Source organism: Pseudonaja textilis, chromosome 9 (assembly GCF_049901715.1).
Source record: "Pseudonaja textilis isolate UNSWEBS1 chromosome 9, rPseTex1.2, whole genome shotgun sequence".
Taxonomy (NCBI): domain Eukaryota; kingdom Metazoa; phylum Chordata; class Lepidosauria; order Squamata; family Elapidae; genus Pseudonaja; species Pseudonaja textilis.
In genome coordinates this window covers 908-267,890 of record NC_141998.1, presented here as the reverse complement: position 1 = coordinate 267,890, position 266,983 = coordinate 908, and the positions used below count along the sequence as shown (strand labels likewise).

The 266,983-nt window shown below is 47.1% G+C and overlaps 8 protein-coding genes and 2 long non-coding RNA genes across 31 annotated transcripts in view; 5 read left to right on the top strand and 5 right to left on the bottom strand.

Annotated features, from left to right (window-relative positions):
* Window positions 1-7,755: 7,755 nt before the first annotated feature.
* On the top strand, window positions 7,756-34,541 carry LOC113445888 (hexokinase-2-like). 3 transcript variants are annotated; one of them, XM_087938782.1, is made up of 19 exons: window positions 11,097-11,170; window positions 11,205-11,311; window positions 18,876-19,038; window positions 19,847-19,995; window positions 20,831-20,950; window positions 21,965-22,060; window positions 22,669-22,768; window positions 22,971-23,154; window positions 24,165-24,320; window positions 24,788-25,021; window positions 25,828-26,132; window positions 26,708-26,856; window positions 28,043-28,162; window positions 28,995-29,090; window positions 29,347-29,446; window positions 29,845-30,028; window positions 30,395-30,550; window positions 31,660-31,893; window positions 32,503-34,541. In XM_087938782.1, the coding sequence occupies exons 2-19, from the start codon at window positions 11,249-11,251 to the stop codon at window positions 32,645-32,647; spliced, it is 2,754 nt and encodes a 917-aa protein (XP_087794908.1). In that variant the 5' UTR covers window positions 11,097-11,170; window positions 11,205-11,248; the 3' UTR covers window positions 32,648-34,541. The 3 variants fall into 3 exon arrangements, with proteins under 3 accessions (XP_087794909.1, XP_087794908.1, XP_026571063.1); XM_087938783.1 differs by lacking the exons at window positions 11,097-11,170; window positions 11,205-11,311 and adding an exon at window positions 7,756-7,908; XM_026715278.2 differs by having other exon boundaries at window positions 11,142-11,311.
* Window positions 34,542-44,273: 9,732 nt separating this feature from the next.
* Window positions 44,274-63,690, bottom strand: LOC113445804 (substance-P receptor-like). 4 transcript variants are annotated; one of them, XM_087938778.1, is made up of 5 exons: window positions 62,473-63,690; window positions 57,774-57,968; window positions 51,586-51,736; window positions 50,662-50,858; window positions 44,274-45,249 (listed from the first exon to the last, which is right to left on the bottom strand). In XM_087938778.1, exons 1-5 carry the CDS (start codon window positions 62,832-62,834, stop codon window positions 45,231-45,233), a joined length of 924 nt encoding a protein of 307 aa, XP_087794904.1. In that variant the 5' UTR covers window positions 62,835-63,690; the 3' UTR covers window positions 44,274-45,230. The 4 variants fall into 4 exon arrangements, with proteins under 4 accessions (XP_087794904.1, XP_087794905.1, XP_026570940.1 ...); XM_087938779.1 differs by having other exon boundaries at window positions 44,274-47,698; window positions 62,473-63,689; XM_026715155.2 differs by lacking the exon at window positions 44,274-45,249 and adding an exon at window positions 48,978-49,854 and having other exon boundaries at window positions 62,473-63,679.
* A 17,485-nt stretch (window positions 63,691-81,175) lies between these two features.
* On the top strand, window positions 81,176-108,669 carry LOC113445833 (tetraspanin-15-like). 3 transcript variants are annotated; one of them, XM_026715194.2, is made up of 8 exons: window positions 81,176-81,594; window positions 86,682-86,867; window positions 96,147-96,221; window positions 99,418-99,513; window positions 101,116-101,229; window positions 102,192-102,245; window positions 104,510-104,626; window positions 107,235-108,669. In XM_026715194.2, exons 1-8 carry the CDS (start codon window positions 81,505-81,507, stop codon window positions 107,472-107,474), a joined length of 972 nt encoding a protein of 323 aa, XP_026570979.1. In that variant the 5' UTR covers window positions 81,176-81,504; the 3' UTR covers window positions 107,475-108,669. The 3 variants fall into 3 exon arrangements, with proteins under 3 accessions (XP_026570979.1, XP_087794907.1, XP_087794906.1); XM_087938780.1 differs by having other exon boundaries at window positions 81,504-82,437; XM_087938781.1 differs by lacking the exon at window positions 86,682-86,867 and having other exon boundaries at window positions 81,239-81,594.
* A 2,621-nt stretch (window positions 108,670-111,290) lies between these two features.
* SLC4A5 (solute carrier family 4 member 5) lies at window positions 111,291-167,998 on the top strand. 12 transcript variants are annotated; one of them, XM_087938768.1, is made up of 27 exons: window positions 111,410-111,602; window positions 113,251-113,339; window positions 114,356-114,550; window positions 125,571-125,700; window positions 130,439-130,599; window positions 132,503-132,655; window positions 133,825-133,920; window positions 134,629-134,684; window positions 135,471-135,628; window positions 136,376-136,463; window positions 137,549-137,703; window positions 138,556-138,693; window positions 139,421-139,595; window positions 140,146-140,279; window positions 142,040-142,311; window positions 149,846-149,907; window positions 151,370-151,570; window positions 151,706-151,819; window positions 152,373-152,486; window positions 152,856-153,017; window positions 153,551-153,729; window positions 157,411-157,483; window positions 157,923-157,991; window positions 159,896-160,069; window positions 161,684-161,806; window positions 164,465-164,529; window positions 166,207-167,998. In XM_087938768.1, the coding sequence occupies exons 2-27, from the start codon at window positions 113,267-113,269 to the stop codon at window positions 166,373-166,375; spliced, it is 3,489 nt and encodes a 1,162-aa protein (XP_087794894.1). In that variant the 5' UTR covers window positions 111,410-111,602; window positions 113,251-113,266; the 3' UTR covers window positions 166,376-167,998. The 12 variants fall into 12 exon arrangements, with proteins under 12 accessions (XP_087794901.1, XP_087794894.1, XP_087794898.1 ...); XM_087938766.1 differs by having other exon boundaries at window positions 111,417-111,602; window positions 114,359-114,550; window positions 161,633-161,806; XM_087938765.1 differs by having other exon boundaries at window positions 111,417-111,602; window positions 161,633-161,806.
* A 544-nt stretch (window positions 167,999-168,542) lies between these two features.
* MTHFD2 (methylenetetrahydrofolate dehydrogenase (NADP+ dependent) 2, methenyltetrahydrofolate cyclohydrolase) lies at window positions 168,543-175,514 on the bottom strand. The gene is made up of 8 exons (XM_026715105.2): window positions 175,263-175,514; window positions 174,060-174,244; window positions 173,298-173,420; window positions 172,868-173,020; window positions 172,106-172,213; window positions 171,322-171,414; window positions 170,929-171,054; window positions 168,543-169,299 (listed from the first exon to the last, which is right to left on the bottom strand). Exons 1-8 carry the CDS (start codon window positions 175,481-175,483, stop codon window positions 169,160-169,162), a joined length of 1,149 nt encoding a protein of 382 aa, XP_026570890.2. The 5' UTR covers window positions 175,484-175,514; the 3' UTR covers window positions 168,543-169,159.
* A 33-nt stretch (window positions 175,515-175,547) lies between these two features.
* Window positions 175,548-188,003, top strand: LOC148125000 (uncharacterized). Its single transcript, XR_015744634.1, has 2 exons — window positions 175,548-175,842; window positions 184,380-188,003. It is a non-coding gene; the product is annotated as an uncharacterized LOC148125000 (long non-coding RNA).
* On the bottom strand, window positions 178,923-184,859 carry BOLA3 (bolA family member 3). 2 transcript variants are annotated; one of them, XM_026715106.2, is made up of 4 exons: window positions 184,782-184,859; window positions 184,469-184,595; window positions 181,651-181,739; window positions 178,923-181,357 (listed from the first exon to the last, which is right to left on the bottom strand). In XM_026715106.2, the coding sequence occupies exons 1-4, from the start codon at window positions 184,818-184,820 to the stop codon at window positions 181,247-181,249; spliced, it is 366 nt and encodes a 121-aa protein (XP_026570891.1). In that variant the 5' UTR covers window positions 184,821-184,859; the 3' UTR covers window positions 178,923-181,246. The 2 variants fall into 2 exon arrangements, with proteins under 2 accessions (XP_026570891.1, XP_026570892.1); XM_026715107.2 differs by having other exon boundaries at window positions 178,923-181,331.
* An 85-nt stretch (window positions 188,004-188,088) lies between the features above and the next one.
* TET3 (tet methylcytosine dioxygenase 3) lies at window positions 188,089-249,412 on the bottom strand. 3 transcript variants are annotated; one of them, XM_087938763.1, is made up of 10 exons: window positions 249,028-249,412; window positions 215,279-217,961; window positions 211,013-211,103; window positions 208,680-208,773; window positions 207,930-208,138; window positions 204,574-204,724; window positions 203,654-203,743; window positions 201,321-201,458; window positions 198,677-199,013; window positions 188,089-197,557 (listed from the first exon to the last, which is right to left on the bottom strand). In XM_087938763.1, exons 2-10 carry the CDS (start codon window positions 217,914-217,916, stop codon window positions 195,726-195,728), a joined length of 5,580 nt encoding a protein of 1,859 aa, XP_087794889.1. In that variant the 5' UTR covers window positions 217,917-217,961; window positions 249,028-249,412; the 3' UTR covers window positions 188,089-195,725. The 3 variants fall into 3 exon arrangements, with proteins under 3 accessions (XP_087794889.1, XP_087794890.1, XP_026570888.1); XM_087938764.1 differs by lacking the exon at window positions 249,028-249,412 and adding an exon at window positions 231,954-232,187; XM_026715103.2 differs by lacking the exon at window positions 249,028-249,412 and adding an exon at window positions 231,774-231,980.
* On the top strand, window positions 249,385-254,831 carry LOC148124999 (uncharacterized). Its single transcript, XR_015744635.1, has 2 exons — window positions 249,385-249,764; window positions 254,538-254,831. It is a non-coding gene; the product is annotated as an uncharacterized LOC148124999 (long non-coding RNA).
* Window positions 254,832-262,061: 7,230 nt separating this feature from the next.
* DGUOK (deoxyguanosine kinase) overlaps window positions 262,062-266,983 on the bottom strand; it is a 5,233-nt gene continuing 311 nt past the window's right edge. The window contains exons 1-7 of the mRNA XM_026715156.2: window positions 266,618-266,983; window positions 266,415-266,527; window positions 265,916-266,094; window positions 264,689-264,836; window positions 264,116-264,231; window positions 263,577-263,676; window positions 262,062-263,015 (exon numbers count right to left, since the gene is read on the bottom strand). The exon at window positions 266,618-266,983 is cut by the window's right edge and continues 311 nt beyond it. Coding sequence (XP_026570941.2) covers window positions 262,947-263,015; window positions 263,577-263,676; window positions 264,116-264,231; window positions 264,689-264,836; window positions 265,916-266,094; window positions 266,415-266,527; window positions 266,618-266,711 — 819 coding nt within the window. The 5' untranslated portion in view covers window positions 266,712-266,983 and the 3' untranslated portion in view covers window positions 262,062-262,946. The remainder of the gene's footprint in view (window positions 263,016-263,576; window positions 263,677-264,115; window positions 264,232-264,688; window positions 264,837-265,915; window positions 266,095-266,414; window positions 266,528-266,617) is intronic.

Sequence of the window (266,983 nt, the reverse complement as noted above, 5' to 3'; positions counted from 1 at the left end):
AGGTCGTGCCAGGGTCTCTCCACATCTTGGCGCCCTTCTTCTCTTTTCACCTTGGAGCCTGGTCCTGCTGCCCACCATTAAACCACCTTTCCAAACAGCCTCCATGTTTCCAGTGTCTTTCCCCCCACTTGGAACTGGACCCAGAAGGATCGTTCTTCCCACAGTAGAAAGCAAGGAAAGTCAGAAAAGTCAAGATGGCGACCACAAGGGACCAGCTGACAGTGTTTGGACCAGAACCCCCAGCCCGCCGGGGCGTTTTGTGTCCCATCAAAGCTGCTGGGTGGCCCAGTGTTCATGCTGCTCCTTCCCCACAGGTGGGTTTTCTCTCTCTGGAAGACCTCACAGGGGTGGTTTTATTCCTAAAGGAAGGGAGGTGGAAACTTTCCCTTGAAGCCAGCAGGAGGGCAGAGGGTGGGTGGTCAGCGGCAAGGCCCCACCGGCGGGAGGGCTCAGGGGCCCGCTTGGCAAGGGGCAGTTGGGCTGCCCCAGCCCCACCACAGGCCGGGGCCCAGCCCCTCCCTCTTGCCAGGGTGGCTGCTGTAGGGAGCAGATTCTTCCCCCCTTGGGAGAAGGCAGGACGGAGAAGGATGAAGGGGGGGGGGCTGCCAAGAATCTACCCATGGTGAGGAAGAGGAGGCTCTTGAGCCCCCTGAGCCCCCTGGCTCTGCCTGCGGCTGCCCAAGGTCCAGCTGTAGCTGGTTTGGCCTGTGGGCGCCATGGTGGGGAGGGGAGGCTTGCAAGCCCCCCCGCTTCTCTGGCAACCAGCAACTGGAGGAGGCTGCTTTCACCCTTCGCCCTGACCTGCCACCCAGAATCAGTCCGGTGATTTGGCAGGTGGGGCAACCATGGATGGGCCTCCAGGGACAATGTGGGGCAAGACTGAATGGGGCCCTCTCTCTCTGGCCAATGGCTGCACAGTCTGCTTTTCCGTGGGCAGGGCTCTCCCCCGAGGCCCCCGCCTGCTCTCCCTGGTTTTGTTCAGCCCCCCCACCCCACCCCCGGCCTTCCTTCCTTAACATGACTTGGGATTTTCCTCAACCCAGAAAAGCGGGAATCTCCCTAGCAGATCCTCAACTGCCCCCCAGGCAAAGAGACCTCCAGCTCCACATGGGAGGCTGAAATGCGGGTGGGGCTGATTGGTGGCTCTGTGTATTTTGTATTTTCCTCTGGAAAAGCCCAACTTGAGCTGCTGCTCTGAGGGTGGGGGGAAGTGGAGTTTGCTAACCAGGCAATAAACATGGTTTGGTTTAGCGTGTTGTAGGAGCCCAGCAAGTCCTCCATCCTGGAAGGGCAGGAAATCCAGCTGGGGCAGAAGGAGAGGCGCCCCAGGGAATTTGATGGGCTGAATGCAGCATGGTAGGTTCAATAAACCATGTTTAGGAAACCACAATTTAATGTGTGTGAAACAGGTGCCAGCGTAATTCCTGGAGGGCAAATGTTTTACATCGGTTAAAAAGTAGCATCTTTGACAGTAAATGTTAACTTTTCCTGCTTATCCAGTTCTGTAGTGACTCTGTCTTGACATTTCTTTACTTGGGAAACGTAGTTTCCCCCTTGACTTTTCAAGAAAGCGAATCGACCCTTGGGCCCAAGGCTCTCTCTCTCCGGCGGCCCCATATTTGCAGCCCCAAGCTAGCCAGCTCGATCCTTCAGGAAGCTCCTCAGCAGGAAAGGAAGACGTGCCCTCCTGACCCATTTATGGCTGACCCTCTTCATGTGTCGACACAGAATAACCAAGTTGGAAGGGCCCTTGGAGGTCTTCTAGTCCAACCCCTGCTCAATCAGGAGACCGTACCATTCTGTGCAAACGGCTGTCCAATCCCTTCTTAAAAGCCAGTCGGGGCAGAGCACCTACCCCGTCCTCTGGGGGGAAGCCATTCCACTGACCAAGTGTTTCACAGCTCTAGGTCCAGCCCCGTGGAAGATGGAGGCCAAAATGAGAAAGGGTCAGATACGATACAGGTGGTTCCTGGGTATAAATTATGGCTCCTTATTGATAATTTATTTGATTGCCTTTTGAGAGCTTAGTGGATGTTGTCTCCTTAACAGCAAACCCCACAGGGCAGGTTGGACTCAAGAGTCATCCAGGGAGTTTTCATGGCTGAATCTGAACCCAGATCTCTTTGATTCAGGACCAACACCTCAAACCTTGCATTACATTGCAATACAACAATTATTTCGGGCATCCTCCCACTGCATCTGCCCCTTGAGTCACAGCTGGGGTTTCTCAAGTGAAGGCTTTTATTTCGCCAACTTATTGAGTGGAGTTGACTTAAAAGAACAAAAGGCATGTCAGTGAAAGCAGCAAAAACTCCCCAGTCACCCTGTGGGTTCGTCTTCCTCTCTGGCTTAAAAAGGGAGGAGAGGAGAGATGTATTTGCTTCCTTTAAGAAACAAGATGTCAAATATTTCCCAATATTTGGGTTTCTACAGTACATTGAATTCTGATTTTTTTAAAAAGTCACATTAGGTTTCTGCAACATATTTTTACTTACTGTTTGGTTATGGAAAATTGAACAAGTATTTTATAAATACCCCTTATGAACATTTTGTTGAAAATGGAAACAATTGCTGATTTATGGATTTGCTGATTAAAAAGGGTTGAATATAGGAAAGAAAAAGGAAATTAAGTGTAATTTTTAAGAAGACTGAAACACAAGTTTAACTTTTTTCTATCAATATAACTTTTCCACTTTTATCTTTTCCTTACTTTGTATTTCACATTTATCTTTTACCTATATGAACATTTTTAATAAAAATATATTAACAGAATAGAATGGGAGCCTCTCCCCTTCAGCTTGATATGTTGTGTTGGACAAAATGCTTCAGTTGCTGGGATCGTAAAGAGTTGGAAATAAATAGTTGGACCTAGAAAGAAAGTTCCATAACTTTATTTTCATATTCTTCAATAACAGCAGTAAAATGCCTACAAAATTAAGACATTATATACCTATTTACACTATGAATATTCTAGGCAAGGGAATAAAAAACGAGACCCCAACTATAACCCCGGTGGCTATAGCTCCATTGAAGTGTCTTCTCCTTCTAAGCTGCTTTCTTTTCTTCTGCAGCAGCTGGTGCAGGCCCTCCAGCCGGAGCAGCAGACCCTCCCGAGGAAACCACTACAGCCCCACCAGCTGGCATGCTAGCAAGCTTGCTGTTTCCTTGGGTGATGACATCTTCAATATTTTTCCCATTTAACTCACTAATGACCTTATTCACACGTTCATCCTCTGTCTCCGTGCCTACACTATCAAGAATTTTCTTCAAATCTTTTGAGTTTGGAGATTCGTTGCCACCCAGGACGGCAAGAAGGAAAGCTGCAAGGTAAGGCATTTTCCCTGCGTTGTTCGCGCAGAGGCCTCAGACCGCGAGCTCCTTAACACGGCGACAGCCAAAACAACAAAAAGCAGAAATTGAGTCCATTTTCTGAAGTGTTGGCTCTTCCTCCTACCTTGGTTTCATCTGCATTTCTGAAGAGGTCCCTTTCTATCTCCGCATCGTGAGGGGAAGAGGAGCATGTTTGCTGTGTAGGCTGCCAGAATGCATTGAGTTTCCTTCGATCCTAGTGAAATCTAACGGTTAATTCTTCCTGGGAAGGTTTCTGGCTGAAATCGCTTTGCACCCCATGGACAACTCAGGTTTATCCTCTGACTTTCAGGCCCGTTTTGCAGGTTCCACTGCAGGGAGTCGCCTTTCAACTCCGACCTTCCCCCCCATTTTTCCTACCAGATGGAGGCATCGGGAACCCCACCTTCTCTCTGTCCCTTCGGGGGTCCCCTCTGTGCCATTTGTGATCCTGCAGGACCAGGCAGGGCCTAAAAAAGAGCCCAGAGATAGGAGACTCCCGGTTTCTTTCCCGCCGGCTGGGGGCTCGTTGTGGTGTGCTTGGTTGTTGTGCGTGATTGTTCAATGACACCTGTGCCTGTCCCATCCTCGTGATTATATGCACTACTGATAGGAAGTACGGTAAGCCACAGACCCACAACTGAGGGGGTGGATACAGAATAGAATACAGAGCAATAGAGTTGGAAGGGGCTTCAGAGGTCTTCTAGTCCAACCCCCTGCTCATTTCAGACAAGTGGCCATCCAGGCTCTTCCGGAAAACCTCCAGTGATGAAGCACCCACAACTTCTGGAGGAAAGCCCTTCCACTGGGTAACTGGAGGAGGTAAAAAGTAAAATAATGCTGATAGATCTGTAGTTTGAAAGTGCAAACGAACAAGAGAGGAACAGCATCCATAGCATCATCGCCCAACCCATCTCTCGTCCTCTTTTCTTCAGGATCTCACATCAAAATGGAAATAGTTTGAAGTTCTGGGAAGAGAAGAGTGAAGCAGGGAGAAGACGATCCTCGAGTGTCTGAAAGGGTGACAGAAACAGGAAAGCCGCCCTGTCTTCTTTCTTGTTCCAGAGAGGAGCACGTGGAGGAGCGGATTTCAGTTAGTGGAACTGGGAGTCCTGGGCACGGAAGCCCTTCCCAACAGCTCCAGATATTTGAATCTGGATCTCTGCATGGCATAGCAGGGGAAACCCGAGGACCAAAATAATTCTGTATTTTAGACATCCCAAGACTTTCCATTTTGTTTCGGCAAAAGAGCGATAACGGATGAAGTTGCCAATGTAAGAACCGGCTGTGCTTAGGCGGACAATTGTGTTGCATGCTCCTTGACTCTCTCAAGGCTGGGAAAAGAACACAGACCACGTGGAAGAAAGTGACACAGAATGTAAACCTGAGGCTAGGCATGTGAGGATAAGCTTGATTTCTGGGTTCTGCAGCTGGCAGATTTTCTGCATATCAAAGATCGGCTGACTTAAAAGAAAAGGAAAAGAAAAGAAAGGAGGGACTAAGAGGGCCAGGGAGCTTTCAGCTTCCTCTTTTCAAAAGGAATGCTGGAGCCAATTGTGGGGTTCAGTGAATCCTAGGACTGGAGGGCAATCCAGGTGTAACCTCGTCAAGAGGCAGCTGTGTGTCTCCTTCAGGCCTCCAGAGAGGGAGAGCGCACAACTTCCAAGGGAGACCATTCGGTTGGGGGTCAGGCTTTTCCGTCAGGACGTTTTCCCTACAGAGTATTGGAATGACATTTTATTCCTGTTCCTTCTAGTGCTGGTATCTGTGGGCTTGGAAAAGAATTCTTACCCTTTTCCTGGCAGCTTCCCTTGAAGTGCCTGGACCTGCTATCGTCTCTCTCCTCCGTCCCCTTTTCTCTGGAGAGCTCTGGGAGGAAGAGGAGAATTCTAGCAGCAGAAATAGTCTAGCATTCTTGGTCAAAGTGTGAACTGGCCAGCCAAGGGCTGGATTTCAACTAAACTATTGCGTTCCTCACCCTTAAGCATGCAAGGAACTTTCTAGCCAATTTATCAGCAGCAGGAAAGGGAGAGCGAAACCAGAATCCACTTCTGGCCTGCTTTGGGTTCCTTGACAAGGCTACCAGTAGATGGGAGGCTCAAGCATGACGGGGTCAAAAGGGAAACCTCTAAAGACACAACCAGCTATGCCGGCACTACTACGTGAAGAATACCAGTGATGGGGGGAGGGTGTTGCCTGCTGCTGATTCAGAAAGTTTGAGAAACATTTGGATCCCAAAATAAAGGATTTTCATGCTTCCCCTGGCAATTCTGTCTTTCCTCTTCGGAGCAGGCCACCCAATTCTGGGGGTTCCCAGCAGCCACAACAATCAGGCTTTCCGCTGCTCCAGCAGTGCGGCCTCTTCCTGCTCCTCAGTGGCTGGACACCCTCTCGGGGGCAGGAGAGGCTTCCAGCCGGTGGAGCCGCTGCTCTAGGTGTGCCTCCAGCTGCCTTGGGGCCCCGGAGTGGGTCCTTGGGGAAGGTGCAGCCCATCCTCTTGCCTGGCCCCGCCTGCGTTCAGGGAGGTCATGTCAGGGCAGCGCCTTCCTTCCTTCCCGCACTCTTCGGCCCCATCCTCTAATCTCATTCGATTGGAATTAATGCGACGGTGCAGGTGCAGAGCCTCTGCTCTCCTTTAAACCGCTTTTCTTCCCCCGCTCATTCCACGGAAGCCAAGGCAGCCCCTCCCTGAGGCGTGTGCTTCGGGTCACGTCCCTCCTCAGAGAGGCCGGGTGGGGCACCGCCTCAGCCAGTGGGGTGGGGGGAGGGGTGTGTGTGTGTGGGGGGGGTCCTGTTCCCTCCTGCCCCTTTCCTGCTTCTTCTCGGCTGTTGCACCCCTTCCCACCTGCTCCACCCTCAACTTGGAATCAGGTTTATTCAAACAATGGCCGGCCCAAAGGGGTCCAGGTTCTTCCGTGCCCAGGGCCAGGCGCTCCTGCCTCACCGGGCCCGGAACGGATGATCTGCTTTGGGAGCAGAATGGGCAGCACAGCCCCCCGCCCCCCGTCCTTGCTCTGGGTTCAGGGAAAGCCAGGTGGACCGATCCAAATACGGCACGGGGGCCTCTGAGGGCCCCCAGGCACCAAGCGTTCTGGGCCAGTTGGACAAAAAAGATGCATTGTGCCTAGAAAACGTTCAGGGTCAGTTTTCCCTTTGTGAAAGTATAAAATGACCCCGGGACACTCGGCACATAGGATGAAACAGCTCCTAGTCCCCATCGTCCTAGAAATGTCTTATGCCCATAATCTTGGCCTGGGCGTGCTGGTGCCGGTTCTGAGCCGGGCCTGGTGCAGCCAGCCTTCCTTGCTGGAGGCCTTCAGCCCGAGATCCAAGGAAGGGGGCTCCCTGAGGCAAGCGAAGGAGGCTTGCTTGGTGCTGTCCTTGCCCAGAGAATCAGGCCATCCCACCAAGGGCTTCCGGAGCCATGGCCAGCATGGCCCCCAGGTTTCCCCCAGGCCCAGAGCAGGAGAGGGAGCTGAATGCCATAAGCAACTAAGTTTGGGTCACTGCTCACACATAACGTATTAATGTGGCTTGTTCTCTTTCAACTGGGAAGGCTGGCTGAGCCACGAGGGACAAAGTAATTCTGTGCCAAAATCCACCTGTCAGTTTCTCAAACGTTTCCCTCCTCCGAGAAATGCATCACACCTAAAGGAGGCGCACTTGGAGTATTGGGGGGGGGGGTTGCATACACAGAAACGTGCCCCCCTGCTGCCAGTGGGCAACCGGCAGGGAGCCTGTGTAAACTGAAACTGCTATGCCCACAGATCTTCCATGCCCAGAGGCAGTCTACCTCTGAATGCCACCTGCTGGGAACACCACCTGCACGGCTGCCCAGAAGCTGCCCAGAGTGGGAAGAAGTTGCCGCGAAAGGCAGCGCCTGCTCTCGCTGGGCCGCAGCGTGCTGTGTTCTCCTGAAGCACGTTTTCTCTCAGCGGAAGGGAAGGAAAAACCGATGGTGGAAGAATCTGGGGCGGCTCCACGGTCTCGCACAGGGGCTCCCCTTGGCAGGCGGCCCCAAGTCAGCGAGCCCCACAACCTTCCTTAGCGCTTGGACGGTGACATGCTGCTCTTTCACTCAAACCCCCGAAATAGAACCCATCACAGAACCGACAGGGATAATACAAACATAGGAAATCGGCTTCCCTTTTCCAAAAAAAGCTCCAAGGCCCCTCAGTCCACAGGTGCTGCTGCTGCTGCTGCTGCTGCTCTGAAGGGCTGGTTGCTGTGGTTTCCCACCCCCGGCATGTGAGCCAGGCAGTGGCTGCCAAGAGGAAGGGCCCCAGCCGAGGTGTGGTGCCCAAAGTCCTTCCTCAGCCACCAGGCCCAGCCTCCCTCCCGGGACAAAATCCACTCTGCCTGTGCAACACGCTCAGCCTCGCCCAGCTGGTGACCTCAGCCAACTGCTGCCAGCTGCCCCATAAATGCTCCCGGAGCCCTCCTCCACCCAGGTCCTCCTGAGCTGCTGGACGGCAGGGCAGATCCCCTGCAGCCGCTACCAAGAAACCGGGCAGGATGGAAGGCAGGGAAGAGGCCAAGGAGCAGATCCTCCTCCATCAGGTGGGTGTGGATGTTTGGGGCCTTGAGGAGAGAAGAGCTTTCCTATTTACCCCCCACAATCAGCTCGAACGTCTCTCTTACCACGATTATCGGCTGCCAAATTGGTGTTGACTCTGAGCAACCGCAATGGAGAGGTTTTCTTTACGAAGATGATCCCACAGCTGCCATTTTGGATCATCCAAGGGAGCCCCCGCCCAGCGCCTCCCCCTGGCTGCTTCCGGGCCTCCTCTTCTCTGGGTCTCTGCACCAAGCAGCATAATGCAGCCGGGCCCTTGGGGCCTTAAGGGAGAACTCTGGGTCGGTGGCTGCAAGGAAGTCGCAGTTGCCTTCCTTGGCCCTTCCCAGAGTTCTTGGGGCCTCCCGCAAGGTGAATAGTGCCGGCATTATTTTTCCCCTGCTTCTTCAGGGCTCACCTTTTGCCCTCATGGGGCTCCCTAGAGAACACCATGACCTGCCTGATCTCGATCTTTCCCGAGCCCTTCATGGAGTCTCTCCCAAGGGCGGCCGGCTGGCCGGCGACCTCTTTCTTGGCTGCCATGGCTGAAGGCAAAGGCTTCCCTGCCAGTTCCAGGTGAGCCTACCTGGCTCTCACCCAGGTTCTTCTCAGCCGTGTAAATTGTGGAGAATTTTTTGCTATGATTTTGATAGTTTTTTTTTTTTTAAAGTAATAGTTGATATTTTTCTACTTTTAATTGACTCTACCCTTCCTTCCTTATACAAGTCTTTTTTATTTGAATAAATAAAAATGTGAATAAGTTAGCCATGAAGTTTAGATTTAGAGGAAACCCAGGACTTGCAAGGCAAATGCATTCACTGCCCAGCAGGGAGCTGGAAAGGTCTAGGTGAGGCCAAAGACGAGAAGGCCGAGGAGGAGCCCTGGGGGGAGGGCAGCCCCCCCCAGTTCTTCAGGGCAGCCGGCCCAGAGGGGCTGCTGGGCATCTGGGGAGTGGGCATCAGTCTCAGCCTCTCCTCAGAGGGGCTTCGGTTTCTGGCTGAGATTGTGACCCTGCACTGCGCAATCCGGCACTTCTCTCTTTGCTTGAAACAAAAAACTTTTATCATCAAAGTTATGTAACAAAAATTCCTGTTTTGCGATATGCAGTGGCAATGGAAGAAATGTTGCAATCAGGGATAGTGTGTGTGTGTGTGTGTGTCTGTAAAACACTCCAGCATTGATTATGACAGATGTGATATTTAAATATCGCAGGGCCTCATCCACACCCTTTCCCCAGAAAACTTGCTTGCAAAAGGCAGCCTGAGGACACCATGTGCAGTGGTACATAGAACATGTGTTTTTGTGAGCTAACTGGAAGCTGGATAGGTTAAATACATACATGTTTTAAAGGGGAACGCTTTATTGGAGCTGGATCTTCCTCCGATAAGAGAGCTATGGGACCAAGTCGGTGGCAGCAACTGGATTTTAGCAAAATCTTCGAAGGGTTCCTCAGCCTTCCAAATATGCTGGATTACAATTCCCATAAATTATGCAGGCTAGAAGGGTAGGTATTAATGATGGGGGATCCGTTAAATATCTGAAAGGCTTGTAATTCAAAATTATGAAAAAAAAAAACCTTTTCCCTCAACACAATCATATATAATTCCACTTAATCCAATTCATGTCACCAATTCTTGCTCCTGGTTTTCTGGGTGCGCATCTTGCTGTCAACCAGGTGATAACAACAGATGGACATGCTGCCACCTTCCTCAGTGAAGTCCCTGGATTCTCAGCCATATGAGTGTAAAGTCTGGGAATTGTTACTCCACACCCGCCCTTGGGAAATGAGTTAAATGGCACCTGGTTTGATTTAAAAGGTGCAATCCTGTCTCCATTTCTCGCACCTTCTTTTCTTTCAGCACGTTTGTCTGTGTCACCTTGCTTCTTCTCCCCTCCGGAAAGGAAGTTTGTAACTCTCCTCAGCCGCCGCTTGCCAAATGTTTTCCTGTGAAGAAAGCGGTTGTGCAGCTCTTCCCCCAGGGTGGGTGCCCAGTCTTGTGTGCCCCGAAGGCCCCACCCTCCGGAGGCAGAGGAGGAGAAGGTGAAGCAAGCCCAGGGCTGCAGTAAAGGAGCAAGTCTTGAGCAAGGTCAGCTGGAGGCAGGAAGGCGCAGTGGTTGTAGTGGCTGCCTGGGTAGTAGAAGAGCTGCGGCCCCCTTGGCCCCCCTCCGCCCCCAGCCAAGGTGGGCATCCCCTTGGAGTGCAGGACACCCCTGGGAAGCCGCCCTTATAGTGCAAGGAGGGGGGAGGATCCTGAGCGCTGGGGCACCTGCTGGGAGCGGCTGCGGGACTCTCGTTCAGGATCCCTTTCTAGCTTGACGGGGTCTTTGCGGGAGGGGACCTCTGTCCCCCCCCCGCGGCTCTTTCCTTCAATCTCGAGAGAGAGCCAGCAGCACAAATCGGGCGATCAAGCCTCCTTCCCGCTGTTAGGCATACGCAGAAGTGGACGTGTGGATGGGAAAACCCCGCTCTTCTCTCCGCGAAAGGGCTGGGAGGAGGAGGTGCGGGGAGGGGGGGGGGATCCAGGTCTCCTTCGGAGAACCGCACGCGGGGCCACCGGCGCCGCTTAGAGGCTCCGTTGGCGTCAAAAGCCCGTCCATACGGAGCCCAGAAACGCCTCCGATACCAGGGAAGCTTACAAGGGACCCGCCGTCTCACTGGCGACTGCTGGGCGGTCCGGAGCAGGGCCGGCATTGGAGGCGCCGGCACGGACGCTGCGCCTCCCGCAAAGCCGCCTCGGGACAAAGCGTGGGGTGGGGGGAAGAGTAACTGGACGAGCCGCCGCTCGCAAGTCAGCGCCTGGCCCCCGCCTGGAGCCCCGACCGGCCGGGTTGGTGGGCGGGAGGCTGCCTCCGCCACCCAGGCAGCGCCCTCCCCGGGAAGCCCAGCAGGCGCGGGAGGCGGCTCCAGGACCCGCCAAGGACGGGGCTCCCCGCGCCGGCCTTGCGCCGCACTTCCCCGGAGCTGCCCGCACCCCTGCCCGGCCCCCGCCAGGAGCTCGCGAGGATGCGCCGGGCGGGGGGGCGGGGCGGCTCCCTCCTCCGCACGTGCCGAGAGACACGCCGCCAGGCGCCCCAAGGCAGGCAGGAAGGGGGCCGGGGGCAGCCTCGCCGCTCGGCCCCGGAACAGCCGCTCCCTCCTCCCCCCACACACCCTCCGCCCTCGGCCAATGGGCGGCGGCGGGCAGGGCGCGTCACGCGGAAGCCGGCCGGGATGCCTGCTTAGCCGGCGCGCCTGGCCAGTCCCTCGCTCCGTCCCAGCTCCGCTCCCGCCGTTGCCGCGCGGGCTCCTTCGCGCCGGCCGAGGTGGCCCCGGGCAGCAGCAGCAGCAGCAGCAGCGCCGCCGCCATGATCGCCTCCCACCTGCTGGCCTACCTGTTCACCGAGCTCCACCACGACCAGGCGCAGCGGGTGAGGCCGGGCGGCACGTGGGCGCAGGCCGGGCGCGCCTCCTCCGCTCCCGCCAGCCGCCGCCCCGGGACCCCACCTCGCCGGCACAGGCTCGCCCGCCACGGGCCCGGGCTCTCGGGCAGCGGGGCCGCTGGGCGTCCCGCTGGCGTCGGGGGCCGAGGGAAGGTTGGGCCGGCCGGCCGGGCTCCGTCCCGAGGGCAGCGGCTGAAGAGGAAGCGGCGCGGCGGCCTCGGGGCCTTTCCGGGCGGGCGCCTCGCCCCGAGCTGCCCCGCCATCAGCGCGAGCGGGGCGGGAAGCGGCTCTTCGGCCCGTCGGGTCGCTCGCCTGCAGAAGCGGCGGGGAGAGCCGGTTGCGGCTGCGGCCTCTCCGGAGCCGGCGTTTCCCGCCCGGCGAGGAGGGAGGCGGGCCGGGCGCAGCTGGCATCGTTTCCCCTTGCCCGAGGGGTGCCGGCAGCAGCCGCGCCCCGAAGGCTCCCCGGGACCAGCCCAGCCTCCTTCCCGCGGCGGGGTCGGAGCGGCTCTCTGCCCGCATTCAGCCCGCTCTGCTGCAAAGCGGCGCCCGCGAGCGCCCGCTGCCCTGCGGAGGCCCCCGAGGGGCGGAGCCCGAGGAAGGGAGGCCACGCGGGGCTCGGGGTGGCCGCCGCAGGAAGTTTGAAAGGGAGATCGGCTTTGCTGGCTCCCGCAAGGGCCTCCCGGGGTCTCGTGTTCCCCCCCAGCAGAGTTGGCTTTCCTCGTCCTCTTGCCGTGCAGCAGAGCCCCCGCGGCTGCTTGGGGCGGTTTGCCCTTGCCTCACCCGGAGCCAAGAGCCACGGCATCGTCCTTAGGCGCCCATTTCATGCCAGAGCTCCGGTTTGGACCTGGGGCTTAAAAAAACAGCCAGTAGCCGGAGTGCCCAGCCGGTTGGTTGCTATTGGAGAAGTCCTGTGGCCCGAACCAGGTGGGTCACCTCCAGCCAGTGAGCGGCTCCTTTGGCCTGCCGAGGGATCTGGGGAGGGGGCAGCCCTGGCCTTGGTCGGAGACCCTTCCTTGCCGTCCCGTTCAGGGAGTCTCCCAGGAGGGGGAGGCTGTCCTCAGGTCGGAGCCATTCCAGGGAGAGGAAGCCGGGCGTGTTGCCCTTCCATCCCAGGCGGTAGCATCTCCTGGCCCTGCTGGTCCCCATTTCCTTGGAAGGAGGTCAGCAGTCCAGCAACCCTTCTGAAAACCTCCCCGATTCTTCCCCCAAAGTGCATCTTTGGAGGCTCTTCTCCTTCCCTGGAGTTTCCTGGGACTCAGAGGCTACTCGGGGACTCAGCAGCCACGTGCAGAAAGGCGGGGAAGGGAAAGGGATCCTAAACAAAGGGGGGCCCCTGTCCTGGCCATGTCCCCTCCCCCCACCCTCAAGTGGACTGGCATTGCAACGGGGCCGAGGGGGCCCAGAGGGTCTGGACCCGCCCCCTTCCTACTGCAGCGCTAGGATTGGTGGACATTCCCCCCCCCCCAGCAAAGCCGGAGGAATCAACCAATCAGTCCTTTTGCTTACTCTGCCTTGTGTGGGGGTGATGAGGGGGCACTTGGGAGGTGAGGCAGAGCGGAGGCTGGGGCGGGGGCGGGGGCAACGGAGGGATGACTGGAGAAGAAGTCCTGGACTCCTTTTTTCCAACCTGGGCTGGCCGGCTGGCTCTGCTCCCTCTTTCGCACAGGCCTCCCGTGCTGAGGAGATGGCATCATCAGGAATGCGCACAGGCCCCCCCTCCGTAACTCCCAAAGAAGTTGTGGCCCGTTGCTCTTGGCCAGGGGCAGAAGCGCCTGGCTTGAGCTGTGCCTCGAGGCCCCTTGGAGCCTGTGCAGGGCACCCCTAGGTGCTGATCTGCCCCCCGTGAAGGAGGGGCCACCTCTTTTGCACAGCCCCTGCCCTGCTTGGTTTGGCCTGACTCAGGGCAGGAAGGGCAGCGCACACTGAGCAGACGGTCCTTGTCGTATGAGGGCAGGCGCTGCCCTCCAGGGTGTGGGAGGGTGTCTCCTTGGAAGGGCTGCGGGCAGTCTGCCCTTTGGGAAAGGCATAACCTGCAGGGCCATAAAATTTCACCTGAGTGACTTCAAGTCCCGTAGGTAAGTTGTAACTGCCAGATTGTGTAATCTGCAGCATAGTGGGAGGAAATATTTATTTACTAGTTATTCTTGTAAATCAGTAAATATCATATTTGAGAAAAGAAAGTTCTAATTTTCCTTGATATATTGCTTCAGAATTTTAGGATCCTTTGCTCTGTCAGTTTGTGCAACTTTGTTTGGATTCAGTTTGGAAATCAAACTTCTGACTCTGAAGGATCCTCTGCTGACATGGAGGCTGGCCAGTCCCTGCAGTTCTGGAGCCTGTCCAGTTGCCTTGGAAGAGTTACAGTGGCTGGAAGGAAACGCCCGTTTCCCAAAATCCAGAAGGTGGAGAGGAGGGGAACGAGCCTCCTTGTGCCTCTCTTCCCCATCCAGTGCCCTTGAATTAGCATCCAAAATGTTGTGCCTGGGCTGCCACCGTTAAGAACCGTAACAGTGCAATTCCCACTGTTTTACCTTTCAGTGAGCATTGCGTTGTTACAGTTCTTAACACTTGTTGAGTTACAAATTAGACTTGCTGTATCTGAGGCATTATTATAAGATATAATTTGTATGCTGGAGTTCTAGGAATGAGGAATTAACACCAAAATGAGACTAACTTATGCCTGCTCTCTAAAAATATTATGTCAGTTAAACACAACCAATAGATGCAATTTGGTTGCAGAAGTACTGTTTCTTCCGGTTTTGGCTTCCCGCATGGAGTAACTTGAAGGGCTGACCTCAAGGCAACCTGCTGCTTTGGGAAGAGCCCAGAAATCAGCGCTGGTGTCCCAGTCACCACACCTACCTTAGCCAAAACAGCCTCCAAAAGGTCACCTTCGGCATCCAAATTGCATCTGTTGTTCTCTTGGTAGAGAAACCCATTCTCTGTTATTGGCCTTGGTTATTGTTTACCCTCTGGGCCTCTTGGTGTGATTTGCGCTGATGGGGGCAAGCCTCTCCCCCCGCCCCAGAGAATTGTTGTGCTGGAAAGGAAGGTGGCGGGTTGCAGTCCTTCTGGTTTGAAAGGCTGTCAGGCTAGGAGAGGAGCTTGCTCTCCTCCTTCTCCACCCTTGGCCCTTCCTGCCCACAGCCTGGACAGAAGCACCACAAGTCAGCCGTGGATCTTTCTCCATGGATCTGCCCCGCGGCAGCTGAGTAAGGCCCAGGGGATGTGTAGCATAGAATGAGGGCGGAGGTGAGCCAAGAAAGAACCAGCTAAGCAGGAAGCTGACTCACTGGGTGCTGAGCGAGACCTCGGCCGAGAAGGAGAGTAAGCCTTTTGACGCCACAATCGGAATGAGGAGGAGGGAGGGAGGGAGGGAGGGAGCTCTCTTCGGGGAAGTGGGGAGGCCTTCCGCTTTCAGCGGCTGCTTGCCTTAGCTCAGCTCATTGGGGCTAATGGTCGGCTCCCACGTCATCAGGGGCTGCTGCCCTACGGTCGGCCTCTGGCTCTGGGGCTGAGCATGGCTCTCCCGAGATCAGAGCAGCTCCGGGAATAAGGAGGGGAGGAGCTGTGCCAGAGAGCCTGCTGGCTGCCTCAGGAGCAGATTCGCCCACCAAGTAGATTCCTTGGCCAAACCCTTCTTGGTTGAGGGCTGCGGGCAGGCAGCCTCGTGTGAATGGGCTCCGCATTTTGAGAACGCGCTTATTTCCACATGAGGTTACCTGCGGTTGGAGACTAGAGTACGCAGGAGCTGCCAACCCCTTATCGGACGGGGGCATGAGAGTAGCCAGGGCTTTTCCAACTCTGGTTTGTTGAACGGGTCCCCGTGAGCCTCGTCCAAAGACCACCCAGTAACTCTGTGGCTTGGCGGGGGGGCTGGGGGGGGGATGGCTCTGCCACGCTTGGCCTTGGCTCACGGGGGCCGCCTGGAAGCCCCTGGGTAGAATGGTGGGCTCTGGCCCTGGGCTGCAGTGGGCAGGCGTGGGGTGGAGGGGAGGATGTGCGGGTGGCTGGGGGCTCCCCAAGCAAAGCCCTCAGGGCTTGTGCTGCTCATTGACACACACACACACACCCAGGGGCCCCGGATGCAGGCAAAGAAGGGTCTGTACCTCAGGCTAACTTTTCTGATGAATGGGCTTTTGGATTTCAGGCCAGAGAACTGGGGGGGGCTTGTCAGTTGCTGGGAGTCAAGACTGTCTCATGCAGCATCACTACCGTATGTGGCAATGGAAAGTGCCCCCCCACTCCAAAAAAGATGGCCTAGAAATACGTTTTAAGGAGCTCTGTAGCTCCAGGGCAAGGACAGGATATATCGGCTGTCCCTCCTGTGCTCCGTGCTTAAGCCAGGCTGAGGGCTCACAGTGGCAGCCTCGCTCCCTTTGAAAAGAAGTGTGGATTCAGACACACCTTCTCCCCTGTCCTGGTGGCCACCTGGTTGTAAGAGCAGATAAGGTTCAGTCTCTGTTTGTTGAAAGAATTGAAAAACTCTCGGTGCTTCCTGTTCCACTGCCGAAGCAAAGCGGATGCAAACTTTGGGCTGCAACGCAGGAGGAAGCAAAGAGGTTGCACTCCGGCTAGAAAAAGGGACGGCAAATTGAGTCGTGCCTTGAAGCACACCACAAATTCCTCAAGGCAATTGCTTTACTTGGACAAATGAAGACACACAAAATTGCCACCTGGCAACATGGTTAAGTTAAACCATTAAATTTAAACTATGGTAGAACTGCCAGAAAATCAGCTTGGCATTCTCTGAAATCCAGAAATTGGGGAGATCACTTCATCCAATTTCGGCAGAAGGAGAAATCCATGTCCAGGAATTTGACAAAGGCAGGAGGCTAAATAAAAGCCTCCAGGAAAGGATTTCTTGAAAACCTCTCCAGGGAGTGTTAGGGAAGGGGTGGGACAGCCAGGCGGCTACAGGTCCCCGGAGGGAGGATGAACCCAATGAAAGGCACAGCCAACCTGCCACCAAATGAAAGCACCACACTTTCCCTTCGAAATAAATGTCAAAATCAAGTGAAAGATAATTGGTAAAAAAAAAAAATCAATGAGAATTTCTCTGCCCAGCACTGCATTAAATCAATTGCTGGAAAAATCAAAGAACGAAGCCCTCATTTCCCCCTCGCCCCCTGGGAATATTAAAGCTGGATTGCTAGCTTCATATTTTTAGCTGATTGCGCAAGCCAACTTCCTTGTTGGTTTGTGCGATCTTCCCCTCCCTGTTAAATGATCGTGTTAGTCTTGTGATTCTAACTCAGCAGGAACTGGGAGTTGCTCAGGGGCTGGCTGGGTGTTCTGGAGAAGTTGGGGCCCTGCGCCCAGGGATCATTGCTGTGGCCTGGAGCCGACACCTGGCAGGCAATCCGGCTGGCCTGCGCGGGCTCTGCTGCCCCATTCCTGCCCCCGAACTAGCCAGGACTGGGTTCTCTGAGCTGGAGGGACGAAGGACTTGATTTCCTGAAAGGCACTTGGCTTTGGCACAGCTGGCCTCGGGTGCCCCACCCTGGCCAAAATGGGGCTGCCGTTGCTCCCCCCGTCAAGGCTGCTCCCTTTCCTTCCAGGACAAGAGGGGCCGGGCCTCCTTGCTCCTCTCTGCAGTTTCTCTGCCCTGCCTCTGTTTACAGGAGCAGCCGGAGCCAGGGCGGCTCACCTGTGTGCCCTGGCTGTTGGTAGCTGGCCAGGAAAGATGTCACATTAATTACAAGTCCCCTTGGTGGACAGGAATGGCGGCTGCGGGCAACTGGTGTGTGCCTTCCATTTTGCCCACAGATTCTTTCAAATGCAACCTTTTTAAGTGTTGTGTTGGTAGCTGGGAAATCAATGCATTTTGGTGTTTCTCTGCTACAAACCTTCAGCCCTGGTTCTTCCTGCAGCCTGTTGCTAGAAGAGTCTGAAAAGTGGAAGTTGCTCTCTTCAGCTTCAGCCACTGTATCGTCTTTGAAATCCTGCTTGTGCAGCATGGCATAAACTTTAGGAAACATTTGCCTGCAGATTAAAGAACTTAATCCTTCCCCATCAGGAGGTGAAGGGTCTGGCGGGGGGATGTTGTGGGGGTGTCCCTGGCTGGCCAACTCCCTTCTGCCTTTCCCTCCAGTTGCATTTGAACGGAGTAGGAGTAAAAGCTGCGTAATTGGACGAGCAGCAGTTCCCAGGTGGGATCCTTCAGTGAGGCAGCCGGGGCTGCAGCATGTGGACCAAATGAAAGGCCCCACCCCCACCCCCTGCTCTGCCTTTGGAAAACCTCCGCTTGGGAGGCTGCTGGCCAGCCTTGGAAAGGGGCCTCTGGACCTGCTGGGTCCGTGAGCCTTCCCTCCGGCTGGGCAAAGCGGTGGTGCTGCTGCTGCCAGTGGGCCACAGGTGGGGAAGGTGACCCAGGATGGTCAGGAGGGGGAGGGGGCGTTTCTACGCCCCAAAGCTGTGGGCGTGTCAAGCCACCTTTATCTCAGTTTCTTCTGGGCTTCTTTTTTAAAGTGGCTGAGTTTTATAGTTCCCATGGCTTTTATTTTGCAAGCCTTTCTCGTCCCTGTGTGAAACAGACTCCGGTCACTGTTCTGTGTTTCTTTTGAGCCTCCCCAAGTGGGCCAAGGCAGATGCCCTTGCATCACTCCTGAATCTTGGCTAGTTGAAGGGGAGGGGGGGCCCTCCGCGGAGATGAAGCCACTGGGGGCAGAAGCTGCTTCCCCTGCACTGGTCCGCCTCGGCTGGGCAATGGCTGCTGCCTGCCGGCTGATCACAGCCCTCCAGGGTTTTGAGCCAGAATTTCCCTCGTTCTGCCTGGAGATGGTAACATGTGCACCTAGCAGGCAAATCACAGGTCTTTTGATTGCCCTAATGGAGAGTTACATTCTTCTGCAGTGTAATAACGGCTAGGGAACAACTGGCAGTTTTAAATGGGGAGCATCGGCTGGCTGACCTCACTTCAACTTGGCAGCCCCTTGGCAGCCTTTGACCCAATCAGTCCTTCACCGCCACCCTGTGAAGTCTGGGGAGCTGAAGGAACCTCACTGGTGAAAGCAAGATCAAGCCATTTGGGCAACGCGTTGCATCTTGCTTGACTGGGCATCTGCCAGGTTCTTCTTTTGGGGGATGGCAAGAGTGTGCAAAGCGCAGAAAGGAGGAAGAAGCCATAGGAAACCTGAACGAAAAGCTTGGGAGGAAATGTAGCTAAACCTAAAGTGCAGCAATACAGTTGGTTACACCTGGCCGTGCCTCCCTCTCAGGCTCCCGACATAGCAGATTCTCGGGTCCGTACAACAAGGTGAAGATGCACCTGCCATTGTTGCTTTTGATAAATGCCCCTTCCTGGCAACAGGCCAGGGCTGCCCTTCTGCCAATATTTGCCCCTCTTAAAATTCCACGATCCATTTTCCCACGTTGGCGCAGTGGGCAGTTTGTTGGCCTGCTTAGGATTAACCTTCTCAGTTCACCCTTTTCCTGCACACAGTGAGGGCCGATTGAGATTCCAAGGTGCTGTTGGGTTGGGGTTCGTATTAGCTCTTGTAGTTCCTGCCTCCTTTGAAAGTGGCCTGACCCACCTTTCTCCTGTTGCCAGGTTGACAAGTACCTTTATCACCTGCGGCTTTCAGATGACGCCCTCCGTGACATCTCCAAACGGTTCCGGAAGGAAATGGAGAAGGGCCTGAGGGCAGACACCAACCCCACGGCCTCTGTGAAGATGCTGCCAACCTTCGTGAGGTCCATTCCTGATGGGACAGGTAAAGGGTTGTCTCCCCGACATTAAAAGGCTGTCAGCTTCAGGCTCTGGAGCTCTCTCGGCTGTAGAAGTTCAATTCTTCCTTACGTCAAATGTTGTTTAGAGCATGTTAGATGTCTAGCTGGGATTTGACTCTTTCAAACCTTTCAAGAACATTTCATAAGCTTTTGGATCTTTCCTATGCAAATAGGCCTCCAAAGATGGAGGTCGTGTTTTCTGAATTCTGTCGCTTATGCTGTAGTATGTTTGTGGAGCAGTTTTCACCAGATTGAAAGCCTTTCGGGAGACTTAACTCTGTATGGTTTATTGGCCATGTATTTTTTGTTTTTCCCATGAGTTTTAGAGAAAGCCTGCTTGCTTACAAGGGACCCTTTTTCAAACCACCTTTAGGAATATGGGAGAAGGCACCCCGTTTTACCTCTCGGTGAGGTGTGTTGTTTTCTTCTGCTAGGGCCATGCCTGGCCACCTGCCAGAAAGTAGGTGCTGAGCAGTGATCATTCACCTTGGTAGAAGCACCAAGAATGATACTGTGCAAGATCCTGCGCCTCAGCTGCCAGGGTGCCCATGTGCCCGTAGGTCAGGCCGTGTCTTCCTCCGCCTGGAGAAAGCGGAGCCTCCCGGACGTTTGTTCCCCTTCATGAGCTGCAGGCCGAGGGGGTCAGTGGCCGGCCGGTGTTCCCAGAGGATTGTCAACCCAGAGTGGCTCTTTGTTTTTTTCCGCATCCTGCCTGCATACATGAAGGAAATGGGCTCCATTCTCTTCCTCTCTCCCTGCCTGCCTCATCTCCTTCGCCTCATCTTCCAACAGAGGAAGGTGACTTCTTAGCGTTGGATCTTGGTGGCACAAATTTCCGGGTGCTGAGGGTCAAAGTGGCAGATAATGGCAGCAAGAAAGTTGAGATGGAAAATCGTATCTATGATATTCCCGAAGACCTGATGAGAGCCAGTGGGACCCAGGTGAGCCCTGTAGTTCTTCTCTGATTTGAGCACGTCTTCTCTATGTCCTCTCTACATCCTAATCTAGCTGATGTACTACTGGGGCAGAGAACCTCTGGATTCTACGGAAAATGTAATGAATAGGCTCTTTATGGCAACTCGCAGTGCTCCCAAAGTGCTCTCTAGCTTGTTTTTCCTGACCAAAAAGCGATTCTTGTTTTCAGTATCTGTAAATTTCCCCATCTCAAAACACATAATTCCACTTTTTAAATTTAACTTACATTGTAGATCTTCACAGAGTATTAAAGGCCGTGCCATAGAAAATTTAATCAATACAATGACACTTACAGAGCAGTACAGATCAAAATTGAAAAACGGATTCAGTGGAATGATTTCTAAATCAAGACCTGAGAAAGCCTGATTGCAATTGTGAACTTTATCTAATGGAGAAGGCGGCTCGTGTCCTTTGGTTCAAATGAGGTTGGGATGAATCCAGAGATTGGCCTTGGAGCAGTTTCATTACTGAATTGAGCAAGAACATCAGTGCCAGAAGGGGGTAGGTTAGAGCAAACCCTGCTCCCTTCTAGCACTGATGATGTTACCTAGTTTGGTAATGAAATGTCTGCAAGAAAGCAACGGAACTCAGAGTTCACCACAGACCCCTTATTTCAATCCTGAGCTGCAACTATTCTCTAGTTCAAGTCTCTGATACTGGAGACAATGCATAAATGTCGCTTGCATTTTGATTTTGATGTAGTTGTGATGCCTTGGCTTTACCTAGATTAGAGCAAAGGCTTTGGTGCATCTGGACAAACCCAAACCTTTTGGCGACTGGCTTGCATTTCTACCTTTTCAGCTCTTCGACTACATTGCCGACTGTTTGGCCAACTTCATGGAGCAGCTGCAAATAAAGGAGAGGAAGCTGCCCCTGGGCTTCACCTTCTCCTTTCCCTGCCGCCAGACCAAACTGGACGAGGTAGGTGAGGTCTGTGCTCCTGAGGAGGCCGCCCTGTGTCTCTGGCCCAGAGAGTCTCTGCAGCCGCTTTTCCTGCCCCGCCCTCCGGAGGTCCCTGTCCTCTCCTGCCCAGCCTGGGAATGAGAGGGGCTTCATCCATCCACGGCGGTCCAGTTGTGCTTCCCCCCTTTAAGCCGACCACATTCAGAGCATCTGCCTGGCGGGTAAAATCCACTACGCCGGAGCACCTCTGACATCGGAGGCAAAGTTTGGGTGGGGGGAGTCCCTATGGCTGGTTGAGACTGAGGGCGTGGCCCCTCACCGGAGCTGTCCGACCAGTCTCGTCTTCCACTGCCGGGGGATGGGTTGTGCCAGGGATCTGTGGCAGCTGCGCAATACGCCAGGCTGATCAGGCGGCCGTTCTCTTGGTGTTGTGGTCCAACAGGTAGAGCGCAGAACTGAAACAGCATAATGGAGGAGGGCTGAAACGGCCCCCTTCTCAAGGGCTCCTGGGGCATTTGGAGTGTTAGGAAAGGGAGGAAAATCACTGCTTGGCATTCACCCCCTTGGAGGTGCCGAACCTCGCTATACTTTATTCCACTTGGGCGATGGCAGGAAGGGGCGCAGGAGGAGGGACAGAGGAAGGAGACAATGGATGCAGGAGTCTCTCTCTCTCTCTCTCTCTCTCTCTCTCTCTCTTGTCTGCTCCCAAACTGCAGAGTCTGGGTGATATTCAGCAGAATAAAAATACAAATAAATAGTTAACAAAGACTCCTGCATGCCCCCAGAAACATTCAATCATGGTTTAAACCATGGCTTCAATAACAGCTCCTCCTCCAAATAGGTGGACTTCAACTCCCAGGATCCTCAGGGAGGATTTCTCGATAGTCCCTGTCCAGGTGAAGGAGTTCTGGGAATTGAAGTCCGCACTTCTCGGATGGGGGGATCTTGTCAGAGCAGGTTGTTCTAGGACCCAGGGAGCGGAGAGAGTCAGGTAAGGTTAATCCCTTGTTGCTTTTCTCGTTCCTCAATCAGAGCTTCCTGGATACGTGGACCAAAGGATTCAAGTGCAGTGGTGTGGAAGGGAAGGACGTGGTTTCGCTGTTACGGGAAGCTATAAAGAAGCGAGGGGTAATGAAAGCCAGACCTTTCCCCAGCCTGAGGCTCTAGGGCGGCACTAGATTTCCCCCAGGATCTAGCGCAGGGTCTTTGGTGCTGCTGGAATCCTCCCATAGTTGATCTGCGGGATTGCATGTTTCCTTTAAAATTGTTTGGAAAAGAGTGCAAAACCTGTCCATGCCGTGATAACAGCCAGCCCCAAAATGTGTCTGTACGCACCATGAAGAAACGATGCATCCACGCCAACCCTTTCAGTTCCCTGCCTTCTGTCTGCACGGAGGTTGCGAGGGCCTGACCTCAGGGGCTGCACCTGTCCGGTGCCTCCAGCAAGGAAGCTCCCCTGGGAGTGGCTGGAAGGGAAGGCAGCGGCAGTGTGGCGGGAAGGGCCGGGTCCTTCCACAGCAGACGCCACGGACTCCCTGTTCTCCAGGACGTTGCTGCTTCGCCATTAAGTCCAGCGCAAAAGAAACTGGGCCCCACTGGCCTGCCCTGTCTGGTGCTGCCCCTGCCGCCAAGGCCCGGGAGGAGGAGCCCTCCTGGGTGTCCCCTGGACTGAGTAGCGTTGTTGAGCCAACCGGGACTCTCACCCAGCGCTTTCCTTCCCCATCCCTGCCTTGCAGGACTTTGAGATTGATGTTGTAGCTGTGGTGAATGACACCGTTGGGACCATGATGACCTGTGGCTATGACGACCACGACTGTGAAGTTGGGCTTATTGTTGGTAAGGGAGGCTATTTGGGCATAAGAAGGCCAAGCAGGGGGCAGGCGAGGAGCAGAAACCAACGCTGGCCCCACCAGATCCCTCCCCCTTCCCTCCCCATCTGTCCAGAGCTTCTGCTTTGTGGCGAGTCCTTCGCTGCCCATCGCTCTGGCCCTGAAGTCTCCTTGGCTTCTGCCTTGCCTTCTCTCCCCCACCCGCTTAGGTACCGGGTCAAACGCTTGCTACATGGAGGAGATGCGCCATATAGAGATGGTGGAGGGCGACGAGGGCCGCATGTGCATCAACATGGAGTGGGGAGCCTTCGGGGATGACGGGTCCCTCAAGGATATCCGGACAGAGTTTGACCAGGAGATTGACATGGGCTCCCTGAACCCTGGCAAGCAACTGTAAGTGGGAGGGGGTCTTGCCCAGGGAGAGGGGGGCCTCTGCTGAGCCGGCAGCTGCTCCGGGCCGAGGACGCTGGGTGGGCCAGGCCTGGTGGGGTTTCCAGGCCCAAGCTGGGCTCCCAGGGCTGAAGGGCCGGCCGGCTGGCAGAGGGACAGGCGTGGCAGGTCCGTTTCCACCTTGCAGCCCTCAGTCCTTCAGAGGAACAGGGAGATCCAACATATGACGGTGTCTTCCTGGAATGTGGCCACTCTAGGACCGTTTTAGGGAATGTCGTCCTTGCCACCTTTCCCTCGAGGGACGGCCGCACGCGCTGTTAGTGTTTGGGGATAAACCCCCTAGCAGAGTGTGCAGCAGCAGTCAAGCCAGGCAGGCTAATGAGAGAGAGGCTGGGCCCAAGAGTATACACACACTGAAGACAAAAACACAGTTTGTAGTTTTAAAATAGTTATTTAATTCACACAGAGATTAAGAAGTGTCATTCAGTCCATATATCATTATCCAGTATATCCATCCAGTTATCAAGTCCATTAACAGTAAATACAATGTTCTTATCTGCTTGTAAATCTTCTCCTCTTGATACCTTTCTCTCAAAGACAACGCTGAATCCTCAGCTCACCAGGCAAACAGTCCTTGTGTTCAGTTGAAATGGTATCTGGCACAGTAGCCTCCAAAAGTAAACAGATAGACGTTCCAAAACACAGGCAGCAGACCAGGAACAGTAACAGGTGCATCCAGAAGCCAGGGTCTATTACGTTTCCCTTCCTACCTATATTGCTGCCTGCAACCGCACCCACAATGACATTGCAGTTTCTTGTGCTTAAAGCTACAAAACACTTTAACCTAGGTTTACATATTTATTCAACCCAAACCTGGTTGGTGTATCCATATACCGAACACGCGCGTTGCTTTCCCATGACTGCGCGTTGGTGGGGCTCACGGTGGGTGACCAGAGGAGCAGCCCACAATCAGGAACCTGGATGCTGACTTCGCCCCTTCCCTCCCGTGGCAGGTTTGAGAAGATGATCAGCGGCCTCTACATGGGCGAGCTGGTCCGGCTCATCCTGGTGAAGATGGCCAAGGAGAAGCTCCTCTTCAGCGGGAAGGTCCCCGAGGACTTGAGGAAGAAGGGCTGCTTTGAGACCAGATACGTCTCCGCCATCGAGAAGTGAGTGGCAGTCAGGGCCGGGAGCCTTTGGGCCTTGCAAGGTCCCGTCGGGAGGGCAGGGAGGAGCCGGGGCCGGGCGCATCCTTTGCTGACCCCAAGAGAGCCTGGAAGGGCTCCAGGGAAAGTTGGGCCCCTGCGGCTCCTCCTCAGCCTTCCTGGAACCCCTGTGTGGAGGCTGGCCGAGAGGCCTCCGTCCAGGCAAATAGCCGGGTGGATAGGAATCCCCTGGGCTCCCTGAGGACCCTTCCATGGAGGCCAAGGGCTAGGAGGAACCTGGGAGGCTTTCTAGTCCACCCCGATGCCCAGGACACAAGTCCGCCGAGCAGGGCTGAAGAGGACACGAGGGAGGGAAGGTCGGGGGGGGCTGGGCTGCAGGATTTGGCCATCCCAAAGAGGGTTAGGGCAGAGGTGGCAGCAGGCAGGCAGCGCAGCAGGGACTCAGCCCGGCTCCCCCTCTGAATTGGCAGGGAGAAAGAGGGCCTCTCGAAAGCCCGCGCAGTCCTGGAGCAGCTGGGCCTGGAGCCTTCCCACGAGGACTGCGTGGCCACCCAGCGCGTCTGCGAGATCGTCTCCACCCGCTCGGCCCACCTCTGCGGAGCTGCCCTGGCCGCCGTGCTCCACCGCCTGAAGGAGAACCGGGGACTCGACTGGCTGCGCACCACCGTCGGGGTGGACGGCACCGTCTACAAGAAGCACCCTCAGTAAGTGGGCTCTGGGGACCCAGCTGGAGGGGCTCCGAGGGGGTCGTGGCTGGCCAGTATCCCGGCTGGGGACTCCGTTCGAGGTCCAGAGGGAGAGGATTTTGTTGAAGGGGAGCATTTGGCTTTGCAGCAAGCCAGAGTCCCTCCCTCCCTCCCTCTCTTCCCTTCCCTCCGTCCGTCCTGCACTCTTAAGCTCCTTGGCTCAGTTCCTGAGTTTGGGGCCTGTTGTGGGTCGGAGCCACCCACATAGTTCCGTGCAGAGATAAACGGGGTGGGTGTCCCCTCCGTACCTCACAATCTCAGGTGAGCTCAGGGGCCGCAAGGCTTTCAGCTTGAAAGGGGACGTTGCCAGGGGCCCCGCGTCTGCAGTGGAGTGTCGCCAGCTTCACCCAGATCCCGCGGCCCTACAGGATGTTGGCAGGGTTGGGCTGGTCTGGATTGGGGGCAGCGGAAGGTCCCCCCTCGGAGAGGCTGTTCTGAAGGCCCAGGGAGCGAAGGGGGCAAGAACGGGCCAGAATCTCTTCGGAGTCCTTCCTGGGGCACTGGCTGGGGGCCTGCGGGCCTCCCAGGTGCCTGTCCCCTCCCTTGCCAAAGCCAGTGGAGTGAAGAGGCTCCCTGGTGGCTCCAGTGGCTGCCAGCTCTTGCATGCGAGTGTGCAAGGCTGGGAAGTGGTTCCCTGAGCAGCTGCTGTCTTCACGGTACCCTCTGGGCCAAACCGTCCCCTTGGCTCCAGCTGGGGGCACAGGGAGGCTTCTGCAGGGAGCCCTGCCACAGCCACTTCCCTCGCCCACCCTTCTCCCGCACAGTTTTGCCCGCCGCCTTCACAAAGTCGTCCGTCGCCTCCTGTCGGGCCACGAAGTCCGATTCGTCCGGTCAGAAGACGGCAGCGGCAAGGGAGCCGCCATGGTGACAGCGGTGGCCTATCGGCTGGCTGCCCAGGACGAGGTCCGCCAGCAGATCCTCCGTCCCCTGCGGCTCAGCCAGCAGCAGCTGCTGGAGGTGAAGGGGAGGATGCAGCAGGAGATGGCGTGGGGCCTGGCCCGGCAGACGCACGCCAAGGCCACCGTGAAGATGCTGCCCACCTATGTGTGTGCCACTCCAGATGGGACAGGTATGGAGGCCCCAGGCAGCCCCCGCTGGAGCTGGGGGGTGGGAGGTTCGCTCAGGACCCCACAGCCCGGTTGTGACCGATGCCGATTGCAGGAGACACCCAACTTAGCGCCCCCGAAGTGAATCTCCCTCACCTGGCCTCCTGGATGCCTACTCTTGCCGGAGGTTTTCTAGTGTCCCTGGAGCAGATCTGTTTGTTCCCTCAAAGCATTCCCCCACCCCCACCCCTCCCGGCAATTGGCCTCTGCTGGAGGCTGCATCTGCTTCCCTCGCCCCGAGTGCTCAGGGGGGCCCCTCTGGTGAGCCTTCACAGGTGCCTTCCAGGTGCATCCCTCCCAGCAGCCGCCTCCAGTGCCCTCCTCCTTGGGAGTGTTGCCAGGTGCTGCTGTCAGTGCATCTGGAGGCCATCACTGTGGAGAAGGACACCTAAGGATGTCACTGCTCCCCTCCTCCTCCTCCTCCTCCTCCACCATCGTGGGTAACTTTGGGGCTTTGCAGAACGAGGCATAGATGTTCTCCTGTGGGTGTGGAAGGTCTGCAGTGGTGCTTGTAAAAGCAGCTGGATTTGGCTTTCAGAAAAGGGAGACTTCCTGGCCTTGGACCTGGGGGGCACCAACTTCCGTGTGCTTCTGGTACGCGTACGAAATGGGATGCGGCGCAGCGTGGAGATGCACAACAAGATCTACACGATTTCAGAAGACATCATGCAAGGAACCGGAGAGGAAGTAAGTGGCCCTTGGAAGAGGGGGAGGGGCTTTCAGTGGACGGAGAAGTTCTGGCCAGTCCAGAGGCACCTTCCCTGCAGCCCCGGCCTCTGGTGCCCTGGCATCTTGGCTTAAGGGTCTCTGGAACAGCCGGGGGCTCTAGGAGAAGCAGCCCGACCGCCGGGGTAGCTGTGGGAGGCAGTACGAAAGTCAAGCAGGGGGTTCTTGATCTGGGGTTTAATTAAGGGTCGGAACTGCGGTGGCCTCAGAGGTGCATTTCGACGGATAAAGCACTTCTGAGAGTGGCCGAGGGTTGCAAAACATGCATGGTGGGATGAACTTCAGTGGTGAGAAAAGGTTTTGCGCTTAGGCAAGAAAAACTGAACCTGCAGGTCCAGATTGGGTGGCCCCTGGCTCAACAGCCATAACTGGGAGGGGGATCCGGGAGTCCCTGTGGGCAGCCAGCTGTGCGTGGCAGCCACCACCAGAAACCCTCCAAATTCACCCTTCCTTGCCTTGCGGAGGCTGCCTGGGGAATTCTGGGGGTGGAAGTCCAAGCAGCTTAAAGTTGGCACGTTTGGCCAGCCTGGCTCCAGAGCGGGGCCCGAGAGGGGCCTCTGGCTGAGGGCCTCGTCCCAGAAGCAGCAGCCCTTCGGTTACACGGGGTGGAAATGTTTGCGGGGGGCAGAGGAGCTGCCTACGGTGAGAGGAGCAACAGGAAGTAACCCAGGGATGGAAAGGTTGCCGGGGGCCCTTTCACAGAGTCCCCCTCCTCAAGTGAGGGAAGCTACTGGGCCAGAGGAGCATTTCTGCGTGAATGGGGGCCCAGCGCTTTGCCCCACTGTATCCAGGCCACTTCCAGTTGCCCCCCTCTGGGTGGCCCCGGGCCCCTTTGGGGGGCGCCTGCTGGGTTTTTCTGAGGAAGGGAAGCGTCCCGGCATCCCTTCTGGCCGGCCGAGGGTTGGGAAGTCGTGGCGGGCAGGCCATCCCGGTGCCTTCCGAGATGGACTTTGGCTCCTGTCTATCCAGCCTGCTGGGCAGGAGAGGCTCCGCGGCTTTTGAGTCCGGGCACGCGGGTTCTGCAATTGGAGGCATGAAGACGGTCCCCTCGATTTGGGCCCGGGGCCCTCAAGGGGGCGGAGCATCCCAGCCAGCAGCGCCAGGGGCAGCTGGGGTTCTCAGCTCCTCCCCTTTTTCCTCCCGGCAGCTCTTTGACCACATCGTCAGCTGCATTTCGGACTTCCTGGAGTACATGGGGATGAAGGGGGCCTCGCTCCCCCTGGGATTCACCTTCTCCTTCCCTTGTCAGCAAAAGAGGCTCGATGAGGTACGACTTCTCCTCCTGCTGCTTCGCGGGTGCAAGGGAGTGTGTGTGTGTGTGTGTGTGTGTGTGTGTGTGTGTGTGTGTCTATGCTTGTGGCAGCTCCGATGATGACTCGGCACCAGGCAGCCCAAAGTATCAAGTTGGGTTAAAAAGCAGTGGAAGCCAAAAGTATCGAGAACTTCATCAGGATTGGTGAAGAAAGGACCGGGGAGTTTAGTCACTTAATTGATTCAAAAAAAACCCAAAAGGTTCCCCGAGGGAATGAGAGGCCGAAGCCTCCCCCCCCCCCGGGGGGGCTGTTGGGAGAGGCCCTTTGCACAGCTTTCCCCAAAGCAGCAGCAGGGACGGGGCCGGGGGGGGGGTTGCATTTCAGGGCAGGGCTAAATCGATCCGCAGGAGGGAAGCCCGGGATTCCTGAGGGCTGGGAGCAAGGGGGGCGATGTGCAGGTGTTTCCCAGCCGCCTCCTGTTTTATGTCCTGCCCACAACCTGGGCTGCCCAGAGGTGCAGAGGGGGGCGTTTCCAAGGCAGGTGTGGGCGGGCTGCAGGAACCTCCTCGGGCCAGCGCAGGAGCTCTGCGAGGAGCTCCCTCGGGGGAGTCTGTGGGGTGCTGTGGGAGCTGGGCACACATCCCTCCGTTTGCTGCTTCAGTTGGCAGCTGTCTGGAGCCCTTGCAGGAACCAGCTGGGGAGATCTGAGCTGCTTGCTTAACCTGAGGCCCCGCGGATGAGGCGGCTGCTGGGGGATTCCCGGATGGGGGTTCACAGAAGCCTCCTCCTTTGTGTGTGTCCCCGTGTCCGTGTCCGTCCCTCCCTCCCTCCCTCCCTCCCCCGCAGGGCATCCTCCTGCAGTGGACCAAGGGCTTCAGCGCATCTGGCTGCGAAGGAGAGAACGTTGTGGGCCTGCTGAAGGAAGCCATCCTGAGGAGAAAGGTACCCCGACCCATTTGGGAGGGACGGAAGGCCAAGGAGGGGGGCTCTAAATGGTGCCTGGAACTTTGGTTTCTAATTCCATCGGGGCAGGTTCCTGTTCCCTCCTAGAATAACAGAATAGCAGAGGTGGGAGGGACCTTGCAGGTCATCTAGTCCAGCCCCCTGCTCTAGCAGGGGACCCTGCGCCATTTCTGACAAGCGACTGCCCAGCCTCTCCCGAACGCTTCAAGCCTCTTTTTTTCTTTCTCCCGCTTAGGAGTTTGACCTGGATGTGGTGGCCTTGGTGAACGATACGGTGGGCACCATGATGAGCTGTGGGTATGAAGACCCCCTTTGTGAAGTGGGGCTCATTGTTGGTAAGCACCAGGCCCCGGTTGCTCCTTCTGCCCTCCCCTTCGGAGGTCCCTGGGGGCTCTTCCTCCAGGATGGAGGCGGCTGAGAGCCTCGGGGGTTGCAGGTCACGCTCCGCCCTGCTCCGGCTCCTGAAAAGGAGGGCAGAGATGGCCTGGGACAACGCAGGGGGCAGCCACCGTCATCAGACCCCGAGCTTAGCCTGGCCAACGTAGGAGGGAGGGGAGGGGAAATGTGGCCTCGTCCCGTCCTGCTTCTGGCCTCTGCGGCTGGCCTGGGCCTGGCACCCGGCTGCCCCCTGCCACGCTGGCATGCCTGGTCCTGTGGGCCTGGCCTCTTTTCCTAGCTTCTGCCTCTTTGTCCCTTGGGCCTCTGAGATCCTCCTCCCCGGTTGCTTTTCCAGGGACCGGCACCAATGCCTGCTACATGGAGGAGCTGAGGAACGTGGAGCTGGTGCCCGGGGACCAAGGCAGGATGTGTGTCAATATGGAGTGGGGGGCCTTTGGGGACAACGGCTGTTTGGAGGACTTCTGGACCGAGTTTGATGCCACCGTGGACGAGAACTCCCTCAACCCTGGGAAGCAGCGGTGGGTGAACTGGGGGTCTCTTCCCCCCACCCCCCCAGGCTTGGCAGGCACATAACAGAGAGGAGGGACCCACTGTCCATAATCTAGCCTGACCCTCCTTGCTGGATTCCCGCAACAGGCCTGCGTTCTGCTGAATGCTGGGATTGTTTGGTTCCACATTGGGGGGGGCGGGGGGGCAGCCATGGTTGGAGCAGGTGATGCAAACAGAGCCCCATTCTAGACGGTGTAACGCGGCTTCTTGAGTTGGGCGTTGTCTGTTGTTGAGCAGTTACGAGGTTTCCTTAATCCCTTAAGTTTAGCATGTGAGTTGGCTTCCTTTAGTGTTCCCGACCTTATTCTCCCCCCACCCCACCCCACCCATTTCAGATTTGAGAAGATGATCAGTGGGATGTACCTGGGGGAAATTGTCCGCAATATCCTGATTGACTTCACCAAGCGAGGACTTCTCTTCCGTGGGAGGATCTCTGAGCGGCTGAAGACAAAGGGGATCTTTAAGACCAAGTTCCTGTCCCAGATTGAGAGGTGAGATCCGGTCAGGTCTGACCAAGGTCTGGGGCCAGAATCTCCCCTGGCCACCAGCAAAGGAGAGGGAGGCGGAAATGGCTGGCGGCCTCTCCCCCTCCTCAGACCTTCCTTGGCCTCTCCCAGAGCGCCGGATCCTTGTTTAGGATGGGATGAGCAAAGGGCTCCGGGAGCTTCTCCCTTCAGAGTGGCGGCTGCCTCCCAGTGGCCGGGTTTACTTCCCCTTCTGTGGCCTTTCCCAATCACCAGGTAGTTTCTAGGACTACAAATCCCATAACGTCTGACCGAGCCAAGATGGAGGAGGTTGGTGCAGTATTTCCACGGGAGCTGTTGTACTCTGGGTAGAATTGTAGAGCAGAGCCTCCCCCCCCCCGCCCCTTCTCTGCCCCTGGTGCCGTGTTTGGATCAGGCAATGGACAGGCAGACACAGACAGCCGCTGCCTTCCAACAGGTGGAGAAGACCGAGGGCTTTTCCTCTGCTAGACATTCTTGGTGTAAGGCAAACGTGCAAAAGATAAGGGCACATATCTAACCTCTCACAGACACCCACAGCACCCACATGCCTTACAAGGGCCTCTGTTGGGGGGGTTTCTGTGGGGGGCTCCTGGAAGGAAGGACAGGCCGATTGGCGGCAGAATATCCCCAGTTGCTGAGCTTCCAGTTTCACCATCAGTGAGCTGGAAACTGAAGTAACGCCCTCCCCTCCCCCGGTCTCCCCTTGGACTCTCCACTGGGCCCCGTTTCAGACAGGAGCTCAGCGTGGAAGGGAGGCTCCTCCTGAGCCCAGCATTGTTTGGGGTCAGCATAATGACGGGAGCATGGCCAGCCCCTCCCCCGGGGAGGCCAGGACAGGGAGGCTAAAACCACCTGGATTGAGACGGACTACTAGAACAGAGTGCAGGCCTGGCCGTCTCCCCCTCCTCCCTGCCCCGCTTGAGCCCCTTCCCGGCGTTCTCTCGCTGGGTGGGGCTTGGAGGGTCTTCTGTCTCTTCTTAGTTGGACCAAGGCCCCCACCCTGACTTTCTACCTCAGGCCAGGCCCATTCCAGTGAGGTGCGCAAGGCCCGCCCAGTTCCTAACGAGCCCGTGTGCCCCACCTTCTGCCCCTAGTGATTGCCTGGCGCTGCTTCAGGTCCGTCACATCCTCCAGGACCTCGGTCTGAAGAGCACCTGTGACGACAGCATCATTGTGAAGGAGGTGTGCACCGTGGTCGCTCGACGTGCCGCTCAGCTGTGTGGGGCAGGAGTGGCCGCAGTGGTGGACAAGATCCGAGAGAACCGAGATTTGGACTTCCTTAAGGTCACCGTCGGTGTGGATGGGACCCTCTACAAGCTCCATCCCCAGTAGGTTCCTCGGCTTGGCCTGGGCGGAGTGGGGAGGGGGCGCTGGATGCCCTAAAGCCGCGTTTCCCAGACTGGGCACCTTTAAGGTGCGTAGACCGATTTCCCAACCATCACCTGTCGACTTCAGTTCCGAGAATAGCAGCTGGAGAATTCTGGGAGTTAAAGCTTCTTAAGGTTGAGCAAGGCCAGCCTAAGACAAGACCTGCATGAGGGGGAGGGGAGGGGAGGGGGGCCAGAGGAGATCTGGGGGGCTTTGTGCTGCCCCAGCACCTTCCGCACAGAGGCACCCTTCCCCCTTTGGCAAGCGTGGTCCTGCACCGCGCAGCCTCCTTGGCGTCGTGTCATTCTGTAGTGATCACACAGGATTTGCCACAACAGGAGAGGCCTGTCATCCCTGCACCTCTCCTTCCTGGGAGATCTGGGAATACGCCACGAAAGCAGACCCAGAAATAATTGGCAGAAAGAGTGAAAACTTGAGGGTGGCTGGCATTTCTGCTCGAGGCCCAGAACGGGAAACGAGAGCAGAAGGGGCCTGAGGGCAGGGCAAAGGGGGCCAGGGAGAAGGAAGGACGTCCGCTGAGCCCCTCTGCCTTTCTGCTCTCTCCGCAGCTTCTCTAAGGAGATGGACAAAACCGTGAAGCAGCTCTCGCCCAAGTGCGAGGTGACCTTCCTGCAGTCCGAGGACGGCAGTGGGAAGGGGGCGGCCCTCATCACTGCGGTGGCTTGCCGGTTGCGGGAGGCTGGCCAGCATTGAGAGGGGCCCCCACACCCTCCCTCCCTCCCTCCCTGCCCAGGCTCCAGGCCATTCCGGGTAGGGTCCTCCTCTCTTCCAAAACTGCTCCCGCCGGAGCCCATCCGGGCCAGGCCCTTTGCACACAGAGAACAAGCCTCCCTCTAGGATACAGGGCTCTTCTTCCAGTGGATCTCCAGTAGCGGTTAGGTGCCCTTCGCCGTCCCCGATCACCCCGGGGCCACCTCCTGCCTGAAGCACCCGGTCCTGAGCTAGGCCCAGGCCAGGAGCAGAAGCACTGCCAGGTCCGCCAGCCGCAGCAAATCTGCTTACACCACGACTCCAACATTCGTAGTAGGATAGCAAGTCTCGGCATTCGGAGGGCAGGGACCTTCCGCAGTCCTGGATCTGGAGAGAAGCTCAGGGACCTGCCAGCACTTAGGAGAGGCTGCTGCCTGCTGGCCTTCCTTGGAGAGGCAGCATTGCCACCCAGAGCCTGCCCACCCCATCCATCTGCAGGGTCCTGCTTCCCAAAGCTGGCAAGGGACTGCCGTGGCCCCATCGGGGAGGGAGGGAGAGGGAGCTGCCCCTGGGCCCCTGAGGAGCCCTGCTCCTCTTTCCCCTCACAACTTCTAAGCCAGCCTCTTAGTTCTCCATCTAGAGAGACCTGTGTGTGTGTGTCGCAGCAGGTTTTCTGTCCCTATGAGGAGAATAATTTGGAAACCGCCCCTCTACCAGGGAGGAAAAGGGCTCTTCCCCAAGATGCTTCCATGCAATCTGAAGACAAGGACACCCGGTGGAGATCCCGTCATGCTGGCTAATTGTGGGCCTTGCAGGTGTGCTCCAGGAGCACCTGAGCCATTGCAGAGGAGGCCCTGATGCCACGGTCTCTGCAAAACCAACCAGTTTGCAGTTTCTCTCTGAATCTGCTTCTTTCTCGAGTTTCCACCTCTGCCAGGTTTGGGACTGCAACCCCTCCTCTCTCCCCCCCTCCCCCGCTCCTTCTGTGGGGAAAAGGGAGGCCTCTTCCCCACCTGTTTCTCATTTGGAAGTTCTGAGGGCGAAGGTGGGGGAGGTGAAGAAAGGGCCCCTCCAGGCGTGAACCCTTGGCTCCTGAGGGGGGCCGCTGCAGGAAAGCAGCCTCCAGAAAGCAGCTGGGGTGGCAGAGTCGCCTCTTGCCTTTCCGCGGCCTCCTGCAGCGGCCAAGCTCACCTGCCAGTTCTGAACTCAGCCACGGGACGACGGGCAGCTGCAAAGAGGGAAAGGCTGTTTTCCTCGGGGAGCCCAGCGACTCTCCTCATGGCGGAAGATCTGTTGAACAGGAGTCAAACTTCACCTGGGACATCCAGTACAATTTTGGTGGTCTTTTTGAAGAGAAATTATTCTATTTTTTTATCTCTCTATGTATGTATTTATATTTATGGCTTGGATACCTGAAACAAACGCTCAAGAAAATATTCCATTTAAAAATATGCTCTTCCTATTCTTCTTTTAAGCATTTAAAATGATTGACTATTTTAGAAAAGCTTCAATCTTGCAATAAAGAGGAACCACTTCGAACAGCCTGTGTGGAAACTACTAAATGAAAATTTGTGATGGGACGTTATTAAGTTTATCTATTTTTATACAAGGGAGGACAAAAGGAATAATCTGATGACAAACCCTTTTGTGGAGACTTTACTGCAAATGATACCTCTCTACTGAAATGATTGAAAGCAATATTTGATCTACTATAATTACAGAGAAAGTAATTCCCTATATGTATTTTTCTCTGGAATTTATATTCATGTGATTGTCAAGAGTGTAGAAATGCCCTGTATTTTCTTACTAGTGTGCTTGCTTTAATGAACAGCACCTTTTGCTTAATAAGATTGTTAACTGGGAAGAAAGGAATTAGAAATAAAACCCTCTTTTGTCAGATTTGGGTTTGTTGTAGCCAGAGGAAGGGTGGCAGGGAGGTTTTGGGCCGGGCTTGGGAAGGTGGCTGTGTGTGTGTGTGTGTGTGCGTACACCTTTTGACAAAGCCCTGAGCTGGGAAGTAATGATAGACCACTCTGATTCTCACAATTTTATGTTGCTACTCCTGTGCTATTTAGAAGGCCACCTGACACTCTCAAACATTCTTATTCTTAATGTTTTATATGATGATGGTGGTTATTTATCAGTCACTTGAGGCTCCCAAAGAAACTCCTAACCCAAAAGAATTTTATTAAAGATTACAGTTGGAAAACAAAAAACAATACAAACTACAAATAATAAAGAAAAAACGGTTGTATAAACAGAGGCATAGAATCAAAATCATCTCAAGTGCTACTACCATTTTAAAAGCCCTAGTAAGGCCACACCTGGAATCCTGCATCCAGTTTTGGTCACCCCCCAAAAGAGGCTGAGACTTGGGAAGGCAAAGTCTGCCGAGAAGAGAAGAGGAAGCAGAGGAGGCGGCCTGGCGACGGCTTGGAGGGGCTCCCGTTGCTAAGCAGAGGTCCCCTCTTGGAGCGCTGGGTGGCGCAGTGGCGCTTCCCCATCCTTTGGCCAGGCCCTTCCGGAGCAGTTGCTGAGAAATGCTGGCAGCCCAGATCCAGGCGGGCAGCCCCTGAGTTTTCGAGGCAGCCCTTGCCCAGCAACCTGCCCTCCCGCCAGTTACCCTGACCAACCAGTCTGGGATCTGGGCCTGGAGGAGAGATCCGGGCGAGATCCAGCCAGGTCCCTGCAGGTAGTGCTACCTGGAGTGTGGGGCTGCTGTCCAGGGGTGCAGCTGCCTCTGGAGCAGGCCGGCTCCTTACCTGAGCCTGAGGAGGGGAGGCTCCCTTCAGGCTTGGCTAGTCCAGAACGTGGGAGTGGAGAGGCGGCCTGGAAGCCCTGCGACCAAACCTCTTCGGGCATCGCCAAGGCTCGTCTCCTCTGCTCCAGGCTGAGCGCTCCTCTTTGGCCTCCCCTGCGGCCAGCTGGCTCCTCCTCTTGCAGGGCCAGGCTAGAGGTCTGTGGAGAGGCCGGGGGGGACGGGGACGGGGGGTCTGCCAGGCAGAAGAGACCAGGCCCAGGGGAGTTGGGGATTGGGGGTGTCCCGAGGCTGCTGCCACTTCTTCCCCTTCCTCCCTCCTGGTTGCCATTGGGGGCGGAGAGGGTGCCCGTCCCGGGAGCCACCGATTCCCCGGTGCAAGGCAGCCATCTGCTTCACTGGCTGTGACTGCCTGCCTGCCTGCCTTCCTGCCTGCCTGCCTGCCTTGGGGGGGGGGGTTTCGACACCCTCCCTTCGATCTCCTTAGCTGCTGGGCCTCAAAGGCGCTGAGCTGCATCTCTGCTGTTGCCCGTTTCTAGGCACGAGCCGGGCTCCTCTCGTCTCCTCACAAGCCTCCATGGAACCCCCCCCCCCAGTTGATACGGATCCAAAGTTTGGAAGGACGGCTCCCCTCCCCCACTCCCCCAGCAGAGAAACCAAGGATTCTGCTGGGTGGGAGCCTCCCCTCCGCATTAGCTGATTTTGGAAGCTGCCCAAACCGGTGGGGGTCATTTTGTGGTACAGCTCCCACCTTGCAGCTGAAGGGGCACCGGCAGTGGACACGCCACCCAGAGACCCCTCCCTCAGCTCCAAGGCGGCTCCTCCCTGGGGTTAGATCCCTATTGAGCGGCTGCTGCCTCGTGTCACAGCAGACATGACACGAGGACTGAATTCTGAGATAAGCAATTAACAGAATAACGTCATAGAGCTGGAAGGGCTCGGAGGTCTTCTAGTCTAACCCCTTGCTGAAGCAGGAGACCCTATCCCATTTCAGGCCCGAGGCCGTCCAGTCTCTCCTTGGAAACCTCCAGTCATGAAGCCCCCACAGCTTCTGGAGGCAAAGCAGTTCCACTGGTTAATTGTTCACACTGTCAGGAAATTTCTCCCGAGTTCTAGGTTGCTTCTCTCCTTGATTAGTGTCTGTACTTCGTTTCTTGACTTCTGGTGGTTTGGAGAATAGTTGGACCCCCCCCCCCTTCTTTATGGCAGCCCCTCAAATACTGGACTACTGCTATCGAGTCATCCCTGGTCCTTCTTTTCAGGAGATTAGACATCCCCGATTCCTGCAACCATTCTTCATAGGTTGTAGCCTCCAGCCTCCTAATCATCCTTGGGCCCTTGGGCCTTGCCTAGTGCCGGACCAAAGTTTTCTCACCACCAAACTGAATCGTATTGGATGATGATCCATGATTTTGAGTAATAAGAAGCACGACTTTGAATCTGAATGACAGAAAAGGAACTCTGGCGGACTTACAGGGTTTTGTTGCTTATCTTTTAAACTTGTTTTTTTCTGAAAATCAATAAAATTATATTAAAATATTCTGAATTTATAGAGGAAAAAACAAACCTTAATGAAATTGGATTAAATGCAAATAGCGCTATATAAATTAGATTTAAATAAAGTGCATTTTTTTAAAAAAGCAGAAAACCGAAACCCACGGACCTCCGAGAGGCCCTTGCAGACCTCAGTGCTGTGAAGAGGGAGGGGAGGGGAGAGTAAGGCGTCTTGTGTGGAACTTCCAAACTTGTGCAGGGTATGAAGTGATGGGTCTGAGGAAGGAAGGATGGGAGATCCCAACTGCATATGTGGGGTGGGGTGGGGTGTGTGTGTGTGTGTGTGTGTGTGTGATGGTGCTCCATTCAAAATCCAAGAAAGACACTCTTGGACTCCACTGTTATAGAGAAAAGAAACGTTTACTGGAAAAGCGTCTTGAAGGCTGACGGGGGTGGGGTGCGGGGGGAGCCCCTTTCTAGCAGTTCCCTCCTTCACTGGAGGAGGCGTCCCAGCAAAGGCTGAGAGTCATGCTTGAGCTTGGATTCCTGTGCTGAGAAAGGGGTTGGACTGGATGGTCTCAAGGCTCCCTTCCAGTTTGAAGGTTTGGAAGTCTAAGCCTGTGGGATCCCGGTCCAGGTCAAAGCCCCATCCCATGATCGAAAGGCATCAAGGACTTTGATCCCCGGGAGAAGAACCAAGAGGCCGCGGAGGGTTTCCGACAGAAGCAGCGCCTTCCTTGGCAGTTAGCGTCTCCGGGGGATTCAGCTCTCCGACTCTTGATCACTGTTTCTCTCGTGTTCCTTCCCTAATTGGTGTTTTATTGCATCCTCTACTATTAAAAAGACACTTGAATGCTGTGTACCACCTGGAGTTGTTTGGCATGACAGATGGCGCATTCTTATTTTAATAAGGAGCCGCACCATAAACCAGTGGGGCAGCAGATAAGACTCATCCAACAGCGCCAGGGGTGCCGCGGAGAAGACAGCAGACTTCTTCTCCAGGGCTCCGGGGGGAGGGGGGGCTAGCAGGAACTCCTGAATGACGGCCTGGCCAAGCCCAAAAAGGACTCCCGCTTTCTTAGGGGGTCCTTCCCGAGGGGTCAGGCTGGCATCATTGGGGCGCAGCAGCTGCAAACCTGGCCTCACCCCGCTGCTGCTGCTCCCGCTCTGCACCCCGCATGCCAAGCCAGGGTGCCTGGGCCCCCAGAGGTTGTGGGGCAAGAGCAGAGCAAGGCTGGCCTGGCCTCCTCGTGGCGGTGATCCGGTAGATCTTGATCTAGTTCTGCCTTCAGAGGCCAGGCTGGCGGCAGAGGGGCTTCGCTCTTGCTTGTCAGCTGGGCCTATATCGGGGGAGAAGTGGGCTTTCTAGCACTGCTCTGGCCTCCTTTTCCTTTGGCTGGTGATCCTGCAGCGAAGGAGCCTGGAGGGACGATGAGCCCCTGGGAGACGCTCCGCTCGGCTTCTGAGGTTGCTGAATGGGATTTTGCTGCCAAAGCCCCACTGTGGGTCCTTCAGGGCAGCTTCTACTGGGGTCAGATTAGAGGGGGGGCCTTGCCCCACTCCCATTGGAGCCCCTGCGGTGGGCAAGCCATGCCTAGGGCCCTCCGCCACTGGTGCCCGGCCATTCTGCCATGGGTGGCAGAAGAGTCAGGCTCCCTCCCTCTTCCTTGCCCACCGGGGCCCAGCCTGACAGCCCAGGCCCAGGCCACCAGGCGGGCAGGGGGCCAGGGACCTGGGGAGGACGGGGGCGCTGCTGCAGCCAGGCTGATGGCGAAGCAGCTCTCGGACCGCAGTTTGATGGGATCCGGAAACTCTAAGCCTGGCTCTGACTTAGTTCGTGTGGGGACTTGGATACCCAGAATTCCCCAGCAGAGTTCGCTGAATTCTGGGCCCTGAAGCCCAGGCCCACCAGAAAGTCCCCAAGGGTGAGGAGCACGCCACTGTCGCATAGTCTCCCTGAATTGTCAGAGGATGAGGAGGGCCCTTTAAGCTTTTCCTGTCAATCCACACACACACAGACACACATACACACATCATCATTATTAAGAGTTTACAGGTTTTGGGAGCTTCTTCGCTTAATCGATAATAAATAAAAAAAAGCCCCACTGCCAGATTTCAAGGCAGTTGTGGGTGGGGGAGCCTCGATGTCGCTCAAATGCATCTGGTTTCTTCTAGTCCATCAATGCAGCTGAAATAATTCACCCTCAACAGCCCCTCCAGGTGACCAGGAGGGAGCGACTGTCTGCCGCTTGGCTCTGCGGTGGGAAAAAGAAGGAAAGAAACAGATCGCCAGCTGCTTCCCCTCTGATTGCCATCTTCCTCTGGATTAGAGACGGGCCAACATCCTACCCAACAATCCTTCCTGAAAATAGGCCTGCTCTTTATTCCAACCCCCCCCCACCCCGACTCAGGGTGACAGCAAAGAAGCCCCCCCCCCAAAAAAAAACCAGGAGCAGGAAAAACAGAACTGAGGTAATTTGGTGCCAGGAGCCCCCCCTCCCATCCCCCACGGGGAGGCCTGGCAGCAAGGGGTCAGCAGCCTGGCCTGGTCTCTGGGGCCAGCTGAGTCCATCCCGGTCCGGTCTGAATGCCTGCCGTGCCCCCGGAAAGGTGGCTCTGGCTCTTGGCTGCCCCCTCCACTCTGGGGAGAGGGACGGCCCAGAGAGGGAGGGCAAAGCCACCGAGGGACAGAGGCTTCGTACCTTGTAAATCATCCAGCAATGCAGCGTATTTGCCCTGCAGCTCAGAGAGGGGATGTGGCCCCCATTTCTGGATGTGCTCAAGAACCACAGGATGTCCCGTCTTCTGCTGGAGATGCTCGAATCTGGGTCCCTGCCTTGAACGTGCGAAGGCCTCCAGCCCCCTTCCAGCTCCTGAGATCCTGGGGTTTCAGGTTCTAGTCGGACAGCTCCCCTGCATCCCCCCTGCCGTGCTGGGGTTCTCAGCGGTGTTCCCCGTAGCCCTGGGTGCAGACTTGATCCGGTCAAACCCACCTTCAATCCCCAAAGGTGGACCTGACATGATTCTCTCTGTTCAAGACTAAAAGCTGGCCAGGCTGGTCAGTTAGTGGCGGAGAAAGGATCCTGGCGAGACCCCCTGGAAGTCCCAAACCCACAGGGGCTCCCTGGGCAGGACTCGGTGGGGAAGGCTGGTTTGCATCACCCACTAAACTAGGCTAAAGCAGGGTTGAGCGCTTTGTGCTTCAGCATCCACTGAACTTTCATGCTGTGGGTTGCCAAGATAGTCCTGCAGGAATAGTCCTGAACCGTTAAGTTGCTTGCTTGCTTGCTGGCTTGCTTACTGATTTAGAGCTACGTGGCTTCCCTTCTGGCCAAAGTGACTGTTTGCAGACCTCAGAGATTATCTCTATAAACCGTTATCTCTGAGGTCTGCAAACAGTCACTACATCCTGGTCTGGATTCTGGCTTAATATAAATGTGACTTTAGTTATCAGATAGCATTGAAAAAGCAGCTGAAATTGCTCCTCAGTGCAGGCCACAGGCAGGTCCCCTTGGGGCCTTATTGTAACCTGTCTAGCGAAGGTGGAGGAGGAGGAGGTTGCTGGCTCTGGGCCAGAAGCCTGGAGCTGATTACCTGAAGTGATTGAAGACACCTTGTCTCCCGGAGAACAAATAAGCGGTTCTCTTTTTCAGTCATGTTATTTGAATTATGTCTGTTATGCCTGGAATCCCAGTGCCTCTTTAGCTCTTCAGAGGTTCTTCTTCCCCTGAAAATGACAAATTGGCTATGTAAACAATTTTAATGAAACCTTATTTGCAAGAGGATGTGTCTGATCATTTCCTTTGCGCCATTTTCTATGCACACAGCATCTGCTGATTCAAAAAACTGGTGCATTCAAAAATAGCTAGTGATATGATAATGAGATCTGCTAGTATCCATCCAGCTGGGATTTCTTTTTTAAAAAGAAGCATTTCTCATTCTGTCAACCTGGGATTGAGATGATCCCAAAATGTAGTATTTTTCATCCGTAGCTTTCACTTGTACTCTTTAGCAATCATTATTACTACAATAAAATGAAAATAGTAAACAAATTCTCCTGCTCAGGTTATTGAATGCAAGAAAAGCCACATTGCTATCCCAGTGGGTTTCAGACTGAGCGTATGTTAGAAGACGGGTGGACTTTGACACAGGGATCCATTTGTGGCCTCCAAGGGAAAGGCCTTGGGCGCAATACAAGTGGACTCCGGGAAGCCCTGGAGACAAAGTGGATGACTGCCTACGTCTTGGTAAGATAGAACCGTGGGATAGTCAGGATCATCACCAGGTGTCTGACCAGCTGCATCCCGTTTGTAGTTCTCAGTGGAACTCGGTATACACGGAGGGAATAGAATAGAATAACAGAGTCGGGAGGGGCCTCGGAGGCCTTCTAGTCCATCCAAGTAAGCAGGGGGGGGTACTCCGTTTTAGGCCCAGTACTCCCCAATATTGTCACGAATGATTTATATGAGGGAAGATCTTCATCAAATTTGCAGATGACACCAAGCTGGCAGGGACTTTGTAGAAAATGCAGGAAGTGTCAGGACCTGCCCCAGGGGGTCTCTCAGGAAGGCAAAACTCTTCACTCCATTGAGTTGAATCCAAGGAACTTCGACTGCAAGGGAGGGCTTGCAGTAAAGCCAGGCAGAATCTGGAAAAGCCCATGCAAAGCACAAACCCAACCCCACTGACCAGTCCCCGTGGCCAGCCAATGAGATGCCTTTGCAAGATGGTTTTGAGAGCACTGAGGCGCTAGGCAGATAGCCGTTCTCTCTCAGGGCATGGGCGGCCTTGAAACCAGGCTGGAACCGGCGGGAGGAAGTCCGCTGCGTCTCCGAAGATAATCCCCCTCCCTAATTCCCAAACAGTTACAGCAAAAGCATACAAAAAATGCCAGCAAGCCATCCTCCCCCCTCCTCCTTCCAACAGAACGACAGGCTCTATGTTGAGCAGTTGCGGGACTGAGGTATGTTGCGCAGAGGGGAGGCCTGAAGGTGACGTGTTAACAACCTCCCCGTGTTTGAGAGGCTGTCACAGAGAATAGGGGGCTGACCTATTCTCTGACACCCCTGAAGGCAGGTCAAGGAGTAACGGATGGGAGACTCTGGCAAGAGTGCAGAGAAGAGCAACCAGGAGGATTAGGGGGCTAGAGGCTAAAACGTATGAAGTCCAGTTGGGGGGGACTGGGAATGTCTAGTCTACTGCAAAGAGGGACTAGGGGAGACCTGAGGATAGCAGCATTCCAGAAGGTGAGGAGGGACTGCCACAATGATGAGGAGGGCAAACTATTTCTCGAAGCACCGGTAGGTAAGACAAGATCCAATGGATGGAAACTGATCAAGGAGAGAAGCAACCTAGAACGAAGAAGAAAATCCCTGACAGTGTTAAATTAATTAAGAACAGTTAATCAACTTACCTCCAGAGGCTGTGGATACTCCATCACTGAAGGTTTTCAAGAAGAGACGGGACAACCACTTGCCCAGGATGGCATCGTCTCCTGCTTGAGAAGAGGGTTGGACTAGGAGACCTCCAAGGTCCCTTGCAACCCTGTTATCTGTATTCAGTGGATGAGTGAGTCTCTGGTAGAAAAATAAACACGGCCTCACATGCTGTGGGAAGGGATCCGATGACAGGTTTGAAGTCAATGTAAGAGAGCTCTTCTCAAACTAGGCTTGCGGTTCAGTGCAACGCCTGCATTGAAGCAGCCCAACCATTCTGCTACCCTGAGGGCCTATTATGGGTTGTAGCAAAGCAGGAACACCCACTCCATGTGCCCAGAAAGGGGAGGGGATTCTACTGCATCTTTATATAAGCACAGCGTTGATTTCCCTGATTTCTTTGTGTTCTGATCACACCTATTGACTTATTTGCTTTCCTGAAACAATATTGACTTCCAAATGCTTCCCTCACTTTGATTATGCTTGTGAACCACTTTGGTTTGAAAACAAAACAGAGTGGCACATTTTCTGTGGAAATCAAAATGCTCCCTGGCTGCACACAACTCTGCTGCCCTGCACTTCTCCCCTAGAAAACACATGCGTGCGTACGTGTGTGTGTGTGTGTGTGTGTGTGTGTGTGTGTGTGAGAGAGAGAGAGAGAGAGAGAGAGAGAGAGAGAGAGAGAGAGATTTCCAGGGACTTTCAGGCACTTGTAGAAAGAAGCAGGACACTCAGAGGCAATGAAAATTAGCATTGAGCCTCTTCATGCTCGAGGGGAAAGGACAAACTGAATAGGGAACAACAAGCTTGTACTCCAAAATAGTCTCTCTCTCCCTCTCCCTCCCGCTGTAAGACAATCAATTCTGCAACAGGGACCCCAGGGGAGAGCCCTCATTAGTATTAATGAGAACTTGCCATCCCTCCGGAAGGACAGGAGGGGCTGTGCAAATGAAACAATCTTGAAATAATAGGAACAAAGTGACTTAAGAAGCAAAGTTGAGCAAAAGAGATGGTGACAAGCTGGGACAATATGTAAACATACACAGTAATATTTTGAATATGTGAGGAAATTTGTTCTGAGCAGTTGTCTTATCATTCTGCCTGCTGCCCGTCATCTCCTCACCACCTTCTCCCATTGCTAGACCAATTATTTCCTTGCCTTTCTTATTTCTTACATGTTGAAATAAGCTTTTAAAAATTATTTTTGGTATCTGTTCCTAGTTCATTCTTAGTCGTAGCTTTTCTGACTTCATCTTTGCAGATTCAGACTACTTGCTGGGATTCTATTTTAATAGTATATGTCTCTGTTTTTTTAGAAAATAGGATGCCATTTGACTGCCTCCTTTGCAATTTGAACTGTCTTGTGTAGAACTGTCATCACATTATTACACTGATGTTAGCATTCTTCACTATACTGATACTCACAACCTATTATATTTTTATTATGATTGTTATAATTCTTTTAACTTATGCCGACAGACCAGACCTATCATTAAGCAAAAAACACCATCTTCACAGGCCTGCTACTGTAGAGTGAATCACCCTCCATCTTCTCATCATATTTCAGATCAGAATTGGGGCTTTGAAATTTGGACTCCTGCAAGGAAGCCGAGGACTCAGACATGCTTTGGAAAGGAAGCAAAGGAGGGTTGTGTGGATGGATCAAGCGTTCCCTGCTGCTCCCTTCCTTCCCTTCATGGCCACAGCCTGGCAGGGCTGAATTATTAATGCAAGGCTGGTTTCACTCTTCTCTTTTCTCCAACTAAGCTAAAATGTTGACAAATGGCTCACTGAATTGTTACATATTTAATGTCATTATTTTTAGATGTAGGCATGCTGCATTGTAAATTGGAACGGATCCCTTCTTATTTATAAGCAGAAGTAAGTAGCGGAATTTCTTCTTAAGAGAAGAGGGCAATAGAATGAAATAATGACAGAAATTTTTACCCTAACAAATTTTATTAAGCAACATCGCATGAGGCTATAAACGGTGGTTGCCAATTTAACAAAAAGAAAGCAGTTGGGGATCAATGAAATGCAGCCTTTAGCAAAGGACCTCTTGCTGCAGCCTCTGTCCAATTATCCCTGCAGGAAGTTTCCAGAGGCCAGAAACCTGCCAGAAAGACACCCGGACAAAACTCTCCAGGAGCCAAAGGGAGCTGGGCTACATGCAATGCAGCACTGGGGGGGAGGAGGAAGGGGGGTGCCTCAGCAGCCAGCAGCTCCTCCCTCGGCCCTTGCTCCTCCCTCCCTCCCTCCCTCCCCCACCAGCCTCTGGCTCCTCCTGCCTTGATGCAGGGGCTCTGAGGCAGGAGAGTGGGAAGATAAGTGAGGGAGCAGGTGGCCAGGAGGAGCCATGGCTTCTGAGCCTGTCCCCTCCCTCCCCTAAGGGGGGCTTAGTTTATCAGCAAGCTTCCCTCGCTTAGAGCTGCAGATGGACAGAATAGTCTTCCTCCGTGTTAAAGGTTGGTCAACGTGGATTGCTTTTCTACTGAGCATTTCTGAAGCTGCTCAGCCCATTTGGAAGTTTTTTTGTGGACTCACTGCATCCAAAATATCTGGCTGACCGATGGAAACTCTCATTCACCCAGGCCCTGGTTGTCCCAAAGGTGCTTTTGGGGCATCCTTCAAGGACCCTCTGAAAGGATGCAAATGACCAGCTGTCTGCAAAGAATAGAAATCTTTCCATTCTCCACTCTCCAGTCAGAGCCGAAGAAGCTTTTTGGATGAGAAGCGAAACGTCTTCAAAGGCAAAACACGAACATCCAGTTGCCTCCTGAAATAAAGTATCTTTGGGACTGGCTGACCAGGAATAACGGAGAAGCCTTCGTCCGTGCGTCCATTGGCCCATCTTTGCACTCGAGTGATGCATCCCTTCAGTCTCATCTCTTGATCCAATCTAGTCGACCAGAGAGGATCTAAAAGGCATTTTTGCATCAGTCATTCATATCCTCTCTGGTCTATTAGAATCATAGAATCATAGGGCTGGAAGGGACCTCAGAGATCTTCTAGTCCAAACCCTGTCCAAGACAGGAGACCTTATTTCATCCTGGTTGGCCATTTTTTTTCTTGGACACCTCAAATGATGGAGCACCCACATCTCTGGGAAGCAGTCTGTTCCACCTGTTCTCGTGGTCAGAAAATCTCTCCTTACTTCTGGGCTGGATCTGCCTTTCATGAGCCTCCCCCTATTGCTTCCTGTCCTGCCCACCTGCTCTTCTCTGCGACAGCCCCTCCAGCACAGGAAGAGACTATCCTGACGTGCCTAATTCCCTTCATTGTTCCTCATCTGGCTTGGCCTCCAGACCCATCACTCTTGGCTTCCTTGCTCTTCTCTGCAGGCCTTCCAGAGTCTCGACCTCTTCTTTTGCATCACGGTGACCAGAACTCACCCGCGTACTATGGAGGGGCGCTACGCTCCCTTCCGGTTCTAGGATCCTGGCTGGGCAACTGGGGGTGGGGTGGTCTGATTATCTCAGGGTAGAGAGGCAAAGCCCGTGAAGTGAAGATTCCCCCCCCCCCCCAAGAATAGTTATTTATCATGATAATCTTTTAAAGAGAGGTGCTTGAGCTTCCCTCACACAAAGAATAAGCCACTTTCACGCTGAACTATCTGCATTTTATACTCCTCTGCTTTTTTTCCTCTAGCTGGAAAGCAATTTAGATTTTATTTCTTTGTAAACAGTTTTTCTAGGATCAAAATTTTATTCAGTATTCTTGGGCAAGCATTAAAATCTCCATTACAATATTATTCTAATTTTTACTGGCAAGATATCTTTTTGCCATTCTTCCTAAAGGGATTTCTGTTATTATGCCATACATTAGAACACCCCAAACTCAAGAAAACCTCAGTTATAAGGATTTGACTCACAAAATATAACACATGTGGGTAGGTGAACTGCTCTGATGGGAATGTTTTATTTTGGCCCATCAACATTTCACAAACAATTGTAGCATCCAAAACTAGAACAGGATACAGGTAACCTTTCTTGTTATTTTTTTCATTTCAAAGCAAAAGCTACAATTTTGAACATGACTACCTTGAGGCAATTTAAGTAAAAAATATGTAGCACACATGAAGTGCTCCCCAGGCCTGCGCAACCTACACAAGGAAGAAATGACATACACAATGACATACAGCAAACAACCCATTGTCTCTCTCCTCAACAATCCTCTCCATTTCCCAGTCTGGTCCAAAGACGGAATGCACTGCTTGGCTCCCCCCCGGCCTAAATTATTTCACACCGATATAGAAAGCCTCAGGATGGACATGCCTGATGTGCTGCCAGTCGCACAAGCAGGACGCATTGCACTGAATGGTGGGGACTTCACAGGGTGCCTCTGCAGGCCCATCCTTTGGGGCTGGTGGGGACTGGCACACCGTCAGCCCCAGGGAAGGACCAGGAGAGGCCCCCTTCCATCCTCCGGAGTGGGCCCGCCGGGAGCAACTGCTGAGAAGTGGTTGGCTTTGGCCCAACAGGGAACCTCTTACATTCTGTCATGCAGCAGTCCAAGCATCCTGGTGTCAATGGCTTGCTTGAAAGCTTGCTTTGGTTGTTTGCTTATTAATGAGTCTACCCAACTTCAGATGACTCTGGGCAGCGTCCCCTTTAGAAGCAAGTACGACAGAAAGACAGAAAGAGATCACGGACACTCCCGAGGGAACAAAAACCCGTTGAAAGAGCTTCCAAGGAGGGGGTTCAGCAGCCACCCCCTCCTGGGGGAAGAGCCAGGTTGTCAAAGAGTTCTGGAACATTAATAGGGCGGGAGCCATATCAAACTGGAGGATGATATTATTCCAGAGGATAGGTGCTCTGATAGAAAAGACACACACTGTTTAACTGAAGGGACCTGGACTGGACTCTCTGCCAAATTTTACCTAGTGGGCAGAAATGATAAAAGATAGGTCGTTATAAATAACCAGGCCTTATGCCATGCATGGCTTGTAACCAGCATCTTAAACTGAGCCCGCAATCAACACCAGCAATCAGCACAGCTCACAGAAGAGTGGAGTTTCATGCACACCCCTCGCCATACCTCCATGTTCTGGACCAGTGGCTGATCTTCAGGGCAGAGTGCATTGGAGAAGACACCAAATTGTGCATCAGTCTGAAATGGGGATGTGCCGCCTTTCCCAAGACTACCGCTCAAAAGCCCCCAGGACCAGGGGCTCCAAAAATTCATAGCCACTCAGGATTGAGCCTGAACTTCTCTTCACCATCAAGATCTATGTAGCTTCCAGAGGTTGGGATTGGTCTGGAAGCTTCAACTTGAATAGCCCACAGTTGAGATGTATAGTTGGGTATCCCAATCATCCTGATGGTGCCAGATCCCAAGCTGAGGAATAATCTCATCCAGCAGATTCATCTGCAAGAGTGAAAAGCGTTGAGCCCTGAAGCACCTCACAAATGTCTTACCACTTAACACCAACTGAAATCACTCCAGGAGATAGTGGGGTAACCAATGTAACACGGTGGCACCTTCTTCCAAGACCTGCAGCCAATCTGGAAGAACTGTGTGAATAACACTCTCAAAAGTTGCTGGGAGATAAAGAAACACAAGAAATGGATACACAGCCCAGCTCTGCCCAAGGACGTCAACAACTCTCTGGCCAGTATTGTGGTTTGGGCTTAATCGTTTTCTCTTATTGCGTCTTTGCAAGAGGACCTCGATGCAGACACAATGGGCAAAGTGATGTTCCGTGACGTTGATCTTTTGCCTTTTGTGGAAATACCACAGGAGTTTTTGGACAACTATTGTGCCCAGCTTTGTGTCTGTGGAAAACTGGGTTGTACCATTTTTCAGGAGAGTTAGCAATTGCCTCATAGCTGCTGTGTGGTTGCATAACATAGTACACAATGGAAAATATTCTGCCACACAAGAGTTTTGTTATAAGGGCATTGTTGGTGGATGCAGACACACATATGTTCAGAGTTAGATGGCAGATAACTGAACCTCTGACTCTAGTCTGTAGTCTCATTAGAGAAGAGTTTTCGCACTGGCTTGGGCAAGTGTTCATCCCATCCTCTTCTATGTAGTAGAGCTAATGTTGTGCTATTTATCCCTTTTGCAAGCAGGAGCTGCAGCAGCGCTCTAGTCGTGGTGAGATGGGTCCCTCCTGCAGCCTCAACATTTCTCCCTATTTGGAGAAGCCCTCGTGATGGCTCATGCTGAAACGTGCCTGCTAGATTTTCATCCACAACTGATTCTATCCTGTTAAATTATTTTATCGCATTTTTATTACCACATAGCTTTTCTAAAATGCTATTTGGTTCCATCTTATTAGAGCCAGCATCTATTCATCTCTGTCACATGAGCCTGGCACTAAAACTGGCTCTGCATTACAATCACACATTCATTTTGGTCCTTTGCCAGCTGCTCAAGCTGTATATGATGCAAAAAGACGCCATTCGTGATGCTTTCAGGTAGACAGGAGGCAGCCCCCGCCCGCCCCCACCCCCTCTGCTTTGCTAGTCATGGGATGCGCAAACTTCGAGGATCCTGTTGGAGATTCTGGAACATCCCAGATGATGCTTTGGGTGGGTGGCTGTAGGGCTGCTACGCCTGGATTAATCTTTTCCCATGAAAGAAGAAGAACATTTTCTTGCTAATTATAGAAAATATAGAGTTGAGCCTTTCTTCCTGTGGTTTTCTACATTGAATGATTCTAATGTTTTCATAGAGGGGACTAAGCACTAAGAAAGACCAAATCTTATGGTAACAGCGGAGATCCTCAAACAGAATGACTCCCCCTCGCTTGAGGCGGTCAAGGACCTCTCCAACCCTGGTAAAAAAACAGCCACGAATGGATGGAAGAAAAATGATCCTGCAAGTATACCAAGGAAAGTAACTGAAAGTCCACTAAAGGAACAAAATAGTATTAAAAATATTATAAATTCAAAGGTTCTGTTGTAGAAATGGATTTTGAATTGAGTTCCAAGAAGAATTAATGTTTATACTCCAACTTCGTATACTTTTACATTAACGCCTCTCCAAAAAAACCTCAAATATGTTTGATTCCTATTTGCTGCTTCCCCAATGGCAGCTTGACAGAGAGGAGATGATGACCAGGTGAGCCCTGGCCAGAGATCCGGGATGGAGGGAGGAGGAAAGGCCGGGCAGAAGGAAGGCCCAGGGGCAGCCCCAGGAGGGGCCTCTTCATTGGGGGGGGGGGGCGGCTTCACCAGGGGCATGGAAACGGTGTCACGGTGTGGCTACATCATGCGGTTGCTCAGGGAAGCGTGTTGGAGTAGAAGCTCAGGCTCTCCGAGATGGTTTTTGTGTCACTGCGGGAAGAGCCGTTGGAGGTCAGGTCGGCTGAGGGGCGCCTGGGTTTGCTGCCCTCCTCCGGTTCCTCCTCTGGGTGGCCGAGGACCGAAGAGACCGTGGTCTCCATCCGGCTGCTCTTGCACAGGCTGCTCTGGACGTGCAGGGACCTGGCTGACTTCATTTCCAGGCCTTCGTATGGGCTGGCGTTGATGAACGGGCACCACCGGAAAGCCCGCTTGAAGCCCGCCCGGAACCTGAAAAGGCAGAGCAGCCGCATGAGGAGGGGAGCCTCCCCTCGGCTCCCAGGGCCACAGGAACAGCTGCGCTGGCCAGGAGCCCCAGGGCCGGAGCAGCTCAAGGGTCCTCTGCACTAATGTCTATCGTTCTTTCCCTGCTAAGGGGAAAAGGGGAATTCTCTGCGCTGCTAAAAACAGAGCCCATTTTGCATAAATCGTGTTCATCTGTATGTTTTTCCTGTAATTTTATCTACTCTGCATCCTAGGTTAAGGGGGCTGGGGGTGGGGGGATGCTCCCTCGTGGCAGTATCAGGCTTTGAGGCGGCTCGTAGGCGGCAGCCTCTCTCTCTCCTGACTGCCCTCCTCACACTTTCCATTCACAGTGTTGTGCAAGAGCCGCAATCCCGCAAAGGTGGGGTGCCAGAGAGGAATCTGGACATGGAGCTGCTGCTTCCTTCACACAATCCTGCCTCCCCATTTCAACTCACGCAGCTTTGTGTTGAAAAGTGTGGCGTCTTCGGAGGAGGACTGCCAATCCCACTCTTTTGCCCAGTTTTCCCCAATCTCAGGCAAGCCTTTTTTCTTTAGAGAAGTAGCCAAGGGCACCAGGTGCAGGGAAGGCGAAAAGCAGACTCCTCGTGTTTAGACCGGGCCAAGGTTCCAAAGACTCTGCTTGGCCAGTATACCAACCTCCCAACCTTTTGCAGGCAGCCCATTCAGGGTTCAAAGCTCTGGCGACTGGCCTGAGTGGCTTCATTCGGCCCCGACCGACAGGGGAGCAGGCCCAGTTTGGCTCTGTCCCTCAGCAGAAGAAGAAGGCCTTACCTGTCATTGAGGCAACAGTAGATAATCGGGTTGTACATGGTGGAACTCATGGCCAGCCACAGGATCGCCAAGTACACCTGCTGGATGTATTTTTCGGAGAACATTTCGACCTTGAAGAGTTGCAGGAGGAAGTAGACGTGGTAAGGCAGCCAGCAAATGGCGAAGGTGCAAACCACCATGATCATCATCTTGACCACCTGCCAAAGGAGGAAGAGGAGGGGAAAACCACCAAGTCTGAGCTTCAACAGGGAGTCCGGCTGAGGAGAGAAGTGGGGCTGCTCCCACAGAGGCCCCTGGGGGCTCACAGGGCAGCCCTGCCAGGCAAGTGGCTGCTTTGGGGCCCTGACTTGGGCCTTCCCCTAATGGAAACAGCAGGCCAGCTGTGGGAAGATGGCCAGGCAGTGAGGCCACAGGGTTGTGGTGACCCTTTGGCGTCTTCCTTTTGCCCTTCGAAGAAGCCGAGAGCTCCTTCAGTTCAGAGCATTGGGGGCATTGCGTTTATCCAGTCCTTTGGGAGAAGAAGCTCTGTGGCCAAATGGGAGCTAGAAGAGGTGAACATTGGATGTTCCTAATTCAATGACCTGCTGGGGGATGGGAATGGAGAAGCGAAGCTCTTTGGGATGCCGCTCGGCTACCATTCCCAGCCTCCATTATCCTTAGCCCTGCTCTCTGGCACTAGCGGTGCTGCCTGGGGGGCTCCCCCACTCTTGGGAGGAAGGAAGGAAGGAAGGAAGGAAGGAAGGAAGGAAGGAAGGAAGGAAGGAAGGAAGCAAGCCACCTCCAATGGCTCCAATGAGGGGCTGGCCAGAGATCTTGGCCACCTGCTTCTACCTCTGCCTGTGCAGTTCACCTTTGGACCCTGAGCCAACTGCCCTCTGTAGCGGGGCTTTCCTTTCTGGTTGAGCTTCTTCTGATGGAGCTTACCTTGCGCTTGGCAGACACCTGTTCGTGGTAGCGGTCCGAAGAATCCCCTGGTATCCCACTAGCCCAGAGGGTGATGCCCACCATAATATAGGCATAGCCTATCACTACAAGGGGTAAGACATAGGCTAGGACGGTCATGCAGACCTGGTACCTGGAATAAACGAGACACAAGTCAAGAGCCTGGCAATGAAAGAGGGGTTCCCCCCTGCCAACCCCCCCCCCCACGTCCGAGCATCCATTTTATTCTTGATATAAATGCGGCTGCTACTTAGAACATCCCTGCAACGTCATGCCACAGGTATGAGAGTGTAACTTGGGCTGCTCTTAGAGGAAGAGGCCTTCAGGCTGATGATGGATGTAGCAGGCAATAGCCCACCTCTAAGGCTCTCAGCCCCTCCCCAAGGCAGGCCACATGCCCTCAACTCTACCCAGATTTTCCCCACAGGGACTGGCAGCCCGTCTGATCTCAGGAGCCCTGAGTTAGAAAGGAAATCCCACCTCTCAGCCCCCTCCCCGCAAAGCCAGTGATCAAGCGAAGTCTGTGGAGTGAAGCCAGCCCTTCCGAGAGCAGAGCAAAGCCCTCCCTCGGCTGCTGGCCCTGCTTCAGAGCGTGTGGCCAGGGGCAGCTGCACCCCCGCAGGGCTGCCCCATCACCTCCCTTCAAGCTTCCTTCAGAGACGAGGCCTTCTCCCTGGCCTCCTGCCTGGCTGAGTTTCCCCCCAGAGACCTACATTTCCTCCTCGGCCGATTTGACGAGGGCACAGAGCCCATCCAGGCCCCAAACCTCCGCTCTGCTACTGAGAAGCATGAACCTCCACTAGGGTAGGTGGGATGAAGGACACCCCCCCACCTTATCTTGGGCTGGGAGCGATTCGGCTGCTGGGGGTGAGGCAGGAGTAAGAGCTGGACCTTTTCCCAGCCAGGCAGCAGGTCCTCCTCAATTGCACCTTCAGCTCTTTCGATATGTCAAATGCTGAAATATGAGGTGTCACGTCGAGAATAGACCCTGACATCCCACCAGGCTCCCTTCCGAATTGGCCGCAGCAACGAAAGATGCCAGAAGTTACCCAGGGCCAAGCTGCCGGATGAGCCTGGACTTGGGACTGGAAGTGACCTGAATGGTGGCCAAGGCAACCACTGAATGTAGCTCCATGACTTGGAGACCAAGATTCAGCCAGGAAAGGAAGGGAGTGTTTGGCAGAGGGCCTAAGGTGCCTCCTTTTCCATCCCTGAGAAGTGATGACGGAAATACAGAACCAAACAAAAGTCACAATAGAATCATCAAATTGTCATGAGGCTGCAAAGATCATCTAATGATCCAACTTGCTGCAAATAGGTAGGAAAACTGATTAGAAGTGGCTGCCCAGCCTCGTCTTAGATGACCTACTCTCTCTAGAGGTAGCAATGGATCTTAAGAGAAGTTTTTACTTCTTTTTAAGTGAAATCTAGGCAGATGCAACTTATGCAGATTATTTGTAGTTCTGAAGTCTGTAGCAATGGAAATCATTCGTGGTCATCTTCTCTATATTTTTATGTATCCAAACTCTGATATCAGTTCTCCCGTGTTTTTCTCCAGACTGAATGCCCTTCAGCCTTTCTACAGCCGATTCACTAAATTCTTTATTTCATTTAGGCAATTTTCAGCAACTTCTCTAGAACCCAGAAAGAATGTATTATATAATACTTATTTAATTATTCATTGAATTTGTATTGCCTGATCCTCATCTAACATCATAAATGAAATATTTTAAAACATACAATAAGAAACAGAAATAAGGAATAAAAAGATAGCAAAATGATAGACACCAACCCAATGGGCGCCCATAAGAAGAGCCTCAGGTGCAACGCTTACATTCGGTTGAACTAGGAGGACAAAGGATCAGGAATCTCCAGGGTGGCCTTCACAATTCTGGGGGTTGAAAATCGAACCTATCTGGAGGCTGCCAGCTTGAGGGAACCCCGGGAAGATTATCCTGAAGAGTCAAAGGCAAGTAGGAGTCTCTTGCCTGTACAGTATAAATATTTATCTACTGATAACGGCAGAGTTCATTCCATTGGGAATCCCCAACAAAGGAATTAATCAGGGGACTTACGCCAGCCTTCCCTTCGAAGGCGGGGGGAGCACACGGGGAAAACACCCTGGGTCCAACGCCCTGCAGTGCTGCCGGTGCAGCTTCTTCTGCAGGGGGCCAAGAGGCTCTCGGATCCAGGAAATGTCCTGAGACGTTGGCTAAGAGTTGACCTGTGGCTGCAACAGCTGTGGGCCCCCTGGGCAGCCAGTGTTGGATAAAAACAACGTTACAGAGGATTTTCTTCCCAGCTCTATTGCCCCGCACACCTGCGCACACCTGCAAGTCTTGAGTTAGAGCTAAACCGAGTCCTTGTTGCATGTGTCATGCACTGAAGTGCCCCCAAAGGAAAACTAACTGTACATATTTTGTCTGCACTGTATTTTCTTATTATGAACATATAATCCAGGGCAAATGTCTCTATTGATCAGGACGGGTGGAGAAATAAATTGTTCTGCAGCTGCTTCATCTACATGTCAAATGCATTACAGAGGCCCCCGGGTGCATTTTTACAATATTGTTCTGTGGTTTTCCTTTTCTGGCTCCCAACCTTTTCCAGGTTCCAAACTCCCTCCCTTTGATTAATGCCAGGGGCTCTTCCTGAGCTGACCACCCAAAGGGAGGCGGAGAGAGAAAGGGCTGGTGGGGAGCAGGGAAGATTTCAGAAGAAAGTCCTGAAGGTTGGAAATAAAAAGGAAGGGGAAGCCATTTCATTTTATGAGGTTGAGATATCCCAGAAGCAAGTTCCCAGATACGGATAATGTTTTTTGCAATGGTTACTAGAAAGAAGGAGGGAGAACTAATTGTTTTATTTGCAACTATATGACTCACTGAAGTCACGCAGCACATCAAATGGTTCTGCGGGAATCAATTTGCCCACTTTTGGAGCCTTCGTGGCAAAGGGTCCCTAAACTCGAGGCCGAGAAATCTTTCTGATTTTAAAAAAAGAGTGAAAAAGGTTTAAAATATTGAAAGAAAAAATATAGGTAGTCTTGACTTACAGCCGTTCATTTAGTGACCATTTAAAGTTACAATGGCACTGAAAGAAGTGACTTAGGGCTGTTTCTCAGACTCCTGATCATTGCAACATCTCCATGGCCATGTGATTAAAATTCAGATGTTTGGCAGCTGACTCATTCTTATGACGGTTGCAGTGCCCTGGGTCATGTGATTCCCTTTTGTGACCTCTGACAAGGAAAGTCAATGGGGAGGCTGGATTCAGCCATGTTACTAACTTAACAAATGCAGTGGTTCACTTCACAGCTGCGGCAAGAAAGGTCGTAAAATGGGTCAAAATTCACTTAACTGCGTCACTTGGCAACAGAAACTGGGCTAAATTGTGATCGTAAGTTGAGGACCCCTTGTAACATGCTGTACCAAGAAGTTCTGTGAACTTGTGGAGGGAGACCCCGCAACACACGTCCCTTCAATCCACTGAACCACACGCCTTCCTTCTGGGAAAGTCCCTTCGAAACCTTTCTCCAAATCTACCGTGGACAATCGAGCATCATTGAGGACTCAACCCCACCACTGCTCCAGCCTTCACCTCAAGATGTTTTTGAGCAAGTTTCAAAACCCTCGAAGTCCATCCGGGAAGGAGTTTGGGTTTTACAGTACACCCCTCCATTGTGATTGTCCTGGTTCCTCCTCCACTTCCCAGTTCTCTAAGCTCACCTCCATCCACCGGGGCGTTTGTCCTCTGGCCCCGCCAGAGAATTCTTGAGAGTTATCTGATCAGCAGGAGAAACATGACAAATTCCAGCTGCGGTTGACTAGACTTCATTCCGTGGATCGGCCATCCTATTTTCAACTATTCCATATCGAAAGGAGCCGGGGAGCCTCAGGCCACACTGAGCTTGTGTTGTGTTCCATGTGGCTCTTTTCCATTTTTCATCAGGCCGACTTTGAAGGCATGCTTGAGTCAGAAGCTTTCAGGGCCTGATGCAAATGTACTTTTCACTCCTCTCTGGTTTATCGTTTCAGTGGAATGTCAAAATTCAATTTATTTCTTTTGGCATTTTTCATATTGTGATTACTTCATACAGAAAACCTTTCCACACAAGGAAGATATATTCCAGAGCAGAAAAGAATTGCTTAGAGGCAACTTAATAAAAATGACACTCACGGAACAAAATAAGAAAGGATCAAAATGGATAGAAAATGGTCTACAAGAAAGTGGTAACTAGGATTTTGAATATCATGAACTGCCTGGGTTAGAAGATCAACCCTGCCCACCAGGGGTGTCCATTATTTCAGCATTCCTGGCAACAGGCGGCCATCTGGTCTTGTTTAACCCCCCCTGCCCCACCCCCACCCCCAAATAAAAGAGAGACTATCACCTCCCTGGCAATCTGTTCCACTGGTGAGCAGCTCTTACCATGAAGGCATTTTTCCTGATGTGCAATAAAAATCTGCATCCTTCCTTCGGGAATAACTTTGAACCAACCTGCCCCATCTTCTGTACTTGAAGGGAGTTCTCTTCTCCAGTCTAAAGAGACCCAGTTCCTTTCAGATTGTTTGGATCAAGGTTGCTCACCTCTGGACCGATTACTCAAATATGGGGCTTAGAACTGGAGGCAATCTTCTTCAGCTTCATACAGAATAGAGAGGAGCAGTATCTTCTCTTGAACTTGACATTGTATGCATTTCTTGAATTAATTTAATAGCGTGGCCTTCTACAACTTGAAAATGTTACATTTTGAATGATTGAAGACTAGAAGTATCACGCAGGCTTCATCCCCTGATCTCCCCTGGACGTCTCTTGCCTTCCTTATCACTCAGAACATTTCACCTGCACCGGGTGCCCCTCAAAGCTCATTCTGTCCAGCAGCCCATGAGAACTTTAATTCCAGCCAAATAATTTGCCCAGGAGAAGAGAGCGAGAAGGAGAGGCGCTGGCTGCAGTCTGGAGGGGAATGGGAACTCGCTCCAGAAGAAGAGGAAAGCCTGAGAGAGAAGCCAGGAGCCCTGACTCTCCCGGCTGTGAAGGGGAAACGGAGCAGAAGCCCCGCCAGCACGTCAAGATTCACCCCTCAAGCAGCGTGTTAGTATTTCTTGCCATCTCTTTCCTGACCTGGCCTGCCTCAAAGGGCCGACACCCACCGAGTTCTTACCACAACCAACTTGGAAGAACCGGTGGGGTCCCCTCTTCACTCCTCTTTATCTGCAACCACCTCTCTTCCAGTGGAGGTCAATCATCAGGAACCAATTTTAAACTTGCTTGGCATAAACACATGTCCACCATCCAACAAAACTTAAAAATAAAATACAAATTAATAAAATATAAAAATAATAAATCAGTGAATGAAGAAGGAAAAAAACCCCCAAAGGGCAGGCTTGATTGACTTTTCTGCCCTCTGTTGTTGTCTACATTTCTATGTTTAATGAGGTCAATACGCTTGTATTCATGATAACTGAAGCAGGTAACAATCCTGAACTTCTAGGTATGACCAAATTAATCCCCAGAATGTTTTTGTTTTTTTTAGGAAATCTGAATTCAGGAAAGAAAACGTGGCACCCAAGTGCCACCAACCGGGATCAGTGGAAGAGTGACAGATAAGTCTGATTTCTCTATGGGTCCTTTGGCCTGTAGCTCTCTCAGTCCTGAACAGTTCACCAACATTATTTTGCTTTTTCCCACAACCACCCCAGTTCTTCAATTGTAAATTCATTCTAGTTCTCAATTATTTGAGCTTTGTTTCTATTTAATTCCTTTCTATATTATAAATACTGTTATCATGAGACAGGCAGCTGCTATATGTTTGATTAATCAATCAATAGAAAAGAAAAATAAGCAGAAACCTCTGTAATAAAACAATAACTCCTCAGATTTGTAGGTGTTTAACTGCCCGGTGATACTTTCTTGGCCAAATATGGTGTTTGAAGCTGAGAGGGTGACTATCCCCTTGTCTGCTGCAATGAAGGAAAGGCAGCCAAGACCTCATCCGACCCAGGGTAGCAACGTTCAGAGGCTGCACAGGGAGGCCAGGAAAGCAGAAGGGGCTGAGATTCTGGCTCCTCTGGAATAATGAGCGCACTCTTGGAAGAAGAGAACCCCCGCCCGCCCCAACGCGGCTGCCTTCCCACCTCTGGCAACGGTAACTGCAAGGCCCAACTCACGTGATGGCAGAGGCCTGGGTCTGATTCTGCGGCCAGTCGACAAAGCAAACCACTCGCTCAGGCAGCTCCTCAGTGGTGGCATAGTAACCTTGAGGGAAGGAAAGGAGCGAAGCCAAGAGCCATATAACACAGATGACAACCTTGGTGGCTCCAGCGGACAGCCTTGGTTGCAGAGGATGGATAATGGCCATGTACCTTTGAGAGAGAGAGAGACAGAGACAGAGAGAGGCTTAAAATCTAGGAAGAGAATATTACACAACCACTAGAGAGAGAAGTTGGCATCCACCGGCAGCCACGGGACTCCTCTTCAAAGGTGCAGGGGAGGCTTCTTCATTCTCCAGCCAGTTGAGACCCCTGGATGCCCAGCCCACCTCCAGTCTGCTGCTTCGTCCTTCCCACCTGCAATTGGCAGGAAGCCACGTGCCCTAAACCTCGGGGTGGGGGGGATGGAGGGCGAGCAGACGGACGGTGGGCCCTTACCTGGAGGGCGTCCGGCTGCCATGCAGCTTTGATTGTGATCGATAGTTTTCGGGGCTACAAGTCCAGTCCCACCCAACCTCATTTCCAACATGAGAAGCCTCCTACAATTATGCACAACACCACAATTGCTCTTTGTTTTGCAGTCTCCCTCCCCCCCCCGCATTCTCTTATTTATTGATTTTCCCAGGTGTTGGTTCAAAGGGTTGGTTATTACCTACAAACCCCACACGGCATGGGGCCAGGTTACCTACGGAACCCTCTTTGTCCCATCAAATTAGCCCATCCCACCTGGTCATTCAGGGAGGGCACTGGGCAGAGCCATCAGTCCAAGAATTTCAACTGGGGGAGGGGGAAGAGGGCATTCTCTGCTGCTGCCCCCACATTGCCCCACGCCCACTGCCCAGAAGCGGGGAGAGCCCCCTCTTTCCTGGCCCTCCACAAAGGTCTCAAAACCTGGCTCTGCAATCTTGCTTGGGGGGCACAGAAGACCATGCAAAAGCGGGCCTGGCCGGTCCCAAGAGTACCTCCCCCCCACCCGCCGTATTAACCAATGCTAAATGCCCATCTTGGATTTGGTTTTAATCCTTTTGAAATGCTATGTTTTCATAAGGCTTAACCTTAATTTTAATAAGTTAATATTCATTTTACACATTGTTTATATATTGATTACACTGTACACAAAAGATGCATGCAGAGGGATCCCATATCCTGAGGCAGGAAAGCACTGGGAATCTTAGAGAGAAATGTAATGGGCTATTTGTGACTAAATGGATTATTCATAACCCCTTGTTGACAACAATTAATTGCAAATATATTTTGCCACGAAGCCACCAAGAATATTTGTTCATGATTTATGATTCCCAGTAGACTGAGCATCATGGTATGATTTCAGTGCTTCATTTTGCATAGGAGATTTTTGCTCAAGAGGCTGTGAAGGAAGAATTAAACCTGGAGGGGTGTGTGTGTGTGTGTGCGTGTGTAGATGCCATGCTTCCCCTCCCTTCCCATGCAGGTCTACTCAGAAGGAAGCCCCCTGGGGATCAGTGGCATTCATTGGCACATAAGGATGTGCATGAAACTTGGCCTTTCTTGTATGTGTGATCTTTGATAGAAATGATTTGGCTTTTTTACTGGACTTCTATGGCCAGCTCTCTCATACAACGACTCTAGGAGGCTCCCACCTATCAAAAAGTAGGAAGGATAAAAATACAGGTAGTTCTTGACTTACAACCACCCAGCCCAGAATCTTCACCTTGCGACTGATTTTGAGCTGTAGAGGTGAGGAATGAAAGGCGTGAGCAGATCTGGCAAGTTCTTTCACTTTTTTCCCCTCCCCCGTTTTCTATAATTCCTTGCCTGATTAGTAGCTCTGGAGAATTCAAAGGAAGGTACCCCTTTTCATGCCATTTGGGGAAGAGGGAATAAAAGGGATCCCCAGCGATTAATTTCCTATTGTACAGACTGAGAAAGGGGCTGACTCCCCCGGCCAGTGGATGCTTTCTATCCCACTTGGTTTCTTCCTGCACGATGATATGAGTAACGTTTACTCCTTGTGTTGCTCCTGCGGCAATGACTCTCCCGCTCCACTGCAGCCCTGTCCAGCACAAGGCATCCTAACGGGTGTTAGAGAGCTGTGTCTTTCCAACTGTTATTTCAATTTACTTATTGGTTTGATTGTTATGCTTTTAACCGGGCCTCTCCCTCTCCCAGGGCTGAAGCAGCTTCTGGTGCCGTGGTTACTCCAAGGCGGTGGAGCCTCTTTCCACGCTGCTGACTGATTAATAGTTCAAAATGCTGATACTTGAACAAACGGAAGGCTGGTGTGGGTTCAAATGCGGAGGAAACACTCCGCACTTCAGTAATCTCACTTCGGCAGCAAGGAACGCCAGTCTCACGATCGGCTTCTCAATAGTCTACAGTTGCGTACAGGCATTTTGCCCGTTTATTTCACCCGTTTTGCTTTTGACTTCGTCCGCTCTGCTTTTTCTAGCTGTGGAGAGATGAGGGCCCAGCACCTGATGTGTGAACACCCCTTTGTCTGCTCTTAAATTCTCCAGACTCAAACTAACTCCTGCTGAAAATCCTAAGGACTAGGATTTTAGGTTTCAAAAGCAAATTCCGAAAGGTTTGCTTGTTTCAAAAGCAACTGGGTCTGTCCTCCAGGAGCCCCACCGGACTCCCTGGCGCTCCCTCCCTCCCTCCGTCCTCACCACAACAGCCGCTCTCGCCTGTGAGCCTAGCCGGGCTGCAGGTGCAGGGAGCGAAGTCTCTGTGGGACCTTTGGGGTCCCGAGGATTCCGGCAGCCGTCCGGCTCCCAACCAGCTTTGGGGAGGCTTGGTGGAGGCTGGGAAAGTGAGCTACCCCTCTCCTTTGCCTGGCTGCCACCCGGGAAGAAGGCTGCTTTCTTCCTGGATGGGTGGGAAAACTGTCCCTCGTCCAAAATTCGTTCAGGGGAGACAGAAGGCAGCCCTTTTGCTCCTGCCCGGATCTCCTTGTCTCAGGCAAGCTGGGGGCCCAGCACTGAGGCTTTGAAACGGCTTGGCGGCACCACGGAGGGAGGGAGAGAAGTCAAGCAGGCGCTCCTCCTCCAGGGCTGCCCCGTTGACTGTTGACTATGTCAATGCCTTGGTGCCCTCTGCTGCCCCGGGGGGGCTTGTGAATGGGCTTCGGGGGGGTGGGGGGAGAGGTTTGCTTCCCCTAGTTTGTGAACATGGCGTCTGAATCTGAGGATGGCCTCTCTATCTGGCCAGGAGGAAAGCTCTTTGTGGGTTTCGAAGGGTTTGAACACCCCCTCCCTCCCCCCTCCCCATTTTCCCCCCCTTTCTCGGGGAAGGGTTTCCTTCGTGGAGGTTGTTTTGGGTGCTGAAACCCACGATTGATCGATCGATCATTGTATAAAATGAAAAGCATTCCCTCTTGCAGAATGGTAGCAGTACAGGAAGCGTCTGCCCTGAACTACCACAGCAGAAGTGGAAAACGTTTTACTTCCCCCTTGACTGCCTTGAAACCTTCCACCCTAAAAAGCAAGGCAGCTGCAGGGAAGGGAAGGGAAGGGAAGGGAGGCCACAGGGCTTTTCTCTAAACAAGAGGGATGTCTAGACGATGGTTGCTTTCCTGGGCTGTGGGCTGCTTTCACCCGCCACATGCCGGTCCCTCCCAGTTAGAAGGCCGGGGGTGGCAGGGAGCTCCCTGCGGGCTTCACCCACCACTAATGTGGATGTCAGAGCTGCAGTTCTTCCTCTGCCTGGCTGTTATTGCTCGGCTGTGATGAATGCTTTTCATTCCATGCGAGGAGGAGGAGGGAGAGCTTCTGCCTGCTGTAGGCTCCTAATGGCCACGCCGTGGAAGGCTCCCCTTCTGCCGATGATGATGCTCCAAGTCTTTAGGGGTTTGCAATAAGGCAAAGTGTGGCCTTCCTGTTATTTTTATCTGCTTTGGTTGACTCTAGGCTTTCCTTTGCTTCTGAGCCTTGGCCCCTGAGGTGAAGCCAGAGGGGCCCTCGAGGGCCTTTTGCCAATGCTGGAGACCGAGGAATTCTGTAACAGGCTTTCAGCTGGGACTTCTGAGCCAACCTGCCCAGGCCTTGGGTGCAGCTCCTCTCCTCTCTTCCCCCTTCCCTTCCCTTCCCCCTTCCCTTCCCTCCAGTTCGGGAGAAAAAGGGCCTGACTCTGACGGAAGAGGCGAAAAACAGCGCGAGGCACCGAATGTGCGCGAGTTTCTGCCCCTCAGCCAAGCCGCCTCCCGAGGGTGTCGGGAGACCCGCGTTGGTTTGGCTTCCGCAGCGCTGCTGAGGTGCAAACTCCGGCGGGCATTTGAAGGGCTCCGGGGCGGGAGCAGAGAGCGGCCCATTGGGAGCCCCGGTTGGGAGACGGAGTCCGGGGAGGGCTACCTGGGGCCAGGACAGGGGCGGGGGGCGGCTTTCCCAAGGGGCCCAGGCCAGTTGCAGCTCCACACGCAGCGGAGGCCGCCGCCGCCGCCGCCCTCGCGGGAAGCCTTCAGCGCCTTCGGGACGGGCGGCCGCCGTGGCTCGGCAGCGGCCGTCTGAGCCCCGGGTACCAAGGAGCGGCGCCCGCTCCGCCGCCGCCGCCCTCCTCCCGCTCCAGGTTCGCCTGGGGAAAAGGCTGGACGGGCGGCGGCAATTTCCCGGGAAAGCCCGCCCGGCCCCCTGCCCGCCTCCCTCGAGCCAGCCGCGCCCGCCCCACTCCCCTCCCGGCTCACCTGTCGGCGGCGATGGCCGTCATGGAGTAGATGCTGGCCAGGACGGCGGCCACCGGGAAGAAGTTCTGGAAGCGGCAGTAGGCCGGCCCGTAGTACCAGACGTTGTGCACGGCGTAGGTGAAGTTGACCAGCGTGTTGAAGGCGGCCATGGCGGCCTCGGCGAAGGCCAGGTTGACCAGGAAATAGTTGGTGACGGTGCGCATCCGCCGGTGGGCCAGCACCACCCACATCACCACCAGGTTGCCCACCACCGACACCAGCACCACCAGCGCGTACGCGGCCGACCACAGCGCGACCTGCCAGCCCGGCTGCACGAAGGGGTTGCCCGCCGAGCCGTTGCCCGCCGCGGCGCTCGCCTCCATCCCCGCCGCCCGAGAAGAGCCGCCCCGGCCCGCCAAGCAACGGCTCCCGCGCCCGTCGGGCTTGGAGCCGCCTTCCGCCCCGGCTGCCTCGGGATCCCGCCCCCGCCGCCGCCGCCGCCGCCGCCGCCCGGAGCGCCCGCCTGGCTTGCCCCAGCCCGCCGGCTTTTTATAGCCCGGCGGCGGCGCGGCGGCGGCGGCGGCGCGTCAAGGAAGGTGGGCAGTGACGGCGGCGTGCAGGCAGCGGACCCGCTCCCCGCCGCGCCTTCCCGCCGGCCCCGCCTGCCGCCTCGCGTGGAACCGGACGGGCCGGGCCGCCCCCGCGTCCCCGGGCCGCCCTCTGCTGCGCGGCTGGGCTCCGCCGGCGAAGGCTCCGCGCTCGGAAGTTTCTTGCGACAGTCAGGCAGGAGCGGCCTTCCCGGGCTGCGAGCTGCCTCCAGCCCCGGGTGCCTCGCCTTCCCTCCCGCCGCGGCTCCTGGGTCGACTCCTCTGGGGAGCCCCGGTGAACAGGCGGCTTTGGCTGGACAGAAGTGGACGCAGCAGCGCCTGGCCAAACCGTCCCATTTTGTTCAACTTCCCCAGCCTGAAGGCTTCCAGGTGCCTCTTTCAGGATAATAAAACTAAAGCCGAGCTTTCCTTCAGGTCTGCCGTGCACCGGAGCAACGTAAAGGGGGAAGAAAGGCTAAGTCAAAACGCCTCTAGAGCCAGCAATCCTAAATGAGCTAGGAAGCCATAAAGACTATTTGAACTTGCCATTAAACGGTCCCCTATAAACCAAATCCCTCCCTTGGCATCCACTCAGGGCAACTCCAAACAAGTCTAGGGCGACCTCGAAGAAAGCGGAGTGAACAGGCATCTTCCAGAGGCGTCTCGTCTCAGGGCTAAAGGCTCCCTGGAAGAAGAAGTCGGTCCAAGCCACCAGGGAGAGAGGGTGGTTCAGATCTCCACAGGAAGCTTTAAGACCATTTTGTAATACTTGGGTAAGGCCATGTTGGACTGCAGACAATAAGACCAAGATAAGAAAGCCATCGATGGTACGTCAAGTCAGAGAACAAGCCTCCCTAGAAGGAGTGCGCCCCAAAAACTCAATAAAGCTTTCATGCAAACGTCTGCAACCTGCCCTTGAAAAGCTGGACTCCCTCCTCAGCCAACTTGTGGGGGCAGCAGTGAAAAACCTGTCCTGACATGAGCCCTCCCGCTAGTCCAAGATGGTTTTCTTTCACCTGTTTTTAGGTTGACTTCTACAGGATTCTACTTAAGGTTCCTTGGCCCTTTAAAAAAGTGAGAAACAACCCTACCCCACAGAGGGATTCATGGACATTCAAGCAGGCCCAGCAAAGATCCAGAGTCTTTGGAAGCTGCAAGTCAGGTCACCTTGTGACCAAGGATTCAGAGCAAAATATGGAATAGCAGAATTGGAGGGGACATTGGAGATCTTCTAGTCCAACCCCTTGCTCAAGCAGGACACCTTAAACCATTCCAGACAAAGGCTGTCCAACGTCTTGAAAGCCTCCAGTGACAAGAGCACCCACAACTTGTGGAGGCAAGCTGTTCCACTCATCAATGGTTTTCTCTGTCAAGGAATTCCTCCTGCACAGGTACAGAATGGGGGCTCCCTGACTCAACGGTAGTGACTGCGGGAGAGTCTAGGCGCCCAACTGGACCACCGCTTAAATCTAAGCCAGCAATGGGCTACAACTGCCCCACCAGCCAAGGCAGTCCCAGGCTGCATCAAGTGAGGAAGAGCATCAACACCACGAGAAGTGATGGGATTCCTTCACGTTCCCCTGGGGAGAGCCCCCGTGGGACTCTGTGTCCTCCAGTGCTGGCCGCCACCACCACACAAGAAGGAAGTGGAGACGCTAGAAAGAAAGTGGAGAAGAGCCACAAAGACAGGGACAGTCTGTGGGCTGCATGGTGTGATGAACGTCATGCCTAGAGGCCGTTGAAGAGGATGGGGCGGGGGGCATGACCACTCTCCTTCCAGCACTTGAGGGGCTGCCACTGAGAAGAAGGGACCGGCTTATTCTCTAAAGCACAAGAGAGCAGGAAAGAAGCAATGGGCGGACACTTGTCAAAGAGAGATGCAGCCTAGAATCAAAAAGAAACTCTCTGACAATCAGGGGAACAGCCCACCTCCCAGCGTTCTGGGTGCTGCATCCCTGAAAGTTTTTACAACTAAACTGGGCCGCTATTTGACCAGACTAGTATAATGACTTCTGCCTTGAGCAAGGGGTTGGACTAGAGGACCTCCAAGGTCCCTTCCAACCCTCTGATTCTGTGTCCTGTGAAGACAGCAGTTTGGAATCTAGAGAGGGAAGAAATCCTTTCGTGACTAACCATGCAGTAAACATATTGGATGCCTCACATTCCCCTGCCTGAAAGTCACATACGTCGGTCCGTCTTGAGAACAAAAAGGCACCACTCGCTTGTTTAAAGGCTTCCATAGGATTGGCAGATGCTTCAAAGCCTGAGGTCTACCAATGGGGAAGTAATCTTCTGGGAGAACAGAGGAAATTTCTTTGCAACTATTTTTGAAATCATCCCTGAAAATGTCATGTTTTCATCAAGCTAGTTGGCTTAAAGAAGGAAGCAAAGCCCGTGCATTTTCCATCCACATTTGACCCCAGAAGAGGACGGAAATCTAAGCTGCTTCCCTCCTCTGTGTACCCAGCGGTATCCAGGCAATATGATCTTCTTTGAATTCTGATTCCAGGTTTTATCTTATCTTCCTCCATATTTGGGGAAATATGGGGAAATTTGCTTTACTCAGCTACAAACTGTGAAGGAAAAGAGATCCTTTCATGTGCTGCTACTATTGCTTTTCATCGGCCGAACTCTTAAAATCCAGCGATGGTGGTGAGTCTTTAGCGCCCCTTGAGCTCCTGTCTTCCGGGTGGGAGCAGAGACCACCCCGAGAGATAAAGGCTGGCCCTGGCTCTCCTCTTGGTCTCCCACCTACGAGATTCCTCACCTTCTCCCTTCCTTCTTGGAGCTCTTGCTTTTAACTCCCGGGGGATCTAGCCAGGTGCTCGGCTTTGTCGGAATCTAGTTCTGTACTTTCTTGACAGGAGTGTGGAATTGGTTTCACCAGTTCTGCTCAGGTCAGATTTTCATTCCCTTGCGTGCACAGAATGCTCTACTCCCCCTGCAACTTCTCTAGTCATTCACCGGCACCACAAGTTGGGGGTGTCTGAGCACACAGAAGTTTCACTTATTTGCAAGGCTGGGTCTAAAAAATTACGCCCTGGAATTTCAAAACCATAATCCTGATTCTGAGGAGCTCAAGAACTGGACTGGGACAGCTCAGCTCAGCCAATGTGCCCCAGGACAACTCACTGCGGGACAATTCAATTTAATTCTTTTAAATCGTTAAGACATTTTGATTTTTGTCATTCACATTTTATTTTGTCCCTCCTTTGACATCTTTTCTTTAATGATTCTATTCCTCTATTTCTTCGATATTAGTGTAACTCTCGTCTAGCAGCGGGTTGTGATAGACCTCTCCAGGAGACACTGAGGCACAAAGTCTCCTTCTAGGCAATGAAGCTCAGGTGCGTAGGTTTGAGTTCTTCATTCCCCTGAAATCCTGCCTTCCTGACGCCATGGGAAGGAAAGGGTATGACGGAAGACTTGCTTTATTGCCACCACAGCCATTTGAAGGTCTTTGTCAGTGAATGTCCTGCAGAATTTCTAACCTTCACAATTCCACCTTTGCTGAAGTGAGAACCGAGGCCATCCCATCCTGACCCACTGAGTACGGTGGATGGAAATGGATTGTGTGGCCAATGAGTTTCTGGCTTTTGGAAAAGCCAGAGAATGCAAAAGAAGATTTGTGCTTTACGAGCTCCTCTTTTCGGGGTGGGGGAGCTAGGAACAAAACTGTTATCCTCACTATTTCCTTTAACAATTCTTATTAGATTTTGGTTCCTAACTGTAGGCCACCCAAAGTGATTTGGGAATCAGGAGGCCTATAAATTAGATAAAACAAATGTCCCACCTTTACCTATACAATTTCAAGGCAAGTAAACCCTGACGCCACCATCTTTCTTAGATCCGCTGTTCCTTCCGCTCCACCCAGTCCATCAGAGAGAAGCCATCCGATCGCAGGCTGCTTACCGGGTCCAGGCCCTCTGTGATTTGTGAGGGGCTGCCATAATGTCTTCCTTCATTCCCGTGCTCTACTGGGGGGGAGGGGGGGCTGAGGGGAGGCTCTGAAAGCTCTTGGCCAAGTCAAAGGCTTCGGGTGGCCTTATTCTGCATTGCAGCTGTTTCAACAGCTTTCCCTGCCCCTCTGGGGTCACTGAAAATGCCACTGTACAAGTTTATCAAGCTCCAACCTTTTCCTACCTTTAATTATAGACATTGCTGTTTTCCATTTATTTAATCAAAGCTGGGCACTCTGAGATGGCAGCTGATGTGGTGCTTAATACATATGCTGTTGCCATAAAATTCTGCTTGACATTTTGTCACCTCTCATTGAAGCCAGTTCAAGTGATTAACACACAGAATTCCTTAAAGCGAGTACCTCCCTTCAACGAATGATGCTCCTGAAGCATTATGTAAAGCTGAACGGAGGAGAGCCTTGCTGAGCCAGCTGGCTACCATGGACAATTGGCTTCCAGGGTGGGAGATAAAAGGGGGCGCCCTTCCTTCATCCAGGCTCGCCCGGAGAAGAGGAATTGTGGCTGGCAGAGGAGGGAAATCTGCTTGCCGGCCTTTGTTTTTTTCAAAGCTGTCTGCTCTGCAGAACCTGGTAGCATCCCTTGCCGCGGCATAGAAGTTACTCCAGAAGCCACCTGCAGCTGCAAAGAACAGGCAGCGGTCACGTAGTTCACTGATGTGAGTTGAGTGGCTTTACTGAGTGAGCAAACCCTACTAGTTGCATATAACAAAAAAAAAAGTGTTGGAAAGATGGGATGCCATCATTACAATTCTCCTCAGAGGATTGATTTCTCCTTGATCGTTTGTCTCATGTGAATCCTTGATTTAAATACCAAAGGCTAAAGCGCTGCGTTGGTTGGAGCTGGTCTTCTGCAGGGCTACAACTTCCTCTGGTCCAGAACTTTTCTCTCCAAAGGTTCTGCCATTAGCCATGTGCCTGAGAAGCAACAAAGAAACTCTGCACGCATGGAGGTGGACAGTTAGACAGAGTTTCAGAAAAGTTAGTGTGGCAGCCAACCAGACTTGGTTTAACTATCCTTCCCCAGTTACTAAGTGATGGCTGTGGACCACAGGTGGGAGAGCTGAACTGGTGAAACCAAACTTGAAATACCGCGTACGGTTCTGGTCATTGCCAATACTGAAAAGATGTTGAGTCTCTAGAAAGAGCGCAGAGAAAAGCAACAAGGGTGATGATGGGTCTGCAGGCCAACCTACCTGGTGAATGGCAAGAGAAGTAGGGATGTCTGGCCCATCAAGGGTTACCATAGTAACTGTCTTCCAGTCCTTAAGGGGTCATTACAAAAAAGAGGGGATTGAGTCCCTTGGACGTTCTCAGTATGGTTAACTCAACCATTGGTCCAGCCCCAGGAGGTGGTGAGTTCTAGTCCCACCTTAAGCACAAAGCTAGCTGGGTGACTTTGGGCCAGTCACTTTGTTTCAGCTCTAGGAAGGAAGCAATAGCAAGCCACCTCTGAGAAACCTTGCCAAGAACCTTGCAGGGGTATGTCCAGGCAGTTTCTAGGAATTGGACACTGGACACCATTGAACAGCAGAAAAGAAAAGACAAAAATAGACATTTGCTGCTAGAAATGGCTTTGGGGATAGAGAGAAATCATTAGAACAAGGTGTTATTTCTAAATGGAGAAGTTGCTGAACCCCCTTCCGGCTCTCTGGCTTCCTTTCCCATTGTTCTCAGGTCAGGTGGACTTCCTCCCAGGGGAGTCGGTGCTCCTAGCGCTGATGAAAGGGAGAAATTGCAATCCTGGGTGTGGGCCAGCTGTTTATGGAAGTCACCTCGACTTTGATGCAGAGACGGAGACCCTGAGACGATGCGGTGGGGGAGGCTGCCCACTTGCCCCAGCTCAGTTGACATGCGCATGCAAGTAAGGAAGTCCCTGCCATTCCCTTGGGCCTTGACAAAAGGCAGTGGGGCCTGAAGTTATTCTAGCAATCGCTTTCAGGCTCAGCCTGAGCAAAATCAAAAGTGGCCCCGTCAACTTGGGGTGCTTAAGACCAGGAAGTGGTACCTGAATTGGTTTCATCCACAAGGCTCCCGGACCCTGAGTGCCGCCTGCCACCTTGAGTTGTTCTTCTTGGGGGAGCGGGAGGCAGATTTCAAAACTAGACCCTGCCTAAGTCTATAGAACTGGTTTTCAGAATGGCCTCTTTTATTTTTGGAAGTTCTTAACAGCGTAATGGGAGAATGGAGTTGGCAGAGACACCATAGAGGCCTTCCAGTCTGACCTTTTGGGCGCCAGGGCCCGGTTCCACGGAGAGAAGTTTTGCCAAGGACCGGAAGGGGCCTGGTTTTACATGCTGCCTGCGACCCTCAGGTGGGGCTTCGCTTGTTTGCGCAGCCTGGTTTTTGGCCTGCGGTGGACGGGTGCTGGTCACAGACTGGGGGTTGGGTGCCCCTGTTCTAGTCCAGCCCCAGCTCAAGCAGGGGACTCTAGTCCATTCCAGACCAGAGGCGGCCCAGTCTCTTCTTCAAAGATGGAGCAGCCACAACTTCTGGAGGGAAGCCCTTCCGCTGGTTGATTGTCCTCACCGTTAGGAAGTTTCTTCTTAGTTCTAGGTTGCTTCTCTCCCGGATTAGTTTCCATCCATTGTTTCTTGTCCTGCCTTCTGGTGCTCTGGAAAACAGGCTGATGTCTTCTTTGTGGCTGCCCCTCAAATATTGGAACGCTGCTCTTATGTCCCCTGTAGTCCTTCTTTTCACTAGACCAGACCGACTGAATTCCTGAGACCATTCTTCATATATTGTAGCCTCCAGCCCTTAACTATCTTTGTGGCTCTTCTCTGCATTCTTTCCATAGTCTCAACATCTTTTTTATATTGTGGCAACCAAAACTGCCATATTCCAGGCATGGTCTTACCAAGGTCTTATCAAACGGTATTACTACTTTACGTGATCTGGATTCTATCCTTCTGTTAACGCATCTTTAACAGCTTTTTTGATGACTGCTGGCTCAGATTTAAATGACTGTCCACTAGCGCTCCAAGATCCCTCTCACAGTTACTGCTGTTGAGCCAGGTTTCACCTATTCTATACCTGTACATTTACAGTTTTTTTGCCTAAGTATAAAACCTTACTTTTCTCTACACTGAATTTTATTTTATTAGATGGGGGCCCAGTGTTCAAGTCTATCGAGATCTACCTGGATCTTGAATCTATCTCCTGAGGCACTGGCTATTCCTTCCAGTTTCGTGTCGTCATACTTGGTACAGATTCAGTCCAAATTGAGCTAAGGACACCTCCAAATGAAGCAAACGGCACAGAAATAAACGAAGTCTTCTGCAAAACCCAAGCGAGGCTCTTCAGCCCAGGTCAAAGTAACAAGCACATGGACTAAATCATCACTTTGTTTAACCACAGCAACTCTGAAGGTTAATTCTGAAATTTTACCCAAAGTCTCTAGGCTCTTTCATGAAATACAGTTCATCTGTATTTTTAGAAAGCTTCTTGTGCCGGAAGGAAGAGAATTCCAACAGCGGATTAATTCAAACAATATCTGATGAAAAGCAAGGTAAGAAGCAAAATAGGATTTGAATTGAGAACATAAAAGGCTCAGAAGGGACTTGAGGGCAAAACAAGAAAGTCGTATGTTCCTTCCAACTTAAGATGATGTTCAGGGAAGGGAAGAAAATATCCAGAACAATAAACAAAGAGAGAAAGCACTTGGTTTTCACGGACTCTTCCCAGAGGAGTCTGCAAGGTTTTACACAAAGTTGTCAATGTTGGTGCCACTGAAGCTCTGCCCACTTTTATGGGTATTGCACACCTAATAACAAAATGTCGGTGCCCGGGTTGAGCTGCCATGCAGCAATGCCAACACGGGGCCCGAAGATGCAGCTGGAGCCTGGAGAATCTGAGAATGGGGGGTTGGCACCTAGGGCTTTTGGGGTGGGGGCCACGGACCGGCAGGCCAGGAGTGGGTTCCAGAACAGACAGCGCTACACCGGAGAAGACACCCCGGTGTGTAATTCCGGTGGCATGTTCTGGCCCTGGGGGCTCACTCCCAGCCCCCTTGGAGGCCCTGCGGTCTGGCTGCCGAATGCCTCCTGTCACTCGGAACGCTGGGTGGTCCAAGCACAAGAGGTGCCCAGATGCTGCAGGAGGAAACCGAGGGAGGGAGGACTCCAACCGAGTACGACTTAGAGCTGCCACTGAGGCCTACCTTGTTGTGGTCCGAGCAGTGGAAGAGAATGGTTTGTCTGCCCTTATTGCACTTGCAGCGTGTTGCCTGGCAGCCGTGTTCAGGATCGCTCTGTCCTTCCTGGGATGGGGGGCTCAGAGGACCATCTTCGGGGCTGCGCAGAGGAATGTGTCCAACACCTGACGGGGTATTGCAAATGGCGCCAGGCTGAACTCTGCCCCAGAGTACCTGTGTTTCCTGCTGGCCCTCGTGTAACTTCCTCACTTGATTGCGGTACTCAATTGTTTTGCATAAATAGGCACACACGCATTGTTTGTGTGGTTGGGTTCAAGAAACCAGGAGAGAACATTGGAAAGCCAATAGCTCTGCCAGGCTCCAGCCGAAGCCCACAGTCTACTTGGAGGTCATCCAAGTCAATCCTGGATCCACCCAAAGGACGGAGTGTTTTTACATTAAGACTTGGCAGACCAACATGCCATGCTCCTATTTTTCCTTAAAAACAAACTGTCTGCAAATTTCCTGTAAATCCAATGCAAAATACTTCCCCTTTTCATGTACTTTGCCACCACCTCCTCCTCCTCCTCACCTTGGAGCCTCTACTTTCTGAAAGTCACAGTACACAACATTCCTTCCCTTATTTTCTGTTCCATTGTCTTGGCTTCCTAAGAGCCCTTCCATACTAACACACCATCTTTGATTTATCGCTTCAATTACTTGGACTTCGACACTTTAAAGCTGGTCTGCTTTGGGGAGGGAACTTCAGGTTGCCTGAATTCAGGGACAGCTTCTTGTATCCTCTTATGGAGAGGGCGACCTGGCACCTGCTGGGTGTTCATCATGAGCTCTTCCCTTTATCTGAGGCTGCTGCGGCTTTTCTGCAGAAGGTGCTCCAAGCAACACACCCGCATTTACTTAGCTTGTCTCGACTAGACGAATTCCAGGGCAGCTCTACCATCTCCTCCTTCTGAAGTGGCTGGGAATCTCCTTCACTCACTCATCCGTGTCCTGTGTACATTTCCATAGCCTTGGAGCGGAGACCTGCACATATGAGGGTGTACATATGTGTGCAGAAATATGTAAAATTTAAGGACAAGAACTAAACTAGGAACAAAGTCATTAAGAGAAAAAGAAAAGTCACCTTAAAGTCCAAAGGATTCACAGGGTTTGTGTCTCCCTCTCCCCCTGTTCCCTCCAGTGGGTTTGGACTCCAGAAGAGACGGCTCAGAGCTCAGGGGAAAACACTAGGAAGAGGGAAACGATGATGTTGGAAGGAAGAGAGCTCAATTTTTGAACATCTTCTTGTATTTTCCAATTGTCAAACAGAGGATAAAGATCACAGCAGGCCATGCAATCTGGGGCTGGCCCAGGAAGATGGAAGTTGCTTCCACTCCATTTGGACCTTACAGGCTCCCAGGTGGAGCCTTCAGCCCTGAGAGAGCAGTTGTCCTTGAATGCCACTTTTCTCAAGCAGATCAGAGCAATAGCCAGTCCAAAGGCCTGGGGCCATTTAGGCAAAGGAGAACCACAGCCCATCAAGTGCACCATTCTTACCGCCATGACCAAAAAGGCTCTACTGGGTGGCTACTTCCCTGGTGAGCAGCTTCCAGAAACCTTTGTGAGCCACCTGGGGAGCTGATGTGCTGATTAGTGTCCTGCTGCAGAAGGACGACGTCAGGGGAAGGGTTGGGTCCTGGTGTTTGTCTACAATTGAACCTACTGGTCTGATCCAAACTGCAACTCCATTTCTTGGGTGCTTATGCCTTCTCTTCTTTGTGCCCTCTAAAACCCACACATATAGATGCACACTGTTGCCCTTCACCTGCCATGGGCTCAGTGGAGTACGAGGCCCCCCACTGCCGGAGACAGAATGCTTAAGTGAAAGACTTGATCTGATCAGGAGGGCTGTGGCAAATATTAACCATAAATAAATATGGGGCAGAATAATCAACAGGATGAAAAAGGGCTTCCAACACCCACCCTATCAAGCAGAGACCATGAAGATGGAAGAGCTATTCAGAGAAGATCGTGTCTTGGTATTCATAAAGACAAATGGCTAAATCAGTACATTTTCAGTGGGATGCTAAAGCATTATGTTATCTTTTATTATTCTCATTTAGCAACAATTTCAAAGACCTTTGGTTTAATTTATTTCCGATGCTTCAAGATGACACCCAAACCATGCAAAGTCTCCCACGCAATTAATGAGATCGTTGGGATTTGTCTGTCATGGAAGGACCTGCTGACAAACCTGAGCTGTGGAGGTGGCAAGTCTCACCGATGTTCCCCCTCCCTCCTCTCAACAAACATTCACGGAGTTGGGATTAACCAGGATTAACTTGGGTTTGCTGGATCCGATTCTGCTGTGCAGCATTTTTCCTTCCTTCCTTCCTCCCTCAACAGATTCATGAATGCCTCCTGGTGTTCCTTGTAACCTCTTTCCTTCGCTTCTTTCTCCCGGTCTCCTTTCTGCTGCTGCCTTGGCGTGATAGTGGAGCAGCCCTCGTTTGCCCTTAGTAATCCCTTCACTTCTCTTCCTTCTTGGCCCTTTTAGCAATAAAGAAAACAATTTCTGGACTCACTGAATTCTACCCCTAATATCTAGTGCCCAGCTGTCCTCTTGCGAGATCTTCAAACAAAATGTGGCTGGTTGTGCCAGAACAAGAACAATTGTGAGGCTTCGGGAAAGTCAGTCCCAGTCAAATACCTATTCCTGCTCCAGGAAACCCAACAGCCTTGCTTGGATTCAGCGTCTGTTGGGTTATCATTTGTCTGGTGTGAACCCGCTTCTCCACACCAATGCAGAATTCCCTCCCACTGAATAAGTGACACCAACTTGGGCTTCTTTTTTTCCCAATCTTCATCCAGCTGACTCCTTCCAGACAGGTATTATTCAACAATGGTGGAGGGAGACAATGGGAAAGCCAGCAAGACTCCATAAATGTCCTAGATGAGGGGAACAGAAGGGGAACGTATCAAATTTGCGGACAAAATCAAGTTAGGAGAAATAGACGATAAGATCCAGAAAGATCTTGACAGACTGGAACAGTGGCCCCATCCCCAAAATGCAGTTCAGCCGTGATAAAAGCCAGGTCCTGCACTTAGGCAAGAAAACCCCAATCTTCATGACCCAACAGGCTTCCTTTCTTCGGGGGCTGGGGGGCGCTGCAGGAGCAGCTTCTCGGCAGAGATCCCGCTTGGCTCATCCGTCAAGGTTTCGTTTTTGTTTTTACTGTCTCCCACTTTCCCAGATCTCTTATCTTCACATCACACGTGTCCAGAACACTGAAGCTTTAGTCAGAATCTGGCTGTACCTGATGATTCTTGACAAATGTGTCTTTTCTTTTTATGTACACCGACAGCATTTGCACCGAAGACAAATTCCTTGTGTGTCTAACCACACTTGCCCATTAGAGAATCCATTCATTCATTCTTGTTATCCTCAGGAGCTACGGAAAATAAGTCGACTCCCACCTCTCTGTGCTGGAAGACCGCTATCATGTCACCTCTAAACTGTTCCTTGTACAATTTATCCTGCAGACTCATTGTCGTATTAGTTGCTCTTCTCTGCACACTTTCTAGAGCTCAGCATCATTTTGTATCATGGTGACAAAACTTGACACAGTATTCCAACAGTGAACTCACCAGTGCAGTATAAAGTGGCATTAACACTTCACATGATCTCGAGGCTACCGATCCCTAGGATTACACTGGCTTTCTTGCCAGCTGCAGCGTGTTGCACACGTGAGTGTCCGCTGGCTCTCTTCCGCATGCTTCTACCCATTGCTTCTTGCCCCGTCCTCAGGACAGGACAGGACGGGCCGTACCGCCATTCTGAGCCTGGGCATATGGCTTTTTCCTGCCTAAGTGCAGGACCTTCTCACCACTGAACTGCATCTTGTGGGATGGGGCCCGGGGGTCCACATCTGTCAAGATCCACCTGGATCTTGAGCCTATCTTTTAAAGCGTGGGCTATTCCCTCCCCAAAAGAAATTGTTTTGGTGTCATCTGCAAATGTGATCAGTTTCCATTCTGACCCCCCATCTAAGTCATTTATGAAGCATTTATGAAGCCCTGTTATGAAGCTGTTATCAGAACTGTGAGGTACCTCAATGCTTTCAACCTTCAACAATAGAAACAAGAACAAAAACAAGAGGAAAAGGAAATATAAATACAAGAAGAAATTCTTTAAGCATCATGGACCAGTTGTAATTTGGAGCACGTGTTTCCAAGGCAGGATTGGGCCAGTCTTTATTACATCAAAGAAAAAGTCATAAGAATTTAAGTCATAAGAATTTATTTGTCATTACACTCGCAAGCGGGTGCAACGAAATGAGGTGCTCTTCCTCAAGTAAAACTGGACAACACCATTGAAAGAAAAATAAAAACTAAACACAACAGACCATACAATAATCTCTATACAATTTAAAAATGTAAATACCCCATTACTCTCAGCCATTAAATTCCACAAAAATCTTATGACCCTGCATTCAAACTCAAAGCTGCACTTGGATAAAAACTGTTCTTAAATCTAGTTGTCCTTGTTCTTAATACCCTGAATCTCCTTCTCGATGGTAATAGTTCAAAGAGCTGATGTCCCGGATGAGAGGAGTCATTCAATATATTAAATATCTTCCTCTTACATCTATTCCTATACCGTTCTTCCAAAGAGGGGAGTGAGCAGCCAATGATGTTTTGGGCCATCTTAATCACCCTCTGAATTGCCTTTTTCTCTGCCACTGTGCAGCTCGAGAACCATACACAGAGACAGTAGGATAATATACTCTCAATTGAACTCCGATAGAAGGTAGTCAGTAGACTCTCAGCCAGTTGTTGTTTCCTAAGAATGTGAGACACAAAATCGTAGTGCAATTAGATATAACGAAGCTCTTTTAGGACCCTGCAGCGGAACAGCAATCAGCCTTCCTTGATTGCAAATGAGCAAAGTTCTTCAGCCAAGATTGCCCTGAACAGTTTCCTTGATTTGGTGATGGAGACCATCCCTGCGATGGAGGCAGCCGCCCCTGCCTGCTTGGCCTGTCACTCTGAGGAACCCCGGTGCTCCAGGGACTAATCAAGGAGAGAACGACGGAGACATTTCCACATAGTGAGAACAATGATTCAGTGGAACAACTTGACTCCAGAAATTGCGAGAGCTCCATCACCGGAATTTTTCAGGAAGAGGCTGGACAGCCCCTTGTCTGAAATGGTGTAAGGCCTCCTGCTTGAGCAGAGGGTTGGACTAGAAGACCTCCGAGGTCTCCTCCAGCTCTGTTATACTGTATTCTATGCCCAAAGAGTCCCAGCGAGGATGAAAGTCATTAGGCCTGTAGGTAACATAGCACCTAAAAGGCAATTTAGAAGGAAGAAAGGAAACAAAAGGGTCCAAGCAAATACATAAAGATAGCTCTGCCCTGCTAACAATGAAGCCTGGATATTCTGCCCAGAATATGTCAGATCCCAGCCAGGGAATGACTAAAATATATTGCAGAGCCCAAAAATGTTCTAGCGGAGAAATGCAGTATCATTTGAACAAGCCCCTAGATTCTAGAACCTGTAAAAGCTGGAATTACCAGCCACTCCCTTAACTTGTGCAGAAAAATAAAAGCTTTTAGCACAATGCCAAATACAAACCTAGAATATAGTTTGGAAGTCCAATTTCCTTTTTATCTGGGCTTCCATTTTTCAACCGTTTTAAAACATGAATCAGAGGTTCTGGAACAGACAGTAAACCTGTCCTTTCAGCTTGAGTCCAGTCAATTCCCTGGCACTCTGCCTAAGTTTTAAAATAACCAATCTTTTCCAAGTGCCAACAAAGGGAAAGGCTGCCGTTATCTGACTCAGTATGTAATACCCGCAGCTAGGTCTCATCCCAGAGAATGGGGCTGATTATCTGAACCTGTCCTGGAAAACAGGCTCCACGGGCCACAATAGAAATCTATTTGTCCAGCGACACATTAGACTGACCTCTAAGGTCTCTCTGATCCAAGCCGTGGCATCTGAAGTCACTCGAATCAAACCACAGAGTCATAGGGAGGAAAGGGACCACAAAGGTCTTCTAGTCCAACCCCTGGCCAAGCCAGGAGTTCTTGTAAATTTTTATAGGTTGCACAATCTTTTCTTGAAAGTCTTCAGTGATGGAGCACACACAACTTTGGAAGTCAAGCTATTCCACCGATGAATCATTCTCATGATCTGGAGATCCCTTTCTATTCCCAGGTTGGATCTCTCCGCTATGAGCTTCCGCGTTGCTTCCTGTCCTGCCTTCTGGTGCTTTGGAGAAAAAGTCAATCCCAGCTTCCCAACCTCTTCTTTGAAAGCTCTGGTGATGGAGAAGAACCCACAACTTCTGAAGGGCAGCCATTCCACTCATCGGCGGTCTCCTTATTTCTAGGCTGGTTCTCTTCTTTGATTCGCCTCCATCTCATGGACCCGTCTCCAGATCCCTCTCCTTTGTGCCAATTTAATGAATGAATCAGAGCAGTGTTGGTTCTCAGTCTTTTCTTCATTATGGACCCCTTTCAAATACCTTTTGTGGGAACCCCAAGGCTGCACTCAAGATTGAAATGATAACATTTCTCCAAGTCTCCGCAGACCCCCACCCTGTGATGACATCGTGGCTCCCCAGGGGTCCACAGAGCCCAGGTTGAGAACTCCTGGATGAGAGCATGAATACGTGGCTGAATGAAAGAGTTCTTGAGGACAAGCGAACTGGTGCAAGGAGGTGGTTGCCTCTGGCTTTGAACTAAAATTTGAAGTGATAGCCAGTAATTGTGCAAATGACATCACAGCAGGCAGCAACTGGTGCAGCCATCAAAGGGCTACCTTGGTCGGTGGGTGGGTGGGTGGAACAAGATCTTGAAGGAGGCCTGCCATTACTTAAGCCAGGATCCAGAGAGAGGAGAGCACGGCTTGGCAGTTAAGACAACGAGGCCTTGAAAGGAGACCCTGAGGAAGAAGAGGCCAAGCTGCTTCCAAGACACGGTCGGGTGAAAGAAACCGCAGCCCAGGCAGGAACACCTCAGACAAGACTCTCCCTCGTTCTCAGGTAAAAGGAGCACATTCGGGCTGGCAAGATTTCGTCACTATAGCTTGATCATTAAAGTAGGTATCGGCCTACATGGCTTTGGCTGCCTGGTCTTGCCTACCTTGGAGGGCTGACAAGAAGTCACGTGTTTGCTTCTCTTGGCCAGAGGCTCCTGGTCAGCCCTTTCTCCGAGAAGAAGGGATCTGGCCCACTTGCCGAGCCAGCCTTCCAACCCGGTGCAGGGCTTTCCCCCTTGATCTCAACGTCTCTGGGGACACAGCACTTCCTGTGCACCCCACCTCGATGGCAAGCCTGGCGCAAAGAAACTATTTTGAGCCTTCCGCCAACAGTCCAATTCAACACGCCAATCGCCCCTGAGAATAATGCTCAGCAGGACAGAAGAACAACTCACAGGCTCACTTAGCCTCCCAACTCCCCTACCTGGGGGGACAGCCAGTCTTAAAGGTCTTCTCAGCAACCAGCAGGGTTGGGGCCAAACTGATCTCATGGGAGAAGAGAGCACCTGAAGGCAAGCAGTCCAATTGTTCTCCCGGTCAGGAAATGGGTTGCCATCCACTGCTTCTTGCCTTCTGGTGCTTTGGAACACAGGTTATGGCAGCCCCTCAAATATGGGAACACTGCGATCATGTCAACCCTAGTCCTTCTTTTCACTAGAGTCGATAGACCCAATTCCTGTCACCGTTCTTCATATGTCTTAGTCTCCAGCCCTCCAATCATCTGTTGTTCTTGCATTCTTTCCAGAGTCTCAATACATCGTTTTATATTATGGTGGCCCAAACTGGATGCAGTATGCCTCGTGCGGTCTTACCAAGGCATTACAAAGTGGTACTAACGCTTCATGTGACCTTGATTCTATTCCTCTGTTAATGCAACCTAGGATTGCATTGGCTATTTTGGCAGCTGCAGCACACAGCTGGCTCGTATTTAAATGACTGTCCACTAGGACTCCAAGATCCCTCTCACAGTTATTGACAGTGAGCCAAGTTTCACCTAATCTGTACCTGTAGCTTTTGGTTTTTCTTGACTAAATATAAAACCTTATTTTTTTCCTCCACTAAATTTGTTTTATTACCTAGAGAGGGCCCAGTGTTCAAGTCTGCCAAGATCCATCCAGAGCTTGAGCCGATCTCCTGGGGTTTGGGCTATTCTTGCCAGCTCGGTGTTGTCTGCAAACTTGATGAGTTTCTGGAGAAAGAGGTGTGCCGTAAATACGTGTGTGTGTGTGAATGGCTGGTATCTTATCACTGAGACTGGAGAAGGCAGGATGGCAAACTATGTGTTTATTCAGATTTAGAGCTGACCAGGATCATCCCCAACCATTTCAGCCTCTTTAAAACGGTGTCCATGAATGCCAGCTCTGGCTGAATAAATGGAGTTATCACAGCCTCAGAGGAAGCGCTGAAACGTTTTGGGCTTTCAGGCATGCAACTCTCCAAAAGAAAAACTTGGCAGCCTTAATTCATCACCTACTTAATATCTGAATTGCACATGGAAGTAGCCCAACCATAATTCAATTTGCATTAAAGAAATGAGCAGGTACCAGCACATAAGCATATGCCACCCAGGGCAGTGGGATACACGGAACATTCTGGTGGCTTGCAAGGTGCTCTCTGATTTAGTGATCCTAATTTGCATAAATTGTATAAGCATGCTTGAGAACCAACTTACCTTAGATGCACTTGTGGGTTCCGGTGTTTCGGAATAACAGAGCAAGAGCTGGAAGGAGATCTGCAAGCGGGCCTCACACACTGCCTAAAGACTGCCATGCAAGGACAAATCATGCATTGCAAAGATCGCCTGGAGGTGGGATATATTGCTCATGTGATCAACCGGATCCCCTGTATGGACTGCCCTTGTGCCTGTGTAGGATAGACAGGGAGGAAGCTAATCACCAGAATGCAAGAACACAAGCGAGCAGTCAGAAATTCCATTTCACAGCTACTAAGCTGGTTGGCCAAGCAGGTACACAGATAGCCAGGGGAATGATTGAAGCCTGGGGAATGGGGGCCCTTGTCAGTCAACAGGAAGGCTGATTTATCGCCAGCTTATCAGGTACTTAGGAGCTCAGCTGAGGGCTTGGCAGCACAAGAAAACCACAGCCAACCATGGCCATCAACACCAATCAACCAAGAAGAAGCCACATCCAACCAGGCACCACATAAACAGGACACATAGAATAGCCCAAAATGCACATTCCAGTAGGAAGAAGTTCCCAGAAGATGGGCTCAGCAAGGAAGACCACACCTTTGGTCCCAGGGACTGACCCAGGTTGGATTCTGCACCCAGTTTTCAATCACTGGGGGGTTCAATTCTGCTGCTCATGGGCCAACCTCCTGCTGCTTGTCCCGTGTCCAGATTTAAAGGCCATCTTTTAGGAAAGATTCAGTAAAGGGGAGCAAGAGGTGAGAGGTTCAGTCCAGAATTATCTGGAGGCTTGAAACAAAAGCCCCACAAACAGATGACACCTTGCTGAGCCATGGAAAGTGTGTGTGGGGGGGAGAAGCTCCTGTATGGTCCCTGACTGTGGGACACAAATAGCCCGCAAAGGCAAGAAGGGCGACTCCAGAGGAATCTGGGTGAAGAGCCAGCCAAGGGGAACGAACGATGGCGAGGTTGGGGGCAACCACAGGCCGGGCACCCATCTTTGGGGCAACGGGGCGGAGGTCCTCCTGAGCAAGGCCCGAAGGTGCAACCAAAGCCTCAGCCGCCCAGTTGGGCAGGGCTTCCATGGGCCGGAGCTTGTCTGCATCGGGCACTGCAGCCCAAAAGCTGGGCCTGGTCTCTGGGCAGGAGGCCCCGTTTTCAAGACCCCAGGCAGGCGGGCGGGCGGGCGGGCGGCTGTTCCTCCTGGGGCGCTTTACAGGGCCCCTGGCGGGCTTTGCCGAGGGAGACTCTGCCGGGCCTTCCGCGGGAGCCGCGCAGGGCCTCGGGCAGAACTTGACCCTCCGCGTCCCGAGCGAGGAGCGGAGCGCGGAGGTCGGGCGGGGCGCGGAGCCCGGTTCCCGCTCTCTGGGCAAGCGCTCCGTGCTCCGCTCCTCGCTCGGGACGCCCCTCGGGACTCTCTTGCCGGCGCAGCCTCTCGGGGGCGGCGAAAGGCGGGCGCCTCCACTCCGCGGCCCGGCCTGGGGCCCGCCGCCCCTCCGCTGCCCCTCGCGTCGCCTGAGCTTTCCGGGCGGAAGTGGACGGAGCCCCCGGAGAAAGAGAAAGCGCCGCGCCCAGCAGCCACGGCTGACGCCGACGCCTCCCCGCGCAGGTGCCCGGCCGGCCTTCCTGGCAGCGGCGGCGGCGGCGGCGGCCCTGCGGAGCGATGGGCGGCTCGGGGCCGGCCTGGCGGGACTCGCTGCCCTACTACTACTGCGTCAAGTTCGCGCTCTCGGCGTCCTCCACCCTCTTCTCGGTAGGCCCCTTCCCACACGCGCCGGGCGGCAAGCGGAGGAGCGGCGGGCGCCTCGCCTCGCCTCGCCTCGCCCTGGCCAAGCGCCCGCCGGCTCCCTTGGGCAGCGGGGCCGCCTCCGCCTTGTCGCCCGGGCGCCGTTGTCGGCCTCTGCCTGCGCCTTTCCCGGGCTTCGCGCCACGCCTGTGCCGGGAGAGCGAGGCCGGTGGTGCGCGCCTGGCGGCGGGGCCTGGCGGGCGCATTCCCCGAGCTTCCCGCCCCCGGAGACGCCCCGCCGCCCGCAGAGTCGGCCCTTTGTTTCTTTCTGCCGTTTGGGCGCCGCGCGGTTACCGGCGGACTCTGCGCGGTGGTTTCCTTGGCCGCTGCACCGCAAGGGCTCCGCTTGGATCCTTCCCGGTTTGGGGTTTTTTCCGTTTCTGCACAATCTGAGCCCCCGCTGCAGTGCTGAGCCGGAATGCAAGCGAGGCCCTTTGCCTGCAGCGGCCCCGGCAATTCCCTGGCTCTGGGCCTTGGCTCTGGGGTCAGCTGGGGACACCTGGCTGGGACCATCTACCTACCTGGGCAGCCTGTAGGAGCCTCAACCGGTCAGGGGTCCTCCAGCTGTGACTCTTCTTCAGAGGTTTCCAAGCTTTCTCTGGAAGGGGGAACCGATTAGGCTTTTTTTTTTGAGGATCCCAGACCTCTAAACAAGGGCAAAGCTCTAGCGGGAGAAGATTGGCCGTGTTTGAGTAAAGGTGTACATTTGGGCCCTTAGTTTCTCAGGGAACCACATCATGTTCTCAGGAAACACAGCTGGAAAATCCTTGCCAAGCTCTGATGGGCTTCAAGTGAGAGAAGACTGGGAACGTTTGTGTGTGCATTCATTCATTCATTCATTCATTCAAATTTGTTATAGCTCTCAGCTGTAATGGGCTCTGGACAGCTCCCCATAAAAACAAAACAAAAAGCTACACTGACAGCCCAGACTAAAATTACCTTAAAAGCGACACACGTTGAAATAGATCCCTCCAATAAACCCAGCTTGGGATCAAAGCCATCTTTAAGAACCCCCTGGAACCCCAGGAGGGGGAGGCTCTGTCCTCATCTCTGCTTCCCCAGGGCCTGAGCCCCTGGTTTCCGAAACGCTAAGCATCGTGTTAGGATGTGGCAAACTTCCTCCCCATCCCACCTCCAGCCACAGGGAAGTCAGGCAGAGGCTGAATTTTAGATTTGGGGAAACAGCTTCTTTTCTTCCTCTGGGAATACAGTTAGCCCTCATTTAGCAACTGTTCGCAATTAGTATGGTGATGACAAGGTAAGTTTGTGACCAATCCTTGCACTTAACCACTATGGCGGATTTGCAAGGCAAAGCAAAGAGCAAAAACTCCGTTACTGGACTGAATGACTGGTTGGGGTTGCTAAATGAAGACTACCTGTAGCCCTTTTTTCCTGAATTCTTTTGGGAATCTGAAGGAAAAGCTTGTTGCAAATCATAACAATGGATGCTCTGAGCCTGTTGATGGGCACCTTGCTGGAGCATACTTAAGCAGTGGTCAACCAGGACACTTACATCCTTGAACAGCCTCAGTTCTGCCTGTGTGGAGAGGACATCCTGGGGCTCTTGTCTGTGGCTTGGTCTCAGGCTTCGGCCTGGATCTTGGTGGGAATGTTGAACTGGTTTTGGATGCTACGGTGTTTTGTAGATCCAGCCTGCACCTTCTATTTTGCTCCTCATGGAGCTCCTGACTCATCATCTCTGTTCTGCTTTGTTGAAGAATTTTATATTGAATGGAGGCATTTGCTTCTCCTCTGTTGTGTTTCATTTAACACAAGTTCATTATGTAGAAGTCTTGATGTTTCATATGATTTATTCACCATCATCATAATTATGAAAGTAATGACTTGTTTAATGCCAAGGAAACTTGTAAGCAATTGTAATTTGTTCAAACTGGAGTTCAGGCTTAGTGTAAGCATGAACTTTGCCAGTTATGGTTTTAATGACTAAAAATATCATGGTTTAGTGTCATTTAGATTTCCCATGTACCATAATTATTTTTTATGGCAATAAGAATAAAGAAATTTGCCTTCAGAAGTTGTGGGAGCTTCTTCCTCACAGGAAGCTTTCAATTTGAAGCTTTCAAATAAGTCCGGGTCTTATATTTTTTTGAGCCCTGGAAAAACGACTGGGCCGTCTTTTTGGTGGTGACTTAATTCCCCCCTTGCATCCTCATCTAGGGCGCCCCACGGGCAGCCTCTCCATCAGCCGCTCCTAACGGGTGATCATGGCGAAGTGCAGAGAGCTCCCTCCTCCCACCAAACACCTTTTCTGCAGACCCAAGACCTTTGGCACCCGCTGCTGTTGCTTTCCCTTCTGCCCATTCCACTGCCACGTTTGGAGTGCCGCTGCCATTTGGAGCACCGCTGTCATCTTTGGAGCTGCCACTTCCGCGTTTGGAGCTGCTGCCGTGTTTGGAGTGGCGGTGGCGCTCCAAACAGCGGCAGTGCTCCAAACGTGGAAGCGGCAGCTCCAAACACGGTGGCAGCTCCAAATGCAGAAGTGGCAGCTCCAAACAGCAGCGGTGCTCCAAACAGCGGCAGCACTCCAAACGTGGAAGCAGCAGCTCCAAATGCGGTGGCGGCATGGGCAGAAGGGAAATCAACAGCAGCGGGCGCTGAAGGTCTTGAGTCTGCTGCAAAGGTGCTTGGCAGGAGTAGGGAGCTCTCCGCACTCTGCCATGATCGCCCATTAGCAGCAGCTGGTGGCGAGGAATTGCTGCCCATGGGGTGCTCCTAACGGCAAGTCCCCCTGCCCTTCCCCACATTTTGCATGTTTTAAAATAGGCCTAAATTTGAGGGGAGGGGCTTAATTTCATTTTATGCCTAGAAAACATGCTGGGTCTTCCTATTGGGGGAGGTCGTATTGTTGGAGAAACACGGTGTGTATGTGTGTATGTGTGTGTGTGTGTGTAGTTATAGTTATAGTTATAGAATCCTAAAATATTTCCAAGCAAGTTTTAGACTAAATACCAATATACATTCCCCTGTGGTATCCCCCTTATAGATCCCTAACCCTTATCTCTAATTTTTTCAGCTTTATTATTTCTTTTAATTTTAGCCAGCTTTCCCTTTTCTAAGTTTCCCCGGTCTTTCTTTCTTTTTCCTTCTGGTATTATTTTTATTCCCCTCTGCCTGTCAGCCATGTTTTCCCCCACCCTTTCCAGTTCTCTTTTTTGGGGTTTCTTCCTATATAATTCCTTCTTCTTAGTCTTGGGAGCCTTATCTCTTTTATTTGTTGTCTCTGGTGTCAGTGCCTCTATTTTAAATCCTTTTATATCCTTTGGCAGTGGTCCTTGTTCTCCATATTCATCTGGGCTGTTGTTTCCCTCTTCCGACTCGTCATCTCTGAGCTTTCTTTGTTCTTCTGCAAGCTGCAGTGCCATTACTTTACTAATCATTGTGTCCAGCAATTTCAGAAAAATGCCTTTCTGAGTTACATAAACACTGATTCCTAATTTCTGTAGAAGGAAATTTTAACAGAATAATAACTTTGCTCCAGCTGACATCCATTTGGCTCCTAGCAAAATGGCTATTTGTTGTTTGTAGTACATATTGCTCCGGTGTTATTTATTTACTGATTAGCTGTTGCTTGTCTTCTGAGTGGTGCGATTATTCATATTCCATTGGAATGTCTTAGAGCAGATGTGGTTGAAAGCTGTCAGGAGAAAGGCTGTTACTATTGATGCAGCAGCAGCAGCCCCTGGGCCTGTGGGGGACTGAGGGGATGCCACCCCCGGCTGCTTTTCTCTGAGTAAAGCTTGTGAGAAACGGATGGCATTTACAGGATCTCTGGTGCTGTTTTTTAATAAGGTATTTGCTGCCGCTTGGTTTGAAATAACTGACCTTTAAAGTGGAATTAAACTGCTGTCCTTTCCTGTGATCTGTCATGTGAAGAATGGATAGCTAGGGTGGCCTTGCTGCTTGTGGATTAGAAGGCGGTGGGTGGGTGATATTTGTTTACCAAGGCATTTCCTGCCCACTTCCTGATAGGCACAGCTGCCTCCAAGCCTCTCAGGCACCCAGGTCATGATTGTCCCATGAGATGGATGGATGGATGGATGATACATGGATACACAGAGAGAGAAGGGAGTGCGGGAGAGAGAGAGAGAGAGAGAGAGAGAGGTTTTTCACAAATGAGCCTGGCAAAACGTATTTCCTAACTTCTCCACAAATTTGCAGAAATCATGATGAAAGATTTTCCAATATTAGCAGCATAGCCCAGAAAAAAATAATTTATAGTTAAAGCAAGCATATTTTGATGCTGGAGGGGTTGCCAGAACTAAATTATTTATTTGCCTTTATGTGTGGTCTTGCTCAAAATTAGCCATTTGAGGGTATTTCAGAAAATTGCATCATAACGAAAGCATAGAAAAAGTACATTAGGCCTTTGGTCATTATTTTCTGGTAAGAATATACATTTGAGAAACAATACGTGTTAGATTTTGAATTAATAGTTGCTAGTTTAGTAAAATATTGGAAACATCTAGAGTAGACATCTAAGAAAACTTCATTTGATGCAGTCTATTGCCATGTTGAGAACAATAAATAGTAAATGGAAACCAGGTAAAAAAAATAAGGAAGAAAAGTGCTTTTCCTATATGGAATTAATATAGTATAATATTAATGTAATATTAATATTATTAATATAGTATAATATTAATATAATAACTAATATTAAAATATCTTTAAAAGATATTTTAATAATGAAAACAGCAATCGGCTGTCTGTAGCTCATCACGATAAACGATGGAAGATAAAATGTATGCAGATCTGTAGCCCTTTGGCCTGACATTCATGCATTGATTTTAACTTGTGAAATATTATGGTTGATCCTGTTTTCATATTGGAGGATTCTTTTTCCTGGCCTCTCCGATAGAAAAGCTGGGTCAAGAAATGTCAAGAGGTCACCCCTGCAGACCCTTCCTTGCCACCTGCCCGCCTGCTCCATTGGCTGGCTGGACGGGCGCAGAGCAGAAGGCCCAAAGCCTGACCAGCCGCCCCTTGGCTGGGAGGCAGAGAGGGTCTAAGTTGCTTTTCCTTCCCCTCCCCTGCAGATGGTCGGCCTTGTCATCTTCTGTGTGGGCATTTATGCCGAAGTGGAAAGGCAGAAGCACCGGACCCTGGAAGGGCTCTTCCTGGCCCCAGCCGTCATTCTCATCCTCCTGGGCCTCACGATCTTTGCCGTTTCTTTTATTGGCATGGTGGGATCCCTCCGAGACAACCAGATGCTGCTGAAAACCGTAAGGCACTTTCCCACCACACGGGGCCCTTTCCTTATCCCTGGCTCCGCCTTCCCCTCAACTTGCCTGCCACAGGAGACGGTCTCTGGGGACGGGGCTGCAAGAGCCTCAGCCCTCCTTCTGGAAGTCTTGCCAGTGGGGAAGGATGACGGCTCCTTTTCGTAGAGCCCCTGAGCATGAACCCGTTACATGCCCCCCCCGCCCCCCCGTAGGCATCCTCCCTGGGCACGGCCACCTTGAAACTCCATGTATTTGCAGTCAAAAATATCAACTTCAGAACTTTCCCATTGTTTGGAAAGTGTTGCAGAGTGGATTTGGGGATTATGAAAGACTCAAAGAGGAAGGGGAAAGGGCAAGAGGTCATAATTTTATATCTTTTTAAATCTTATTTTCTGTATTTTTCTTATTTTAATTGTTTATATTTTTATTTTAAAATTCTAATAAAATTATTGCAAGGAGAGAGTGAGAGCAGAGCTTGTTAGGAAAGAACAGCATCTCAGCAGCAGCTGCTCCAAAAGGGAGAGGCCGGCTAAGTGCTCCCCAGGCTGGACAAATGTGAGGCTATGCAGGACATAGACCTAGAATAATAGGATTGGAAGGGGGCACCTTGGAGGTCTTCTAATCCAGCCCACTTCCTGAGTAGAAGATCCTAAACCATTCCAAACAAATGGCTGTCCAGCAGTGGAGCCCCCACAACTTCTAGAGGCAGCAGCAGCTTCTTCTTTTTTTTAACAAATTTTATTCAGTTTTTCACATTAAAAACAAACATCTCTTTTTAGTGGACAACATATTTCTGGGTCATCACCTTTACATACAAATATGACAGCAATTATACATTCATATATGCATACTTAGTTCTATTATTACCTTTTCCATTCCAAATTTTCAGTAAGGAGAGAAACAAACACATTAATTCTAGCCTCTTTCATTAATCTCAATCAAAACATCTTTTTGTTTCATTTCAATTATTTCAAATATAATCCTTTAATATTTATTTTAAAAATAAAGATAAATATGTGTTTGAATAATTAATAATAATAATAGTTACCAATGTCTCTCCTTGCTTTTAATAGTCTACATTAACTTATTAATTTAGTTGGTTCTTTAGTCTGTCATATTCCCTTCCCATTACACATTCTTTTTATAAATTCTAGATTAATACAACTTTTAACACTAAAAAAAACAGAAGTATAGATTTCCCCCCCTTTACTGTTTTGAGTGTGACACCTCAATGATTAAAATATACCTTTATTCCCTCATCTTGATTCCCAATAAACCATTATTTTTAAGAAGTTACAATAATAATCATTCCATCTTTTCACTTGGATTCTGCAGCATATTTTCCCCCCGTGAATTTTAATAAGAGTTTTCAGTATCTATATTACCCTATTTTGGCCTGTAGTATACACCCATGGCAATCTCATTTCCCCACCCCATATTGACCTGTATGGATTACCTAGGAGGTTTTCATCCTAGGTTTTGTGTATTTCTCTAGAGATGTAGAGATCTTTTATATACAATGCAACTCCACCTCCTCTTTTGTTAGGTCTGTTTCTTTTGAATAGTTTGTATCCTTCCATCAGTATATTTCAATCCTGTGTTTCATCCCACCAAGTTTCAGTAATGGTGGTAACTACATCGTATCTGCCTGCATGGGCTAATACTTCAAGTTCACTCTGTTTGTTCCCTAAACTTTGAATGTTAATGCAACTTCAGAAAGTCCACAATGTCCCGACTACTTTACTGTGCACTAGAAAAATTTGAGTAACTTCTGCAAAGAGAGAAAATTAATTGGAGTTCCAAATAATCAACTTTGTACAGGAATCAGAAGTAAAATTTTATTTGCCGTCATGTTCAGTTCACAAATGGAGGCCACTTTGGTTAAATAAATATCACAAACTGTTCCTGCCTGACACTGTTTTTCATCTGTATATCAGCCATTCATCTCCTCTATGAATTACAAATGTCAAATACTTTTTTTCTTTTTAAAATTAATAACCTTTTGTGACATTGCTTGGGAATGAAAACACTTTTCTCTTTTCAATCTCCTGCCGAGCAAAGGAGGAAAGTGTTGGAAGCCCCATTTCCTGAGTGATCCACAATGTGCCAAGGATTTTATCCTGGATATGTTTCTGCTCTGATGAGCCTGCCTCCCCCACGCCAAGCACTTGCTTGTCTTCAAGAAGATGAGTTTGCTGTCACTGTTTTTGGTTTGAAAATTTTTATTAGTTTATCAGACTATAAAATACAAAGAAAAATAGTGAAAAACTAAGGGAGGAAAAAGGGAAACGGAAAAAGTGTGGGGTAAAATGGGAAAAAGGAAAAAGGGCTTCTGGCCCTCTTTAGCACAGTTCAGGGTAATAGCACTACAACCTCAACTTTTTACTTTTACACAGTAATATATACAGTAGTAACCATCTCTATAACAGTGTATTTAATCAGCAAAACTAAAATCAAAGCTTCCTTCCTTCTTTCATTAGCATAAAATCAAGAAGTGATTTCCAAATGGAAATGAAATGAGACATGTTCTTTCCTTTCAACAAAACAATCAATTTAATCTCTACTTTATTTTTCTTTTTGCTGTGGGAAATTATATTTCTGTTTGTACCTATTAATTTTTACAAACTATCATCATTTATATTAACAATTTACTGCACTCTCTCAAGTTATTTAATCTTAAAGGGGAAAACCCTTTTTTTAAAAAAACAACAAAAAATGTGCTGTCCAGCCAGTGTATGGGAATTGGATAGTTAGGTAGCAATTGTGAGCTGTTCCCTTAATCATGGTAAATCTATTTAAGGTATCCTGGGAAATGTAGTCCATGTCACGTGACCACATCTGTAATCCTAACTGGTCACTTAATTGACCCTCGAGGGATTGGGGGAGTTTTCCTCACTCTTGGCTGAACTCATGGACTCGTGGTAGCTGTTCTACTTCTATCGTTACAAGATGGGAGAAAAAGGATAGGAGATAAACCATCTTTTTACCTACAAGACAGATATGCAAAGGATTGCTCATTAAAGAACTTTGTCACAAATGTGAGTTATGAGGATACCTGAAGAACCAATAAAGGTACTTTATTATGGATGTTTTGTGGAATTTATCTATCTGCATCTGTACAGGATACAGAATAGTAAAAAGATGATTTTTTTTGAAGTCCTGAAGCCCATCAGTATAAAGAAAGTTAATTTGGATTTGTGATAAAGCAAAGTAATGTTGAAGCCAGAAGTGAATGTGGAATGCTAAACTCTGTGCCTCAGTTTGAATTGCAGGGAGGGGCAAGAATCCCCCCCCTTCCTCTTTTATGCAAGAGACTTTTCAAATATCCTATGCGCTGGCTTTCAAAGGCAATCAAATTTGCCTCCTTCGAACCTTTTTTTTTTCTCTTTACTGAGGCAGGATTCCTTTTTCTTCATATCAAGCCAAGAAGGGGCAAATTCCCCCTCCTTTTCTCTTCAGCGAAAGAAGTGCTGTGTCTCAAATTACAACTCCTAGCTCAGAAAGAACCAATTTGTAAAAGAAAGGGAGGGGCCAAGTATCTCTTATCCATCCCTGTATTCATCCAATTACAAACCCTTTCCAAACACAGTGAGAAAGTTTCAGAAATCTTGCTGGCATTTCTAGAAAGCAAAACTAACTTTGCCCTGCTCATTTCAGCTGAAAGACTTTGCATTTTTCCAGTTCAGAGGCAATGAGAGAAGCCTCTCCAGCTATTTTTACAACTACTCTGGCCGTTTTATTGGGGGTCATAATTCATTACTGACAGACCATCTTCAAAGCAAAGAAGGCTAATCCTAGCAACGTTTTAAAAAGGAACAATTTCTCTTTCTGCTCAAAACCTTAAAATTTCTTTATGTTCCCCTAGCTTTATTAAACAATTAAAAAAACATATAACACTGCAAGCAAACCTTTGGGGTGTTGTATTCGATTGATTGGTTTTCTTCCAGCAAGGAAACAATAAATTCCTCTGGAGTTCACCCCCCACTACAGATTCAAGCAAAACAGCACACAGCACCATCTGGTGGTCAAGGAGAAATTTCCCAGGGTTTACCAATATGTGCTTGCAATAATAATCCCTTTTTGCAATTATTGTGGACAATTTAATCAATTTAATTCAAATGTTCCAAGATTAACTGCAACCTAACAGACCTAAGCAAAGCAGCCCACAGCTACATCTGGGGCTCAAGGAGAAATTTCCCAGAGTTTGATTTTTTTTTTTTACACAGTTTCTCAAATTTGACCAGAGTGTTTTTATCCAATGATAATCCCTTTTTGCAATTATTGTGGACAATTTAATCAATTTAATTCAAGGTTCCAGTATTAACTGCAACCTAACATGGGTGCTGCAACAGCGTCTTCCATGCATATTTCTGCGTTTAGCCATCCAGTCTTCTGAGTTCGCTATGCAACCTCTACTGCCACCTTGTGGAGCAAGCGACACTAACAGGCATATTTCTGCGTTTAGCTTCCAAGTCTTCTGACTTTGCTACGCAACCTCTAGTGCCCCCTTGTGTAGAAAGCACACATTGCACCCTAGAAACTGCCATACTGTGTGCTGTGCTAGCATCACCCAGGCTCTGCAGCGCCACCCACGTGCTCAAGTATTAAATCCAGCAGCAATTCTACTTTCTGCTACCTGCTTGCAGCGCACCCTAGTACAGAAAAAGGGAATTACATGGAAAGTCACCTTTTACCAATTTGAAACATGGCAACTGCTTCAACCATGACGGATGTCCCTGAACTACTAGAGGACTCGAACCCTCCACCCACCCTTGCTAAAATAAAAAATAGAGCCTGGTTTCCAAACCCCAGTTTCAGATGTCCAAATCTCTACGGAAGTGGTGATACCTCTGAAAGCCTACGACCTCAGAAAGAGTAAGAAGCTTACCGAACCCATGGAAGAACACTTGAGGAACGATTGGGAGAAGCAACATCGCCGCTATGCAGACTCCTGGGCGGAGCTTGGGAAGATCTGTGCCACCGTACTTCCAATTAACTCATTAAATTTAAGTCATGTTTTAGAATAAAATCTTTTTTTCTGTAATATCTATCAAGTTTATTTTCCTCAAGGAATTCTCAACCTTCTTAATATCCATGAAGGAAAATTCCCAGAATTCTTCTGTTGGAAGTTGTAGATCTGCTTGGAGCCCTTCCACATAGAATAAAAATCCTCTTCTCTGAAACTTCTATGGAATCTCTTTTTCTCAAAGAATTCTCAACTTTGTTAGTATCCATGAAAAAAAATGTCCCAAACTTGTCCTCTTGAAAGTTGTGGATTTCATTGAAATTCTTGTTTCCATTGCTCTGAAATGGTTGTATTTAAATCATCATCCTAACAAAAATCAGTGTCTGGTTATATTCCAAAATTGCAGTTAAGTCTTTTGCATTGTCAGATATTTGTAAAATTGCCTTAGTGGTTTGATAATTTTCTACATGTAGTTGCATCTCTTGCTCTTTTTTTATACTATCTATATTATTTATATCTTTAGAACCTAATCAGTCTATAAAAGAAGTAATTTTCTGTAAAGAATTTTAAAAACTTCCCTAAAAATAAGCTCACGTTTGGCTATCCTAGCTCTCTCTGGCGGTCAAAGAATATTTGTTTGTTTATTTATTTCTGGTCAATCAAAGTTCATAAAAATCAGAGAATTTCAGCCACCCATATCCAAGCAATCCAAAGGTACATATTATTTAAAAATAGTAAAATAAAACTACATCATTCCATCCTTACGCTTCTCCATCAGAATTAAGAAGAAAAGATACTCTACATTTTCTTATAGTACCTTCCGCCAACAGCCCTCTTTCTTGTTGTTTAACAACAAAGAAGACTCAAAAAGGGATAAGAGGCTGTGACTAAAGAGGGCTTCTTTTAGCTAATAATGGTTTCATAAATTAATTAGGAAATGTTACTGTCCTTTTGACAAGTACATTCCAAAATGGCTGTTTTTTCAACAGCGAAGTGATTTCAGCGCTGCCCGGCTCCAAAGCCCAGTTCCTGGGGCTTCCTGCAGACCGTGGTTGTGTGTGTGTGTGTGTGTGTGTGTGTGTGTGTGTGTGTGTGATCTTGTGGGGGGGATCCTAGGATTCTCCCTAACCCAGGAGAGTCATAGAAATGAAAGAAATGCCTGTTCCTTTTTCTGTTGGTAGGTAGGAAAAACCAATGATCCAGAGAGAGGAGCCTCTCTGGGCAGGGCAGCCGTTGTTCACAGGAGGTCCCACTTTCACAATTTTTGAGGCCACTTGTAATTGGAGGACGAATCAAAACGTTGGCATAAGAAGAGATGGGCTTCCAAAGAGCAGCAAAGAATTAGGAGGCTGTGCTTGACCTATTGTTGGCTTTTCTTCAGGGAGACTATAAAAGCGACAAAGATAGGCATCTTCCCTCTGAAAACTTTACACTAGCAATACCATCATCTCTGCCAACACAGAGCTTAAAACATTTGCATGCCATAAACATTTAAAAACAAATTGATCTGGGAGCACTTGGTCAGTTCATTGTCACTGTGATAAGCCTGTACAAGTTCAGTGAAACTAAAGGCAGCGTGCTGGATTGGCTCTGGGCTGTTGTGAAATGGATAACTTTAGCCTTGGATTTGGAACAAGGTTTTGGAATTAGGAATTGAATTAGGACGAGGAGTTTGTTCCGTTGTTCCTGTCACGCTGAGAACCTGACAAATGAGTAATTGAAACTTTTCATTAGCTATCTTGTCTTCTTTGAGTTTGATTCATCTTTATTTCCTTGCCGACAAGGTGATGTCACTGCCAGGTATTTGTGCTAAGTCCATCCAGCAAAGGACTTGGTCCATAACAGGTCCAAGGAGATTGTCCACAGGTGGTGTGTGTGTGTGTGTGTGTGTGTGTGTGTGTGTGTGTGAAGCTGAGCGTGGCTGGCATATCTGAAGCCAGTTCCTTAACAGCAACCCACCCAAAAGGTGGGTAACATGTCAACCCAGATTTTTTTATAACCCTTGTTTGCACTCACTTCAAGTTACGACTTAAGCACAAGGGAACCCAGGCTTCTACCTTGGAAGATGTGGAGGTATTTCGGGAAGGGAAAGGGTGGGGAGGGGTTGCATAGCTGACCCCCAATTGCAAAAACAGATTTACAGGGAGTGCAGCTTGTGGGGGCTCTTGGAAAGCAAGTTAGAAGTGCAACGTGCCCTGCACAAGAATTCCTTTACAGCTTTTTAGCTTTATCTCAATAATGGGTAACACTAGGCTTCTGCTGGGATGAAGCAAAGGTTAGGGCCAGAGGAAGGCAGCCAGGTAGGATGACCTGGCTGTGCCCGCATTCATAGCTTTATGTAAAGAAAGTACTTTCCTTTTACTCTCTCTCTCTCTCCTGGGGTGGGTGCTTTCCTTCGGCTTCATAGAAGTGTTGTTGGTATCCAAGGAGTCAATGGAGGTGCCAGGCGTTTGAGGCTGGAAGGCCACCACCGTTGCTTTGGCTTGACTCTCCTGGTGAGGCTGCGGCCTGAAAGCACGGGAGGCCAACTGCCAAGTACGTTTTTTTCCTTTCCTTTGGTGTAGCTTTCTCTCCTGTCTCCCCTCCTGTCTCCCCTTCTCTGTTTTTCTCTTCATGGCAGTCCAGATCTGCCCCCAAACAACTCAGAAATAAAAATGAGTGCAAGATGGTAATGAAGTGTGCAGTGAAATATCTTTAAGGAAAACTTTGAAGTTTCTCTAGATAAGTAAAAGAAACCAAAAAAAAAAAAATGGATCGTAGATTGCAGAAATAAAACAAAAAAGCAGAAAAACAGAGAATTTGAAAAATAATAGGGAGAAGGATAGAACAGAGTTAAAACATTTTTTGAAAATTCATCAGTTTCAACAGATGTTTTGAGGAAATAAATATTATAAAAAAAAACAAGGAAATTACCTGAAGTTATTTGTGATAAGAAAGAAAGCAAAGCGGAGAAGAAAAATCCTTCCCCAAACCATGTGGCATTAAAGAATGTGGGACAATTTCTGGCTGGGTATTTTAAAGGAAAACTAGAAGTCTGAAAACTCACCTTAGGCCTTTTGGGGATGCGGTGAAGTCTGTTAAGCAGCCTGCCAAATCTCTCTGCGGAAGGAACTTGCCCCCAGTTCAGCTCAGGCCTCACAGAGTGAGCGCATTGCTTTATGGCAGCAAAGGTGCAGTCCAAGGAAGGCTGTGAAATAATCCTGAGAACATTGGAAGAGGAAAGATGCATTTTGTGGAAACATTAAAAGGCAAAAAGAAGCCACATCTCATGTTGCTCGTGTGAATAAGAAAGACGAAAAAGCAAAAACTGTAACTGTTCGATCACAAGTTAAATAGAACATTTGGAATACAATCCTGAAACAGTCATGTACAAAAAGTGAAAGACTTAACAAAATGCAAATTTATTTTAATAAGTAGCTAAAGTCATGCAGAAGTTCCTACCTCTGTGGCCGAGTTCATAGTGCAAACCCGTCCCACTTATTAATTGTTCTCGCTGTCAGGAAATTCCTCCTTATTTCTAGGTTGCTTCTCTTCTTGATGAGCTTCCACCCGTTGCTTCTTGTCCTGCCTTCAGGTGTTTGGAAAATAAGTCGATCCCTTCTTCTTTGGGGCAGCCTCTCAAATATCATTAATAAGTATTGTAAATAAGTAAAACATTGTAAATACATTGCAATCACATTCCACTCAGGAAAATATGAAGTATGTAATATTGCAGCAGTTTATATATAATTAAATATAGTAAGTTATTAAAAGTGGTTCACTGTAGTAATCTAGAAGCCTAAATGTAGGAGAAGAAATGAGAGAGAGCCTGATGGGGGGATGAAGCCACAAACAAAGCCAGTTCAACCCCTCTGAGTGCCCTTGACCCTTATCTCACTGTACCCCCCATTGGCGGAGAGGATTTCCTGCGCATGGGCTTTAGCAGCAAACCGGTTTCTTTGAATCTCCTCCCTGTATGGACCTGGTCTTTCACCCCCGACACTAAAGCACCTGTTTGTTGTGATTTCTGTTTCATACCTGCTCTTCCCTCTCAAGTCTGCTTGTCTGGCAGTTTATGGAGTCCGCTTGTCAAAGGGGAAAAGGAAGATAAGCCTCTGAATCGAGCAGCCGATGCTCTTCAGCAAGCTGAAATTATCCTAAAGGAATTCGGCTTTGTTCCACATTGGATGAGGAAAAAAGTTCTTTCTGTATCTTGTTTGTATTTTAGGAAGGTGGCCAACGTTGTCCTAATGCCTCAGCAGTGCTAAAAATCGAGCATGTTCTTGTTTTAATGACGCCTGGCTCCCTGCCCCCTTTCTGTCTCTCCTGCCTAGTTCTTCTGGGTCCTTTCGGCCATCTTCATCACTGAGCTGCTGCTATTGTTGGTTGAAATCATCTTCGAGAAGCAGGTAAGCGACCCGTTTCCGTCACTCCTATGACTGGATCACTTTTCCCATTGGAAGTTGTGAATTGGAAAGCGGGGAGGGAGAGAAGTCATTCACTCTTTGCACCTGTCCTTACAGAAAAGGAAAAAAAATAGTTCAATGGTAGCAGAACCATAAAAGACAGATTAGAACGCAAGTCAAAATAGGCAGAAAAATGATAAGAGAATATTTCTACGCTCTAGGTGCATTCAAATTGCCAGCACCAGATGGATTACATCCCAGAATTCTGGAGGAGCTGGCAGATGTGATATCTGAACCAGTGAACCATATATTTCAAAGCTAGATTGGACTTTGTGTAAAGACGGATGCAAAAAACGAGTTAAACAGTCCCGCTTTTTCTTTATCACCTTCTTGCCACTTTCTCCCACTCATGGACCAATCTGTTTCCTTGACTGTTTTCTTGTTTTTTACATGTTGAAAGAGGCTCTCTTTTTGTGTGTGTGTGTTATTTTTGACTTTTGTTGAGAGCCTTAGTTCATTTTGAGCCTTAGCTTTCCTCACTTTATCTTCGCAGGCTCAGGCTATTTGCTGATATTCTCTGCCTTAGTTATGTGCCCCTCTTTCCACTTTTTATACCTGTCCTTTTTGTCTTTCAATTTAGCAGAGAGTTCTTTATGCAGCCACACTGTTTCTTTTGAGACCTGTTGTTTTTCTTCTTCGTTGCTATTATGCTAGACTGGGCTTTTATATCACTTTTCAAAGTTTCCCAAGCTTCTTGGGTTGTTTTCGCCTCGAGGATTCTCATCCGTGGAATCCTTCCCAAGCTCTAAGTTTATTGAAATTAGCTCTTTTAAAGTCCAAAACTCTAGTTTGACTTTGTTCTATTGCTTGAGCATGCGTAATGTTGAATTCCAATATTGCATGATCACTCCCCTCCCCCCAAGGTTTCTGTAGCTTCAACACCTTCCATCATTTCATCTCTGTTGGTGAGGATTAAGTCCAATAGGGCGGATCCCCTAGTTGCTTTCTCTACTTTTGGGGAGACAAAGTTGTCTGCTTAGTTTATCAGGAACCTCTTTGATCTTCCACTTGGTGCAGAGTTTGTCAGGGTATTTAAAGTCCCCCATTACTATTGTGATGTGCTTCCTACATACCTTAGTTAACTGACTAGCAAAAAGTTCATCTGTTTCCTCTGTTTGGTTGGGTAGCCTATAGTATACTGTACATCTATGGCAATGTCATTTTTCCCACTTTTATGCATTGACCCAAATGCATTCAAGACAGTTTTCATCATTGTTGTGTTCTATTTCTATAGAGATATATTTATTTCTTATATAGAGGGCAACTCCACCTCCTCTTTTATTTGGTCTAAATTAAATTTAAATAATTTAAATCCCTGTAGCTGTAGCTTCAATTTGTGGGTTTCATCCCACCAAGTTTTTGTAATGGCAACCATATCATATCTGCCCTCATTTACTTGTATTTCTATCTCAACCTGTTTATTCCTCATACTCTGTGCATTGGTGTACAGACATTTGAGTCTTGACCCTGCGTTTACTTTTTGCATAACCTGTGTTGTGCCTGACTGCCCCTACTTTCTTGCTACTTGTTTGATTAGTGCATGTGGTATGGCACTCACTATTAAGAGCTTGATTTTGCTTGACAGCAAGGTTGATATTCTTACCTGCACAAATATCTATGTTACATGCACTGATAACCCCATTAATTTTAGATTGCTGGGGACAGAAATGTTCTGTATTAATTAACTCTTTGTCTCCATTGTTTAGTTTAAAGGCTTCCTTCCTTCCTTCCTCCAAATATTGTCCTCTGATGGGAGCTGTAACTCTTTCAGGGTGCCTAGCAGGTTCCAGGGATTTCTGTAGCTGTCCTGCATTGTCTTAGAGATTCCTTGTCTGTGATTTCTTGAGTTTTGATCAACTTTTCTTTTTTCTGGCAGTCAGGTTTGACTTGCCCCTCCCTGTCCTTGGCTGACCTCCAGCTGTGGCCTATGGGGAAATTACCCAGCCCAAGAGCCTTCCTTTGACCATGCAAATCTGGGCTGGCTTTGCAGCCGGACGGAGAGGGTGAGACCTTCACCAGCTGCCATCCAGTTCTGCCACTTTGGGGGACGGCGAGGTGGGCAGGTTCTGCCCCGCTCCTCATCCCCGTCTGAATGGGGGCGGCTTTCTTCCGTACTGCCAATGATCCCCTGCAACCCACAAGCTGGTTTTGTTTGGCGGTTTCCCGTTTTCCTCTTTTCTCCCTGCCACCTTCTTTTTTTCTTGCATTCCCACACGCTCTCTTAAGGTACACACACACGGACGCACACACACACACGGACACAGACTGCAGAAGTCCCTCCCCTTTCTTGGCAGGAGCAGGAGCAGGAGCAGAGCCCTAATCCGGCTGCCTCGCGGCCCCCCGGGGGGAGGCTGGTCTGGGCCGGGGCGCTGCAGGGCTGCTGCTGCTGCTGCTGCTCCAGGAGGGGCCTCCGCTGCCTTCTCTCCACATTGGCGTACGGAGCCCACACCCCCAGGCCCAGATACACCCAGCCGTGTCTCGGCCCTGTGCTCCATCGACCTGCTCTTGGTCGTCTTGCCGTGGTGGGAAGAACCGGTGACATTGATGGAAGGGCCAAGAGTGCCAAGGAGAGTCAGGAGGACCTGGTGTTTCGGCTCCTTCTTTGGTTCATGGGTGCCCTGGGGGTGCCTGAAGCGGAGGCCTCTGGGCCAGAGGTCTTGGACGGCCTGTGCTCAGGAGAGAAGGAGCCCTGTTCTGAGCCTGGCCCCAGCCCTGGATGGAGGGGGAAGCTCCAGGGGGGCTACAGGGGTCTTCGTTGCTTCCTGCTAGGCTCGCTTCCCCAGCACACGGACTCAAAGCTGCTCTGGGGCAGGAAGGGCCTGATTCTCCCAGTGGGTTCAGGCCAACCAAGCAGATACACTGACCCTCACAAGAATCACTGACAATCTTTGGTGCTTCCAGCCCTGGGATTCTGTGATGTTGGGATGCTAGAATTTCACCAGAAATGAACCAGGACTGTGTCAGAACATCTTCCGTCTAAAGTAAATAGGGCTTCTACTTCTTTAGCACATGGCTGTTTTGTCCCTTGTGGCTGCCACAAAGGTGAAAGCTGCTGGCCTCTCAGATGACTCCCAACCTGGGTGATCTCTTCAGGGGTTTGAGGAAACCCCCCTCATCCGTGGGACCCTTTCTCTTGCAGATGAATGCAGTGTTCCATTCCAGCATTCAGGATGGAATAAGACACTATTATGACGACTTGGATTTCAAAAATATTTTGGACTATGTTCAGCAAAAGGTAACACTATATTTTGGGGTCAACTGTCATTTTGCTATAACAAAAGTATTACTGGAGAAAGGTTAGATGGCTAGACCGATCCAGAATGCCTTTTTCTGCTAAATAACACATGTGTAATCTGGGATAAATTCTCCCATTCTGACACTGATAATGTTACCTAGTTTGGGCAATGAAACATCTGCTGGAAGTCAACCAAGCTCAGAGAACGTCAAGAATCCCTCATCTCAACTCTAAGCTAAAAATATTCTCCTTTGCTGGATTCTCTCATTCTTTTGGGCCTCTGGGTGGCCTCTTTGCAAGCAGCGGAATTCTTGGGGAAGAACATCTGAACTGAGGAATGTCCCCAGGACTCCCCAGGGCTCTTCAGAGACTGGTGCTCCTCACAGCAGACACGGCAGGAGGACCAGGTTTGTCTATAATAGACAGAAATCAGGAGGTCCCTCGTAGCCCCTTTTTAGTCAGTTGAAAGGCATATACTGTTGTGATGCGTGATGCATCTAATGAAGGGAGCTGTACTTCGCAAAGTTTATGCCTTTTATTATTTATTTTAGTTTCATTTTGTTCTCAATTTTTAGATTTTTTTCATGTGACCGGCTTCTCTGGCCCAAGAGCCCTTGTAGCACATCGGACTTCTTAGTGACTGCTGGCAACTGGCCAGAGGTGGTTGAGGTCTGATTTGTAGCCCTTGGTTTTTAGCTAGCGGCTCCAGCTCAGTTTCACTGGAGAGGGTTTCGTGTGTCTCCTCCCCCCGCAATCCCAAATTGCCTTCTTTCCTTGCCGAATGCGAATTCCTCCCTTTCCCAACCTAATAAGTGGGTGAGAAAACTTAAGAACCCAACTCCTCTGCAGAGACCCTGAGGGGTAGAATGTGGAGGTGGCCTTTCTTAGTCCTGAGGGCTTTTGTCGTCCTCTGGGTTTTTATCTCCCTCGTGGCTTTTTTGAAGGGAACTGTGGTTGCTCCCTATTTGACAGTGGGGGAGTTTGGATTGGAACAGGATTGGCAAAGGCTCACCTTTTGCCAGGGGTTCAATAAGAATGGCTGCAGCTGCTCAGGTGAATACTGCCACTTGGAAATGCCGCCCGCCCCCCCGCTCCCAGAGGAGGTGACCACTTTTGGGTGGTCTTGCTAACATCTCCGCTCGGCTGCTCTGGCCTCAGACGAGCGTCTGCCCAAAGCACACTCATCCCCGTCTCCTGATGATCCTGTTGAACGTGGCCTCCCCTTCCTGTCGCTTGATATTTCAGCAGGAAAACCTGAAAGCTTCGGCCGTTGGAAGATCCTGGTCCACTCGAAGGACCTTGGAGAGCAGCCCAGAGACTCGAGGAAGAGAAGGAAGGAAGCGCTGCCTGCTAAGCAGAGATGGCCGTGCTTCCCTCTTTCCCTGGGCAACAAAGCAGCCATGGCTGCAATGGTTTCCCTTCTGCTTTACAAAGCGGCCCTAGATCTGTCCAGGTCAATCGCCTCGCAGGCTCAGAGCAGGCCGGTCTCTTTGAAGGCCTCTGGTTGCCTCTGTTCTGCCACTTCCTGGGACTGCCTAACCGTTTTACTTTTATGGGTGGAAAAGGGAAGCCGTACATTAAGCTCTTCGCTTTGTCTTGTAGTTTTCCTGCTGTGGAGGCGATGAATTCAGTGACTGGCACGTGAATCCATACCACGCGTGCAATGGCAGTGGCCCTCTGGCCTGTGGAGTGCCCTACACCTGCTGCGTCAGGAAGGTGAGGGGGAAGAGGCTCACACGGGGGTCTTCCAGGTGCGCCTTGCTCTGCGATCCCTCTGGACTGCTTCATGGCAGGGCCACAGTCTCCTCCGGGTCAAATAGCAGGCGGTTGTGTGACAAGCAGTCTCCCCGGTTACTGCAGGCTCCCACGCCGAGGGCACCATCCAGTTTAAAGGACAGTTGAAGGACGTAGATCTGTAAGGTGCCCAGGCTAGAGAAGGCCGGCGTTGGAATCCTGTAAAGGAAAGCGCTTATTTGTGCTGCAGCTGGCAAAAAAGCCACAGCAGTCTCCTAGGCTGCATCAAGAGAGGAGGAGCATGGAGATCAGGGGAAAGGATGGTGCTGCGGTGCACTGCACCCGGGAGGACACACTTGGAAAACTGAGCCCGGTTCTGGACGCTGTGACACACAAAAAAGGATTCTGAAACGCTAGAAAGGGTGCAGAGAAGGGCAAGAAAGGTGATTAGAAGGCTGGAGGCTAAACGGTAGGATGAGCAGTTAAGAGCTTAGCGAAGAGATGAAATAGGGGTGGCCAGATAGTTCCCCTGAAAGGGGGCTACAGAGATGAGGGGAGAAGCTGTGTCTGTGAACTTCTAAAATGTTGTGGTTTTTTCTTCTGGGGTTGCTGGGTGTTTTGGTCTGCTTAGGGTGTTTTGAAGGGCTTCAGTTGGCTTGTGTGTTATGCCGATCCCAGGCAGTTGTAGGAGTCTGTTGGTGGTTTCTGAGATACTCTCGATGTATGGCAGGGTAATTCTTTTTAGGGTTTGTGTTGGTTGTGCTGTATTAACCCAACGGTCAGGGACTTTTTGATAAAGTGGGGTGGATATATCCATTTTGTTGGAGTGAGTTGTATAGGGGCTGCATTTCCTTTTTCTGCTGTTCCAGCTGCTGCCTTAAACGTAGCCCCCTGAACGTCCTTCCAGGTGCTGCTATTGGCCACTCTTCTTGTTGTCTTCACAGGCGCCAGGAGAAGTCATCAACACCCTGTGTGGATACCGGACACTCAACCAAGAGGTAGCAACCTGAAACCCACCGGGCTGAGTTGAATGCCAGGCAGCAGCGGGCAGGAGGGGAGGGGAGGGGCTGGGAAGGGTGGTGTAGATAAACAAACAAGTAAACAGGTGTTTTGGGGGTGGGGGCGTTGCTGCTGAACTCCCTGTGGAGGAGAACTGCCCTGGCTTGGGGTGGCGCCTGAGGTTTTCTGGCAGCAGCTGCTGTGGCTGGGAAGCCCAAAGGCTGAGGGGTGGGCGCAGAGGTGGCCGCCCTTGGGCAGGGCTCAGCCCAGGGCCAGCTCTTCTGAGCAGCCCACCACTGCAGGACGGGTCTGGCTCCCCCTGCCAAGGAAGACCCCGTCCCATGGTCCTTGGCCTTGCTTAGAAAGGGCTGGCCCAGAAACCAGGAGGCGATGAGTTCTGCTGCCACTTTAGGCAGGAATGCTGGTCGGGTGACATTAGGCCAGTCCTCCTCTCTCTCAGCCCGATCCACCCCACAGGGTGCTGGTGGTGGTGGTTGTGGGCGGGATAGCAGGAGGAAAGAGTGTTGCATGCTCGCTGCCTTGAGTTACTTGTAAAATTAAAAAAAGAGGGATACAACATTCAAATAAATAAATAAATAAATCTGCTTAATTTTTCATTTAACATCCCATCCCGCCCCAGATCATTCATAAATAATTCAGTTGAAGAGTTAATAGTCCAATGCAAAACTAAAATCTCACCCCTCTTTTATTAAGTGCAGTACTTCAAATACAGGGTGTGAGCAGCCCGTGAACAGGCAAAGCGCATTTTCACAGAAAGAAATAAACTTCTTGCTAAATCTCAGGTTGGTCTTTCTGACCTGGTTTCCAATCAACCTCACAAGGGAAGTCAGAAGAGGAGAAGCCTTTTCACTGGCTTTGAAGAGACCGTCCGTTGAAAAACTCCTCACCTGAACTAGCCTCGCTACAAACCTTTGCGCCTTTTCCACTCCCAGAAACGCGGAAGGGCTCTGGGATGCTTTCCGGCCACTTTCCGCTGGAGGCACCTGGGGTTCCCTTCCGGGTAACAAGCAACTTCATCCTGGCGGGTTCTGCTCCCTTCCTCGCAAGGGGGGCGCCTACAGAGGGTGCGTGACGGTGCGCAGGCGTGCCTTGGGAGGCTGCGGGCGGCTAATACCAGTAGGCCTCCCTTAGCGACCCCAGTTGGGGCCAGCAACTCCCATTAGCCGGCACCACCGCGGGCACCTCCTGGCCACAGCGTCTGGTTTCGCTGCCAGCTTCCCTCTGAGGGACTCTGCTTGTCCCAAGCCCGTTGGCCAGGGTACCAATGGCAACCACGTGACTGTCAGTGTAAGGAGCAGTTATTCCTTCAACCCCACCGAAACATCAAATGGCCACTCAGTGAGGTGGCCGGTAAGCGGAGGCGATGGGGATGCAGCCTGCTTGAGGGGGGCTTAAACCGGAGCAGGCCAAGATTCTGAGCTGCTGCCTGGCTGCCCCCACCCCCCACCCCCCACCCCGGCAGACCTTAGAGCTGAATTTTTTCAACCTTGGCAAATTTAAGATGTGTGTACTTTGGGTCCCAGAGTTCCTCAGCCAGCATGCTGAATTTGACCCTCTTCTGTTCAGCTTTTTTAGCGTTATCCTGGCAATCGGCTACCCTGGACCACCACCCCTTTTTTTTTTTTATTTCTTTCCATCATTCTGCTAAGTTGAAAAGAGCAAACAGGATTAGACCCATTTGGGAGGATCTGCAAATTTCAGATGACCATCATTAGGCGCAGGACGGCAGACAAGAGGGCCAGCCTGTCTGGGGTCTTGACCGCACTCTTGGCCAGCACCACAGGAATTTAGGGCACACTCCTGGCCATGCACCCCAAAGAGGAGATGGGGACTTCCTGTTCAAAACAGCTGAGAACAGTAGATGCCTGGGAGGGTTGTGTGAATGGCCGGCCAAGGAGTCCTCTGGGAAAAACCCGTGGTGGATTTTGTGGTGGCTTCACACAGCAGCCTGATCTGGTTACTGAACGGCCCCCTTCGCCCTGCCAAACAGCTCGGTTTGCCCAACATACTTAGTCACATCCTCTGATCAAGATTTGCCTGGCCACCATACGGACTTGGTTAGTGTTGTGGAAACCAGCATATAGGGCAAATTGAGGGCTACCTGCTGGATCTCAGTGATTCTTTAAAACTTCCATCGATCAAATGTCATAGCAAAATGTGTGACTGGAGTTCTAAATGCCCATGACTTGTGACGGGATGAGACACAATCATGTCATTAATCGGAGATTTATTCTTTCTGTAGCGACTGGAGCTAGTGAACACGATCCATGTCCGCGGCTGCATCCACGCAGTGAGCTTTTGGTTCAAAGACAATTTTGAATCCACTCTAGCCATTGTTTGCTCTCTGCTCCTTCCTCAGGTAAAAATCCACTTTGTTCTCTGATAGTTATTTGGGGGTGCTTATATTTTTGCCCATGAAAAAACGGCAGAAAAGAAGCATCACCTAAGGAGACCTCCCTGCAAACGGACGAGATCGGAGCTCCCATCCGCTGGGAGAGGTCCCAGTCTGGGGAATGGCATTGGGGTGCCGATCTTGAGGTTTTTCAGTGCCCCGCAAGCCCCCGCTTGTCCTAATAAAAAAGGAATCCGTAACGCGTCCAGAGTAGCTGGCTGTGTCGGCCCCAGAGTGAGCCAGGATAACGCCTGCTTTCTCTCCAGTTGCCCTCTTTCTTCCTTGGGGGGGTCCCTGGGCCTTCCAGTCTGGTTGCAGTTCCTGCCAAGGAGCCGCTGGCTGGGATATTCAGAATAGAAACAAGCTGGGCAGAAGCCAAATTTCTGTTGTTCCCCACAGTTTTCTCTCATCAGTGGCGTTTTCAAAGGCTCCAGAGCTGGCATTCTTCCGCTTGTTTGTTCCTGTAGCCAGGGGCCAGGCAGGCTGTAGGAGACGTAAAATCACCGAACCAGTAGTTACACCAGTCAGATCCCACCCCTGGAGGGGATCCCGCTTTCCGGCCTGCCTCCCAGGCCTGCAGGGTCTGCGCTGGTCCCTCCGGCACCAGGCATGGAAGTCTTGGGAGAGCTGATGGATTTTCACCTCCCCGCCCTCAGTGGCACAGCCAGCCACGGCCCAGGGCCTCTCCGCCACCCCCACAGTGGAGAGAGTGGCTCGGTGGAGGGCACGTCCTGTTCCCGGCCCTTTTCAGTGTTTGGGCAGACTTCGCTATGTGGGCTGAGAATCCAAGTGATCTTGCCACCGGCTGGAAATTTGGGGGCATTGACATCCACACATTTTAAAGTTACCAAGATCAACAAAACCGGGTTATAGGATGCATTGGATAGTGTGGATTTGAAAACCTTGGATGGGACACCACTAGGAAAGATTTGTGACTGGGTGTATACAGGAAGCCCCTTGGAAAAGAGGCACCGCTCCCACAAATCCGGGGATCCATCTCTTTTCCACTTCATGCTGATCCTCGCCTGAGCTCAAAAGGCAGCGGCAGCGGCAGCTCCAAGCTTGGGATTGTTAAAACTGTTTATTCAGGGTCAGGAAAGAAGGGGGAAACAGGGGGGCTTTATGCAATGCTTTTTTAAAGGGACCTCGAAAAAGTTCCTGGGATTAAGCTGGAATCTGTGTGGCACAGTGAGCTGGGTCCCTTGAGGACATCCAAACTGGCCGTGCAAATTTCACAGGACAGACTGAATGTTCTCTTAATCTGGGTTTGCTTGAGGCTTGTGATCCAGGCAAGAAGAGGAGAAGCTTTCGGGGCTGCTCCAGCTCAGACCTTTCACAGATGGTCCTCGACTTATAACCATTTGTTTAGGGAACACTCCAAGTCACAGCGGCGCTGAGAAATATGACTTACAAGCAGTCCTCCCACTTACGACTGTCCTCCCACTTATGGCCACCACTTCCCAGTGGTCCTGTGATTGAAATCCAGGTACTTGGCAGCCGCCCAGTGCTTGTGACGGTGTCTGCGATCGCCATCCACCTGGGCGTCCCAGGCAGCTTCCCACCAGCAAAGCCAGGGAGGGAAGCCGTATTTGCTAGGGACCCTGATTCACTTAACAACAGCAGTCATTCGCCTAACAGCCGTGGCAAAAAGGGGTGTAAAGCCAGGTGTGACTCGCTGAGTGACCAGCTTGCTTGGCAAGGGGAACGCTGGTTCCGGTTGTGATTGTAAGTCGAGGACGATTTGGTATTTGCCATGTCAGTTTTCATTCATCCATTCAGGTCAGGGAGGGAAAGAGTGGAGAGAAGGAGAAGAAAGAGCGGGAAGGAAGGAAGGAAGGAAAGAGGGAAGGAGGGAGGGAGGAAAAGAAAGGCAGGAAGAAAAAAAGGAAGAGAGGCAGGGAGAGAGGAGGAAGAGAGAAGAAAGAAGGAAGAGAAAGGGGGAAGGAAGGGAGGAATGAAAAAAATCAGAAAGGAAGAAAGAAAAGCAGGCAGGGAGGAGGAAGGGAAGTGGAAGAAAGAAGGAAAAGAAAGAGAAGGAAAGAAAGGAGTCTCAGACTCGGGGCTCCAAGGCCCCTTGAAGCAACAGTCAAAGTGTTCCTTGATCCCAGCGCCCCCCCCTCCCCCGCCCCTTTCCTCCCAAGCAGGAAGATCCTCTTCCTGTCCCACCAATGCAGTTGATGCGTCAGAGCCTGACAGCCGTGTCCCTGCCTTGCAGCCGCCCTCCCCTCCAGGGAGCGGAGGCCTTGGGGCGGCTTGGGCCGAGTGGCTGCCAGGAGATGCGGGCGCTTGTCCTGTGTGCACGAAACGCCCAGGTGAGGCCTCAGGGAGTGGCGCACTGGGAAGGAGGGCTGGGGGGAGCCCACTGGCAGTGAAGAATGGCCGGCAGAGGGCCGGGGAGGGGGGGCAAAGGCCACTGTGGGCCGGCTACGGTGGGGGCTGGGTGGGAGTGAAGTGGGTGCATCGGAGCCCGACCATCCCGTAGTGGTTCGGTGTCACAGTCCTTGCAGCCAGCCCACAGGGCACGGTGGCCCCGTCCGAAGAGGTCCTGGCGCATCTCTCTCCTCCCTTCTGGCAGGTCTTCGCCTTGGTGATGTCCTGGCTGCATTGGCAGAAGCTGAACGAGATTCATTCCCAGATGGACGCTGTGGACTTCAAGCAGCTAGACTGGAGCGACTTCAATTTTGCCGCGCTGGACCTCACAGGAGCCGGCTGGTGCTGGTGCTTGCCCCGAGAAGGTGGCTATATCCCCGTCTGCAACCGAGACGAAGAGAGCGAGGCCGAGGCTGCCACCACCAGCCGCCACAGCCCAGTGTGAAGCCTCCGGCCGCTTGTAGCACCCACTCCGAAGAGGCTGCCCAGTGCCAGCTGGCCAGCCAAAAGAGCCGAGGCTTGGGGCTCCTAAGCCAAGAGGTCTGTGGGTGACCTGTGGCCTTCTGAGACCGATACACAACCACCCCGTCGTTGTCTTTGCATTCGAGGTTGAGTTTAAAATTCAAGTAGGTTTTTCCAGTTTGGGGACTCTGAACTTTTAATGTTTTTTTATTATTATTTTTTTAAAAAACTGAAAATATAGAAGCTTTTTTATTTTAGAATTTTTAGATTTTAGAACTTTAGTAGAAAAAAGAATCCTGGGTGTTTTTTACACCAGGTGGTTAAAATATTGCCCCTGAATTTTCCTACACATTACCTAGTAGATGGTCCAATGTTAGCACTCATTTCAAATCCAGTTAATGCTTTTATTTCCATAAAAGTCTCCTGATGACTTTAAAGCAGTTTTTTCAGGACAAAAACCCAACCAGTCAAGAATCTTGTAGTGCTGACAATCCCAGTGTTTTCCATTTTACAGACTACGGTACTAATACCACCATCAAAAAATTCTGATGACTGAAAAGCAAGAATTTGGCGCGATAGGTAATGATATATATGGATCTCCAAAATGAAATAAATCTTATGTTCCCATTTGAAAGACTGCAAAACATTTACAGATGTGGCAATCCCACGTTTTTCGCCCCTTTGAAAATTCACCTTTATTCCGGCTCTATCCCAGAGCGTTCACATGCGATAGAAGCCTTGGGCCACCAAAATGGACCGTGAGTAGCGTAATGTAACCAGTCGGACCCAGTGGATCACAGTGAACGGGTGTTGGAGGACAAAGCGTATCGTTACCTTCACTGATCTTGAGCAGAAGGCCTGAAAAAGAGGCACGTTCTGCATTGATGGAAATTTCACAGCAACACAGGGGGTTAAATAAATAGCGGCCTATCCTAATGGCCCGTGCAGGAGGCATTTCCTAGTCTTGAAAAATGCCCCGTACCGACTTGTAAAATCTTGTTCTTTTCTAGTCACCCTGGTTTTGAATTTTGCTATGTATATTCTTTGCTTCTTTTTTTCATGATTTTTGTAAGCCCCGATTTGTAATCAGGATACCTTGGGAGTATAGTGACTACAATTGTTCAATTGACTGATCAGTTGATTGATTGATTGATTGATTAAATAAACAAGTGGTTGGACATGGAGTTGTGTTAGTCTTTGGCAGCAAACGGGGCGCCTTTTGCCTCCACAGAGACTTTTATCAACAAGTGGAGAAAGACCCTCGTGGATCACAGTTCACATCATTGCACGCCTGGGAACTGGCCCTGTGGGCACCCAGAGATGCCGTGTGGTGCAGTGGCTAAGGGCCCAGGCGAGAGACCGAGAGGCGGCCTCTTCTAGCAGTCCTCAAATTAGGACAACAGTTGAACCCAACATTTCTGTTGCTAAGCGAAACAGAGAAGTGATTTTGCCCCATTTTATGCCCTTCCTTGACACAGTTGAAAAGTGAATCTTAGCAGTTGTTAAGTGAGTAACCCGGCTGTTAAGTGAATCTGGCTTCCCCATTGACTTTGTTGCAAAAGGGGACCCTGCGGCCCTCATAGAGACGAACCAAGCACCAAGCGCCTGAGTGTTGATCATGTGACCTCCACGGGGATGGTGCAATGGTCGTAAGTGTGAGAGGTGGTCCTTGGGCACGTCCTTCAGAGCAGTTGTAACTCCAAGCGATCACTAAATGGACGGCTGTAGGTTGAGGACTGCTGGTGGTACCTCATGGGGCAGCCCCTCCTCCTCCTCCTCAACCCCAGGAAGAAGAGGCCAAGGCAGACCATCCCGGAAGAGGTCAGGAGAACAGCAACGCCTTGGAGGCCCCCAAATGGAAGAAGCCAATGAACACCTGCAGGCCTCCGGCTGGGCAGATAGCCTCGCTTGGGAAAGCGTTTCCTCCTGCAGGAAGGCCTCGTCTTGGGTGAGCCCATGGAAGTGCCCTGAGGACGGCCTCCACTGAAAATGAATGGACGCCAGGCGGGTTGTTCTGGGGTTCCCCAGGATCCGTTTGGTTTCCCCCTTTTTGAGGAGGGGAGCCCCCTCAGCTCTTTTCCAGTCTCTGGTGGTTCCCCGGTGCTCCAGGATCTTGGAAAGAGGCGGTTCAGGGGTTCCGAGATCCCGTCTGCCTGCTCTCCCAGAACCCTGGGGTGTAAAGCGCCTGGCCCTGGCGATTTGAACTCGTCTAGGGCGGACAGGTGTTCTCTGACTATTTTCTTGCTTATTTTAATTTGGATTCCTAGCCTGTGTTTTACATGTGTGTTTTTGGTAGGTTGAGATATACTATCTTTGTATGTGAAGACAGATGCAAAGAGTGAATTAGGCAGCTCTGCTTTTTCTCTGCTGCCCTTCCCTTCCCTTCCCTTCCCTCCCCTTCCCTTCCCTTCCCTAGTGGACGGATTGTTTCCTTGACTTTTTTGTGTGGTGGTATCACCCCATCGTGGTCACAAACTGAAAATCTGTTTGAATAATACAGAGGCAGAGCAAGACTGCCTTGGAATGGGAGGGCGTGGTGGCCAGAAAGCTCTCACCAGCCATGCATGGGGATGCTGCCAAGTCACTTTTTCCAATGCCATTGTAACTTTGGTCACTAAATGAATGGTTGTAAGTTGAGAACTACCTGTATTGTATGTAAATTGGAAGCAAACCTCCAGACGCTGCTGATGGTCAATGGTCTCAGGTAATGAAGCGCCTGCAAGCAGAGAACCGAGCTCAGAGGGCAACAAGGCCTCCACGTTTCGACCTTGGGCTACAGAGATTCTCTGCTCTGGGTCTCCTCTGGCAAGTACAGATATGAAGACTTTGTATTTTCCACTGTGTTCCGTATGTGGCAAGATGATTTCATTTTGTTCAACAACTGTAATTTGAATTCTTGTTACCTTATGCTTTCTTGTATTTAATTTACCTGCTAAGGTACTCAATAAAGCTTGAAATCTCCTTCCTCACTGCTCTGTTCATTGTCTTTGGGTTCTCAAAGAACCGCTGACTAACACTTGGTGAAAGGTTCACATATACAGACACATAGAGATGTTCTGATATCGAAGGTTGACCACTTCAAAGGCCAGAAATCCTCTAAAACTTTCATGACTTTTTACTTCTTCCTTGAAGTAATTGTGGAAAAAGATTTCTCCATTACATGAAAGAGTAGCAGGCACAGAGGTGCTTAAAAGCCACTGGAAGTTGCTGGGAAACGATCATCTCAAGTGACCTCATAGCTAAACCCATTTTAAACCAGGATGCTTAAGGAGATTTGCCCTAAAATCTCCTCAACACACTTGTCACCTTTTTCTTTTTTTAGTGGAGGTGTATCCGTTGGCTTCGACGGCTTTATCCTCAGTTCAAATGTCGTCTCCACCGCGACTTTTCTAGGAAAGCTATTTGTTCTCTTTCAGCCTTGGGCGCAGATTTATAACACATAACTTATAGGAAGGATATTGAGAAAGGTTATAACGAAAATGTGTGTGCAAAGGAATTATCCTAAGAACACTATACTTAGCATTATTACTTTAAAAAAAAAAGGATTCCATCGAAGTTGGAACCATCTCTCCAATATGTTTTCAGACTCATGATACTGGGAAAACTCTGGAGGAGGACGGGTGGGGTGGGGTGAGGCCCCTGTTTGCCATCAGGTTCCATCAGGTTTGCTCATTCAGACCATTCAACTAGGACCAAAACACTCGGCAAAGGCACTTGCATTCCGGCAACCAACAATCTTAACTCATCCAAGACCTAGAAACCAGTTCTGCTTGGTATCTTTAGCAGCTGTGGGATAATCGGCCACTTGAAGTTGGTTGTGGGTATTAAATGGGTCAGAATTTGTCTGAACACACTCATGTATGAGCAAGAGAACCACCCCATGGTCTAGTTCCTTGCTGCTCTGAAGGGATTAGTGCACATCATGTCACACACGTTTCAACAGAGAAGCTGCTGCTGCAACATTTGTAGGTCGATACTATCCCAGCCTCCATTGGCCTCTTGCTGACTCTGGTAGCTGACCAGGGCTGAGTGGGGTCCAAAGCTTGCAGCTGGCCAGAAGCTGACGAGTCCCCTGAACGTAGTCTGGAGCATTTCTCGGGAAGGTTCAATTGTAAGTACATTGTCTGAATGTGTATTCAGAATTCTTTGTAGGCCTGTTGAGGAAAATAATGCTTCTGAGGAAGAGGCTTTGGAAAAAAGGAAGCTATCACAGATGCCAGGAGGTGTTCATCTGTACTATTTGTAAAAAAAATAGTCTGATTTTTTGTTTCCTTTTTAAAGTTTGCTTATAATACTTGATCCCAAAACTCTACTGCAGCATTTTTTAGTTCATTGAGTTGTGCTTAAAGCCATTTGTTTAAGTTATGATGCATAATTTATGAAAAATGCGTGGTTGAGCAACTTACCAGATGCACTGAGGCAGTTTTAATATATATTCCACTTTTAATATTCTTTAATATAAAACTGCTTTTGACCTAACTGCAATAAGACAACATTTTCTCTTGCTTTTCTCAGTGTGCAGTAAAGAACAGCCTGTAGATGCCAGAGGGAGGGACCAGTGTTGGCTTCAAAGTGACTTTGGAAGGGATTGATTTTTCTGCCATGAAATGTGACTGCATCTTTCCCAGTCGCCCATAAAGGACATTGGGGAAATTAACATGCATTGAAATAATAGAAAATACTTGTAGTTCAAGTTTTAGATTTTGACAGAGGTTTGATCTCCAAGCTTGTTTCAATTTAGTTCTGAACGTTTTGTTACCAGACCATCCTATCAGCAGGATTTTCTGGTCTGCTCTCTCTTTTGCTTATATATGTCTTGTGTGCCAGTGTGTTGTCAGTTGAATGTTCAGAAACATTCAGAAACTAAATTGAAACAAGTTTAGAGAGCAAACCCCTGCCAAAATTAATATGCATTCCTGATTTAACAAAAACAAGAAATCCTGTACAGGGACCGCCAGGGAAATAGGGCCTTGGCTTAAAATGTGCATCTTTGGTAAAGGAATCCTGTCTCTGTGAGAGCGGCATAAAACCGTTTCTGCCTTTTTGACAGCCCGAGTCGTGTTATGCTACAGGTTACCAGATCATTTTAGGCTGTATGTTCCCATATACTTTTTGGTGTATGTGTGCCCTCGATTCAGTGTTGGTTTCCAGCAACTGCCTGGATGAGCCTCTGCAGTTTTCTTGGAAAGTTTGGGAGGTGCTTTGCCCTGGCCTCCTTCTTCTCCTCAGGGCTGAGAGAGAGGGACTGGCCCAACGTCACCCAGTCAGGTTTGTGCTTAAGATGAGACTAGAACTCCCTGTCTCCGGGTTTCTAGCCCCGGGCCTTAACTCAGGCATATCAATCCCCTGATGGGGCAGAAATGCCAGGCAGAGCTTTCCCTTTCGCATAATCAAAGAATCCAGCAGATACTCAGTCAGAAATGAGCCTCACTGTATTCAAAGAGATTAAACAGTTTCCCAGGGGTAGATGACACTGAATTCAGTTGACTTACAAGTGAGTCGCATGAATACAGTGGTACAGTTAGTAAGTCAATTATAGCAAGGAACAATCCAGGTTGCAATACACTTTTCATAAAAGCTATCTATATTTTATTAAGCTTGTTAAGCTTTTATTAGACTCAGCAATTTTATAAATTGTTTAAGGTGCAATGTTCACCTATTTTAAATTATAAAAATTTCTGTGTCTGTGTGTGTGTGTCTGTGTGTGTATGCATTAGAATTTCATTATTATTTAATCTTTACCTTTAAATCTACGATAGCATTTACTGGTTGGCCATGATGTACGAGAATGACACCATGGGCGAGAGATGCCTTAGCACCTTCAGAATGCAATACGATGATGAAGAGGGTAAGGATGAATTTCCTGGATTCAGGCTCCCTCCTTCTACTGCGGCCCAGTGATTTTTCCAGTTCTGGTGTCTGGCATCCCTTGGGCATGGAATACGTCCCCCATTTCCCTTATGTACTTCCCTGAGTAAAGTATGTTTTAGTTGTTTTAGTTACATGTAAATCACATCTATTGCTGGGAAAATTCTTCCCTTCCTTGTCCAGGACATGGTCCCAAATTGTTTGCAGACTCTGCTGAACACTTAAGAGCATTTAGTTAGAAAAAGTCTACCTTTCACCCATTTGTCCCCATGTGCTCCTTTCAAGGGGCAGCTACTGTATGTCAGTGCTGCAGGATTTATTCTATATGCTTAACTTCTCCTCAAGAAGCCTCTTTGAAAGCAGCATCAGGAACCAAGAAGGGGTAACCATCACTGGTCATGGCCAAGAATGTAGCTGCAGAGCACCTTTCATAAATGGGGACTATCAGATGGCACATAGATACAGGCCAACTCCCTTAAACTCTAAGGGCCGAGAGGTGCAGGTTGTTACATTATGCCACGCCCCCATTGACTTGACTTTCACACACCTGTCCATCCGCCTCCCTCCCTCTGTTAAAGTACTGAAGTTTGCAGAAGTTTGGTCTCATTCGACATAGTGATGAGTGTGCATACAGACAGGAGGCTGAACAGCTCACTCTGTGGTGCGTCCGGAGCAATCTAGAACTGAACACACTTTAAAAAACTGCAGAGATGATATGAGATTTTAGGAGGAGCCCCCCTATTCTATCATCTCTTACAATATTAGGCAACACAGTATCAACAGTAGAGATGTTCACATTTCTGGGTTCTATTATCTCTCAGGATTTGAAATGGACACCTAACATTAGAACCATCATTAAAAAGGCACAACCAAGAATGTTCTTCCTGCGTCAACTCAACTTCTCCTGTTGATAGCTCACAATTACATTACTTTGTTGTTTGTATGTTCACTGAGAGCTTATGCCCTGGAGACCAATTCCTTGTCTGTCTAATCTAGCAGATTACCATTCCATTTACATTGGGCTACCAATGCCCCATAGCAACCAGAAAAAAAGACGCAAAAGGAGATCTTCCTTCAGCCAAGATAAAACTGGTGAACGCAAAAGGCCCTACGAGCAGCAGATCCAATCGGACACAGAAGAAGGAAGGCGGACAGGGGATGTGAGTGGAAATGACCACGCCAGCAGGACCAGTGAGTAGAGGAAGAAGGAAAATAGAGCACTAAAAATGAGCCGGAATTCCACCAAGTGTAGAAGGGTTGATCTTGTGCTACAAGGACCTGCACATTTCATTTCAGTATTGACTGAATTACTCCTATGGCTGCACATGTAGTTGATTGCCAGGCATATAGTGTGCAGAAATATAGAGTAGCAAAATGGAAGGAAAATATAGGATCTCTGATTTTAAACATTTTATGAGAAAAGCGTTTTAAAATCCAGATAAAAATAGAGGTGAACTAGGGTGCCCTTAGAAGATCTCCAACAGCTCTCTACTGATGCAGGAATTACGAGGGCTACTGCCACCCCATAAGTGAGGCTGCCATATCTGGCCTATTGCAGCAATGAACCAAAGGTTTCTATATCTCTTTGTTGCCATCTATTGGTCAACTGGAGTTTTACCAGGAATAGACACTATATAGAAAGGTGCCCATGCAGTTATTATTCTTTTAGCGATCACAAGGGGGACCTGCAACAACAACGCTAAACACGAAACAACAGACTTAAAACTACCACAACATCGCTTCCCACTTGGTCATTCAAAGCATGTCACTGCAGATAGATAGTTAAGTGAGGCAGCACGGGGCCTTGACTTGGGATTGTACTGCAGCTTCTCCTTTGATTTTGCTTATCCAAAGCCAGTTGTGATCGGTGAAATGATGATTGCAGGATGCTATGACTGTCATAAGTGCAAGAACTGGTCACAAAATCATGTTTTTCCAGCATTGTCATAACTTCGAACGATTGTTAAGCAGGGTAGTCTACCTCTGTATGTTTCCAAACCAGAGCAAGTGGCAGGTTTAAGACATTTATAAACGTTGATTGAATTGCATCACCGCCTGTAGCAAAGGTTTAATCAGATTCAAATCTGACACTATATGCAAATGATGACTTTTTGACTTCTTGCTTTTTTGTGTTAGTATAGCTGAGAGGTGTACCTTTTTAAAAGCAAGTTAAAAATTAAACTGCAATGATGGCTCTGTGTAGCTCTTTAGAACCTGTGGCTTGTCATCCCCCCCCCTCCCAGCCAAAAGCTCCTAGAAAGCCACGTTCCCCTCCTCAAGGCTTCCCTCTGCCCCCTCCCCTTTGCGGGTGTTTTTAATTGCTTCCTGTCCTGCTTGAATTGGGTTACTGTCAGCAGTTGCCCTTTATGTTTCTTTCCTTGTTTTCTGCTATAGATCAGAGAAAAGAAAAATAATCATGAGGAACTATTAATTAAAATTCATCCCTCCAGCTGGAAACAGGAATTGATGGGACAAATTCAGGATAATTCCTCATAGAGCTAGACTGAACAGGAAGCAATCTGAGAGAGAAGAAGCCGTTTCTGGTGATCCAAGAACTTTGCATGCCTGGGAGTCCTTTGTTAGTTGACCCAGCCAGTTTAGTGGTAGAATCCACTGGGGGAATCTTGCCATGTTTTCAGTAAGAACCATATACTCAACCTCTGGTCCGTAGACCCCCGGGCAGCCACGATGTCATCACAAAGGCTCGAAAAAATGTGAGGATTGAAATTTTGAGCTAAGTCTTGGAGTTCCGTGGCCACAAGTATTTAAAAGGGGTTTGTGGCGAAGAAAAGGTTGAGAACTATTAATACACTGTACTTTTCTCATGATAATTAACATACCCAATTCTTATTCAGTATACTTTAGAAGGAATATGTGGCAATATAATATTGAATAAGACTATTGCAAACTGAAATGGAAATTCAAATTTAAAAATGTTATTCATTCTAGCATGAATATCTATCTATCTATCTATCTATCTATCTATCTATCTATCTATCTATCTATCTATCTATCTACCTATCATTTATTTAAATTATTGGCCGTCCATCTTACCACAGGGTAATTCTGAGTGGATTAAAATGTTAAAAGTTAAAACTATACAGAACCTATATATAAAATACTACAAATATACAAAGATGAGGAGGGAGGGAATAGAATCAGCCGGAGGGGGGAGGGCATCTGTTCTGAATCTGTCAGCTCCCTCCAGCCTGATGCTCCCCCATTAGACCCTCAGGCCAACTGGTAGAGCCAGGTTTCCAAGTTCTGGCAGGAGGGTGGGAGCTGACCGCACTCTGGGGGTGGAGGCGAAGGAGGGCAGAACGGGCTCTTCTCCTGGACCCACCAGAGGGAGCTCCCTGGCCAACAGGGCTCGCAGCCGGCCTCCTTTGCTGGTGCAGGTGGGACGGGCCAACCCCCCTGGGGTGAGACGGTCCCCGGAGTAGCTTGGAGCCAGCCAGGAAGGGCTTTAAAGGTGATTGCCAACACCTTGAGTTGCATGCAGAACCACAGCAGAAGCCAGTGCGGAGTTCCAGGGCCCACTCTTGGGACCTCAAGGGCTGCCTGCCCTGCCACACTCGGCACCAGCTGTAGCTTCCGAATGTGCTTCCAGGGTAGCCCCATGCAGAGCCCATCTCTACCCAATATGCCAGCCTTTTCGATTGCCCATTACATTCCCATCAACTTTTATAATTAATTAATAATTAAGACTTAAGTATATATATATATATATCAGTGATAAATCAACTTCTACTGATTGTCTCTTGCAATATTTGAAGCTGGGAATGGCTTTTAGAGCATTGTAGAGTCAGCTAAAGATACCTAAAAGATGAAGCCGTCCTCCAAGGGCAGAGGGAGTCCAAAGGTCCCATGGAGATAGCAGCTTCTCTTTTAGAAAGGAAGGAGCTGCTTTCAGTGGCCATTTTAATGGTTGGATCTCAGCCTAGGATGTGGCAGGGAATGGCTAGCTCTGCTTTTGGGATGGCTGCAGGCCAAAACAGAAATGTTCTCTTCAGCAGCCTACTTGATAAGCTACTTATAAAAGCTTAATGGGCCACATACCAGAATAGTTGCTTACTTTCTATGCTATTCTCAGAAAGGAATCTTGCTGAGATTTCACACAATCCTTAAGCGGGTTGGAGGAACTATGCGAAACTCCACCCCCCCACCCCCCGCCCCGTCCTCCTCCTGTCCACAGAGGGCCATTGTCCTGGAACTGGCTGGTTGGGATATGCCCAGTCTTAAAAAGTGAGGGCTCCCTTTGGCAACGTGGTCCTTTGTTTTCGTGGCATAGGCGTGAACAGGGACATGGTGCTCCCTTGTTTTGAGAAATGACCGCTTTGGGGGAGGAGAAAAGCCCACCCTTTTCCAAAGGAGAGAAAGTCCTTCCCGCAGCCATCAGAAGCCCACCTCTCAGCCCCTTTCTCTCCAGACCCCAGCAGGCCATCCTGGTTCTAGAAACACACCCAGGGGCTTTCCAGGGTCCTTTATGGGCCCCACTTCAGAGCTGGTTACCCACCGTTCTTGCAGCCATCATCCCAAGCCCTTGCTGAGCAAGAGCCCAAACACGGCTTGTGCAGGAGGACTGTAAGAGCTGCTCAGCAAAGGGGCGACAGCTGCCTCAAAGGCAGAAAGGAGGAGGAGAGCCAGGAGGGTGTCCATGCTGGTGACAGCAGCCTCTGGAGAAGTGGCTGTTGTGAACCCGTGTCCACCGGCATTCGAATTTACCTGTGTGCCCAGGCACGAAGGCGGTTTGCAACTCCCAACCCTTTAGAAGGTACAACGTGTCCCGTTCGGAGCCAGTGGGCTTGCATGAAGTGGACGACGCTCTTCGTTAGATGGTGAGGATGAAGTGTCAGGCCTTACCTGCCTTCCTCAAGAGGTGAAGGGGATCTGGTCTTCCTGGCCTTTCCCCTCTTCTTTCCAAAGGCCAACGGGCAGGAATCCGTGAGCTTGCAGGCTGTAATTGAAAACTGCTAGCTGTTTGGCTTTGCCCTCTCTTGTTTGCAAAGGGTCCAAGCCTGGCCCAACTGTTTCCCTCTAATGTGAAATGAGAACTGCCTCCCTTCCTACATCGTTCTTATTGAAACCAAGTAGACACCAGCCACTCAGCGGCTCTCTTAGAAACCGAGGGGAAACGGTTGCTGTTGCCGTCTTGTTCAAGGAAGAGGAAAAAAACACACCAATATTGACATCATGGTTGTTCAGTGGTGGTTCCATGCTGTTGGGAGGGAGGGAGGGAGGGAAGGCTTGATTCCACTTGCTTAATGTTCCTGAAATTTAAAAAAAGAACCGAATTAGTTCAGTTCTTTAATCACTGATCATCAGACTGTTGTGGCTCTGCCATCTAGGTAGCCCTACAGCCTCTGGTTAGGAAAGGATAACGCCATGCCCCTTCCAAGGTGGGTGTGCTTGCACACCCCCTCCTGTGCCCAGAGCACAAGCAGCAGACCCACCTCCCAACACAGAAGCTACATTGATTTGGTAGTTTTGGGTCATGAGGGCTGGGAGCGAAGGAGAGGATGGATCTACCTCATAATCTGATTATTCAAGCAAACCCAAGGTGGGGATTGTTTTTGTGGCTGCAGCTCCTGTTAGTCTTTGAAGCTAGGAAGAAGAGCTGGGGGTAGTGCTGTGATCGGCTCTTTTTCCAGGAAAAAAAAATGGGGGGAAGGCTCCAACCATTTCCAGGTAAGAAACCGTTCCGTGTATTCACGGCTGAGAAGTTCCAATAGGGGCAGGTCAGAGAGGCTTGTAGGAAGTGCCAAAGGGAAACCCAGGGCTGCCTCTTCTAGCAAGTCATGCAACGGTTTACATACAAGAGGAACATTTGACTGACCTTCCAGAGGGGGCAACAGGTGTGTGTGTATGTGGACACAGCCAGGCTTGTCCTCCTCCTCCTTCTGGACCGGGGGAGAGGGAGAGAAACATGAACTCGGAGAATGAAAGTGGGGCGGGGGGGTGTTGAAGAGGGGCAGGAGACCTATGGCAGGAGGGTCAACAGCCAAGTAGCAACCTCCCCAGAACTCTCGTAGGAAGCCGGCACCTTTGAGCTGGAAACTTTGATTTGGACACTTTGAGAGGTAGGAAAAGGGCCCCGAAGAAGCCAGCATCTCACCTGGAAAGACACCTTCAAGATGATTAGAACTCCATAATAAAGAAGGTAGAAGTTAGACTCCCTACTGAATCATACTGTTCTCATATCAGGAATGGGTTTCCTGCATTTGAATTTAAGCAGAGACTTCATATACTCTGGTCGTCATCCCCAAATGTTCTTTAAAACAAACAGCCTTTTAAAATTTAAAACAATATAAGTGGAATGCAAAACAAAAAAAAAAAAAAGGATATATTGCCTTGAGAATTGATGTCTTCCAGAGTTGGCAGTTATAAATGAGTACAAAGTAAAACATGAATTTCTGTCTTAGTTGTTTTATGAATTGTCTAATTTGACTTGAAGTATCAAGATGCAATTGCTACAGCACATTAAAAACCAGACTCTCATTGGTGCTCCATGATCTGTGAAAAAATAGGTTCGTTGGTTACGAGATCAGAGCTGCCAGCTTCCTCAGAATTCAGGGATGTAATCCATTTGGTCCTGGTGATTTTAACTCATCTGGGGTGGGCAGGTGTTCTCTTACTATTTTCTGGCCTATTTTAATTTGTATTCTAGCCTGCCTTTCACAGTTCTGTTTTTGGTAGATTGGACTGTTTTTTTTTCCATTTGCATGAAGACAGATGCAAAGAATGAATTAAGCAGCTCTGCTTTCTCCCTGCTGCCTGTTACTTCCTTGCCATCTTCTCCCATTAGTGGATGTTTTCCTTGACTTTTTTTCTTGCTTTTAACACATTGAAAGAATTATTATTGTTGTTGTTGTTGCTGCTGCTCCTGTTGTTGTTGTTGACGTTTGTTGCAAGTCTTAGTTCATTCTGAGCCTTCGCTTTCCTGACTTCATCTTTACACTTTCGGTCTATAAGCTGGTATTCTGATGAGTTATGAGTCCCTTGGTGTTGTGCTGGACAGGGTTTTTATAGTCACATTTTTCAGAGTTTCCAAAGGTTCTTGAAATGTTTTCCCTTTTAAGATTTTCATGCATGGAAACCTTCCCAAACTCTCTCTTAAGTTGATTGAAATCAGCTCTTTGAAGGCCTAACCGAATAACAGAGTTGGAAGGGACCTCGCAGGTCTTCTAGTCCAACCTCCTGGTCAAGCAGGAGATCGCAGACCATTCCAGACAAGTGGCTGGAGTCTCTTCTTAAAAGCCTCCAGTGATGCAGCAGCCACAACTTCTGGAGGCCAGCAGTTCCACTGATGAATTGTTATCGCTGCCAGGGGGGATTTCTCCTGCCTTCTAGGTTGCTTCTCTCTTTGATTCGTTCCCATCCATTGCTCCTTGTTTTGCCTTCTGGTGCTTTGGAAAATAAGTCGTCCCACCTCCTCTTTGTGGCGGCCCTTTAAATATTGAAACAGTGTTATCATGTCACCCCATTTCTTCCTTCACCAAATCTCACAATCTTAATTCTATCCTTCTGTTAATACAGCCCAGGATTTTATTGGCTTTTTGGGCAGCTGTAGCACGTTGGTGGCTCATATTTAAGTGATTATTCTCTAGGACTCCAAGATCTTTCTCTCAGTCATCACTGCTGTACTATGCTTCACATATGTCAGTACCTGTACATTTGGTTTTTCTTGCTTAAGTGTAAAACCTCACTCTTTTCTATATTTAATTTCATTTTGTTAGATAGGGCCCAGTGTTCAAGTCTATTGAGATCCATCTGGATCTTGAACCTATCTTCTGCTAGTTGGTGGCATCTGCAAATTTGATGAGTTTTCCTTATCTTCCCAGACCTAAACCATTTATGAAGATATTAAATAGTACTGGACCTTAAAGGGAACCTTGTGGCACCCCACTGCTTCCCTCCTTCCAAGTAGATGCAGTTTCATTAATGACTACACATTGAGTGCAATTTATCAACCAGTTACAAATCCATTTAGTTACAAATCCATGCGGTCTATCTCACATGTTTCTAATTTACTAAGAAGTAAGATGTTGTCTACTTTGTCAAATGCCTTTCTGAAGTCTAGGTATACTATGTCCACAGCATTTTTCTGGTCCACTAGTATAGATACTTTGTCAAAGAATAAAATAAGATTTCTTTGGCATGATCTGTTTTTGATAAACCCATGTTGACTTTTGGTTATAATTTTGTTTGTTTCTAGGTGCTTGCAAATCTGTTGCTTGATTATGTAAGACACTAGTTTGATTTTGTTTTATTGCTTGTGTCTGAATTATATTAAATTTCAATATGACATGGTCACTCTCCCCTAAGGTTCCTACAACTCCAATCTCCTCTTGCATTTCATCTCTGCTAGTAAGAATTAACTCTAGTATAACTGACCCTCTAGTTCCTTACTGAAGTGCTTTACCTATAGGTCCTTGGTCCTGGCAGTTCAGTGTTAATGCTCTCAGTTAGGTTAATCAGATTAGGCTAAAGTACAATGAATATCCCCTTTTTTTTCTGTGACCATGATGGGGAAAAAACCTTACGTTAAACTAGTAGGAATTGCAATCAACGTGAGGCACATTAATTCGCTGGCTTTGTTTCCCGTCCTTCTTGTGACCCCTGTGCCCTCCGCAGGGCTGGAGTGCTCGGGGCCAGTCGTGTCTCCAGGCCCCTAAGACCGTGAGGGAGAAAGCCAGCCCTTGCTGGGCAGGGGGACACCTCTCTGCCCTGGAGAAGCCGATCGTGTCCTTTGTCTTAGGCAGCAAAACCTTCAGTCCCAGCCCTGGAAGCTTAGTGCTCCTTCTGGAAGAACAAGTTGAAGGAGGTCTGAAAACTGGCATTCCGGTCATTAGCAAGCAAATCCAAAGGAAACCTGCAGGGTAATAGAGAGTGGCAGTGTGGCCAGAGTCAGGCACTGAAGCTGTGCGGGGGAGCAGCCAATTTCCATCCATCCAGTGTTTCTGCACAAAAAGCAGGAAGGAACAGCATCAACTGTAGCCTTGACTGCCTCAAGGGACTTTTCATGTCAATCTGTAGTCAGAGTTGGAAAAATGTCTCATTGCAGAATCATGTTCTGGTTTCACTCAACCCATTAACAATGCAAAAAGTCAAGATGGCAGCTGGTCCTAGTCATGAAAGCCTTGCCCCATTTTCACGTGTGTCTTGCATGTAAGGGGGATGTCAAGACTGAATCGCATTGCTTCTTTCAAAACTTAATGCTTTTCCACCTGCCAGTGAACTGGGAGGACGGAAGGGGGAAATGGGATGCTGAGAATGTATGTGGAGATGGTGAGAGTATGGAAACCATCAAGGTCACCACTGCAGGTGCTGGAGAAAGAGATGGACTGTTAGCATAATGGAAGAACTTCTCATAATTGGACAAGGGGTGGGTACAAGGGGAAGCTATGGTTTAACATGGCAAACGTTTGTGCGGGAAAACCAGAGCGGGCTTTGTTTCATCAGTATCAATATGGTGTATCCAATAAAGTTTTACTTTTGGGAATTCATATCTTCCAAGAATGTTTCCTTGTTTGGGGTTCACAAGTCAGACAGTTAACAGGGGAGATCTTGAGGGTCACAGCTGCCTTCTTGACCTTTTTGACATCCTTTCCCCATGAATGGGATTGCAAATGATGCTGAAAGTAACAATGTAAAGCGATAGTCCGGTTCTCACAACCTGCGCCCAAAGAGTGGTGTTCCCATCACATGCTGAACTGCCACCCCCCATCCCCCAATCTTTCATCCTCATTGAGCAATTTGACTGACTCCATCCCTGGGTTTGTCTCCCTCTTTGGTTCAAGACTAGGGAGAAATGAGCAGGGACCCAGCAGTGCCAGAAGGAGGCTGAGCTCACCAAAGGGCAGGGCAGCACCTAGCAGACTGAAGGGCTTCGTTGGGGAGCTGGGGGGCAGAACGCTTCCCCTCTCCATCTTCTAAAAAGGCCAGCATTTCATGCTGCAAGAAAGGAGCATTTTGTTTTGAGCTCTGGCTTCCCCAAAGATCCCTGGCTCAAATGGATCTGCTAGACCTGGGTGTTTAGACCCCTGACAACTGTAGTGCAGCTCTGATTAATCTTTTCTCTCATAGGTCACACGAAGGACATGGGAAGTATGTGAGGTGATCCATACACTTGTTACCTCTTGTTAACTATCTAAGCTTACTATCTAAGTAATAATGGATGCTTCCTGCACTGCCATTAGCACAATTTGTGAATTTAGCCCCTAGAGGATTTTGTCAACATAACCTGTTAGAAATCAAAATGGTGTCATGTATTAATGACATCATGCAAATGAATCCAATGAAGCAATTCAAACAAATGGCATCGTTTACACCATTTACATGGATACGGTGAATGCTCATCTCAAGAAGTTCACCATAGTCAATAGTCCTTCTAAGATGTTTTGAATGAGCATCTCGATGGAGTCCCAGGGAAAAAAGAGAAAGGGACAAAGGTTCTTGTTGCCTATGTTTGGATTGGCTCACCAAGATGTCTGTTTAGTGCTCCCCTCCCCACAGGGCAATATGGCTCTAAGACCAGCTGTACAATATTGTAATCACAGACTCTGAATTTACAGTAAATGTGTCCCAAACATTAGGACTTAAACACACAGCAGAAAAGATCCTGGTCAGCAGGTGCCCAGCTGGATGCGGATCCTTCCCCTGAAAAATCTCAACAATCCGCTTTCTTAGAAAGGCTCCCTCCAAGGGGATCCTTTGGGACTGGCTCATTTTCATTCATCTTGCTGGTGTTTCTGGAAACATAATCTGGCGCGGTTAGTGAAGGGCAAGGTAACAGATAACCTTCCCATTGTCTTCCATCTTCCTTTCCAGGATTTCAGGATCTTATCTCTTGCTTGAGCAATGGAAAGGAACACAATGGAGATATTTCTGTGTCTTTTGGTGACATTTTGATGAAAATGTATTTATTTGGGGTTTTTATTTTTTACACTTCATTTATATACTATGAGCCAGTTGACACAAAGCGGGAAGTAAAGCAACATGTGTCTTTTTTTTCCCTGGAATTGGCTGCAAACTAGCAAATGCCAATTAATTCTGATTGTACTACAATTCCAGAATCTCAACACCTTTTTTATATTGTGGTGACCAAAACTGGATGCAGTTGTCAGCTGTCCAGCTAGTGAATCCAAACAAGGAACTTCTGGGACATTGTTTTTCCCAAAAAGTCAAACTATATTAGATACACTACATTGGCACAGAAGAAGTGAAACCGGCTCTGATTTTCCCATGTGAAAGCCCACATAGTTAAACGTGACTTTCCCCGTTGGCCATCCACCCCTTCAGCTCATTGCGTTGTCCAACTGAATTCACTCTTTTTGTTATGAGAATGATCTGCATCGTTCAAACACCCGCGTGTTTGAATTTGGCGGGTGGCAACAGGGTCTCACCATCTGCAGGTGGAGTCTTCCAGTTCCACTCCTGTCACCCCAGACCTTCCAGCCCTCACCCCTCCCCCGATTGTTGTCAAGCTGAGGCGAAGAAGCAACTAGGTGAAAGAGAAAATCACTTTTGACATGACGACCCCGCACCCCCGAAGAAAGATATGTATGGAATAAATATAAATATACATTAGCATGAACAATTCACCAATGTGTAAATGATTAGTCTCACTTCTGTCGTTTAGGGTTTCTGGAATGAAACCTTTTTACTAGCCTTGCCGCCACCCACTCTTTCCATCACACTCCCATCAAAACTGGTCGGAGATAATGCGTTTTGGGACCCCATGCAGCCTAGAGATGTGCCGCACAAATTTTGCTAAGATCCGGGCTGAAGGGAACTTTTGGCATGGTATGAAATGGGCCTGTTTTGAGAACAGGTCAACAGCAGTCCAGATTATAGTGTTTCCCCCCCCCCCGCTCCCCCCAACTCTCGGGCAGCTCCACTATGAAATCCATGACTATCTTACTAGCAGAGAAGAAATGATAGAGGGAGTTGAGGTTGCAGGAACTTTGAGGAAAGTGACCGTGTCATATTGGAATTCAATATAATGCAATCAAGAGCAATAGAACGTAATCAAACTAGTGCCTTAGACTTTGAAAAAGCTGGTTTCAACAGCTGTTTTGCTGCTGAACTTGGAAAGTATTCCTTGCTAGAAACCACTTTTTTCCCCAAAGACTTCAAAACTGGGTCGAAAACATGGCATTGTGAGTAGGCATTCTGCCTGTCCTTAATCAGCTTTTCATCTTTGGTTTAGTGTCACCTGCTGCTGAGCGCCTCCGATATATCCTGGGTGAAGATGATGAGCCCCCCAACCCAACACTATTCACTGAGATGGACACTCTCCAACATGATGGAGAAGAAATGGAATGGAAGGAGGCAGCCAGGTAGGAAAACTGAGAGGGCAGGAGCCATTTGGCTACCAAGGCTAAATTCGTGGCTGGATAGACCTAGCAGTTCAACACTAGGACCTTTCGTTGCAAGAGGACATGTCTGAAGGGAGAAGGGGACTGAACCCCTTGGTTTCGGCAGCTCTTTCACGACTATCATTCTGTGATGTTCTGGCTTAGGATCGCTTTCCATAATGTCGAGAAGAATTGCCACACCGGGCTCAGCTGTTGGTTGGCAACCGGGTGCATTGCCCAAAGCCTTGTGCTCGGATTGGGCCACTGGCTTGATTGCAGGGACAGTGCTGAGGGAGGTGGCAAGGAGAGGGGCTTCAGGGACTGAGCTGAGACCAGACCTGGGATCACGACCAGAGCAGTGGCTGCCCTAAGGAGATTGGGAGGTGCCCCATGGGCTCACAGCCTGGGCTCTTGGCACTTCCATCTGAGCCTTGCATGCTGGGGGAACAGCTCCAGATGCAGCTGTTAGTTTGCAGTGAGAGCCAATTCAGAATGGCAGCCCTGACCCCTGCCTCAGTTGTTTGGCGGGGCTTCCGTGCATGGGATGGCCCCATCAGTTGCTGACCCGGAGGAGGAGGCGGAGGAGGAGGCGGCGGTGGAGGCGGAGGAGGAGGAGGAGGAACTAGGGCCATTAGACAGATGGATCCAGGGTCCCTAGGAGCATTCAGAGAGCCTGGGGGTGGAGGAGACACATGCCCAGGTCCATCAGGCACTGGATGTGTGTGTGTTGTGGTGCAATCCACCAGGTGGATAGCTACTCGCTCAAGAAGAGGACGGAGAGCCATGGCTGCCACAAGTTAAAACTGATGATCAGCAACAGGCTGCCTCTTATTGAGGAGCGGCTGCTGCATCCGCCCAATCCACAGGCGCAAAGAGCGGGGAGATGGGAAGCTCAGAGGAGGTCGGTGAGAAAGCAGCCTCGGCCTTCCTAAAGAGAAACACCAGGTTCTGAACTACTTAGTCAGGCATGTGAGAGGGAGACGTTGGCAAAGCAACCGTTCACTTTCTTGAGCATCATCTTCAGCTCCGTGCTTCCTGCACCCTGATTTCATGCTGTGATCCTTGGATTTGTCTTGTTGGCTTTTCCTGGACGTAGACTTGGGTTTGCATCTGCACTCGGGGAGATGATTGTGAGGTACGTTTGCTTGAGACCTTACTTCTTCAGCTTTATGCATGTGTGTTTGGGCTTAATCACTGAATTGCTTGGGAGAGGAGCTTTTGACTTGGGGATTCAGCGGCTTATTGCTATAACGATTAGAGTGGTGCAGTGAACACATGGTACTCGCACCTGTTGCCAGAGCGCTGTTTAGCAGTGTGCAATTCAGGGGTGGGGGCAGCACTTAAGAGCCATCTTTGCACCCGATATGCGCCCCACTGGCAGAGCGAGCGGTGGCAGTTTGGAGCCAGCTATGCCAGCATGTTTGCGGGTAGCATGCCCCGGAGACCCTGGGAGATGACTTATGGTGGAATCCTAAGAAGCTGTGTCCGTCACCCAAGGGCCCTCAGGAGGAGTTTTGGAAAGACTTGGGGAGGATGGTGGCCATCCAGAGGACACTGGGCACAACAACCAAGCCTGCACAAGAGCCGGATGGAGGGCCAAGAGTGACTTGGAAGTTTTTCTTGGCAGGGGCCAGGCTCCTTAAAGGAATGTCTCCCTCCCCGAGATCGGTTCATTCCGCCCATGCCACCTGAAGCAGCCTGCAGGCCCCCTCGGCCAGAGTGTTCCTGCTGGTGGCGCCAGGAGAAGAGCCTTCCCTGCCACTTGGGACCTCTGGCCACCCTGGGTGAGGTCAGCCCCAACCCTCCTGGCTCTGCCAGTTGGCCTGGAGCTCCGGCTGAGGGGCTGGTTGATAGATTAGCAACAGGTCCCACCCAGCCGCTTCTTGTCAGCCTCCCTCCCCGTCTTTTTAGCTTGGTTGACGTTTAATAGCACTGTATCTATTTTGTCGGGGTTATATAGTTTCATCCTTTCATGTTGTTAGCCACTCAGAGTTACCGTATAGTAAGGTGGTTGTCTAATAAATTTTACAATTCAATCATCAATCAATTACTGTAGAATGGAAGGAAGAGCTACTCACCTCGCAGCCTGGAGTTGTGAGATGTCCCAGCCCTTCCAGTTGGCAGGTGGTTCCACCCGCATCCCTCCCCATGGCGGTTTCTCCCGAGGTTGTATTACCTCGGATGCCTCCAATCCAACCCTTGGCCACCTTCTTCCAAGTGCTCCCAGGAGGCTCTTCCCCATGCAGGAAGCCCTCATCCTACCGGCTGCAGGACAGCCTCGCCCACCTGGCCCCGGCCGGCTTTTCCCTCGTGCCTCCAGAGAAACGGAAGGTTGCCTCCGTGGGCTCCTCTTGGAGGGAGAACCAGGATCCCGTGCCTTCCAGCCACCAAGAGCCAGGGAAGCGGCGCCAGAGCGGAGCCCTGGGAGGAGGCCAGGTGCCTTGCGGAAAGTCAGGCCTGCAGCTGCCTCACCTGCAGAAGGGAAACCCTTGGCTGGACCAGAGACCAGGCGCCCTGCAGCTCCTCATTCACATCAGATCCGGACTGAATCGGGGCTTGAATTCACCTGGGCTGATTTTGGTGCAGAGAGATATGGGACTGTAACCAATGGACTGGCAGTCCTCAACTTACGACCACAACTGAGCCCAAAATTTCTGTTATTGAGACATTTATTAAGTAAGTTTTGCCCCATTTTATGAGTTTTCCTGCCGCGGTTGTTAAGTGAACCATTGCAGTTGTTCAGTTAGTAACACGGTTGTTAAGTGAATCTGGCTTCTTCCCCATGGACTCTGCTTGTCAGAAGGTCGCCAAAGGGGATCCCCTGACCCCCTGGGCCCTGCAACGGTCATAAGTATGAAACAGCTGAGACTTTTGATCCCGTGACCGTCCCATGGGGAGGCTGCAAAGGATGCAGCTGTGAACAACAGTTAAAGGCCTCTTTTTTTTCAGTGCCATCATGACTTTGAATGGGCAAATGAAGAGTTAACTTTGCTTACTTACTGCAACTATATAAAACAAACCCTTTTGAAATCCTTAAACTTTAATCAAAGTATTAACGGAAACCTTAAGGCATCCTTATATTATTGGATTTTAAGTTCAGCACCATTTAAAATAACACAAATCCAAATCCTTATGGAATGTCGCCTATCAGCTGAGATTCTAGAGGCATTAACCCGTCATTCTTCATGAATATGCTGAGTCTCTCTGCACTGGGGGAGGAATTGGGAGACTCTAATAGCACTGTTGAGCTCATTTCAACCTCTTGGTTGTCAAGTACAAAGCATTGTGAGTGCTTATGTCCAAGGAAAACAAAACTATAAAGTCAAGCAACTAATAACATAGCTTTATTTTTTAATAATTCCCTTCTCTTTCTTGGTCCTGGTAGTTTTCACATTGTGCCCCATGATCTGTCCATAGTGGAAGGTGGGGATGAAACCATGAAAGATGCATTGCACACCTTGGCCTGTTCACAGTGGCCCGATAGGAATTCCCCGGAGCAAGCACTAAGTAAAAAGCTAACCAATTATCCAAGAGGTGTTAAACAACAGTTAGCAAAACCTAACCAAAAGGGGTTGATCTTGAAACAACTAAGCAGAGTCAGGCTTGCTGGAATTAAAACAAAAAACATAAAAAAAAATATTCTGGAAATAGTCCCAAAGCTGCTGTTCAAAGGGCAACTGGACTTTCTTATTTTTTTTCCTTGAATACATTTTGCTTCTCATCCAAGAAACTTCTTCAGTTCTTGGATGAGAAGTGAAACGTTTTCAAGGGGGAAAAACCAAGGAAGTCCAGTTGCCTTTTGAACAACCCCTTTGGGATAACCATGACCTGGATGACTGAGATGCTCCATAGACCTTCTGGAAACAGGCAACCATAGGCCGCTTTCTGACACACCAGCTGTCACGAAGTTTGAATAAAGCATGCCCTTGTTTTAGTTCAGCTCCAACTGCATCACGGTCGGCTTAGTTCAACGTAACCCAGCTCTTAGCGCAGCGCAGCCAAGAGACTAGACTTGTAGGCTTCCATTGTTAGGTTCATTTTGCCTGGAGGCAAAGGGTTAAATCCCTTCTCCAGCACAGGATTCAATATCTCCCTTGCTGCATGCAGACTGATGAAAAACCCCAATGATTAGGAAACCCCCTCAGGTATTTCCTCTTCCTGACATGTAAAGATAGGAGATCTGTGACGGGCAGAACTTTATTTCTCTCATTCTCTAAAGAAAATGTATTTTCTTGCCAGAACTTGGTATTATTTCTATTGTAGCGTCCTTCATAAACTTTTAGAATACAGAATGTAAAATAACAGAGCTGGAAAATCCCTCACCCTAAGCCACAACTCCAAGAGGCACGTTGTTCCATTGATTGACTGCTCCGACAGTCAGGAAATTTCTCCTTATTTCCAAGCTGGACCTCCCTTGTACAAGCTTCCACCATTACTTCTTCTTCTGCTGCCCTCAGGAGCTGGAGAGAGTAACGCCTTGGCTCTGTGAGTGGCCCTCAAGGACTGGAATTAGAGCCCCATACGGGTTCTAACTTCATTGGCTGAAAAAAGTACACGATGTTTCTTCCCCTCGCTCATTTCTATCCCAAGAAAGTAGGGAGGTTTGCCATGTTTGCCAATTCCTTCGGCTGTCTCTGATCTTACGGCTCTGGTCTCCCAGGTTATTCCCACAGACCATTCCATATGATAAAAAAGATGCTGGTATCTTTCTTTGTTTCAGATGGATTAAGTTTGAAGAGAAGGTGGAAGAAGGAGGGGAGCGATGGAGCAAACCTCATGTATCAACTCTGACTTTGCATAGCTTGTTTGAACTGCGCACTTGTCTGCAGGTGGGAACCATCCTGTTAGATCTCGATGGCTACTTCCTGCCACAAATCATAGGTAAGGTAAGATCTGCAAGGATCTGAAATTAAAGGCACAACCACCCAAACCCTGCTTCACTCAAGGAAAGGGCTCACCAAAGTGCTTTCAAACAGTAATAGGACATAAGGAAGTGGGGTGAAAAGACCACTCCCTCAGTCTTACAGACAGCTCAGGTGTTAAAGGAATCATTTGAAGAACTCTGTGTCTGAGGTGATAGGAAGGCTACCTCTGTGATGACCTATTCAGGTGCACAAGTCATTGCTTCAGGAGCATGGGATATGTTGTAGTGCCTGCATCCTTGTAAAGATGGCGGTCACGATCCTTCTGCGTTTGTATCAAAATCTTCTGAAGACATTAGAGTCCTGCTTAATCTGGGGCATCTGGAGTTCAATCGGGGTTTAACAAATGTATAACCTTCTTAGATGATCTCTAAAGTCCCTTCCAGCTCAGGCAATTCCTGGCATCCAGGGCTAATCATCCTTAATGGTGCATGGCAGAATTAATGGTGGGACATCGTGAGTGGTAAGCTTTAACCAGTCCAAGAGGAATCCGTTATTAGATCCGTAGCTTTGAAAGTTGCGCGTTATACTTTCTTGCATTATACTGAATACCATTATAAAAGAATATATAATTACTTTTGTATTCTCATTGGATATTGGTTCAGTTTTATTTTGTTTGTTTATTTATTAAATGGTTTTCTGCCCATCTCATCACGAAGTCATTCTGAGCAGTTTACATTGTTTAAAAGAATAAAACAATATGTATCTAATAAGAATAAAATACTATAAAAATACAAAAGATCTGCTATAACTAAAAGATGGGGAGGGAGGGGGTAGAATGAGCAAGGGGGGAGGGGAGATCTGTAGTTCATCTCTCAGCCCCCACCCTCACCCCAGCCACACAGGCTGTTCCAAAGGGCAGGAGCGATGGCTGAGCTCTTCTCCTGGACCCAGCCAGCCAGAATTCCCTGGCCAACAAGGCTTGGAGCCGGCTTCCTCTGCCAGTGTGCGTGGCGCCAGCCGATCCCAGTGGGGCGAGAGGGACCCCAAAGGAACCAGGCCAGGAAGAAGATTCCCAGCACCTTGAGTTGCGCCCAGAAGCAGACTGGCAGCCAGGAGAGCTTACGAAACAATGGTAACTGGGCCCCTCTAAGGCCCCCCAAGGCTGCCTGCGCTCCTGCCCCAGCTGTTCTTCAAGGGTAGCCTTCTGGTGCCCGATGGATTTCCTCTCATGGATTTGACTTTTATATTCATTAATACATGCATTTTGTGTTATCATCACCTAAAAATCACAGTTATGTTTTTATATAATCTTTAAGTCAATAACTTAGGATATTTGAAAAAATGTCTATTAGCTTTTACGTTGCTACTAGTTCAATGATTGAAATCAGTGGTGGGATTCAAATATTTTTCCTATCGGTTCTGTGGGCGTGGCTGGGTGGGCATGGCAGAGGAGGGATACTGTAAAATCTCCAGTCAGAGGTGGGATTTGCTGATTCTCTGAACTACTCGAAATTTCCGCTACCGGTTCCCTAGAACTGGTCAGAACCTGCTGAATCCCACCTCAGATTGAAATACGTCTTGATGAATTGGGTTGGGCAATAGTTGGCCGTCCCTGTGTAGCCAGCCAGCATTCCCAGGAGGCCCCTTGAAAGACTTTGGCAAAACGACTTAATTTCAGCAGCAGTTCAGGATTTCAGGATGTCTTTGGAAGGTCACTGAAGGGAGATGAAGTTTGTCTTATAAAGGTTTCATCTCCATCATTCCTACTCTAATCTCCTCAAAGAAAAATAGCATGGGCAAAAAATTAAACCTATTACCTTACATCCATCTGGTCTGGAAATTCAAGAGTCATACAAGACTAACAAAAGTTGGGAATATTTTGGCTGGACATCCTCAATAGTATAATCTATGTTTTTCAGATAATGTCATTGAAAAACAAATAGAAGATGGCCTTCTAAAGCCAGAGCTGCGAGAGAAAATAAGCTATGTGCTCCTTAGAAAGCACCGACATCAGATGAAGAAATCCATCCACCGATCCTTGGCAGATATTGGCAAATCTGTCTCGAGCATAAGTGAGTGAAATTTCCAGAGTGTTATTTTTGGCAAAGCAGGGAAGATGGTGACAGCAAGATGGTGAAGTCTTGGGTTCCTTCGTATGGGCTTCTTTTGCTACTGCAAAACCATCAAGACGAGTGGGGAGAGGATATGGCTCTGATCAATCCTGGGGGGAATTTTTTTTAAAAAAAGGATTTTTCAGCAGCAGCCAAAAAAGCTAATACAATCCTTAATTGTATAAACAGAGGCATAGAATCACAATCGTGTGAAATATTAGTACCACTGTATAAAGCCTTAGTAAGGCCACACCTGGAATACAGCATCCAGTTTTGGTCACCACATTACAAAAAAGAAGTTGAGACTTTGGAAAAAGTGCAGAGAAGAGCAACCAGGATGATTAGGGGGCTGGAGACTAAAACATAGGAAGAGCGGATGCAGGATTTGGGTCTGGCTAGCCTGGAGCAAAGAAGGACCAGGGGTGACAGGGTTCCAGTATTTGAGGGGCTGCCCCAAAGAGGAGGGGGCTCAGCACCTGGAGGCCAGACAAGAAACAAGAGATGGAAACTAACCAAGTACGGAAGCTGCCTGGAATGGAGGAGAAACTTCCTCACAACCAGGAAGACAATGAACCAGGGCCACCGAAGTTGCCTCCAGAAATCATGGCGGCTCCATCACTGGAGGCTTTTAAGAAGAGACAGGACAGTCACTGGTCTGAAATGATCTCCTCCTTTGAGCAGGGGATTGGACTAGCACTAGAAGACCTCCAAGGTCCCTTCCAGGTCCCTTCTGATTGATTTATTGTTCCCAAAAATGTGGAAGGGGAGATTCACAGTACATGATATATTCAGTGCCATTGTGACATCCAGCAATTCCCTGAAATAGAAGATGGCAAAGAAGCAACTGCTTAGGTTGCAGGGGTCAACCCGCCTCTTGCTGTGTGCTCCCCTGCCCCTCCCCCTCCCCCTGCCCCTCCCCGTAACTGGTGCCCATGAAAAAAGTGCTGTGGGGAATTCGGTCTGCGGTCCACCTCTCCCCACCTTTGCCTTCTTACTCAAAGAGCCGTGTTTCTTCAGTGGTTTGGGCTCTTGCTTGGTACCAGAGGCCCAACTTTTCACTAGCGGATCCTTTTTGTTGTAGTTGTGGGCTAGGATAGGTTCACCCCCATTATGTTTCTGCCTGCCAACAGACCGTAGCCCTGTCCAGAGTCCAGCTGCAGGAGCTGGCTTTTATCGTTCTTCTGAAGACCTCCGTATAAGGCAGAACTCAACTTATGGAAGATTACGTAAGTTCCTTTCCTCACTACCTGATATAATAATTGGTAGGGTTTTTATGTTTTTAATATTTTTATATTGCTCTTTATTTTTACCCCAGGTTTATTTAAGGGATGTTTTCACCAGTACTTTGAATATTTGTTTTTCAAATTTCCTAATTAGAAAGTTCTCATCTTTATTCAGCACTGACAAATATAATACAGAAAGGAAAACAGTCAATTCGTGAGTCCCATCATCCAATGAAAGGGTCACCCCAACACCGAGCAGCCAAACAACAGCTCACTCCCCGTGGCGTCTGGGCGGGGGGGGGGGAATCGGCCTGGCTTGAATTTCCACCCGCCGGTTAAGGGAAAGCGAGTGCACTTCTCCAGCCTAGCAGTGCAGGCTTGTTGGGACTGCTGTTCCCGGGCTCCCCCTGCCCACACAGCCTGGGAAGGGGCTCCAGCAGAGTCCAGCACTCGGGAGGGGTGAGCTTCCTCCCCAGCAGGGCTACCCCGAGTTGCCTGACCGACGGGCTCAAGCAGAACTCAACTGTGGCCAGGTTTGGGGCCCAGGATACAACAGTAGACGAGGGCACTTGCTTCCTTCTAGCACTCATGCCAGAAGAAATGAAACGGCCTCTCTGCACACTGGAAGCCATTCAAAGTCGGCTGGAAAATGGGCCGCTGCATAAACACTTTAAATAAATGAACAAACAAACAAATGTTTTCCTCCTTTAGGCCACACCCAAAGCCGAAGCATGAACGACATCACGGACATGCCAAGCACAGCCCAGGTAGGAGTCTGCCAGCCGCTGCTCTTTGAGAGCCTCCCACGATGGCCCCAGGGTGGGACTGCTGGGCCTGACCTCAGAAGGTGGGTGGCTCCCTGGCTGGGTACACTGCTGCCCTTCCCTGCTCAGTGGCTTTTGGGCCCACGGGGACGCCAGCCCCACCTAACGCCCCCCCCCCTTCCAGAGACTTCAGAAGAAGCCGCTGCTCTCCACTGTCTGTAGCCAAGGGAGGGGGTTTGAACTCAAGCGCTGTCTTCACCTAGATGGGATTGCTCTTGTGGGGTGGGACCATTTTAAGAGGAAGAAGGGCGCCGGTCCGGAAACACTCCAGGGCCTTCTCTAGCAACTGATGCGGGAGAAGGGGGCAGGACTAGAACCTGGGTCTCCTTGTGCTTCGTCCAACATCTTTTACCCGGGACTGGTTGCCTCCCGGTTTCTCTCCTCATGCCTTAATCACCTTGCCAAACTGGCTCTCTTAATAGTAACATATGATGCTATATATCCATATGTGTATCTGCAGATAATAATGATATAAATTAGTAACATTAATGATCAGTAATTAGTAAAATTAGAAATATCAACAATGGAATAATACAGCATGACATTATTATTTTATACATTTTATTTTATTATTATTTTATGTTCTAACCATGAATTCTGGGAGAAAAAGTGTCCACTGGAATGCTTCTTTCTTTCCCCTGGACGGTGCTGGTTATGAAAGCAAGTCAAGACAAATCAGACGAGAAGGAACGTTTCTTATCTTCTGAGAAATATTTTTTTCCTCTCCAGCTCAGAAACAAGTTCATGAAGAAGATCCCCAAAAACGCGGAAGCCTCGAATGTTCTGGTGGGAGAAGTGGACTTCCTGGACAAGCCTTTGGTAACCTTTGTCCGGCTTACACAGCCCACTATGCTGGGTGGGATGACGGAAGTGCCGATTCCCACCAGGTAGGTCGATGGTCAGAGACACTCCCTGCACCTTGGTCCAGTTTAAAAGACGGAAACAGGGCTGAAGCCTGGGGTGGACTTCCCACCTTCACCATTTCATTTCTATTTCTATATTTCTACCCAGGTTCATTTGGAGTTACTGAAAATGGTCCCTAAAGGGACAATTCATTTTTTAAAATCTTATTTCACAGTATGCAAAACAACCCATAAATACTGGATTAATACTTGCTTTAAAAGTCTCCTGACTTTGCTTAATTTGGGGGAGAATACAGTATGAGGGTTCTCCCTCTCAAAACTTCCAAACCATTATGAAAATTTCATCCACCAATTTAACAGAAGATTCAGCTAATAATCGCATTTAACTATGTTTCGTTCAGAATTCTTCTCCTTTCTTCCCAGAATCATAGACATTCTAGTCTTTTTATTTGATTTCAAATTACATTTCAGGCATGAGGAGAGAAATTTCAGGCATTCCAGGTGGTCTAACATGGCACAAATGTCTGGCTTACTCTACTTGCGAATGATCATGATGTTGACTTGCCCCTATTCCAATGAAAAGCGTAGAATCAGCATTTAGCAAATGGTCATAACAGGAAAAGTCATATTCTGTCCACTTCTATCAACGCTTTGATACTTTTGTTAGCCATTTAAAGGGTCAGCCGTTCTCTCCTGCAGGAGCTTGTTATCTGGGAACAGTGTTCAGCTGGCTTGCAAACGCTCATATCTTGGTTTGCTTTCCTTCACCAGATTCCTATTTATACTCCTGGGTCCCACTGGAAAAGCAAAATCCTACAACGAAATTGGGCGAGCCATTGCTACCCTTTTGGTAGATGATGTAAGTCAGTTTTGCAGGCCTTTGCCATTTGCCCCCGTGTCAATGTTTTCCTTCAGGTGCCCCAAATGCAACAGCACAATGCAGCATAACTGATCCCAAAGATCTACTCAATATCTTGTGCAAGGAGGTGGTAAGTGGGTGAACCAAAATGTGTTTGTGTAAAAGAATCTTTCCTTGGGGTATTTTAAATACTCGGCCGTTGTGATTGTATTGTCTTACTTAAACATCGGCTGTTATGTGCTCCTGGCTACTTTCCTTGGTGGCCAGAGGCAATCTGGCCTGACCACTAACCAGCCAAGACCCAGGGAAGGCCTTTTGTTTCGCTTATTGCAACCAGTGGGGAGAGAAGCTTCCGCACCTTGGTTCTCTCCAAAGTTCCAACCCCAAATATCCCCTTCTTTATAGGGCCCTGTCCCAGCCGCCACATCCCTCCTTGTTCTCCATTGGCTGAGCTACTAGGTAGGAGGTTGCCCTCTTCCTGACCGCCTCCTACACATTTCCTGCTACATACTAAATCCTGCATCACATGTACATTAAAATTAGGAGATAATTAATGCAAGGTGTGTCTAATAATATTAATCAGCTAATTAGGGATGCCCAGTTGCCTGTTTTGAGTTCTGGGCTTTTTTAATGGATTCTTAGAAGAATCGATTTTTCCTGTTTTTCCATTTTAGCTTTGCCTTCCCTGTTTTCCAATTCAGTTCTCTTTCCAGGCTAGTCATTTCCTCTTGTAGCTGTTTTTACAGTATGTATTCTTCTTTTTCCAACTCTGAAGACCCAGCTAATTTTTGTCTACACGTCCCTCTTACATCCCGCTTTTATGCTACCATTTCCTTTCTCCCCATTATGGCAAGTTGGTTCTTTTCCACTCAATAAATGTTCATTGCACAGTAGATTTGACTGTCTCGGAAGATTCATCATATTGGTGCATGGCTTCTAGTGATTCAGTTGGAATGTTTTCTCATTCATGCGTTCAGTACTGTTCTTAAATACAAGACAAGAAGTGAAGACCTAACCAAGATTGTACACAGGAGATTGGCTGCTCCACGGCTTCCTAGCTAACGATTCTTCCTTTTTGTGTGCAGCTGTTCAGTGATGTAGCCTACAAAGCAAGAGACAGAGAAGACCTGATAGCAGGACTAGATGAGTTTTTGGATGAAGTCACCGTCCTTCCTCCAGGCGGGTGGGATCCAAAGGTTCGAATAGAGCCACCCAAGAAAGTGCCCTCTGCAGAGAAAAGGTAAGTGGGTTCTTGGTGCTTCCACTTCCTTTGTCCAAGGGAGCCTCATTCCTTTGTAATATCAGGAAGGACCTCTTTGGGGATTAATCCCGGTTTTTACATAGATTAAAAATATGAGCAAACAAAATACACACATACATGATTTATACAGGGAAATTAATGCCATATCAATGTAAAAATGCACCTAGTTCTGTCAATTTATGGTGTATCAAAACAGGACCAGCTGGTCTAGAGGTTAAGGCACACGGCTAGAAAACAAGAGACGAAGCCCTGGGTCAGACCTGCCCCCCAAACAATCACTTAGGAAAGCAGACTCTTGACTCCAGTTGACCGAATTGGACTTTTACTAAAGGTGTTGGTTGCAGGAAGGTGAGGCAGGATCTGAAGTTCCCTCTCACCAATACAAAGAGCCAAACCCAATCCCTCCCTGACCTGTAGTTCAACTTTTCCCATGATTTGTAGGTGGATGTATTTTGTTTGATCATATTTTTAGAACTATGTTCAAAGCAGGGTGGCCCAGGGAGGGCCCATAACATGCGCAGGATTAGGAAAAAGGAGAGTCAAGTTCTGCAGAACTTGATGGGCGACATTGGACCAATCGTGGTCCTTCTGCCTCCCAGGGAGGCTGTCTCCAGGATGGGATAGGAGGACTGACGCTACTAGCTGGGCCCATTGAGTCGCCATAGAGCCGCTTCAGGAGGAGGGAGGGGCTTCTGTATGTTGCCTTGAGCTCTTAGAGGAAAAGTAAGATAGAAATCTAATAAACATCTGCCTTCAACTGCCCCCAACTTGTATTACCGGCACCCATTTGCAGCCTTTGGGTACTAATATTCCATGTCATTTTCTTCCTAGAAAATCTGTGTTTTCTCTGAGCGAAGCAACCCAGATGAATGGGGCAGCCAGAGGAGTGGCAGGGGGTGCGGGTGGGGGCAGCGAAGAAGATCTTCCAGCTGTCCATGAAATTGGAGAGGAGCTGATCTGGACCGGACGGTGAGAAAAGCGTCCCTGCAATCGGCAATCGGCAGCAGTGAAGGGGGGCGGGGGGGAAACCCTGCTGTCCGGGTACAGGGAAGCACCGAATACAGCTCTGCAGCTGAAGACATGACCTCATTTGCTGGAGAAGAAGGACGGGCCTACAGACCTGCCTTTCCCTCTTTGGACAGAAGGAGCCTGCTCAAAAGAGCCGCATAAGCCCCTGGAAGACGGGCTTGTAACCCTCACCCCTCCATCCCAGCTCTTAGGGTCTGGCCAGTGCAGAAAGCTGGATGGGGGGAAATCGGCTTTGGCAAGTGAACTTTAGAGAAGGACAGGGAGGGTTCAGCCCCTCGCTCTGTTGCTCCCGATCCCTGCTTCCAATGGGATTGACATAAATTGTGGTCGTTCGGGGCCCCCCCGGGTGACTTGAGCATTAGCCAGGGGGCCCCGTGCACAGTGGCCCTTTCCCTGCCCTCTTGGGCACAGAACCTTCCGGAAGAAGCCCGGTGCTGACCAAGCAGGGCCAGATCCAGAAGGGCCAGCCAGAGACGGTCCATGAGGTGGGTGCTCAGGGCCATCAGGAAGGCTAGATGGGGCATTGCCATCCGCTGCTGCATCACGTGCAGCTCAGGAAATCTTGCCCAGGGGAACTAAGCTGAGGGATAATACTGGGGGTCTCTGGGCATGGAGTGGAGAGCCCTTCAGGGCACAGAGAGCACAGCCGGCCCTGCTTCCTTTCCAGGTTCTGCGGGGGCCTCTATTTGGATCTCAAGAGGAAACTGCCCTGGTTCTTCAGTGACTTCTATGACGGCTTCCATATCCAGTCCATCTCTGCTGTGCTCTTCATTTACCTGGGCTGCATTGCCAATGCCATCACATTTGGGGGCTTGTTGGGGGATGCTACTGACAACTACCAGGCAAGTTCAGGCCAGCCTCCCAAGCAGCCCCCGGCCCAACCCCCCAGTCCTCTACAGTGGTGCTGGAGAATCTGTCTTATCTGGGCTCTTGACGTCCCAAGGCCTGAGCAACCAGGAAGAAGGAGGCTTTGGCACTTCTGCACCCTCCCCGCCCACCCGCCCAGGCCTGCTTTGAGGAGTGCGCTGAGGTGTGACTAGGAAGAGCACCGCTAGTATGCTGCTCCCATCCTTGCCCTTCAGTCCGGCTGGAAGTCAAGGTTCCTGGGAGATTACGGGCCAATGGACTCCCTGGCCAGATTTTAGAGCAGGGAGAAGAAGAACAGGCTTCCCGCCACATCTGTGCCACATGAGGCGCCACATCTGTGCCTGTTTACCATGCCTCACGTGGCATGTGGGCTTCTCCAGGCTAAAGGCCTGGGCTAAAAGAACCCTTGGGACCCAAGGCAGTGCTGAGGGCTTCCCTGTCCGTAGAGACAGAAACGTGGCGGGAGGGTCCCCAGAATCCTCTTCCTTGTACTCAGACAGTGCCCCTGCCTCTTTGTGCCCCCAGGGTGTGATGGAGAGCTTCCTGGGAACGGCCATTGCAGGGTCCGCTTTCTGCTTGCTGGCAGGGCAGCCCCTCATCATCCTGAGCAGCACGGGGCCCATCCTCATCTTTGAGAAGCTGCTCTATGACTTCAGCAAGTAAGTGGAGGCCTCTCGAACTGCGCCGGAAGCCCCTGCCTGGCTGCTATGGGGCGGGGGGGCAGTTGGCCGTCCCCCTTCCCAACAGGAGAGTGGGCCTTCTCTGAAGGTCTTTAACCTTTGGGCATCACACAAGTACCGGGCCCAATTCCGCATGGCTCTCTTTGCCTCCTGGGCAGCATTAGCTCAAAAAAATGGAATGGAATCAGCCCAAGAAACCAGGAAGGAACAAGGCAGTGATAGGTAATCCTCAACTTACAGCAGTTTATTTAGTGACCTTTGAAAGTGACAATGGCACTGAAGCCCAAGTGACTTATGGCCATTTTTCACACACACACGGCTCTTGCAGCATCCTCAGGGCCATGGGATCAGAATTCGGGCATTTGGAAATTGGTTCATGTTTATGGCAGTTGCAGGGTTCCCGGGGTCCCGGTAGCCACTTTTGCGATCACCTGAGAAGCAAAGTCAACGGGGAGGCAACTGGATTCACTTAGCAACCGTGTCACTGACTTTACAACTGGGATGATCTGGGTAGCCAGATGCTCTTAAGAACTAGAGGAAGAAAAGCCATGAAATGGGGCAAAATTCACTTAGCAACATAGATTTTGGGCCCAATTGTGGTTGTAAATTGAGGACTCCCTGCACTAGAAGCTAGTGTGAGTTGGCTAAAAACAGAGCCTGCGGCACCAGTGTAGACAAGGCAGCGTCTGGTTCAAGAGCAGCAACTATGGGGGAGATCCAGAGCCGTAGTGGACAGTCACTGAAGGGCGATCCAGCAGTTGTGCCGCAGCTGCCCCCAAAGCCCGCGCCGTTCTCGGCTGCACGAGCAGAAGTGTAGCCTCAAGGTGAGCATGAGAAGTGAGCGTAGCATTTTATACTGCGCTGGTGAGTCTCCACTTGGAATGCTGCATCCAGGATGTTTAGAAAAACTGCAGAGAACCACGAGAGAAGCGATCTGGAGGCTAAACGGTTGTGATGAATGGATAAGAGAACGAGTATGCCCAGTCTTACGAAGAGAAGAATTAGGGTTGACGTGACAGCTGTCACGGTAGTGGAGAGGAGCTTGACTTCTTCTCCAAAGCACCTAAAGGCAGGGCCAGGAACAGCGGGTGCGGGGTTATGAGGGGTCCTGCCTAGAATTAAGAAGGAGTTTCCTGATAACGAGGCAGGGCAGCTTGGATTGCAGTTTCAAAGAGGGCACAACTCATTCTAAATCTTGTAGTACTTTTTATTAACTAGCAATTGGTTGGTTGGGTTTCTTTGTTTGTTTAGCACATTTAGGTGGCAGCCCATCTCAAACAAAGCGACTCCAAACTTATGGAATCGGTTCCTTTTCAGTTGTGAGGCTTATCTCATCCAACTGGCGTATGAAGGCAATGAATTATAGCAGAACCGGGCCACATGCTACATGCCAAATCCACAATGTTCAGATGTAGGCAGCAAAACATTTAGGCTTTGGGCATAGCTGTTAACACCCCTAAATATCCCAAACAAGTCCTGCCATCACTAAGGCTCAATTTGCTAAAGAAACAGAACCTGTTGCAGATGTTGCCCAACCTGTAAGAAACTCACCCAACGTTGATCAGGTACTTCCAATTAGGTCACATCCAGAGGAGATGCTTCCTTTGGCCAAGCCCTACTCTCCGCCATCTTTGGCCACTTTTCCCACTCATTTGGGAATATCATGCCTTGCTGCTGCTGCCGCTGCCGCTGGGGCTCTGCTGTTGGGGTCAACCGAGTGTTTCTGTTCTCCCCCTCAGAGGAAATAGTATTGATTACCTAGAGTTTCGCCTCTGGATCGGCTTACACGCAGCGGCCCAGTGCCTTATTCTGGTGGCTACAGATGCCAGCTTCATAATTAAGTACATCACTCGCTTCACTGAAGAAGGCTTCTCCACTCTGATTAGCTTCATCTTCATCTATGATGCCATGAAAAAGATGATTGGAGCCTTTAAGGTCTACCCTATCAATATCAACTACAATCCAGACTATGTGACCATGTATAAATGCGAATGCATAGCTCCAGATGCAGGTAAGTGCAAATCCTGCATCCCAATGCAAAGCCGTGGCATTACCCTTTATAACGAAGCAGTATTTTGTGCTTGATATTATCCACTTTTTAAAAATGTCTTCCAAAAATTTCTGAAAGTTCTTTGCAAAGGCAGGTTAACATCATTTATTCTGTCTGAAACTGGAAGTAGCTTAGTCAGCAAAACTTGAATCCAATATTTGTCAATATATGGACAAGAGTTCCCTCTGTTGTCAAGGTTGTATCATAAATTTATGCTGAACTTGCTTTCATGACATGTCTCTACAGTGCTGTCCTTCCTGTCCAGCAAAAGTAAACTTTAATCACAAGAGGGAATGAACGTTACTGAAAATTTACTATGTCAGGACCATTTTACTGAGAAACCTGAAGCCTGTTCTAACACAATACGTTTCAGTGTTGTGGAGTGTTTCTTGCACCAAAATTCACTGTAGGCAATTCACACCCATCATTAGTCCGTGACTGCGAGGCTGCTACATTCCCAGCTGCAACCATCAGAGCCTGTGTGGGACACTCACAGAGCCTCTTAAACACAGGGCAGGCCAGCATCTGAAGAGGAACCAGATTGCAGAAGACACACTGTTATTTACCTTATTTAAATCACCCATGCCCAAAATAGTAAAAAGCCCTCTACTGTCTTATATTGAATTTTAAAAATACAGCTATATATACACAGAAGTTTCCAAGTCAAAGGAATGCCAGAGTTGAAAAACATTTTCTCTAACAAGAAGAATTCTCTACTAATTTTAAAATTGTAAACTTTTCTTTAAAAACATTTCTAAAGTTGATGACTTCTAATGCAACTTTTAAAACTTCCTTTTAACATATATACATTCAAATTCACTCAATAATTTTTACAAGCTTAACGCAATGAGCATTATATGCTGTATAAAAGAAAGAAAAAAGAAACCCATTTTCAAACCTACTTTAGGGACTCCAAACTATACATTAGAGCCCCGGTGGTTAGAATGCATTATTACAGTCAAACTCTGCCTGCAGCCTGGAGTTGGATCCTGACGGGGCTCAAGGTTGACTCAGCCTTCCATCTTTCTGTTAAAATGAGGATCCACATTGTGGGGGGCAAGAGGCTGACATTTTAAACCACCCAGAGATTGGGCAGCATATGAGGCTGAGTGTTATTTCTATTGCTACCTCTTTCTATTACAAATATCAGACAATTATAAAACCATCCCAACTCTAATTAGCTCCTTAAGTTTAAGTCACTCCCTCCAACTTGCCTCAATCTTTTTCTTCTCTATCAAATAATTATAATCTTTCTCAAGGGATTCTTGATCTTGTTTGTTCTCTTGAAAAGTGTAGATTTATTTGGAATTCTTTCAAATGTAGTGGAAGGTTTGTATTTAAAGCATCATCATAATAGAGATTGGTGTCAGATTTATATTCCAAAGTTACAATTAAGTCCTCTGCATTGTCAGATACTTATGAAATTGCCTCAGTGGTTTAGATATGATATTGTTGCCATTACGGAAATTTGGTGGGATGAAACCCACAAATTGAAACTACAGCTACAGGGATTTAAATTATTTGAATTTAATTTAGACCAAACAAAAGAGGAGGCGGAGTTTCCCTCTATATAAGAAATAAATATATCTCTATAAAAATAGAACGCAACAATGATGAAAACTGTGTTGAATGCATTTGGGTCAATGCATAAAAGTGGGAAAAATGACATTGCCATAGATGTACAGTATAGTATAGGCTACCCAGCCAAACAGAGGAAACAGATGAACTTTTTGCTAGTCAGTTAACTAAGGTATGTAGGAAGCACATCACAATAGTAATGGGGGACTTTAACTACCCTGACAAACTCTGCACAAGTGGAAGATCAAAGAGGTTCCTGATAAACTAAGCAGACAACTTTGTCTCCCCAAAAGTAGAGAAAGCAACTAGGGGATCCGCCCTATTGGACTTAATCCTCACTAACAGAGATGAAATGATGGAAGGTGTTGAAGCTACAGAAACCTTGGGGCGGGGGAGTGATCATGCAATATTGGAATTCAACATTACGCACGCTCAAGCAATAGAACAAAGTCAAACTAGAGTTTTGGACTTTAAAAGAGTTAATTTCAATAAACTTAGAGCTTGGGAAGGATTCCACGGATGAGAATCCTCGAGGCGAAAACAACCCAAGAAGCTTGGGAAACTTTGAAAAGTGATATAAAAGCCCAGTCTAGCATAATAGCAACGAAGAAGAAAAACAACAGGTCTCAAAAGAAACAGTGTGGCTGCATAAAGAACTCTCTGCTAAATTGAAAGACAAAAAGGACAGGTATAAAAAGTGGAAAGAGGGGCACATAACTAAGGCAGAGAATATCAGCAAATAGCCTGAGCCTGCGAAGATAAAGTGAGGAAAGCTAAGGCTCAAAATGAACTAAGGCTCTCAACAAAAGTCAAAAATAACACACACACACAAAAAGAGAGCCTCTTTCAACATGTAAAAAACAAGAAAACAGTCAAGGAAACAAATTGGTCCATGAGTGGGAGAAAGTGGCAAGAAGGTGATAAAGAAAAAGCGGGACTGTTTAACTCGTTTTTTGCATCCGTCTTTACACAAAAGGAAAAGAAACAGTTCAACCTATCAAATACAGTACAGTACAGTAAAAACAGATTAGGAATACAAGTTAAAATGAGCAAGAAAATGGTAAGTGAGCACCTGTCCACCCTAGATGAGTTCAAATCACCAGGACCAGATGGATTACACCCCAAGGTTCTGAAGGAACTGGCTGACATGATCTCAGAACCACTTAATTCTATCTTTCAAAGACCCTGGAGCACTGGGGGACTAACAGAGGACTGGGAAAGGGTTGATGTAGTTCCCATCTTCAAAAATAAAAGGGGAGGGATAGATCCAGGAAACTACAGACCTATCAGCCTGACCAAGTGACAAAATTAATGGACCAGAGGAGTGCTGTGGATTTGACTTACTTTGTCTTCAGTAAGGCATTTTATAAAGTAGACCACAACCTACTATTTGATGAGAGAGAAAAATGTGGGTTAGACAGCATCACCACCAACTGGCTGACCAACATGTAGTCCTCAATGGAACTAAATTTTAATTAAAATTTTTAGCTTCCACATGTTTCCATAGAAATCGGGAGGATAAGGTGTACACATGGCTTACAGAAGCGGTGAAAAGAAAATCAGTTAGTTTTATTCTTCTTTCAACTCGGTTCATAAAACTAATGTAAAACTGAATGGATTGAGCCATGGGTGTCCCCCCGCCCGCCCCCCATGGGAGAGGAGAGGCTCCAAGTTATGTGAATGCAACAAAAGGTCTGCAGGTTGGAGTCCGCGTCTCAACTTTTGGCCTTTTAATGGAGCCTTTTTACCTCATGCTGCCCAGAAGATTTTCTGTTTCAGTCTAGTATGTGAAAGTAACCTCTACGCTTCTTTGGCCTACTAAGGTCCTTTCTTGTCCTCTTATTCTTGTGAGTCAGCAAGTGAAACAGGAAGGGAATCTTGATCTCCATACCATAATTATGAAGGGAGTGCAAATGTATGAAACAAACAAGCAAAGTTACAAACAGAGAATGTGTTATTTCTAAAATGATTTGTATCCATTGGGAAAGTTGTTAGTCAACGTATTAGTAAAAGCTGTTATAACGGAATACAATTAACGGAATAAAACAACACGTTATACTCTTCCAGTATAACGAAGTGCATTTTTAAATAGTCAGTTAAAAGAGAGCCAAATATAAAATGTGACTAACAAACCCCTATCCTCCTAGCAAAAGCAAATGGACATGCCAGGAGTCTAAACAGACACCCAACACACACACCCCTCCTTTTATCACCTGGTATCCAAGGTGGTTGCCCAAAGCAAACAGATGGTCTCTTACATATTCATGTTAGTTAGTTTGTGCAAAACATCTTCTGATAACCTCTCTCTCTCTCTTTCTCTCTCATTTATATCCATCTATCATTTATTTACCTACCTACCTTCCTTCCTATCTATCATTGTCTGTCCGTCTGTCTAATCTTTGGGTGCAGCTTGGCACATGTAGTCACGGAGGTGTCTTTCAGAGGAGCCTTGTAGACCCAAGTAGAGTGACATACTGCCACACTGCATGCCAAACAGCAGGTGATGTTTCATTAGGGATCCCTGGGGTCTAGAAGATATATGCTCAATGGCTGTGAAGAATCCAGAACCAATCTCTGAAATGCTCAAATATGGGTGGTATTTAGCTTCTATCTCGATGAAAATAGCAGTAATGTTTGCTATCCTCTATTTCAACTGTTTAAAACTGAATCCCATTGAATTTGCTCCCCTTTCCATCAGTGGCATCCAGACTGGGGAATGAAAAGTCTTGGTGTGGTCTCAGTATCGGTTTGAAGCTCTGCTCCTATTTGTATAGAGCCACAAAAGGGGGTGGCTTTTATTATGCTACGGCCCCCATTTTCATGACCTCCCTTATAGATGCCACGGGGAGTGTCCATAATATTCTTTTAAGACCTCTTAATTTTTTTATTACTCTTATTTTTTGCAAATCAACGCTTTGGATTACTGTAACTTATTTATACCATATTTGTCTCTGCTGCACCCTTCTATTTGGCTGCTTTCATTCTCAAGTGAGTATCATTTTATAAATATTAAGATTATTAAATATTTGATACTCTTATTTTTTTAATTATTGTTATTTCTACTTTAGCATACACAATATACATAAAGTATTAAATCAGTCTTTTAAAAAAGCATTATTCATCCAGTACAAGATCTAGTTATTTTACACTTGAAGTTATTAAAAGCCACCCTAATATGTCTGTTTTTGGAAAAGCTTCTGGTTATAGGGAGAAGCAACATAAAAAAAAGTCTGGAATGAATAGCAAGAATTATCCCACTTTTGTCCAATTCTTTCTATTTTTCCTCTGAAATTCAGTATTTTCTCTGCAGCAAGAAATCCGACCCAACAACTGCTTCTCCTTCATTAATTGTGTGAACATTGTTTGCCTCCAGAAAAAATGATTAAATCAATTGCAACAGCCTGGCTTATTGGCATCAAAAGAGAAATTCAATACAATTTTTGCAGATAAGTCAGAACCAGTTTAGTCTGATGAATGATTCTTTCCAAACACTGCTTTTCCTTTTATTTACTCTACTTCATTTATTAAACAAATTTATCCCCCAAGCCTGCTGACACACCTGTGTCTTTGAGGCCATGTGAAAAGCAACAAAATGGGGCCAGCCTGACCTCTGGGGAAATGACATTTCAAAGGGAGGCCCTTTTTCGAGGTCCCATCAGATGCCAGGCCCTTGCTAGCCAGGAACACACAACATGCCCTGCCGCCTTCCTGCTCTTACCAGCATGGCCATTCCATCAGCCCAGGACCTATTCACATCCTTCCAAAGAAAAAGGGAAGCTTCCGGATGCTTTTGCATCTCTTAGATCAGGGTCCCCCCTTGGAACAGCACTCGTCCAGACAGACGCCCTGGATAAATTCAGAGGTTCCTCATGAAACTCACACCAGCAAAACCAATTTTATTACCCTTCTGGAAGGCCAAAAGGATGGGAGTAGTTCTCACCCTTGGTGGAAGAGGGTTCCACAAGGTTGGGACCACAGTGAAGAATTCCTCAGCAGATGGGATCTGTAGCAGGCCTTAGTGGGATGAGCTAATCCCATCTGAGTGAGATGGCTCCTCAGAGACCCTGGACCTATGCCCTATAGGACTTTAAAGGTAATAATCAACACCATGAATGGAACCCAGGAGCAAACTAGTATGGAGCTTGAGCAGAAGTATTTGTGCCAGGAGTAGGCCTGCCACTGTATGAGACACCAGGCTGTAGCTTCCGAATACTGTTCAAGAGTAGCCCTTGTAGAGCATGTTGCACTAATTCATCTGTGGGATGACTAAGGCACGAGTGGCTGTGTGCAGAGCCTCACTGGTAAGGGTACAACTGGTGCACCCCAAGACCTCCTAGCCATGACTGCCACCAGCTCTTCAAGTCACAAGTCCAGGAGAGCCCCCTGGGGGGACCCTAACCCTAACCAGGCCTCTCTCTCTAGGGTAGGGCAACCCCCTCAAGAAGGGTGTTTCAAAACAACAGATACTATTGCGCTTTTCCTTTTAGCGATTCTTACTATGGCTTAACATGGAGTGTCTATTTGCATGTCACACGAAATGCGTCCTGCTTGCTCTTTTTCTAGAAAAGAATAGAGATGGCCGGTGAAGGATTAGAAAATGTACCCAGCGTTGTTGTTGTTTTTTTACCTTAGTAGGGAGAGTTATGATCGGTGACCCCCAAATCCAAGAGACATGTACATTTCTGTCAGCTGAGGGCAGAGAGAAGAATTGCCCCCAACCATATTGGTGAGGGGGTCAGCGGGTCTTTCACCACACGAATGGCACTTTCTGCCTTCCCGGTAAAGCAACCCTGGGTAAGGCCCAGGCCTTTGGAGTTGTCTTCAGGCAATGGAAAGGGAAACAGGCCACGATAAAAACAACAAGCACGGCAGCACCCAATGAGGAGGCCCAAAGGGGTCCTCAGAACTCTGTGACCCCCTATCTAGCTCACCTGGGTGTAGATTGAAGTGTCTCTGTATTACTGCACAGTGAGTTTGATTGTCCCCAAAAATATCTGGAGAAGGAAGTAATAGGAAGGTAGGATCCACCCCAGCTATGAATTCTGTCCTTGGATTAATTTGGAATCTGCTCCTGAGAGACATCAACATTTTATTTATTTTTATTTTGTTTTATTTGATTTATTTGATTTGTCAGTCGCTTACAAGGTAATAGGTATAAGTATAAACATGAGTAAGAATACAGGAAATAGGGACACATTAGGACAGGGACGGTGGGCATGTTGGTGCGCTTATGCACGTCCCTTACAGACCCCTTAGGAATGGGGTGAGGTCAATAGTGGATAGTTTGAGGTTAAAGGAATTGGGGGGGGGGATTAGAGGATGTAACAACAGAGTCAGGTACTGTATTCCAGGCATTGAGCACTCTGTGGCTGAAGTTGTACTTTCTGCAATCAAGTTTGGAGCGGTTAACATCTTAGGTATGCTCAGGCTCCAGCAATAAGGAAAGGTATCTGTTTGGACCAGTATGCTCCCCAAAGCCCCGTCTGTGCATCAGCGAGGCTTTCTCCTCCTTGCTTTCTGAGCTCCCAGTTGAAAGAGCACATCTTAAGTGATTAGGGAGATGTTTCTGCAGGAATTAGAACCAGAACAACATTGTAGCTTATTGAACTGTTCATGTAAACAGGTGTTTATTTACAAGCTGTGGGCATGTAATTCTTACAACTTTTCTTTTCATTGAATTACAAACTCAGAGAGTTCTGTAAATACTTGGCACCAGTGGTTTTCTGGATGGTGAGATGGTGACCAAAATGAAGCCGATGAGACCCCTTTAATATGTTTAGCCAAAAATGGATTCTGGTTCTGCTTTAACACTAAAAGAGAATTTTTCAAAAAGTTCAAACCAAAAATATGATTGTGTATTATGGAGTCATATTTTTCTCAATATATTTCTTAATAATTACAAACTCCTTTTCTGCAGCAAATACAACATTATTCAATGCTTCAGTTCCATTGGTACCAAACAATGTTAATATTTCTATGGTAAGTTTTTTCCTCTCTTTTCTTCCCACCCACCAATCCAAAATACTGCGAATATCTTTGTTTAGCATTATAACTGCAAGAGCAAAAACTGATTATAGTACGTCTCCTCTCACCAGTGGTGAGTGGCAGCTTAGATGATTCCTAGGCCTCAAAAGGTTGGCCCATATCTTATCTAACCTGCCCAAAGAGGCTTCAAGCAACACCAATTAAAACCTCTTAAAGCAGTGAGAACAATTCCTTGCTCCAGTGATCAATCTTGACCATTTAATGGCAATAATCACAATGGTTCCTCATCCACTTCCTGATAAGCATACATAAATTGATAACTTTGGAAACCCCCTGCCATGCCAAACACACACCCTTTGCTATCCCTGAGAGAGACATCCCAGATGTATCTCCATCGACAGAAGTCTATAGATCTATTGTTCAACTGATCAAGGCCAGCAATCAAGAGAGTATCATGATTCCCCTTTCAAATTTGATTCCCAACCGCCAGATGTCTTCTGGCAAGAAGGAGACTGTAGGAGAATACATAGATGGCTGGAAGTAAGTTCCACTGAATGCAAGAGGACTTGAGAATATATAGCTATGGGATTGTGTTCTGCGGGTTTATAAATTCCAAAGTACCGGGCTGAATCCTGACTCTTACTGCTAATTAGGGATTTTCATTCACTGGATGGACCTTCCAAACATTTTGAGATTCCTCAGATCAATTGCATTCTACAGTCCCTTTAAAAGAGTCCAATTTGTTCCAGAGTTGAAAATCAATTTTGTTAATCTTGAAAAGAATTCTAGAAAAATTCCTAGTGATACATTAACAATCACAGCTTAAAATTGCAAAATAGGTATCTTGAAACATAAAGTGTACGTTTAAAAGATGCCTTCTATCTTCTCCATTACCCCTTTTTGGAGGGGAAAATAACCTATGGGAAGCACTCTCTTCATCCTAACAATGGTGTGATTAACTGTGATTCTGGCTTTTAAAAAATATATATATAATATATAATACACCGATATATGTAGCATGCAGATATATAGATACATATATGCAGGAATTGGGTATGTCTGGTCTAGAGAAAAGAAGGAGTAGGGATGACATGATAGCAACGTTCCAATATTTGAGTGGCTGCCACCAAGAAGAGTGGGGTCAACTTATTCTCCAGGAAACTAATCAAGTAAAGAAGCAACCTGGAATTAAAGAGAAACTTCCTAATAGTGAGAACAATTAACCAGTGGAAACTCTTGCCTTCAGAAGTTGTGGAGGCTCCATTACTGCAGGTTTTTAAGAAGACATTGGTCAACCAGGGGGTTAGACTAGAAGATCTCAGAAGCCCCTTCCAACTCTGTTATTCTAATATATATAATATTTTAAAAAATTACCTCTCGCTTGCATGTATTAACTTACTTGTTAGTTTTATTCTTCAGTGCCTGAATAATATGGTTTATTTTCTTATTCTTCAAGTATAATCCTATGAATGTAACAGTGCTGGACTGGACTCAATTGAGCAAAAAGGAATGCCTGAGATATGGAGGAAGTCTGGTGGGGACGTCTTGTAAATTTGTCCCTGATTTGGCCCTCATGTCTTTCATTCTCTTCTTTGGGACATATTCCATGACTCTGACTCTGAAAAAGTTCAAGTTTAGTCGCTATTTTCCAACCAAGGTAAGATTCTCCAAACGATGACTTGGGTGTCAGCTATTCAGAAAAGGTCTTCCTCTCCCAGAAGACATAAAATAATATTCTGTAGTGCCCTATAACTTGCTCTTTTTTTGTTTCCTTTCAACCCTCCACTTTTAGGTCAGGGGCTTAATTGCTGACTTTTCCATTGTCTTCTCCATCTTGTTCTTCTGTGGAATAGATTTCTGTTTTGGACTGGATACTCCCAAGTTGCATGTGCCCAGTATCATTAAGGTTTGGATACCCAACTAGGTTTTGACACACCCTTTCCTCTCTCTGCTCCAGTGTCCTGTTCCTTGCATTGCTTTCTCTAGTAGCTTCAGCCTTCTACGGCCTCAAGGTTCTCCTTGAAAGTGAACTGCGGGGAGGAGGGGGATGAATGCACTGGTTTGAGTCTAGGGGATTCAAAGACTGTCAGGCCTGAGCACAAGAGGAGAAACTGGCCTGTGTCTCTGAAAATTGCGCCAGCAGAGCTGGACCTTTTCTGGGTTGTGGCAGCATTTCTGGGGCCATTTCCAAGGGGGCCCTGTTCCCTTGGCTGTCCCCTCCTTTCTTCCCTCTGAAGGGGAGCAGAAAGAAGTTCGCTCTTCTAACTTCACAGCCAAGTTAGAGGAGACTCTGGGGGTGGCAAATACCTACCAGGGCTGGACTGAAAGTAATGTTGGCAAGAGACTGTTCTGGGTTTCTCTCTGACAGCAAAAGGATTGCATGAAGTTCTTTTCTTCTCCAGCTGACATTCTAACATCGCTATTTCTCGTACACGTGTGTTTTCTCTCCTTCTTTCTAGTTCCGTAAACTTATTAGTGACTTCTCTATCTTCATGTCCATACTAATGTTTGTTGGTCTTGATGTTTTGTGTGGGCTGAACACTCCAAAACTGCAAGTGCCTACAGAATTTAAGGTAAATAAACGAACGCTACACCTTGGCTAAAAAAGGCTCCCGAACTGCTTCATGGAGGCAAATGACTGGCTGGGCAGCATGATGTATGGATTTCTGAACAACTTGTTGTTCTGTACTGATCCATCTTTCATTGATTGCTTTGGGAAACATTCTCCCTGAGACATTAGGGCTTTTCATGTCAAAAAGTAGGGGAAGAGAACAATGGCTTTGCTGGCTGTGGCAGAGTCCGTTTTCTGAGCCGTGTAGAGGAGTGTTGGGAGCTAGCTGAGGAGAGGATCGAGCACATAAGAGGGAGCATATAAGGAGCACAAAGCTTGCCTATTGTGTGAGTCTCTCTGGTGACATGCTCTTTCTGAATTTTACTTCTAGCCCACACGCTTAGATCGAGGGTGGTTTGTGTTCCCCTTTGGAAAAAATCCTTGGTGGGTCTACTTGGCAAGTGCACTTCCAGCTCTTTTGGTCACTATCCTGATCTTCATGGATCAGCAAATTACAGCAGTCATTGTGAACAGAAAGGAGCACAAGCTGAAGGTCTGTGTTTTCTTCTGTCTTCTTGTACACCACTATTGTGAATTGGCACACAAGAAAGGTGGGGTGCTGTTCAACCCCATTTCCATCATGTTGGGCAAGGATTCAGGCCTGAGGCAGTAGAGTTGGCACATTGTATTAAACCAAGATCAGCTGAAACAAAGTCTGACTGGGTTAATTTTAGCCTTGGTTAGCTTCCTATGGCATGCTGTATTTATCAACATATTGTGCACACCAAGGCAATGTTTTAATTTTGTATGTGTTAATTTGGCAAAGCTAATTAGTGAGTTAGTTCTCAGAAGAGTTTTCATCATTCCTTCTGCTTCCCTGCATATTATGTTGGGTTGTGTATTTGAGTCACATCCCTGCATGTCCCAAACGGCCAATAAAAATCAAATTGGAAGCATACTTTTGGTGTAGTGATTTTGGGTTTCTCTTACTTTGGAGAAAGAAAAACTTCAGCACACTTTACAGCTCTCGCTGTTTTTGCCCCCAGTTCCCCCTTTTTTCACACTGTCCTTCCCTCTTCATTTTAGAAAGCCGCAGGCTACCATTTGGACTTGTTCTGGGTTGGAGTCCTCTTGGCAGTGTGTTCATTCATGGGGCTCCCCTGGTATGTGGCAGCCACCGTAATTTCCATAGCACACATTGATAGTTTAAAGATGGAGACAGAGACCAGTGCACCAGGAGAACAACCGCAGTTCCTAGGAGTGAGGTAAGGGTTTCTTGGAAGCCACTGAAAAGGTTTCTCTCACCTGTGTCAAGCATGCAACAATGCTGGGATGATGGGCAAAGAGTTGAGCAGGCTTGTAGAACTGCAACAATTTGGAGATCAAATGCCATTAAGCAATAATGACTGGGGAAATCTAGGAGTAGATGTTCCCATTGGATTCTCCTTTCTATGCCTTGCCCGGTGAGTGTTGGTGGGGGTGAACTTAGAAGGTTTTTGGTTGGCCTGTTTACTGTTGGCTTGATTGGCAGTTCCTTGATGGGGATATTGTTCACTTCTTGACTGTTGGTCTGATGTTAATCTTGGTGTTGATCTGTTCTCTTCTGGGTGCGGATAGCTGGTGGAGAGGTGCATAGGGCTTTTTGGCGTGTTGATTTTTGGCTTGTTCTTTGCATACTCTCTATATATTATTTATGTCCAAGCATCTATCGATGGGTAATTTGTCAAAGTGCCAGACTTCTAGAAATTCCCTGGCATTGTTGGAGTTGGCTTTATCTAGGATGGTCATGGTTTCCCAATTGAAGCTATGGTTAAGTCTATCCATCTGTTGTGAAATTAAAAGGTTTCCATGATGTCTTCTGAGTGCTAGTTGGTGTTCATGGATTCTGCCAGTCTTCTGCTTGTTTGTCTTACATGGTGGTGGTTGCAGTCATCACAGTGTATGTAATGTGTTTTATTTTTATTTATTTATTTTTATTTATTTATTTTGTCAAGCAATTATTAGATAACAGGTATAAGTATAAACATGGTTATGAATACATGAAATGGATACGAATAAGAAAAAAAGAAACAATAGGACAGGGACAGAGATCTGTTGGTGTGTTTATGCACTCCCCCTACAGATCTCTTAGGAAAGGGGTGAGGTCAATAATAGACAGTCTAAGGTTAAAGTTTTTGGGGTTTGGGGAAAAAACCATAAAGTCAGGTAGAGTATTCCAGACATTGACCACTCTGTTGCTGAAGTCGTATTTCCTGCAATCAAGTTTGATGAGGTTTACCTTGAGTTTGTATCTATTGTAAGCTCTTGTATTGTTATGGTTGAAGCTGAAGTATTCATGACAGGTAGGACATTACAATATATAATTTTATGTACTATACTTAGATCGGACCAAAGACAGCGTAGTTATAGGTTGTCTAGGTCTAGAATTTCAAGTCTGGTGGCATAAAGTATTCTGCAACGAGTAGAGGAGTGAAGAACTCTTCTTGTGAAATATTTCTGGACTTTCTCAACTGTATTAATATCAGATACGTAATCCAGGTTCCAGACTGATGAGCTGTATTCAAGTATTGATTTAGCAAATGTTTTGTATGCCCTAGTTAGTAGTGTGATATTACCGGAGAAAAAGCTATGCAGGATTAGGTTAACAACTCTTAATGCCTTTTTGGCTATGTAGTTACAGTGGGCTCTAGCACTTAGATCATTAGAGATGAGTACTCCAAGGTCCTTGACAAAGTTAGTGTCATCAACAATAGTCATTCAGCCTGTATTTTATTTTCTGATTTTTTTTGCCAATACGTAAGACAGAGCATTTATTTGTTGAAATTTGAAGTTGCCATTTGTTTGACCACTCTGACACATAGTCAAGGTCTTTTTGAAGGGTAGCAATATTGTCGGTGGTGTTGAATAGCTTTACATCATCAGTGAAAAGAACATAGTTGCTCTTAATATGATCACAGAGGTCATTTATGTAGAGTATGAAGAGAGTGGGTCCTAGAACGCTGCCTTGAGGGGCACCACTGTTGACAGGTACAGAATTTGATAGGGTGCTCCCAATTTTGACCATTAGTTGCCTGTTTGACAGGAATGCTTCTATCCAGTTATGCATATGTCCAGATATACCATAAGATTTTAGTTTTAGGAGTAGTTTGTCATGTACCACTGAATCAAAGGATTTACAGAAGTCTATGTGAATTGCATCAATTGCTTTGCCCTTCTTCTGGGGTTGCTGGGTCTTTTGGTTTGCTTAGGATGTTTTGAAGGGCTTTAGTTAGCTAGTGTGCCATGCTGACTCCATGCGGTTGTAGTAGTTTGCTAGTGGTTTCTGAGATATTCTTTATGTATGACAGTGTTATTATTTTTAGGACTTGTGTTGGTTGTGGTACATTGGGTTGAGTGGTCAGGCACCTTTTGATAAAGTTGCATGCATATCCATTTTGTTGGAATTAACATGCATATGCTCTGTTTCCTTCTTTCTGCTGATCAGGGTTGCTACAGAGAGTTTGTGCTCTTCTAAATAAAGTTCTTACACCGTTTCTCTTCTGGGAGGTTGGGGTGCTGCTTTGGTAGTGGAACACTTTGTTGTGTGGATGTTTTTTTTCTGAACACTTGTGTTTCTAGTTAGGTCATTGTGGTCTCTGCTGACCAGTATGTGCAAGAATGGTAGTAAGTTGTTGTTTTCTTCTTCTCTGGTAAACTGGATTGCTTTGAAAATGTTGTTGAGGTTCTGTGGGTGTTTTCTAATTGGTTCTTTTTTAATATGGTGAAGGTGTCATCTATATATCTGTTCCATATTTTGGGTTGTATTTGGGGAAATACTATGTCTTCCAGCCATTGCATAAAGACCATTTCTCTGATGCTTTCTTGCACCTCTGTGGGAATTCCAGTAGCTTTGGATGCTCCTTCTAGGGCTGCAAAAAATTCCAGGTGATTAGCATCACCTGTGTTGCAGTTGAGTCCTTTCTGTAGAATCCTGTGTTTTGCATCGTGGATGGCCAAGATTAATATCAGATCAACAATCGAGAAGTAAACAATCAAGGAACTGCCAAACAAGCTAAAAGTAAAAATATCAATGCTGACAGGGCAAACCACTAGCACACAAACTTGAGAGTAAACCCCAGCCCTTACTAGCACCAATGATGTTACCTAGATTGGGCAATGAAACGTCTGTCAGAAAACAAGCGAGCCCCAAAGACCCTTCACTTTGGAATAGTGTCCCCCATCCCCAACATGAAAAAAGCTGTGAAATTTGGGAACAATTGTTGAAATAGGGAATCTGAATGTTCTGTTGATATATTTTTTATTTCTAATGGCATTTTTATTTTACGTGTGCATTGGATTTATGATATAAGCTACTGGAAACGCTAAATGTGGTGACATAATTTCAGTTATTTATGTGAAGAAACTAGGAGGCAGAAGTATTAGGTCCATTTGCAGATGAGTTATTAAAAGTTATAAAAGGTAGAATAACTATTTATTTAAATCAATTTATATAGCTATTCATCTCACAATAACTTGGAACAGCTAACATACAATTAAAACTAATCACTAATAAACATAATCACAGATACACAATAACAGTCATCTCTGTTAACCCCCAGGGTAGGAAAACCACCAGGCCTGGCAGAGCCCAGCCATGCTTTCGTTCACTGCCTTCGCTCTCTAGGGGCCTCCCCCCTGCCCCCCCCACCCCCACCCCACCCCCGAGGCATTTATGACAGCCTCCTTGTCTCCAGGCTCCAGTTTAGAGAGATGCTGCAGTCAGAGAAGAGCCTTCTGCTCTGTGTGGCTGAACTCTGCAGCTCCTCTGGAACAAACACCATGTCTGAATATTGGGACGGCTGGTATTTCAGCATCAGGCATGCAGGAAAGTGTCATTAAACTTGGGAAAATATGTAAGCATTGCATTCAAGGGCAGAATTCCATCTCTTTATTCTGATCTTTAACAGGGAGCAGAGGGTCACTGGGATCATTGTCTTCATTCTGACTGGGATTTCAGTCTTCCTGGCACCTATTCTCAAGGTAAAGCCTCATGATGTGGACTTAGCAAATGGCCCAGAAATTTTAAACCACCATCTGAAATGACAGGCAAGATTCATAGCTATTTATTCAAAATAAAATTCGTTCTATGAAGTAGAGATAGTCCTTAGCTAGTGACTACAACTGGGATTGGCAGCTTGATCAGTAAGTGCCATGGTTGCTAGGTGGAAATCATGCGACCACAATGGATTTATGACCTCACTTCTCCTTTGATTGTTAAGCAAACATGTAACTTCCAACTGTCACTAAATGAGGCAGTCAGTCAGTAAAGACTACCTGTATCTGATTGCACTTTTAAGTAGCTGATTTCTGAAAAGCAGGTTCACCTTTGACAACTCAGCCATGTGTGTGTGTGTGTGTGTGTGTGTGTGTGTGTGTGTGTGTGTGTCCTTTACCTGTCTGCTTGCTTCCTCTGCCGCAGTATATCCCCATGCCAGTGCTGTACGGGATCTTCCTCTACATGGGAGTGGCCTCACTCAATGGCATTCAGGTATGCACACAGGGGCTTCTGCTGGAGCTTTGCGTTTGTGCCGTCGGTCACCACTGCATTTCCAGGAAGGAGCCCCCTTGCCAGGTTGGGCTTCTTCCTGTTTTCTAATGAGGCCTGGTGGAAGAGGGTGAGACAGAATTGGAAAGGACCCCTGGGAACAAGAATGCCCCTTTCGAGAAACCCACCAATATCCTGAAGGAGTAAAGTTCTGCTTATCTAACCACGATGGTAGCAGCCTTTTCTTCTGGCCTTCAAGGACATTGCCTACGCTCTCTACAAGGAGCGATCCGATTCTCATGATCCAGGAAGAGGTGCAACAGGCTCTCCTGGCCATGGCTGCCACCTATTCTCCAACTGGGAGCCATGAGTCTCCAGGAAGAGCCCCAGTTTATCTACCAGCTCTTTCTGCCAGAGCAGTGTTGCCCAGTCCAGAGTTAAGGATGGGAGGTCTCCAGAACTGGAAGACACTCCAACCCATAGCCACTCAGCTTGGTCAGAGTTGAGCTGAAACCTGCACTGCTCCACCTGTGCCGGAAGAGCCTCCAACACAGTGGGGAGGACTTCACAGCCTGACTTGGACAGCCAGGGATAAAGGTGTGCAACTAAAAGTCCAGGTGATCTGTTTCCTCTAGAGCCCTTTTTAACTGGACCTGGAAAGAACAAGGGCACAATACAGTTGAACCCAGGCACTAGTCATCATTCTGCTTTTGAACCTAGTTTCTGAATAATGAGGGTTCAGATAAGCTACACAGAGGGTTTTGCACTTCTCTAGTCGTAGTTAACTGAAACACACAATCAGTACAACAATATCTGTCTTCCTTAGAAAAAGTCATCCAGTAGACCATTCATGTAAGACACAATTTACTTTTTCAAGAAAAAAATTATGCCATCTAAGAGCCGCATAAAACAGTGGCTAGATTCATACTTTCCACAAAACTGGAGATTTTAAAACCATAGTTCACGGAATAAGAAATAGTTGTTAAGTTCACAAATAACTAAAATGGCTTGATTTCACATATTGCAATATCCCCGAAAAAAACACATGGTTTTGTGCAATTTGTGAACCTAACCAGTGTTTATAAATGTTCCAGAAGATACAATTGTTAGTCACACTGGAATTTGCAAAGAGGTCCAAGAGAAGGGAAGTATGGCAGGCGGCAGATTAAACAAAATTCTATCTATCCCAAAACTGGTTATAAATTCAAGCTGAAAAGATTTAAATAATATATATATGAGCCTTGAAAAAACTGGATTATTTTCCCAGTATTTTTGGAGCATAGACTTCAGATGTACCTCTGAGACTTTTTCTCATTTGGAGTCATTGCTGGTTGCAAGTCCTACAGTCAGAGTGACTAGAGAAGGGAGCCTTGTCAGCCATTCAGATAATGAGATGTGGGCAGGATGCAGAGTCGGTATGCCAGGATTTGGACCTTATGCATTGTGTGTGCATGAGAGGGCTCCTCCCCTAATCTCACAGCTAATAAACCCCACCTCTCTCATAGTCCAGAAGGATGTTATGGCACACACTCCACACAACAGGTTAAGAAAATAGAGCGCGCTAAGTAAGTGGCTTATAAAAGTTTATGCTCTAGCGTCATCTGCTTAAGAGAAATAATGATAGCCATCAGCAGGATTTCAGCAGGATATGAGCAAAAGATCAAGATGGCAACACAATGGAGAGCACAATCAAAGTTCTGCCTTTGTTTTTTAATGTGTTGTGTGGGTAGACACCTCCGTTGCACTGACATGGCTGCCATCTTGACTTTTTAAGCCTTGGGATATTTATGGTAAAAATCCTGTTTTAATACACATTCTTAGGGGCAGTTGGCAATAGCATCTGCTTCTACTTCTTTTCAGTGCCTTTTCCTGGCAACCAGTATTAATATTTCATTGTTTTTTAATAGTTTTGGGAGCGCTGCAAACTCTTCTTGATGCCGGCCAAGCACCAACCAGATTATGCCTACCTGCGTCATGTGCCCCTTCGAAAAATCCATTTGTTCACTACCACTCAGATTATCTGCTTGGCCATTCTCTGGATCCTGAAATCCACGGTGGCAGCCATTATCTTCCCTGTGATGGTAGGCACCTCCGTATCATATCAAAACTTGCTCTGGGGCCACTTACAAGCCTTGGTCCAAACAATATGTTCTTTGGCGGTGATCCACTCTTCGATCGGTCAGCAGCAGCCTGACACAGGATTGGAGGTCGTGGGTGCCAGTAGGACCAAGGCAGGTTGGTCCTACTTCCGGGCCTAGGGCTGAGAAAGAGGAAGGCAGCGCCTGTAGTTGAGTCCGCTCAGAGTCCACTTGGGCTCTAAGGCACCTTCATCCCCAGCCCTGGGGTTGGGGAGGAGGGACTGGCCCAGCGTCACCCGGTGGACCTAAAGGAGGACCAGAACTGGCTTCTCTCCACTCCTGGTCCAGGACCTGTTATGATTCTGACGTGATTAAAGGTCTCCCACTCTCAATTAAACACAGTAGAGCAAAACAAAACAAGAGCTCTTTTGCAGATAGGACGACTGCCCTTAGGGCTGACAAACAGTGGGCTGCGTGGACCCTAAAGCCCGCTTGAGAAACTCTGGACACATTAAGGATCCACCTGTAAAAATCATTAGCCTTACAAAATATGGCTTATAAATGTCCAGTAGAGGTGACCCTAAACTTACGACTGGTTGCTTAGCGACTGAAGTTTCAACAGATCCTCCAAAAGGTACTTGCCACCCACTTTCAAAGTTACAGCTGCTGAAATGGCTCTGCCCTTCTTTGGCTTCCTGGCCAACTGCAGGGAGACTGCAGCGTCTCCTCCCGCAATCCCACCAGGTTCTCCGGGCCTTGGCCTGCTCCAAAGCTGGCCAGCAGAAGTTAGCAGCACATGGAGGGCAGTTACAGCCTGCAAGCCGAGGCCCACTTCCCATCCAGCAACCCCAAGGGACTTCACCCAATTCCAGGCTCAGCAGCATCCAACTTTCCTGCCTGTTTTTTGCAGAGGAGCCTGGCTGAGGTGATGCAATGGGATGCAATGCAAAGCTCAGCTTTCTTGCAGAGCAGGGGGCCCCAACCCTGGGCTGTAGCCCGATAATGGCCCATGGTCCGTTCTCAATCAATTGGTGGTGCAAGTGGCAGGCGAGGGCACACCCACTGCTTACACAAATGGAGCTTCATGCACACGTGTGAATGCCCGCTGCTTGCACAAGTGGAGGTATGGGTGTGAGCATGCACACCTGCTGCTCACACAAAACCATTTCCTCCATTTGTTAGATATCATTAGCTGCAGCTCATGAAAAGTCTGTGCCTTTTCATAAAACCTCTTAGCCAGAAAAGGTGCGTCAAGCTCCTTTTGAGCTGCCTACCACGGGTGAACTTCTTCTGAAACTTGTTAAGAATGAAAGACTAAAGCACCCATATCCTTTGAACTGGATATGGGGATGTAACCATAACCAAGGGTGGTGGCCACGGGAGAGTCCAACCTCTTCCGGGCCAACTCAAGTCTTATTTTGAATAGAGTGTAATAAATCTGGCCCTTTCTCTGTGCATCACGCAATCCCTTCCTTCCCAGCACTCAATGGCTGCAGCCTAGCCAAGGGACTTGCCGAAATGGCTCACTCTTGTGACCTTAGATACTTATTTTTATGTTATTTCCAGATTTTAGCCTTAATTTTAGTCCGGAAGATGTTGGACTTTGTCTTTTCCCAGCATGATCTGGCTTGGATTGATAATGTTATTCCTGAAAAAGAGAAGGTGGATGACAAGAAGAAAGAAAAGAAAAAGAAAGGCCAAAGACCTGAGGAGGAGGAGGAGGAAGAGCACCCAAATGAGGTGTGTTAGAAACCCTGGGGAGGGAGGGGGTGACTCTAGGCAAGAGTGCACAATCTACAGGTAATAGAAAGACTGCCAACCTGCCCAGCAAGCGAAGTGTGTCGGGGGGGCAGAACATTTGTGCCATTTTGAGTCCCAGAGCAGGGGTCCCCATCCCTTGGGCTGTGACCTGGTACTGTGCTGTGCAAGCAGCTGCCAAGTGCTCAGGCGCAGCTCTATGTGCGCGAGTGGTGGGCACTCGCAGGTGTGTGTGACATTCCGTTTGTGCTCAAGTGGGGCTCCATGCACATGCACGAGTGCCTGTCGCTTGTGCAAATGGAGCTGCGGGCTCACACACCGGCCCCTCCCACGGAACCATTTCCTCTCCTCCACCCCCGCCGGGGCTGGAGACGAGTGTCCTAAAGGAAGGGCGGAATGTGCCTCACAGTATTCCAAAAGGGTGAGCAGGCTGGTGTCGTGGCCAAAGGAATTGAAACTCCACTTCTTGCTTCTCTCCTGTGAAGATTATATGTCCCGGTTTGCATTTTAAATGTTTTGGAGAATGCATTTGTTTCAAAGAAACTGCAACCGGTATTTGTTTTTGCAATTACCCTGCACTTTGACTTGTCAGAGCAAGACAGTGGCATGCAACCCTCTTCAGCTAATCTTGAAAATGCTAAGGAGGGTCAATCCTGGTTAGCATTTGGAAAAGAGACCACAAGAAAATCGGGGGTGGGGGGTGGGGGCGGTCCTGGAAGAAAGCCACAACAAAATTCTTAGCAGAAAACAACATGGACCCACCCATTCTGACTCAAAGGAGACATTACCTTTCACTTTATTTAGCAATTACTGTATCATTTTCATGTATTCATAATGCATATTTTCATTAAGTGTGTGGTACTCACATACCGGATAAAATAGCTTAAATCATACAATCCTTGAATTCATTCCAGAAGGTATTTGGACTAGGCAACTGCATGGTCATCTTCCACTTGGCCTACCAATCTTGGCCTCTGCTTCTGAAGCCAAGGATCTGGCCCCAGGTGAATCTGCCCATCCACGGAGTTGATCATTGTCTTTTCCCCTTTCTTTTTCCCCAGCCCAGGTTTCCCTCTACTATAGCAGTCCCACGGGAACCTGCCTTGCCTCAACCCCCAAACAGTAGCCATTGTATTTCCAGTAAGTAAGACACTCAAGTTTTAACAAGATGCTAAATTAACTGCTAACACAACCATTAACAAATTCGGGAAATTTGTTCTCCACACAAGAATCATGGAACCAGAGTCAAACTGTGCTGGCTTGGAGACTCTCCTGCAGATATATTCACTGATGCATTTGGCCCCCAAAGGCTGCATTCTTTATTACTAACTCAGCTAGTTGGTAGTTGATGTTTATTCATAACCTTAACCCTAACTTGCTTCTATGTGACATATGATTTAGAGCAATACTAGAACTAACCTATTCCAATTTGTTTTCTAATGGGTTGGCAGCATGCAGGTCAGGGGTGGGATTCAAAAATTTTAACATCTGGTTCTGTGGGCTTGGCTTAAGTGATGGGTGTGACTTAGTCATGTGACTGGGTGGACATGGCTTGGGGGTCATGTTATTGGCTGGGTGTGGCCAACTCAATATCACTCACATTGAGACACGCATCTCCTCGCCTGGCCTCATGACTGTGGGGATGGTGCGTAAGTGTGAAGAATGGTCATAAGTCACTTTTTTCAGTGCCATTGTGACTTTAAATGGTCACTCCACACAAACTAAGTACCAGCAAAGGAGGGGGAAAAAAACTCCAGAGAAGTTCCTGAGACAGGAAGTCTAGTCCTGCCAAGAATGTAATAAGGGTTAACGGAGAGGCAGTTCTGTAAGCAATACCAGAATGTTTCCTTCCTGCCTTCCTTACAGGATTAGGCCAGTAATTTCTTCTAACAACCGGTTCTCCGAACTGCTTAGAATGTTAACAAAAGGTTCTAGAGAATAGGCTCGAATTGGTAGAATCCCACCCCTGGTGCAGGTTCCTGTAAATCCTTTGTGTGATACACCTTCCAATCAGGTTCAAATATTGAAAACTTCTACCCAATGATGAGTCACACAAATCTTAGGGAAAACCATGGGAGAGTTGAAAACGAAAGACCCTCTGGTCAAAGGCATTCAAAAATGTGCCAATTTATGTGTTTGTACCAGGTGTTTGTTTCATTGCATGTTGTCATTTTGGCAGCACTGCAGTTTGATGCAGATGCTGCTGGTTCCAGCTGTTCCAGTACGGCCCCTAATGAGAACATTCAAGTGGATGTGCCCTAGGCCAGTTAATGAAAGGAAGAAAGCTCAAAGGATTGGACTGAGCCTGAGAGTTATGCCGCTGTTCCCCTGTGTTTCAATCCTTGCTGTCTTTCCTCTTTCAAGACATCATCACCTCCTGAGAGTCTCGGGCTGCTGATTTTCCAGGCTTTGGGCATGGTCTTGGTTGATGTAAGCTTTTGTGCAGCCACGGATTAATTTCCTTTCCCTTCAAATCTTCCTTCTGAGTGACAGAGAGGATCCAGGAAAAGGAAGTTTGTGGCGAAGTGGTTTTGCCTTTTCCAGCCTTCTCTTTTCTTCTCATCTCACCTCTTCCCTGACCGTTTTGTTCTTCCTTGCCTTGGAACAGCTTCACGTGCGTCTTATGTTTCTCTCCAGGAGAAGAAGCTTCCAGCTGGAGCTTTGCATTCTGATTCCTCCCCTAACGATTCTGATCCAGATCACAGGTAATCAATGGATTTCACTGAGTTTGCATTGGTTTTAATTTTACAACTCTCAAATTTACCAAGAGGTTTGTAGGTATTAAAAAATTTACAGTAAAAGCAATCAGTTATGTTGTTTGTCAACTATGTTTAGCTTAAAATGGGGGTTCTTAAATTACTAACCTAGAGGGATTCAAACATTTTTTGAAGTTTTGACTCAGCAACGATTGTCAAACTGAGACTTTGAATCTTACCTTTATGAATCTCGCTTCCTTAGCAGAAGCAGAAGGATGCTAAAAACTATCAACAATATTGTCTTTAGTTATTACTTAAGTTATAGAAATTTGTTTTGCAATAACATTGTTTATATCGACAATCTTTATTTAGTTTTATGCTTTTTGTGTCTTCAAGTCGGTGCTGATTGTGCTTTTCACAATCTGATTCTCTTGGATGAAAACTTGCAGTTTCCCAGTTTCTAGCTTAATGTCTACTGCACCAAACTAGTTCTCCGATTTGTTTTTCAAAATATTTATATATGTGTGTTAAAATTTACTTTTATGCCCAAAGTATAAAGTTTTGTAATTTGCTTTGAGTACCAGTCTGGGGTAGCAATTAAGGCATCAAGGTAGAAACGGGCATGTTGTGAGTTCTAGTCTCACGTTAGGCACAAAGCCATGGGGGGATCTTGGGCCAGCCCTTCTCTCTCAGCAAGGAAGGAGGAGAAGGAAGCAAACCATTTCTGGAAATCTTCAGGTGGCCAAAAACTGACTTTGGATCACAAAAAGGCTGCAATTAAAGTACTAAAGTATTTCGTTATACATTTGGTGCAACTGCCAATTGGCAAAATATGTGGACACTGGCTATCTATGTACTAATAGTTGGGTTTGGCTTCTCTCAGAATGAATTGCATGTCTTCAGCTGATAAAATCTTCCAGTGTGGCATATAAACTTTGTGTATATTAGTTAGCTATTTAGTAAAAGGATATCTGTCAGTGAAGACTTATGGGTGCTCACTTTAAAGCAATCATTTCACCTAGCCCCATTCTGTTCTTCTCTTTTCCCTCATTGCCCCAATCCTAGCAATTGGGTAGTGTATAATTCTCCTCTTTCAGGACTCAACTCCAGCCTTCTATTAAAGCAGACAACCATGCACTAAAGCATAATTTTAAAAAAGTTAGTTTTGAGATGTTGTAAAGCATAGCTATTTTTAGAAATTAATGCTTTAAAAGTAAGTTTTCTTGGTCACAATTAGGAAGTGGTTTTTCCTTGCTTTTCCCCGAGGTTGTTAAGAGTAACTGGTTCAAAGCAAGACTGGGATCCACAGAATCCACTGGTTTCCACCCTGGTACCTTTAATTACTACACCACACTGTTTTTCTGAAGGAGAGATTGAGAACATTAGGAAAAGTGGAAACATGATAGTATAATATAAATAGCAAGAAAGTGATGAATGTCCTACTACACTGTCCCAGAGTAAAGTGGAATTTAAAATTAATTTGGAAAGTTCTGGACCCGACTTGGAAAATTGCTTACTCTATTCAGGCACTGAGAGAAAATGCTTTAATTCCTATGCTGTGGCACCATCTTTGCTTGACAGGTTAGAGAAATAAAGGGCAAAGAAATAGTATTGATCTTAATTGCTTGACTGCAGCTTCTTGATTAAGATAGATTCCTAATTCCAATTTATTTGCCTTTCTTGCAGTATTACACTTCATTTGAAGATTTCCTGCCCATCTTCTCCTGCCTTTAGCTATTCTCGAAGCCCTGTCTGTACCATACCCCAGGTGAAGATAGAAATGGGATCCAATTATGAAGATACCGACGCCGAGAGACATCACCCACAGGACATGGGCAGTGAAACTACCCTTTAGTCTCCACGTGCCTTTCCCCCCTCCCCCCCCCATTATTGATCCAGAAGTCACTGGGCCTTCCTGGGCCTTATCCACCACTTAAGAATTGGACACAAACGTTATTAGACGAGTTGTGCAACTTAAGCAGTGAGGAATCCAGAGACTTCTTCTCAGACGTTGTGGGAAAGGCAGTCCAGGATGCAAGTCTATGAGGGCACAGGAATTCCTTAGACTGAAAACAATTTTAGCTTATCAGATTGCATACGTGTTGAACATTGTGATGAGATGTTTCCGGCATTTGTTAGCAAGTTGAACTTTTGTGTTGCAGTAGCCTGGAATTCAGTTGAGCAAGTAGATGAGCATTTAATCCAAGGAGCCATAAAAATCTCCCCTCTGATTTCTCACTTCTTTTGCAGACGCCTTTTGACTAAACCTAAATTTGTAAGTAACCAAGCAGGCGTCAATCCCAAGCTCCAATTTGAGAAAATGGGTGGAACACTCCCATTCTATTCACCCACTCCCACCAAATGGATAGAAGAATTGATCTGTGCTTTTCTGAAACAAAAACAAAAAAACCAAAAACACCCCAGCTGTGTTGAAAACATTGGGCTGGTTTTCCATCCCGCACTCTCTGAATGCCTCAGTGGGGCAGTTACCTATGGGGCAAAATCTAAACCAGGAAAGAAAATGTAAGTTTACTGTTGCTGTCCTCTTTAACCAAAACCCTATTTCACTCTTTTTCAAAATGGGCCTGATGACAAGCCATCTATCACCCAGTAGAAACTTGTTGCATTGACACCATGGTGACCATCCTTGCCACCATAATGGCAACACAGCATTAGCGGCAAAACAGCTGGCACCATAATCTTATGAGGAAACCGAATGAACCCCAATTACAGCTTTTAATAAATGTGAAGATATGCATTTTTCTTATGACATAGCATAAAAGCAAATGTTGGACTTTGAAGAAGTGGGATAGATAAAACATCGATAATTTTAGATGATGTTAAGACTCTTGAGAATGCTATGATAGCAAGGAAAATAAACAACTTGAACAAATCATTCCGTTCTCACTGAGGCACAAACGACCAGCCCGAATTACCAAATGCGAGCCCTTGAATCCTAAAGCTTTTGTAGAGAGGACAAGCAGCAAGTGAATGGATTCAATTGCAACAGCAATGAATGCACCACTAAGAGATTTCTAGATTAAATAAGATAATACTAGAGAAAGACTAGAACATACTATGTAATTACTAAGAATCAATATCAACATGATATTTAATCAAACTTATTTTCCTCTGGAGGTTGGTCTTCCATGCACATAAGTGTTCTCAACACAGGGATGTGCTGGAGCAAGGATCAGTGAAGCAAGTGTACCAAACAGAGAAAAACAATGAACTGTCCACAGTACCAGCATTCCACATCTTGCCACCAATGCCCACTTTGGGTTGAGCTGCTGAGGGGCTGCACAAACCAGTCACCTCAACATAACATTCGGTGGGACGCCTGAGGGAGGACATGTATGTCCATGTCCATGCTGCATGTACCATCTCTGCACCAATTGACAGCCCGGGTTTCCATTAAAAAAATAAAAATCAAGCCAGACAAAAGAAAATTTCGTTTCTGCAGCCAGTGAAGCCAAAGGGTGCAGGACAAAAGGAACCCTGGAGTCACTTGTTCAAAGGAGAACACTGAAAAGAATCCAGCAGTTTCTATCCTGAAACTCCCACAAGGAGGCAAATATTGCCTGGCTTTGGGAAGGGGACAACAAATTATGCTGGCACACTTTTCTGCCAATCCCAGGATGGCAGAAAAATCCATTAATTTGGCCACAAGGAAACGCACAGCTGGTTCTGCAGCCCCTGGATAGATAGGTACATGTTCCTTATTCCTGGTTACCGGAGCAGCAGTCGGCGTGGCATGTGACAGGGCGTCTTATTCACAGCTGTAGCCTCCTTCAGCCTGGGTGCTACCCAGACACATGGACTGGAATATCCCTAGACTGGGTTGGGCAGCTGCATAAAACCGAAGCGTATCTTTAGTCCATCCAGGGGAGGATTACCCTCGCGGCAGAGGGAACCTGCACTGTCGGACAGGAAAAGCTGGCACTTTCTCCCAGACTGCCAGCCATGCCACAGCTAAATTCAGTCTGACAAAATATATGATGGAACTCAAAAGACTTTACAAGTAAGTAACAATTATTTTTATTCAGATACATCCTGCAATATTACTACTTGCTCAGATAAACACAAAGCAAGTTGGAATAAGCATGGAGAGCTCACCTTATTTGGTTTAAGCATTATCTAGCTTTCAAGCCAATTCTTCCTTTAAAACAGGAAAAAATTGAGTATTGAACAGGCTATTAACTGCTTTGCTCGGCATTATTAAATATAAATATGGCTTTGTAGAAAATAGTAACTTTTGACTCCAGATTAGCTGCATTATAATCCTAACAAATAACTTACATCCTGGGTTCAGCCAAGCTTAGTCAGTTCAAGCATATGCTAAAACATTAGCATACTATAAAACACATTTTTGGCCCTTTCTTATTCTTTCAGGCTGCCTGAAGAGTGAAGATTCAACTTTCTCACTCAAGTTGTGTTCTCATTTTCTGCATTTCAGAATAGCAGTTTAAAAGTAGGAATCATGTATATGACTGGCAGGAGCTACTCTGCCTTGGAGGAAAATTGCTTTATATAAATATTGCAGAGCAGCTGGCCAAAACATTTCATCAAATAAATAAATACTGCATTGCTTCTAGGGAGGCAATCTGGAATGTCATTTTTGGCCACAAGAAGTCCATCATCAAGCACTGAAAGTTTCAAGATGCTGGGCTCTGAGCATTTTCTTGGCAGCAATGATGGTGTTTTTCATGAGCATAGCAACCGTCATGGGGCCGACCCCACCAGGGACTGGTGTGATGTAACTGGCTTTCTGCTTGACTCCTGAAAAGGGGGAAAGAAAGAAGAAATGCAGCATTTAGATGACAGATCTAAGAGTAACAGTTGGAAGAGACCTTGAAGGGCTTCTAGTCTAACCTCTCCCTCAAGCAGCAGCCAGACAAATATCCAATCTCTTCTTAAAACCTCCGTGATGGAGCACCCACAATGTCTGGAGGGTTCCAGTTGTTTCACTGGTTAATTGTTCTCATTGTCAATTTATCCTTAGATTATTAAAGAGAGATCCAGTCTAGAACTATTACTACTTTGTCCTGCTTTGGAGAATAAATTGATCCCTCCTTGTGATAGCCTCTCAAACATTGGAAGACTGCTATCATGAGTCCTTCTCTTTGTTAGACCAGACGCACCCAAGTCTTGCAATGATTCAGCATAGAATACCTTTCTTGTCATTGCATTCCACAAATACAATGAAATTTGAAAGCTACTCCAGCACAGTGCCCCAAACACCACAATCACAATCACACTACAAAGTTTTTAATAATAATAATAATAATAATAATAATAATAATAATAATAATAATAATAATAATAATGTCACAAATGCACTGTTTGATTCAAGACAATTACTGCCTTGGAAAAGAAACTGTTTCTCAGTCTATTAGTCCTCATTTTAAGACACCTATAACACCTCCCTGATGGTAACAGTTTGAAATATGAATGTCCAGGATGAGAACGGTCTGTGGAGATGTTTGGTGTTCTCGAGGAGTCTGTCCTTTGCTTTAGTCTCCAATCCCCTGCAACAATCTTTGTTGTTCTTCTTTGCACTCTTTCTAGAGTTTCAACATCTTTCTCATGTCATGGTGACCAAAAGGGGATGCAGTATTCCAAGTATGTCCTTATCAGTGCAGCATAAAGCTGTACTTCATATGATTGTGACATTATCCCTCCAACAGTGCAGCCTAGGATTACACTGCTGGCTTAGACTGAAGTGGTTGTCCACTAGGGTTTCTAGAACCTCTCACAGAGGCTCTCACTGCTGTTGTGCCAAGTACCTCATATTCTTTATTACTGCATTTAGTTTTTCTTGCCTCTGTAAAATCTTACTTTTCTCACCACTGAATTGCATTGCATTGTATTGAATTTCTTAACTGCAAGAAACTCCCTTGTCTCGTAACTAGTTCCCCTTTCATAGAACATCCTCCTGCGGCTGCCCGCCTCCTTTTCACAACGGCCTCCAACTCTTGTTAACTGTACAGAAACTCAAGATCAGGCTCCAGATGATACACTCTCATTTTCTGAACACTTGGCTTTTAATTACCGAAATAAGATCACATACAGAAAGCCACAACAACTTTCCAAATCCCATAACCTACCAAAAGCTTTTCCCAGAGAGAGATGCAGTATAAAGTTACAGGGAAGAAGTACAAGCTCTGGGGATGAAGTATTTACTAGTTAGCTACATTGCCACCAACTTCATTTCCTGCCATTTGGAAAAGTTGTCCAAAGATTAGCTTCCTAACTTGTTCAAAACAAAAAAATTACCTTCTGCAATAGAGTGGGCACGTAGAAGCAAGTTATGTTATAGCTCTGGTAGCTGAAATTGGACTCCCTAGTCAGAATGCAGCTACAGATCCTACCAAGAAGGGATTTAGATCTTACCTATCAATGGCCTACCTTCAAAATCCACATCTCCAACAAGTTTTGGCTTGGCAGTGACAGGATCCTGGATTCTGTTTATGCCAACATCAATGACAGCAGCTCCTTCTTTGATCATATCAGCTGTAATCAGGTTGGGAATGCCTGAAAAACAGTAGTTAATATTAAAAAAAAAACCTACTATAGTTTGCTTAGTTCACCCTAGCTGACAGGAAGATGGAAAACAGAGATCCATGGCCAGGCCTTTGGTTTGGGAAGCCCCCGCACGCACACACCCCTGCCTCCGGAATGCAGAGGGAGGGCCCCTGCAGAGGGTTTCCTAACACTGTCCCTTGGTTGGGGGTCAACATCTTGCCCTCAGGAGGTTCTTCTTTCAACTTTCTTTTCCAAACAAGTCGCTCAAGATCTTACCTGCGGCTGCAACCACAATGTCAGCAAGGATTGTGTGCTGTTTGAGCTGCTCTTTTGGAGTGTAGCGATGAGAAATTGTTACAGTTGCGTCTCCTAAAAATAATAAAATATAATAAAAATATGATAAACAACAATAGTAATGTTGGAACAATTTACTCTGGACCCATTACATAGTCATACAAAGCAGAAATGAATGAAGCTCATGTTTACCAGAGAGCCTGAAATTTTTGCAAACAATTTGCTAAATTCCTGCATCCCAGTGAATAGCAGTGGCACCAGAATAGATGCTAGGATCAAGATCTGGGGTGGTTTGGGTTGAAAGAACCATCAATTCTGTCCTGCTGAAAACAACTCTGGACTAAGCAATCTAGCTTTTAACAGAAAGTCCCTCAGACCAGGCTACAGTTGAGGGACCTTGTGGGTTTTACCAAAGGAAACAAGGTTTGTACAGTTCTGCGAAGACAACTGACTCCAAGGTATCAAAAGTGGCTGGGCTGCAGCCTGTGGGAGGCAGCTCCCGCAGAGATGGCTGTGTGCTTCCCCTACTGGCCATTCACATCGACCCTCCAGTTCAGAAGACTCTGGACTCCAAGAACCCAGCATCTTGAACAACCCAGACACAGCTCACTCCTGCCTGCCTGCCTGCCTTGACCTTGAGGCTGCAAGCTGGCTCGTTGGCCATCTCACCTCCTCCTGAAAAGTGCCTCCGTGTGCCTCAAGGAGGACGCACAGATTTCCACATTCCCTCCAAAGCTATGCAGTATTAACTCATTGTGACCCTCACCTCCTGGGCGTTCATGCCGCCCGTCCGTATGGAGAAGCATTGCGATGGGCATGCCAACGTTCTTGGATCGCCCAGCCACCACCACGTTCTTGCCCAGGGTTGGGATCCCTGCAACAAAGTACACAAAAGCCCCTCAGGGAACGTCACCACCAACAGGGCAGCAAAAACGGGAGCATTTAGACTCATGTGCTGGAGGTCCTCAGCTTACAATCACAACTGAGCTGAGAATTTATGTGGCTAAGTGGGAATTTTGTTAAGTGAGTTTTGCCCCATTTTAAATCTTTTCTTGCCACATTTGAATCACTGCAGTTGTTAAATTAGTAACATGGTTGTTAAGCGAATCTGGCTTTGCCATCGACTTTGCTTGTTGAAAAAGGAGTCCAGGACTCTGCGGGCCTCCTAAGTGTGAGTCAGTGGTCAAGCGTCCAAACGGAAACCATGTGGGGATGCTGCAACGGTCAGAAGTGCGAACAATGGTCAGAAGTCACTTTTTCAGTGCCACTGCAGCTTTCAACTATCACTAAGCAAACTGCTATAAGTCGAGGACTGCTCTCCATAGTGCTTGACGGCAGTCTCTGAGCAGTCTATAGGGTCGGCATGTTACCCCTAACAATCTGGGTCTTCATTTTGCCAACCTCGGAAGCACGGAGGGCTGAATCCACCTTGAGCTGGTGAGGGTGGAGCTCCTGGCTCTGGGCAGCCAGTCCCTGCAGGAGTGTACACCCTAACCCCTGTGCCACAGGACAGGTGCCCTGTTCCTACCTGTCCTCTTGATGATTTCCCACACACCCCAAGGTGTGGCAGGCAACATGGAATACTGGTCCAGGCACATGCGGCCTACGTTCACCACATGGAACCCATCCACGTCCTTTTCAGGGTTCACCGCATTGCAGATCTTTCGCTCATCAATATGCTCTGCAAGAAAGGGGAGACTCTCCGTGTGACGGATTTCATATGCCTTATCACAAAACGGGGCAAAGAGCAAGGGGAATTACTGACTGGCAAGACTGCAAAGTGTTGCCAGATGATAGGAATTTGTCTGAAAGAAGGTTACTTCAGAGTGTGACTGACTGGCCTTGCAAAACTCAAAAGTGACGGGTTATTCACCGCATTACAGTTCCACTTGGTGCACTCCAAAGATCAGGAATGGCTGATATACAAATCTCCCCGCAAAAGCCCAGGATTTGCTCACCTGGCAAAGGAAGCTGAACAAGCAAGCCATCGACATTGGCATCGTGATTTAATTTGACAATCAAATCAAGCAGTTCCTCTTCTGTGACAGAGGCCGGTTTCAGGATTGTCTCACTACTAATTCCTGCAAGGAAGCAATGTAATATAAGGAGATGGAAGTTACTCGAAACGGCCTCTCCACATGCCAGTTGATGTGGCGGCCCAGAATAGAAGAGGCTGACAACATGCAGTTCAGGGACACCTCTCGGCAGCTGCTCCAGGCCAAGCTGCTTTGGGACTGCAGTCCTGGCTGCTGTGGCCACATTTACCGGTTGCAGGAGCAACCCAGAAAGCAGCTGGGAATGACACACCTTCCTGCAAGATCCCATCCTCATCCGCCAGGAAACATTCGAGGGCCTGGGATTTCCTACCCAATGGCTAAATTCAGTGTCCCCGTCCTGGGACTTTGGTATGGGCAGGCTTGCCAGTGCCAAAGCTGGCGATTCTCTTCAGTTGAGATTCATGCCGCATTTGGTTTTTTTATGATCTGGGCTTGCACTGTCTGCACGTTACTCTGGCTGACTCGGACAGGAGGCTGCAGCAGCCGGCCGTCTCCAAGAGGAGGGAGGGGACAGACAAAAGGCAACCCCACCCTTCCTTGCTCTGATGGACAGGCCCACAGCACTGCCTGGCAGGAGGCCAGAGAGGGGGCAGACGGCCACCCCGGATTTAGCCTGCCCCGCTCCTGGCAGCCAGCTGGGAACATCAGCTCAGGCAAACTCACCCACATCAGCGGCTGCCCGGGTCTTGTTCAGCACATAGGAGTGGCTGGCAGGATTTTCTCCCACTAGAACCACGCTGAGATGGGGCCTTTTGTGGCCAGCGGCCACCCATTGTTCCACTTCGTGGCAGGCTTCTCGCCTAATCTGCCGGGCCAGCTTCTGTCCCGAAATGACTACAGCTTCATTCCTGCAAAGGAGGAGCTCCTCAGCCATCCCAGAATTGAGCCTCCCTAAGCAACCCAGACCATTTGTGCACACCCACCCACCCTCCCCAGCTGACAAACACGGAGGAGGAGGAGGAGGCGGCCACTGCAGCAGCAGCAGCAGCAGCAGCAGCAGCAGCAGCAGCAGCAGCAGCAGCAGCAGCAGCAGCAGCAGCAGCCGCAAGGAGCAGCTGCCCAGAGCCCGGCGCCCAGAAGCCTCCCTCCCCCGGTGCCAGGTGCCCCCTTCCCCAGCCTGTGGAGTGTGGATGGCCCAGGGAGGGCTGGCCTCCAGGCGGGCGGCTGCAGTGCTTGGTTTCTCCTGCCCTTCCTCTTTGCTCTCTCTCCTCCTTTCTAGCCTGGGCGGGTTCTCTCTACAAACGCCACCCGGGAGCTTTGCTCTCCTCCTCAAGTTCCCAAAGGCGCCTCCGGCTTCCGCCACCCGAGGACTGACTGCCCTGTTAGGCCGAGCCGCTCGCGGCTGGGCAAGGCAGGCACTTCTGAAGGCCGGGGCAGCCTTTCCTGGGGCCCGTTACTCGGGAGGGCGAACTGCTTTCTCGCGTGGCCAAAAAGCACACCCGAGCCAGGCGGCTCCCCGGGCAAGGAAGCTGCCAAGGCGGCCGGCGGGCTGCGCGCCTCCTGCTTCGGGGGGCTTTCAGCATAAGGCGCTCCAAACTAGCAACCCGGTTCTCAACGCGGCATCCTACGAGCGATTTCCCGGCTCGGCGGGGGATGCGAGGCGCGCAGCCCCGGCAGCGAACGCGGCTGCCCTGCAGCGCCCATCGGCCCGAGCCAGCCGTGGGCAGGAGGACTCTGCGCGGCAGGGGATCCGCCAAGCGCTCCCGGGGCGGCCGACGCAAGCGGCCCGCAAGATTTCATCAGCCTGCAGCGCGGCGAGTGGCCACTGGGGGCCTCGTCCTGCCCGAGAGGCAGCTGCTGAGGGAGCGGGAGCGGCCGGCTTCGGAGGCTCCCACAGCGGAGCCCCTATCCCGTCCCCTCGCTTACCTGGGGGCCGTCAGGTGCAACCGACGCGCAGCCCGCGGCAGGTGTCGGCAGCCGCAGCCCCTGCCTCCCCAAGCGGCGCGGGCCGAAGCTCGGAGGAGCAAGTGCGGGTAACCCAGAGGCGCCATAGCCGTACAATCGTCGCCGAGAGCTGGAGACTGAAGGCGGGCGGCGCCCTCGAAGTGCGCCTTATAAAAACTCCGGCCCCGCCCACGCGGCGCCATTGGCTGAGACGGAGGAGGCTCTTGCGTAGACGATGACCGCAGCGAGGCACTCGGTGATTTGGCGGAGGGAAAAACTGACGCAACCGACGGGCCGAGGCGGCTGCCGTGAATTTCGATTTGCGAAGCAGGGCAAGCGCTGCGCTCATTGGCCCGCGTGGCCTGTGCCTGAGCCTGAAGGGTAGACCGCTCTGACCCTCGAGGCTCTCGGGAACGTTCGGCCGCGCAGGCGTCCGCCGCCTGCTAAATCTACAATTTTACAAAGGAAATTCTACACGCGCCCCATATTTTCGAAGACTGCCTCTGTACCAATCGACTCTGACTTGGTTTTTGTTTTGCAATTTCTTGTGGATTTTTCCCAGGTATGTATTAAAATAGCTAATCCCTAAGTCTTTTTTTCTCCTTGTGAAGAAAGGGACAAGATTTGCCCTTCCTCGACCTATCAATGCTCCAAGAGTTCCTAAAAAAGAATAAGTGCATATAAATTTTAGCGATACCAATCAAGAAAGCAATATTACTAATAGCAAATGACGGTGGAAAAACCTCTGAAAAAATATAATAAACTAATCCAAGTCCCAAATTGATGGCAAACTCAAAATATTTGAAATATAGCTAAGAACATGTATCTTTATTATACAAATGATCAATTCAGAATAATAACAATTTTCTTAGTTTCAAATGTGGCAAGAATAACTCAAATCCAATAACGGGCCAAGTTCAAATTACATCTAGCTCCTAAATTTCATATCCAGCAAAAATTAGCATTATCACTATTAAAAGTTCTCTGATATCCAGTGTATTCAGTTTATTCATTGTAAGATCAAGGAAGTTAACTTCTTGTCCTTTAAAAAACATTTTGTCACTGTTTATCTGGGTTACCACAAATGGTGCATCACTAGTTTCATCAACTCCCAATAAAAGGGTACCAGTTTGAAGTGGTAGCTGATTCTTCCCAACCCGTGGAAGCTTTTAGTAACAGCAGTGGCATCTGCATCAAATTGCTGAAATCACAAGTGCTCAGGCTGAATAATTTTCCCCAAAGCATTCTAGGATCAGGAATTTTGTCATTCTATAAAAATGTTTAAAATACATTTTCTCAGCACTGTTGACCAAAGCAATAAAGTCGTAAGAGGCCCACTGTAGCAAGAAAAAAAGTAGTTGTTTTCATAAATGGGCAAAATTGCACCTTTAACCCATTAGTACTTTTCACATCATGCAGCATTCAGTATTGGCATTCAAGGTCAGTAGGTGTCTGCTGTTTCCCAGAAGCTGAGGTCAGAATCCTGTTCCTCCTCATTGCTAAGGGAATTGCACTAGTGAGCAGCTGCTAAATCATACCTTTCTCTTTTATATTGAATCCACCTAAAGAAGCTCTTTAGAAGGGCAGAGGATCAAATTTGCATACGACACCAAGCTGGTAGGAATTAGCCAACACTCCAGAAGATAGCTCAAGATGCAGACTTGAACACTGGGCCCTATCTAACAAAATAAAATTTAATGGTGATAAAAGTATGGTTTTACACTTAGGCAACTACACAGGTATAAAATAGGTGGCACATCTAAGAGTCCTAGTGGACAATCACATAAATGAAGCAGTTTCATATTTAATTCTCTGTTCCACTGAAAGAGGCAACAAAGCACCATTGCAACTAAGATCCGAGCAGAATAAAGGGTAAGGAATCTGGTGACCTCTTTAGCACCAGCAATCATGGCTGGAACTAGAGATGCAAAGTCCCAGTCCCAATGTGAAAACCACATACATCGACTGAGAGTGTTCATATCTAAAGGATCACAGATGAAAACCCCCCATTTCCAAACCCATTGTCCTCCAGAGGCTGAGGGGTCATCAGACCTGAAATCCAATTCATCTTGATTGGATCAGAATTGTTCTCAGGATCCTAATTGTTAATATTCAACTTACACTAGTGAAGGAAAGCCTAGGAAAGCCTGTCGTTTGGAGGGAAATAGTTTGTTTTGACAAATGCTGTTCTGGAATGGGTTATAGCCTTTCTCATCAGCAAAGGAGACATCTGGAATCCATGGTGAATGCAATTAATAGACAAGGATGTTTCCCAATGTAAAATATGACATGACTCTCTGTACAGCTTCTATAATGTCAGCATTGTACAAGATAAGTGTTTGTGAGAAATATATTTGTGCTGCACTGGTTTGTTTTATTAAACTGACTCTTCATACCAAATCTATAAACTACTAAAACTCTTGTATCTGTAAGCTTTATCGAGGTGAAAGGGTGCATCATAGGGCAACAATTTTTTGAACCATACCTCAAATTGGCTGTTACAGAATGCACCCCAAAAAGTAGGATCCATGACTCTTGTGAGATTGAAATTTGGCAAATTTGTGATCGCTTCAGTGATGCCATGCTGACTGGCAGGAAGTTCAGTAACACCTCTCCACCCCGCCTCGGATATCCAAAGACCAGGCAGAAACCCGCCCTCTTCTTTGGCTACTGAAGATCAAGTAGACTGGCCCTGCCCTAACTCTCAGACCGCCGTGGACAAGGTGCCACTCCCACTCCCACTGCTTTCTTGCCCTTCATTCCGTTTCTCTGTCTAGGTAAAAAACAAATACCTCTGAAATGACAACCCAACAGGTCGCAGGGTTGTTTAATTACAGATTCAAATGAAGATTCTTTTTTCATCGTACTAAGGACCCAATGGGGGAGGGTGTTTTGTTTTTTCAATTCTATCATGTCCACAACACCAATGTTTTGTTGTGATCAAAACATTTCTAGGAAATTTACATCTTTTAGTTGAAAGTCAAAGTATTGCCTGCTGAACCCAATATGGTGGTTAAACAGCCATACTTTTGCTGGACAATTATGCTGTGTCAAAGATAATCCAGGCTTATTTATTTACATCCCACCTTTATTTTTTTCAAATAACTCAGTGCAGTGAACACAAGCACTTTTCTTCTATTTTCCTCACAACAACCACCCTGTGAAGTGAGTTGGGCTGAGAGAACACTTGGCTTATTTATATAATTTATTTACTATCTATCTCATAGTAAATAACTCTGGGCAGCTTCCAGCATTAAATGCTTTTCATGGCTAAAGCTAGTGTTAGTCTAGAACTCCCTCTTTCCCAGTTTTTAGTCTGGTGTCTTAGCCACTGGACCAAACTGGCTCTAATCATTCCACACCACACCACACCAGTAGAAGCTGAAGCCAATAAAAAGGCATCTTTAGGAACAAAGATCCCATAAAAACTGCAGTGTAAGCTGTAAAATACACTTAATCATTTTTAAAAAGACATCATTCTCTCTTCCTCCCTCCCTCTCCAGCAAAAGTAAAACATGATTAAGGACCATGATGGAAGCTTTGTACATTATTCCACCAGTAGACATTTTATTGTCACAATCATCTTCCTCCTAATGTTGCAGCAGATCCTGTTTCCAAATCAGGACACAAGACCACGAAAGGTTGGAGAACACAGGTTTTTATTTGTGCACAAGGTTCAGAGCATTAGAATGGCAAATTCTGAACCCCTGGCTCTTCCTGAGGCGTCACTTTTATACATGTCATGACCTCAGCTTAGCCTGGGGTGTTACTTTTATTAAACTATACCAACAAAGGAGAATAACATATATACCAAGAAAAGAGAAGTACATATAATTACTCATTTTATCTTACACCATCTGTTATTTTCCATATCCCCCCTTGCTTACTGGAACATGGCTAGTTCCTTGGTTCAGTAACTTTGTGGTTTTGCACAATATTGTATTAAGCAAAGCTTTGGAGAATTGGGGGATTTCTGCTAAATATAAAAGTGCTTTATGTGTAATTTTCCTACTGCTACACTAGCATGTTCCCGCAGGTGCAGGGTCTGCTTTTGGATGCCACCTTGCTACATTTTGTCACAATGACCTGTTACAAAAACATAGCTGTATGATTTAGTCCTTCCACTTAACAAAGAAGTGTGTTAGGGTAACAGTGTTTTCATGAGTGTTTGCAAGCCTGGAAAGGATTAGGAAACATTCATCTTGGAGGTCTCCATTTTATGAGGGTTTGCAGATCACACAAAGTTGTGCCTGTGAGTAAAACTCTACCCCAAATTCAAATTATTTCCCTGAGCCTGGCAGCCACTCCTGCAACTGATGACTTTGAGTGACTAAGAGCTATGGAGGGTGCAACTTCTCTGATGCAGGAGGGAGGAATAGACCTACTCACACAATACTGCCCTTCCCCCTTGAAACATTGAGCCCCAATATGGTGCTTCCCCCGCTTTACAGACCCTGTGTAATACCTTAACAGGTGATTTCACGAATATCAGTCTATATGATATTCAGTGTAATCACGAGGAGTCAAAAATGATTTGATGGCACACAGATTCCATCTAGTCATCCTATGCTCTTCCTAGTTCAGAACCACAAAGTATGCATGGGTCAGAAAGCTGAAGGTACCACTGCTCATAAGGGCTTTTATATCTGACATCTGTTTTGTTCTCTCCATTAGTGGAAAAGAAAAATAGAAAATAGTATTGAAATTAAAATGAGTATTCTAAGAGGAATATTTGTAAATGAGTTTGATTATTTTTCTAGCTTCCCCACAAATGTACAAAAAGAATATCACTCTATTAAGGAAGAATGATTCTGAAAACTGTAGCACCTTTCAAGCTTTAGTGCAGTGCTCAGGATAAGCCCAAAGTACCGGCAGTCCTTGGTTAATGATGGGAATGGACTGGGACTGAGAATCCCATCATGACATGGCATGCTCATAAAGTGTGACATCCCATGACTGTGCTGGCTTATGCCAGAAGCTCCAGAAGTTCCACAGTCATTAAGTACGCTACCACCTGTGACCGCCTGCCAGCTTCCCCACTGACTTCACTTTTCAGAAGCCAGCAGTGGAGATCACCCGACCATGTGGCACTGGGACCATTGTAAATGTGAGCTGGTTGCCCAGTGACTGAATTGCAATCGCGTGATTCCAGGGATGTTGCATTCGCCACAGACATCACTCTGAAGAAATGGTCATTAACCAAAGATTACCTGCAAACCTCCAAATAACATTTTAAGCATGCAGAGTCCTTCCAGAAAGAGAACAGGATGTAGGGCTTTATAATCGAATTAGAAGAAAAAAATGACATTTAAATTTATTTCCCACCTTCAGAATGCTATAATGTCAAACTATTTCTCATTAAAATTCTACCTTATTTGGCATTACATTTAAAGTAATAAATAGATCAACAGATGTCACCTTCTTAATAGAAGGAAAAGGCAGTCCTGCCCATAGCTAATGATTATGCATTAGTAGGATTGTTTAACGATAATCTTAGAAAACTAGACTGTCCGAGAATTGGTATAAAAGCAGCCTTTTTATAAAAAAGGCTTTTTAGACTTCAAGCAATTATAATATTTGTGAGTCTACAATTATTAACATCCCCCATTATCAGAAACTTCAACAAAAGCAGCAGGCATTTGTGTTATATTTCAAGTGAATTTCCATCTGAGCCACGATAAGAGTTTTGAATTAAAAATAAGAGCAAGATCATGTTGCAAATATTTTTCCTATTCTTTTTCATTCTTGGCTTTAATACAGTGGATAAGGAGACTTTTACTGTAAGTTCAACTAGTCTTCTTGAAAAAAACTAATACAATTACATGAGCTAAATTTTCAATCTGACATAAACTTTGCTGCTGAAACCAGGCATTGGTGATTGGAAGGGGGAAAGACAGGAATACAACCCACTAGTTTTATGATTTTTCCAGTGGTCATCTTCTCACAACTTCTGAAAGGCACAGTTTTCATCTGCTATCAGTCAGTTCTGTGCTTGGGAACAGAAGTGAAAATCCGCAGTCCATGCATTGTTTTAATTTCTTCACTAAGAGCCTAGAAGAAGGAGGCATTGTAAACAGCTATGCAAAAGAAAAAAATAATTTCAGGCACAAACTGGCAACATATAATATAGAAGCTATCCATTTATAGAATAAGAAATAAGCCCAAATATAGCAGTTTTCACTTCACTTATAACAGTATTTCTAGGCCACCTTTGAGAGCAGAGCTCCTCTCAATTAAAATTAAGACATCTGAACAATGCAAAAGAATCATAAGAGAGGCATGCATGAAGTCTGGAGGAGTCAATAATTGGAAATGCTTGAAATCCAAAGGTCCCGTAGAATTCCCATAGTGTTAAGGTCCACCTGCTTACCTGATTAACCATCTGATGTTGTTGAATTGTTCTCTTTTCCTTAAACTCTTCTGATTCTATATGTATTTCGTACATTGCTCCACAGCCACCTTGACAAAATGAGTTGTTTTTATCACATTTAGGGATTAACATGCTTCAATCTTTTCATCAGTTTAAACTTCACATTTTTAAATCTTATTAAGACTATTTTAAGTAGAGATTAAATGTTCCTATCATGGGAAATAAGTAAACTGAATGTAGAAAGCAGTAGCTCATAAGCAGAAAATAACCAAGGAAATAAATCATTTAGGAAGCATCTTTTGAATAACATGGGACAAGATGCTCATTTTAGGTATAGTTCAGACTAATATTTACTACAGGTCAGTTGGATTCTCAGTTAAAACCATATCTAAAAACAAAGGAACATGGTCATGCATATCTCCTGACTAACAACCATCTTAACCAAACTTTTTAATTATTTCCAGAGTACTTATCCATATATTTATCCAAAATGCATCAATTAACCACGGGTGCACATTCTAGTCTTATTCCCTCTTCAATACCAATGTATTTACCCGTCAATTCCATTTGCAGTATTCACTTCCTCCACATTTGTACAATATTCCATCATCCAAGGAAACCTGGTTTGGTGAACTGGTGAAAGTATCAGGCAAGCAGTGAGGGGTTCTGCGCCTGCCTTAGGCACTGAGCCAATTGGCTGACACTCTTACCCTCTGAAGAAGCTACGAAGCAGGTGGTGTTAGCTCATCTACTTCCAAATCACTTTTTATTTCCATCAAAAGTGTTGTGCATTTTTAATCTTTGGTCTCTCACATTATTTTTTTCTCATCCAGAATTTCCTTCATTTTGCCAAGAATATTTTTTTCACACATTCCATTGGAATAATCCCACATGCTTCTCAGATACTTCACTAACCTTTTATCTTGTATTCATCCAGAAAGTGTTGATATTCAAAGCTTCTATTTCATTTGGACTTTTTGTTATGGTGTTTTGATTGGGATCAAGATTTTTGATTCAACTCTCTTCTAGGTGGTCCATCCAAATGGACATATATAATCATGGAGCCACCATTATGTCACTCTGTCATATCATTTTTTCTGTCCGTGCAATATCATTCTTGTCACTCTACACATTTTTATCTACTTTTCATTAATTTTGTTGAGAGAGTAATCTTTTTCACAGAAAATTTATGCTCTATGATCGTTATGGATTGTTCAATACAGTCACTCTACTTTGTCTCACATTTAGTATGTTTTCATCATCTTGTATGTATCCTTCATCAACTCTCAATTCATTAAAAACAGTCAAACCAACTATGATTTTAGAATTATAGTTATTCTGTTTATGCTTAATCTACGTGTTCAAAACATACATTTTTCTAAAAAGAAACTCACCAAACGATCAGCACCTTTACTGAGATGTGGGACTTTCAAAGGCCCAGCTTTAGTGCTGCCTCTCATTTTGTTCCACTCATCCATTCATATCAGAACCTTTTTCTCTCCAGATTGCAGTCACTGAGAATGTTGCATTATTTTCCCCCAAACTCATCTCTGGTTCTTCCATTGTGACTTTTATGGAGAATAACATACACTCTTAGTTTCACATGCAACTAACTTACAATTTAGATACCACCAATTCATACTCTCTAGCCTATATTTTAGCCCATTCATTCATTAATGAATTCATTAAACATATTTTTCACTTCTCTGCTTTTATTTATCAGCGCCAAGAATCAGACCATTTCCTTTTAGATTTATTATAGCTTACCCTTGCTTTCAAATTCACATATGCATATTTTTTTCCTTTCAGTCATAAATTCATTCTGTCACTTACTCTTCTTACACTGCAAGTGTAATACATCAATACATCATAGGCATGACTAGATCATGTAGAACAGGGGTCCCCAATCCCCGGGGCCATGGCCCACTACCAGGCCCTGAGCCATTCAGAACCGGGTTGTGGAAGTGGTGGGTGAGAATGCCTGCTGGTGGAGGGGAGGGGAATGGTGTATGGGAGTAGTGGGCACACAAATGGAGCTGTGTGCACTCATGCCTATTGCTTGCATGCCCACCGGTCATGCAGAACCATCCCCTTTCCTTCTCCCCCCTCCCCGTCTGCAAAGCCAAAAAGGTTAGAGAACTCTGACCTAGAACTTGATCTCCATTCATTGTGGCTTTGGTTAATAAATGCTGTCTAAAAATGCTTTTTAGTAAGTTAGAAAAAAATAGCATAATGTACAAGCCTCAATTGCATAAGCAGCCACTATATGCAGTATTCCCTGATAATTTGCAAGGACTATACCAATTTGAAGATGTTGCGCAATATATCACATGCAGTATACAATTACTTAACAGATTTACCCCAAGCAGGTTCACACTATTCTGTGTCAGCTAAGATCTCTCTAAATCAATATAATATTGCTTGCATTCTACCAATTATCAGCATATATTTCACAATGTGGACATTTTATGTGCTGTTTGACTAGCTGTGTCACTGGATTATTTTGCTAATGCATTTCAATCATTTGGGAACTCTTTCAAAATCTACTGTAAATTTAACGGTTAAAAAAAGATGGACTCAATCTTAACCTAAGGATTAAGATTATAAATGCAATGAAAAACCAATCAACACCTTTCTTCAAATCGGATGCAGTAAAATGATCACTCTGAAGGGAAGACGAGCTACGGCGGTAGAATAAGCAGATAAATCCTCCCTTTCACATCCCACAGTTCTGAATGAGACAGCCCGCATGAAGATCATCGCAGAAAACCCCCAGAGAGATTTCAGCAGGGACCTAGCGAGAAACGTCTCACCTCACCTGAGATATCGACGACTTTAATCACAACAGCCTGGGGGAATTTCTCCTGAAGGGCTCGGGTCACCCGGATTTCCCCCTCGGTTTGGGAAACCAAAGATCGCTCTCCGCGGCGCAGAAGAAAAGCCACCTGCGGGAAACGGAAACGATTCTGCTTAGCAGCAACTTAAGGTGGATCGAAGCCCCCTCCCCGGGACTCCGGTCCGGGATCCTGAAGGTGCGCAGGGAAGACAGCGAGAGATTCCCCCTTCGGGCCGTCTTTATCCCTTGGGTCGCCCTCCGCCAGAGCCTCCCCGGCTCCCTATCGGACACCGACCTTCCTCCTGCAGGCGGGAAACCAGGCGGCAGCAGCCATGGTGCCGTGACGTCAGAGGTCTGCGCGGCCTTCCGGCGTCGGCTGGTGACGTATGCTCACACCGTCGCTAAGCGCGGCTTCAGGGCGCGTCGGTGACGCATAGACTGAAGGGCGAGGACGGTGCCTCCCCCCACCCCCCCCCCGGCCTTCGCCGCCTCTCTGGCGAGCGTTGGCAGGGGACGAGCGGTGGGTGGGAGGGGTGAGGGCCGCCCCCTGTCATCCGCCGAGGCTCCCGAGAGGGGCCGGAGTTCCCTTGCCCTTTGAAAAGCGCAGCCATGCAGACCGATACGGGTAGTCCTCGACTTACAACAGTTGAGTGACCGTTCAGAGTTACAGCGGTACTGAAAAAAACGACTTTTGACGGCTGCAGCGGCCCCGTGGCCAAAATCCGGATGCTTGGCAGCTGGTTCTCACGACGGCCGCAGTACCCCGGGGTCCCGCGGTCAAGCCCCTTTGCCCCTTCCTGACAGGCACATCCGTTGGGGAAGAGAAGCCGTTCACCACCTGCTATCAGTTGAGCAACTGCAGTGAATCACTCAACGGTTGTGGCAGGGAAAGTCGTAAAATGGGGCAAAATTCAACAGATTTCTCAGCAGCGTAAATTTTGGACTCAATTGTCGTAAATCGAGGACTACCTGTACTTTTATTGCAAAAGGGCCGTTTATTTTGGTGTAGTGGAGAGACTGGAGAAGAGACAGGAAGTTCTAGCCTGCCTGAGGCAGGAAAGCCAGCTGGGTGGCTCCTGATCAGCCCAACCCACCTTGCAGGGCTGTTGTGGGGAAAATAGGAAGCAGGATTGTTAGATACACCACCTTGACCTTTTATTTTGTTTAAAAATGTGTTAAAAATCTAATAATGTTACAACACCTGCATCTTGCAAGTCTGAGCGTGCTTGCCCCTTCCTCTTCAAGAGGTCCAGTCTGAGGCTTTCTCAGATGACAGCTCCATCTGAGGGTTTGGCTTCTTCCTGCCCTTCAGGCATCCAGGAGTCATGTTGCAAGCGAATGGGTGTCTCAAGATCATCCTCCTGCCACTGGAGGTGCTAATAAAGTGGTGCCCCTTTCACTGCCTGTGTGATATGTGGATCTCACATATGTGATGTGTGGATAACGTGGTGCCTGCCCGTCACTGCCTATGCTGCCGCATTCTGGACCAGCTGAGAGGTAAGTAGGACATGAGAGACAGAATAACTATACCGTTCCAGGCAAATGGGTGTCCATCTTAAAAACCTCCAATGACAGAAGACAATTTTTGAAGGGAAGCCGTTCCATTGATGGTTTTCACTGTTGGGAAATTTCTCCTTAATTCTAAGTTGGATTCCTCCTTGATAAGTTTCCATTCATTATTTTTTAACCAGTTAGGGTGAGAGATTCAGAACTGAGTATCATCTGCATGTTGATAATACCTGATTCCAGGTTGGCAGATAACATCACCCAGCTTTTTCATGTAGGTTTTAAAGAGAAGGGGTACCCCTGTTATCCTCCACAAATGCGGACCCACCGCCAACCCCTGAAGCCAGTCCAAAAGGATGGTCAGCAATATCAAAAGGTGCTGGGAGGTCAGGGAGCCTGAGGCTGGATGCACCACCTCTGTCCCTGCCCTACCATAAGTCATCAACAAATATGATGAACGCTGCCTGCAGACTGAAACCTGACCAAAACTAGTTCAAATATAGTCCATGACTTAACCATTTGTTAAGCAACCATTCAGTTACAGTGGTACTGCAGAACCAGAGATATTTACATATGTATTGAAAACAAAGCCATTTGTATGTTTTTATGTATTGGTAATATCTAGTTCCTATCTGATTTAATGTCTTGATGTATTTATTCATTGTGATCGGCTGTAAGCTGAGGGCATATACCAGTCCAGTATCTGACTTTAACAAACAATGCTGTGCTTCAATGGTTAGATGACCTAGACATTGATATTTGAACACAGATCTTTTTTAATATTTAGATTTTATTGTGTTTTACTAATCTAGATGAAATGTTAATATATATTGCTGGTCCATGTATTATATGCCACACCCTAAATGAATAATTATATCCAAGCTTGTCACCACTGCTGTCGATGGATTCTGTGGCCTGTTTTGCCAGACTGCTACTGGCAGATGCAGGTGGGAGAAGAGAAATGTTTCACCACTGTAATCCCCATGATGTAATGCCTAATAGGGTTTCTTACTCAGGCTGTATCAGATGCACCCCTCCTTCCTTCCAGTTATCATCCTTGTGTCTCTTCTTGCACTTCAATTCCTGAAGCTCCTCAGCAAGTCAGGATGTATCTTGGGATTGCCACCCAGGGAGAGGCCATGTAGGAGCAATATAGTCCAAGGGCCCAATCTCTTACCCATTCTAGGCCATGACTAGGGTCTCAAACTGCCCACCAGACCCTGAGGAAAAGACTCAAGTTCTCTCTAAAAGGAAACTGAGCCTGTCAGTCACGTGAACTGAGCAGTCAAACAGGTGCTTCAGGCTGGTAGCCTGACTCTCCATAAACATGGTGGTGGTGTTTTTGTCTAGAATCAGAAGATGAATTGGCTGTTCTTGTTTCTGTTTTATCCAAGGCTGGAATTAACTAGATAAGTAATAGTTAGGTTCACATGGTTTGATTAACTATGGCTTACTGAAAATCACAATTGGCTGAGTTCACTGAGCATACTAAATCACAAGCTGCAAACTGTATGATGGCTTGTCTTAAACTTATTGTGTCATCCCAGACTGACTAACCATTAGCATTAAGGAATCAATTGCCTGTATTTGGTCCAGAACTGTTTCAAAAAATGATGTTGCCTGAACATAAGTAGCCAAAGCCACCCTTGCAATGTGCCATTTAGCTGATGAAAACAGTCTCATAAATAGCCTATCCTAGATCCTGATCAAATTCGACTGCGTTTAGTAACGTGTTCCCCTTGGATTTGTAAATGGACATATTTATGTGCATGTTTAAATTCAGAATGCCTTTTAAAAGGCACAAAAGTGTTTTTCTAGGGGGATGGGTTGAATAGAGTCTAAAATACCAAGATGAACCCCAAAGTGGTAGCCCATGGAATGGTGGTGACCAATTCAGTGGCCTTTGTCAGAAGAAGGGCTTAGGGATTCAGGTAAGGGAAGGAATGGATGCAATGAAAAGAGAAGCTATTTTGTGAGGAAAAATAAATGAGAGACAAAGCTAAAATAAAAATAGATTGGGATTGCATGAGAGGATAGATCTGTGGACAGGACAGCCCTGTATTTGTTGACTGGGAGAAAAACACACTGAATTTGAGTGCAAAAAATAAATATAAAATTTATTAAAACACCCACAATAGTTTAAAGATATCCGGAATAATACATTTCACAGACCATTTGGCTGTGTAACATAATAAAATACAAATTAAAAAAAAGAAAGATTCATACTTGCCATTTTTTGCATCCTAGAAATAAATTTGCCAAGACATTGATGGGGGAAAAGGTATGAAAGAAAAAATACAAGGAAATTATACAAAATAAAATTATCAGCATAGACTTATTGTACTAAGGTTATCTACAGTTTAATACACAAGTCCTATTGCCTTGAGACATTGTAAATCTACCGTTGTCAACCAACCCCAAATAAAACTTCATTTCAAGTAGCCACAGTCAAATCAAGAAATAAATTTTCAGGTGTGGTCACAAGGTGGCCTCCGCTGGAGGTCTCGTTTACCAAATGTGAATTCAAGGAGACAAGAAATCCAGCCCCTTGAGTAGTCACAGCTTTTGGTTAACTAAACTGAATTAGTCTGCCAAATCCAAACTGGTCTTTTCCTCATTTCTTTAAATTAAAAAAGCATTTAAAAGACTGTGATATAACATTTGTTTAGAAGACAGATATGAACAAAAAATAAATGCCAAAAGCCACCTAAATAGATATTTCCATAGACTGATTAGCAGGGAGTAAATCTCCAAAAGCAGGTGCTAAAATGAAAAAAAGCAACCAAAAATCAGTCATAAAATAACAATAAATCCCTGATACTGGAGCAGAAGAAAACATAAGCCAGTTTGCTTTACTATGCTTGGGCAGGAAGAATAAATATTTTTTTAAAAACCCACCTGTTTTGACCATGTAATAATAATTTTTCTGCATACAAAAAAATCTCAATGCATTCATTGCTTTTAAAAGGGACAGCAATAAAATTAGTTTGGTGTTCAATGTAACAGCTACATTTTGCCATCTTGAAAACAATGTTCCAGATATTAAAAGTGTAAAATGGTACCTTTTACTGAAGGTTTAACCTAGTTGGGTATATCACAAACTAACCTTTGCACATTGGGTTAAATTTTGTCATCATCATTCAGCACTGATCTTGCTTTCATTTTACTAATCAGCCACACAAGAATCACCAGATATGGTAGCTTTGAAAAGTCCGATCCTTTTTGTTTATGCATAACAATAAAACCAGGATCCTGTTGAACCTGCCCCAAAAACTTTTATAAGAAAAATGTTTTTGCAGAAAAAGAGAGAAGAACTTGCTTAAACCTATCAATTAAAACACCTATTTTATTACTGATAATATTTTTCTTAAGATGTTATTTCTAAAACTATTTTCTCTTGTGGGTCACATTCTGCTATGAGCTACTTCCTGAAGGCCCTGCATACTGTCAAGAAGGTACCATCTCTTAAATGCTCTAGAATATTTATTCCTCAAGATGGTTCATTGAAGGTGAGAAATTGCCCAAGAATAGAATGCAAACGGCTGTACAGTTACTAAGATGTCAAGTACAGTGTTGAATTAATAAAATACATAACCTTATTTCTAATATTTGCAGCCATGCCATTATTTATAACTGAATCACAGGTTGCCACAATACTCTGTTTTCTGAGGTATTTTGAATGTATTGTGGTAACAGCAAGCTTATATGAGAAAATTCTGATTCTATACACTTTAAGCAAATACTGTGAACCAAAGTGAAAGAGAGACTGAAGAAATGGAAAATAAATAGCACCAAAATAGTATTTTGTAAAAGTTTTAAACACATCTACTTACAAATAGTAAATACACAAAGCCATAATAGCAGATTGAAACTGACTAATTAGACTAAAGATTAGCCAGCCTTGTATGATTAGATCCACATTCACACCACCTGCCCAAACCTAGCCTGTAACAGGCTGGACTCTTGACCGATAATGACTTCAATAAATATGCTCTCATTGAGGTGTAAATATGGTCCAATGAGGACTTTCCTTGGGTAAGGCAAACAGCACTGGAGTGACAGCTCTGTTTGCTGTTAACAATGAAAGCAAGCCAGCAAGCCAAGTAAGGTGGCAACTACACTGCTTTTACAAATAGCTGCTCTCTTGGAGTGACCTCAAAACTTCAATTAAGCACCCATAGTTTTGCATAATAGTTACCAATATACAGTAATATGGATTGTTGCACCATGCACACTTGCTAAATTGGCACAAGTGTTACTGTGAGTACAGTTTGCAGTACCTTATTGTCTTTATTTTAAAGAAATTGGTTTTTATTTACCCATTTGTATCAAACAACTTGTGGCTTGATCCCAAAAGCCCTTTCCAGAGATGTTAATTTTGTACAAATACAAATCTTACATTCTCAGAACCAGCCCTAGGAGTGCAGAACTTTAAATAAAATCAGATTATGCAGTTATTATTTTTTAGATCCAGAACAGAAGTTTTAGAAACTACAAATATTTAAAATACCGAACTTTTCTATTTTTACTTAATTGTAGAGTTCTCTGGTTAGATAATAGCACCTAAGCAAGATGGACTCTGTTCCCTCACCTTAAAAAGCAACTTGTTTTTAAAGAACTCATCAAGGTAGCACCTTTTTATTACAAGATTTTAGTTGATTAAAAATCTGCCTTTGAATGAGCCTACAAAGCACATTCTGGCGTTATGCACCATCAGCTGTATTACCTCAGAATATTTTTTGTTTCTTCCTTTTTTGCCTTTAGTTGAGTGGGAGCTTAGCCTAGGCAAGTGGGAGCCTTCCCAGTCTTCCCCACTCACTTGAAGGTAATGGAAACCCTGCACATGGGGGAGCGGGGGGGCACATGTTGGGCAAGGAAGGCATGCACTGTGATGTCTTCTTTTGAAGCTTCTTAGCTGCCTACTTGTCACAGAGCAGCAACAAGGAGACACACACCCATGAAAAGATTGTAACGAAGTTTTACAGACCAACAGTCAAGCTGAAAAACTGGTAAAGGAATTATGACAAATGCTCATCATCTACCACTTGACCCTTCCATGCTTTGTGCATAAACAATGACTGACAGGAACAACTCCTGATTTGACAAAAAGATATTCAAGTGCCCAAAGCAGAGACTATGTCCTATAGCCAAACAACCTCCTCCCAGAGAAGTCAGTGAGAACTAGCCAAGTCTTCATGTGCAACACAAGTCAGTGTTTCAAGAATTTTTCCAGGGATTGTGGATTTTTTTCATTTATAGCACCAGGGTTAAGCTCATCATTACACCTCCTCAAATACATTTCAGTATTATATTTATTTATTTTGCTGTTGATTTATGAATGTTCAGCTACACTTTAACGCGTCCATTCAAAAGACAGTGCTTGGAGCATTTGTTCATGCTTTTAGAGAAGACAATGCAATGACCAGGGTGCCTAAGCACCTTGACTTCCTACGTCTTAGGCTATTCAGTCACCAGTGCAAACTGGCAGTGCTCACCAAGCTTACTGAAAGAAATTAATAGCACTGTTAGCCCTACAGATCTCCTTGTGAGTTGAGTTCGACTTCCCAAGAAATTACTTTAAGATCTCAGGACTGGGGTGCGTGTGTGCGTGCATGTGTAAAAATATCTTTGAGCCTTAAGACGCCATTTACCCATACACTTCTAAGTACAAATAAAGCACGTCATACAATTTTCTGAATTGTACAAACCAGAAGAAAATGACAGAGCCAATGACAAGAATTTCTAACTTCTAAACACAAAGCTAAAGCAGAGAATCCCGTGCATAGATCTATCTTTCACATGTAATTCTGAAGCAAACTTTTTTTCACAACTGAGATACGAGGTAGGTTTTATATATAGCATGAAAACAACCTCAGACTGCAGCTGGCTTTTTGTATTAAAAACATAAATTTATCTGGGATCAGTCTTGTTTTTACTTAAAACATCTTTATGTTAAATTGGGCATGTGAAAAAGTATAATCAACCATGAAATCCATGGTAACTCTGTTTCCTGTGTTTTTTATTTGTATTTTGTATTGTCCATGTTTACTTTGTGATTTTGAACTGCAGTAAATAACAAATGTGCCAAATTTTGATGGCATTCACATTCTATAGATTTAACACTGACTTCTGACCAGATTTCTTCATATTTGTACCACAGTCATTCAGGCCTTTAAAAGGTATGCTATTTCAGTAAAAACTAGTGATTCCAGTTTAACTTGCTTTGGAGTTGCACAAGTTTGAAGGAAGAACATAATTTGGTCCTTTTTGAGTATTGGTGAAAATAAAACAAGTTGAGGAGCTGACCTTTGCATTTCTCCCTTTCTTTGTATAAACCGATCTGGACCAAATAGGGAACTACCAGCTCAACACCCTTTGACCCTCAGGTAGTTCCTGGTTTTTGAAGACTCGGAACACGGAACCCTCCTTTGGTGAAAGATCCAAAGGACAACATTTCCAGCTCAGAAAATTATACTCTCACGGCTGGACAGTTCCAAAGACAGAAGTTGAATAACATTATTTCAACAAGTCAGATATATTGGAGCCCCTTCTTTTCCATACCCTTTTACAAATCCTTGTTCTCTAAAATAATCTAAGTGAAGCTTTCAGGTCACCCCAGCAACATTTACCAAATAAGACACTAAACCAAGAAATTTACATACACTTAAACAAACCATACAAAATATTGGGGCGGAAGAGATTCTTTTCTAGTTAATAGGTCCACCTCATAACCATCAATGCCAGACAGGCATGAAGTTGGCCTAACAAGGCAGAGAAATGGTGTCTGGGGAGTGGTTGTCCGGAGGGGCTTCTAGATGGAACCATTACGGACTGCAACGACCAGTTTATTTCCCCTGCTTGAAAGCAACCTCTTCTCAATACTTCCCCTTCTGCCAAGCATCTTGATTTGAAACAAAGCGGCTCTAAAACTGTAGGTCTTGCACCTGGACTCTGAGGTGATACAATTCTGAACAAATGATCAACCAACATTTTTACTGTGGGTTTAATTGAGTCTCTGGTGCAGATGCCCTGAAACCTGGCTGATCGACACCAGTGGAAAATTAGTGGCTGGTGCCAGTATAATCCTATGACACTCAGAACATTTCCTATAAATCTGCCTTGGAATCATTCTTAACAGCTAGGATATGCTCATAGGTATGCATACAAAATCAATTATAATTCATTGATTCTTCTTGCAAAATGTAAGCAATTTTACAGAATATAGTAAACAAAAGAATTAAGGACGGAAAAGCTTGTTAAATATTTTGTTTCTATTTACATTTCTCCCGCAATAATCTGTTTTAAAACATACTGTTCTTCAAGTTATTGGGTATCTCTTTCTTTTAAATCTTGGTGAAAGTGCTTTTAAATTTTTTTTTTTTTTGCTATTTACAGTTTAAAATCAGAACCACATAAAACACACAGGATGCTCTACGGTGATTCCCCACCCCCCCCCGTTACTCCTGTTGCGAGGTGCAAGGACTGAGAAAGTTTCCTAGTAAACAAATGCTATGTACAGAGTTGAATCTGCAAGCCATCTTTCCTCAAAAGGCACCGGTTAAGTTCAGAAGGGGATCTTGAACAGGTTTGATTCTTCTGCCTTCTGCACCACTGAGAAACCACTCATGTTGGCTTATCAAAGCCAGTGGGGATCTACTCTGGTGAAGGAGTGAGATCTCCATTTTTCTACAGAAAGACCCGTAGTAAAAGGTGGCAAGGATTCCTAAATTTATCGCGAGAGTTGCCACCACCCAATCTGAAGATGGCACAAAAGAGGGTGTGGAAATGTTCCGAAGGTGCCACCTCCAGGATTGAGAGCCCCCATCTCCAATTTCCATGGAGTTCAGTGGGTATTTTCCACACAGACTTGGTGGGAGCATTTAAAACCCAAATAGCTCTAGCTCAGAACTTTTCTAGTAAAGGGTGAAATTCAAATGATTTGAAGAAAAACCTTACAAAGATCCACTCATTCGTGACAGGCAATTTAAAACATTTATACTTCTATCATTAAAACAAATGAAATGCCCAAAGCTATTTTTTATGTAGTTTAAGTAAAATGATGAGACCGGACTGAACTGAATTCCATTCTAATTTAGGAAGGCTGCTCTCCCACCATTGCTTTTGGCCAAGGGATGTCTAGCTCCAGAGATCTGTAGCCACCTATGTAGATCAGGCATCTTATTCAGAGAAAGAAGGCTAAGAGGAATAGATCAGTTTTAAACACTGGATTCAACATTTTCAAAGCACCAGCTATGCTATACTGAATTAGTTACCACATAAGTTTACATCTCCTTTCCTCTCAAAGGCGGCAAAGTAAAATAAACCTTACAATACGTTTGTGTATATTTTAGGACAAATTTTGTTTGGGGAACTATCTTAATTTGGTAAGCCTGCACCACTGGAAAATACAGTAAGAAGTCCCCCTTTTAATCCAACTGCACCAGACATGATAAAAAGAAAAAAAAAAGAGGTTATCTATTTGCCCACTGAAGGTATTGTAGAGTGGTTTCTTAAAGATACAGTAGTTTAAGCTGCCATTTATTATTAGCATTGCTTGTCACTATAAGCATAACTAGTTCCCCATCCCAGGAAATTAGCATAATTATATTGTACAGTACTGCAAACTTAAAAGTTAGGTTAAATAGCACTGCTAACAAAAGAAAAAAAGAAATGTCCTTACAATGGAGTTTCATTCATCTCACAGAATATCGAGCAAGAAATCAAGATGCCAACGATTATTTTACGTAAGTTGGCTTTCCCTGGATTTTTCTTGCCTTCCACTTCCATTTCCTTTCCCCCCTTTTCCAAGAGAACTTCATTTTAAAACCTTTTTCTCCCTCCAAATTAAACTGGACTCATTGAATAAATTATTTAAAATGGAGCAGCAAAATACTGCCTGCGGTGTAAATCACTATCTTTTTCTTTGACCTGATGATAGAGATAAAATGTGCCTTGAAATTTACAAAAGCAAAATGTATCTGCTGGTAGATCGCATAGTCCTGTTTTCCTTCCTTTCTTATGCTCAAGCTTTACTATTTATGGTACTGTTCGGGATCTGGTAGAAGACTAGTAAGGGTCCAGCTCATCCTACCGAGATCTGAAGCAGAGAAAGCAATGTCAAGTGAACCGTTTTAAACATTGTTCAGACAACCGAGCAGGAAACGGTTGCTTATCTGCAATGGCATAGGCCTTCCCTCCATATCTTCCCAGCCACCAGGACCTACTGAATCAGTAAGAAACCACATGCATCAACCACTGAACTCTATTCAGACAGTCCTTTGATTGAATTGGAAACTCGTGTTTCTGGGTGGTCTCCAAAGGAAGTTATTTACCAGCCCCAACAGGTGCAAATTTGTACCTGGTTTATGGTGGGGTGTTGTCTTTTATGAATCACATAATCTGCTTCAGAGTTGTAATAATTGCAGTTAAAAATCCAACATACATAAGTATTGGACATGGAATTAAAAAGCTGTCCTTTTTAAAAGGACACTACAAATTTCTTTTGTTGTTACTGTGATGTACAGGTTTAAAATGCAAAGATATAAATACTAGATTACTGAAAAAAGGTTGACAGCAATAAGTTTCTTTAACTCAACTCCCAAGTGACAGTAGAGAAACTTCACACCTGGCTTGATATTCTGTTTCTCTCCAAAGGAAAAAGCACCACAGACCAGCACCGCCTTTGAGTGCTGCCCACATTGAGGTAAAGTGGCCCCGGAGAGCTGTCCTCTTCTCATATCCAGCGGCTGTACGGCCCTGTTACCTTGGTGTAAGCGTAAGAGGACACTGTGACTGCTGAGTTGGTGGGAATGGCCAAGGCCTGCCTCTTTGGGACCAAGTCCTTCTTCTCCTGTTGGGGCTCGAGGGCCAAGTTGCCTCCCCACTTCCGCTTCTTGCCAAGGCTTTTGATGTCTTGCTGAAGGCCAAGCCTGGCTGCCTCCTCTTGCCTTGCCCTTGCCCTTTCTGCCAGCTGTTTCATTTTTGCTTCCCAAAGAGCAAGTCCGTGGTTGGGCTGGTTCAAGTTCTTGTGCTGGTAGAATACCAGAGAGATGCGTGTGGGGTGACATCGGTTTGGTTTCTTCAACGGGGTGGTGGCATGCAGCTCTCGCCTTGCACACTCAATGAGGATGGAGCCATGGGCTGGAGCTACTGCCACCCCTCCAATGTTTTCATCCAAAAAGTTGTGTTCGCTGTCTGACCAGACCTCTTCCTCTTCCTCCTCCTCTTCCTCCTTGATGTTCTTCTCGGGTGTTTCTTCCATGCTGTCATCCAAACTAAAGGAATCCCAGGGTCTTTCAGCCCCCAGCAATGACGCACTTCCTTCTTCTCTCAAGGAAGCAAATGGGGGCTTCTCCCCGCAAACACTTGAGGTCGTAGAGGGCAACGACGCAAAGGAAGTCCATGATCTGCTCTGTAAACCTGTGTTTGGTGTTGGAGTTCTCCTCTCCTCTCCTTTACCAGAATGCCAAAGTTCCTCTTGAAGCCTGGAGCTCCCTTTGATGGAATTGTAGTTCAATTGCCTGAGACCCCAGGCTTTCTCCTGAAGGTCTGAGTTGGCAGAAAACAGCGACGGGCTTTCATCAACTTTGCAAGGGCTCCATGGTTTCCCTAGTATATCAGGGCTAGGTGACAGATTCTGCCCCTCCCCAGGAAACAAATTCCACTGCTTCTCCATAAGGCAGGATTGTGATAACCTGCTAACATTTGAATGGGAACCAAACAAATTGGATTTATTCTGGGTTCTTGCATTAAGCATGCTGACACTGTCATTCGGTGTAAACATGTTCCACGAGGTTTCAGCATTACTATTTCTCTCAGGTTGGGACTGATTTCTGTTGACTTTATAAGGGCTCCATTGTTGCTCTGGACCACCATTCTGAGATAACCTGAATAAATCAGATGGGCTCAAGTTTGAATTCAGACCATTGAGAGCAGGTGATTGAGAAAGGGACTCTGGGTGAGCCAAGGAATCAATTGGTTCTTGCTTGATTGTTCGGTTGCTGAAATAGTTTGTGTTTTGTGCAAAGGACAAGGCTTCTGCAGGGACTGAGTGACAGCTCTGGGGCACAGCTGGGTTCTTGCTTGTATGTCTGCTGGCTTTCTCATAGGTGCGCTGATGGTGATTTTTGCTCCGTACGGTGGAGGGTATGTCATCCAGTAGTTCAGTATTTCTGTAAGCATGGCTCAAATTATCTTGTAAGTTTTGGACGTCAGGCTTCGTCTCATAGGGGCTGCTTATCCAGGGTGCATTCTTGTTCTCACCGTAATTCAAAAACTGGGAGTGGAACATATGGTTGCTGGAAAATCCATAATACCCGAAAGATGGAAGAGAGAACTTTGAATGCAACCCATTCATGGAAGGCAGGTTAGGTTGTGCATAGTATGAATGATAAGAGTAAACACTGTTCATGCTGTATGGGTCAGAGGGTCTGCAATTGCCAAGTACTGAGTAGCTCTCCACCACCGCATTCCCATTGTACTTCAAGGCATTATAATGACTCTGAGGTTCCACCTTGATGGAAGGTTTGATGGATGGCTGGGAGAATCCACTTTTCAAAGCTGTATCTGCAGATGCACAAAAAGAACCAATGTGAATTTGCAGGTTCACTTTGGCTTCCTTAGCACAAGCACTGAAGATCTGGGCCATGGACTTGGCTGAGGAATTCTGGGAGCATCTTTTAAATTATTAAAAACTGTGATAGACTGTAGTTCAAATCGGCAATCAAGCTTACCCATAAAGCTAAGAAGCTCTCTTTCAACCTCACCTATTTCACAGAATTGATGTGACCAGCCAATGGAGGAGGAAACTAGGCAACCACTTACAGTTTTTCTCGCCTGCTATGCTCCTGGTGATTAATAACCTGATATGTACTTACAGGAATTCGAACAAAACAAAAGCGAATAAGGTTAGTAATGGAACCCAATTACTTTGTTTGCCGTCACCTAATACCACCTGCAAAAGCTGAGGCAGAATGGAAATGTATAGGACCGTCTAGATTGCAACTCCTTAGGAACCCTGTTGTAGAACAGGTCCTCACATTATACAGGTGATTGTTCTAACAAAAACCATCCTGAAAGGCATTCTGGAATCCCTGGTGACAGGCCATGTTTCTACACAGGCACCCCGAGATGCCCTAATGGATTAGAAGATTGTAGACAGCAAAAGGGGGGAAGGCCACCTCCAGCCTCTTTTAAGTCAACGGAATCGGGAAGGGAGGCTGTCGTGGCTCTCTTGAATTGGTCCCCCTTCATGCAGGAGGAGCAGAAAGAGACTGCCAAATTTGAGGCCCCTTCTCAGCTGTGTCCTTCCATCTGACCACCCTACATTCTTCAGAAGCAGGAACGCAGCCACTAGGAAACTAAAAGATAATCAATGGCTAGGAAGGCGGCCACGAGAATGACAGGGAGCAGACTACCATTCCTTATTAAGCCAATCACCCAAACAAACCTGAGCGCCCCCAACCGCACTTGTATGGAAAGGGAGAGCTGCCGGTACGGAAGCCCTGGTGTGAGTCATTCAAGTGTGGGGACGACCCCAGACATGTCTTCCCTGGGAGGGCTCTGTTGCTAGGAATCCACTTGACTACTACCTCCACCGGACCTGTGACCGGGCTTCCTTCTTGGCTTGCTGAACCTTTCTGCAGCTACCAAGGCTGGCCGTTACAAAACCTCTGTTGCCCTTACCTGTATTCTGTTGGAGAGTCGGGAGCTCAAGGACGTCCTGCTTGATTTTTTCAGGTGTAATCAGTTTCTCTTTCTGCATTTTCTTTTTTTCAGCAGCCGCTTTCCGGGCTTCCAGCTGCCTCTGCCTGCAAGACTTTGCTGGTTCAGGAAGCTTTCTCACCTCTCTGGGGAAGGAGGTGAGGACCTGGATGGCCCCACTGCCCATTTTTGCAGCTTGATTCTCCTCGCTGCCAAACTCATCTGTAGTGGACATTTTGTACAAGGGAAGAACGTGCAGTTGCTCATCTTCAGGGATTTTCCCAGGAGTGCGATTGTCTTCTTTTGTCAAGGTGCACACCTGGAAAGGCAAGCAAAACAGTCACCCATGCATGAAATTCCAACATACAAAAATACCGCAACCTCTTTCCCAAGCCTCAGCTCTTGCTTGTCCATGTTCAGCCAGCACTGCAGCAACCCCTTGGGCTGGAGGAGCAAGGAAGGCGCAGCTGTGACCTGTGAAGAGCATCCAGCTGGAGAGGGCGGATCTGAAAAGGTCCTCTGCATAATCCAAAAACGCCTGACAGCCACACCCTGGGCTCTGGCCAAACATGCAGAAAGTTGCAGGAGTTGCTTCTCGTGTGCACACCCCCAAGTCCCATTAATGCACATCAGCCAGGTCCTGCTAGCAGAAATCAAAACTCCTGGAGGTGCCCATGCTTACAAACACATTTTCTACAAAAGAACCGCAAGGAAGAAAAAAAGAAAATGGGTTCTCTTGCTCCAGCGACCTGGGCTTCCTCTACTTGGCACTGCTGGAATCCTACCACTACTGCAAATGGAAAAATCAACATTTGGGCCTTGTTTTGGGGAGAAGATTTCTTTCTCATTTGTCTACCTTTCTACTGACTCAAATCAAGAGCATGCTCTTGTGGGAAAAGGAAAAGAAACGAACTGCATAAAGATTGCTGAGAGGGAGGAAAAAACGACCAAGTGTGGGGAGTCATAGTGTGGCAGCAGAAATCCACCTATTGCCTACAAAAAGCCTGCCTTTTTTATATCCTGGCCAAAGGGACAAGCAACAATTCTGCTGAGAATGAAAATGTGGCTGACCAAAAAATAGCTTCTTTTTTCTTCAAACCAGAGATTTCTAATATAAATTGATGGTGTGTAACAAAACTGGCACGATGGGAGAAATTGATGAGTAGAATATTATTGCAGTCACTGAAGTTGAAGGGAAGGAATATTTTTTCTGATGATTCAATATGAATTCCTCCTTGCAGATGCTTTTAAAACTTTTACAACTGCAGATCTCATTGAAATAATTTTACTTCCAGTTAGAGACCAATGGAAATGCCTGGTAGGAAAAACCACTTGTTCAGAACTGAGAAAACCTGGCTTGGTGACACTACTAAGGAGGATACATTCAATGGTCTCCCTCTGAATATAAGCAAGCTGTTTGATACAGCAGCAAAAAAAAGAAAAAAAAGAAAAATCTATCAAACCTGTGGGTTGCACTGACAGAAGCATTTAATCCAAATCACAAGAAGTACAATCATGGTTCCACTCTACTCTGTTCCGATTAGATCACACTTGGGAATTCTGAGCACCATACTTTAAATTGGTCATGGTGGAAGTACAACCGACAGCGAACCGGATTGGCAGCTAACCTGGAAAACAAAATATTTTAGTTCTTCCTTTGAGAAAGAACTAAAAGATTTTGGCAAGTCCAGCTCATCCATGGGAAGATGGAAATATGTGATAGAGAGCCATTCATATCTGAAGGGCTTCTCTAATTCATTAACGTTTCTAGGACGTTTGCAATCATGCTGTCAGTTGTTCTACTCCAATCTTTTTGGGTAGATTAATGGCTTGTATCATATCAACTTGCACATTATGAACTTTGAGAATTATAATCTTGTTAGTCCCTCGTAGCAAAAGCAACTGAAAATGTAGTGTCACCTAATGTCTATGGCCTCAGTGCCCTCAGCTGCATTTCAGCTCTCACGTTTCCAAATCAGCATTTTCAAAGTTCAGAGTTCTGGGAGATGCCACATGCCTCTTCTATTTTGACGCATGTCAAAGTGACCATTGGCCATATTTAGAATTGCCCCAGTTCAGCTTCCCACCGGAGACCACAGGATGATAGTGACTGATTTCGGTTCAGTTGCAAAGCTCCCTATCTTTCACCCTCAGAGGGATGTCTTCAGTCTAATACAACCAACCTTAATTGACATTAATCCAAGCTGTGTCTGCACTCTCAACATACCTGGTTTAATGGCATTTCCCAAAAGTTTCTTAGAATTTTTCTTCTACTGTCTACCACACAGAACATCAATTGAGCCTAGTTGGATAAGGCCACCCTTCAATTTTGTATAAACGAATTCTGACTAGGTGGACTAAAGTGGTTTTTCAAATGCAAAGGGTGCAATTTATATTTTTTACTAGAAAATAGCAGTGAAGAGTAATTATGGCAGAAGTATCCATAGACTAGAATCCATGTTATCAAATATTTCAAAGGCTTGAATTGGAAGGAGAAGGAGTTTGTGAAAGCTTTATTTTTCAATCTTTAAGTCTCATTGCCTTTCCTGAGACAGTCTAACAGGCTTTTGGCCCTTCTGGAATACTTCGCAGGCAGAACTGAAGACCCAAGGAAAGCACCCCTTACCACCGTGCACCCATTGTAAAGGTTGTGCTGGTCCTTGTGTGCATGAGCACAGAAATCCATGCATGCTGTCACTCCAGAGAAAGGCCGCCCCTCTTTCAGCCCAAGTCGGCAATCTATTGCTACATCCTCATTAGCAACCTAATCAAAAAGAAAGAAAAGCAATTTGTGTTATTGCATCATGTTTCACATTATGGCCTTAATGTGAAAAAAGATAAAGCAACTGTGTCTGACTATCTGTCCCCCTCAGCCAGTTCTCCCCACTCCTGTCACAATTGTAGTTTTAGGTCAAATTTCACGTCATCTGGAAGGCCTATGATCTGGTCCATCAATAACTCCAATATTTTATTTTATAATGGCCCTAACTATTGTTATGCGAGCAAATGAGAAACCTTGGCTGTCTCAGGATGTCCATGCAATGTTGAAGGTGAGAAACACTTTCAAATCAGGAGATGTGGTAGCACTTAGAATAGCAAGAGCTGATTTGAGATCTGTTATGAAAACAGCAAAGTGGGCCTGTAGTCAGAAAGTACACCATTTCTTTCAAGATCCTATGGACCCGAGACATATGTGGCAAGGCGTTCAGGTTATTACTGACTATAAGCCAGCTTCCCTGACATGTAAGGATGACACAGATTTTCTAAACAAGCTAAATGTTTTTTGGATAGTTTGAGGCCACAAACAACGTTCCAGCAAGGAAGGCTGTTCCTTTTCCTGATGAACAGGTGCTCAGGTTTGATACAACTGCTGCTTGGAAGGTCCTGCAGAAAGACAATACGCAAAAAGCTGCGGGTCCTGATAATATCCCTGGGTGAGTTCTTAAGCAGTTCTGTGAGTTGGAAGAAAAGTTTCCAACACCTTTTCCTTGAGTATGGGTTCCCCTCAAGGCTTGAGTCCGCTATTGTCCACCTTGATGACCCAAGACTGCTGTGCCAAATCTACTACGAATCATATTGTGAATTGTATGGACGACAAGGCAGCGGTGGGGCTTATCCGAGGCAACAATGAAGATGCTTATAGGGAAGAGGTGCAATAAAAATAACCTGGTTCTAAATGTTAATAAAACAAAGGAGATCATTGTAGATTTTAGAAGCAGCCGCACAGTCATACTCCGCTCAGTATTCAGTGTCTGCATTTCCTGAGTTGGATGAGGAGAGCACATCTTCCTCCTTCATCATGGCCACTTTTTACAGAGGCACGATTGAGAGCGTTTTAACAGAATGCATCCCTGTTTGGTTTGGTGGCAGCAGAGCCTCAGATAAAAAGTCCCTACAGAAAGTGGTGAGGACAGCAGAGAAGATTATAGGAGGCTCGCTTCCGGTTGTTCAGGATGCTGCTTATAAGCACTTTATGCTTAGCGCTTAAAGCATTGTTAGAGACTCCAAACACCCACTTCACAGTCTGTTTCTGTTGCTCCCCTCTGGGAGGAGGTTTCAAAGTATTTCTAGCAGGACTACCAGATTCTGTAACAGTTTTATTCCCTAGGTCATCCGCCTGGTAAACTCACAAGATCGGTTTTTCTCGCCATGTACATGTATACATCTGAACTAGACTGTGTTGTTTCTTTGTGTCATATATGTGGTTATATGCATAATTTTGTATTTATTTATTTATTCTGTCATGTTTATGAAGTGTATATTGGAGGTGGTGATCCTTTGATAATGTAGACAATGAAATTTCATTTTAATGTATGCCAATTAGTACATTCAAAGTGACAATAAAGTTATTCTGGACTTTCCTCCTATCATCATCAAGGGAGATGGGGAATTCAGGAGGAAGGGCAACTCAGAGACTCACACCTATCACAATGGCAGGATTCACCAGTCACAAGCACAAACTGCATCATGGCTAAGTACAATGTACAAACCCAACCCATATAGGCAAGTGGATCAGGAACGACCTTGCTTTTATTCTCTTTCCAAGCAAGTGAGACTCACTGATACCTGTATACTTTCTGAACAGGCGAACCCATGCAGGAGGCACTCATACTGACTTGCAAGAAAGGTCTATTCCAGCTTGTTGCAAATCAGCTTTCTTACAAGACAACAAACTGGTAAACAGAAAACTGCATCTCCCAAAGGCCAAAGAGAGCAGTTTTGCCTCACTGTAGCAAAAGGAAATAGCAACTTCCATACGAAAAAGCAAACTCTGTGATGGAGCTCTTCCTGCGAGATTTGGGGACTGCAACCCTTTTCCTAGGAGTCACGTGACTTTATTTGTACAGCCTTTCAGAATTTCAGTTACTGCATTCCATGGTTTGCCTGTTACAGATCTTTTGTAGGTGCAGTAGATGTTTATCAAAACCCCAATCAATCAAGGAAAAGTCAGCTAGGCACCTGGTTTTGATAGGCCTGGGGTGCCAGTCTTTTATAAAGTGGCGCAACCTCCGTAGCTAAGTCCTGGAAGCTTTTTCTGAGCACTTCTTCCTGGAAGGAGAAAAGATCAAGTTTAGCTCCTTAGTCTCTCTAGTGAGCCTGATGCCGTCAGTAGCAACTCCTAGAAATACTTCCTCTCTCTACCCCAAGTTCCTTTGGAAATAAGTCTGCTAACTAAACTCGAACAGTTTTTCTGCAAAACAACGGCCTTTCCTCAGAGCAACCCCCTTCCTTTCTTCAGGCAGAGCAAACGAACATGAATACAATCACATCTTCCCAAACCATGGTTTGAGGCACATGTGGCACAGCTATGAGCTAGGCATGTAACTGTTTCTACATCCAGCAGAATTTGGAAATCAAAAGAACTGAATGAGATTAAGAGGAGAATTACATAGGTTCTCTACCTTGAGTCATTTGTAAAAAATAATGAAATACAAAATCTTTTTTAAAAGGCAGGCAGTCAATCCTTCATTATTTCCTATTACATAAAACGCCCCAACTTCTTTCCAGAGGTACTTTCGTTGGTAGGAAAATGTGGTTTTCAAAGCAGTTCGCTCTAGAAGAAACCTCTGCCCAAACATCGCCACAGGATGGATCAACTGAGAATACAGTCTTTTAAAAAATCCATTCTGCAGCCTTAAGTCGCATTAGATAATGTGGTTTCTTTTTGTCTGAAAATGTAGGTTTCTTCCATGACTAGGACTGAAACCTTGTATGGTAATTGATTCTCGGGAAGGCAAGAAACGAGTCTATGGTATTTCAGGCTGTCTACCTGGAGGGAAAGCCCCTCCTCAAAACCACTGCCCTTCACTCTCCCATCTGTTAAACTGGGAGACTCCAACAATAAACCCCTCTAGAACAAGAATGTCCAGGACACTAACCTCCTTGGGATTGTCTCCCTGTAATCTGAATTTCCTGGGTGTTTTGCTTCGTGCATATTTGCACCCATTGAAATACATGCTCCAAGAACAGCCAAAGGAGAAGGAAGCACCACAGGTGTTGGGATCCTTGCCTTGACATGCACAGGTCCGGCTGCAATGAATCCAAAGGGAGCGGGGATCACAGGTTATCAAGTCTGTAGAAAGGTTGCCCATCCCAGACAGAGAACCAAGAGTACAGCAGCAGCAGCAGCAGCAGCAGCAGTTTCCTAAGCAAATGGCAGCCAGCTACGTCGCAATTGACACCATATAGGTAGTGCTGATACTCAACTTTTGGATACTAATGATCATGATGTCCTTATGGACTGGCTTCAGGGTCAGGAATGAGTGACACGGGGTCACACTAGTTTTCTTCCTCCAGAGACGGTGGCTGTTGATGTGAGGGAGAAGTCCTGCCACAGCCATTGAAAATGCTCAGTGGTGGACCTGGACCTTTTTTTTTTGTTTGAAATGTTTCACTGCTTATCCAAACAGCTTCTTCAGTTTGAGCAAGTTAGTTAGGGAGACCCCATCTATGTCCCGTCCCAATTAGCGTAGTTAAGTGAGGACTACCCTTTATGTTATTCTGAATAGGGTTGCACTGCCCCAACGGAAACCTTGCACTTTGTGAGTGAAAAGAATAGCTGGCAACTTTGACCAGGAGAGGCTTTGCACAGCTTTGCTTCATGCACCAACTTGCATCCATTCAGAGATTGGGTGTCTCTGCTTGTAGTCATGCATGTCTTAATTACACTTAAGAGTCCAAATGGACTATTTGCAATGCACTTCTATATGGGCTGCCCTTGAAGACCATCCAGAAGCTGCAGATAGTAGAAAAGGCAGCGGTGCAAGTTGTGAGCCCCTTTCAGTCTGTGCAGACCACACCTCTGCTCTCAAGCTGCCCTGGTTGCCAGTGTGTGCTTCCGGATTCAATTCAAAGTGTTGGTACCTAGAGTTTATAGTTACCCATAGAGCTCTCCCTGGCATGGGATCAAGTTATTTATGGAAACACCTCATATCCAGGAGGGGAGAAGCACGTTATGGGTCCTGTCTATTAAAGAGAGCCACCTGGTAAGACACAGGAAGAAATCAGAAATTGGTCTTTTACAGGACACAAAGATGTGGCTCAGGGTGTCTGTTGTGAATTTCTTTGATTAAATATTTTATCTTTCTGTTAATGATTGGGGAGGGAAGGAGTTTATATCTGCTGATTGTCTATTTATTCTGAATATTTTTATTCTTTTGCTGGATGAATTGCTGATAGCTATCCAGACTCACTTCTTTGAGATGCACCCCAGTATATTTATTTATGACATTTATATGGCTGTTTATCCGTCAAGAACTTACTCTACATGGCATACTGTAATAAAGAGTATAACAACAAATTTAGTCCTCTTTAAAAGATAAAGGAACAACTCCCTCATTCAAGGAATAGCTCATCACTGCTGGAATCCACTCACATTATGTATCTTGGATTGCTTTAATAAGCTAGGAGAGGAATGGGTGTAAAGAGCAGGTGGCTGAGCTCGGAGTCCTAAAAAACCCGTGTCCACTTTCTCAGGCCTTGAAACGGATTCCAGATAGCAGAGAAGACTCCTCCCCAGGCATCTCCTACAACAAAGCTCAAGTCCAAATCCAAATGATTTGGAGCAACTTTGTCCAATAAATGTTGAACAAATTGTTCCACATGTTCCTGCACGCTCTCTGAGCCCTTCTACTCAAGAGGGCACATATCACCCAAAATTGGGGCAGCAATATGTAGATCCAATAAGGGGTTTGGGAAATTTGCCCTCATTATCACAAGGTAGGCCTCGATAGTGGCTCTAACCCAAGTTCGTTTTTCAGGGAGCACTAGCGATGCTCCAAACATTTCTTTCTGTTTATTCCATAAACTGAATAAAGTGATGGAAATTTATTCGTGAGGTTATATTCATGGATGGCTTTAGTTTAATCAAGGATGAATTATATGATGCTAGTCATCTTTGCAGGCACTGATATTGTAGTTTAATAAAAATGTTTTATTGCCTTTTTTTAAAAAAACAAAATTATAACAGTAGAAACTTTCTAAGACATATTGAAGAGCTTTCTTAGTGATCTATGTAATTGGGGTGGAACTATTGGCTGAAGGAGAGGGGGAAGTAAGCAGGCATCCCAGCCTGGCATCCCTTGGTGGGAAGAAATGGCACAGAGCAGACAAGGGGAGCCTTTCTCTCCTGGCTCCCAAGGGAACGCCGTCTCTCTGGTGAGGTTCTTGTAACAGACGGGATCAGCTCTATGCTTTAGCCCATTCCTAGAACTGTCCTGGTTCCTTGTGCCCGACAGGAATCTTACATGTCAGAGCTCAGCTTAGGGCTGAACTGCACAACCGGCTCGCCCTGTGCACAACAACACCATCCTCCCTTTGTCCCCTCAGCCCTTACGGAAGGGAGCCCACTTTTCTGGATCCAGCTCAGCTCTTGGGCCATCTGGCCTGGGCTGGCTCAGGGGGAATGGATGGGTTTCCCTACCGTCCTTCCCTTCACCTCGGTTGGCTTTTGTGTACCATAACAGGAACATCCTATCTTCATCAGCCAAGCCCAGGGCTGTTGGGTGGCTGAAGCCTTTCTTTTTCTAAATTCTTTTTCTTAGCTTTTCTAGCCAGCATCCACTGAGAAGTCAAGCAGCTTAAGGGTGCAGGGCAGAAAAGTTCTTAGTCAAGGTTGGAGTTGACTTGAAATGAAAGTAAATTACAGTTAAACTCTTTATTATTTTTAAAGCTTTTATGTTTATTTAGCAGCATCAATTTATGTATCATCTGGGTTTTATTATTATTCTGTTTGAAGATCATATCCTAGCCTTGCAAAAGGGCCTGTACTTCATCCTTCTGTACACATAATCCTCAGTCATCTTTTAAGAGAAGAAAGGAGTCCATTGTACAGGACTAATAAAGTAGGAAAAATAAAAAAATAAAGAAGGAAACAGAAGGAATTCAATGATAAAAAATTAAAATGCCTGATGTGGTCTTTAAACCTCCAAGACCGCAGCCTCCCTCTAGGCTGGTCATCACCTGTACCCAATGCAAGCCTCCATGTCACATGAAGAAAGAAAACAAAGCAGGGGGGCATCTAAATTCCAATCCATTCATCAGCCGAAGGTTCTCTTTTAGTAAACGTCTCTGTGCTGCAAGACCATTCCTTTCGTTGCAACAGACAACATGGAAGCCAAAAGCAAACCATTTTGCTCCTAAGTTCCAAGGCATTACAGGAAGGCAACCCCACCTTGGAGCCTTCCCTCCCTTCTCTTTCCTCTCCTGCTTTTAGGGAAGAGTCAGACAAACTTACTCATCATTCAGCCCACATCGCCGAGTGGTAGGGTTTCCAAATTTTGTGAGTGTGTCAGTGAGTTCCTGGTAGAGGGTGTCCCCCAGGGACCGAGGGATCCCCTCCCAAGCCAAGATCAAGATGATGACCACGGCATTCTGGCAGTGGTGGCCAGTACGGTGTCTCACCAGGCACAGCAGTTTCTCCTCCACGTTGTGCCTCCTGATGACCTGGAAAGCAAGCAAAGATGTTGGTAGGGCCAAAAAGGGACTCCCCTTCTGCTCCTTTGGCAGGCTGGACTGCCTCCCTGGACAAAGCAACTTGGCAAGACTCAGCCTCAACTGGACAAAGCCATGCCATGACCAAGTTTGGGCTTCCTACAGGGGACTACTTGGCTGGATAGGGCCTTGCTCCAGGCTGGCTTGGTAGACTAGCCTCAAGCCAGAGGACTTGAAGGTTAGAACTTCTCCCATGGCTGCACTCTTGCAAAAGATAAATGGCCGAGTAACCTAACCCTCTCTAAGCATGGGGACTCTGAGCTATCAGAGTTGAAAGACACCCCATTATCACCTTTCCTTTCAATTATTTGCAGGGCTCAGGGGCCAGTCAAAATTCACTTCAACTTTCTAGGACAGAGTTTCTCAGCCTTGGCCACTTGAAGGTGTGTGGGCTTCAGCTCCCAGAATTCGCCAGCCAGCAGTCCACACAGCAGTCAGATGGCCAAAGTTGAGAAGCCCTGCTCTAGGGCAGCTTCTATGTTTCCTCACTGACCCATTTTGCGATAGGGCAGCCGCGAGAGCTCTTTCCTTCCTTCCCGGTATAGAGCACCTTTTCAATTCTGATGGCTTTCCCCTTCTCGCCATACCTGGTGGGGAAAAAGCAGAACATCAGCACAACTGACATTGATGAGGCTACCTGAGCAAGAACATTTTTAAAAACTTACTTTAAAAAAATACTAATAATACATAAAATATAAAACAGAAACATTGCATGAAAAAGTTTGCAGAATATGAAAATTAGGAGAAAGTAAAGCTACTCTACTGGAAGAAGCATATCTCTTTTGTCTTAATACATCAACTTGAATTAAAATAAATATGGTTTCATGCAAATTGAATTCTAATGATCATGATCAATAGTTAAATGTAAGAGTTATGAAAGTGTTAATATTCAACTATTATAAGAAGCAAGTTTTAGATTGTTTCGCCTTTGGTTCAATTATGTCCCTTTCTTGGAGACTGCCTGGACAAGTCCCTGCAGTTTTGGAAAGGTTTTTCAGAAGTGGTTTGCCATTACCTCCTTTCCAGGGCTGAGAGAAAGTGACTGGCCTGGGTCATCCAGGTGATTTTGGGCCTAAGATGGTACTAGAACTCAAGTCTTCCTGTGTCCAGCCTGATGCCTTAACCACTAGGCCAAACTGGCTCTCCAAGTTCCAGATTAGCAGTTAATTAGCAATTAAAAAAAAATCACAATAGTGCAAGTGCGGCCTCTTTCGTGAGCGCATTGTATGGCTATGTGTACACGAATAAGGGGCAGAGCAAGTGTTGCAATGGATCTTGAGGAAACTGCTGCTCTGCACTATTCTGCTCCTTTTGCTGGCTGGGTTTTAGCATTCACACAACTTGCTAATCACCCTTGTTCTGACTCATTACTTATTCATTATGGCAAGCAGGAAAAAGGATTTGGAGGATCAGGTAAGAGGACAATCCTCATCCTTGGGAGGGAAACAAAGATGGAATATGGCTTCCCTTCTCTGGATGGTGAAGGGGGATCTCTTCCAGTGCTTGGAGGTCCTTCCCCAGCCTCCCTCCGGCCTGCCTCTGCAGCAGTGCCCTGCCTTTGAGCTGCAAGGGTGATCAGGGAGGGCTCACTTAGGAAGTACTCAGAGCACCAAGGTGTGTGTGAGTCCATTGCAAAAGTAGAAACCCATCCAGAGAAATAGAGACACATGGAAATGGCAGGAAAAGACCTGGGGGTCCATTGCTTCGGAGGTTTTTTTGCTTGCTTGTTTTTCTGTTTATTATTTTTCCCTTTTAAAAAAATCTTTTTTTTTTTTTGCAAGATGCGATGGACATGTGTTTATCCCCAGCATGTTTAAACTAAATTACTTGTCATTGATCCATTACCTCTGCTGGAAGTTGGTTCCAAGCTCCTGCTACTCTTTCTGTGAAGTCATCCTTTCTAAATCCATGTCTGTGTATCCCTGCATTCCCTTTGTAGTGCAAGCCTCAAGGACTCCTGGACGAGATTCCTTAATGGATCCATATTGTAGCCCATAAATCAGACTAAGGTCAGATTAAGGGTGGCAGAAAGGGCCGGGGCTATTCCTAGTCCCAATACAACACTCTGCTTTAGAGCGGTAGTCCCTAACCTTTGCAGCTATGTGGACAGGATGGAAGGAAAAGCTTCGTACCAAGCCAGTTTAGTTGACATGGGGAATTTCAGCAAAATGGTGTACCTTGATTTCAGCAAAGCATAAAATCCTACCCCAAAAACCCGCTAAAGGGAGCTGGACAACACTACTTGTGGATGGATAGAGCGCTGGTGGATGGGCACAATGCACATGAATGAACATCAGGGGCTCCACATTAACATATGGGGAATGCTAAAAGGTACATTCCACGGCCATCTTTACAAGAGGGACTAGGAAATATTTCAAACCATCAGATTTTCAGATGACATAGAAATGGTGTGTGGCAGTGGGGGCAAATGCATTAGAAGAGAGTGCTAAAATTCAGGGGACAAGTTGCAATGATTGATGGAGGAGGATCCGGCAAGATAAATTTCAATATGTAAAACCTACAGTATAGCAGGAAAAACCAATGTCATAATTATAGGATGCAGGAAGAGAAAGCAGACAGCAAAATATACGAATGGATGTGACTATGTTGGTGGATCACAAACTGAACATGAGCCAACAGCCCGACGCAGCTGCTAAAAATGCAAATACAATCCTTGTCCTCATAATCCATTTTCTCTGTCAAGGTCAAGAGAAGGCCTCCTTATTCTGCTAAAAAATTACTGGCTTCATTTCTGGGTATGCAAAATTGATAAGACTAGTGGAGACTTTTTCTTTTCAAATTCTTCAGGATCCCTACGTGACTTACCGTTCCTCCATAAGTTCTCTAATGGATGCCACAGTTGGTCCAGATCCCAGATGAGTGTAATATGGCCCCTCATCTTTTTCAACTATTTGTTCTGTTGAAAAAGCAAGAACAAGCAATTATTTGATTCGCTTTTTGTGGACAAAAATCATTGACTGATGACAGGTCACTCGAGGGACTCTTCCAATACTGAACAAGCACCCAGAGCAAACTTTAAATGCCTTTTGTAACTTGGGTTCTTTTCCTGGCATAAACAGTGAAAGGAGTCTCTCCGCGTTTCCTTTTCTGTTTGGCAGACAAGGGATATTCCAAAGAAGTAAATCTTGCAACCTTTTCTCAGGAGCAGCTGAAACCTCAACAATAAAGGGAAACTACTTTCTCATGGCCACTTTACTCACTACCTCCTTTCAACTTTCAACCAAGTAAATACTGGACAGTCAATTGCTGCACTGGATAGTGTTCAACTGTTTAAAAAAATCTCCCTGGTCAACAAAAGATAATTAAAGCAAAATATTTTAGATTAAAAAAAAAACATCTGGGACAGTGCCACTGTAAGGACCAAACAGCGCTAATGCCTATATGATGAACAACTCAGAAATCACACTTTGGCCCAGAGAACGAGTAGCTGCAAAATGAGCTCCCCTCCCCCCCCCACAACAGCCCCCATTCATCCCACAGAGCTTGGGAAGGATTTCTGATGCTGTCATTCTACAGTGTTTCCACACGAGGTTCGCCTTGGCTTTCTTCCTGCCCCAGAACAAAATTCTCTCGACAGGAGAGAAAAAAAAGTTCGTCTTTCAGCCCAAGGAGTCAAGAAAGCTACAGACAGACACATCAATCTTCCTAAATAAATGTCCTTCTCCTTTTCCTGCAGCACTTCTGGAATGAGGAGCTTCTTCCAGTTCATAAAATATACCTCACTCTAATAGCTTTGTAAGATCAAAGAATGATCAAAGGATGGTGCTGTTAACAGACACCTAGCCCAGCTCAGAAAAAGAGCTGGTATATCCAGGTCAGATACATTTAAACAGAGTCCAGAGAAGGTTAAGCTTAAGCTAGCTGTTGCACCCCTCTCCCCACCCACCAGATCACTCCTCCCCATTCTAAGCCCCCTACTACCTTCACTTCATGGGGAGACCACAAAGCAATGCAGCCCCCCCCCCCCCAAACCTATCCAAAACAGACGTATGACAGTCTTAAACAGACTGAGAACTAGATTTGGAGGGGGAGAAATGCCATGTTAGTTGTTGAAAATGAAGACTTTTCTGCAGTCCCCATTCCTAAACCAGAACATGGTCCTAAGGTAACCAAGCCTTATCTCAACACAACGAAGAACAGATGAGATACTATGTGGGTTCTTACAGCATCCTAAACCCAGATAAATAAAACATAATTGCTGTGCTGATCTATCATGTGGTGTTCAAACAGACTATTCTAGGATAACATGAGGGCTAAAATAATAGTCAGCTTTTCCCCCCTAAATTACAAACTGCCCAATTCCATTTTAGCGTAGTGTATTGTGAGAAGCCAGCCAGAAGAGTATTTTTAAATAGAAGAGTAGGATAAAATAGTTTAAATACTTTTAAAGAAGTTAGCTACATAGAATCATCTAAGGCCTCTCCATCATCATCAGACTGGTCTCTCCAAGGACCACAGCCAAAGAACTATGAAATGAGTGCTTTCTGAATTTGATAAAAGAACTTCTGGGATGAGGGTGCAGGCACATTTCAAACAAAGAACTTAACTTCCAAGCTTAACACAAACTGCCTTCCAGCAAATCTTGATTTCAGAATCCGATTTATTGATCTAAGGATCATTTCCCTACTGAAAGGCTTTCCTTGGTGAGTTCAAAGCACTAGCAGCTTTCCCAGCTTGATCCAGAGAACACCAGAATCCAGATTCTCTGAAAAACAGCCAAGTCCTGTCATTCCTGATATAGTGCCAGTGTTAATTACTCCGAATATCAATTAGGGACTGAGTTGGCTTCGGGTACTTCCCTCTTCCTTCTCATAATTCGTATTTAAATTGCTTGCCATTCACTATCATTAGCTTCAATGCCGGTTAGCTTCAGTGAGCCTTGTTCAGAGTTTCAAAGTTCACAATTGGCTTTTCCAATTCGACTTGAGGCCAGGAATGGAAGGAGGGTTGCCTCTTTCACTTCCTATTCCCAAAATAAAGGAACTGAAAACTGAAATGAAAACAAAGCATATTCTGTCCTTGATTTGGAAAAGCAGCCCCAGGGCTGGTTTCAGCGTTTGCCATGCCAAGAAAGATCTGTCTGGACAGGGAAAGAGATGACGCCAAAGCCTTACATTTTGCAGCCAGCAACTTCAAAAGCCACTTGAGACATGCTGGACTCTGCGGGTCTCATTCCACAGCTGGCGTACACTGAACTGCGAAGCATCTCTGCCTTTCTAGATGAAGTTTAGAACCAAGAAAGTAATCCGATCCACGTCTGCGGAGATTCTCAGCCACCCAGGTCACAGCTATTTCAAAAGACAACTGGACTGTTTTTTGTCTTGACAAAGAAGGAAAAAAAGTTCCTCAAGGAAAACAAAACAGTCCACTTGCCTTTTGAAAAAGCACTTTGGGGAATCCGAGCCACAGCTCCCATTTTTGCTCTGCAGGATGCTACTAACAAAAGTTTGCTGTTTTTGCCTGTCTGCTTAGTGTAAGTCCAGCTGGTTTGTTAATTAGACCCAGAAAGTGCCTGGCTGTCCAAAGGACCCAGTACAGAAATCCTCATCTTGCCAAAGCCCCAACTAGGAGAAATGCAAATAAATGTTTGGTCTGAGATCCAATGCCGGAGAGAAACCATTAGTTGCCAATTAAGACTCTCTCTTAAAAACTGTTCTTTGAATTATTATTGTTCTGCATTAATGCTACAGATCCTCTAGCCCAAAGTAATTCTGTGGCCTAAAAATATCTGCCAAAGTAGACTGCACGGTGTCCAGCAAGGAAGTCTAACCTGCTTAGAATTCAACTAGTGCAGAAACCATGGTCAACTCAGGTCCTGCTGCTTGACTGGCCTCATTTGTGCTGGGAAGCAAAGCAAATGGTCCTGGAAACCCAGAGCTGCTGGCTCAGCTGGGAGCTCAAACACCCTCCTGGAAGAAGGCAGTGAGATGGGGTTGGCCATTTAAAGGCAGGGGAACTTTTCTTATTTGGGGAAGCTCTGAAGAATTCTCAGCCATGGCAAGTTTGAGGATTCTTCAGCCTCTCCAGGAGAGGAGAGGAGAGGAGCTGTTTGCTTGTATCTTCAATACCTTTCCATTCATGCCTACAAAAAACAGACTCCGTGGTAGACCGGCTCATCACCTTCTCAATTAGTAGAGAAGTAGCTGGTACAAATGATAGGCACCTTGCCTTAGATGACGACCCTTCAGCAGCCTTCCCTGCTTACTTCCTGACAGGTACAGGGCCCCTGTCCTAGTAGCAGAGGTGCAGGGCCCCAAAGTGGAGCCAAGCCCAACAGCATCTTAGCATCTGTGCCTCAGCTTGCCTGGGTGACTACTCCCACCGTGGGTCTTCATAGGTAGCGAGAAACAGGAGCATCTTGGGGGAAGCCAGGGGCGCTGCAGCCCTTTCGGCAAACAAAGCAAGGCAACTTCAGCAACTCCCTGAAAGCTGGACGGGCCACCTGTGCCCAGACAGCGAGCCTCTCCTAAGCATTTCTGCCTTGATTTCAAACATCTGCCTTTGAGAGCCAATGGAGCTGCTCTGTTTTTGCTCATGATGTGACACAGAGTGGGGGTCCCTGACCCCCAGGATGCAGCTTGCAATTGGGCCATGGCCCATTTGTTCGGAACCAGGCCCTGCAACCAGCAAGGGAGCGCATGCACGCAGCTCCATTTGCACAAGCATGCATGCCTGCCACTCACACTGAGTCGTTTCTTCTCTCCACCCCCACCCTCCCCACCCTCACTCACCGGTCCACAAAGCCAGAAAGGTTGGGGACCATTGGTACAGAGGTACCTGGGAAGTATGTGAGCCAGCTCCTCTCCTCTTCTAGCTTTTGCCCCAGCAGTGCAGCCCATGTTTAGAAGCAAACAGAAATCACTTTCACCTACAAGGGGATGCCACACTCACCTACTTGCTCAGACTATACCATGATCTCCATGCTGGATTCAATGTGGGTTGCAGGGGAAAAGGTGTCTCAGGTAGGCAGTCTCACTTCTCCTTCACATCCTCCCTCCTCTCTGCTAAAGGAAGCCAACCTTCCTTTCATGTTTGCAAAGCCCCCCAGGTGGGAGAGTGTCTCGGACTTACCCACACAGTCACAAGTTGGGAACTCAGCCTGAGCTCGCTTGGCAGGCGTGTCCAGCAAACTTTTGGTTGGGGTGTCCAAGTATTTCAAGGGAGATTCCAAAAATCCACTGAGAGTTGGCAAAAACGGCTCTTTATTCTTGGTTGGCGTTCCTTCCAGGGTTGCCGGGTCTGTGTTTTGGTTTTCGTCAGAGTAAAAGCATGTGGTGGAGACCACTGTAATAGCACCAGAGGATTCTATTTTTATGTGTTTCGGGGATCGGGGGGCAAAGGGGTCTTCTGAGGATTGACTGGCCCCTGGAAAGAGGGAGGTTTTGAGACCCGTATTGGGAGTGTCTGCCAAAGGTTGTGCACCTTCCTGGGCTGAAGGCTGGACAGCAACATCCAAGCCATTTGGTGGCTCTGGAGACTGGCTCAGAGAAGAGAGTGGGAGCAGGGGGGAAGGGGGCTGAATTGGTAGAGGCCCCTCATTGAGAAGCAGTGGGGCTGGAAGATCTGGATTCTGAAAGGCGAAATTTTCACCAAACTCAGTCTCAAATTCTTTGATAAATTCCTCCAGCTTGTCATCCACTGCAGTAGGATTCTGGGTGAAGAATGGATGGGCTGTTGAGTTAGTTGTCCTGTGGAAGGCTTCCTCGTGCCCATCGCTGCAAGCCACAGCAGAGGAGCATGGAGCAGAGCCCGGCCCAGGGTCGCTGGCTAGGGGCACAACTTCACAGGCAGAATTCCCTGGGAAATAACGCTGGGTCTCCTCCTGGCCAGGATGGCAGGTTTCCTGAGTGTTGGAAGCTGGGCTTCTATTTTCAAGTAGCTTCTGCAACGGAGACTTCTCTGAAAGGCTGGTGGCCAGGGAAGCGGGAGACAAAAGCTTGGTAGGAGTAGAGAGGAGCTGTTCAGGTTGAACCTCTTTTCTTGGGCACTTGAGAGTGGCAGCTGCACGACAGCCCTCCAGGCTGATCTGCCTTGCGGGCAAGAAGAGGGGCTGAGAATCCTTCTGCCTGGACTTCTTGATGTGGATCTGCTTGCGGAAGGGCTTCTTGGAGCCACCGTTTTCAGGCTTCTTCTTCCTCTCCTTGACTGGCTTCTCCAGCTGCTTTGGAGGCGTCTGAGCTTGAGCCCTGGGAGCCCACCAGTGGGGCAGCAGCTCCTGCGTCCCCCCATGAGCTCCATTCTGGTCCAGGAAGAGGCTGCGCTTGTGGTGAAGGTGCTGCTGCAGGGCCTTCTGGGTTTTCTTGTGGAAACTGCTCTCCTGCAGGAGCTGGGACAACTGGGGGCTGGAAGAGGGGGAGTGGTGACAGCCAGCATGGGCGTTTTCGTCCTTGTGGGTGAGGTGCTCCTGCTTTGGTTTGGCCACCCTTGCTTTGCCTGGGATGCCTCCGGGCTGCTTGAAGACAGGCCGCATGCAGCCATTGGAACTGCCCAGCAGCTGCTCCAGCTCCGCCATGGTGTCACTGACCAAGGAGGATGGGGAAGGGCTGAGGTGCGGGTCCCACCCTCCGACTTTGGGCTTCGTTTCTTCCCTCTGTGGCTCAGTGAACTCTGCCTTCAGGGGGGTAGAGTTGCAGGTAGGAAACAGACCATCCGATTCCAGATGGCCATTGCTGCGGTCAAGGCAATAAGGGGCTTCATCCTGAGCACATTTCACCCCCTGTGGCCAGGAGGGGGATGCAGATGCCACTGGAGTTGGGAGCAAGCGGTGACTCGCCTCAGACCTGGAGGTGTGGCTCTGGCACATTCCAGCACTAGACACAGGTAGCACCATGCTGGGGGTGTGCGCTGAGAGGAGGGGAGGCTGCTCTTGGGAGCCAAAGGCCAGAGGGCTTTGCATGGGGCTCCCAGGAGGGGGCAGAGCCTGCGTGGCCGGCTCTGGAAGAACCGTGGAGAGCTGGGTGAGGGCTTCGATTGCAATGGCCGTCTGGAGGCTAATGTTCTTCTCCTTTGCAATGTTCAGTGCACTTTGAGAAAGGGGGAGGGCTTCCAGGGGGCCCAGAGTCACCTGCTCGCCTGCAGCCGGTCCCTGCTTGGCATTAGCACCCCTGTCTAAGGGAGGCTGGGGAACTTGGCCGAAGGGCTGGGCAACACAGCTCTCCTCTTCTCCAGTGGCTGATTGGATCTTCTTCTCCAGCCATTCCAAGTAGTCTGGGCACTCAGGACCATCACAGTTGCAGTTGGGCGGTTTCATGCCTTGCTTGGCCAAAGTAAGTGCAGCTTTGAGGGCATTCAGATCCTCAATTCCAGGGTAGCTGTTGGGAGGAGGCATTGCCAAACCATCCTCTACCTCACGATTCATCTCAGCGTTAAATTTTTCATACAGCTGCATGCTTAATGCGGAAGGGGATGCGAGAGGTGCCAACCCATGCGAAGACATGGCAGCCTCTGCTGCTGCTGAGAAAGCCACTAAGTTTTGAGCATCCTCCAGGTTGGCATTGCTGCTGGAAGAGTCTCCCTGGCTCAGGACAGCAGGTGTGCTCTCCCAGCAGGTGACCTCTTGCTTGGCGCGCGGGCTGCCAAGCCACATGCCGGGATCCATTAGCATGGCCCCTCCTCCAGCAGCTGCTTTCCCTTCGCCATTGGCCAGGCCAGCGGGGAGGGCGTCTCTTAACCTTCCTTCTTCGGCATGGCTAAATGGCTCTTCTTCCATGTGGCCTGTTTTGGGTCCATCAACCAAACGGCTGTCCAAACTGGTCTGGAAAGGAAATTACAAAAAAAAAAAAAAATTAGTTTGAAAATGGCCGTTTCCTTTTAGTCTTTTCTAGAAAGAAAAAAAGAAAAAAACAACAGCAGCATCTTAAAAATGAGCACATGGAGTGGGATATATTTCTGTGAATTAACAATCGGCCCATTTCAATCACCTAGTTTCCAAGCCTGTGATCCAGCAACCCCAGGGGTCCAAAAATATGCTGGAGGTGCCATTTTGCCCCCCAACAGTCACCATTTCATGAAACGGTCACCATTTCCAAAGAGAATTTTAGATATAGTGATTAAGATGCTGGCCTAGAAACCAGGAGGTGATGAGTTGCAGTCCTGCCTTAGGCTGGGTGACTTTGGGCAAGTCACTCTCAACCCAATCAAACTCATAGGGTTGTTGTTGGGGGGGGGGAGGAAGAGGAGGAAGCAGCATTAAGTACGTTGAGTTACTATAAGGTAATATAGGTGGGATAAAAATCTAATAAATAAAACAAAGTATAAGTTTTCATAAGTGGCACGTATAAGATTTAGCAAAATCTGATGAAGAACTCCATAATCACAATAACATGTGATTTCACAAGATTTCAGCCACTCAAAGCAAAATTAAAATATTCCTTATTTAATTTGGGGAGTTTTGGTATGTCATCTGAGGATGTCACATGTGATATCCCGTAGTACCCAAAGCCTGGTTCAAACAATCATCATCAAAACTTTCACTGATAACAGAGCTTGGGGAGATTCAACACAGAGTTCCTGGAAGTGCCAAGAGATATTTATAATAGAGGCCGAGGAACTTAAGAAATGAGATTCAATGGTTGGGAAAGTTTCTAATTCAAATCCTAAGCAAAGGTTTTATTACGAAAGGTCGAGCAAGGATATTTGATCCTGGACAGATTAGAGATCCTGACTGGGGTGATCTGTGGTAGATACACAGTTGTGGACTTTCTAGGAGGTAATTGAAATAACAGAGTGATCAAAGAGGGCTTTGAAGTTTAACTTTGCTGTTGATTAACCTGTTAACTATTTTTTTTCTTTGTGTGTGTGTGTGTGTATGTGTGTGTTTGTGACAGGTAGGTCAAATTGGGTTGCAAATAGTTGTAGAAGTTTATAAATCTAGGGCCTGTTTTGCAAGGGGAAAGCTATTATTATTGCAGTATATTTGTCAATGTACAACTAGGGGAGATAATATGTGTTTTTGGTTTTTTGTCCTCTTAACATGTTTGTAATATTTTTGTCTGGATTTTTTTGTCTCTGTAATTTCTTTTTCATTTCTTTTGGATTTTGCATTTTAATTTTCTGAATAAAAAAAAATGTTAAAAGGAACCAAATCCCAGGATTTTCTATTCGTACCTCCAGGGTATAACAGATGAGACTCAACTGATCAACTCAGACATGAGACAACAGTTTATGATTTTGGTGACAAGCAACAGGAGGGAGGATTTTGTGATTACTGCTGAAAACAGAATTATGGGTCCCTTCGGTGATTGATTCAGAAACCTAAAAGAAATTCTGTTCTGGGCTCAGTAGATTCCAGCACCCCCTATCCTCCAGTGAGTGAAGAGATTCAGAAAATATCAACCAGCCTCAGCGTGGGTGTGCACACACACACGTACACACACACTCAGCCGATTTGCTGCACCCAATCTTGCTGAAAGAGTCTGAAACTGACTGGCAGTAGTTTCCGTGTGCTTTTAGTCTTGCAATTTAGATCTCTATGAGGTCTCTCTAACTGACCCATAGGAAAAATAGATGATTCAATCAGCTCAGCTCAATGACTGAATCAGATTCAATCATTCCACCAGCTGCCACTGATCCAGGAGAAAAATAAATCTGTTCTTTATTGCTATCCCCCAACGTTGACATAATAGAAAGCAGGCATGAGATGATGGTTTGTTCAAAAGAAAAGGAAGAGATAAACCTTCAAGTAATGGCACCATTACTATTGCACTGAATAAAAGGGCAGAGAAACTGAGCTGGATTGCTTTATAAATTTTGAAATAAATATATAAACAACTCTGCTTTATCAGCAGTTCTGCAAACAGTTAAATTTCCTGCTATTTCTACCCTGATTATTAGCTGCTGTAGTTTTTTGCATTGGGGAAGAGAGGGATATTAGCGCTAAGGAATACCAACAGACTCCAAAATTCCACTCAAACAGAGTCAACGATTACTTAATTTTTATGTTACTATTTTGCACATCCTCGCAAGGCTCTTCATTGCACAAATGTCCCAGGCTAAGTAAATTTTTATTTTGGGGGAGGGGAGTTTGACACTGACAAAAGTGCTACTTTTCCTCAGCAGGCTTGCAAAAGCCAGGCTGTTGGGCGGGGCGGGGGGAGGTAGGGTGCCCATGCTGTCCTTGGACAGAAGCCCGGGAACATGGCAGGGACCTTCAGCATCCTGACCAGTATTGGTGTCCTCTCTCTATCAGCATCCCTGACTGCTGACAGTCTATTTCTGCTCCAAGTCCTCCAGTGAAGAAGAGTTCACCAAATTCTGAGGAAGATTGTTTCATGGGTTAAGATGTGTTAACCTTCAGAATTCTTTCCTGGTGTTTGGCCAAAATTTATTTCCCTGTTGTTTAACCCCTTTCTTTCTTGTCCTCTCTTCTGTCCCATCTTCTGACAGTCCTTTAGATACTTGAACCCAGCTATCTATCTCCTTCAGCTTCTCTTTTCCAGGCTGGCCACATCCAGTATGTCTAGCTATTCTTTGTCATTTTTTCTTTCCAGACCTTTAAATTGTCTTGGATGTTTTTCTCACAATACACTCCAGTTTGTTTATTACATTTTTATCTCACCTCTTATACTTAATAAGTAACTCAAGATAACAAACCTCCATCCCCCTCTTCTTTTTCCCATAATAACAATCCTGCAAGGTGGGATAGACTGAGAGATCTAGCTGATAATTTTGTCATCTAAAAGATAGAGGAGGGAACTAGAGGGTCAACTTTACTGGGCTTAATTCTTACTAAAAGAGATGAAATGATAGAGGGGGTTGAAGTTGCCGGAACTTTGGGGAAAGAATGACCATGACATATTGAAATGGAATATGAAACAAACACAGGCAATTGAACAAGCCAGGATCTTAAACTTTAAAAGAGCTGACTGTGACAAACTCAGAGAGAGCTCGGGAAGGATTCCATGGATGAAAATCTTAAAGGGGAAAACAACTCAAGAAGTTTTGGAAACTCTGAAAAATTTGGTTAAAAATGCCCAGTTCAGCACAATACTACTGAAATAGAAAAACAAGAAATCTAAGAAGAAACCAGCATGGTTACACAAAGAGCTCTCTGATAAACTGAAAGCAGGACAAGAAGCAATGGCTGGAAACTAAACAAGGAGAGAAGCAACTTAGAAAAAGAGAAATTTCCTGACTGCTAGAACAATTAATCGGGGGAACAGCTTGCTTCCAGAACATGTGGATGCTCCATCATTGGAGCTTTTTAAAAAGAGACTAGACAACCATTGACCTGAAATGGTATAAGATCTCCAACTTCAGTGTGAGGTTGGACTGCAGGAACTTGAGGATTCCTTCCAACTCTGTTATTCTGTTCTATTATTCTGGATCCATCCCTTCAAATGCAAAGAAAGTCCACAATGGCATAGGATCTCCTGCCATGGGCAGAGGGTTGGACCAAAGACCTCCAATGTCCCTTCCAACTCTATTATTCTATGTTCTACTTTCAATCTTCTTTCCACAAGTAACAAAGAAATTTGTGGTCTTCCCCAAGAAACCATATATGGCCTGTCTGGATTGGCTCTGGAACAGCTGCCCAGATTGGCCTGAACAATTCACTTTTGTATCACCCATAACAGCAACACCCCTTAGCTAATGTCTCATTGCATATACAGTCATTCTCATTCCATGCAGCGACTCGGGAGCCCTGGTGGCGCAGTGGTTAGAATGCAGCACTGCAGGCTAACTCACTGCTCACGCCAGAAGTTCGATTCTGAGCGGTTCAAGGTTGGCTCAGCCTTCCACTCAGCTTTCCGAGGTCAGTTGGGGGCGACATGCTGACTCTGTAAATCACCTAGAGAGGGATGTAAAGCACTGTGAAGTAGTATATAAGTCTAAGTGCCATTGCTACTTCAGCTTGAGCCCCAAAGCCGGCTGCCACCAAAAAGGGAACCTTCTGTCCCTGTTAAGGGAATCCTATTTCAAGCTCTGACCAAAGAGCTGGTTTTGGTTTACTCCAAAAAAATGATGCACATGGATTCTGGGAAAGGCTTATGCCTTTGTTACATACTGTAAGCCAATATTAGTGGTACAAGAAGCCTGTTGTGTCCACCACAAGGCACTGTGGGGAGACATCTGAAAGCAATCACACCTAAGACAAAGCTTTGGGGGGTGGGCACCAGAAACGACACTCCCTTCCACTCTTCTGGGACTTCAGGGGCTTGAGATCTTTTCTCTCCAATGGGAGGGGCCAGCAGAGGGGAAACTGCTGCTGTAGCAAAACCATTGTGTGGGTGAATGTTTAAAGTTAACATGCAGGGGAAATCCATCAAGGGCTGGAGAACTATTTTATGGAACCATTTCAAACAATATTTCTTGACTCTGCTACAAGCATCCTTGTTGCTTTCACAATTCTAACCAAGTTTCTCATGGCCTTCCCTGCTTAGTCAGTAACATAAAAAAGAGCTTTGGACAGAATCCCTTATAAAAAAAAGTACTGGCTCATCCAAGGGTCCTCAACTGTGGGTCTTGTGACATGTCAGGCAGCCATAAACAAAGCTGCCCCCCACTCTGCATGGACCAGCTGCCTCTCGGAGTATCTGACTGGAGAGGGAAGGGCAGTCTGTAGCGCCACAGGGGTTAGAAAAGGTCTTTTTCTTGTCTTAAAAGGAAAGGAGGGGGTGTCTGCTTCTATGCTAACCATCGCAAATGTAAGAATGTTACCGTACTAAAGAAATTTTGTGATGAGGACTGAGACACTATTCATTAATTGCAGGCCCTTTTATTCCCCACAAGTATTCTCTTCATTCATATTAGTTGGGGTCTATTTCTAGAAGCCTGGACGTAAATAATATCTACAGACTATGCAAAAGAGATAATCAACCAGCCCAAAAGAGAAAAAGGCTCCAGCATCTCTCCACCAGTAGTAAGCACTTAAATCAGAATAGTTTAACCTCAAGGTTAACTTCAGACCAACGATCAGGTAATAAGCAATACCCCAATCAAGAAACTGCCAAAGAGCCATCAGTAAACAGCCCACCCAAAGAATCTCCAAGACCACTCCCCCCACCCACACACCAGAATATAAGCCAACAGCAAACAGTACTCCTTACTAGCATGGATGATGTTACCTAGTTAGGGTAATAAAATATTTCCAAGAAAATACGCAAGCTCAGAGAGCACCAAGGACCCCTCATGCTTATCACTCTCTACCAAGAGCAGCTGTGGGCCACTCTGATCATTGTATGATTCACCTTGTACCTGCTTACAGACAGAAATTTAAAATCATAAAATTATGGTTAAAACAGTGAAGTCTTAGACTGAGGAAGCAAAGTTAAAGCTGCAGACTTGCCTTGATTGCAGAGACTGGAGCATTTGGTTCTGCAACCCAACACGACAGACACAGACTTCAGAGGATAATTAGGACTGCAGAAAAAAACAATTACTACCCACCTGCCTTCAATTGAGGACCTGTATACTGCACCAGTCAAAAATAGGGCTGTGAAAATATTTACAGACCCCTCACATCCCGGACATAAACTGTTTCAACTCCTTCCCTCAAAACGACGCTATAGAGCACTGCACACCAGAACAAGAACCGTTTTTTCCCGAAAGCCATCACTCTGCTAAACAAATAATTCCCTCAACACTGTTCAACTATTTACAAAGGGTACACTACTATTATTGTTAATCTTCTCACCACTCCTTCTCACCCATCCCCTCTCACTTGACTGTTTCCTAGTATGATTTGATTGTTGATTGTACCTTATGACTATCATTAAGTGTTGTACGTTGTGATTCTTGATTCTTAATGAATGTACCTTTTCTTTATGTATACTGAGAGTATTTACACCAAGACAAATTCCTTGTGTATCCAATCACACTTGGCCAATAAATAATTCTATTCTACTCTATTTCTATTCTATTCTTGAAGTTGCCTCAACAGACTTGGACGAACTCACTGATAATGTGACATCATACATTTTGTGAGGACATATGTGTGCCAAGTAAAAGGCTTGTGCATATACAGTAACAATAAGCCTTGGTTTCTCAGCTAAGCTCAAGCAGTTGTGCCACACAGGAAGTCTACAGGAATGGAGATAGAATGCTGCACAATCAGGCCAAGAATGTATTATCAAAGGAGATCGGGGCATCAAAGAGAAGCTGCTCTGAGAAGCTGAGAATCAGCTCTCAGCAAATGAACTGGCAAATGTGTGGAGAAGCCTGAAGGACATCATTGGCTACAGCAGACCTCCCTCCTTCCCTTATTGACTCATCAACTGGCAAATGATCTGAATGTGTTCCTCTGTAGGTTTGAGAAGAGATCACTGCCAAATATTGCTACCGTCCCCATCTCAAATACACCAACAATAGCCAAATCCCCCATACCTGACCCCCCTCCCTCTGAGCCCCCCACCACTGGTGATCCTAGAAAAAGATGTGCAAGTCTATTTCATAGGCAAAAGAAGGAGGGGGTCAGGTATAGGCCCATATGGAACAACTCCTCCTTGCTTGAAAACCTATGATGAACAACTGGCCCCGTCTTCACCCTCATCTTTAATAAAACACCGGAGGTATGTTATGCCCCCTCTTGCTTCAAATACTCTTCTGTCATCCCAGTTCCCAAGAAACCCTCCATCAAGGAGTGGAATGACTACAGACTGATTGTTCTGACATCTGCAGTTATAAAAACCTTTGAAAGGTTAGTGCTGGCCCACCTGAAAATCATCTTGGATCCACTTTTAGACCCCTTGCCGTTTGCCTACTGTGCAAATACATTGGCAGATGATGCTGTCAATGTGGCATTGCACTACATCTTGCAACCTCTTGAATCCCCAAGGAACTGTGACAAGGGTCCTTTTTGTAGACTTCGGCTTGGCATTCAGTGCCATCATTCCAGAAATTCTTTACTTTAACCTGACTCAGCTACTGGTAGCTGTGCCTGTCTACACTTGTAGGTGGATTATAAACTTTCTGACAGATAAAAAACAGCAGGTGAAGCTAGGGAAAATCACACAGAAAACCTGTTCAATTAGCACAGGCGCCCCCAGGGCTGTGTACTCTCTCCATTGCTCTTCTCTCTGTATACCAATGACTGCATTTCTAAGGGTTAAAGTATTGAAGTTTGCAGATGATACAATGGTCATTGGTCTGAGTAAGAATATAGACAGAAGGTTGAACTACTGGCCCCGTGGTGCAGCCAGAACAATCTGGAGCTGAACACACTTAAAATTGGAGAGATGAAAGTGGATTTTAGGAGGAGCCCTCCTACCCTATCATCTTACTATGATAGGCAACAGTATCCACAGTAGAGATCGTTAAGTTTCTGGGTTCTATAATCTCCCAGGATTTAAAATGGACACCCAACATTAGAAGCTTCATTAAAAAGACACAACAAAGAACATCACTCAGAAAGTCCAGAGTGCCCAAGGATCTGCTGATACAGATCTACAGAGGAATTATCAAGTACTTCAAAACTATCTGGTTTGGTATGGATACTTCGGATTGCAGAAAAAACAATTGCAACCAGCTTGACTACACGAACCAGAAAGAAGGATGAGAAAATATCTACAGGCCCCCTTATGTCTTTATCCTGGACACAGACTGCATGCACAATTATTAGGCATTTTGACCATATCATGTAATGGGGGAGGATGTGGCCTAAGCAGATCAACACCCCATATCAAAGTGTTTATAATTATTAGGCAGCTTCTTTTTCTCATGGTCCAAAAAAGAGATTGAACTGATTCTGAAAAGTCAAAAATCATAAAAAGATTTTGAGAGGGATGCAGCACTCTTGAAATTGCTAAGATATTAGGCCATGATCAAAGGGCCACCAAATGTTTTGTTGCAAATAGTCCACAGGGTCACAAGAAATGTGTTGAGAAAAAAAGACGCACATTAACTGCCAAAGATTTCAGAAGAATCCAACGTGAAGCTACCAGGAACCCATTATCCTCCCGTGCTGTCATATTCCAGAACTGCAACCTACCTGGAGTGCTCAGAGGTACAAGGTGCTCAGTGCTCAGAGACAGGGACAAGGTAAGGAAGGCTGAAACCCGACCACCCCTAACAAGACACATAAATTGAAACGGCAAGATTGAGCCAAGAAATATCTGAAGACACAATTGTCACAGTTTCTGTGGACTGATGAGAGTGACTCTTGATGGACTAGATGGATGGGCCTGGGGCTGGATCAGGCACAGGCACAGGCACAGAGCTCCACTTTGACTCAGACCCCAGCAAGGTGCAGGTGGGGTACTGGGATGGGCTGGTAGTACGAAAGATGAGCTAGTCGGACCTTTTCAGGTTGAAAATGGACTTAAAATCAACTCCCAAACCTACTGCCAGCTTTTAGAAGACACTTTCTTCAAGCAGTGGTGTATATATAGGAAAAAGTCTGCATCTTCCAAGAAGACCCTGATTTTTGTGCAGGACAAGGCTCCGTCGCATGCACTGAAGTACTCCACTGTGTGGCTAGCCAATAAAGGCCTTAAAGATGAAAGAATAATGATCTGGCCCCCTCCTCACCTGACCTAAACCCTATTGAGAACTTGTGGGCCCTTCTTAAATGGGACGTTTACAGTGAAGGAAAACAGTACACCTCTCTGAACAGTTTTGTGGTTGCTGATGCACAAAAAGTTGATTGTCAACAGATCAAGAAACTGATAGACTCCTTGAATGGAAGGCTTATGACTGTTATTGAAAAGAAGGATAGCTATATTGGTCACTGATTTTTTTTCTTGAAATGTCAGAAATGTTTATTTGTACATTTTGAGTTTTTTGTTTATTATTCAGACAGAAATAAACAGATGGGCAAATTTTCATTTTTCATTTAGTTGCATAATAATTCTGCACATTAATAGTTGCCCAATAATTGTGTGCACATTTTTTCCTAAGAAAGCCAAAACCTCACTTTTACTTTCTTAAATGTTCAGGTTGAGGTTTATTCATGTCTGAGCCATCCAAACATGCAGCCACAACAGAAACCTCCAGTGACTCTTCTTTTCTTGCACAAAAATAATTCACAGCACCAAGCTGTTCAGAGCAAAAGGAAATCAGCAACGTGCTCCTCTTCTTAGCAAAGGAGTCAGCCTTTTCGGGGCCAAGAAAAACGCCCCCTTTTATAATGCAGGGGTGAAAATTTGAAGAACTTCTCTTTAAGTGGGCTTTCACTATATGGCATGGATTACAATGCCCATGCAACATGCCCACATCTATCTAAAGGTCTCCAGCATGGATGGGTGTCGCTGTCCTAAGTTGGAGACCAGACTTCTCCCAGCAGGGAAACACAAATCGCCACAAAGCAGATTGATAATTGAAGGTTTTGGCAGATGGACCACTCATATGACATAACTCGAATTTTAAATATTAGCAAGAAAAATAACAAAAATACAATTTGGATCAGAGGTCTCCAACTCAAAATGGTCACATACTTCATGACAATACTACATCTGAGGGCACAACCAATGATGTGAGCCAGAATATTTTGGTTCAGGTAAGCTGGTACAGCTCTTCCTCCCCAGCCCTCCTCACCCCTGAAAGCCAGCTCCTCTCTCAATGCCTCTTTGCCAAGGTGTATTGAGACTCTCGGCTCTCAGGTGCTTTTTCTGCAGAACCCAATTCCTCTCTCAGGTTCCTGAAGTGGCACTTGCTCTTTTTCTGGCTCAGGGCTGCTGCTGGAGGAGGGTCTTCTATGAACTAATAACAGAAGAATGTCTGGCTAGTTGGATTGAATTTTCCTTTGGTTAGAAAACTGCCACCACTGGCATTTTCAAAATTGCATGATGTTTGCCTTTCAAGTGATTGTCCTAAAACAGGAGGGATTTCACACCTCTTCTCCCACATAACAAAGCATGTAGCTCAAGTACCTGCACCAATTATAGATACTGAAATGAGCAGGTTAATTGGGACCATACTCACTTGCACAGGCAAATTCCAACCTGGGAGAAAATATCAAGTTAGGTGTCTCTAGGAGGGTTGTGGGGGGAGCAAACGATGCAGAGAGTTGTGCTATAAACTTTCCCCCTTTTATGTAACATCTCTCTCTCTCCCTCCCTCAATTAAATACATAAATTAGAACTTTTATAACTCTGCTGTGATTATTTTGATGAAAGCATCTGATCCTATAGAGACCTCTGGAGGCTATCCAAAATATGAATGACTTTCTGCACTCCTCATTAAATGTTAAGGAAAGGGGTTTTTTTTGGAATAGTGTCCTTTCTTTCCAAGATATTTCCTTCCTTTTTGCCTGTTCCCAAATGCTTATTGTGTGCTAACACCCTCAAAAATATTTCACCCATTGTTCCTGAGAAGTAAGTGGTTTTTCTGGGGTGAGAGGAAGGCAAAGTTTAAGAGGAGGAGGAATAAACCACGCCCCAAAAAAGAAAGGTCCACTGGTCTCCACACCAACTTCTGAAGGTTTGGCTGGCAGTGGCAGCCCCCACCCACCCCTGTCCATCAGTCTCCCTCACCCCGGCTGGGGTACTTTGGATACCGTGGACTGGGAGCTCAGTCTGGCATCCAGCCCACATGGCTCAAGGGGTCCTTCAACCTGAAGAGGGCTAACAGTGAGCCCACTCAGTTGCTACAGCAACAGTAGCAGCAAAGGGAAGTCATCACATGGACTTTAGGCTTTTAAGACCAAGAAAGGCAACATCGGCCAGTTATTTTAATTCCAGGGACCACTGATTAGTGGGAAAATGCATGTATGTTAATGTGTGTGCTTCTCATTCCCTGCTTTTCCAAACACAATTTCACAATTGCTTAGCATGTACCTGATAAACTGGCTAGGTAACACTCCTGCTCTGACTCATCTAGTGTTCCTGCAGCTGGGACTCTCAGAAGTCCATAATTTGGAAGCAAGTCCCTCTGCTCAATTTGCAGATTTGCCACAGAAGTGCATGCAGACCTGGAGCCCTATCAGATCATGCTCTGGCTTTGATCTTCACTTGACTTGAACCACCGGATGGCTGGTTTGTCCAGGTAGATCTGGAATAAGTTCCAGCTGAGCTCTGTACAAGACCCCCACCCACCCACAATACTATCACATCTGCTTGTGACACCTAATTTGAGAACTCCTAAATTATGAAAAATTAAGCCAGCTCAACCATTAAAATGCACTTTGAGATATAATTGCTTCATTGTTTCCGTGAACAGCTTTTCATTCAACTTTCAACTATTGTTATATTTTCTACAGATTAATTCTGTGCACGGTGAAATGTTTTATTTTTTTCTAAATTTACTTCTAAACAACCTCACTGGTGGTCCTTGCCCTGATGGTTGGCGAAAGGAAGAAAAACTCTGTCAATTTTCTCCAGACCATGGGAAAATTTATATACTTGAGTCATGTCCAATATTCTATCTGTTTGTGTAGGGAAGTTGTTAGAATCCCCCAAATTTTGATTGTTCCTATACTTGTTCCAGGTCTTTTCTATCCTCTTTTCAAACATGGACACCAACATTGTACATATTCCAGATGCAGACATATTGTAGACTTGTCTAACAGCAGCTTTGTTTTTAATCCCATTCTTAATTTCCCAAAAGCAGAATCCACAGATGCTACATGCAGACTTCACACTCATAATGAGCCACACTACAAAGTGAGATATTTTTCCTGGTGAAACCAACCTGGTTTCATCTGCAACCTTGGCCACCTCACCAGTTGCCCAAATAGAGCCCATTTATGAACATTCAGAAAGCCCCAATGCCAAGACAATTTTTTGTAGAATTTTCCTCCCTGAGAAACACACAGATCTTAGCTATGGCTGAATCTGAAAGGCCTCAATTCAAATCCCCACGGACAAACTCAAAGGGAAATCTTTTAGAACATCAATTGTCTTCCATTCAATGACTCAGATTCAAATGGGAGCAAAACTAACCTGGATTGACAGATCCAAGATGAAGAGGTTCCACCAACTGATCCCCATGGTCATGCTCCTTCTTAGCAAACATACGCTAAGAAGCCTCCAGAGGCTTTCTGAGGACCCTGGAATTTGGAGACGTGAGGTGCCTTCTGGGAGGAATCCAACTGCTTTTAAAATTCATGGTAAACCAGGAACATGTAAGATCCATCAAAAATCGAAGACTTCTTCAGTAACCCTATCCAATCCAAACTCATAATTTGTTCACCTCAGTCACATCTAGCCAGCTACACCAATAGCAATTCTATTTTGCGGAGAAGCATATAATTTCATCTTAAATGAATCACAGCAGGGGTTTCCCAAATCTGCTACCATGCGGCATGACACTGGGCTATACACAAAGGGTTTTGCCTTTGCACATCAATTTACGTGTGCTTTGAATGTTCCATGAAAGCTCAGTCTGTAGACAAAAGATGGATTGCACTGCAGATCATACACTGCATTTGAATTTAATACCAATACGTTCTCTGTACGCAACAGCCTCAAAAAGTTTTGAATCATGTTCTACAACTCTGCAGGAGCTGCTCTGGGACTTTGTGCCTTCAAAGGAGCAACTGTATCTTTAAAATTATTTTCTCCTTTGAGCACTTGAGCTGAAGCAAAGGCAGAGGAGAAAGAAACAAATCATTGTTGTTCTAATGATGCATTAGCTGCAACAAAATTGCAATCGAGGGAGCAGATTTGGTAACAGAATGAAGCAAGTATTTGTAGCCTCAGAATTACAATTTAATTTTAGCTCCCCAAATACTAAACACAGCATTATTTGTGAGCAGGTACGGTTTTAAACATTGTTATACAGTACATAAAGTCACCATTCACATTTGTTGGATACTCATGTAATTTTTGTGATCTGTCTCTTTGTTCCTCCTTAACCCGGCAGCACCTGGAGCCTTTGTGCGTTCATCTCTCTCCCCCGTCCCGGCAAAAGAAGAGCCCCCACCGCCACCTCAGCCCACCCTGGGTTCCTCTCCTCCTCTGCAGACAAAGCTCTGCCGAGGAGCAGGGCAGATCTCATGGCAAAGGCCAATTGCACCCTGGATGGCTTTCCCCTCGCCTAAACGGTCCCAGGCCATCCAAGCAGACAAAGACGCTCCTTCTTTCTCGCTTGCAAAAGGAACCGATGCGCTCCGCTGCATCCTTCCGACGCACAAGGACGCGAGGCAAAGCGAAGCGCAAAAGGCCGGACAGTAAATAGTAAACCTGCCTGGTTTTAACAAAAGGCCGGCCAGTCGCACCAATGGGGACCCCCACCCCGTTTGGGCAACACAACGGTTCTGCATTCTGCTCCAGAAAGCTACAAGTCCTTTGTGGCTGAAGGTTTTCGCCGCACCAGCCACGGACCTCCGACACGAAGCCTGAGCCGGAGTCACCTTCGCCCTCACAAAGGGCCCGTCTCCACCCCTCTCACGTCCGGCACTCGGATCCCCCCCCCCCCAGCCGCCGCTTTGGGTCTTCATGCAAAGCGAAGGTTGGCAGAGAAACCCAAAGCTCCCCGTTTGGCAGGGCTCCGTTCCCGAGCTTGGCTCCCTCCGTCGGCGGGCGGGCGAGCGAGCGAGGGAGGCTTTGGGCGGCGGGCAGGCGGCGGCTGCATCCGGCCAAGCGCTCGCTCCCCGCGCCGGCCCTCCCAGAGCAGCTCCGGGACACAAAGGAGGCGGACGGACATCTTGGAAAGCTGCAGGCGGGCGAAGGGCGCCGAAGGAAGCACTTACGGTTGCCGAAGCCGCTTGGCGGAAAGCGCGCCCGGGTAGGCGGGCATGGAGGGGGCGGCGAAGACAAGGGACGGTCGCCGAGGAGGCAGCCCTGGTCTAGGGACTCAACCGACACAGACCCCCCCCTCTCCTCTCCGAACAGCTGTGGGGGCCATGATGCCTCCCGCACATTGCACGTACATCGCCAGGATGGCTGCGGTACTGCACGGAGTCGGAGCGGGCTGGCCTGCTGCAGGAGGCAGGAAGACGGTCTTCCCCCCTAGAAGGGGAGGGAGCCACACCCCGGCAGGCTCCGAGGAGGAAGGCCTGCGCCGCTCTGCGCCTCCGCCTGGGGAGCTGGGCCCGAACCCATCGCGCCCCAAAGTCCAGCGCTGCAGGGGCCTTCAGGGGCCCCTCGGCCACAGCAGCGGCCATCTGCAGTGCCTGCTCTGGGAGCCTCGTTCTGAGCCATCGGGCTCACTCGCCTGCAGCCGCCCCCCCATCAGGGGGGAGCCAACATCAGGCACCACTGCCTCCCACTTTTGACCTTCGCTTTCTGGTGCAACTTGAAAGCCCTTGAGCTGTGGAATTGCTCCACCCAGACACCTTCCCAGTCAAGCCTCCAATCACATTCCCAGGGCTGAGAAGTAAGTCGTGGGTCTGAGGACTCCACAAAGAACCCAAGCAGGTGAAGTAGGCGTTCTATCTGGTTACAACCCAAAGTTTTTTTCGGGCAGGGATATGTCAAACTTACCCATCCAATAATTGCATGTTACTAGATACATATTTCAAAACTCTAGTTGACTGCTACAAAATGAAGCCACCTTTCACCATTTGGTAGATGAAAATAGTGCTTTTAACATCTGGGACACATTTTGGCACAGAAGATATACACACTTTGGCTAGTACTATCACACCTATATCTGAGAATTCCCAGTCACCAACAGAAAAAATTCTGCTCTTTGATCACCATATCAATGGCAACCTCCTCAAAATTAAAATGGCAGACAGAAGTGCCCATTTATGTGCCCTTGAGAAATGCCCAGATATTTGGCTTTGGAGGTTTGGGGTTGAGGGGGGGGGGTAGTTCACTATAAGCAAACATTCACAAGCATTCCCAAAGTCCAAAACAGGAACGGAGGATAGAATTGCTGGATAAGCATCATCCCTGCTAGATAAACACCATTAGCAAGTACAAGTCCATGAAAAAAAAAATCAGAAAAATGGTCAGTGCTAACAAAAGCCTACTGACTTCATCATAACTTAGAGCAGCCAATTCCATCCAAATTTTCAAGTGGGGAGAGTAAAAAAAAACCTCCCTGGAATCAAGTCCATGGGCTTGGGATCATGCTCTTGCATCCCCGGAGCAATGCTGGAAGACTCAGGCTTACGGCTCTTCCCTTTCTGGTTAAAACTCCCAATTCTGCAAAACTCCCAATTCTGCAGGGAGGGGTTCCTGATGTGCCCAGCTGACAACTTTGTCACCCTAAAGGTGGAAGTAGAAACTAAAGGGCAGCCATGCTGGACTTAATTCTTACCAATAGGGGCAAAATGTTTGAGGGAGTAGAAGTTAGAGGCACTTTGGAGGAGAGTGACTATGTCATATTGAATTCATTAGAGGTTCAGGTAAATGGACCAAGACTAGTGTTTCTTCAACAAGCTAAGAGGGGATTCCATGCATATAAATTCTAACAGTTCAACATGCTTGGAACCCTGAAAAATGAGATAATGAAGGCCCAAGCAAAACCAATACCATAAAGAAAAAAAAACCCACATGAGACCAGCATGGCTGCACAAAGAGCTCTCCGATAAATTATGGGATGATGAGATCAAATATGAAAAATGGAAAGCAGGATACATAACTAAAACAGAATACTAACAAATAGCCTGAATCTGCAAGGAGAGAGTCAGGAAAACTAAACTGAGGAAACAGTGTCCACTAATGGCAGCAGATGGCAAGAAGGTGACAAGCAGCAGGAAGAAATCAGAACTGCTTAATTCTTTCTTTGAGACTGTTTATAGGCAAAGGAAAGAAATACCTCAACCTATCAAAAAAGCACTGAGGGAGGTAAAACAGGTATGCAAGTCAATAGAATAGAATAGAATAGAATAGAATACTTTATTGGCCAAGTGTGATTGGACACACAAGGAATTTGTCTTGGTGTAAATACTCTCAGTATACATACAAAATAGGCAAGGAATTAATAAGAATTAATAATTTCTACCCTGGATGAGTAGAAATCATCTGGACCGGATGGTTAACATCCCAGCGTTCTGAAGGAGCTGCACATGTTATCTCAGAGCCACTGAATGCAATCTTTCAAAGCTCTTATGACACAGGGGAACTACCAGAGAACTGGAAAAGAGTTAATGTGTTTTCAATCTACAAAAAGGAGAAAGATGAATCCAGGAAATCATAGGCCAGTCAGCTTGACATCAATACCTGGGAAAATCCTGGAAAGGTTAATCAAGAGGAGGATTTGTGAGCACCTACAAACAAAGCGATTACTAGAAGCTGCCATGGGTTTGTTAAACAGATCATGCCTGGTAAATTTTATTACCTTCTTTGATAAAGTGACTAAATCAGTGGAACAGCAAAATGCTGGGGACATAACATACTTGGACTTCAGCATTTGATAAAGTACACCACAGCCTACTTCATGGTAAGGTAGAACAATGTGGGATAGCCAGTACCATCACCAGATGGATTTGCAATTGGCTGATCGATTGCCCCCAGCATATTGGCTTCAAAGGAGCTAAATCTACCTGGAGGGAAGCATGCAGTCTGGTACCCTAAGGTTCTTTCTTTCACCCAGTACTTCAACATCTTCATCTAGAAGGATCTAGACAAGGGATCAAAGGGGAACTCATCAAATTTGCAGATGACACCATGCAGGAGGGAATAGCTAATACTTTAGGAGATAGGCTCAAGAACCAGAAGGATCTTGACAGACTTGAGCATTGGACCCGATCCAACAAGATGCAGTTCAGAAGTGGGAAAATGAAGGATCTGCACTTGGGGAGGAAAACACCTGCACAGGTACAGAATAGGTAGTACCTGGCTCAATGGTAATAACTGTGAAGAGAGATCTAGGCATGGACCATCACTTAAGTATGAACAAGCAATGTTCTGCAGCTGCCAAAAAGGCCAATACAGTCCTAGTCTGCATCAACGGAGGGATAACATCAAGATCACGAGAAAAATGATAATGCCACTTTTTACTGCAATAGTGAGGCAACACTTGGAATAGTGCAGTTCTGGTCACCACGATACAAAAAAGGTCTTGGGATCCCAAAAAGTGTGCAGAGAAGAGCAACAAAGATGATAGTCTGGAGGCTAAATCGTATTTCTTGGTAACTTGACTAGTCAAACCACCTAGTGCAGGATTTTCTGTTTCAGTATTCAGTGTACAATATTGTCCTACGTGGAAGCAATTCATGTAGTGAAATGGGCTACTCTTTTATGGCAGACCCATTAAATAAAGTATCTTTCCTCCATGTACCCCAGAATTTGTTTCAAGCACAAAACAACTTATAGCAAATAACACTGTGTTATACAAATATTTGATTTGCATAATCTGCAAGCAAGTTGAATAACATACAACTAAGGCAACCTGGATTTTTGCAACTTCAATATAAATTCCCTAATCTCCCAGAATAAATAAATTTATCAGTACAGTACAATTTATTTAGCACAAAGTTTGACTGCATAAACAATCAAAAACAAAAGTAAAACCAAGGCATTTCCACAGAACTTGAAGTAGGAAACTTTGCAGGGTCTAATTCAGTCCCTCTGAAGTATTCCAGCAGAAAATCACTTTCCAGCTTTCCTTAGTGCTGAAAAAAAGAATCCAAAGCAGTCCAAAATGCAAAATATTCTAGAGAAGTCCAACACATTACGTTCCGCTGGTCCACCATATTTGAGACAATGTAGGGGTATGCCAACAGTTTCCTAGAACTTATTCCTCCGGACTAGAAACAGTTCCTACTGTTCTGGCAGCTGGAAAAAAAATATTTCCCCCCCAAAATTCTTCAGGATATATATTTTCCAATAAGTTAGATTTTGTATGAAGTAGGGTAGTTGTCCAAATGAGAAGTACTCTAATTAATTTGGAGGCCTATGGAAGCCACAGAACAATCCTAATCCCTTGCTTTTTTTAATAGAGGCCTTGACTTATGACAATTGAGACAGGAAAATTTGTCCATAAGCCATGCAGTTGTTAAGTGAGGCATCATATGGCTGCACCTGATCTTACAGCCTTTTTTGCCACAGTCATTAAGTGAATCACTGTGGGCATTAAGTGAGGCATTGTGTGACTGTGACTTGCAACTTTCCCTGCCAACTTCTCCACTGACTGGCTGGGAAGGCCATAATTAGTGTCCATGGGACTGCAAGAGGCTGCAAATGCTGTGAATGCAACCTGGCAGTCAAGCACCATGTTAGGATCATTTCCTGGAATGCTGGGGTGGTCCCAAGAATGAGGATTGCCCATAAATCACGTTTTTCAGCACCATCAGAATGGTTCTAAATGAATTGTCAAAATCCAAGGGTTACCTGTATCTTCTGCAGGAATGAAATTACGCATTTAAAAAATATAATATAAATGCTGTGAATATGATTAACAGCACAAACAACCCAGTAACTGGTAAAAGAATTGTGCTAATGAGAAATAATTATTGGGTAGAAGAAAGGCAAACTTTCAAGCTGACATCTCAGAAATGACCATGCGCACAATCCTAGCCTATTGCTGCTAAATGAATACGATGCTGTGCCATTCCTTTTCAGAGGAAGAACTTCCTAAGGTGTCATCAAGAAGGGTTTCAGAAAGCAGCATGCTTCTGTGCTAGAACAAGAGGCAAGTTGAAACAAGCCCAGGAACAGCTTCAAGCAACCAGCTCTGGCTTTCTGCAAATCCAATCTCTCTGCCCCTTTGCAATTTCCAAGAAACTTGGAGTGATTCACCCACAACCCAATGTAGTCCATTGACTCCAGACCCCTTAGACTGTCTGAAATAGGAGCTGAACGGAGGACATGCACATGATCATCTCCAGCCTTCAGAGTAACCTGGCCTGCTGATAGTGGGGTGGAGGTGGGTTGGGAATGGCATGTGCCATCAAGAGCCACTGCAGGCACTACTGAAAGGGGGAGATTCACTTAGGTAAGACGGGAGGGGTAAAAATGTATAAAGAAATAAAAATATATTCCCAAAGGCAACTTGGAAAACTTTTTAAATTCCCATTTTAAAGGTTCAGATTAAGTTACATTAAAGCAGCAGCTAAAAATACCTAGCCTTCAAAATGAAGTTGGAATTCAGTTCCATGGGGCACTTCAGAAGATGCAGGACAAATGCAACAGCTGTTGGTAATTGTCTAAAGCAGCAATGTCTATTTCTAGGATTCTAGAAGAAGATCCTATGCAACTTTTTTAAAAAAAAATTTCAAAATCAGATCTAAAACATGACTTAGCCCTGATTATCTTCATTAGGATAGTAGTATCATCAGTCACACTGTGTGTGTGTGTGTGTGTGTGTGTGTGTGTGTGTGTGTATGTGTGTGTGTGTGTGTTTTGGCAGAAAGTAGTTCCAATCAGTTGTTTATATCGGGGTCTCCAACCCGCCCAGACAGCAGACCAGTACTGGGCTGTGGCCCATTCAGGACCAGGCCGCATGAGTGGCAGGCGAGTGAACGCACACAGTCCTTTTGCGTGAGCCACAGGCACTTGTGCGTGTGTGTGAAGCTCCATTTGTGTGAGTGGCAGGTGCGCTCACCATTCACACAAATGGAGCTTCACACGTGTGTGCAAGTGCCTGCTGCTCATGCAAATGGACCTTCCGCTCACATGGAACCATTTCCTCTGCCTCCCCACCACCCCTGTCCCCTGTCCCACAAGGCCGGAAAGGTTGGGGAGCACTGGCTTATACTGTAAACGAGTACAAAACCAGAGGTGGCAATCCTGGAAAAGAGGAGAAGCTTGTCTTCCCAGAATATGATCTATCATTTGGGTTGCTTTTGTCCCAGATTTCTGAAATACAAACACGCAAAACCCAAAAAGCAGAACAGAACCTGGAGACAGACACAGTGACACAATACCCCTCTCTCAAATCTCTTGCCATTGCCAAAATAAAACACTGTTTCCATCCTAAACCTCAGCTTTACAAAATGTTATTTTTAAAAAGCTTGGTCTACATAATTTTCTGGAAAATCCCTTCATAAGAAATTTGGAAGAAACTGGCTTCAGAACTTCTTCCAAAGAACTTGAATCAGTAGCCTTGAAAGAATTCCCTCCTTCTTCCCATGGTTATAATCAGGAGCAACCTTGGAACTGTCACTGAACCAAACTGGTTAATAGCTCACTTATTTTACTTTTTTAAGGGGAAGAGCCAATACTGGATTATGGAGGATAGAGTGGGAGGGAGGGAGAGAGGGAGGTTAGAGCTGGCTCAGCAGGTTCCAAGTCTATTAAGAGCCAAACAGCCACCTCCCCAAAAGAAAACAAAAGAAAATTAAATAGCATAAAAGGCTGGAGTGCACCAGCCGGTTTGGATACTACATAGAGAAGAGAATGCAGAAAGAAACAGCACAGGAGACAAATTTAGGTCTGTGAATGGGTGAACCAATTTGGCATATTCCATTAGAAAACGGGGCAGCTATGGGGAGTAGGTTAAAAAGAGTCAAGGTGGTGATGGGAGCAGTGTGTGTGTGTGTATCTAAGTATATATACGTACTGCATACACACATCTACAAATTTCTACACCACCCATCTCACTTAAGTGACTGGAGTGTTTACAAATAAAAACCATGAAAAGCAACATAATTAAAAATACTAAAAACAGACTTAAAAAGTTAAAAATTGCACATGTTAAAAGACCTTTAAAAGCAGAGGAAGCATCCTACAGCCACCAACCACCCCCAAGGTTGCCTGCCATTCTTAGAGCCCCATGCCAATTGACAGAGTCAAGAGAGTAGGGGTCTGTCTCACCTCTTCTTTTTTAAATGCTTTGTGGAGAATAAGTGCCAGCCAAACGCACCAGTCATGGTCAACTTAGCTCACCAGAGGGAAAATTTAGGGGCATTATTTCCTTGCGCCATCAGCCACCTTGGTATGGAAGTGAAAGGCCAGCCCTGGTGCACTGGAGAAAATTAGGTATCCAAGAGGCTGGTGGAGGACCAAAAGCACATACACATTTGCATGCACTCCAGGGCCTTCAGCCCTAGGCATGGAATTCTAGCATGGAAGATGGTGCTATGCCAAGCAAACCCCTGCAGTCCCTTTGGACTGGCATTCCAGGGACACAGCCAAGGATGCAAAGAAAGGGGAACACCAGATAAAACGGGCTCACTTGGGACACATTATGAAGAGGCTAAAGAGGGCTGGGACCATGACAGAACCTTGAGGTACCGCACTGCATGCTTCCATGTTGATGTAGTTCCATTGAGAACTACACGTTGTGTGTGGTTGGTCAGCCAATTGCGAATCTAAAACTATTCCAGTGGGCAAAGTAGGGGTATTCTTCAGTAGACCAGGTCTGATTGTAAAATCTGCTCCATGAGTCCTGTGGCTTCCCTCTCAAAACCAATCACCAACCCCTGTATATCCATTCCTTGACACTTCCTGCGACCGTCTTCTGCACTGGTCTCACTGAGTGCAGCAACTTTACTATAACAGCTCATCTTTCAGACCTTGATACCTTGTTTCTATCCAACAAGTATGGACGTCTCAGGCTCCAAAAATGAATTTCCTTTTATTCTTTTTTCTTGATTCTCCACCACTAAGGAGATGATCTGCTAGCTGTGGTTAACTAGCCAGAGGTTGTGGCAGGGCAATCTTTTGTGTACCTTTTCTACCTCACTTCCTCATGCAAGGGTGGGTGAGTGCTAAGCTAGGAGGGCTGCCCAAATACCCTTTGTGCTGCTGGCCTTCTCAGCTGTCCTGGGTACTGAGGCGAACAACCACTGATCCATGGGCCACCCACAGGCAGATTTGAGGCTGCAACTGCCAGTGGTCATCTCCACTTGTTACTGACCAGCACAACTTACAACCATAATTCCAGGCTCAATTATGGTTGTAAATTGAAAACTACCTGTCTGTAATTACAAAACCTTGCCAATGCAATGGCAATTTATGATGAAAATGTATATATGTTAATGTTTATATAGACTTTGCTGGAATGAAATATCCAATGCAAACAATTTTGATTATGCATTCTTTTATGTTTGTAGATTTTGACTTGTGAGAGTCGCACAAGTTCTCCCAGATGAGAGGGGGGGGAAGCAATCAGGCAACCACCCATCGCTTCGAGATCGATTTTCCATGTCAGCTAAAGTGCACATAACTAGGGATGTCTGAATGAAAACTCAAGGTGGAGATCACAACTGCAAGATCACAGCCTCACTCCTCCCCCACCCTCTGGGACACCTGCACACAGCAACCCATTAAGTTGCTGTTAGCCCTGCTCTGCCCAAGCCCTGCTGAGATGTTTCTCCTTAAGGGCAGGGGAGGATACTGCCCTGTCTCTGAAAGACCTCACCACAAAAACTCATTGGGGGTGGGGGGAGGGGGCCTTATCTTTGAAAGATCAACACCAGCCCATAGAAATGTGTTCAGAAAAGTTGCTGGATCTACTACGGCCTTTTGCTCATTCTATTCAGAGGCAGAAGGAAGTATATTTCCAAACACTTTGAAGAGAAAAAGAAAGAAGTCGAGAGAAAAGGGTGTCTGTAGCATACCTACAGGGCTTCCTCTGCGCAATCGACAAGGCAATGTTTTTCATATGCTTTTCATCTTGCTCCTGCTCAATCTTCCTCCCATACAGTTTCACACAGAGATCTGCCCCCTAACCCAAGTAGGCCTTTTTAAACTTTTTGTTGGGTTGTTTTTTTTTTGTTTTTTTTGCTTGCAACAGGACCCGATGGTCGCAAGGACCTGCCTGCTACTAAAGCAGCCTCTCCTGGAAAAAGAAAAGAGCCATCTGATTTGCTCCAGAAGCTGCCCCTGCTACCCAGACGAGCCCTGGAGAGCAACGATCTCATGCTCAATGTGTCTGCCATATGTCATGGTCAGATTTTTTTCTCCTGAGGACTCCAAGGGATCCTGCAAATAATTCTTACAGCTTGCCACATTTGACCTCATCATAGCAGCAGCAGAAACCTTGTTAACTGACTCAACTGCCTGTGTCACTTGCTAAAATGCCCTAGGACAGGATCACCAGGCCTGAAGCACACCATCTTGCAGATGTCCATGTCCTACACCCTGTAGGATGGTGTAGGTTACTACCAGCTCCTTGAACTTTACAAACTGGAAAGTAATGTAGTTTTCCCCTTAGTATGTGAATTGCTGCAGTAGCGGATACATGTGGAATTCTGAAGCCTGTTTCCCCTAGATTCACACATACACACACACACACACACACACACACAAGTTTTCATTGCTCGCATAAATAGAGCTGCCCTCATGCGCTTGCCTGCCACTCGTACTGGGCCCCAGCTCAGGGCCTGGGGACCCCTGCTCTGGGTTGTTAATGCTCCCAGAGAATGGGCAATCAATTCACATTTGCCCTTCCTGGCCACTACCTGAACTCAGAGAAAATTCTCAGTAAGAGAAGTTAATACTTAGCTGCTAACGAATACTGAATGCCACCTGAATCCCTGAGAGTTGGGAGGCACACAATGTAATTAATAATCTCACACACAATTTTTGCAGTTAAACAAATACCCTCCTTCCCATCAAGATAAAAAGGGAACTGCTAGGGCATTGTCTGCAGAGTGCCTTATCCCCGTCAAGATGCCTGTTCATGCTGGATCCCAGGAATGAGGCTGAGGGGTGGGACAGGACAGGCATTGGCTGAGAGCACATGCTGCCTTTGGAACTCAAGGCACCCAAAGGCTCTAGGCGGAAGCTCCCGGGCTCTGTCCCCTGTGATCAATCCCTTATTAGATCTGCCCCTCTACTCTGGCACAGCCCTAAGACTGAAAAGTTGTTCTCCCGGGTCAGCAAAGGAAAAGACAATGCTAATAGCCCCTAGAACACCAAGAGAGGGTTGAAACAGGGAACAGTAACTTTCAATGCAACATGAAGTTTTCACCATCCTCCTCCTGCCTGTCTCCCAGCTAGGAATAACACCTCTGGAAAAGGCTGTCTTTGAGCACAGGGGTCCTGGAGCTGGTGGGTGGAGGGGGATTCTGGCACGCCCTTCCCTTCCAGTCACCATTTCTCTTCCAAACATTCCCCCTGCATCTCTCTCCTAATGGATCAGTCCTAACAGTGGTTTCCCCAGCCCAGAGGGTTCCCTTATTTTGTTTAAATATTACATTTCATAACCTGAAACAGTGAGATAATTTAGCTATTGTACAACAGAACTTCGCTTATGCTAATTAACTATTACAAAATAACACTGTACAGGATTGGGTGCTTTTTAATAAATATCAGACTATAAATTATTAGGAGAAGTTTATAAGTTGGTGCCAACTTTTGCATGTTCAGCGCTGTACCAAGCTATTAGAAAGTCAGCTATATCAAGCAACTTGCCCCATACTGCAGCTTCTCTATTAGGATTCTTTGCCAACATTGTTGTATCAAACATGGGCTGTAAAGTCTCTAATAATCATTAACAAAAATATAAGTGTTTATGCAGCAATGTTTCATTTGCGTTCTCAAATGCTGGGCTTATCTTGGTATTTCCTATATAAAACTTTTTCTAAAACCCTTGAATGTTTGTACAAGGGTATGTATATAACGTAAATTTGTTCCAGCTTACTTAGGGAAGGAGGTGGAGGCTGGTGGGAGGGGGTGTCCTTTGAAGCAGAATGGGGGGGGGGGGGAGGGAAGGAAGGCTCAATTCTGTGACTGACTTCAATGGCGGCCATTTTTGCAGAGGATCCCACAAGATCTCTCAACAGTCCAGTTAAGAGATCCCAGCATCAGGAAAGAGAAAAACTAGAAAGATCTATTGTCATCACAGTTCATCAGAGTTGTTCTAATTTATCTCATTCTCTTTTTCCTGGTACAATATAAAAAACAGCTGAAGGAAACTATACAATGCTGAAAAAAATACAGTGCCATCCATTCCAGCACAATTATGAAACCACACTCAGCAAAAAGGCTCAAGCACTGTCCTTTCTCCCCCACAAAGCAATTCACATTTTTTGCTAAGTCAGCCCCACCTCTGTCCCTCTGTTCCAAACATCCTATTCCCAAAACAATGTGTCTTGTTAGGAACCCTTTTCCCTGCAAGATCATAGGTTGTTTGTGGACCATACGGATAATCATAATCGGCGAGGGTCTGGACATCCAGAGCTGAAAATTGCAGGCTTTACAGAGTTTCTCCAAATGAACCAAGAAAAAACCACGATGCCTTATGTGGCCACCACACGGGCCACGGGAGGACCAGGAGACAGAAAATGTTGCTTGGTTTCCCGCACTCTAGCCTGGGACTGAGCTGGAGCCTGCTGAGTCAGAGAGGAATATGCACGCATGCAAGGCCAGCAATGTTTGTAAACCTAACAAGCCACGTGCAGGCGGGCGGGTGGGCGGGCGGGTGGGCAGGCAGGCAGCAGAAGCCAATTGAGAGGGCCAGCCCCGCTAGGAGGCCACAGTCCTAAACCAGTGGGAGGAGATGAGGAGTGCTCTTTCCACAGCCCAGTGCTCTAAAATTAGTCACAGCCACTTCCAGGATCCTTCTGTAGACGCAGCCAGATTTGTGGCACTGAAAAACTAGTGTGACATGCAGCCCCAAGCCAACAGTCAAAGACTGACCTAAGAAAACTGGCATAGTTGTCTAAAGACAGCTCCATTCCTTCCTTTGCATCACTGGCAGGGATACAGGGAGGAAGTGAGTTCTTTAGAACATTGGGTCTTTTATGCCAAAACAGTAAATTACAGCTGTTTCATATAGCACAACTTTAGATTTTTTTTTTCTCAAGGAAGGAGAGCTCAGCTGGTCACCAAAAATTTGCTCAAAGTACAAGCAAAGTAAAGAGAGTTGCGTGGAATGCATTGAGAATGTTAAACATGTTTAAAAGGGAAAAATGGAAATTCAGAGCTAGGCAATATATATATTAATATGAGATAGTAATATTTACAGCTATATCACTTTAAATTTTAGCTGACGGGTAACACTTTTTGTTTTCTTTAATTTTTCCTCTGCCCCCAAGTTTCCAGCCACTGCACTGAGTCTGGACTTCCCAGCAATGGTGATGCATGTGCCTGGTCACTGCCTCCTGCCCCTCCCCCACCCACTGTCCCCACCAAATGGCCCAAACACCATGGTCACCAAACTATCTAAACTCCAAATGGCCCCAGAGTTCAGCACAACAATAGCAGGGGAGGGTGAGAATGGGAAGTCCCCAGATGCTGATGCTGCAGCTGCTCCATCACTCTGCGCTCTCTCCACCCACTCGTTCACCCATCTGTCCAGCTCTTCCTCCAGTGGGGAGCCACCATTGCTCTGCCCTCTGCTCACCTGCTTGCTTGCTCGTGCGCCCGCCCGCTTGGCTGGCTCTCCCTCTGGCTGCTGCGGTAAGTTATCCCCACGATAAATTGGCTGTATGGCGTTGTCCTGCAGGGACTTCGCGGCAGTGAGTTAGCAGAGGTGCCGGTGGCGAGCTGGTATTATTGAGCAAGCTAACCACACTGAGCTGGCAGTGCCAAGTTAGCCTTGTTTTATGGGCCCAGGACAACAAAAGGGAATAAAAATTTAACCCAACTTGAATTTGCTGGGAAGGAATGAAGGAAACAGAGACAACTTACTTGTATTGTATTTATACTCCATGAAAATGAACACAAATACCTCCCAAATATTTTCTCACTTCTACCACAGAGAGGATATGCCTGTGACTCCCAGACCAGACCAAGGCTCATTTTGGAAGCACGTACACACACCCTCACGTAGCATACAAATACCTTTGTCGTTCAGGAAGAAATGTAATAGGTAGCTCTTCCCATGCATCAAGCATGCCTATAACTCGGAAAGCTTGACTGCAAAGTTGGCCCGCCAGAAGAATTTCTGCCACAGGGCCAAGCCATTCATCTCAGCCAGCCACCATCACCCCCGCCCCTCTCTGCTTCTCCTTGTCTCCCAAAATTATCAGGGCATGCAATAACTTCCTTTTTGTTCTTTGACTTGCATTTTGCCTTGCCTCGGTCACTTGCCTGCAGGAATACATAGCAGAAAGACTGTGAGCCATGTATCCCAGCTAATGAAGGCCTTCTAGGGGAAACATCAGGAAAGGCCGGTTTCACAGTGTGGGCAATATACCCATGAGATTTTTTTTAAAGGAATGGTATGTGACAAATTATAGCAGCAAATGTATCTACCTTTACAAATATTATGAGATTGCTGATTTCAGTGTTAGAACTGTAATGATCCCCTAAAAATGTAGGATGAGCAATATTACCAATAGCACAACAGTGTTATCAAAAGTAACTTTTCTCCTTTTTACTCAAAACTTGCAAACTTTACATTTTAACTGCCCTATGAACCAGTGATGGTGACCCTCAATATCCAGCCCTGCTGAGGGACTTGTTCTCAATGGCAACTTGCAGTTGACTTGCCCTTCCTGCATTCTGTCTCCTGGCAACTGTACATAACAACTGAAATTAATCTGTTGGTTATACAGCTTCTGTTTTAGACTTTCGCAATGAAAAAGAACAAAGTGGAAAAGTGTATAAACCTGTAAGGCTGAACACCTTTGGGGACTCTTAATGCCACAAGACAGACTGGGAGCTGGGTAAAAAATAGGACACAACCTTCCATTCGAGCACAGCATTTAAAATCTAGGTATTTAATGGCAATCTTTAATTAACTTATTTTCAGGAGCATTAAATCACAAATCTTACAATTAAAGTCAGAAAACTGATGCCTCAACAGGAAGGTCCAAGCGCAGGGGGCAAGCTTGCCCTGTTCACCAGGGCTTATACTGCACTAACTGACATGGAACATTTTGGATTTCTGAAAAACATGATCACTGTTGTACTATTTCTTTCTTAAATGTATACTATACGTATAATCCTCACAATTGAGTCCAAAATTTATGTTGCTAAGTGAAACATTAGTTAAATGAGTGCCCCATTTTATGATTTTTTTTGCCACTGTTGCATTTATTAAATTGGTAACACGGTTGTTAAGCAGCTCTGGATTTCCCATTGACATTGCTTGTCAGAAGGTCACAAAACCTGATCTCACAACCCTAAGACACTGCAACCATCATAAATATGAACCAGTTGCCAAGCGCCTGAATTTTGATATGACCATGGAACGCTGCAACGATTGTGCAAAAAACAGTTACAGCAGCATTGAAAAAAGTGACATAACTTTAAACAGTCACTAAACAAACTGTTGTAAGTCAAGGATTACTCAGAGTCCATTTTTTATTCAGGGCCTCAAAGTAGCATATAGAATGCCACCTTCTTCTAGGTCTCCTCATAGCAATGACCCCGTGAGGGATGTTGGGGTTCAAAATAACTTCCCCAAAGTTCCCCAGTGATGCAGTGACTAGAAGTTGAATCTTCTCATTCCTCCAATTCCAACTTGTTGACAATTACAACACACCAGTTCTTAGTACTATATGTTTCAACTAATTCTGAAGAGGCAGAGTCAAAAATCTTGGCATGAAAACTTAGGGCAAACAAACAAAAAACAAACAAGACTAACAAATATATAAAACTCAAGTATTCCCCCTTGTTCAGCAATTTTATAAGGCTAAAATCAGAGGCTGAGTCCCAGCATCACATAGGAGTGAATCCAGGGGTGGGATTCAAATTTTTAAACAACCGGTTGTGTGGGCGTGGCTTGGTCATGTGACTGGGTGGACGTGGCTTGGTGGTCGTTATTGGCTGGGCGTGACCAAGTCAATATCACTCACATCGAGGCCCGCATCTCCTCGCCTGGCCACTCATGACTGTGGGGATGCTGCAACAGTCGTAAGTGTGAAAAATGGTCATAAGTCACTTTTTTCAGTGCCATTGTAACTTTGAATGGTCACTCCACACAAGCAAAGTACCAACAAAGGAGGGGGAAAAACTCCAGAGAAGTTCCTGAGACAGGAAGTCTAGTCCTGCCAAGAATGTAATAAGGGTTAACAGAGAGGCAGTTTCTGTAAGCAACACCATAATGTTTCCTTCCTGCCTTCCTTACAGGATTAGGCCAGTAATTTCTTCTAACAACTGTTTCTCCGAACTGCTTAGAATGTTAACAACAGGTTCTAGAGAATAGGCCCGAATTGGTAGAATCCCACCCCTGGGTGAATCTCCAGATATAACAAGCAGAAAATACGGGAGTGGGGGGGGGGGGGTTGGAAAACCTGGAGAGACTCTTGGCTTCCATTCAAATAGAAGCTGGACTGCCATGTGGCTTATATTGGGCTCTGCTCCAAGCAGGGGATTTGCCCCTTGCAACTGTAGTATTCCATGATTCTGTACTTTCAAAACATATCTTGGTTTCCTTTCCAAAGAATAGTTTATTTCTTAAACAAAGTAAGCTAAAACACAAAACAATTAATTAAAAATAAAGCAATATTGAAACTGTAGAGAATTTTTTTTGTTAAAAAATGTAAAAGTTACAATATGGTGAACCAACAACAGAAGTCTTCATAGTGATTCACTTGGGGTTCTTATGTTCACAGTGGGCAAAAGGGCAATCTTTAAGAGCAGCACTATGAAGCTGTTCAAAAGAGAGATTCTGAAAGTGAATTTTCTACAGCTAGAAATGAGACTGGAGGAAGGGAGGGGCGGAGAATCACATGCTTTGATATGGGTCCTAATTATTCTAATATTCTTAGCTTTGCTAACATGTGTGCTAGTTCTCTCCCTGCACATTCTAAGTAGGGCGTGAGACGAAGTGTTTTATGATCTTAAAACAATGAGAGAGAATCAACTTTGACTTTGATGCCCAAATAGCCTTAGAGTTGCCATAGGTTGAGCCTTAGAGTTGCCATATCCCACAACCCTCCTGGCATCTCAAGAGATTGACAAGACCCAGAGTAGGCAATACACTCCAGTTCATGCTGCAAATTCAGACCTGCCCCCTCCCCTGCCTTTTGCATTATGAGCCTCCGTCCTTCCTGGCTGATTGCTGCTACCATGGGACCTGGATGTCCCTCTCCACCGCACTATGTAACATGGCTGCCAATGCTTAAAGAAACATCCAGCTGTTCTGCACAGTCACTTGATGGTCACGACTTGGTGGACAGCTGATGAATCCGCTTTTTGCTTCAGCTCTAGTCAGGCTTCCTAGAATCTGTTGTTCTTGCTTATAGCAAAATTCTCTCCCCCAGAATTCAATCCACTCCCCCTCACAGCTTCCTCAAGAACCTCCAACCACTACAAGCTGCAATGCTGAGTTAAGAGTTTCATCATCACTAACTGCCTCCTCCTCCTCCTCCTCCTAGGGATTTTCCCATGGAGCTGCTCCTACATCTGAGATACAAATCAGTTTGGTACGCCTGGGTGGCAAGCTAATTGCTCTGGAGGTCATCTCGGCACAGAAGGAAAGTGGCATTTGGCTGTGAAGAAATAAATGACCAAACAATGTGAAGCATCTCCTTCTTGGCACCTCCCCAAATTAAGAAACCCAATGTCCTTTTCCACCACCACCACTAGACTGAAGCTGCATCGCAAAAAAGTTAGGGCAGTTGCTGAGTGACATCAAGGTGATGTCACCGCTGCTGCTTTAAGGAAGAGTCTGGCTCCTTTGCTAATTTCACCAGCAATACGGCCGGCGGGCTGGGGTGGAGGCGGCGGGAGGACGGAGCGGACTACAGTCAGTCCATCCTAAAGACTGGGGGAAATACCATTGTAGACCTTTTTCAGGTTTAGAAAAGCTCAGAAGGAAAACTTGCGCAGAAACATAACATCCCCCCCACCCCCAAACAGGCAAGCTTTGCAACAATTTCCCAAGGAGTGTTTTGTCTTTCTATGGAGTCAGGCATGCTCCCTTCGTCGCACCCCCACCCCTTTTTAGCCAGGCTTTTGTCTCGGAAAAGAAAGGGGGAAACCCGCGGCTCCTCCGCTCCTGGCACTTGTGCCTGCGCCTCAATTTCCTTTTCGCCCTATACTTCCAGTTGCAAAGAGGAAGGGATTTAAAACTATCGAAAGTGACTTTTAAAAGCAGAGGAAGCCAAAGCCAGCGGGGAGCACGATTTGCTCCTTGAAAGGACCCGTAGGGCACAATTTAAAGAGCCCTCCTCCTCCATTCAGATTGATCTCCCTGGAAGGAGAGGGAGTCGGGGGAAGAAGTCTGCCCAGCAAGGCAAGAAAAGGAGGCGAGAAGGGACGGGTTACCTGGCGAGCGCGAGTCCTCTTCAGCCCTTCGGCGCAGCCAGCCAGGGGCCTCCCCGCGCCTTCTCGTCGCTCCCCCGCGTCCGCCCCAGCCCTCCTCAACGACGGCGAGCCTCCGCCGCTACCGCGCAGCCATCTTGTCTCCTTCTCCTTGAAGCGGCGTGACAGACACTCGGGTGCAAGCGGGGGCTTTTCTCCTGCCAGACGCCCGAGTCATTATCATACCGCCAAGCTCGCAGCCCGCTTCCCCCTCCCCAAGAAGCAAACAGGAGGGACGTGACATGCATGCCCGGCCCTCCGCCTTCTCGCGCACGCCCGACGGAGGGGAGGGGGGCGGGAAGCGACGCCAGCCCAGCCCAGCCCAGCCCAGCCCCGGGCCAGGCAACGCTGAGCAGCAGGGCAGGCCTCCGCAGCCGCCCTCTCGTCCCCTCAGCTGCCAGACGCAGGCCCTGGGCCGCCGTCGCCCGCGCCACTCCTGCCCCGGCCTCGCCGTGACGGCCTTCCGCTGCTCCATCCTCGATGGAGCTGGGATTCCAGGAGAAGAGAAAGCGCCCCCAGCAACCCGGGCCGGGGGGCCGGCGCTGCCCACTTAGGCGGCCCTGGGGACGAACGCTTCTCCCTTTCGGGTCCCACGGACGGCAAGGCAAGGGAACAAGACGCGCGCCTGAGTCGCCCCACGTCAAATGTACCTGCAGCGATTGTGACACCCCCACCCCAGAAAGTAATGTGATGTTTGTCAGGTAAAACCATTAGTTACTGGTTCTTTTCACTAGTGGTGGTGATGTGCGAGCTACATTCTATCAGCAATTAAGATACACTTCAAATACACACAACATGGATCGACTGCATGTCTTTCTTCAAGGGCTATAACACATTCATAGGTGACTGTTCTTAATAATCATATGAAAACATAAATGGAACCAATAGGTGCAACATCACTCTACCTGCTGAAGCTGACAGCAGAGAATACTGAATGGTTTGTAGGATATGTATAAAAGCCAACACAAGGACAATCGTTTTGGTTTAATATGTGAATCCAGTCACTAAGAACTTGTCAGCAATGGCTTTTGGCCTCGTTTGATGGATGAACCTAGCCAACTGGGATTTATTGTACAAACAATGATTAATAACTCATCATGGCCCAGTGCCATCTGTGAATCCGCTCTTAGCCCTACAGACCACACTGCAGGCAAGAGCTACAGAACTCATTCGGTTTATCCAAAAGCACTAAGTGTGTTCCCCAAGGCAGTCCAGAGGGATTTCAATAGTGGGACAGATGGTTCCTAGCTAGGAAGCCATTACAGGACAGTGTCTTTCTCAGTCCCAGAGCAGGCCCCTCAGTCAGGTAGGGGAAAGGGATGGCTGGGTGCCTGCCCCTAACAGCCCTTTCTGCTCTAGTCAGATTTACTTCCTAGACTGAAACCAACTTGCCCAAGCCAATCTTGGCCACTTGGGGGATCAGCAGATGCCTATGAACCATTTGCAGAGCTTATTTGTACATGGATTGGACTGAACACAGCCCAGAAGAAATTGTTGCCACAATCTCTAGTGTAGAGATGGGGGTGTTCATGCCCTCCCTCCTCTCTGAGGGCTGCGTGAATGGAGGGGCACCTGACTTATGGCCCATATCTGCATGCACACACAGGTACATAGTCACTAGCAAGAAGAGGGGTGTCTCTTAATTGTCCCATTTCCAAGGGGTGGAGGAAGGTTTTCCTCGTATCCAATGCCACATCCATCAATAGGCTGATCAGCAAACAGCCAGGACACAACCAGAATGGCCAAGATATACTGATTTCCCCTGTGCTCCCTATTAATTGCTGTTGTTCTTTATGGCTTGATGAAAGCTTGTCAAACTCATCAAGATTTTCCTAAAATGTAATGCAATGCTAAGAGAAGAGACTATTCATGGTGTTCCCTTTAGAAGAGCAAAAGTCTGTATCTTTGCACATTCCACAATTTTAAAGGGCAAAAGACTATTGAATAATGACCACAGATTTCATGAAAAGGAGTTTCTATAGGGCTTGTATATCAGAGAGGGAAAGGTGAAAGATTTTCAGCTGTCAGGTGATCTGGGTGATGTATTCCTTTCCATCTTTACCCAACTAAAAATGAATTTACATTCAGGTTTAAAATTCCACTCCCATTTTTTTCTTTGAACTATTTATGCACAAAGATTTCAAGACTTGGCTTGCCCCAGTCTTCTTCCAACTATTCCCCCCACCCTTTTCCAGTGTAGTTTGCAGCCCATCCAAGGACTCCCCCTATCTTGCTTTGCATTACATCTGGGTAGCTAGGTGCTACTACTACAACTACAAAGCTTTCCTGGGGTAACAGGGTTCCCCAACTTCCGGACCATGGACTGCTACCTGTCTGTGGCCTGTTAGGAATTGGGCTGCCCAGCTGGAGGTGAACAAACAAAACTGAGACCATCCCCCACCCATAGTCCATGGAAAAATTGTTTTCCACGAAACTGGTGCCTGATGGCAGAAAAGTTGGGGACTACTACCTTAGAGAAATTAACACAGCACAGAGTATTTCCAGACAGCTGTCTCAGAAAAACTTTAATCCATGCTCCCTTTCAACTCACCCCAAGCTGAAATACCCTGCTTCTTATTTCCAAGTAGACATGATTAATATCACATTATTTAGCATTAATTTTTAGGGAGATACATTTAATAAGGTTTCACTTCTTGCAGTTAATAATGTTTGCATCCATTAAGAATGACAATTTGTTTTCATGGTTTGAGCAAATACAAAATGAGATTGTCCATCCCTGGGAGTAGAAAGGATAGAAAACCTGCCTGCATCAAGACAAAGAAATTGGAATATAAGTTTGACCTTTCTGAGTTGGCGCAGAAAAAACATTCTTTGTTGTGCTTTTTTGATGTTAGGTGTCCATTTTAGGTCTTGAGATATGAGAGAACCTTGAAATTTGAAGGTCTCTACCGTTGATACTGTGTTGTCTAGTATTGCAAGGGGTGGTTTTGGGGAGGGTTTCTCTTAAAGTCTACCACCATTTCTACGGTTTTGAGTGTGTTCAGTTCCAGATTGTTCCGGTCGTACTGCGAGGCTAGTTGTTCAACCTCCTGTCTGCATGCAGATTCATCGTTGTCTCAAATGAGACCAATCATTGTTGTATCATCTGAAAACTTCAGTATTTTAACAGATGGATCATTTGAGATGCAGTCATTGGTATAAAGGGAGAAAAGAAGTGGAGAGAGCACACAGCCTTGTTGGGACCCTGTGCTAATTGTACAGATATCAGATGTGATTTCGCCTAGCTTCACCTGCTGCTTCCTATCTGTTAGGAAGCTTATGATCCACTTACAAGTGTGTTCAGGTACCACTAGCTGGTTTAGTTTAGCCAGAAGAATGTCTGGAATGATGGTATTGAATGCTGAACCAAAGTCTACAAAGAGGACCCTTGCATGGGTATTTGGAGATTCAAGGTGTTGTAGGATGTAGTGCAGATCCATATTAACAGCATCATCTGTCAATCTGTTTGCTTGATATGCAAATTGCATGGGGTCTAACAGCAGATCTGTGATGATTTTCAGGTGGGACAGCACAAGCCTTTCAAAAGTTTTCATAACTACAGATGTTAGACCAACTGGTCTGTAGTCATTCAGTTCCCTGATGGAGGGCTTCTTTGGCACTGGGATGATAGTAGAGCGTTTGAAGCAAGAAGGAACATAGCACATCTCTTGTGATTTATTGAAGATTTGGGTGAAGATGGGGACCAGTATGTCAGCACAGACTTTTAAGCAAGAAGGAGTTATCTTGTCTGGGCCTGGTGCTTTTCCTGGCTTTTGTCTGTGAAATAGTGGGTTGGGGTCAGTTGTGGGAGGTTTGGTGGCTGTTGTTGGTGTGTTTGAGGTGTAGTCAGTTGTACGAGGCTTGGCTGTTGTTCGTGTGTCTGAGATGGGGGTTGTGGATATAGGTGGCCGCAGGGGTGGGATTCATTTTTTTTTAACAACAGGTTCTGTGGGTATGGCTTAGTTGGTGGGCGTGGCTTGCTGGTCATGTGACTGGGTGGGCGTGGCCAACTCAACATCACTCACATCAAGGGGCGCTTCTCCTCGCCTGGCTTCTCATGACAGTGGGGATGCTGTAACGGTCATAAGTGTGAAAAATGTTCATAAGTCACTTTTTTCAGTGCCATTGTAACTTTGAACGGTCACCAGTTTTACACCAAAACTCAAAAAGGGTATGTAAACTCACGGTTGAATGTCAATCTTTCTAGCTAGCCAAGAAGCCTTGCTGAATGTCACTCATGTTGGTTCCTCGTCATTAAAAGCTTCTTTCTGGCAGCTCTGCTTCATTATTCAATTATTTCTTCAAGCTCCGACAGGGGAGTATTTCCTCCCAACAGCAGTGTAAAAAGCTTAAAACAACCCTTCCCCTTCAAGAAAGTACCAGCAAAGGGAAAAAAAACATCTTTCGGAGACAGTAAGTCTAGGCTGTCTGCCAAGAATGTAAGAAGGGTGGAAAAAAAAACAAAAGGAGATTTCTTCCAACAACTGGTTCTCAGAACTGCTTAGAAAGTTAACAACTGGTTCTAGCGAATAGGTGAGAACCTGTAGAATCCCACCCCGGGGTGGCCGCTGTAGTTTCCTTTCAAACCTGCAGTAAAACACATTTAGGTCATCTGCTAGTTGTTGATTTCCTTCTGCCTGGGAAGGAGGTTTGCTGTAGCTGGTGATGTTTTTAAGAGTTTTTCACATGTTTGCTGGTTCATTTGTTGAGAACTGATTCCTTAACTTTTCAGAGTAGCTTCTTTTTGCTGCTCTGATCTCTTGTTAATACGTTTTATAAGCCTCCCATCTGAAAGCCACATTTGATTTCATCCAGACAAGAGGTTAAAAACTGTCACATATACTATTAAAATGCTTATTGTACACCCAATGGAAATCAAACTTCATGTCCAATTGTTAACAACTGAATTGCCATTGTGACCAGAGACCCATTACACCTCTTTTGAGTGACCATTCTTCAGAAGCCTCTAAGATGTTAGAAAAATTTATATCGATAACTACAGCTCTTGGAGAACATTGACTAATGAGTAGGCAAGCTTCAGATAAGTCCTCTAGCTCCTTGCTCTATCTAACTCCTTAACATCATCAGCTGAAAAATAACCCTCAAAAGCCCACTCAGGATTTAACACCATAGGTGGGCATCTCCAGATCTAAAGTATGGGGAGAAACTGAACTCTTCCTCAGTGGTTAGAAAGTTATTTGGACTCATTTATAAACTCCATGGAAATTCCTGGGTGGGTGTGATTGTTCTGGATACAGATGGTGCTCTGTTGCTCTCCCAGACACCGATTGGGCTGATGGGGCACTTTATGCACTTGCTGTGCATTGTCAAGAAGAAATACTAGAAATCAACTACTCAGAAACCAAACTAGGCAGCAGATAAATAGCAATCTAATAGAAATCCAATTTCTAATTAGGCATCTAATAGTTGAATCAAGTCCTTTAAATTCTTAGAGATTGTTTTCTGTGTCACAGGCAACTGTAAATCTCACGCTGACCACGTCATCTTGAACATTCCAGAGGAACAGCAAAACCGCAAGCCACCAGTATTTCTCCAAAGGAACCCAGCACATATTCCTAATGTTCAAACTCTTCTTCAAGATTCGAGCTGGGGAGTCCAGGTGAGGCCTTATAGGTCATTTCTTCCCCTCAAAAGAGTTCAACCTAAGCAATTCTGGGGATCTCCCTTGAAATAATGTTCTGTGTTTCAAACATGGTGGTATGTTGGTAAGTCAGCCTACTCAAAATAGAAACTATTGCTTGAATTCACATCCTTTCAAATTGACTTAAACTTTTTTTCCCAGCGAGTTGGACCCCTTTAATTATGATTGACAGTTTCTAGTCTTCCTGATTGCAAAAATTGGGTATGTCTACTCTAGTGAAAAGAACAGGGTGTGGGCAGTGTTCTAATAGCGTATCCAAAAGAAGAGGGGTTCAACCTATTCCCCAAAGCCCCGGAAGGCAGGACAAAGAGCAATGGATGGAAACCAATCAAGGAGAGAAGCAACCTAGAACTAAGGAGAAACTTCATGGCAGGGAGAACAATTAATGAGTGGAACATCTTGCCTTCAGAAGTTGTGGGTACTCCATCACTGGGGTTTTAATAAGAGGCTGGGCTGCCATTTGTCCCAAATGATACAGGGTTTCCTGCTTGGACTAGAAGACCTCCAAGGTTCTTTCCAATTCTGTTATTCTGTTAAGCCTGGTACTGAGAAATGTAAGCAAGTTACAAGTAGTCCGTGACGTATGACCACAATTGAGCCCAGAATTTCTATTGCTAAGCAAGATAGTTGGTGTGAGTTTTGCCTCATTTTAGGACCTTTATTGGCACAGTTGTTAAACAAATCACTGCAGTTGTTAAATGAATCATGCAGTTGTTAAGCACGTGTTGACTTTGCTTGTCAGAAGTCATCTGGGAAGGTTTGTGTAACCACCAATGGTGATCCCATGACTTCCAGAGCCCTGCAACATGCCAGATGCCAAGCACACAAGTTTTGATCACGTGACCAGAGGGATGCAGTAGCAGTCGTAAGTGTGAAAACTGGTCACAAGTTCACTTCTTTCACTGCCATTGTAACTTTGAATGATCACCAAACAAATGGCTGTAAGACACAGACTACCTGCATTAATGTTAGGAAGAAAAACCTACTTTGCCATTTGCTGCTCCTGCCTGCCTGCCCACCATGGTTCAGAGCCTTTGGGGAAACTGCCCATCGGAGCCATTCATTTGAGCCCCAGCAAGTTGGACGGGAAACAGGGAGCTTGGAATAAGCCAGACTCCCTGCTGCCCGCTTGGGGTTGTGGCTGCCCCTGCCGGAGACACATAGAAACCGGCTTGGGACAGAACCGTTTCTGAGGAGCAGCAGCCCCCTCTGGGCATCCTCAGCCTGGGTGGAGACGTTGGCCACTTGCTTCAGAGCCAGGCTGGACATACCACTGAGTTACAGCCACAAGATGGGAGGTGACTTTTGGGTTTTCCGCCTCACAGGCAAGAATTAGTGGCTCCCATGAGCAGGAGAGGGGGGGAAAGAGCAGCACCTTCCATCACCAATAAGGCAGAGCTTGGAATAGCAAGTGCTGACTTGCTCAAAGAGCCACTGCTGCTGCCGCTACTATGTGGGTGGATTTGGCAATTGACAGCGTAGGCGGTGATCTAAGTGTGTTTCTGACGAAGAAGAAGATGGTATGCTTAGTAAGCGCGGGGTAATGTGTTGGCAAGACATTGAAATCATGTGCTTTTTCTCAGGCTCTGTTAAACAAACAGGCCTGTCTTTTCCTCCTCTCCAATCTCAAAACGCTTGAAGTGAAATTGGAAGGCAAGCCCACTCCCAGGTGTTACTTGAGTGACTCATGCTGAATGAGACAGGGTAGGCGGGGAGCTCTTCTCAGAGCACGTACACCTTCCTCTTTCCTGCGCAAAAAGCAGCTCTGCTCTCCTGCATCAAACCATGGGGAAAGCCTGTTTTCGCTCTACTCAAATCTATGCCTGCCAAGCTGCCGGAAGGAGATCCCCCTAGCCTGGGCAGCTGCCCTCCCAACCCCCAACTTTGGGGAGTCCCAGCAGCTGAGAACCGTAAGTTTGCCTGAAGCAGACAGGCACTGAGGTGCACTCAACAGGTGGGGTGGGGGACTGCCCCCCTTTCCTCGCTGAGGCAGCAGGGCAGGACTTTAGCAGGTGCCACCTCCAAATAGAAGGTGTGACGTTGGTTGCAAGGCCTCCTGCTTTGACTGTCTTCAGAAATCAAACGGCATGAGTCAGACCTTCTGATTTGCAGTCCTCTAGCAACACGAATACAACGTGCAGAGGCTGGAAAATTAGTCACAATCTGGCAGGGAGGGCGTCCCCCATGGCTAGCAAGGGAGAAGAAGCTACCTGGGGTATTTATTCTCCCCGAGAAACAGCTACTTGTTGGTTGAATAAGCTAAACCTGCAGTCTTCTCAGGCCCCAAGAACAAGGAACAACACAACGGAGTTACTTCTGAGTAGTTTTTCTTCTTGTTTTTCACCTGCAGACACAATCTTGCCTGACAAAGCAACTATTTGCATAACTACAGATGTTTATTTAATCAATTTTAAAACCTGCCCATCCACCTCACAGAAGGTCTCTGGGAATCACTAAGGGGAATCACCATTTTACTCTCTTCCTGCAGACCAACATTTCCAGGCTCCACATTCTCTGTGCCTTCCAGAAACCAGCTCCTCCCTCCTAGGAATCCAGACTAATTTCTCCACACTTTTCCTGTTAACTCACCCCAAAATAGTGCTGGCCTTTTGAGCAGGAGCATTGCTTTGCTGGTTCTGATTTAACTTGCCATCAATAAGAACATCCAATTCATTTTCATATCTTGTTTTTCATTTTTCTTGTTCAGATACAGGGCTTTATATTTCTCCTTGATAATCTTCATTCTGTTCATTTTTAATCATATTTTATTGAACATTTTATTACAATGGCAAAAGCAAATAGAAACTAAACCCAGAGAGAAAAAAAGCAAGGAGCAAGAATGCAAGAAAAGAAAAAAAAGTACCGGTAGTCCTCAACTTACAATTTAGTGATTGTTTGAAGTTGCAATGGCACTGAAGAAAGGGTCTTCTGACCATTTTTCACATTTACACCCATTGCAGCAGCATCCCCAAGGTCACATGATCAAAATTCAGCCGCTTGGCAACTGGCATATATTTATGAGTGTTGCAATGTCCCAGGGTCGTGGGATCACTTTTTGTGACCTGAGAAACAAAGTCAATGCAGCTGTGTTACTAATCTAACAACTGCAGTGATTCACGTAAGAGCTATGGCAAGGAAGGCTGAAAAATGGAGCAAAACTCCTTAACTATCTTGCTTAGCAACAGAAATTTGGGACTCAATTATGGTCTTAAGTCGAGGACTACCTGTAGGGAAAAAAAGGAAGGAAATATTTCAAGAAGTTACTTCTGATCTTCATCACAAGTATAAACAAGTTAGTAATTCTTCGATCCTACAATGTTACAAAAAACATATCTTATTTCTACTACCTGTTCCTTATCTATATGCATATCCATAAACCAACAACTTTTCAGACCAGGTTTAAGCAAAAGTCTGTAAAAGGTTACCAGAATTTAATAGACAACTTGAAAAAAATGGAACTTTGATGTTTTATATGTTGACAGCAGCAGGAATGCTCTACGCACAAAAATGAAAAAAATAAATACTTTAATTCCTACAATGGACAAACGGCTGCAAAAGCTGATGGAGTTAGCAGAGATGACTAAACTGATTGCTTTAATTAGAGAAAAGAATTGGAAACCACTTCTGAACTTTATGCTTGAGGTAGGAATAAAATGAAATTTTGATTTTGGGTTTTACCAATTAGATAGGTTTGTTGTTATAGAAATGGTTAGTATATATACTCAGTAAAAGCAAAAAGTTAAGGCTCTGTGTTATCTTATTCTACTGTGCTAAGAACCAAAGTCAATGCTTTTCTTTCTTTTCCCATTTTTACCCCACACTTTTTCCTCTTTTCTTTTTCCTTACTTTCCCAATATTTTCATCTTTCTTTGTATTTTATATTTTTATAAACTAATAAAAGTATTTTTAAAAGGATTATCAGAGCTTTTATATTCCTTCCCTTTACTTCTAACAATCTTAATTTTTAATTTATTCATTGTCATAAGACTTGATCTTTTCCTCATTCACTTGATCAAACCTCTTTTGTAAATTCATAAAAAGTCATACTCCAGGTTATTCTCTTGCTTTGTCATTTATATTTTTATTAGTAAGTCTTTAACCAACTCCTTTTGTATATCCAGTAGTAAATCCTTAATAAGTCATTCTCTTGGCTTGTCATTTATGTTTTCACATTAGTCGTCTTTTCTTATAGTCCATGGTTTTCCAATTTTCCAATATTTATTGTTCTAATAATTTTGAATTGAGCAAAATTTGTTCCTTCTCTTTATCCTGTAATCTCTTACTTTTTCATATCTGTCATTCCTTTGTTAACATCTTTTGAATATAGACTATAAAAGCAAACATCTCTGCTGACATTATAGCTAATTTCTGATCCCATTCTTCAAATATCTCCTGAAGATGTGCTGAAATTTTGTGTCATTTTGTAAACTTTGCTACTAACCAAAAACAATTGGCAAACCTTCATTTTTTAAAAATTGTTTGGACTCTTCAGTGCCCTCTAGTGTCCAATGTTTGAAATCATAAAAGTCTTGAATTCCTGTTTTGATTTAGAATAGACCAAAAAATGTAGTTCCCACGAAAAGCTGTATTATATTCAATGTTTCAAATTTGTCTTATTCCTTATTTGAAACGTTCTTAGAAATATCTTATTTAGCTTTTTCCTGATTGTTTCCCATTCTTTAAACTCTTATATTTAATATTTCTTTTATTCAAGAATAAAGATAAACTCACTAGATGACTTTTCAAACCTGTATTTTTACTAACAAAACCATGGGGACTGACAATTGATTGACAGTATAGTGCTAGATGATAGATGGGTTTGTATATATTTTGTAATGAGTGGCTGGATTCCATCTTACATATTTTGTGTTGTGCTTTTATCTTTTTTTTTTTTTTTTTGCTATGTTGAGGGCAATGCCCAAAGGCCATTTGGAGTCAGGTGGCACCTTAAACTAGTGGCCCCAAGCTTTCTGGCTTGGTGGACTGGTGGCGGGGGGAGGGAGAGGAAATGGTCCTGTGTGAGCAGCAGGGGCAGCCCCATTTGCACAAGCAGTAGGCACTCAGGCCAATGGGGTGTGTGGTTGAAAAACTACAGGAATTTTACACTGTATCTACAAAAGTACAGCAAGCAACAGAAGAAGAATCTATAAAGGTTCTATCTAATGTACGCCAGCATATCTGGAGAGCCACATAGTGGAACTAAATATCAGCAAATATTTAGATCAGAAAGCAACTGCCGGGTGTAGCAAAAGCCAAAGATTGAGTCAAAAGGAACTTCAAGATGTGTAGTGTTTTGTCAGGATACACAGGGAAAATAATTGCCCAGCTGTCACTTCTGATGAAAACCAAACAAGAAGTCTGCATGGCCTACAAAAAGAAAACGGACAGGTCATCAGTGTGATGAGGCAGGAGAGGGAAGACGCTGCCCTGCAAGCCTAGGAGTGACTTGGTAGTCTTACTGGAGCATGCAGCAGCATCACTTCCAACAAAGCAATCAATCAAATGTAAATTTACAAACCCTGACCCAGAAAACCTGTTTGCAAATGTTTTATCCCTTCACTATGAGAATGCTAGGGTATCAAGCAACAGACATGCCAATTTGGCTGAAGCCACGGGAGAGGGAAATGAGGAGCCAAGTATTCAAGACTTGGGAGAAGAGATGCTTGTGAAGGGGAAAGGAGGACGAGACTGAGCACAGCAGCCTTTGGCACAAGAAAAGAATTGAGCCCTTGGAAATAGACCGTTGGGACATTAAGCGACTATGAGAGGAACAGCCTAAGGACTCTTCTAGATGGCGGAGGAAGGGAAATTTCTGGCTCTGTCTGGGATGGTCTGATCCTCAGGAGCATCTGATGTAGCTACTTTCTTACACAGCCACTGCCTTTGTTTTTAAACAAAGAAAGGGGAGTTGTGTTTTCAGCATAACTGATGAGCTACAACTGTCTACCCACTGACCTGGGAATAAGCTGCAGTGAATTCAGTGGAGACAGACATAGGCCAGATTGTATTGAAGATTGTAGCAGCTTACAAAATCAGATCAGGAAAGAAGAAAGAGGCGATTCCAAGACAGCACAGCTGGTGATCTCTCCCCAGAGCCCTCCTGCCCAACAGCCACCAAAAGGAAATCAGCCCCCCAAACAGCTCCATTATTCCAAGTCTGCACAATCTTCTTGTTTTTCACCAATAAAACACAGACATAATCTTCCAGAGCGACAAATGTAATTAATTTAAATTGGAGAAAGAAAGCCTGCAAAAGCTCCATGCTCCAGGGCATCTCCAGAGGCAGTCTTTCCCTTAAGGAAAAAGTTTAAATAATACAAATTGGCATAGCACTAACACACAGGTTTGCACAATCCCTAGAGAACTGATATCCCCATGAATGTGTATGGCTGACACAACTTTTTCAGACAAGGCAGCTTCCCTAATACAGTGGTGGGAGTCACATTTTTTTACTACCGGTTCTCTGGGCATGGCTTGGTGGCCATGGCTATGTGGTCATGCGACTGGGTGGGCATGGCTAGTCATGTGATTGGGTGAGTCAAAAGACAGAAACTCACTTTAACAATGCTCTTGCTTAGCAACCAAAATTCTGGGCTGTCATAAGTTGAGGACTACCTGTATAACTCTGAAGGCAGTAATATGGTTATATCACTGGATTAACATTTTAAAAAGGTTATTTAAAAAGATTATATTTTGTGCAACAAATATGCAACATATAAAAATTAAAAACAGAATGGCTAAAATTACATTAATATAAAAGTTCCGTTGAAGTGGAAAAGTTAAAATATTAATATATTTATACATTAAAAGGTCTTGGAAAATAAAAATATTTTTGCTGTAGTGGAAAGAGATCAAAGTAGATGCCAACTGGGCCTCACAGGAGTGGGCAATCTACAGCTATTCCCTGCCTGCCTCAAGATAGAGGCAGCAACCCATTTTTCAGCTGAGGTTGTTTGTTTAAAAATAAATTATGTTTTTAAGAATCACCATTTTCCACTGCATTTCAGGCAGGTGGTTCTGGTATGGCCTAACAATTATAATGTTCTCACCTCCTAGCATTCAGATACCCACTATCATTCATTTGGAGTGTGTATAAATATTTGTCCTTTTTAAACTAACGTTTTTGTTTAACATGTTTTATACTAGAAACCTCCTCCCTCCCTCTTTCTTTCTTTTTCTCCCTCCCTCCCTCTCTCAATTGCTTAGGTTCTTGGGAAAAAAAACCCGTACAAATTGAATCCTAACAGATTGCAGAAGTGGAAAATGGATAGAAAAAGAAAAGGGGTAGGAACACACGTTTTAGTACCACACCTCAAAGAACGGAAGGGCCACTTGAAAATGTACAGCTTCTGCTTCTATTTACTGCTTTTCTAGACTGTTTCTTAATAGCAAATCTGTGTAGTGTTAGATTTAATATTACATTTATAAAGATAGCAAAGGAGCAGTATTTCCCATTTAAAACAAAGTGTAGTAATACAGTTAATCATAAAAAAAGATTCAATAGAGCTATGGAAAAAACTAACTTCATTCTTGCTTTTCACATGTCTTCTGCTATTTTAGGGTCCAACTGCAAATTAGATGAATATAATATTTATACCACGGAGTCTTCTTTTCATCTTTCTTTCTTTCTTTCTTTTTCTTTCTTTCCTTCCTTCCTTCCTTCCTTCCTTCCTTCCTTCCTTCCTTCTTCCTGCCTTCCCTCCACTCTTGGGGTACCTCCTAATACCATCCAGAGGAGCAAGACTCATGGGATAGGAGTGAGCTAAAGGGCACAAGATGGTCATGATGTAACTCTATGTCAGATGGGTGCCAAATCTGCAGAAATTCAGCAGCTGGAGGGAGGGAGGTGAGCAGGCAAAACTGGTCCATGATTACAGCTTGACTCCTGTGGGCAGAGCTCAGCAGGACCGGTAGCTGTGCCGAGTTCAGGTCCATCAAAGACGTTGCCCATCTTTCTTGCAGTGTCCCAGGGAGCCTGTGGAATGCATCTGTGGCCCTCTGCTGGGGCCAGGCATGTCCCCCGCCTTTGGGCGCAGGATGGCTCCAAAAGGCTTCTTCTTGCTATTGCTGGCTGGAAGCCAACTGGGGCCAGGCCTTTGCTCGGCTCTCTGACCTGCCTGGAGTTTGTATCTGCCTGGATGGAAAGAGGCATACCATTCCCATTGCTTCCTTAGCATTAAGCAAGCAGCTCTTAGTTGCAGTATGCAGAATCCAACTCCCTTCACTTGCAGACGGTTGTAGAGATGGAAGGCAAAGAATCAGAACAAAGAGTTTTCATAAAAGTTTTCACCTGTGAAAAAGAGAAAGACCCTTTAAAAAGGGCTAAAAAAAATCAGAATTGGCAGGTTTGCAAACCCCTCTGTTTATTAGAGTGAGGATATGAGGCAGAGCCTTAATTATGGCTTATAGTGGGGTTACTTCTCTTAGCCATAGTTCCGTTCATATTAAACAGGGAACGGGGGCAATAATGGCCTCTGGGCACCCAGGTGGGAACCAGGAATATTTTCAAAACGGGGGATTTCCAAATGCAACATCTCTGTTGCTCCCTGTTTCCTTCACCCATGTTGGGGATGAAATAAGTGCACTGAATCACTGAATGGAGAGGAGGTTGGTGTTTCCTGTACAAGAAGGCCACTCCTGACAAGCTGAACTTACGTTTTTAAAAAATGATTTGCCACATGTCTGGCATGGAGACAACAAGCTTTTAAGCAGGCCGTCTCATTCTGTTCAAGGTGCTCGGCTGGCCACTACGCTGTTTGGTTTAATGAATAAAGTGCATTGATAAAAACAATGAATTGGTCCCCTTTTCATGCTCCGACACTCCTTTCTTATTTTAACCAACCTGTCTTACCTGGCCTACAAGCTTCCTTTGTTCATTTGGATCATTCTCAAAATCCTTTGTGACATCCAGAATCAAGACAGGCACATCTCTTAAAGCTTCAGAATGGATCCTATTGGGGGGAGAGAAAATCCTTTTGATTAAATCTATGTCTGTGGGGATTGCTGAGTGTTCATGTCCTAAGCCAAGTCCTGTTTGCTTGTGATGTAATCACACCGCAGGGAGTAAAATGCAGCTCTTGGCCAAGAACACCTTGCCCACCGTGGGGCTTAGCTGGACATGAAGGCTCCCTGCGGAGTCTCTTGGGGCCGGGGTGGAAAAGTCCTTCCCTTTGCAGCTGGCATAAGCAGAGCTTTGGTGGACTTCCAGACCCTGCTTCCAAGCTCTTTTCACACAGTCCCTTCTTTTTCACATTGCCGTGGTCCTGCTCCTCCAACCTTCCTCCCCTCCCCCATCTGCAGTCCTCTACCATGGCACTATCTTGCCACGGCTCTTCCCCTGCCACCCCCACGAACATCCTTCCCAGAAAGCCCCTCCCTGCAGGGACCCACAGAGTAGTCTTTTCCGCAAGCCAGTTTTCATGCTGGACATGAAGCTGCTCCAGGTAAGATAGCTGAACCTCCTTTTCTTCGGGCCTGGATCGGCAGCGCAGCCTCTCAAAGCAGACCTAGAAAGGAGAAAGCAGCCTTGCTAACCAGCCCAAGATACCCAAAAGCTCTGGGGACTTTTGCCCAACAAATCACGGGAGGCTTCCTGCCAGGGTACTGAGTGACAAGCTACAGCTGCTTCGAAGAAAAGGAACAGGAGAGATTGCTGAAACTGGCTGTTGCTTCCAAGGTCCAACTTGCTAAACACCGGTAACTGGTGCCGGTGACGGGGGAGGCACACACTGCTGGTTTTGCAGTCCAGCAATTATTCTACCATATTTTGAGTTAGAGAAGAAATGCAGGAATTGAAGCTGAGGTTTTTTTTGAAATGCCTGGCACAAAACATGGGTTGAAGGCAGCTAAAACAGGCGTCGGCTAGGAAGAAGAGTTCAAACAGGAAATACGTCATTATGAAAGAACACTAGTAACGAGAAGAGAGAAAGCTGGGAACAGAACACAAAAGTTATTTTTGGTTACCTCTGGAGGGGCCCGGAGATAAAGGAAGCCATGGAGGGCAAGTTGTTCTCCAAAGGTTTGCAGGAGGAAGGTGTGCCAATCTTGGTAAATGATCCACTCAATCTCAGTCATGTGGCCAATCTCAAAGAGATTTTTTGCAAAGATATACCTGAAGAAGGAGAGATGAGCCAGTGACACCCCCTTGAGGCCAGAAGTAGGCAAGGACTCAGTTATCTAATATCCTAACCTCGTGCTTTTCAGTTGCCTTGAACTGCAACTCCCATGCTCTGGGCCACAGTAACTGGGAATAATGGGAGCAGGATCCACAGATATCTTAAGAGGCTGGCAGGCTCATAGGGGAGAAATGGGGAAAGGACAGGAACCTCTACCCCAGGGGCCAATTTCTTGATGTCAGAGTTATCCTTCTCCTGAGATCATTTCTGCATTCCTCCTCCCCACCACCATTACAGAACCATGCCAGTGTTCATGTGCAAGCCCCTTCTTGGGCAATTCCAAGAATCTGTTCCAGAATACTTTTCCTGATAATTTGAAGCTGCTGTTCTGTCAGAAACGCCTTACATCAGGGGTCCTCAACCTTTCTGGCTTTGCGGACCAGTGGGAGGGGGCAAAGAGGAAATGGTTCAGCACGAGGGGCAGATGCTTGTGCACGCAGCTCAATTTACACAAGCAGCAGGCACTCGCGCATGTGCATGCCTGCCACTTGCTGAAATGGAGCTATGCAGCCTGAGCAGGCTGAGGCCCAGAGGTTTGGGACCCCCCCGCCTTACACCGCTTACAGTATTTGTAAAAAAAACACCTTACTTTTTTAAAAGTTCAGGTTTGAGGTTTAACATTTAGATTGACAGAGAGCATCATAGTTGTTCAATAATAAAGTTAATCCTCCAAAATACAACTTGCCTAATTGTGTATCTCTTAAACAATTCATAAAATTTAATGGATTGTGATTTATAGAGATGGATGGATAGATTAATCTGTCAGTACTCCTTTTACATTTGTTTCTTTAAATCCTCACTCCTGTCTTTTAATGAATTCTGGAGGTTGGTTAAGCCTTTACTAAAAAAACACAGCAAATCCTTCCCTGTTTTTAAGGAAACCATTTTGTTTATCAGATTGTAGCAATAGACAGGGAGGTTGGAGGCCAATTCCCTTTTTAAGCACAGGCCTCTTCCTTCCCTTCCCTTCTACCTGCAGGGAAAGGCAAAAGGCAAAGAAAGCAAACCAGTATACCTGTCGCTGTAGACGGATCTTTCAAACACCAGCACCGCTTCCGGGCTCCGTGGGCTTTGGTCGGCCAGCTGCACCTTGAGCCGGCTCAGGCACGAGTAGGTCTGGAAGGTGTAGGACCAGCGGGCTGGCTTTCGGTAGACCATCTCAAGCAGGTTCCCGAAGACTGGGGAAGGGCAGGCCTGAGGAGGAAGAGCTCCTGGTCTGCCGGGGGAGCCGGGGAGCCCACCCCCACCCCCTCACGACGGGCTTCCGAAGGCCAAGGAGAAGCTCCCCTCCCCCGAGGAGCCCGTCGTGCCCGTCGCCGCTTTTGCCTTCCGGCCTTCCCCCGCCCGGGCGGGTTTTGCACAGCTACCCGCGGGCCAAGCGGGGCCCAAACCGGCGCCTCCCCGACGACGGCTCGGGCAGATGCTGGCCGGGAGACTCGCGGCAGGGGCGCCGGAGGCAAAGGCGGGTGGCAGCCGCGGGCGGCTTCTCCTGCGGCCGCGTCCAGCCTACCTACCTGGCGGGCGGCGGCGGCTCGGACCTCCTGCCACTTGGCCACCGGCTCGGGCGTCAGGCGCCATGCGGGGAAGGCTTTGCGCAGCAGCCCCACGAAGGTCGACTTGCCCGCCGCTGCGGAGAGGAGGAGGAAGAGAAACATCAAAGGCCGCCCAGCCGCGGTCTGCCCCCACCCTTGCCCCCCCGCCTCCCCTCCCTGCCTACCGATGTTTCCCTCCACCGAAAGCCTCTTGGCCGCCCGCGAAAAGTTCCCAGCCGCGCCCGCCATGGAGCCGCCGGACGAGGAGGGCCTGCGCATGGGCAGGCTCGGCTTCTGCCTCGGAGGAGTGTGACGTAAAATTAGCGTCACGTAATGTAAAATGCAAAATGAGAAATAACTATAAAGGTTAGATTCCACCTTAAAATTTAGTGTGCTAAATTAAACACTAGAAATAAACACAGCGGTAGCCTAAACTTTGAAACTCACCCGTAAGGTTAATTGCTGGCCACTATTATACCACCAACCACCCAAACGGGTAACCGTAACAGTGCAGGCAACGCCGGTACTTTTGTTTCTTAAACCGCTTTGAT

Coding starts and splice junctions, on each gene's coding strand:
- LOC113445888 (XM_087938782.1), top strand. CDS start 11,249: ATGATCGCCTCCCACCTGCTGGCCTACCTGTTCACCGAGCTCCACCAC. Junction 20,951..21,964: donor GCCAGACCAAACTGGACGAG/GTAGGTGAGGTC, acceptor TTCCTCAATCAG/AGCTTCCTGGATACGTGGAC. Junction 28,163..28,994: donor AGCAAAAGAGGCTCGATGAG/GTACGACTTCTC, acceptor CCTCCCCCGCAG/GGCATCCTCCTGCAGTGGAC.
- LOC113445804 (XM_026715155.2), bottom strand. CDS start 62,834: ATGGAGGCGAGCGCCGCGGCGGGCAACGGCTCGGCGGGCAACCCCTTC. Junction 57,969..62,472: donor ACGGCCATCGCCGCCGACAG/GTGAGCCGGGAG, acceptor TCTCTCTCAAAG/GTACATGGCCATTATCCATC. Junction 51,737..57,773: donor ACCCAGGCCTCTGCCATCAC/GTGAGTTGGGCC, acceptor CGTTTATTCCAG/GTACCAGGTCTGCATGACCG.
- LOC113445833 (XM_026715194.2), top strand. CDS start 81,505: ATGGGCGGCTCGGGGCCGGCCTGGCGGGACTCGCTGCCCTACTACTAC. Junction 81,595..86,681: donor CGTCCTCCACCCTCTTCTCG/GTAGGCCCCTTC, acceptor CCTCCCCTGCAG/ATGGTCGGCCTTGTCATCTT. Junction 104,627..107,234: donor GCTCTCTGCTCCTTCCTCAG/GTAAAAATCCAC, acceptor CCCTTCTGGCAG/GTCTTCGCCTTGGTGATGTC.
- SLC4A5 (XM_087938765.1), top strand. CDS start 113,267: ATGATGTACGAGAATGACACCATGGGCGAGAGATGCCTTAGCACCTTC. Junction 130,600..132,502: donor CTTCCTGCCACAAATCATAG/GTAAGGTAAGAT, acceptor TATGTTTTTCAG/ATAATGTCATTGAAAAACAA. Junction 157,992..159,895: donor CCTCACTCAATGGCATTCAG/GTATGCACACAG, acceptor GTTTTTTAATAG/TTTTGGGAGCGCTGCAAACT.
- MTHFD2 (XM_026715105.2), bottom strand. CDS start 175,483: ATGGCGCCGCGTGGGCGGGGCCGGAGTTTTTATAAGGCGCACTTCGAG. Junction 174,245..175,262: donor TTGCACCTGACGGCCCCCAG/GTAAGCGAGGGG, acceptor CCTCCTTTGCAG/GAATGAAGCTGTAGTCATTT. Junction 171,415..172,105: donor GCGGCATGAACGCCCAGGAG/GTGAGGGTCACA, acceptor TATTATTTTTAG/GAGACGCAACTGTAACAATT.
- BOLA3 (XM_026715106.2), bottom strand. CDS start 184,820: ATGGCTGCTGCCGCCTGGTTTCCCGCCTGCAGGAGGAAG. Junction 181,740..184,468: donor TAAAGTCGTCGATATCTCAG/GTGAGGTGAGAC, acceptor CATTTTGTCAAG/GTGGCTGTGGAGCAATGTAC. Junction 181,358..181,650: donor AACATCAGATGGTTAATCAG/GTAAGCAGGTGG, acceptor TCTTTTGCATAG/CTGTTTACAATGCCTCCTTC.
- TET3 (XM_087938764.1), bottom strand. CDS start 232,187: ATGGCCGCTGCTGTGGCCGAGGGGCCCCTGAAGGCCCCTGCAGCGCTG. Junction 208,139..208,679: donor GCTGCCCTATCGCAAAATGG/GTCAGTGAGGAA, acceptor CTTGCTTTCCAG/GTCATCAGGAGGCACAACGT. Junction 203,744..204,573: donor AGGGAGACAATCCCAAGGAG/GTTAGTGTCCTG, acceptor TTCTCCTTCCAG/GAAGAAGTGCTCAGAAAAAG.